The following is a 233738-nucleotide window of genomic DNA, read 5'->3' as shown; positions in this document are numbered from 1 at the left end:
TAAATAATGTCCTCTGCATTTGCAATTTCTGCCCTCGGATAAAGTTTCTTGCTGCCCACTCTATCAATGCGTTTTATGTACACACCTCTTATCAAGTCACCTCTCATCATACTTCACTCCAAAGAGAAAAGCCCTAGCTCATTCAACCTATACTCACAAAATAATGCTCCTTAATCCACACAGCATCTTGATAAATCCCCTCTGCACTCTCAAGCTTCCACATCCTTCCTATAATGAGGTGACCGAAAATGGACAAATACTCCCAAGTGTAGCCTAACCAGAGTTTTTATACAGCTGCAACATTACCTTACAACTCTTGAACACAGTCCTGTGTCTAATGAAGAACAATACACCATACACCTTAGCCACCTGTGCAACAACTCTGAGGGATCTATAGACTTGGACCCCAAGATACTACTGTTCCTCCACAATGCTAGGAATCCTGCCATTAACCCTGTACTCAGCCTTCAGTTAATTACTTCAAACCTTTCTGGGATGAACTCCTGCCACTTCTCAGCCCAGCTCTGCATCCTATCAATGTCTCGTAACCTATGAGAACCTGCACTATCCACAACACCAACCTTCATTTCTACAGACTTACTAACCCACCCTTCCACTTCCTCGTCCAGGTCATTTATAAAAATGGCAAAGAGTAGGTGCAGAACCCATGCTTGCTGAACACCACTGACAACTGATCTTCAGGCAGAATACACTCCCATCTACTGCCACCCTCTGCCTTCTGTGGCAAGCCCATTTTGAATCCACACAGACAAGTTTCCCTGGATTCCATGCCTCCTGAATTTCTGAATGAGCCTAACATGGGGAATTTTGTGGAACACCTTTCTAAAATCCATATACACCACATCCACTGCTTGCCTTCATTAATTTGTTTTGTCGCTTCCTCAAAGAACTCAATCAGCCTCATGAGGCTTGACCTGATCCTCACAAAACCATGCTGACTATCCCTAATCAAACTATTCATTTGTTGGAGACAGTTTATCTCAGCCAAAAGTTGTTAAGCTCCTGAGAAAATGAAACAAGGTTCCATAATCTTCAGCTTTGTTGATTGGCTGATGATTGTAGAATAATAAATGATGCTTCAAATTCAGCTAGTCCTGGACATTATCTTGGATATTACTAGTAATACCGGGTAGTAACTGCAGTTCAGTGCAGGTTGGCACTTCCATTGTATTCTGGATAATGGACTACCTGACTGGCAGACCACAGTTTGTGTGGCTTCCGAGCTGTGTGTCGGATATGGCTATGAGCAGCTCTGGGGTCCCACGGGACTGTATTGGCTCATTTCCTGATTACCCTGTGTACCTCGGACTTTAGATACAACACTGAGTCATGTCATCTGCAGAAATTCTCTGATGACAGCAGTAGTTGAGTGTGTAAAGGAAGGGCGGGAGGATGAATACAGGGCCCTGGTGGAGGACTTTGTCAAATGGTGCAAGCTGAATTGTCTGCAACATATCAGTAAGACAAAAAAGATGATGAACTTTAGGAAGACTAAGCCTGCATTGCTTCCTGTTACTATTGATGGTGAGTATGTGGATTTGGTGTGGACCTCAAGTACCTGGGGGTGCACCTGAATGAGACTTGACTGAAGCACCAACACAAAGGCTGGGTACAAGGAGGGCCAGAATCGCCTCTAGTTCCTAAGGAGACAGGAGTGCTTTGGAAGTTGCATGGCTCTTCACATGTTCTACCAGTCTGTTGTCACCAGTACAATCTTCTGTGTGGTGGTGTACTGAGGCAATGGCATCAACACGGGTGATGCCAACAGGCTCAATAAACTGATTAGAACAAAGAACCCTACAGAAAATCCTGGCAATTCTGGACAACATTCCTCACCCTCTGTGTGCCGTCTTCACTGAACGGAGGCGCACTTTTAGTAATAGACTAAGACAACTGTGATGCTCTAAAGAGCACTATATGAGGTCATTTGTACCCAGGCCATTAGGCTCCATAATGAGTCAATCTATAGCCGGGGAAGTGATGACCCCTCCCCCCCTCTTCTGTTAGACTGTTTGAGGTAACTTATTTTTTATTCTTTCTTACTTCTAATATTTGTATATCTGTGCACCTGTAATGCTACTGTGGCACTGTAATTTCCTTTAGAAACAATGAAGTATCTAAAGTATCTATCTAATACTATGCAAGTACTAGAAAAATGAGGAACAATTTAACCAGCTGCCCCTGATGTACCATAGTATAACCATAGCATCTTGAGTCACTTTTATAATGACCAAAATGTAATGGAATCATATAGACAAGTGTCAACCTCCATCCACCCCCACCAAGGTTGAGGGTTTCTGCAAATACTGTATATTTTCCCAAGTTGACCCTGTGCTCCTTTAGTTTCGCTCTAAGGTTCTATCTCCAAGCAGGCTCTCACTGTGGCACCTGTTCTTTACGCTTGTTTTTCTTCCCAGGAGACCTCTCGCTGTACGTCTTCAGATGTATCATTCCCGTCAAACTGTCTGGTAACTATCTTTCCTCTCTGATATCCCTCCCGTCTGACTGCCTCGCTGACAGAACTCTTCCCGGAGGTCACTCACTCTTTGAGGCTCTGAAGTTCCACTATCCCACCTGCTTTTTTTCCCCCAAGGATATCATCCTGCAGCTGACTCAATGCAGGGATTGTTTTCTCAGTTGAGTAGTTGGAGGCTGCGGGTGCATTCGACCTTGACTTAGTATATGTGGTTTTGGAAAAGATTGAGGAAGTGAAAATAACCTGCGATGAAGACATTTGACTCCACGCGGAGCTCCCGTCGCGTAGGGGAAATTCAATAGAAACGCGAGACTTGTTCAATTTTTGGAGCTCAACGAGAAGTTCCGGTTGAACCTCCTTCTGGACCTCTCCTCTAACCTTGCTAAATGGGCGCTCTGGGCTTCTGCCAGGCGGGTGTCTATCCGGTCTACGTGCTTTGCTGCCTCCTCGTTACCTACCTCCTCAACCAACTTGATCGCTATGTCCTCGCCATTGTGGTCCTGCCCCTGGCCCAGGAGCTTGAGTTTGGTGATAGGAGTTGTCTCCCGGTCGACGACGCGGAGAGGGGCGTCTTGCGGCAATGCCGTAACGCCAGTTCTCAGGAGAGGTGAGAACTTTGGGCTACGAGATGAACTAGGGCTGGTAACCGGGGAATCAGAACTGACAAAGGAGCTTCGAACTGAGGCGTTAATTCTGTTACTCTCCATGGATGCTGTCCGACTTGCTGAGTTTTCTGGCGTTTCTTGAGACAGCGAGAGGGAGTTGGGAATGGGATCAGGAAATTGGCGATGGTGGCCAATGAAGAGGATATTCGGGAATGTGGTAGGGGAGAGTTGAATGGAGTCGGGAGCGCATGATTGAGAAACGAGCTCAGGAAGAGAGAGAGGAGGAATGAGCTCGAGGGAGAGAAGAGTGGGGAAAAGTGCTCAACTGGGAGATTGGGGAATAGAATTTATAATGGGGATCATGATCCGCACTAAACTGGGTCGTCGGAGAGATGCGGTGGGGGTTCACCTGGCGATTACACCTCCACCCCTCAGGGAAGGAACACCAGTTAAGAGATTCTGGTATTGGGCTTGGCGTTTTGGATATTTTGAAAGGACCTGGGAGGGAAATGTCAAGTGTGGAGGCGTCAGAAGATGTTGGAGCAGTAATTAAGTCAGTTCGAGGAAACGAGAATTCGGACAGAGGCGTGGGATTGGTGAGCGGACTGTGGGGCTGTAATGTAGTGGAAACGAGGAAGCCAGATTGAAAACGTTCGTTTCAGGAAGTGCCGAGGTTCGTAAAAAGCAGGAAGGTTATTTTGTGGGGATTTTCATTCCATTTAAATAGAACTCGGAAGTCGGTCTGCGGTTTCGAGCATGAACCCATGAAAATGGTACGTGGTGGGTGATTGAACGTTAGGAAGTTCAGATGACAATGGTCACGGGCGGGCTGCAGAAAACTTAAAAATATAGAGAATTTAGAACTCAGAAAACGCTGAAATAATCTATAGGTCAGAGAGCAGCAAGAAATGGAGTTAAGCTTCTGATCCATTGTCTTTCATCATAACTTGCATTTAATATTGCAGTAATATTTGAGTATGTAAATATATTGTTTGATTAAGCATTCTTTTTTATTCACATAATGAATTACGGGTTCGATGTAAATGTACGAAATTTGCGTACGTAATCACTCCACGTGATACGTGCGCGCCTGGTGAGATATGTTATTCCCGATTACCTTGTTTTTATTTCGATTACGTTTTTTCAATGATTTGGAGTTACAAAACATAATAAGAGCCTTGTATTTCTGCATCACTTTTCATAATTTCCAGGCAGCCCAGTGATTTACATTCCATTAACCATTTGCAATGGGTTGTGACAAACTTGACCGCGTTGTTATGCAGAGATTGATGATGGGGCGACCGTTAGTTACAGTAGCCTCAATATTTTTTTCGGAGTGTTAGAGTGGGGCTGTTTGAGAGGCGAAAGCGGTCCTTGGCCTGGCTTTTCAGCAGAAGTTTTGACAGTGGGGCTCTCCACTGAGCTGTTTCGATCTGATGTTCACGGAATTGAGTGTGTGTGCGCGCGCGCTCTCCGAGGCGTTTGTGAATTTCTGTTCTGCATGTTAGTATGTGTGAATGTGTGCAAATATATATTTTAATCTTGTGTTATTTGCCATCCAAAATTATGTCATTTGCTAGATTACGCACCAATATTTGTCATTACCATTTTTATTTCAACACCCCAGAGTAGAAATTTAGTGCCCTGTAACTTTAACCAATCCAAGACCCGCTGTCTTCCTCATTTCCAGCCTAGAACTAATATTGAATTTCTGCTTTTGGCTTAGTTTTCAGCCTCCGTGCTATCTTTGAGCAAATAAATGGATACAAAGTGCACATTGAGTAAATGTGCTATTAAATGTGCTAATGAAATGTACTGGCATGGATTTGAGTGTGTTTCGTGGACAGAAGACAGGGAGCAGGAATCATTTCCGAGTTACCAGCGGACGTAAATAAGTTATGAGCACTGGGTAACCAGGAAAAGAGTAAGCCCCCCCCCCCAAAGGGATCAAAGTGGCATTCTGTGTAAGGGACAGGAGCGCGTAGGCGAGGTGTTACTCATTATGGAGGAAACTGTAGTTGAGAAATTCAGGGAGAGGGATGGTGGAATTCTAGACCAATTACAACACGCTGGACCTCTCAATGGGTTTAAAGATGGATGAATCCCCAGGGTTGTTCAGATGTATCTCTGGCTGCTATGAGAGGCAAGGGAGATCCGACAACATATTTAAAATCTCTGTCTACCGGGGAAGTACAAGATGACTGGAGGGCAGCAGGTGTCGCTCCTTTATTCTTAGCAGGGATAAGCTGGTAATTACAGGCTGTCTATGTATAAAAACCCTCTACCATTGGCCATTAGAATATTCACAAGTTTATTTGTCAGGTGCCGTTTGAAGGGCAGCTCAATGTTCCCACAACCAATGGACTCACTTTCAAGGACTCTTCATCTCATGTTCTTGATATTTCAAGGGCAATAGAATACAGAAACATGATCATGCTGAAGCTTTATAAGACACTAGTCAGGCTGCACTTGGAGTATTGTCAGCAGTTTTGGGCCCCTTATCTCAGAAAGGATGTTATTGAAAAGAGTCCAGAGGAGGTTCACAAGGACTATTCTGGGAATGAAGGGGTTAACATATGAGGGGTGTTTAGCAGCTTTGGGCCTGTACCCACTAGAATTTAAAAGAATGTGTGGTGATCTCATTGAAATGTACTGAATGTTGAAAGGATTAGATAGGGTGGATGTGGAGAGAATGTTCGCTCTGGTAGGGGTATCCAGAACTAGAGGGCACAGCCTCAAAATTGAGGGGTGACCTTTTAGAACAGAAGTAAGGAGATTTTTCTTTTAGCCAAAGATTAGTGAATCTGTGGAATGCTCTGCCACAGATTGCAGTGTGGAGGCCAAGTCTGTTGGTATATTCAAAGCGGAAGTTGACAGATTCCTGATTGGTTGAGGCATCAAGGGATGTGGTTAGAGGGCAGGTGTATGGGGTTGAATGGGATCCAGGATGAAATGGCGGAGTTGACTGATGGCTGTATATGGTGGCATATATGTTTGTTGTTGTTGTTCAGTCATTCAGTCGAGTCTGACTCTTTGTGAACCGCATGGACCATAGGGTCCAGAGGGTTTTCATGATGAGATACAGAAGTAGATTGCCAGGCCCTTCTTCCACACAGACACTGCTGCTTGAGATCCGGCTGGGTTTGAACCCAGGACCATCTGCCCTGAAGTCCAGTGCTGATGCCACTACACCACCAGCCAGCCTGGCATATATGTACTTTGATAATAAGTTTACTTTGAACTAAGTGAAACGCACAGGATGGTAGCAGATTAAATTGACCACGGGTGAAGCCTGGCCAGTACGTGAATGTTGTGTAACTGGTTAAGGCTGAGGATAGATATCAGAATAGTCAATTGCCATTAATGAGAGAGTGACATGGATGGAAACATAAATGTACAAGGAACAAATAATGAATGGATGTGGGCTCTGTGTGTTTTATATTTTTGTAACAAAATCTAACATCGATTCCCAGCTGCCTAGCCCTCCAGAATGAGAACAAGACAAAATATTGCCAATGGAACTATGATGGGACTGGATGGGAATATCAGATCATCGCTGGACCTGTCTTCGTCCTTATTTACACCTTCACAGGTCAGTGTCTCAATAAATGAAATAATGCTGTCTAAGCCAAGAAGCATATTCATATCCAAAAAGTATATCCTGTACTTCTGGGTCTCTGAATCTGAGAAGCATCGACTCATCTGCTGAGTGTGGGATATATAGTATCAGCGATCCCCAGTTCAAGTGTGCTTTAGGTTCGGGAGGTGATGGGGCCAAGGTTTCTCTTCTCATGGAAAAGTTCTTGTTAGTGTCAAGATAGGACTTGGCTGTATCATTCATGACTTTTCTGATTCTTGGAATGTGACTGTGTTGCATCATATACTGAAAAGAAATACCACTGTAAGGAGATCTTAAATAAATCAGATAGTACAATTTCAAAATACAGAACCCAAATATTCATTTTTATAAATCTTTGAATATAGCAGAACTAATAAAGATGACTGTTCAAAAATTCTTGGCTTTATTAACAGAAATATAAGGTAAACAAGCATGAAGGATGCACACCTTCCTTCTGTTGCAGGTACATTTTGACATACCTATGTTAATGGGATTGATCACTGCATAGTTCTTGTGGAAACTAATCCTACCTTCATATCTTATCACATTACATGGATTAGCGTCAATGTAAATATGTTCAAAAACCTGGTATTCACGAAGCACTGTAATACGCCTACACAATTTTAGGTTCACATCTTTGATGTAATGTGCAAAGTTCTTCAGTGAACACAGAAAACAGGGCCCTGGACAGTTTGAAAGGGCGGAGGGTACCCAGATGAGTTGAAAAGGAGTGCAGGATCTTGGGTCCCAGCAGGTGGAAGAGCAAGCAGGAACTGGGGCTTTGGTGAGCCGGAATGGAGCATGGCGTGCAATACCTGGTGAGCGTTATGCTAAATTGTTTAGATTTCTGAATGTCTGGATTGTGGATTACTGGAGTTCTACCATAAATGCTAAATCAGTAAAATCCACTGTGATGTCATGCCTAGGTGCTCAGCAAGCAATGGATCAGAACAATATACAGTCCTGCTATATCCCAGACAATAGAAAACCCCATAAATATCCCCAATATCAACTGTGCCTCAGCGGAACCATAATGTAGTGCGTTCTAGGGTTTTTGACCAACTGGCAATAGATTGGTGTTGTCTATATATTCCTCTTCAACATGACTTGGAGAGGAACGTAGGTGGGGATCCCATGTAGCAGCTGTCATTTTCCTTCTAGGTCCTAGAAGTTATGGCCTTGAATGTTTGGTTGGGCACTTTGCAGTACATCTGGTCAATGCTGCAAATGCAGCCTCAATATGCTGTTAGTGGAGGAAGTAAATATTTAAGGTGGTGAGCCAGTGTTTGGGAGCCAGTCAACTGGTCTCTTCTGCCCGAAACTTTAGAACTGCCCAAACAAAAAATAGCAGGGAAGATTCCATTACATGCCCAGTTCGTGCCTTGTGGACGGCAGGACGACTTAAGAGGGTCAGAACATAAGTGATTTGCTGCAAAATATTTAGCATGTGTTCCTGTAGCCACACTGTTTACATTGCTGGCACAGTTAAGTTTTCAGTCGGGGATTTCACTAAGACCAAAAGACATGCTGCAGGAGTAGAATTAAGCTGTTTGGCCCATCGAGTCTTCTCTGCCATTCAATCATGGCTGATTTATTTTCCCTCTTTTCCCTCCTCCCTTCTCTCCGTAACCTTTGATGCCCTTACTAATCAAGAACCTATCAATCTCTGTGTTAAATATACCCAATAACTTGGCCTCCACAGACATCAGTGGCAATGAATTCCACAGATCAACCACTCTTTCGTTCAAGAAATTCCACCTTCTTAAAGAAATCGATGGTGGAGATAGTATAACGATACCAACAAACGATAACGGGAGGTAGCTAGACTCTCTGCTTGGAGGTATCTGTGCTAGCAGTTATATGCGTGCCTGTTACTGACTACTTATGAACACAAATTTAAAAGTTGAGGTCTTTTTCAGGTTTTATTGCACCACAGATGGCTTCATTGGTAGATACAGGTGTGGTGAGTTGTATACGAACAGTAGGTTGGTATAGTTCAAGTTGAAGTTTATTGCCATTCAACCACATTCATGTGTACTGCCAACTGAAACAACGTTCCTCCAGACCAAGGTGCACAACACTCTACATATAATTCACACACAACACATGAAGTTATATTACCACAAGTATATTAACAAACAAAAATATATTCCAAAAACTGACATTTAGCATAAGGTGCGTTTACAACACATCAAAAAGTGAACAGTATCACTTCATAAGCAATGAGACCTAAGTGGTGGCAGGGAGTTCGGTAGCCTCATAGTATAGATAGATGCAAGTGCAAGTACAGTGGCCATGCGTGATTTTATAACACAGGACTGCAGCCAGCCATCAAATGCCCCAACAGATGTGTCCTCCAGATTCTATAGACACTGAAGTCAAATTTTGGTCAACATAAAGCAGAGATTTTGGTCTGAATTCAATGTGTGATTTTGCATTGCAGCTTTTTTGTGGGTTTAACCTCGCTGAGTGTGTGAGCTGTGGTGATTGAGTCAGAGGCTGTACATACAACGTTCTAACCTATCCCCCACATCTTATTGCTTCACCTTAATGCTAGAATTCTCCTTTTCTTACCTCAGGGATTTTCACTGGCTTCATGGCTGACTCTGTGAATCGGAAGCATTTCCTGTCAGCCAGTCTCTTTCTCTGGAGTCTTATGACGTTGCTGATGGGATTCGCCAAGCATTACTGGCAGCTGGTACTGCTGCGCTTTGGGCAAGGGATCAGGTGAATGGCCACTCTCCGTGTTGTCTGACCCTCTCTGTCATTTGTCAGTCTGTGTCCTGGTTGCTGCAGTTCCTGGGTCCCAGACGATGAACAGCCTGGGACACCTCTCCTCAGCATTACCTTCTGCACTCCGTCTTGGAGAGGTGATTGGAATGCCAGGCAAATAGTGTGGCTCCAGGATAATGTTTCACCACGTGGGGAACCCCATTGAAGGTATTGGATACTAGTGGTGGATAACAGGGTGTTGTTGGAGGTTCCCTTGTTTGAGCCTTGATAGCAGCAAATGGAGAAATAGGAGAATTCAACTGTGCTGAATGTTTGTACCTTATATAAGGACAGAGCAGGGAACTGGTTGAGGGAGAAATGAGTATTGGGTGCATTGAGTTGATGCCAAGGGAGTTAGGGATGGATAGGCAGGAAGGGGGTGGTCATCCTGGAGGAAGTTGGAGGCAGCAAGCTTTGCATTGAGCAGGGTGAGCAGGTGACTGGGTTCGATACCTGATCTGACCGGGTGCAGTGTAAGGAGTGGGGCATTGTGCAGGGTAATTATGGCAGGTGTAACGGGTAGAGTGATGAATCACCAGGAAGCAAGCTAAGCCTGGAATGGACTCATTCTCTTGACGGGCAGCGCATGTTAGGGTTTCTTTCACACACCCTACGGTCTTGGAGTGTTGGAAGAGATCTATTGAAATGGTGCCAGGATACACGGCCAATTCTGTGGAAAGACTGGAAAGCTGGAGATAGTTGTTTCATAATGGAGATGTTTGACAGGTAATGTTCAGGATGATGAAGGATTTCCTGTGGAATGCGTGGGTCTTCCCCAGGTGCTTTGGTTTCATCCCACAGTCCAAGGATATACCGGGTAAGTGAATTGGTCATTGTGAGTTTTCCCATAATTAGATTAAGGTTAAGTCAGGGTTTATTTGGGATTGCTGGGGTGGTGTGGCTCAAGGGCCTATACCACACTGTATTGCTAAATAAATAATGGGATGAATAAGAAACTACTCCACTTGGCAGAGATCAGAGGACTGCCATTTCAGATCAAAAGAATTTGAGGGCGATGGGATATTTTTGAACTGCTTGTATTTGTGCATCCATTGACAAGATGGAGAAGCAAATTCAATCACAGCTTTCAGGAGGAGAGTGGATGAATGTCTGTCGATGTGGGTCAAGAGTGCAGGAGTGAGTCTGACTGGCAGCTCTGTCAAGAGAAGCAATAGTCCCAATGGATTGAAAGCCTTTCTCTGTGCAAGTTCTCCAGAGTCCTAAATGTTGTAACTTTTGTACTTGATTCTCACATCTTGTGTCCCCTTTCGCAGTGAGGCTGGATGCACACCGTTTGCAATCAGTCTGATTGTGGACTACTTCCCAAAGGTGATTCGAGGCTCAGCCATTGGCTTCTACAACTGGGGGATCTACGCTGGCTATAGTCTCTCGTATGCTGTCGGCAACTATGTCACCAGGGCCAACATCCTGGGGCAGGTAAGGTTCATTTCCAGAGATGTGGATCCTGTAGCCACTCTGTGGCAAAACCCCCCACCTTTCCTCTCACTGCTTCCTCCAGTGGAGACTCTGTAAGTCGAGCCCAAAGAATAATAGCTGAATGTGCAACAGACAACCCAGTCAGACAGGTCATTGAAACAACTTGCGAAGTACACAGCGATTGTTTCTCAAACATTAAGCCTATATCCCTTCAGCCTCTGAAGTGGATATAATTCATCATGAATAATAACTTACTATTCATAGAAGAGCAGCAGTACAAGGGTACAGGTATATATTTCCTTGACGCAGGTAGCTAGGATGATGTAGATGTCATTTGGCACACTTAGCTTCATTGGTTATGCAGGGGCTTGGAGGTCGTGTTCTAACTGTACAACTCGGTGAAATCACACCTGGAGTCCTGTGCACAGTTCTGGTCACCCAGCTATAGGCAGAATGTCATTAAGCTGAAAACGGTGAGGTGAAAATTCACAAGGATGTTGCCAGGACTGATGGGCTTGAGTTACAAGGAGGGGTTAAATAGACTGGGACTTCTTTCCCTGGAACACAAGGGGCTGAGGGATGACTTTATAGAGGTTTATAAAATCATGGGTGTGGATAAGGTGGGTGCTCGAAGTCTATTTTTTCCCCAGGGTAAGGGAATCCAAAACTAGCAGACATAGGTTGAAAGTGAGAGAGAAAAGATTTCAAATAGACCTGAGAAGCAAGTTTTTCACACTGAGAGTGGTGGATATATGGAACAAGTTGCCAGATGAACCTGTAGTCGCAGATACAATTACAATATTTAAAAGTCGTTTAGACAGATAGATAGAAAGGGTTTGGAATATGAGCCAAATGCACAGACAAGCTCAGATAGACAACTTGGTTGGTGTGGATAAGTTGGGTCACTGAGCCTGTTTCCATGCCATTTAACACTATACGTTCAGGTCAGTCTTTATCCTGCAATCAATGCCACCTTTCACCCATTACCTCATGACTGTTTGTGGTGACTTGCTGTATGTAGTTTGGCTCCTGCTTTCCCTATTATTCATTTTTGTGCTGTTTGACTGGGGCAATCATGGTCTTTCTTTGACCATGACTGTTCTTGGCAAATTTTTCTATAGAGGTGTTTGCCAATGCTTTCTTCTGGGCAGTGCCTTCACAAGATGGGTGACAGATTGTCTGCCTGGCATCAGTGGTCGCGTAACCAGGAATTGTGATATGCTCATCTGACCATCCACCACCTGTTCCCAGGGCTTCATGTGACCCAGACTGGGAGGCTTGTCGGGTGCCATATCATGCCCAAGGGTGACTTGCAGGCTAGCAGAGGGAAGGAGCACCTTGCACCTCCTTTGGCAGAGATCTATCTCTAATAAAGGCATCCGTTAGTCTTGCGAGACCATGGATCTGCGCCTGGAAGGTCTTCACTCTCCAGGGCACAGGTCTGGGCAAGGTGGTATGGAAGACTGGCAGTTGCCCATGCTGCAAGTCTCCCCTCTCCATGACACCGATGTTGTCCAAGGGAAGGGCAAGAGCCGATACAGCTTGGCACCGGTGTCGTCACAGAGCAATGTGTGGTTAAGTTCCTTGCTCAAGGACACAACACGCTGCCTCGGCTGGGGCTCGAACTCACGACCTTCAGGTCACTAGTCAAATGCCTTAACCAGCTGGCCACGTGGCCAAGATCTATCTCTATCCCCCACCCCCCCGAACTCAATCACTGTTATTACACGTTACTAAATCAAAGGGTTCAGTGTTCAACGTTGGACCAAAGGAGTCATAGAGAGAGATACAGCACAGAAGGACCACCAAGTCCATGCCAATCACAACCCACCCTATTGCACTAATCATACATTAATCCAGGTAAATAGTCCATTGGTCCAAGCCAAGGATGATGCAAGGTGCTTAGGACAGAATTGACAGGAAAGGTAGAATATAATGGCATGTGAAACCCCAGGAGGAGAGAGGATGTGTTCTCTAGAGTGGGTGGCATTCCCTTGCTGAACCTGAACGGGTTGGGGAAAGGTTGTTCATTTCTGACGCTGTGTCTGTCTCAGGGCTGGAGGTGGTCCTTCTTCCTCAGTGCTATGCCGGGGTTCATTGTTTCCGTCGTCCTGCTGCTGACAGTCCGGGAAGTTCCATCCAGGAAGGGAAGCGACGACAACCCACTCCTTACCACAACGGGAAAGCTCAGCCTCAGACAGAAACTGCTGGAGGGTGTGCGGCCATTCCTGAAACCTTCGCTCCTGCTCTTCTCTCTTGCTGGCTCCGTCAGGAATGCAGGTAAATGAATGGAAGAGAGAGGCACGGATGGATCTGGATTCAACCTGCGTCTTATCGGAGCTGAGAAACGTTACAAGACCATCAGCTAAATGGAAATGCTTCATATGGAATATTCTAACACATTATTTAACCCCCTTCACTTGCTCTTGAGTATTATCCCATCTCCACCCCTCATCAGATCCTCTCAGTCACCATTCCCATTAATGTCCCTTCCTGCTCACTCTTCATTCCCTTTAACACCCAACCCAACTTAATCTATATGGTGGAGATAAAAGATGGAAACTGGAGCATCTGTGGTATAAAATGCTGGAAGAACACAGTGGGTCAGGCAGCATCTGTGGAAGGAAGTGGACAATCAATACTCCAGGTCCATGTGAAAACATCAACTGTGCACAGATGGTGGCTGACCTGCTGAGTTCCCCCAGTGTTTTATGTGTTTATCTACACAATTTCCATTTCCTTTTTTGTCCATCCATTTAGATCCCAGTGTCTACTCAATTCTTTTTCATTAATATTGCAACTGGTTTAATCTTTGCTCCCATTAATATCCCACAATCCTCTTCCCATATCCTTTAGTTCAACACCCTTTTCTAATCCCGAATTCCTGCTCACTCCACTCGCCCTTTAATATCCTGACCGGACCTATTTCCCAGATGGAGACATTCTATTTATCACCGGCTCCAGTTCTCAATCATTCTGGTCTATTTGCCTCACTTACTCCCTGTGTTCTGAAATGAACTTCTCAGAAGCATCTCTGATCTAAGGATCAGCAACTGCCATCTGTTACCATGACAGCTCAATGTTAGTCACAAAACTCCCTCTACAATCAGGCAGTTCCAGAACAGGAACAGTGCGGGTTAGAGACAGGGTAAAGTTCCCTCTACAGTGTTCCATCAAGCATTCCTAAGGCAGTCACTGCACAGGTTAGATACAGCATAACATTCCCTTTACAATGTGCCATTAAACATTCACATGAAACATTTGGAGCAGGATTTATTTACTTGCTGTATTTTTAAACCTTTCACAATTGAGTTTTTTTTTATCATGATGTAATATCCAAGACATCTCCAAGGAATGGTACCTCAAAAAATTGGCATCCATCATCAAGGACCCCCACCATCCAGGACATGTCCTCTTATTGTTACCATCAGGACAGAGGTACAAAAGCCTGAAGGCAGACACTCAGTGATTTACGAACAGCTTCTTCCCCTCTGCCATCCGATTCCTAAATGGACATTGAACCCAAGAATATTACCCCACTACTTTTTAATTTCTGTTTTTGCACTATTTATTTAATTTACCTATTTTATATATATTTACTGTAATTTATATTTTTTCTATATTATTATGTGTTGCATTATACTTCTGTCACAAAGTTAACAAATTTCATGGCATACGCTGGTGATGTTCAGCCTGATTCTGATATTATTTGTGTTGTGTGGTTTATCTGGGATGTGGGCTGCAGTTTTTGTAAGCTCGGTACCCAGAGGGTCACCTCAATCTGCTTTTGACTCTATATTCTCGCACAAAGTCACCTGAAAGAAAAATCCCATAGGTGCCTCAGTCCAGATTGGTGTCAAGGAATGTCATGGAATTCCCTGACCAAACACACATGGCAGGAACTGTACACTGCCAACGCACCCATATGGGTTAGAGTTGATTCCCGTTGTGTTTCCATTCCTGGATTGAATTCCAGAAGTCAGGAATTCAAAAACCAAATGGACAGGTGTGGGTTTTCGTTTAAAGTGAAAGATAAGTTTGTTGTCATATGCACGAGTGTATGCATACATAGGTGCAAAGAAAATCTTACTCGCAGCAGCATCAGAACTATAATCAGAATCGGTTTATTATCAGTGACATATGTCATGACATTTTGTTGTTTTGTGATAACAGTATAGAGCAAGACATAAAAATGACTATAAGTTACAAAAATAAGTAGCACAAAAAAGGAATAAACGAGGTAGTGTTCACGGAGTTGTGGAGAGTTTAGAAATCTAATGGCTGAGGAGAGGAAGTTGTTCCTAAAATGATGAATGTGAGTCTTCAGGCTCATAACATCATATAAGCAGCATTCATAAGAGAAAAATAAATTAAACATAAAGAATCTTTGTTTTTTTTAAAATCCTAATTTTATTTTATAGTAAAACAAAGTCCAGTAGTGATTAGGGTTTTGCTAGGTGGGTCAAAAACCAAATGTGACTCCTCTTGAACCTGGTGGTGTGTGGCTTCAGGCTTCTGTACCTCCTGCTGAATGGTAGCTGTAAAGTGCTGGCTTGGCTCAGTTGAGGCAATGCCTCTAGTAGCTATCAGCAATGTGGCCATGAAGTAGCACGGGCAGAGCAGAGCATTCTCTCTGCAGCTTCTTACATTCCTCTGCATTTGAATTTGCTGTCTGGACCATAATGCAGCCATTCAGGATACTTTCAACAGTACATCTGTAGAAGTTTCTGAGAGAGCTTAGTGAAAGTTGAATCTCCTTAAAATCCTTAAGAAAGTAAAGATGCAGGCACAATTTCCTAATGATTGCATCTATGTGCTAGGCCCAGGAAAGGTCATCCAATATGACAGATAAACTCTTCTCGAGCTTCCAGCCGGGTACAGGTATCAACTATAACTGACGTTTCAATGACAAACTCTGCCATCTTCTTCAGAGATCCCTGAAGAAGATGGCAGAGTTTGCATTTGAAACGTCAGTTATAATCGATTCCTGTACCCGGCTGGAAGCCTGAGAAGAGTTTATTCATCGTATACACCGGGAAAGCACCAGATCCTTTGTCAGCCAGTGTATTCATGCGCAGAAATTTAAAGCTGCTGATCCTCTCCACTGTAGTCCCCAGTATAGACTGACAAACATTCACCCTCCTTTCCCTTCCTGAAGTCAACAATCATCTCTGTAGTTTCTCAATGTTGAGCAAGAGATTGTTGTAGCAGCACCATTTAAGCAGGTGTCCTGTCTCACTCCGGTAGGCTGACTCATCACCAGCTGTGATTTGTCCAACGGTAGTGTCGTTGGCATTAGAGCAGTGCTTAGCTACATAGTCATGTGAATGCAGAGAGTAAAGCAGGGGGTTAAGCATGTAGGCTTGAGGTGCATCTGTGTTGATGGTCAGCAGGAAGGAGGTGTTATCACCACCCCTCACTGATAGAGGTCTGCTCATGATGATGTTGAGAATCTAGTGCAGAGGGAGGTACTAGAATTTAAAATTTGACATTAAAAAGCTGAGATCAATATATCAATAAAAGAGAACAATATTTTGTGGTATTGTCATCAAGTGGTTCATTAGATCTTGTGGAGAAGGAAACCAAGTAAGTTAAAATGGCTGACTCATCTACATGTGGTTGAACTTTAACTGCCTTAGGAAATGTTTAAATAAGCCAGCAAATTGGAAGCATCTCCCAGGAATAATAGAAAAAGACGTGTGATCAGTGCACAGTTTAGCCAAGCCACATTTCACCACTTCACTGGATGGGGCTGCTACACAACATCGGTTGACAGACTGCTTCTTCTCTCTTTTTTCCAGGAGGGTATGTTTGGGCCTACAATACCCAAACGTATTTCAATCTGTACTACAATGGTGTGGACGTGGGCCGCTGGTTGTCATGGATACCGTTGGTTGGGGGCTGCATTGGAGCTGTGGTTGGAGGGTTTATTTCCGATCAACTAGTCAAAAATAGAGGCTTATATGCACGTGTCTGGGTCTTGGTCTTCAGTCAGGTGAGTTCTATCTCACACTGCAGGGGAAAGTGGAGCCATCTGTCCTTCGGACCAAAAGTGTTCCTTAAGGGAGACGTCACACCCATCATCAGCACTAGTAAGGGGGCAGTACTGAGGGAGTGTCACATTGTCCGAGGAACAGTACCGAGGGAGTGTCACACTGTCAGAGGGACGGTACTGAGGGAGTGTCACACTGTCAGAGGGATAGTACTGAGGGAGTGTCACGCTGTTGGAGGGACAGTACTGAGGGAGTGTCACGCTGTTGGAGGGACAGTACTGAGGGAGTGTTGCACTGTCAGAGGGACAGTACTGAGGGAGTGTTGCACTGTCAGAGGGACAGTACTGAGGGAGTGTCGCACTGTCAGAGGGACAACACCCTTTCCAGTGCAATCACATCCTTCCTCTAGTGTGGAAAATAGAACTGCACATATTATTCCATTATTGCCTAACCAATGTTGTACCATAACCTCCCAGGTTTTATAGTCTAAACCCCAGTGAATCTGAGTATGTCATATAAAAAAAAACCTGATGGCCTCCAAGTAGTAGCCAGGATGTGGAATGCAAATTACAATGGGAGTTAGAAAAGGCATTTAAAAAGGGCAATGTTACCCTAGTCATAAGGGATTTCAGTATGCTGGTAGATTGGGAGAATCATGGTGGTGCTTGATCCCAAGAAAGGGAATTTGTAGAATGTGTATGAGATGACTTTTTAGAGCAGTTTGTGGTAGAGTCCACTGGGGAAAGGCAATTCTGGTATGGGTATTGTGTAATGAACCAAATTTGATCAGAGAGCGTAAGGTAAAGAAACCCTTAGGAAGCAGTAATCATTATATAATAGAATTCACCCTGCAGTTTGATAGGAAGAAAATATATCAGTATTACAGTGGAATAAAAGGAATTACAGAAGCATGAGGGAGGAACTGGTCAAAGTTGATTGGAAGGAGACACTAGCAGGGATGATGGCAGAACAAAAATAATTGGAATCTCTGGGGACAATTCAGAAGGCATCCCAAATAAAAAGAGGATGAGGCTACCGTGGTTGACGAGGGAAGGCAAAGACAGCATAAAATTGAAAGAGAGGGCATAAAATATAGCAAAAATTAGTGGGAAGTTAGAGGATTGGGAAGCTTTTAAAAACTAATGAAGGCAACTAAAAACCCATAAGTGGAGAAAAGGTGAAATGTGAGGGGAAGCTAGCCAGTAATATAAAAGAGGATCCAAACTTTTTTTTCAAATAGATAAAGAGTAAAAGAGAGGTGAAAGTGGGTATTGAACCATTGGAAAATGACACTGGAGAAGTAGTTGTGGAGAAAAAGGAAATGGCGGAGGAACTTAATAAGTAGTTTGCATCAGTCTTCACTGTGGAAGATGCTAGCCGTGTTTGAGAGTGTCAGAGGGCAGAGGTGAGTTTAGTTGGTATTACTAAGGAGAAGGTGCTTAGGAACTGGAAAGGTCTGAAGGTAGATAAATTGCCTTTACCAGATGGACTACAGCCCAGGATTCTGAAAGCGGTAGATGAAGAGATTATAGAGGCGTTAGTAAAGATTTTTCAAGAATCGCAAATTTCTGGAATGGTACCGGAGGACTGGAAGACAGCAAATGTCACTCCATTCTTTAAGAAGCCAAGGAGGCAGAAGAAAGAAAATGATAGGCCATTTAGCCTGAGTTCAGTGGTCTGGAAGATGTTAGGGTCTATTACTGAGGATGAAGTTTCAGGACACTTGGAGGCACATGCTAAAATAGGCCAAAGTAGGCATGGTTTCCATGAGGGGAAATCTTGACTGACAAATCTGTTGGAATTCTTTAAGGAAATAATAGACAGGATAGACAAAGGAGAGTCAATGGATGTGGTTGACTTGGATTTTCAGAAAGTCTTTGACAAGGCGCCGCACATTAGACTGCTTAACAAGATAAAAGCCCATGGTATTACGAAAGATGCCAGCATGGAAGGCAAATTGGCTGACTAGCAGGAATAAAGAGGGTGGGGTGTTTGTGGTTGGCTGCCAGTGACTAGTGGTGTTTCTCAGAGACCAGGTCTTTTCATGTTATATGTCAATGATTTCGATGACAGAATTGATGGCTTTGAGGCAAAATTTGCAGATGATATGAAGATGGATGGAGGAGCAGGTAGTGTTGAGGAACTAGGGAATCTGTAGAAAGACTTAGACAAATTGGAAGAATAGACAAAGAAGTAGCATGTGGAAGTGTATGGTCATGCGCTTTTGTAGAATGAATGAAGGCATAGACCATCTTTTAAACAGGGAGAAAATTCAAGATTCAGAGGTGCAAAGGGACTTGGGAGTCCTTGTGCAGGATTCTCTAAAGGTTAACTTGTAGGCTGAGTCAGTGGTAAGGAAGACAAATATAATCTGAGCATTCATTTCAACAAGACTAGAATATAAGAGCAAGGATATAATGCTGTGGCGTTACAAGGCATTAGTCAGACTGCACGGAGTATTGTGAGGAGTTTTGGGCCCCTAATCTAAGAAACGATGTGGTGGCATTGGAGAGGGTCTAGAGGAAGATCATGAGAAAGACCTGGAAATGAAAGGGTTAATGTATGAGGAGTATTTGATGGTTCTGGGTATGTACTCGCTAGATTTTAGAAGAATGAAGGGAGACCTCATTGACATCTATCGAAAGGTCCGGAAAGCGTGGATGTAGGGAGGATGTTTCCTATAGTGGGTGAGTCTAGGACCAGAGGGCATAGCTTCAGACTGGAGGGATATCATTTAGAACAGAGACGAGGAGGAATTTCTTCAGCCAGAGGGTAGGGATTCTGTGGAATTCATTGGAGACCAAGCTATTGAGTATATCTAAAGCGGAGGTTGATATACTCAAGACATCAAAGGTTTTGGGGAGAAGATAGGAATATGGGATTGAGAGGGATAATAAATCAGCCATAGTGGAATGGCAGAGCAGACACAATGGGCTGAATGGCCTAATTCTGCTCCTGTGCCTCATGGTTTATACATGTTCATCACCAATACATTTACGCAAGCTGCCTCCTTCAGGGATAACTGGGTGTACGTCAGGGTCTCTCTGTGCTTCGGTATTCCTAAGGGGCTTGGCATTCATTGGTTATATCCTAATTCATCCTTCCAAAGTGCATCACCTCATGCTTATCTGGATTAAATTTCATCCTCCTTTGCTTTGCTCATCTTACCAACTCACTAATACCATGCTGTAGACACTGTTCTCGTTATCAATACCACCAATTTTCATGTTAACTATGAATTTACTAATCATACCTCCTACATTTATAAGCAAAATGGGCAGATGTATGTAAAAATGTATACTACAAGCATTAAAGGTCAGGACCAATTCATTTTTTTAGTCACAGGCTTCCAATCACAAAAGCAACCTTCCACTATTTGCTGCATCCTATTACCAAACGTATTTCAGATCCAATTTTTCAAATTGGATCTTTTGGGCCATTTTCACATCTAGGGCCTTGTCAAAGGTCTTAGTAAAGTCCATATGCACTGACCTCATCATTGCACTTTGCTACCTTTTCAAATGTTGACTATTTTTGTCTATCCATCCTTTTGATTAATCCTGTCCCTCAGATTTTTTTCTGACCATTTAAGTTAGTCTTACAGGACCACAGTTATTTGGCATATCCCAGACGCCCCTCTTGAATAAAACACTACATGAATTCTCCAACTTCTGCGCCCTTCTGTATTGTAACAGATGACAAGTATCATTGAAAATCAAACTGGCTGCACACACATATTGCCCTTTTCCTTCCCAATGGGCTCCACCCTTTCACTGGTTGTCCTCTTGTTCTTAATATTCTTATAAAATGCTTTGGGATTTTCCCTAATCTGTGCATGATACCTTGTGTACACTTGGTGCCCACCTAGTTTGGTTTATAAGAACCGTACTCCTGATGTGTACACTCTATGTTCTAGGCCCTTGTTCTTGCCAGATGCCTCCTTTACTTTTTCCATCCCTTGATCGTCCCATCAGCCACTGGTTCTTGGACTTGTTGACCTTGTATTGGCTCTCCAGCTCTCCCTATTTCATTTTTGGTGTGAGTTATCTGATCAGACTGCCACTTGCAGGAACTTTCTGTTTGTAGTTGGTTACTGCAGTCGCTATGTGCAATAATGATTATGATTCAGAAGTATGCTTAATTGGCTGAATAGTGCTTTGGGAGGACATCTCAGTGATCAGTCTTTGAAGGTCAGGAGAACCCAGGCCCCATTCCCAGCTTCTGCTGATCTGATGTGTACATTGGTCTAGTGAGCATCTGTGTACATGTATTTTTCTGGGAGGTGAGAATTTCTGTTCTCTTAAGATTAAATCAGTGCTTGTGTGATTCTCCTGTGTAGTCATGGCCTTTCTGTTTTGCAGGTAGCAGCAGCTCCCTTTATCGCTGGGGCCCTTTGGCTGAAACCTCCCTATGCCTTCCTCTCTTTGATCCCATCCAATGTAATTGGTAAGTGTTGTGTGGTTGGAACGGGGATTAACCTTCAGTGATTGTATGTGTACGTACAAGACTTGGATAGGAAGTTAGAGAGAAAGAGGTAGAAATGTGCAATGGGGCAGGATTCCCTACCAGGACCACAGCCTGTGATACTCTGCTCCCAAGTCCATCCCCAAAGATCACACGGCATGTTGTAAATATGTGCATTTCTGCGGTGTTTGTTAACGTCCAACAGCTCCTTCCTGCCTGCCTGTGTTACATCACTGTGTGTGTCCCCGCAGATGTTGGGAGCAATGAACAGATGGTGAAAATCTGTGTGTTTCAGCGAGTTTTAGTGGCTGTGGAGAGGGTCTGTGTATAGTGAGTTGGCACACAGTTCATGGATGCTGTGTAGGACTGCTTTGAGTCAGTGGACTGGACAATATTCGGGAATTCATCTTCGAGTCTGAATGAATACACTGCAATTGTCAATAACTTCATCAAGAATGTGTGCTTCTGAGTATATACTTGATGTACCAAATCAAAAGCCATGGATGAAAAGGAGATTTATGTTCTGCTGAGGGCTAGATCTGTGGCATTCAAGACTAGTGAGCTAGAACTACACAGGAGGTCCAGGTACAACCTACGGAAGAAAATTTTAAGGGCAATAAAACAATTCTGATTGAGGTTAGAGATGAAACTAGATGCGTATCAGCTCTGGCAGGGTTTCTAGGCCATTACTTCCGACAAAGCGAAACCTAACATCATGAATAGCTGCGATACTTCACTGCTCAACACTTTTTATGCACACTTTGAAAGGGAGAATAAAACTACACCTGTGCAAATCCCTGCAGTATCTGGTGACCCTGTGATCTCTGTCTCCGACATCAGAACATCTTTCAAGAGGCGTGAACCCTTGCAAGGCGTCAGGCCCCGACAGTGTACCTGGTAGGGCTCTGATGAAAACCTGTGCCAATCAACTGGTGGGAGAGTTTCAAGACATCTCCAATCTCTTACTGCTGCATTTGGAGATTCCCATCTGCTTCAAAAGGGTGACAATCATGGCAGTGCCCAAGAAGAGCAGATTGAACTTCCTCAATGACTATCACCTGGTGACACTCACACCTACTGTGATGAAATGCTTTGAGATGTTGGTTATGGCTAGAATCAACTCCTGCCTAAGCAAGGACTTGAATCTGCAGCAATAGGTCTGTGGCAGAGACAATCTCATTGGCTCTACCTATGTCAGGCTGCTGTTTATTGACTATAGCTCTGAGTTTAACACAATCATACCCTCAGTTTTAATCATAGTCATAGTCATAGTCATACTTTATTGATCCCGGGGAAAATTGGTTTTCGTTACAGTTGCACCATAAATAATAAATAGTAATAGTAATATTACTATTAGTAAATAGTAATAGTCATGGAAGTAATAACTAGTAATAGAATAGTAATAGCAAAATAGTAATAAATAGTTAAATAGTAATACGTAAATTATGCCAGTAAATTATGAAATAAGTCCAGGACCAGCCTATCGGCTCAGGGTGTCTGACCCTCCAAGGGAGGAGTTGTAAAGTTTGATGGCCACAGGCAGGAATGACTTCCTATGATGCTCTGTGCTGCATCTCGGAGGAATGAGTCTCTGGCTGAATGTACTCCTGTGCCCACCCAGTACATTATGTAGTGGATGGGAGACATTGACCAAGATGGCATGCAACTTAGACAGCATCCTCTTTTCAGACACCACCGTCAGAGAGTCCAGTTCTATCTCCACAACATCACTGGTCTTACGAATGAGCTTGTTGATTCTGTTGGTGTCTGCTACCCTCAGCCTGCTGCCCCAGCACACAACAGCAAACATGATAGCACTGGCCACCACAGACTCGTAGAACATCCTCGGCATCGTCCGGCAGATGTTAAAGGACCTCAGTCTCCTCAGGAAGTAGAGACAGCTCTGTCCCTTCTTGTAGACAGCCTCAGTGTTCTTAGACCAGTCCAGTTTATTGTCAATTCGTATCCCCAGGTATTTGTAATCCTCCACCATGTCCACACTGACCCCCTGGATGGAAACAGGGGTCACCGGTACCTTAGCTCTCCTCAGGTCTACCACCAGCTCCTTAGTCTTTTTCACACTAAGCTGCAGATAATTCTGCTCACACCATGTGACAAAGTTTCCTACCATAGCCCTGTACTCAACCTCATCTCCCTTGCTGATGCATCCAACTATGGCAGAGTCATCCGAAAACTTCTGAAGATGACAAGACTCTGTGCAGTAGTTGAAGTCCGAGGTGTAAATGGTGAAGAGAAAGGGAGACAAGACAGTTCCCTATGGAGCCCCAGTGCTGCTGATCGCTCTGTTGGACACATAGTGTTGCAAGCACACGTACTGTGGTCTGCCAGTCAGGTAATCAAGAATCCATGATACCAGGGAAGCATTCACCTGCATCGCTGTCAGCTTCTCCCCCAGCAGAGCAGGGCGGATGGTGTTGAACGCACTGGAGAAGTCAAAAAACATGACCCTCACAGTGCTCGCTGGCTTGTCCAGGTGGGCGTAGACACACTCCAAGATCTGGGCCTGTGTAGTTCCCTCTGCAACTGGATCTTTGACTTCCTCACTGGGAGACCACATTCTGTGCTAATTGGATAACATCTCCTCCTCGCTGACAATCAGCACTGGTGCACCTCAAGGATGTATGCTTAGCTGACTACTCTACTCCCTCTACACCCACGATTGTGTGGCTGGGCACAGCTCAAACACCATATATAAATTTGCAGATGATACAACTACTGTTGACAGAATTTTAGATGGTGATGAGGAGGGGTACAGGAGCAAGATAGATCAGTTGGTTGAGTGGTGTCACTGCCACAACCTTGCACTCAACGTCAGTAAGACCAAGGAAATGATTGTGAACTTCAGGAAGGAGAAGTCAAGTGAACACACACCAGTCTTCAGTGACGGATCAGCAGAGGACAGAGTGAGCAGTTTCAAGTTCCTGGGTCTCAACGTCTCTGAGCATCTACAATATCCTGAGCCCAAGATACTGATGCAATTACAAAAAAATTCATGGCTGTGGTTGTATTTCATTGGGAGATTAAGGAGAATTGCTATGTCACCAAAGACACTTGCAAATTTAAATTTCTACAGATGTACTATGGAGAGCATTCTGACTGGTTGCATCACTGTCTGGTATGGAGGGACCACTGCACAGGATTGGAAAAAGCTGCAGAAAGTTGCATACTCAGCCAGTTCCATCATGGGCACTAGCCTCTCCAGCATCCAGGACACCTTGAAAAGGCGATGCTTCATCATCATGAACTCCCATTGCTCGGGTCATGCCCTCTTCTCATTACTACCATTAGGGGGGGAAGTACAGGAGCCTAAAGACACACACAAAACATGTCAGGAGCAGCTTCTTCCCCACTGCCATCAGATTTCTGAATGGACAATGAACCCACAAACACTACCTCTCTTATAGACAATGAACCCACAAACACTACCGCTCTTGTAGACAATGAACCCACAAACACTACCTCTCTTGTAGACAATGAACCCACAAATACTACCTGTCTCATAGACAATGAACCCACAAACATTACCTCTCTTATAGACAATGAACCCACAAACACTACCTCTCTTGTAGACAATGAACCCACAAACACTACCTCTCTTATAGACAATGAACCCACAAACACTACCTCTCTTCTAGACAATGAACCCACAAACACTACCTCTCTTATAGACAATGAACCCACAAACACTACCTCTCTTGTAGACAATGAACCCACAAACACTACCTCTCTTGTAGACAATGAACCCACAAACACTACCTCTCTTATAGACAATGAACCCACAAACACTACCTCTCTTGTAGACAATGAACCCACAAACACTACCTCTCTTGTAGACAATGAACCCACAAACACTACCTCTCTTGTAGACAATGAACCCACAAATACTACCTGTCTTATAGACAATGAACCCACAAACATTACCTCTCTTATAGACAATGAACCCACAAACACTACCTCTCTTATTGCACTACTTATTTAATTTAATTATATATGTTATAGTTTATAATTTTCATTACAATATATATCATAATTTATAGTTTTTCTTATTATATATTGCAATGTATTGCTGCCACAAAACAACAAATTTCATGACATGTGCCTGTGATATTAAATCTGACTCTGATTGTGTGTGAATAGAGGTATTCTGCGCATATGTACAAGTTTTGCGCCCACTTTAAGAGTCCAGTGAGCATCTGTGCACATAGATGTCCAGTGAGCTGAGAATCTCTGTTCCCCCTTAATGTTTCCCTGATTAAGTTTCACTTTGTTTGCCCTGTCTTCTCTTTGCACTCCAGGTGAGATGGGGATTGGGGTCGCACTGACTATCGTTGTGGAGCTGGTCTCACCCGCAGTTCGCACTCCTGTGGTGGCCATCTACATCTTCATCATTTCCAATATTGGTGGGAATGCCCCGTTGCTGGTCACTCCTCTAACCAGGCATTGGAATCTGCGGCTTGCCTTGCTGATCCTGTGTCCTGGTTTGTACATCGCTGGTAGGTCCAAGCTTCGTTTATTGGCAGACAGATTCTGCTGAGGTAAACAGCATACAGGCCAAATGATTGTAACAAAAGGATTTCAGCCAGAGCATTATGTTCCTTTCCTGCTCCACCTTCCTTTCACTCTTCATCACCTCAGCCTCCTTTTCTCTCTCCCATCTTCTCCAACCCCACTTCACCCACCTCACTTCTTCCCTCCTAACCTTTCCATTCAGCCCATCAAGTCTGCTCCAGCATTTCATCACGGCTGATATAGTTTCACTTTCAACTCCATTCAGCTGCCTTCTCCCTGAAACCTTTGATGCCCTTACTAATCAAGAATCTATCAACCTCTGCTTTAAATACACCCAACACTACACCCTACAATGACTTGGCCTCCACAGCCATCTATGGCAATGAATTCCACAGCTTCACCACCCTCTGGCTAATTAAATTATTCTAAAGGGACATCCTTCTATTCTGAGGCTGTGCCCTCAGGTCCTAGACTCCCCCACTATAGGAAACATCCTCTCCACACCCACTAGGCCTTTCAATATTCGATAGGTTTCAGTGAGATCCCCCCTCATTCTTGTAAACTCCAGTGAGTACAGGCCCAGAGCTATCAAGTGCTCCACATATCTTAACCTTTTCTTTCCCAGGATCATTCTCATGAGCCTCCTCTTGACGCTCTCCAATGCCAGCATATCATTTCTTAGATAAGGTAAAATTCCCTCTCTCTTCTATCACTGACTCCTTTTGCCTCCACCTCTACCAGTTGGATTTTGTGGCATCAGGACATGAGCCTTGAAAAGCCAATAGGTGAGGAGGAAAAGGCCAGTCAGAGGAATTCTAGAGAATTCAGAGAACCCTCGGTTCAAATTACAATGTGGGCAGTAAAAGAGCTTAAATTTAGTTTTAAAACAATCTGGAAAAACTTTTTGGATCACCAAAGGTAATCATAAAAATTGAATCTTCATTGAAAAGAAACAAGTATTTCACCAATACGACTTGGAGAAGTTATCACTACCTATTAGTAACTCCAGTCCCACATCAGCTGATTGGCTTTGATCTAATTGACAAGATGGTCAAGAATTGATGATCTTGTCCTGTTTGTGACGTGTCAAGAATAGATAAATCTGGGCTGGCCAGTTAAATCTTCACATTGATTGGATTAGGCAGAGTGTGTCCCCTCTGCCTGGACTGATAATACGTTTCATTCCACAAATGGAGTAGGGCACCTGCAATTTTAGTCACTATGTATCTTTATTAGAACACAGAACATAGAAATCTACAGCACATTACAGGCCCTTCGGCCCACAATGTTGTGCCGACCATGTAACCTACTCTAGAAACTGCCTAGAATTTCCTCACTGCATAGCCCTCTGTTTTTCTAAGCTCCATGTACTTATCTAAGAGCCTCTTAAAATACCCTATTGTATCTGCTTCCACCATCGCTGCCGGTAGTGCATTCCACGCACCCACCACACTCTGTGTGAAAAATTACCCCAGACATCCCCTCGGTATCTGTTTCCAAACACCTTAAAACTACGCCCCCTCGTGTTAGCCATTTCAGCCCCGGAAAAAGCCTCTGGCTATCCACACAATCAATGCCCCTCATCATCTTGTACACCTCTATCGGGTCACCTCTCATCCTCCATCGCTCCAAGTTCATTCAACCTATTCTCATAAGGTACGCCCTCCAATCTAGGCAATGTCCTGGTAAATCTTCTCTGTGCTCTCTCTATAGTATCCACATCCTTCCTGTAGTGAAGTGACCAGAACTGATCACATCCCTCTTTTCCCTTCTCTGTCTTACTCCTCTCTCTGTATGAAGCTTCCAGCAGAGCTACACTACTCCTAGCTCTGTAACTTCCTTAACTACATCCCTCATTTTCTTAACCCAACATCCACCTTATCTGTGTAAATCCTTCAATCATTGCTCCTTTCATGTACAGGGAACTGACCAGGCATAAACAGATCTTTTATAGGCTAGTCAGATGTAATGATGAGGACTGGTATTGGGGTCTCAGCCATTTACAAATTGTATTAATGACTTGGCTGAAGCCATCAACAGAATGGTTGCTGATAACACAATGATAAGAAAGTAGGTTGAGAAGAGGATGAGAGAAAGAGTCTACAGAGGGATATAGATAGGTTAGGTGAATGGGCAAAGATCCAGCAAATGGAGCTTAAGGTTGAAAGATGTGGAATTGTCATTTTAGTTGGGAAAATTAAAAAGAAACATGATATAAAAGCTGAAAGGCCTGTGATCTGTGGATGCATGGATCTGTTTTAGTGTTTGATTTGCAGGAAGCTGGACTGCAGGAAAGGGGTTAACAGATTCCTGTGGGGTCTTGACCAGGTTGATATACAGAGAATGTTTCCTGGTGTGGGAGAATCTAGGACGAGAGGTCACTGTTCAAAACCATGGGTTGCCCATTTAAGGCAGAGATGAGTTGATAGATTTCCTCCGAGGGTTGTGAGTCTCTGGAACTCTCTTTCTCAACAGGTAGTAGATGTGGGTCTTTGAGTATTTTATGGCAGAATTGGATCATTATTTGATAAGCAAAGTGGTGATAGGATACCAGGGAAGGTGGGATACAGAGTTGAGGTTGCAGTCATGCCATCAGTCTTAAGGTCAGACCTTATTCAGTCTTATTCCAGAAGACTTGAGGATCAATCTGATCTATTCATACACTCGTATAATTCCCCACCTCACCAGCCATTCTACTCTAATTCTGCAGCTCATCCAGTCTTGCAAGCATTGGATATAACTGGGCATTCCCCATGGGCGACCTCTTTTCAGTTGCTCCACCAGTGATGGTGGTTACCGTTCACTGGAGACCCTTCCTGTACTCCCCTACCTTTGCACCTTTCTCTCACCTTTTAGTATGCTACTTAAACTCTACCTCTTTGGCCATGGTCCAGATTCCTTGGTGGTGCTAAATTTTATTTGATACTTGATCTTGTAAACAGCCTTAGGATATACCACACTGTGAAAAGCTGCTATGTAAGTGTGAATTAGAAATGGGGGCTTGGATTATGAGGTATCATTATTGTGGGCATCCTACTGCGCATTACAGCTTATGAAGTACTTTTGACAAAAAGCACTGGAAACACGGAACAAGTCAGGTGGCATCTGTGGAAAGAGGAACAGTTAATACTTCAAGTCTAGAACTTTTCATCAGAACTGGGAAGACAGCTCAGTACAGTGTTGACTTTCTTCCACTGTCTTCAGCACTGTGCCTTTTCCTTTGGCCCGGGACCTCACCGCAAGTCTGCGGACACTCCCTCACATCTCCAGCATTCTCAATCCACCCGTCCCCTTCCCTTTGGTCTGTTTCTTACTCTTGAGTTATTCATTGCTAACTACCAACAGGACATCGAATACTTTGATTATCTGTTGTATCTTTCTCTAACTTTAACAAACGGTGACTGATCTGAAACCTTAACTTGGCTTCTTTTTCAACAAATGCTGCCTGCTCTCTGACTGCTTGTAGAACTTATCGATTTTCTTTCCGATTTCCAGCAGATTTTCGATTTTCATATATTTTCGCAGTGTGGTCTCTGTTGTAGTCCAGGGAACCACCTCCTTTGACCAATCTTACCCAAAGCTATTGTGCAGCTGTTTTGCTGTACACTTTCTCCAAACGCTGTTGCTGCAGATGTATGCTGATACTGAGTGGCTGTGTTTTTCTTTCAGGGTCCTTGCTATTCCTCCTTTCCCTCATTGTAATCCGCTGGGAACAGAAGAAGGTCTTTGAGGAGGAATCACGCCCACTGCTGGGATTTGATCGTGTGGTCTTTGACCACGGATCTCTGAGGCAGCTGGAGCTGGAGCTGGAGCTGGACAGCTGATCATTTTCCTGGAGGAATAGTCTATCAGACCCTGCCTCAAGGAATGGATTTCTTGGGGGTTGTGTGCAGGGGTCAGTGCAGTTGTTTTGGGGGAGGGGAGAATTAGCCTAACGCACAGTAAGCTCTGTCTGAGATGCTGCAGCGCGAATCATACAGCACAAAAACAGGCCCTTCGGCCCTTCGTGAGGATCCCCTGCTATGCAGGAAGACGCAAATTAATGTAATGTTATGTTTAGAAATGATTGCATTATCAGTGCAGTAATTATTTAGAAATCTGGAGCAAGCTTCAAATTTCCAGAGAGCATTTTCTGTAACAGACACAGTAGATTACCAGCCCAAGGTCAAAATAACAACTGGCTTTTTCAACCTGTTCTTTGTATTTGCTGCTACCGCTGGTGACTTCTGTTCTTGCATCTCCCTGTCTCTCTGCTCGCCCATGGCTCTCAGTTCCCGATGACGGGTTGGTGCAGCGGTTAGTGCTGCTTCCTTCCAGCTTCCGGTGACCTGGCTTTGATCTTGGATCGACGGCTGGGGTGCAGTGTGCCTGGAGTTTTCCCACTCTCCATGTGTGTTTCTGCCTCTCACCCCCCCCCCCCCGCCCCTACAATGAGCTGGTAGGCCATTTTGTAAAGCTCTGGTGATCAAAGCACAGTCCTGACTGTGAGAAGTTTGCATGGTCTCCCTATGACTGTGTGGAGTTCCTCTGGTTTCCTCCTATATCCTGCAGTCTGGTGAATGGCTCCTTGCATGTGGGTCAGTGGTAGAATCTGTAGAGGAGCGGGTGGGAGTATGGGGAAAGTAAAATGTGAATGGATGCCCTGTCCGTCAGTGTCGCCATGATGGGTTGAAGGGCCTGTTTCTGTGCTGGGCGATCTATGATTTAATTTGTTACTACAGATTATCCCTTGGGTTAGCAGAAAGAATCAAGAGAGAGCGAGTTTTAGGCTCCAGGGGAATCAGGAGAGGAAGAGAGGACTGAGAGCACCCTGCCGAATGTAATAAGTGAACTTTTATCTGATAAAGGTCATCGCTGAACAGCAACATTGCTTCTCTGCACCGAATGTTCCCGTCCCAGTGAGGGAAAGTGCTGGAGTTATCTGCTGTTGTGTCTGCTGCCTGCTGCCTGCTGCCAGTGTTAAAAAAATCAGTTTTCCTGAATTTTATTGTTTGACTTGGATCTCAAATATTAAACTTGTTTTGCTGGCTCTGTCACAAGTGGCCACTCAAACCTCTCCCCCGCGTGTTGTAGTCATTAGCTGAATGAGTTGAAATCGCTTGTTGAATGATCCTGTATGGCTCTCGCAAGTAAAACAAACTGGGACGGTCTGACAGTCAGACTCTGTGGATCAGATTTATCATCACTGACTTTATGACGCAAATTTTGTTCTGCAGCGATGGTACAGTGCAAAGATATAATATTACTATAAACTACACAATAAATAAATTGTGCAAACGAAAGGAATGAGGACTTGGTATTTGCGGGTTCACGGACTGCTCAGGAATCCGACGGCAGAGGGGATGGAGCTAGCTTCTGCACTCCTCCGCCATGAGAGTAATGAGAGGAGGGCATGTCCTGGATGGTGAGGGTCCTCAGTGTGGATTCCGCCTTCCTGAGGCATCGCATCTTGAAGATGTCCTCGATGGAGGGGAGACGTGTGCCTACGATGCAGCTGGCCGGATCCCTTATACTCGTGTTCGCTGGAGTCTCCATTCCAGGCCGTGCTGCAAGCAGTCAGAACGCTCTCCACTGTGTAACCTGGGACAGAGTCAGCATCGGGCTCAACTGGGCCAGCACTCCTTGTGTTCGCTTATGTTCTCGTGTGTGTGTGGAGTTTTAAGGGAGCTTCTTGGCTGTTCTTCCGACCCTGCCATTGCCACATGGAAGACCCAATCTAGTGCTCGGTGATCCCTCAGCATCTGGGAGGCCAGAACAGGGAAAAAGCTGGTTGAATGGGCAGGTCATGGTGTACATTATCACTGGCCAGCAGTCCAGCATTGACTCATATTGCCTGGCACAGTTTGGCACTAATCAGGGCAGAGAAACTCATAGCACCAGGGAGAAAGATTGAACACCGTTTACAGGCACTGGTCCATACTGACCAGCGCAATTGCTGACCAGTTCCAGCACCAACCATCACCGTTGATGGTGACAGATTGGCACTGACCAACAAAGAGAGCCACCCTGATCACAACTCACAGGCTGTGGCTACCATCGACCATAGGCACCAGGGACCTTTGATTGGCACAAAACAACCCTGGCCAGTATGGTTACTAACTGACAACAAATTGTCAATGAGGGGCTCTGACTGATTTTTGGCACAGATGGCTGAGCTGCTACCTCATAGGACATAGAAATCTACAGCACATTACAGGCCCTTCGGCCCACAATGTTGTGCCGACCACGTAACCTACTCTAGAAACTGCCTAGAGTTTCTCTAGTCCGTGGCCCTCTATTTTTCTAAGCTCCATGTACCTATTTAAGAGGCTCTTAAAAGACCCTATTGTATCCGCTTCCACCGCCGCCGCCGGCAGTGCGTTCCACAATCCCGCCACTCACCGCGCCAGTGACCTGACCTTGGGTGCACTGTCTGTGTGGAGTTTGCACGTTCTCCCTGTGAGCGCACGGGTTTACTCTGGCCGCTCCGGTTTCCCCCAGCACCCCATGTAGCGCAGGTCGGTCGGTTAACTGGCCATTGGAAGTTAGATGAGTATGCAGGTGGGAGTCTGGGGGAAGCTCACGAGAAAGCTTCAAAAAGGCGGCACTCGTTAGTGAGGACCCCATCACCCAGGGCATGCCCTCGTCTCACTGCTACCCTCAAGGAGGATGTGCAGGAACCTGAAAACACACACTCAACATTTCAGGAACAGTTTCTTCCCCTCCACTATCGGAATTCTGAACGGACAGGTATTTTTCCCACTCTCTTTTTGCGCTACATTTTAAAAAATGTATACTTATTGTAATTTATAGTTATTATGTATTACAATGTACTGCTGCTGCAAAACAACACATTTCATGACACGTGCTGGTGATACTAAACCCGATTCTGATTCTGAACTGCGGGTTATTAAAGTTGAGATTAACGGAGGATGAGTGCAAGTGGACGGTTGATGGTCAGCATGAATTCTGTGAGCTGAGGCCTTGTGTCCACGCAGTATGCCTCTGCTTTCTATGACTCTAATACAACCTGGGGTCCACAGACTCCTTGCTTAATGGTATTGGTCCATGGCATAAAAAAAAGTTGGTCTAATCTAATTATCCTCATTATTGACCAATGATTGGGTGAAGAAAACATTTACTTTTAATTTATTTACAATGTTTGGTCATTGTCAGAAGTCCAGCATTTATTACTCAGTGTTTATCCTTGAGAGAGAACATTGATCAGTACAGCACAGTACAGCACAGTACAGGACCTTCACCCCATGATGCACTGCTGACCTTTTAGCCAGCTCCAAGATCAATCTAACAAGAACAGTACAGGACCTTCACCCCACAATGCACTGCTGACACTCCATGTTCAATCTAACTCTGCCATGGACAGTCCCAAGCCCTGCTGTGAAAGGAGGAGGGTTGGGCATGGGGCTAGCAACCCCCATCCCATAAAATTCCAGTTGTACAGAAATGCCAAAAGAAGCTCCAAAGGCCTCATCGCTGGGAGAGGGAGGATCTTCACCTGGAAGACTGAAAATGGGTTACTCATCAGGTGTAACTTGAAAGACTAGCCCGGTACAGGAAACTGGCGAGTTGCTGTTGGCGGCCTATGCTTCATTAGGGGGATGGCCTTAAGAAGAAGATCAATCTAATGTTTCTCTCCCACATAGCCCTCCATTTTTCCTTCATCCATATCCCTATCTATGAGCCTCCTGTGTCCCTAATCTATCTGCCTCTACCACCATATCTGGCAGTGCATTCCTGACACCACCACTCTCTGAGTTTAACAAAAAACTACCTCTGATATCTCCTATATTTTCCTCCAATCATCTTACAATTATTCCCTCTCATATTAGCCATTTCCACCCTGGGAAAAAGGTGCTGGCTGTCCATTCTATCAATGCCTCTTATCATCTTATACACCTCTATCAAGTCACCTCTCATCCTCCTTCGCTCCAAAGAGAAAAACCTGAGCTTGCTCAAACTTTCCTCTTAAGACAAGCCCTCTAATACAGGAAACATCCTGACCATCTCCTCTACACCCTTTCTAAAGCTTCCATATCCTACCTAAAACAAGGAAATCAGAACTTAATATACACCTTACCAATGATGAGGAAATCAGAACTTAATATGATCCCGCAAATATGATCTAACCAGATATAGAGCTGCAACATTATCTCAGGTCCCAAATACCCAGGTGAAGTTCACACCCATAGTTTAGGAGATATTCCTGTACAAATTTGTTTTTGACAATTTTCAGTTTGTCCCACTTATTATGAATATATTTGTTACACGTTGATGGTGAGCTATTTTCTTGAACTGTTACTGATTATGCCGTAAAACTGTCCCACAGTTGTGTGTTCCAGCAATCTTACCCACTGACGAAAGAACACCAAAATATTTCCAAGTTAGGAATTTGAGGGAAGATTGGTTGGCAGGTTGTGAGAGCAAGCCAAGACTGAGGACGTTCTCCCCTGGAGTTGGAGGCGTCCGGTGGAGTGGTAGCTGACCTTGGATCAATCAATACCAGGGCAAGGCGGCTGGTAACAGGCTGTCAGCTCTGCTTCTCTCCACCATTATCAGATTATTAGTCTGATAATGGTGGGATTACCTCACTTCACCTTCCTTATCTCCCATTAGCAATCAGTTAATACACCAGCTCTTGCTGTTCCATCCCTTGGCGTAAATCCAGCCCAAGTTCTCTGCTATCTCTCCACTGAGGCGGAAACTTCAGTGCTTCGTTGGTAAGAGGAGCATGTGACTGTGACTGAGTGGGACAGAGCTGGAACAGCCATCTCTATGTAATACTGGATGACATTAACTTAACTTTATACTTTAATGTCGCCAAACAATTGGTACTAGAATGCACAATCATCACAGCAATATTTGATTCTGTGCTTCACACTCCCTGGATTACAAATAATAAATATTAAAAATTGTTAAAATTAGTAAATATTAAAAATTTAAATTATAAATCATATATAGTAAATAGAAAAATGGGAAGTAAGGTAGTGCAAAAAAAACCAAGAGGCAGGTCTGGATATTTGGAGGGTACAGCCCAGATCTGGGTCAGGATCCGTTCAGCAGTCTTATCACAGTTGGAAAGAAGTTGTTCCCAAATCTGGCCGTATGTGTCTTCAAGCTCCTGAACCTTCTCCTGGGAACTCCGATTCTATCCCGGCTGTGCCAAGCCGAAAGTCTCCAGCTCCTCACTGGTCTTTGTCGTACATGGAGCAGGAAAATCAGGACCTCACCCTTGCTTGCAATGCAAGGACCAGCCACGTGATTTTGTCTTGTGATTGACTTTGTTTGAAAACCTTCTTGGTGTGTAGCTGGAATGCTCTGACCTCCTCCATGATTAAGCCTGCTCTGTGGACTAAATTGACAGAATCTGCATAATCCAGAGAATTACAAATTCAGGGATTTAGTCTTTGGATTAAAGATCAGATGATCTTATCCGACAATAGAGTCAGACAGTGGATGGACACTCGGTCATTGGTCAGAGGACGAAGCTCCCGGACACCCCACAAACACTTGGACAGTGGCTTGAGGACTGCCCACATCCCTGTTACTCTTTGGACGCTTGGGCATTGGCCAGAGGACAGAAGCGTCCCTGAGATCTTAGGGCTGATGTCACGTTGTGCAACAGAACACTGGCATTATCCAACTTTCTGAAATTCATGGCCGATTGATCAAAGAAAGTCTTGGATAGCAGATACGTTCCCAATAAGTGGGACAAACTGGAGGTTATCAGAAACAGATTTGTGCAGGAAGATCCCCTAAACTCTGGATGTAATCCTCAGCCAGGTATTCAGGATTGGAATTGACTCAAGTGGTGTCAATGGTTAGTCAACGGACTCTACTATGTGGTTCTTTGCTCTTGCTGACTATGGTGGACTGGTGTCCCAAAGGTAAGGACTCTTCTGTTTTCCCACTCTCATACTTTCTCTTTCTTCTCTCTCTCTCTCTCCCACTCTTTTCTATCTTACTCTTTTTCTATTTCTCTCTATATCATTGCCTCACCCCTCTTTCTAATTCTCTCTTCTGTCTTGCTCTCTCTATATCTCTATCATTTACACTTTCTCTCTATCTCATTTTCTCTCTCCTCTCTCCTCTCTCTCCTCTCCCCCCTCCCTCCCCCTCCTTCCCCTCCTTCTCCCCTCCCCTCCCCTCCCTCCCCCTCCCCTCACCCTCCTCCCTCCCCCCTCCTTCTCCCCTCTCCCCTCTCCCCCCTCATCTCCCTTCTTGTTGCTAAGCGATTGGATTTTTGGGTGCTATCTTTGTGTTCACACTATTATCATCAGATCTATACATCAGACGGTCTGTCTTGTGTCTCTAAAAGATACCAGCCATGACTCAGCCTGTAGTGTCTCATGATAAGCAAACAGGTTGCTGGTTCAAGTCTCCTGTTGCCAGTGGAACATTGTACTCTGGGAGAGATGTTCATGAGCAAGTGCAGGACTGAAGGAGGAGGAATTCTGAGGGAGGGCTGCAATGGTGTCTTTCAGATGAAAAGGTAACGAGTCTGCCCTTTTAGCTAAGCGTAAAGGCACCGCTCGAAGAAAAGCAGAATTCTTTTGTTCTAACTCTGCCTTTTACTGAAATATTGAGTAGGAAGGGGATTATTTTTAAGTAGGTTTACTGAGATGAGATTTGCTTTCGGGGTTTTGTGAAGGATACTTAGAACACTCAAAAAGGGCATTATCTGAGGGATTAAATAAAGAGATTGTTGAGCATTTAATTGGGGATTATTGATCAGGGTAGCCATATTTATAAGATCCAATCTGAGAATCGTTTTAGCTTTTATTCAGTGTGTATTCATAAAAGAACTATGACAAACACAAGAGATTCTACAGATGCTGGAAATCCAGAGTAACACACACAAAATGCTGGAGGAACTCAGCATGTCAGGCAGTTTCTATAGAGAGGAATAAAGGGTTGATGTTTTGTGCTGAGAGCTTTCATCAAGACTCAGCAACTATTACTTGGGTTCTGGGGATGATGGGGATATTATCAAAAGGCTTGTCTGGAAGAGCTAACTGAGGGATTTAGATGGGAGGTTATGTAAAGTGTTTATACAAGGAAACTATTTGTAGGATTTAATTTGGGTTTGTCAAGGAGATTTATCTGACATTTTATTCAGGGGGTTTGCGAAGGTAACTGACATAGAGTTGCTTATGTGCTGTTTCAGTGGGCAGTCTCCAGTGCTACGGCTGCAACCTAAAGACAGGTTCCCAGGAGATGGATGTTGGCTGTTCTAGTCCTGAACAAATGACCTGTTCACCCTCTCACCAAGGCTTCAAGCACAGGTTCTGCATCAGGATTGTAAGTGGTGAGTAACCTCTCAGGTTACAAGCATCAACTATTAAACATTTAAACCCAGTGCATTCCCAGCCTTGATTTGTATTGGAAGAGTAGAGATCATTCTCAGTAGCAAAAAACATTTCTGGTGAATGTCCCTGGATTCCGGTATCTGCCTCGGTGAGCATCGTACCCAAAAAAACCTGCTTCCCAGTGAGAACGCTTACCCATGGAACCCACACTCCAGTGAGGGCCAGTGCCCACGGTATCTGTTTTCCAATGAGAATGAGTACCCATGGAACCCACACTCCAGTGAGGGCCAGTACCCATGGTATCTGTTTTCCAGTGAGAACGAGTACCCATGGAACCCACACTCCAGTGAGGGCCAGTGCCCAAGGTATCTGTTTTCCAGTGAGAATGAGTACCCATGGAACCCACACCCCAGTGGGGGCCAGTGCCCAAGGTATCTGTTTTCCAGTGAGAATGAGTATTCACGGAACCCACACTCCAGTGAGGGCCAGTGCCCAAGGTATCTGTTTTCCAGTGAGAATGAGTACTCATGGAACCCACACTCCAGTGAGGGCCAGTGCCCGAGGTATCTGTTTTCCAGTGAGAATGAGTACTCATGGAACCCACACTCCAGTGAGGGCCAGTGCCCAAGGTATCTGTTTTCCAGTGAGAATGAGTACCCATGGAACCCACACCCCAGTGGGGGCCAGTGCCCAAGGTATCTGTTTTCCAGTGAGAACACGCACCCACGGAACCCACATTCCAGAGGGAGCCAGTGCCCTTGGAGCCCATTTCCCAGTGGGAAAGAGTGGCCACAGAATTCCTACTGAACCCTGAATCAGTGGCAATAGAATGCAACCCCCAGTGGAAGCAGTGTCCGTGAATCCATATGATGGTGGAAGCCCCTGGAATCTGAGGCCCCACTGAAGCCACTTGGGGCACAGCGGCAGCGCTGTTACCTGTTTCTCAAAGTTCGTAACTAATTCTTCCTATTTCTGAGAAGTTTGTGACGTGTAAACTCACCGGCCACAATGCCCCTGCGTTTGCTGAGTGGTGTATCTCTTTTTCTCAGTGGTGCTGGGGGAGGTCTTGGCAAGTGGCTGTGCCACAGCACGTCAGTGCCAACAGGAGGAGTTGCCAGGTGTCCGCATCCAGTGCTGTACCTCTGACCTGTGTAACCACTCTGCGAAGGCTCGGCTCACTCTCCCGCTCACCTTCTGCCTCCTCTTCAGCATCGGCACAGCTTGCGCTGTGGCGTGACCCCCGAGGATCCCGTCGGCACGGGGTGAGTGTAACGCGTCCAATGGAAGTGCCAGATACTCAACCAGTTCGGTCACGAATAGAAAGAAGGATCTGTATTTACGTACAAAGCACCCTTCATGGCCTCATGATATTCTAAAGGGCTTTATAGCCAATGATGTAGTTGAAGGGCAGTCACTGATGCCATGTAGAACAAGTGATGGTTAACTTTATTTCATTTGGTTATTCTATGTCGAGCTACGGAATGGCAACAGGCCCTCCCAGCCTCATGAGCCTGCAATGCTCATTGTGACCAATGACCCTACTGACCCGTTTGTCTGTGGGATGTGGAAGGAAACGGAAGCCTGCAGGTGGAATCCACGCGGTCACGGAGAGAGCGTAGAAACTCCTTACGGGCAGCACTGGATCCGAACCTAGGCTGCTGACGCTGTAATAGCGTTGTACTAACCACTATTCTACCATGCACTGGAACTCCAAACAACCACATTGAGATAATAATCAGAAAACTTCTACAATGTGGTTTGAGAATAGGCAGGGCTTAGGGTATTTGTTCAGCTTAAAAAACCTTGCAGAGGATTGTCTGAGGAATGTCAAGAAGAGGAGTCAGTAGAACATGTAGTTCTGAGTTGCAGGAAGTATGGGATACAGAGAGAGATGATGAGAATTAATCTAAGGGAATTGGGGATGCAGGAATTCGCATTCAAGGGGTTGCTGGGCATGAGTGAGAGAGCTCAGGTCAGGGTATTTTTTGCTTTCTTAAGGGGTACAGATTTTTTTATATAGGATATGATGGATAAGCAGGAATAGGGTACTAGGATGGCCAAAGATAGGAGAATGAAGTGTAGGTTAGGGTATATGTGTGTGTGTGTGTGTGTGCGTGCGTGTGTGAGATGGGTGAAGGGATTTAGAATGTAAGTCTATTACACACTCCAGAGCAGAAGGTGGCGGTAATGCACCATTAAGATGGGTGCCAACCACCGTAAAACAAGAAGAAGAAGGAGACCTTACAGCAGCACACCTGTGTAATGTAACACCTCCTCAGTTCTGTACTGGGGCCATTGCCCGGGACTGTGGTTTCCAGTACTCAAAGAGGGCCTTGAATCCACAACCCTGGAAAAAGACCATTGCTTCACTGAACTAGAGCTTGATGTATTTAATAGGGGATGATACCGAGACACTTACTCCTGTAATATAACCCACGTTGAGAAGAAGATATTCTCATAAAGTCACATAAAAATTGCTAGTGAATGCAGCAGGCCAGGCAGCATCTATAGGAAGGGGTACAGTCAACGTTTCGGGCCGAGACCCTTCTTATGGTTTAAGTACACACAGGAAAACCTTTGGTCACGGATGAAGCCTGCCTGCCATCAAAGACATACAGTATATACAGAAAGGTGCTGGAAAAGGGCCAGTAACATCATGAAGGATCCCACCCACCCTGCTCATGGACTGTCTGTCCCACTCTCATCAGGGAGGAGGCTACGTAGCACCCACACCAGGACCACTAGACTGAAAAACAGTTACTTTCCCCAAGCAGTAAAGCTGATCACCACCTCCACCCACTAACCCAGCCCTCCTCACCCCCAACCCCCACTACTTTATCATTTCCTGTCAGTCACCTTTATGACAGACACTCCTGTGCCTAGCATCACTTTATGGACATATAATCAATCTGTGCACAGTGCCTTGTAAAAGTATTCAGCTCCCAACCCTTTGTTCACGATATTGATCAATTTAACTGAGAATTTTTATTTGTGAATCAGATGCTCTCTTTTTTTAACAGCAGTGCCCCAAAAAACAGGGAAAATTGTAAAGCATGAAAAACTAAAAATTCAAAACCTGAGATGCCAGCATTTCAAAAATACTCATCCTTCTTTGCTTGGTACTTAGTTGAACCACCTCTCGCAGCTACTACAGCCAGTAGTCTTTTTGGATAAGTCTCTATTAACTTGCACAATGTGATGGAGCAAGATTTGCCCATTCCTGCTTGGAGAATCACTCAACCTGTGCGAGGTTAGTCGGAGAGTGGTGGTGGACAGTAATCTTGAGGTCTTGCCAGAGATGTTCGATCAGGACTCTGACTGGGCCACTCAAGGACATCGATTTTTTTTCCACTTGAAGCCACTCACTCCATGGTTGCTCTGACAGTGTGCTTGGGTTGTTGTCCTGCTGAAAGATGAACTTCCTCCCTGGTTTAAGCCTTCTGGCAGGGGCCAGCAGGTTTTTATCCAGGGTCTTTCTGTATCTGTATTTAGCAGCATTCATCTTCTCCTCAGTCCTTACCAGATTTCCAGTCGCTGCTGCAGTGAGGAATCCCCACAGCATGATGCTCCCTCACCATACTTTACAGTAGTGATGGCATTACCTGGCTGATACACAGTATTAGATTTCCACCACACATACTGCTCAACATTGAAGCCAAAAGCTACCACTTTAGTCTCATCCGACCACAAGACCTTCTTCCACATCTTTACAGAATCTTCTAAGAGATGCTTTTTTTTTTAAAGTCGGGGCTTCTTCCACAAATGCCCTTTTTGTTCAAAGCCTTAAAGATTGTGGAGCCATGAACTTCATCTCCAGTTGCAGACACTGACTTCTGCAGCTCAATCAGAGTGACTGTTGGTGTCACGGGAGCCTCTCTTACAAGTATCATTCTTCTCCAGCCATAAGTTAAGAGGAGCAGCCTGATCAAGACAGTGTGGCTGTGATTTCATATTCTTTCCAATTTTTCACAATGGACTGCACTCAGTTCCAGGGTATGTTCAGTGCCTTTGAGATGGTCTTGTACCTGTCCCCAGATTTGTGCTTCTCTATTATCATTTCCCTGACTTGTCTTGAATGCCCCTTTGTCTTCATTTTTGTTTGGTCTGTTGAAAATCTACCATATTGTTGGACGTTACAGAGAGAGAGGGTATTTATTCTTATGAATTCATTGAAAAGAGTCAATCCTCCAATTTTCTACATCAATAAATTGGGTGACTTGATAGAGTATTACTTATCCAGTATTGCTTCTGAGGAAAATTAGTGTAGGAATTACTTCTTCAGCCTCATAATTTTGGTTTTCAATTTTTAGTAAATTGTTGACAAGTTTTGGATTTCTTTTTCTTTTGATTTGACATGATGCACAATGTTTTGTAGATTAGCTCAAGAAACCCCACTTCAGTATATTTTAAATCTAGAAAAAGAGGCAATAAATTGTGAAAGAGGTTCTGGGGGCTGAATACTTTCTCACTCTATATAAGCTATCTTATGTATTTATGTTCATTGTGTTTTTTATTTTTATTGCGTTCTTTATCTTATTGTGTTTTTTTTGTGCTACGTCAGATCCGGAGTAACAATTATTTCATTCTCCTTTACACTCTTGTACTGGAAATGACATTAAACAATCTTAAAATGGATCAATCAGCTTATTTGCCTTATTTGTTCCACCTGTTAGTGAAATGACTGTGATTTACTAGATGGTGATAGGTATACAGAGTGTCTGTGCTCTGTTTTACAGATCTGACACTAAACTCTCGAGCTCTGGGAACACTTGGACCTCATGAAGTCAATGTCGACTGCGTACTCACTCTGAGGGAGCCAAGGCCTCAGTGATTTGTTAGTGACTCACAGTTCCTTCTGATGGTGTTTCCGAAAGTGTCCTGAATGCTTCAATGCTTGAATGTAAGATGCAGCCAATAAAGTGAAGATAGTGTCTCGTTCTCCTCTCTCCTTCCTGTTTGTGAAAGGTGCGGGAGAGGAGGTATTGTTCAGTGTGTCGGAGATGGGCTGAGGGACCAGGTGTGAAATGAGGAGGAGCAGACTTGTACCCTCAGCTGTGCACAAACACACACACAAACAGAGATATGCATGTGCATGCACACACACACACACACACACACACACACAGAGTTATGCATTGGCATACACACACAGATGGGCACAAATAGGCAGGCATATAAATGCAGACACATATAGACAGGCATACACAGACAGATAGATACACACCTAGACAGGTATACACAGACAGATAGAGACACACGTAGACAGGTATGTGTACACAAATCCACACACACACACACACACACACAGTATGAATATTTATTTTGTTTTTGGGCAGACATACACACACACACACACACACCTATCATATTGCACACATGCACACACAGGAAAAGGCAGACAGGTAGACATTTGCAGATGCAAGCAAGTACTTATCTACTTGTGGATACATCTAAGACAAATATTCTCATGTACCTAGATAGATATTCCACCTGTACATACCACATACAAGCACCCATACACAGACATACTTTCCAGCTCCGAAACCCCCGCCCTACCCTATCACGACCCTCTTGCTCTGTATGTCTCAGCCCATCACAAGCTGGGCCCTGAGAATCCAGGGACGGTTTCTGTAATGAGCTGTCATTCCTGCCTCTCCAGGCTTTCCAGAAAATGAGAGAGCGGGACATGAGGTAACGGCTGCTTCTTCTCTTTCCACTCTATGTTCTTGAATTGATGACAAACTTCCTTCCCATGTCTCACTTTTTCCATTCCATTACGTCAAGTGCCTCGACTGTTTCTTGGTGCGTACTCTGTCTCAGACCAGAGCAGCACTCTTTGAACACCTTAAACTGTTGAAGCGAAGTCCACGTTAGTTGAAGTAAACACCAAAAGAAATGTCCATTTAATCCATCATTCCAGTTCTTTACAGCATTCCCGTTACTGCCATCAGGGAGGAGGTACAGGATAACACATGCAGAATGCTGAAGGAGCTCAGCAGGTCAGGCAGCATCTATGGAAAGGACGAAACAGTTGACAATTCAGGTGCAGACCCTTCACTGGGGCTAAAATGACGAAGGGTCTCAGCCCAAAGCATCCATTGTTTATCCCTTTTCGTAGTTGCTGCCTGTTCTGCTGAGTTCCTCTGGATTTCCAGCATCTGCAGATTTTCTTGAGTTTCGGAGGTACGGGAGCCTGAAGACCCATGCTCAAGATTTTAGGAACAGCTTCTTCTCCTCCACCATCAAATATCTGAACCGTCCACGAGCTCACAAATACTACCTCACTATTTTGCTTTCTTTTTGCAGTATTTATTTATTTTCATATCCTTATTGTAATTTATAGTGTTTTTTATGTATTGCACTGTATTTTTTAGGCATCCGTTAGTCTTATGAGACCATGGATTTGCGCCTTGGAAGGTTTCCAGGGTGCAGGCCTGGGCAAGGTTGTATGGAAGACTGGCAGTTGCCCATGCTGCAAGTCCCCCCTCTCCACCACTGATGTTGTCCAAGGGAAGGGCACTAGGGCCGATACAGATTGGCACCGGAGTCGTCGCAGAGCAATGTGTGGTTAAGTGCCTTGCTCAAGGACACAACACGTTGCCTCAGCCAAGGCTTGAACTAGCGACCTTCAAATCACTAGACGAACACCTTAACCACCTGGCCACGCGTCAACACACTGCACTGTACTGCTGCCACAAAAGAACAAATTTCAAGTCATATGTCAGTGATGATAAACCTGATTCTGAAGGGGCGGGGTGTGTGGAATCAGATACACAAAACCTGGTTCATTTATGTCTCATCGTGGTCCCATCTTTCTGAGAGATGATCATTTCAAGCCCTAGAAACATGAAGTCATCAGGTCACCAGCACAGAAACAGCCCTTTGGCCCATCATGTTCATGCTGATCCATAATCTACCTATACTAATCCCACCTGGCAGTACTTGGTGCCAAGACTTCTGCGTCTTGGTGGGTCACGTATTCAACCAGATACTTCTTAAAAATAAGAGTACCTGTCTCTGCCAGCCACTCAGGCAGTGTGTTCCGCATTCCGAGCATCCTCCGGGTGAAAAAACATTCTTTCTCAGGTCCCCTTTAAAACTCTTACCTTTTGTCCTAAGCCTGCCCACTCTAGTTTTCAACAGCTCTCCTATCTACACTGCTGATGCCCCTCGTGTCAACCTCTAGCCCGTCTCCCCTCAGCCTTCCTTGGCTCCAAGCAAGTCTACCCTCCTCAGTCTCTCCTCATGGCCCAAGTGCAGCATCTCGGGCAACATCTGGGTGAATCTCCTCTTCTCGTTCCCTCTGTCTCTCTCCCTCCCTCCCCCTCTCTCCCCTCTCTCCCCCCCTCCCCCTCTCTCCCCCTCCCTCCCCCTCTCCCCCTCTCCCCCTCTCCCCCTCTCCCCTCTCCCCCTCTCCCCTCTCCCCCTCTCCCCTCCCCTCTCTCTCCCCCCTCTCTCTCTCCCCCTCTCTCTCTCCCCCTCTCTCTCCCCCCTCCCCCTCTCCCCCTCTCCCCCCTCTCCCCCTCTCCCCCTCTCCCCTCCCCTCTCTCTCTCCCCTCTCTCTCCCTCTCCCCCTCCCCTCTCTCTCTCCCCCTCTCCACCCTCTCTCCACCCTCTCTCCCCCTCTCTCCCTCCTCTCTCCCCCCTCTCTCCCCCTCTCTCCCCCTCTCTCCCCCCTCTCTCTCCCCCCCTCTCTCCCCTTCTCTCCCTCCCATTATGCTGCTAGCACTTAGGGCAGCAATGAAGGTCCTCTTTCTCTGGCAGTGCTCAGGGCTTCCTTCATCGTGTCAGCGGCTCGGTTTTCATTACTCTGAGTCGTGCAAGTTCCAGGTGGATACTCGGGAATACCGTTGCACTCAGATGTAGAAGGATTCTTCAGTGCTGTTTCCGCAACAATTCTATTTTACCAGTCGGGTTGTTAGTCCTGAACTGAACCCCCAACCTGGAGGACCAGTGTCTGGCCTCTACCCTTTGACCTCTTTGGCATGGGTGACCCTACCAAGAGCCATAGCATAAAGCCCAGACTACAGCCAACATTGCTCTCTGGGTCAGTGGGGCATGCAAGCCTCCAAACTATACCAAGGCTGTGGTGCTCTGCACCCTCCTAATGTAATCACAATGCTCTTGCTGCATGGTGTGACACAGTACTCCAGCTGTGGTCCAGCCAGTGCTGTGTAAAGATGTACCATTGCCTCTTGCTCTTATATTCTATGATCTGGTGAGTATATTCCATTTGCTTTTTTCATCATCTTGCCTATTGTGCTGCCATCTTCTGGGATCCCTGTCCTTGTACACCAAGGTCAATCTATTCCCCAAAACTCTCTAGGGCCCTAAAATTCATTGTATCCTGTTCTTAGTCATCTGAAAGGACATCACTTCACACTTAAATTCCATCTCATATTGTTCTGTCCACATTACCAATAAATCAATATCATCCTGTAACCCAACATTGTCCCCTTCACATTCAATAACACTGCTGATATTTATGTCATTTGCAAGCATACTCGTCTTGCCTCCTTCTGGACTATTTTGCAAGTTAACAAACATTAAGGGTCTCAGCCCTTGCCCCTCTGATGCACCAATGATCATAGGCTTCCAGGCACAAAACCAGTCCACCACCATCCCCTCCTCCTCCGATTACAAAACCAGCCCACTGTCATCACCCTCCTCCTCCCATTACAAAACCAGCCCACCTCTATCACCCTCCTCCTCCCATTACAAAACCAGCCCACAGTCATCACCCTCCTCCTCCCATTACAAAACCAGCCCACCGCCATCACCCTCCTCCTCCCATTACAAAACCAGCCCATCGTCATCACCCTCCTCCTCCCAACCAGCCCATCGTCATCACCATCCTCCTCCCATTACATAACCAGCCCATCGTCATCACCCTCCTCCTCCCATTACCAAACCAGCCCACCACTATCACCCTCCTCCTCCCATTATATAACCAGCCCATCGTCATCACCTTCCTCCTCCCATTACAAAACCAGCCCACTGTCATCACCCTCCTCCTCCCATTACAAAACAGCCCACCGCCATTACCCTCCTCCTCCCATTACAAAACCAGCCCACTGTCATCACCCTCCTCTTCCCATTACAAAACCAGCCCACTGTCATCACCCTCCTCCTCCCATTACAAAACAGCCCACCACCATTACCCTCCTCCTCCCATTACAAAGCCAATTTTGGATGCAGTTGGTCAACTTGCCTTGAATCTCAATCTTTGAGCCAAGGTACAATTTTGTCAAAAACCCATGTGGACTACATCAACTGCATTGCCCTTAGCAATACATCTTTTTGTCTCATAGAAGATGGACTCACAGGACTTGATCATAACAAAACTGAGCTAACATGGTTAATGATTAATCCCTAATTCTCCATGTGTTCGTTACTCCTCTCCCTGAGGCTTTTATTCTTGACACTAGTTTGTCCCTTTGGTCTCTATTGGGTCCCATTCTGTCCCTCGTTCTCCTCTTGCCCCGAACATATGCATGAAATGTATTGGAATTTTCTTTAATGTAGTCTACCAGTGATATTTCATGCTCCTTTATGGAGTCCTAATTCCCTTTTAAGTTATCCCCAACATCTTGTGTATTTTTGAAGGACCTTCCATGTTTTCAGTTCGCTATACCTGCCATTTTGTTATTTTACTGCAGCAGTACAGGGCATGGACATAACGATCTATGATCCATGCATAAGGACCTTTGGGACTTCAGCTGATGAGTGCACAGTTGTTCATGGTCTACCATCAGATAACCACTCTGTCCATCAGTGAATGATTGTTTTCTATCTATCTCAGAATGGTTTCTCTATGTCTGTCTCTAAATGGTCACGGTTGGTCCATTGGTGAGCTATCACTCTATCTGACATTGTTTAGTCTCTCTGCCCATTACGGAGAGGTTTGTTCTAATGCTCAAATCCATCAGCAAGATTGAAATCTTGTATTTGAATCACAATGTCCAGCCTAGTCTTGTGTCTTCTTGTGTAAATACTCCTGTTCTTGCCTCAAAAACCTGAGTAGATTCTCACTACATCTATAGGCAAACACGGGCTGCGATGAATCACTTACCAGAGTGAGATATCCTACAAGGTGGAGTGACCTTGCACAACAACCTCTTGCTCAATGTCACTACAACTGAAGAGATAATTGTTGACTTCAGGAAGGGGAACGAGAGGAAGCAGGCACCAGTCCACACTAGGGGTTCCAGCGATGGAGAACATCAGACAGTTTAAATTACTGAGTGTTAACATACCGGATGACCTGCTCTGGGATCAGTGCATAGATGCAATCATAAGGAAAGCACACCAGTGTCTTCACTTTCTTCAGAGCTTAAGGAGGTTTGGCCTGTCATTAACCACACTAACAAACTATAGATGTACTATTGAAAGTATCCTGGCAATTCAAATGTGTAGGAATATAAGACACTGCAGGGAGTAGAGAACTTCACCCAATATATCACGGACACAACCCTCCCCACCACTTGAAGTACTGTACCTACAAGAGGCATTTCCTGAAGAATGCAACATTTATCATCAAAGATCCCCACCATCTTCTCACGGCTACCATTGGGCTGGAGGTACAGAAGCCTGACGTCCCACACCACCAGATTCAAGAACATCTAGTTCTTAGGCAGAGCTCTAATGACATCTATAAATCTGCCAATGACACAATTATTGTTGGTAGAATGTCAAATGGTGATGAGGAGGCATATAGAAGTGAGGTAGATCGGCTGTCTGAGCAGTGTCTGAGCAACAACATTGCACTCAGTGTCAGTAAGACCAAGGAATTGATTGTGGAAGGGGAAGTCGAGGGAACACACACCAGTCCTCATCGAGGGATCAGGAGTGGAAAGGGTGAGCAGTTCCTGGGAGTCAGCATGTCTGAAGATCGATCCTGGGTCCAACATAGAAGGCACGACTGTGGCTGTGTTTCATTCGGAGGTTGAGGAGAATTGGTATGTCACTAAAGATACTCGTAAATTTCTACAGATGTACCGCGAAGAGCACTCTAGCTGAGTTGTATCACCATCTGGCATGGAGGGGCCACTGCACGGGATCAGAAAAAGCTGCAGCAAGCTCTAAATTTAACCAGCTCCATCACGGGCACTAGCCTTCCCAGCATCCAGGATGCCTTCAAAAGTGATGCCTCAAAAAGGAATCATCTATCATTAAGAACCCCCATCACCCAGGACATGTCCTCATCTCATTGTTACCATCAAGGAGGAGGTACAGGAGCCTGAAGATACACAATCAATGTTTCAGGAACAGCTTCTTTCCCTTAGCCATCAGATTTCTGAATGGACAATGAACCCATGAACACTACCTCAGTATTTTCCCTTTCTTTTTGACCTACTTATTTAAACTAATTTTTTAATGCATACTTCCCTTTGTAATTTATAACTTTATTATGATGTATTGCAATGTACTGCTGCCATAAAACAAAGTTCACGATGACCTGATTCTGATTCCTTCAGCCATTCAGTCTTGAACCAACTAGAAACCCCTAACCACAACAGTTCAAATAGTGTAATGTGTAATAATTTGTAATAAAATGTGTAATAACTTATGTTTACATAGAACACTACAGCCCAGTACAGCATTTCGACCCACGATGTCGTGCTGACCCTTTAATCTACTCAAGATCAATCTAACCCTTCCCTCCGAGACAACCCTCCATTTCTCTATCTTCCATGTGCCCATCTAAGAGTTTCTTAAATGCCCCTAATGTATCTGCCTCCACTACCACCACCCCGGCAGGACATTTCACGCACACACCATTCTCTGTGTAAAAAAAAAACTTACCTCAGACATTCCCCCATACTTTCTTCCAATCACGTTAAAATGATGCCCTTAAGTGTATGCAACACACATAAAAGTTGCTTCCCTTAAGTTATGTTTTTCCTTCTGAATACTGCTTCTATGGGGCTATGTGCTTGTGATGCTGCTACAATTAAATATTTCATTGTACTTGTGCAATAAACTCAGATTCCCAGGGAAGTTTGAACTAAGGTGTGTGACGGGCAATTTGAGGGTGCAGTTCAAGGCTGAGGCACCAGGTGGCAGTCAGTTCACTGATCAGTGACTCAACTGAGTGAAGAACTCCTGACCTCCCTGAACTTTGACCTCAGTCTGATCCCTGCCTTCCAGTCAGTGAGACCTGTAGAGCTGGTAAGGAACTGATAGAACTCAAAGGCAGTGGTGGTGTGGGAAGAGGTGTGAAGATGGAATATATAAAGCGCAAAGAAACACCTTCAGATCTCAGGACTGAGCGGTATTTAGCCATACAACGCACACAAAATGCAGGAGGAACTCAGCAGATCAGGCAGCACCTGCAGAAATTAATAAACAGTCAACATTTCAGGCCGAGACCTTTCTTCAGGACTGGAAAATAGGAGGGAAGATGCCAGAATAAAAAGATGAGGGGAGGGGAAGAAAGGTAGGTGGAAAGTGATAGGTGCAGCTCGGTAGGTTGGAAAGAGATAAGGCTGGGGATGAAGGAATCTGATAGGAGAGAAGAGAGGATCACAGGAGAAAGGGGAGGAGGAAGGGGTCCAGGAGGAAGTGATAGCAGCTGAGAAGAGATAGAAAACAGAGAAAGGGAGGTTGAATTTGTTTATCGGAAAGAAAAGTCAAAATTCATGCCATCAGTTTGGAGGCTACCCAGACAGAATATAAGGTGGACTTTCTCAACACTGAGCTCGGCTCATCGTGGCACGTGAGGAGGCCATGGACCGACATGTCCGAATGGGAATGGGAATACAAATGTTTGACTACCGGGAAGTCACTCATTGATTAATGGAGCGGACATGCTGGACAAAGCAGTCCCCATTTGATGATGGGTCCCATACACATGGACCCTCACTGAGGAAGGGGTTCCACACACCATAAACCACACTGGAGAGAGATCCCATAGATCCCACACACGCTCACTCAGGATGGCTCCACACACGGACTCTCTCAGGAGTACCAGTCCCAAATGTATTGACACTCACTGTCGGACAGGCCCCACATACACTGACCCTCACTGGGGGACAGTCCCACACACACTGACCGTCACTGGGGGACAGATTCCACACACACTGACCGTCACTGGGGGACGGGTCCCACACACACTGACCCTCACTGGGAGACGGGTCCCACACACACTGACCCTCACTGGGAGACAGATCCCACACACACTGACCCTCACTGGGGACGGGTCCCACACACACACACACACTGACCCTCACTGGGGACGGGTCCCACACACACTGACCCTCACTGGGGGACGGGTCCCACACACACACACACTGACCCTCACTGGGGACGGGTCCCACACACACTGACCCTCACTGGGGGATGGGTCCCACACACACACACACTGACCCTCACTGAGGGATGGGTACCACACACACACTGACCCTCACTGGGAGACGGGTCCCACACACACACTGACCCTCACTGGGGACGGGTCCCACATACACTGACCCTCACTGGGGTCAGGTCCCACACACACTGACCCTCACTGGGGGATGGGTCCCACACACACTGACCCTCACTGAGGGATGGGTACCACACACAGACTGACCCTCACTGGGGACGGGTCCCACATACACTGACCCTCACTGGGGTCAGGTCCCACACACACTGACCCTCACTGGGAATGGGTCACACACACACTGACCCTCACCGGGAGACGGGTCCCACACACACACTGACCCTCACTGGGAGACGGGTCCCACACACACTGACCCTCACTGGGGAGACGGGTCCCCCACACACTGGCCCTCACTGTGGGACAGGACCCACACACACACTGACCCTCACTGGGGGACAGGTCCCACACACACTGACCCTCACTGAGAGATGGGTAGCAGAAATATTTGATGGACAATCAGGTTCTTGTTTGCTGCTTTCTACTTTGTTGACATTATTAGTAAACAGAGTGTGGAGATAAGTAGAATCGATAATCGGTTGGGGGAGTATTTACACTTTTGATCTTTGTAAACTATGAGTAATCATTTCAGAAATGCTGGAGTCCATACTGATATGGAGCCTTGATGCTTTGACCCTGAACCATGCAATTGCCATTCTAACTTTTCCCTGTGTTCCTATTGCTTTTAATTCCCTCGTTTTCTCCGCATCTGCTTGTTCCCTACTCCTCCTACCCTGCAAACCTCGCCCCTCACTCAGTATTTTCATGTGAAGGGCTGTCCCATTCTGTTGTGATGTGATGTGCTGTGCGTTTCATCCTTGTTGTTATCATTTGCGATCTTCTCTCACCAACTTCTCCATTCTCCCGTGATCTTCCCTCTCCTTGGCCCATCTCCCTTTTCACTTCCTGAACCCAATCTGTTCTTGGCAGCCACTCTTCCACCTTCAGCTACTTTTGGCGGACTTGATGTGTTGAGAAGTTTTGTAGCGGTGGTCTTTGCTCCTGTAACTCTACCCCTATAAGGGACACCTGAATCTTTACCCCGGTGAGGAAATTGGAATTAGAATGGTTGATTCTCTTTAACAGTGGATCATCCAGTATTGTGAAACTATCTTCGAACCTTCATGGCCCACCTTTGGAGCAAAGTTGGGTCGTGGCTGCTGTTTACCTATCACTTGTGAAATCGCTGCTCGAGTTTCCACCGCAGAGTCCAGGACAAGCACAACCCTCCACTGTCCTCCTCGAACTTAGGCAGTTCTGCTTAAAACAGACAATTCATTTATTTATACCACACCCGTCACACACCTTCAAAGATGTTTCTCAGCCAATGTTAGTTACTGCCCGTTATGCTGCTGGCGTTTGGGGCAGCAATGAAGGTCCTCCATCTCTGGCGGTGTTCAGGGCTTCCTTCATCGTGTCAGCAGTTCGATTTTCACAACTGTCAGTCATGCAAGTCCTGGGTGGAGACTCAGGAATACCGTTGCACTGAGATGGTGAAGCTTTCTTCACTGCTGTTTCCATAACTTTTACTTTGGACCAATCAGAGTTGTTACCCCTGAGCTGAACCTCAGGGTGGACCACTCTTAGTCTGACCTCTACCCTTTGACCTGTTTGGCATGGGTGACCCTACCAAGAACCAAAGCGTAAAGCCCTGACTCCAGCCAATATAGGCCTCTGGGTCATTGAGGCACACAAGCCTCCAAACCCAGCAACAAGGTGGTGGTCCTCCTGGACGTCAGCCGGTGTAATGTTCCTATTTACTGCAATTTGTAGAAAATAAGTTTGCAGGTAGTAAGTTCATGAATGTGAGAGCATGTTTTATGCTGTTTCGGTGGCATGGATAGAACTCACCCAGAAAACTAGGAAATACTCTCTTGTTTAATGAAAAGTTGTCAACCTGAAACATTGGCCCCGATTTCTTCTTCACACACGCTGCCTGGCCCACTGAGTATCACCAGCACTTTCTCTCATTACGTCGGAGACCACCCTCACCCCACAGTCCATCTGCAGGCACTACAGTAGTCCCTTTCATAACTGAGCGAGATACCTTGTTCAAAGGTAACAACACTCAGCACTTCTGACAGAGCAACCTTGACTCTCCTGCAGCGCAATGCTCCCTCTGTACTGTCCCTCTGCCTCTGGCCATGTCGGACTCTCTCAGTAAAGCATTAGGGACTGTCAGGTCAAGCCATTGCAATAAGACACAGTATTCAAGGCAGATCTACTTAGTTATTTAGTAAGTTCAGCAAAATATAGAAGCTAGAACAGGAAAGCACAGAAACAGGCTGTTTAGCAAACAATGTTGTGCAAACCCAACTAAAAAGTAAATTTTAAAAACCCGCAAACTAATCTCTCCCACCTACACAATGTCCAAATCCCTCCATCTTCCTCATATTCATGTGCCTATCTAAATGTCTCTTAAAGGCCTTTAATGTATTTTCCTCTGCCACCATACCAGTCATCCACCACTCTCTGAGTAAAAAACTTACCCCTCACATCCCCCTCTCACCCTCAATGCATATCTCCTGGTATTAGATATCTCAAACCTGGGAAACAGATATTTCCTGTCTACTCTATCTACGTCTCCCATAATCGTAAAAACCTCTCTCAGATCTCCCCTCAGCCTCCAGCGCTCCAGAAAAAACAACCGAAGTTTACCCAGCCTCTCGTGATAGCACATGCCCTCTAAACCAGGCAGCATCCTGGTAAACCTCTTCTGCATCCTCTCCAAAGTCTCAACATCCTTCCTGTAGTGGTATTCCTTGTCTCCATATAGAAAACCCAAATCAACCAACGCCGATGTTAAAGATTTAACATGTTAAAAAAACTGTGTGGTCTCCCTACTCAAGTTTTGATTGTTTTTCTATTTTAGTTCTCTTCATTTTACACTTCAGAGCACTGATTGCCATATTGCTGGTCCTCTTTCAACTTGTGAATGTCTCAGAGTCATAGAGTTATACAATATGGGAACAAACCCTTTGGTTTACTCATTTATGTTGACCCAGACACCCATTGAAGCTAGTCTCATTTGCCCACATTTGAGCTATATCTGTCTAAACCAGGGGTTCCCAACCTTTTTTATGCTATGGATCCTTACCATTAACCAAGGGGTCCATAGACCCCAGGCTGGGAACCTCTGGTCTAAACCTTTCTTATCCATCTACCTGTTTAACTCTTTAATAAGTTATTTTCTAGCCATTCCAGATTTTCACTGTCTGCTGCGCTTCGAAGTTATCTTATGGGAAGTGACACTTTGAAAGTGAGCATCCTCTCACCGTGAGGCCCAGCAAGTGCTGGATCTGACCAGTCCTCATCCCACCAGTCTGCAGTGTTGATGAGCACATGTGAGGAGCTGTAAGAAACAGCAACTGCGGGAAACCCTCAGCATCCGCAGAAAGGGAGGCCTCAGGAGCGGTGTGTGCACTGATAGCACGGTGCGTGTGTTAGAGGAGGAACTGCGTTGAACGTACGGGTTTGTGTCAGGTGAAATCTAACACAGAGGGGTGTGAATTAAAATATTTTGATGGGAGGGTGAGGCAGGGCAACAAGAGCTTTAAAGAGGGGGCAGGATCTGTGAAGCCTGCAGATGTACTGCACGTATTGTACTTAAACAGGTCTTCAAAGGCATCAGAACGAGTAGATGAATATGTTGAAAAGTTGCATTTAAAAAAGGACGGACAATGCCTCAGCTAGAGCATTGTGTTTATTGCTGAGCACCTGATTTTAGAAAGCATGCCAAGACCTTGGAGTGAGTGCAGAGGACCTTCGTCAGGATGAGGTCGAGGGATTTGAGTCATCTGGGAAGACTAGGAAATTGGGAATATTCTCCTTTGAGCAGAGATTATGAAGATATTTGTTTAAGGTTTTCAAAATCATGAACAGTTTGGGGGCAATAGAGAGAGACTTTCCATTAGTGGGAGGTTTGATAAATCAGAGGGTGAGGACGTCTTTGAGGTAGTTAAAAGGTTAGAGGAGAGATGGAGAAACACTTATTTTACGTGGATTTCCTATGGCCTGGGGTATGCTAAATGAAGAAATGGGGGAAACAGATTAGATTTCTCTCAAAAGAGAATTAAATAAGTGCTTGAAGGGAACAGAACGCTTGGACTTGCAGAGGAGTGGAACAAATTGAATACAAATTTCAAAGATTTAGCACAGGCTTCACAAGATGAAAACCTTGTCTCTGTACTGTATCATTCTGCAGTCCATGCTTCCCTATGTGTTTGTGTGTGTATATGTATGTATATATATGTATGTACATCTGATTGTGTATACATGAGTTTGTATGACAGTGTGCACAAACACAATATAAACACCCGCACAAACGCAGATACAAATGCATATCACATCCTCACACAGTCACACATTTCCAAAAGACAGACAGATACACACACAAACACATAGAGACAGACAGGTACAACCACAGACACACTGAATCTCATACACAGAGAAAAGACAGACAAACACACACACACACACACACACACACACACACAGCACAGATACAACCACAGATGGACAGAATCTCACACACAGAGAAAAGACAGACAGACAAACACACACACACACACACAAGATGGACAGGTACAACCGCAGATGTACAGAATCTCACACACAGAGGACACACACACACACACAGAAGACAGACAGGTACAACCGCAGACGTACAGAATCTCACACACACACACAAGACAGACAGTTACAACCGCAGACTTACAGAATCTCACACACAGAGGACACACACACACACACACACACACACACAGAACACAGACAGGTACAGCCACAGACGTACAGAATCTCACACACAGAGAACACACACACACACACACACACACACACACACACACACACACACACACAGAACACAGACAGGTACAGCCACAGACATACAGAATCTCACACACAGAGAACACACACACACAGAAGACAGACAGGTACAATGACAGACGTACAGAATCTCACACACAGAGAACACACACACACACAAGACAGACAGGTACAACCGCAGACGTACAGAATCTCACACACAGAGAAATAGAGAACAGACACACACACACACACACACACACACACACACAGAAGACAGACAGGTACAACCGCAGATGCACAGAATCTCACACACAGAGAAATAGAGAACAGACACACACACACACACACACACACACACACACACACACACACACAGAAGACAGACAGGTACAACCGCAGATGCACAGAATCTCACACACAGAGAAATAGAGAACAGACAGACAGACACACACACACACACACACACACACACACAGAAGACAGACAGGTACAACCGCAGACGTACAGAATCTCACACACACACACACACACACACACACACACAAGACAGACAGGTACAACCGCAGACGTACAGAATCTCACACACAGAGAAATAGAGAACAGACACACACACACACACACACACACAGAAGACAGACAGGTACAGCCACAGACGTACAGAATCTCAGGCACAGCAAAAAGACAGACAGATAACCATACACACACACATGCAAGTTTGTGAGAAGGTGTGTTCCTTCTGCTGTTAACACTGTTAACTGTGTGCTCCCAATCTACGGTACAAAGCCTCTCAGAACCCTTCTGAGTGTTCCTCTACTGCGAGCAGTTACCAACCAAGAACTCCCACAAGTTGGTGAGAATGTACTTTTTCAAGGAAGGTTCTGAGATCCCATACCACGAAAGAGAGTCTGTTTCACAAGACTGGTGTCAGACGTATGAATGACGTGCTCTGCTCAGTGTGAGCAGTGTCTGTGTGGCAGGGGAACACAGTCTCTCAGGGGAGGGCAGAGTTCAGGACACCTCGTGAGCACATGGTTTAATGCGGGTGGGGTAAGTGGGGAGTGGGCCAGTGTGTATTTTGCTGACTTTATGGTACTTTGAATGTCTCTTGGACCGCCTGTGAGTCACAGCCTAGTCACCTTGTCTCCGTTTGAGGTTCCTCTTCCTAAATCAGACAGCGAGGGAGTAATATACCACAGATTAGGACCTCTCACTTCCTCATTCATGGTTGCCAACTTTACCCCAGTCAATTCCCTTTGAGTTGTCAAACCAAACAATTCTGCAATTCATCGCGTCTCTGATTTTGATTTCCTCAGGAGTGTTACAGGCCATCAGTGGGGAGGGCAGAACAAACAGCACCCCCGTTCTGCTGACACGCCACTGTTCTTCCTTTCTGAGCTCAGAGAGGACATTTAGCTCCTCACACCCGGAACCCCCTGATCCCTGTCCGTGCATGTGGCCTGCACTGCAAGAGGGTGCAACGGCTAACGATCTTGCATAGAATCAGCTCCTTCCCGACGAGGATTCGTGTCAACGTATGTGATGCATTCCGGTGGTTTTGATGTGGTGCCAGACCAGAGGGAAAAGAGGAAGAAGATAGACTCAGTGCAGAAACCAGTCAGTGCCACATCTCATGTCACCCCAGAGTGTGGTCAAGACTTCAAGCACTGATGCCTGAGGGCAGGGTTTCCCAGCCTGCGGCCCACGGGCGGCTCGGTGAATGGCAAGGCTCCATGGCATGAAAAAGAAGGTTGGGAGCCCCCGCTGTAAGGGATCTGTGGAAATAATGAATACTCTGTTAAACCTTTAAGATCTGGCACAGGCAGAGATTAATAAAAGATGTGGAGCCAATATTGCAGGGCAAACAGAATTCACATGTAAACTGAACAACAATAAAGAGCCTGATGTATCAGAGCACAGGAGCTGTGAATTGTGACCCAGTGGGTGGTGAAACGCTGTAGGAGGGTCAATAGAGGAGTGTCACACTGTCAGAGGGACAGTACTGAGGGAGTGTCACACTGTCGGAGGGACGGTACTGAGGCAGTGTCACACTGTCGGAGGGACAATACTGTGGGAATGTCGCACTGTCAGAGGGACAGTACTGAGGGAGTGTCACACTGTCCAAAGGACAGTATTGAGGGAGTGTCACACTGTCAGAGGGACAATACTGAGGGAGTGTCGCACTGTCAGAGGGACAGTACTGAGGGAGTGTCGCACTGTCAGAGGGACAGTACTGAGGGAGTGTCGCACTGTCAGAGGGACAGTACTGAGGGAGTGTCACACTGTCCGAAGGACAGTATTGAGGGAGTGTCGCACTGTCAGAGGGACAGTACTGAGGGAGTGTCGCACTGTCAGAGGGGCGGTACTGAGGGACTGTCGCTCTGTCAGAAGGACAGTACTGAGGGAGTGACAGACTGTCAGAGGGACAGTACTGAGGGAGTGTCACACTGTCAGAGGGACAGTACTGAGGGAGTGACAGACTGTCAGAGGGACAGTACTGAGGGAGTGTCACACTGTCAGAGGGACAGTACTGAGGGAGTGACACACTGTCAGAGGGACAGTACTGAGGGAGTGTCACACTGTCAGAGGGACAGTACTGAGGGAGTGACAGACTGTCAGAGGGACAGTACTGAGGGAGTGTCACACTGTCAGAGGGACAGTACTGAGGGAGTGACAGACTGTCAGAGGGACAGTACTGAGGGAGTGACAGACTGTCAGAGTAATGCTGTTGAGTTAGAGCTGTACTGGCAATGGGAAAGAGCTGAGAGAGTGCTGATGTTTTGGATGGCTAATACACATCATTGTTGGACACCTCAGAGGGAGCGCAGTGCATACAAAGGGCTGATACTGAGGACGCACTGCATCATCCGTGGGACTGAACTGAGGGAGTGGAGTGCTATCAGCAAGACTGTTGCATGGAGGTATTACCAGTCGAACTGAACTGATAGAGTACTGCTTCGTGGTGCCGCTCTGACAGTGCGCCACTCCTACAGTACACTGGGGAGAGGTCTGTCCTTGGGACGGCTCTGCCACTGGAGGGAATACTGAGGACTGCTCTACCACTGGAGGGAATACTGAGATGTCAGCAGATCAGTGTGGAGAAATACTGCACTATTGGAAGCGAGGGAAGATGGAGGAACAATGTCCTGTTCACCATTGAATTGACTGGATCTCTGCTTTCCCTTCTCATCCAAGTAGTCAAGGATCGGACAGATTAATGGCGTAAATTAATTTATCTATCTATTTATTTATTTAGATACAGTGTGGAGCAGGCCCTTCTGCCCCCACGAGCCACACTGCCCTGCATTCCCCCCATTTCTACCCTCGCCCAGTCATCGGACGATTTACAATGACCAACTAACTTGCGAACAGGTACATCTGGTGTGTGGGAGGAAACCCCAGCAGTCACAGGGAGAAGGTACAAACTCTTTTCAGGCTGTGGCAGGAATTGACCCCCCAGTCACCTCTGCTGTAAAGCATTGTGCTAACCACGACGCCACCGTGCCGCTGGTCACACGTACCTCAAAAGCCAGCATGTCCTCGGGTCGCGTTGGTTGCTGATGCAAACGACACATGTATGTCCTGACGTACGTGTGGTGAGTTAGACTCCAAAGAACCGTCACGGCTGCCGAAAGGATTATTGGTGTGAAGCTGCCCTTGATCCAGGATTTATATGCCTCTAGAGTCAGGAAGCGAGCAAGCAGCATCATTGTAGACCCATCACACCCTGGACATCACCCGTTCCAACTCCTTCCTTCTGGTAGGCGCTTTAGATCACTGTATGCCAGGACAAATAGGTACAAGAACAGTTTCTTTCCATATGCCATCAGTCTTATGAACACTTGAATTTTAGTCTGTTATAAACCAAGTCCACCTGTACATACACAGGTACACCTCATTGTATATAGTTCACGGTTATTTGCACTATTGTTTTGTTTGCTTTTTGATTCTGTACAGTGAGAGCTCAGGGAAACCGGCATCAAATTCCCTGTATGTGTCCACATACTTGGCGATAATAAAGGATTCTGATTCTGATTAATGAATCTGAACGGAGACGGGCAGTGTCAATGGCGACAAAGTGATGGTTGAGACAGTGCATTCGGGGGCAGGATGTTCAGCCCGAAATTTTGACCACCTCTCCGTGTCCACAGATGCTGGCTGACCCACTGAGTTCCTCCAGCAGTTTAGCCTTTTGCTCCAAGTTCCAGCATTTCCAGTCCCCTGTGCCTTTTTAATCCAGCAGCAATCCATGTGCTTTGGACAGATCTTACTGTGTGAGAAATAGCCACGAAGTAATAATTTATAAAGATGTTTATTTCCATTTTTCCTCAATGTGATAAAACAAAACTCTTATTGGTCCCATGGGAACTCACTGCTCTAAAGATCCTTGTGGGGTTGCTTGTGTCGTTAGCTATGAGTGTCTGCCTCCCCAGGGTCCCTCTCTTCTGTTTTGTGCATCGAGTGCAGCTAATGTTTTGATAGAGCTCTCATCGAGCTGTGGAGTTTGATGAATGTGATGTTGAATTGTTCTGGAACAGGGTGACGACAACATTCTGCATTGCCCCGCCTGATTTGCTGCTCTGAGCTTCCTGCAGGCAACAAGGTTATAGGTTGAAATGGGGCCTCTGTTTGCCCTTTGAACTCTTCTTTCAATTTCCCCCAAGACTACTGCTCGCAGCCAAAATGAACTGGATGAAAATGAATTTGAAATGGTTCCTGAGCTGAGTGGGGCCCAGGTTGTGGAGTAATGAAAGGTAGAAATTTACAAAAGCTTGCGGAGAAACCGCTGTGTTGTAATTCAAGACTGCCAGATGTGGTTACGTACTGAGGGAGAGGGTTCTGGCTCCCTAGTAATATTTAATTTTATGGCTCAGAAACAAATCACTCGGCTTATCCCACCTTGTGCTGTATCTGCAAAAGGGTGTTCTAAAAGTCACATGAAGACACACGTGCATATGCACTTACAACACATACATGCATGCGTGCTTACACGTGTATGTGTATACACTCATGGACACACACGCACAAGCAGGAATTAACCAAGACCAAGCACCTCGTCCAATGTTCCCATTCCCTCAGCCTGGGGTATAACCTTGATTTCCTGCAGCAAGCCATGTCACTCGAGGCCTTCCTTGTCCACATAGCACAGTATGTCACATACCAGCACCTCGGGCTCAGGAGTGAGAGGGGCTGGATGGAGCCAATATTCACCAGTAAGTCCTGACCACCTAGGCAGGGGCCCCACTTGCTGAAGCCAATTTGGTGAACACTTGTATCAGGACTTGCACTGGGTAAGGACAACTATGAAAGAACAGTATATACTAGAGATACTGGAGCTGATAGAATCATAGAATGATACAGCACAGACAGGGCCACCTGAGATATTGAGAGGATGTTTCCAATGGTGGGGAAGTCCAGTGAGCCAAAGAATAGAGGGACATCCATTTAGAACAGAGATTAGGAGGAATTTCTTTATCCGGAGAATTCATTGCCACAGAAGGCAATGGAGGCCAAATCATTGGGTATATTTAAAGAGGAGATTGACAGGTTCTTGATTTGTAGGAGCTTCAAATAAGGCAGGGAAATGGGGTTGAGAAGGATAATAAATCAGCCATCTTCAAATGGTGGAGCAGATCTGATGGGGCCAAATGACAGAATTCTGTTCCTATCTCTTAAGGTCCTCTCCTCCAAACTACACAGTGTCTTCATTTGGAAATATATCTTTCCTTCTTCATTACTGCTGGGTCTAAATCCTCCAAGTTCCAACATGGGAGCACCTCCATCAGAAGGGCAGTGGGGAAATATGTTGGCAGCATGCCACCATTCAGTTGTGGTTGGAGTTGGGCCTTTCCAGTGACGTTGAGATCCTGAAAAATGAATAAATACAAAAACGTTCAAAAATATAATGTGGCCTCGAAATGTTTCCAAACATCTCGATGAGAAGAGGTTTTGTTGGGAAGTCATTCTTTCCAACTGTGATAAGACTGCTGAGCGGATCCTGACCCGGATCTGGGCCGTACCCTCCAAGTATCCGGACCTGCCTCTCGGTTTTTTTGCACTACCTTACTTTCCATATTTCTATTTTCTATTTATGATTTATAATTAAAATTTTTAATATTTACTATTGATTTGTAATCCAGGGAGCAGGAAGCGCAGAATCAAATATTGCTGTGATGATTGTACGTCCTAGTATCAATTGTTTGGTGACAATAAAGTATAAAGTATTCTCTGTCTGGAGTTGGTCCTTTCAAGGTGCTGGTGAAGCTGTGTGCTTCATACTTTAAAGAATGAACAGTAACTGGATGTGAGCTGGGTTTCCCAAGGCTCTGTAGCTGGACTGGTGGGGCACTGGAGAAGGGTGGAGTTAACAGGTGACTGACTTGCTGAGTTCCTCCAGTATTTAGTGTGTGATTCAACAGATTAGTTCCTTTCTGGCACTAGATGGACCTGGAGGATCAGAATTCCCCACCCTGCACCACACCACTTCTTATCGGACCATTTCTCATCCCCACCATTATCAACGTCCTCCTCACAAAGGGACTCCAGGGATCTCTGTTCAACATCTGGAGACTCTAGTCAGTCCTGGAGGTTTGGTAACACTTCCCCCAGAAGTCCCTCCCATGGCTGCCCTTTGGGAAGACAAACATTAATGAAGTGGCATCTCTGGAAGAAAAATGTTGTTCCTGGGTACGTATGTTTTCCCCATTTTGATGCACCCGGGGAGAATCTGTCAGCGTTGAGTTAATGCGGCTGAGGGTATAGAGCGTGACAGCTCTCTCGCTGCTCCTGGACACCTCAAGATCTCTACAGGAGCTGTGAGTGGTGGTGATAAGGAATTCTTGAATGTAGCTGACGCACACTGAAGACTGTCAGCACTCAGCTCGTCAAAGGCAGCCACTGGCTGACATCACTGCTCTGGGAGGGAAGGCTGCCATTGTCACAACCCGCTGCTGTTACAGAGCAATCTGTCAACTTCACACCCCATTCTCGCCCTCCTACTGTTCCACTCCCCCCTCTGCTCTGGACACTGAGCAGGTGACACTGCACTCTGCCGGGGGCCCTTCGAAGCTACTAAGATGACAATGGTGATGTACTGATAGACACTTCCAGTGGCGAGGACTGCAGGCACCATATTTGTAAAGGGATTTGTGCAAGGGGATATAACAACTGCGCTGACAGGCAGATTAAATAGGGCCATGACTTCACGACATGATATTTGATGTCGGTGCTGCCATTTTGGAGGTCCACACCTCTGCCCGAGCCTGTTTTTTAATCTCTCACGGCTCCAAATAAAGAAAGGCCTGGATAGAGTGGAGGTGGGGAGGGTTTTCCAATAGTGGAGGAGTCTAGGACCCAAGGGCACTGCCTCAGAGTGAAAGGACCTCCCTTTAGAACAGAGGTGAGGAGCAATTTCTTTAGCTGGAGGGTGGTGAATCTGTGTAATTCAAATCAAGAACCTGCCAATCTCCTCTTTAAATATACCTAATGACTTGGCCTCCATTGCCTTCTGTGGCAATGAATTACACAGATTCTCCACTCTCTGGATAAAGAAATTCTTCCTAATCTCTGTTCTAAATGGATGTCCCTCTATTCTGAGGCTCACTGGACTTTCCCACCATTGGAAACATCCTCTCAATATCTCAAGTGGCCCTTTCTGTGCTGTATCATTCTATGATTCTACCAGCTCCAGTATCTCTAGTATATATTGTTCTTTCATATTTGCCTTTAACCAGTGGAAGTCCTGATGCAAGTGTTCCAAGTCCTTGGGTATACTTAAAGCAAACGTTCTAACGTTCTTGATTAGTACGGGCATCAAAGGTTACAGAGAGAGGTCCGGAGAATGGCGTTGAGAGGGACAATAAATCGGCTATGATGGGATGGTAGAGAAAACTAGATGGGCTGAATGGCCTATTCTGCTCCTCTGTCGAATGGTGTCATGGTCAAGTGCACAATAAGGCTCCATTAGTGATACCCTAAAGAGATGAACAGCTACACTGTCAGTCATGGCTCAGCTGTCTCTGAGGTAGAAGGCTGTCGGTTTCGACCTCGCTCCGTTAATGAGCTCAGATGTCTGGGCTGACACTTCAGTGCAGTGGTGCCAGAGGGGGGCATCGAACTGGGTGCTCACTCAGGTGAAAAAGAGCAGAGGAGTTATTCTTCGAGTCCTGGTCAATATTTATCCTTCAATTGACAGGTTTTGAAACAGATTAACGAGTAACTACCATGCACTGACCGACTGCTCGCTCTCCTACACTATGACAGTGCTCACACTTCAGAAGTAAAGCACTTTGGAATGTGGTGAAAGGTGCTCTGGAAATGCAAATCTTTCTCACGTCAAGGTTCTTTGCCAATTTATGTCTTCTGGCTGTTGCTGCCTTTCCGTGTGGTTCAGATTCACTTCCGTGCTTGGAACAAGTTTCAGACATCTGCAGGGTGACCTGGATAGTGTCGGAGTAGCGTTGGTGACTTGAAAGCTCGTGCACAACCACTTGTTTTCAAGCATGGGTGGCCTGGTGAGGCCTTCCTCTTGGCAGCCCGCTTCGCTGGCAAAATGAGCAGAGCCCACAAGGCAAGGCAAGTTTCAAGAGGAGAGAGGAGGTGTGCTGGATACCCTGAGGTGAGCTGTGCAGCCTGCAGCAAAGGTTCATTCCCCCACCCTCCCCTCTTCCCAAACCACATCCGACCCAGAACGATGGAAGTGAGTGCCAATACCCCGCAGTCTTCACTTCTTCTACTTCCAGTCCTTGGCTGCCTGAAGTCAAAGGGAACGCAGAACCCTTTCACCATTTTTTTAGATTGAGATTATGAGGACACACAGTCCACTTTTATTGTCATTTAGTAATGCATGCATTAAGAAATGATACAATGTTCCTCCAGTGTGATATCACAGAAACACAAGACAGATCAAGATTGAAAAACTGACAAAAACCACCTAATTATAACATATAGTTACAACAGTGCAAGCAATACCGTAATTTGATAGAAGAACAGACCATGGGCACGGTAAAAAAAAAAGTCTCAAAGTCTCTTGAAAGTCCCAACATCTCACGCAGACGGTAGAAGGAAGAAAACTCTCCCTGCCATGAGCTTCCAGCGCCGCAAACTTGCCGATGCAGCATCCTGGAAGCACCCGACCACGGTCCGACTCTCAGTCTGTCCAAAAACTTCGAGCCTCCAACCAGCCCTCCAACACCGAGCACTGAGCACCATCTCTGCCAAGCGCTTCGACCCCAGCCCCGGCCACCAGCAACAGGCAAAACCGAGGATTTGGGGCCTTCCCCTCCGGAGATTTTTGATCGCACAGTAGCAGCAGCAGCGAACCAGGCATTTAAGAAGTTTCTCCAGATGTTCCTCCGTGCTTCTCACGTCCGTCTCCATCAAATCAGGATTGTGCACGGCCCCCTATTTAACAAATATGATATCATTTCACCGGAGAGGCCGCACATGCTGCGTCACGCCGCCATCTTCTCCTCCCATTCTTCACCTAATTTGTAAGTCAGAACGACGTTATGGTGAAATGGGATGGAGACTGAAAAATATATCCACATCCATAACGTTCTCATTCCTACCAGTGGCCATGGCAGTGGGCCATCCATCAACATTATCTCAGTGAATGAAAAAAAAACAGTAGAAAGCCGAAAAAAAACACACACACAAAATTCTGGAAATGCTCAGCAGAACAGTCAGCATCCGTGGAAAGACAGGCAAAGTCACAGAACCTATCTAGTGATGTTGGCATTATGTGTAGGCTTTAAGGCATGGATCTGAGGCCTATAACAATGCTTAGTGTGTGAAGATGAATTATACAGGAGGGTATTGATGGAGGTTGTTGGTAGGTAGGTGTTGAAGTGAGCAGCTATGAAGGATGGCAGGTTGTGTCATTTGAGGATGTGTTCACAAATCATAGCAATTGTCCTCCATCGACATCTGGTCTACAAGTCCACTCTGTGTGAGAAGGTGGTGAATCAGAGAAAGGAATTCATATCTGGACTGCGAAGGAGAAGAAACGAAGTGATTTCAAACAAACGCAGCTGGATAGAGAGAGACATTCAGAAACAGTGAGAACATTCATAACTGGAGAGAATTAACTCTGAGGTGGACAGAGCCCAAAAGGGACAAAGTCAGAATGTGAAAAGAATAAAAAAGAGAGAAGTGGTCAGATAGAGGGACTGAAAAACAGAGTGAGAGAGTGACAAACAGATAAAATGAAAAAAAACAGGAGCTTGAGAAGCAGTGAGAGTGTGGGTCTGAATGTGTGAGAGAGAGAGAGAGAGAGAGAAAGAATACAGAGCAGAGAGAATGGATACAAGGAGTTTCAAATAAGGGAAAACAAAGAAACTGAGACGGGGGTGGGGGGGGGAGCGGAATGAGAAAGGCTATACTTTGTGAGACCGGGAGCCAGAGGCAGAAAGTGAGAATTTTAAAAATCAGGTTGGCAGATGATGGGAGGCTTGTTTCCTTGAAGATTAAATCCACCCTCCGGGCGGTTTCCCTTACAGGACGAAAGATGTAGGCTGATCATATCCAGACCTTTTAACTGACTGCCCCTTTCCCAGACCGATGTGGAGGGCAAGCCAATCAGCTTGTAAAGACCTGGGCAGTGGAGGTTGGTCAAGAGGCGGCAAATGTTGAAGCACAGAAACCGTGCAGCGGCTTGTGAAGGCGGCGGGGCAGAGATTTTGCACGAGTCCAAACACACACAATCTTATCTCACAGACTCTGACCAACCTGAGGCTTCTTTCTGGCACATGGTTTGTTTTTATATTAGATTCTTGTGTTCCCGGTTTTTGTTTTGATATTGTTGAAAAAAATTCCTTGGGTCAGCCAACTTGCACTGCCTTTTCCCTGGAGTACTGCGGAGTTTCACTTGGAGTAGCAACAATCAGAGACAGGAGACAGTCACCCTCCCTCGGGAGTTAACAACAGGATCGAGTTCCCTTAAAACAGTCATCTACAAAAGAATGCATGAGCCCGATAATCAGGGAAGTTATGCTAAACTCACATTGATTTGCACTCGAAGATGTTGAACAGTTCAATGCTTCAATTTATAAAATCCTCTCAAGTTCCACAGACAATGCGAGAACAATTCACAAGACTGCTAATAGAACTAATAAAGTTATAATAATCAAGAAAAATTGTTTCAGAGAAGAAGCCTGGCCAGTCATTAAAATATGGAAGGATTTAATAGGGTAGATATAGTTTACCCTTATGGGGATTCTAGAATTATGATGCATATATATAAAATTATCACTAATAAATCTTATAGAAAACTTTGGATAGCTTCCTTACGCAGGATGAAAATCACATGGAACTCCATCCAATATGTGTTTAAATCTGTTCATGGGGTGAGATTATTTCGGGTCAAGGATGTTTGTGTGGGGCGTAACCAGTACAGATGATCTGGGCTGAATTATGCCGTACTGTGGGTCCCATGATCATTTCTGGTGCATAGTAGAGAACCCCATCCTTTCAATTCTGCCCTGCTTGTTGATGTTTCTGCTTTTACACTCACAAGCGACTGTGTAGATTGGGGAGGGACTGAGCTGACAGATATTCTCGTCACGGCCCCAGGTGCAGCTCTTGGTGTTAATGTTTAGTTCCCATCTTCTGCCGCTACCCTGCCTCGCCCTTTGTTTCTGCCTGTCACACGGGGCAGACAGCACAAAGCCCACCTCGTGCTGAGGGGGGTCCCCTCCTGTGTGAGGGGAGTTTAAGATGGATGGGGCCTTTGCTGCCTGGGTCTGCCAGACCCTGGAAACACTTTATGGGAAGAGGGAGGCCTGTGATTATTAACCCTGGGGAAGGGGAGAGGGGGAGATGTCGGCCATCCATCCTTGTCAGGGACAGTCCATTAGTCAACACGTGATGACATGGTAAGTATGGGAAATGGAGGCCAGTTAAAAGAGCTGCCCTCGGTGCCCACAACACAAGAGTCTTCCACACAAAGGGAGAGGGCCTTTTGGAGCTTTGACCGGCTGTGACCCTCCCGCTCTGTGACTTTATACAGGGACAGAAGTGGCAGATCATTCGTTGTGGAGGGAAATGGTTTTAACTGAATAGCTGACACTGTCAAAGGCAGAGCGCCAAGTCTCAGGTGTGGGGAGGATGTTTGTGATTCCGGAATCAACCTGGCAGCGCCCGGGTTTTTAAAAATTTTGTCCTGCTATTCAATTCTTTTGTGACATAACCCCTCCATATCTCTGTGACCTTCAGCCTCCCGAGATTGCCGAGCTCCTCCAGTACTGGCCCCTAATTTTCATTACCGCATCATGAGCAGTTGTGGTAAGCTTACTCCCCTTAACCTTTTGGCCTTTTGTTTCTCTCTGCTCCTTTAAAACCTCTCTTTTTGACCAGGCTTTTGATAAGATGGATTAATAACTCCTCACTCAGCTCATTGGCAAATTTCCTAGGCCCTTGAAAGCATAACCTTAGGAAATTTTGTTTGTTTTGAAAGGAGCATATAACTGCAGTTTGTCCCATGAAAGAAGCAGCCTCCAAGAAAACTGTTAAAAATAGTCTCTTCTTTGGGTTTGTTCTCTTTGAACCACTTTATCCTGCACATGTGTCAGAACCGTTACTGCGACAGACAAGGGATAGAAGGGACTATTTGGGAGTGAACCAGTCCTTTCAACTGGTTCTGCCTGATTGTGATGGCTTGCCTGTGCTGACATAAGAGCAGTGCTGTTGACTACTAGCTGGGTACGTGTGGACGCACTGAGAAATTCTCCGAACAGAAAGAGTCATTGCTGCCAGTTTCCTATGAAGTATTTCCTGTCTACAGTTCTATGAACAACCTTCTAACACCACAAGAAAGGGAAGTTTACTGAAACAGAAAAGATCATGTGTGAATCAGATCACTGTTGGATGTGAGGTCTGAATGGAATCGCCACGTTTGTGGTACGAGAAACAACAACTGAAAGGGTGAGTAGAAATAATGATGTTAACCCCAACTAGGGAGGCAGGACCTCAAAGGGGACCACAACCTTGTCATGGGGTTTGGAGGCTTGCGCACCTGAATGACCCAGAGATCTATGTTAACTGGAGTCAGGGCTTCATGCTTTGGCTCTTGGTAGGGTCACCCATGCCAAACAGGTCAAAGGTTAGAGGCCAGACTAAGAGTGGTCCACCAGTCCTCCAGGTTTCGGGATTCAGCTCAGGGCGAACGACCCTGACGGGTAAAACTAAATTGTTACAGAAACAGCAGTGAAGAATCCTTCTGTGTCTGAGTGCAACGGTAGACCGGAGTCTCCTCTCAGGATCTGTGCGACTGACAGTAGTGAAAACTGAGAGGAAGTCACCGACATGGTGAGGGAATCCCTGGACACCGCCAGAGATGGAGGACCTTCAATTGCTGCCCTAAACGCCAGCGGCAGAACAGGCAGTAAGCAAATAGGGAGGCAGAAGTCTCGCCTCGGAGTCGGAGGTTGTGCTTTTGAATCAGAGTCTGGAGCTCAGTGTCGTTCACCTGGCTGATCATCCCAAATGCAGTTCTGAAGGTCTGCTGCATCGTTGTAGGTGCCGTCATTCAAGTTGGGGTAATATACTTATGTATAAAATGCCCCATGTTTTTACTTGGTGATTAAAAGGATTCACCCTGTGGCCAAAGCAATATTTATCCATCAACAGTACTATGTGAAAGAGATTATTTGGTCAATTTAAAAACGCAAACGCGAGGAAATCAGCAGATGCTGGAATTTCAAGCAACACACATAAAAGTTGCTGGTGAACTCAGCAGGCCAGGCAGCATCTCTAGGAAGAGGTGCAGTCGACGTTTCAGGCTGAGACCCTTCGTCTGGACTAACCATTTATTTACATACACACATTCTTTTTCTCTCTCTCCTTTTTCTCCCTCTGTCCCCCTCACTATACCCCTTGCCCATCCTCTGTTCCCCCCCCCGCCTTTTCTTTCTCCCTGGGCCTCCTGTCCCATGATCCTCTCATATCCCCTTTGCCAATCACCTGTCCAGCTCTTGGCTCCATCCCTCCCCCTCCTGTCTTCGCCCATCATTTTGGATCTCCCCCTCCCCCTCCCACTTTCAAATCTCTTACTAGCTCTTCTTTCAGTTAGTCCTGATGAAGGGTCTCGGCCCGAAACGTTGACTGTACCTCTTCCTAAAGATGCTGCCTGGCCTGCTGCGTTCACCAGCAACTTTTATGTGTGTTATTTGGTCAATGTTATTTTGGATCTTGGTGAGCAGAAGTTGGTTCCTGGGTTATCTGCATTAAAACTTCCAAAGAACACCATTGCCCTGACAGGAATGTTGAATATGCCCATGGGTTCATTGTCTATTCAGAATTTGGGAGAGACTTGATTTAGGTCCCCCAGTTACCTGCCTGAATGTCTTCTCAGAAAGGAGGGTCTTTGAATTGAAACACGGGCTTTGTTTCCTTTCCCACAGATACTGCCTGACCTGCTGAGTATTTCCAGTGTTTTCATGTTTGTGCCAATTAACCAGCATCATCCAGTAAACTATATACTCCTATTATCTACAGCATTACCAACTTTTCTGTCATCTACTAACTGACTAATCACACCTCCTACAATCAATTTGAGGCTGTTCAAGGGGAAAAATAACGTCTGATAAGTGAAGGCGATAAAGGACAAGATAGTAAGAGCTCATAGTCAGCAATGTCCCTGCAAGGATAAGAAACAAAGATAGTAAGATTAGAGGAATCTTGGTTAACAAAGGATATTGACTATCAAAAATAAGAAGGAAGCTATGTTAGTTATAGACAGCTGGTATCAACCGAGTCCTTCAAAAGGATGTGAAACGGCCCTGGAAAGCTGGATTAAAGACAATCTTAAAACCTTTTCTAAGTATATTTGCAGCAAGAGAATAGCTAGAAAAAGGGTAGGACCAAAAGGGAAATCTGTATATGAGCTGGATCCTAAATAAGACCATGTGACTATTCAGCCCATCTTGTTCCACCATTCTATCATGGCTGATTTATTATCTCTCTCAACCTCATTCTCCTGCCTTCTTCCCATAGGTTTTGCCACCTGACTAATCAAGAACCTATCAACCTCTGCTTTAAATATACTCAATGACTTGGTTTTCCTCAACCATCTGTGGCAATGAACTTTACATATTCACCACCCTCTGGCTAATGGCTATTTCTCAGTGGTGTTCACCAGGCAGAAAGGTGTGATGAATGGAGGTTTAGGGGAAGGGTATGCTGATTTTGTGTCTGGAAGGAAGAGGTCTGAGAGCAAATGGTACACATCGCCAAGGCCTAGCAGAACCTATCCAGGATCCTATGGGAAGCAAGGGGGGAGAGTGATGAGGGTCTATCAAAGACTTTTGCATTCACCAAAGGGTAGTAGAGATAAACCAGGAAACTGTAGAAGGCAAGTGCTTAAAACCCATAGGGAAATCATTGGAACAAAGGATTAGAGATCACTTGGAAAAACAGGAATTGGGGAGGAGGAGCTGATATGGTTTGGATGGGGGTATTCCTGCTGGACAAATCTGATTAAGTTTTTTCAGGAGGTAACTAAGACAACTGATGAACTTCGGGCAGTAGATTTGGTTTACATGGACTTAAAAAGGCTTTTGACAAAAGACCCACATGGTGAGCTGGTCCAGAATGTTAGGACACATGCAATGCCATGCAGGCACACAAAGTGAATGTGATTCTCACTTGACCAACAGGCCAGGACTCTTCCTCCGATGTTTGACTGATTACATCATCCAATGTGCAGGCAAACTGGATCCAATATAGACCCTCAGTACTATCCCTCCGACAGTGTGACACTCCCTCAGTACTGTCCCTCCGACAGTGTGACACTCCCTCAGTACTGTCCCTCTGACGGTGTGACACTCCCTCAGTACTGTCCCTCAGACAGTGTGACACTCCCTCAGTACCGTCCCTCTGACAGTGTGACACTCCCTCAGTACTGTCCCTCTGACAGTGTGACACTCACTCAGTACTGTCCCTCTGACAGCGTGACATTCCCTCAGTACTGCCGCTCAGAATGATTGCACTGGCAGGGCAACATTTCATTATCTGCCCTCCACAATACAATCCCCCCTCCGTACTGACCTTCTGCGCTCAATGATCCCTCAGTATCGTCAGTCCAAAATCGCTGCTTCACTGACGTTGCTTCGCTCCAACAGTAATGACCGACTGACTGCCCAGTGCTGTACTGGGGGGGCTCTGTCTGGATTACATGACCAAATCTCTGGCGTACAACATGAACCTATGACCTTCTGACCTTGAGGTGACAATGTTGCTCTTTGAGCCCTGACCTCCACCCCCTCCCAGAAACAGTCTCCCTGTTACACAGCACTGAGGGACGTTACAAAGCCCCCAAACCCAGGCAGACTGCCGTAACACTCTGGGCGACACAGTCAATCAAACATCAGGGGAAGAGCCCTGGCCTTGTTGGGCCAGTGAGAATCACATTCACTTTCTGTGCCTGGATAGGCTAGGCAGTAAATCAGGGAGATGAAGTGTTGTCTGTGTAGGTCAGCAACCTGTCAGTGAGCAGAAAGAGAGAAGGCTCATAGGGAGCTGAAGCCATGAATATCAATGATATAGTGAAAATGGTGCACCAAGTGGGAATTGGTTTGAAATCCTTACATACTTCTTGTCAGAGGATGGAAAGAAAAACAAGTCAATGATAAACTTTGCAGCACAAAACCTACCATTGTTTCTCAATATATGTGAAATTAAAAACAAAACTGGGAGGTTTTTTTTCTCCGAGTTGAGGGATTGTTTGTTCATCAGTGTGTGCCGGTCCCTTGGGTCAGTGAGAGATTAATAGGTCACTTAGCCCTTGTTAAAAGGAGATGGGGAACAGCAGGGAGCCACTGAATGGAACTCAACCCACGGCTCAAACAAACAGCACAGATTTTGTTCCGAACAAACGCCCGAACGCTGACCAAAACCACCTCAAGGCTTTTGTTTCACATTCAGCTGATCAGTCCACTCGTGGTTTCTGCAGCGCCAACTTGTATTCATGCAGATCTTTAGTATGTGAAATGTCCCAAGTGGTTTCACGGAACCATCTAGATAAGGCATTGAACATTGACCCACTTAAAAAGGTGTTAAGACAGCTTACCCCAATCTTAGACTACACGACTGTGTCGCTATATAGCTTTTCATGACCTCAGGATGTCCCAAAACAGTTTACTGCCAATACAATACTTTAGAAGTATGTGTATTGTTGATATGGTATAGGAAACAGGAGTCAATTTGCATGCAAGCATTCTCACAGATAATATTGTGAGAATAACAAGATGATCTACTTCTGTGATTATTTTAGAGGGCTAATGTAAATTTCCTCTTACAACAGAGAGAGGCCATTCAGCCTATCAACTCTGTGCTGACTAACTAAGCAATCCTAACCTCTATATATTTTCCTGCCACCTATTCTCCCTCACACGCCCATTAACAGCAACTGCACTAGAGTGGTTTATTAACCAATCAACAGGCACATCATTGGGATGTGGGAAGAAACCGAAGCAGCCTGGCGAAATATGGGGAGTCACATGGGCAACGTGTAGACTCCACAAAGATAGCACCAGAGGTCAGAATCAAAGCTGGGTTACTAGAGATTTGAGACAGCTTTACCACTGTATTGATCAGACATTGGGGACGCTGCCAGGTTTAATTTTGAAATATTGTGATGGATTCAATTATAGAATTATATTCATAGAGAGATAATTTATCAAAACAAACTCTTCAGACTACTGAGACCACACCAATTGTACACTTATCCTACATTTATCCCACTTCTAAAAATTCTGCCTAGACCATAAACAATGCCCCCCCCCACCCCAGATCCTTCCATTCACCTTACACACTGATGGCGATTTAAAGTGGTTGATTAACTTCCCAACCCGCACGTCGTTGGGGTGATGCTGGAGGTCCGACCATCCAAGGGAAATTCGCCCATTCACAGGGAGGACGTGGAAACTCCCGAAAGACAGCAGCTGAGGTTAGGATTGAACCCAGGTCTCTGGCATAGTGAGGCAATAGTTCCTGCTCGCCACGCAGTTCTCCTCTGAGCATGAAGAAGGCTCTTCATCTAACACCGCCTCCAAAAGTACAGCAGTCCCTCAGTTCTGCACTCGCAGCAAACACCTAGACTCTGCTGTTGGGCTCGAACCGGCTTTCTGAATACCAGTCACAGCAGCCATTTTGTCAAAGGAGCCAGGCGGCTGGTAGCGTGGCAAGCAAAGCAGGAGTAATGAGAGCCTGGGGTGGCCAAGGGGCCGGGTGCAGAGACCTTGCAAGGCTGCTGGGTTGGATGAATCAGAATGAGGTTTAATATCACCAGCATATGTCATGAAATCTGTTAACTTAGCAGTAGGAGTACAATGCAACACATGATAAATCCAGAAAAAGATCAATAACAGTAAGTATATTTATGAATTGCCGGCCGGTGGCGTAGTGGCATCAGCTCCGGACTTCAGAGCGAAGGTTCCCGAGTTCGAATCCAGCTGGCTCCCTTGTACACTTTCCATCCGTGCTGGGTTGAGCGTCGAGCTAGCAACTCGGCCTCGTAAAAATAAGAAAGCTTGCTAAAAAAACGCCGTCATGACAGCGTCCTGATGACTCCACTCGGAGTTAAGGGCTTTCTTCTTCTTCTATATTTATGTATATTAAACAGTTAAAATAAAAAATGCTGCAAAAACAGAAATAATTTTAAAAAGTAGTGAGGGTGTGTTCATGAGCTCAATGTCCATTTAGAAATCAGATGGCAGAGGGGAAGAAGCTGTTCCTGAATCACTGAGTGTGTGCCTTACAGTTTCTATACCTCCTTCCTGATGGTAACAGTGAGAAAAAGGCATGCCCTGGGTGATGGGAGTCCTTAATAATGGACGTCGCCTTTCTGATGCTTGAAGATGTCTTGGATACTACGGAGGCCAGTACCCATGATGGAGCTGACTAACTTTACAACCTTCTGTCACTTCTCTTGATCCTCTCCTTTCGATCAGGTTGTAAATGTAAGGCTGACCAAGGTCACTGAAGGAAGGAGAATTTTAAAATGAAGGTATTGCAGGACCATAGCAGGCAATGACTGATGGGTGACCAGGACTTGATACGAGGCAAAATCAGCTGAGATTTTGAAATGCTGAGGTTTTTGCAGAGTGGGCACAGAGAGTTTGCAGTCACTGACAGGTTAACCAACTCTCCAATACTGCGGTGCAGAATTTTTCACAATGCCAATTAAGTGGTAAAGAAACTCAGCGACTCTCTCTCTCTCTTTCACACCCTGCTTCCGGGATCAGGGATCAGAGAATGACAGGGAAATGGCCCTTCAGCCCACTACGTCCATGCTGTCAATAATACTCAGCCACCTTAATCCCATTTGCCAGCATTAGATGCTGATCCCGCTTTGCCTTTCCGATCCAAGTACCCGTCCGAGTGCCTTCTAAAAGATGAGAAGCTTCCAGCCTGCTGCAGGACTGGAGTAACTGGACACACAAAGTCACACTAGCTTCGCTACGTTGGGTCTGAAGTGTGGTTACATTTCTGCACTGCTCTGGTTAGGAACCCTGCATCCAGTTCTGCTGAGCACACATCAGGAAGATTCTATTAGAAGGGGAGAATAGTGCAGATTCACTGGAACAATACCAGTGCCAAGTACAGAAGGTTAAACTTTGAGGATACTGAGAGAACTTGTATTCACTTGAAATTGAATTGATTTTAATTAAAGGGGTTAACAAGGTAGAAGTTGGTCGGGGTGGAATCCATAGCCCTAAATCATTTGCTCAGATTAGACTTTAGTGTTTCAGAGCTGAGTATCTATTGGATTTGAGTGGGGAGAGCAGTGGTGTGGTAGTTGGATTAAAGATACCGGACAATTTAATAGTCTCACAGAACTAGTCTTGCGAGACTGAGCAAGGCCAGGGTCAGGAGCCCAGAATAGGCAGCAGGCCCAGTCCAGGGTCTGAGGCAGTGGCTGAAATGTAGGGCTGGGCTTGGGCCTGTGTTTGTCTGCACTGTGAGACAGGCCTCTTCTATGGGCAGTGTAGGAATTCTGAGAGGTCTGTTCCTCGGATTGACCCTGGGAATGACCTCTAGCTCTGGGACTGATTACCCAACCTTGGAACTACCCTCAGACATGGATAATGACCCAGAAACCGTGAATCTAACCCCTCACCTAGAAACAAATCTCGGTCATTGCTAATGACCTAAGTTCAAAGTAAATTTATAATCAAAGTACATACAGTATATATCAGTATATACTACCTGAGATTCACTTTCTTGTCAGCATTCACAGTAAATGCAAAAGAACACAACAGAATCAATGAAAAACTGCACACAACAGAGACAGACAAAAACACGATGTGCAAAAGACAACAGACCGTGCAAATACAACAAAAGGAAAAAAAGGTATTAATAATAATAAATTAAAAAAAATAAATATTGGTAACGCATGTTGTATTGTCCTTAAAAGTGAGCCCAATGGTTATGGAACCAGTTCATTGCTGGGCTGAGTGAAGTTGTCCCCTCAGGTTCAAGTGTCTGATGGTTGAAGGGTAAGAACTGTTTTTGAACCTGGTGGTGTGGGACCTGAGGCTTCTGTGCCTCCTTCCTGATGGTTGCAGCCAGAAGAGAGCATGGTCTGGATTGTGGAGGGCCTTGAAGATGAATGCTACTTTACTGCAACTGCGCTTCCTGTAAATGTGCTCAATAGTGGTGAGGGCTTTACCTGTGAAGGTCTGGTCTGTGCCCACTAATTTTTGTCGGTTTTTCTGGAGAAGGGCATTGGTGTTCCCACACCAGGCCATGATGCCTAGTCAGTATACTCTCCAATTTCAAAGTAAAATTTATTATCAGAGTACATACATGTCACCACATACAAACCTGAGTTTATTTTTCTGCCGGCATACTTAGCAAATGTGCAGAGAATTAACTGTAAACAGGATCTGTAAACTGTAAATACCAGGAGCTGTAAACTGTAAACAAACCATGCAAATGCAGATAATAAATAAATACCAATAAATAACAAGCATGAGAAAAACAAGATAAATGAGTCCTTAAATGAGTGTGGTTTTCCCCTTTTCTCTGATGGCTGAGTGGTAGTAACTGTTCTTGAATCTGGTGGTGAAAATTCTCGGGCTTCTGTACATTCTACCTGATGGCAGCAGCGAGAAAGGAGCACGGCCTGGGTGGTGAGGATCTTTGATGATGGATGCTGCTTTTCTACGGCAACGTTTCATGTAGATGTGCGCAGTGGTTGGGAGGATTTTACCTGTGATGTACCGGCCTGACTCCATTACCTTTTGTTGGATCTTCCACTCGAAAGCATTGGTGTTCCCATACCAGGCCATAATACAGCCAGTCAGCACACTTACCACCAGACATCTATAGAAGTTTGCCAAGGCTTTCGATGACATGCCAAATCTCCACAGACTCCTGAGGCAGTCAAGACGCTGTCGTGCTTTCTTCACAGTTATATTTATATGATGGGGCCAGGACAGGTTCTGTGAGATAGTGACACTCAGGAATTTAAAGTTGCCGACCTTCTCCATCTCTGATCCTCCAATGAGGACTGGCTCATGGACCTCTGGTTTCTCTCTCCTGCTGAAGTCCACAATCAGTTCCTTGGTCTTATTGACATTGGGTGAGAGGTTGTTGTTATTACACCACTCAGCCTAATTTTCAATCCACTTCAAATTTAAAATTTTTACTCTCCAGTGCGTGTTGAAAAATTTTTGTCAGCTTTAGATGACGTGCTGAATCTGTGCAAACTTCTAAGAAAGTAGAGGCACTGCTGTGCCTTCTTTGTAATGCAATTCTGTGCTGGACCCAGGACACATCCTCTAAAATAATAATGCTGAGGAAGTTAAAGTTGCGGACTCTCTCCACCTCTGATCCCCTGATGAGGACTGGCTCATGGACCTCTGGTTTCCTCCTCTTGAAGATAATAATCAGCTGTTTGCTTTTTCTGACATTGAGTGAGAAGTTGTTGTTGTGGCAACATCCAGCCAGATTTTCAATCTCCCTCCTAACTGCTGATTCGCCACCATCTTTGACTCAGCCTACAACGGTAGTGCCGTTAGCGAACTTAAATATGGCATTGGAGCTGTACCTGGCCTCACTGTCATAAGTATAAAGTGAGTAGAGCAGGAAAGCTAAGCACGCAGCCTTGTGGTGCATTTGTGGAGGAGATAATGCCAATTCCAATTGACTGGGGTCTGCAAGTGAAGAAATTGAGGACCCAGTTGCACAGGGAAGTATTGGGGCCAAGGTCTTGGAGCTTTATTGATTAGTTTTGGGAGGATGACAGTGTTGAATGCGGAACTGCAGTCACCGAAGAGCACCTTGACGTACGCATCTTCACTGTCCAGATGTTCCAGGGATGACACTTGGTACTCCCCACAAAAAGGCTGACTGACTTTTCTGAATCTGCATCATGAAGGAAAAAGTGATAAAGTCAATAAATTGGTCCTTTTTCACGGCTGTAGAGCCTCTCCTGTCTGCTCCTTCATTTAATGTTATGAATGATCTCTCCCTTGTGTCCACTCTCATATCTGATACCCTAACCTTCGATATATCCAAAAATATATCAAGCTCACTCTTAACTCTATAATTACTAAGTATTCACAGTGTCCTAGAACAGAAAATTCCAAAGATACGCAACCCCGCAGGGAAAGATATTTCTTCTCCTTTCAGTGTTATGTGGCTGACCCATTCTCCTGAGACTTTGCCCGAATTATAGACTCTCCATATTGAGAAAATACGCTAAAGTGAGGAGACACAGATCGAAAGTGATTAGAGGAATGTTTCGGGGGATATCAGAGGTTAATTTTTACACAGAAAGTTGAGGCTGTAGAGAACGCACTGTCAAGGGTGGTGTTAGAGGCAGGTATATTAGAGACATTTAAGAGACCCTTAGATAGGCATGTAGGTGAAAGAAAAATGGAGGTCTATGTTGGAGGGGAAGGGTTATATTGATCTTGGAATAGATTAAAAGATTAGTGCAGCACATCACACAAACCAATCTTCCGTCCTTGGACTCACTTTACACCGCACGCTGTCGGAGCAGTGTTGCCAGGATAATCAAGGACACGACCCACCCAGCCAACACACTTTTTGTCCCTCTTCCCTCCGGGAGAAGGCCCAGGAGCTTGAAGACTCATACGGCCAGATTTGGGAACAGCTTCTTTCCAACTGTGATAAGACTGCTGAACGGATCCTGACCCGGATCTTGGCCGTACCCTCCAAATATCCGGACCTGCCTCTCGGTTTTTTTGCACTACCTTAATTTCCATTTTTCTATTTTTTATTTATGATTTATAATTTAAATTTTTATTATTTACTAATTTTTACTATTTTTAATATTTAATATTTGTAATCCAGGGAGCAGGAAGTGCAGAATCAAATATCGCTGTGATGATTGTACGTTCTAGTATCAATTGTTTGGCGACAATAAAGTATAAAGTATAAGTATAAGTATAATACAATAAGCTGAAGAGTTTGTACTGTGCTGCAATATTCTATGTTCTATTTTCTAAAACAGCCATCCGCTGACTACCATAGTACCATAAGACCATAAGATTTAGGAGCAGAATTAGGGCATTCAGCTCATCGAGTCTGCTCTGCCAGTCTATCATGGCTGATCCTGGATCCCACTCAACCCCATACACCTGTCTTCTCGCCATATCCTTTGATGTCCTGACTGATCAGAAACTATCAACTTCTGCATTAAGTATACCCACGGACTTGACCTCCACCACAATCTGTGGCAGAGCATTCCACAGATTCACTACTTACCTCTGTCTGAAGGGTTGCCCCTCAGTTTTGAGGCTGTGCCCTCTAGATCTGGATACCCTTACCACAGGAAACATTTTCCCCACATCCACCCTTTCCATGAGATCCCACTCATATTCTTCTAAGTTCCTGTGAGTACAGGCCCAAAGCTGCTAAACACCCCTTCATTCCCGGAATCACCCTTCTGAACCTCCTCTGGACTCTCTCCAATGACAACACATCTTTTCTGAACTACGGAGCCCAAAACTGTTGACAATACTCCAAGTGCTGCCTGACTAGTGTCTCATAAAGGCTCAGCATTACCTCCTTGTTTTTATATTCTATTTCACTTGAAATAAATGCCAACATTGCATTTGCCTTCTTTACCACAGACTCAACCTGTAAATTAACCTTCTGGGAGTCTTGCGCAAGGACTCCCAAGTCCATCTGCACCTCTGATGTTTGAACCTCCTTCTCATTTAGATAACAGTCTGCACTATTGTTCCTTTCACCAAAACGCATTATCATACATTTCCCAACACTGTATTCCATCTGCCACTTTTTTGCCCAGTCTTCCAATTTGTCTAAATCCTGTTGCAATCGCATTGCTTCCTCAGCTCTACCTACCCCTCCACCTATCTTTGTATCACCCGCAAATTTTGCCACAGAGCCATCAATTCCATTATCCAAATCATTGACAAACAATGTGAAAGGTAGCGGCTCCAATTCTGAGCCCTGAGGAACATCACTAGTCACTGGCAGCCAACCAGAAAAGGCCCCCTTTATTCCCACTCACTGCCTCCTGCCTGTCAGCCATTCCTCTGTCCATGCCGGTATCTTTCCTGTAATGTCATAGGATTTTATCTTGCTAAGCAGTCTCATGAATGGCAGCTTATCAAATGACTTCTGAAAATCCACTGCCTCTCCTTTGTCCACCCTGCTTGTTACTTTCTCAAAGAACTCTAACAGATTCGTCAGGCAAGATTTCCCTTCACAGAAACCATGCTGATTTGGACTTATTTTATCATTAGTCTCCAAGTACCCCGAAACTTCATCCTTAATAATAGACTCCACCACTTTCCCAACCACAGTTAGGCTAACTGGCCTATAATTTCCTTTCTTTTGCCTTCCTCCCTTCTTAAAGAGTGGAGTGATTTTTGCAATCTTCCAGTCCTCTGGGACCGTGCCAGAATCAAGTGATTCTTGAAAGTCCATGACCAATGCATCTGTTATCTCTTCAGCAACCTCTTTCAAGACTCTGGGATGTAGTCCATCTGGTCTATGTGACTTATCCACCTAAACAACTTTGAGTATTCCTCGCATTTTTTCCTTTGTAATAACAACAGCACTCACTCCTGCTCCCTGACACTCATGGACCTCTGGCACTTTACTAGTGTCTTCCACAATGAAGAATGATGCAAAGTTAGCATTAAGTTCACCTGCTGTTTCTTTGACCCCCATTACTACCGCACCTACATTATTTTCCAGTGATCCAGTATCAACTCTCACCTCCCTTTTACTCTTTATATAACTGAATAACTTTTGGTATTCTGCTTTATATTATTGGCTACTTTGCCCTCGTATTTCATGTTTTCCCTTCTTATAGCTTTTTTGGTTGCTTTTTGTTGCATTTTAAAAGCTCCCTTATCATCCAACTTCCCATTCACTTCTGCTACCTTTTATGGCCTTTCCTTGGCTTTCATGCAGTCCTTAACTTCCCTTGTTAGTGACAGTTGCCTACCCCTGCCATTTGTGAATGTCTTCTTCTGTGGGATATATCTATTTTTTGAAACTTCAGCCATCTCTGTTCTGCCATCATCCCTGCCAGTATCCTTCTCTAATCCACCTGGGCAAGCTCCCCTCTCAGGCCTCTGTAATTCCCTTTATTCCATTGCGATACTGATACATGCGACTTATGCTTCTCCCTCTCAAACTGCAGTATGAATTCATTCACAGACATCCCACCCTGCAAAAACTCATTTCAGGGAGGTAGCACCATCAATTTGTGGGAGACTCCTGGAACTTCCAGGAGAGGTGGGATGTCTGCAATAGAGTAGCTCCTGAGCAGCTAGCCAGCTAGTTTAAATAACGTTAGCTATGCTAATGAACGAATGACACCTGTTAAACTCACCTCAACATGTCTTTTACAGTCTTAACCCACCATGGGCAATAGAAAAATCACTGTTGCAAACAGTGCAGCGAGCAACACTGTCATTATTTTTGACCCCTATTAGGCAGGCGTACACTTTAGTGTAGTCTGGGGTGATGTACATTTTATATATTCTTTTTTTGGAGCACTCTACCATGGCGCGCACTCTCTCTCTTGCGCTCTCTCTCTCTCTTGCGCTCTCTCTCTCTCTCTTGCGCACTCTCTCTCTCTCTCGTGGTCACTCTCGCGCTCTCTTTCTCTCTCGCTCTCTCTCAAAAAATTGATTTCCGGGAGATTGTATATAATTTGCGGGCATCAGGGAGCCACTTTTAATATGCTGGAGACTCCCGGAACTTTCGGGAGAGGTGGGATGTCTGCATTCATATTATAATCGGTTTTTCCTAAGGGTTCCTTTACATTAAGCTCCCTAATATAATCTGGATTATTACACAACACCCAATCTAAAATAACCTTTTCCCAAGTAGGCTCAAACACAAGCTGCGCTAAAAATCCATCTCATTGGCATTCAACAAATGCCCTCTCTTGCGATCCGACACCAACCTGATTTTCCGAATTCCCTTGCATATTGAAGTGCCCCATTCCAATTGTGTCATTACCCCTATTACATGCCTTTTGCAGCTTGCTTTGCAATCTCAACCCCACATCTTGGCTACTATTTTAAGGCCTATCTATGATTCCTATCATGGTTTTTTTACCCTTGCAGTTTCTTAACTCCATCTACAAATATTCAACATTCTCTGACCCTATGTCACGTCTTCCTAAAGATGTAATTCCATCTCTTACCAACAGAGCCACACCACTGCCTATGCCTTCCTTCCTGTTCTTTGATGTTAAACTCCCAACTATGGCCTTCTTTCAGCCATGACTCAGTGATGCCCACAACATCATACCGACCAATCTCTAATTGTGCCATGAGTTTGTTCACCTTATTCTGAATGCTACGCGCATTGAAGTACAGCACCTTCTGTCCTGCATTCTTCACTCTTTTGAATTTTGCCTCAGTGGTACAATTTAACTCTTTTCTCTGTCTGCATTTGTCGTGAGCTTGTCCTTCCTTACATTCATGTTACACCCGTCATCTACTTGTAAACCTGCTAGCTTATCCTCAGCTCTATCGTACTGGTTCCCATCCTCCTGCCATATTAGTTTAAACCACACCCAACAGCTCTAGCAAACCTGCTGGCAGGAATATTGGTCCCCCTTGGATTCAAGTGTAACCTATCCCTTTTGTACAGGTCACACCTGTCCCAAAAGAGGTTCCTATTATCCAGAAATCTCACCCCCCTGCTCCAGTTCTTCAGCCACGCATTTCTCTGCCATCTCATTCTATTCCTATCCTCGCTGTCACATGGTACAGACAGCAATCCTGAGATTACTACCTTTGCGGTCCTGCTTCTCAGCTTCCTTCCTAACTCCCTGTATTCTGTTTTCAGGACCTCCTCCCTTTTCCTGCCTTTGTCATTGGTACCAATACGTACCACGACTTCAGGCTGCTCACCCTCCCTTTTCAGGGTATTGTGGACATGTTCAGAAACATTGGCGACTGCCATCCATGTCTCTTTTTCACACCCACAAGAATCGCCAATCTGTCCCCTTAACTATAGAGTCCCTTATTACTGCTACCCTTCTGAGCCACAGGGCCAGACTCAGTGCCAGAGGCACAGCTGCTGTTGGCTCCCCCAGGCAGGTCTTCTCCCTCCAATAGTACTCACAATGTTCAGTAGGATGGCCACTATCTGATGTTCTCCCTTCCCTCTCCTGACACTCACCCATTTATCTGTTTCCTGTAGCCTTGGGGTGACTACTTCCCTGTAGGTCCTGTCTATTACCACCTCACTTTCTCTAACATGCTGAAGGTCCTCGAGCTGCAGCTCCAGTTCCCTAACACGGTCTCCAAGGAGCTGTATCACGAAGCACCTGGTGCAGATGTAGCCATTGGGGAGGCTGGTAGTTCCCTGGAAGTCCCACATCTGACACTCAGAACACAACACTGGCTCTGTAGGCATTCCCCCTATTCTCTCAAGATTTAAATAAGTAAGAAGAAATAAGAAATAAGTCATTAACTTACCTACTTATCTTGCCTCTGCCTGTTCTCACCTCAGCCCTGTTGAGCCAAAGCCTTACCACTTTGACTAAGACAACTCTGATAAAGGCTTCCACGATGACCACTCCACTAGATGGTATTTCTCTTTTATGTAGACTGGGTTTTATAAATCTCTTTGCTGGACTTGTGCAGGAGTGCTTCTCCTGCATCTGCACAGTGCTCCAACCAACGACTCCCTCCTGCTGAAAAAAGCACCGTGTCTGACCTCTCAGAATCACAAATTTTAATGAGTATGCCAAGATTCTACCACAGTATTTACTTAAGCTGAACGTGAACCAGTCCTCACCTCACGGAAACATACACTTGATGGCCATTTTATTGGGTACACCTGTCATTAGCGCAAATATCTAATCAGCCGATCATGTGGCAGCAATTCAATTCATAAAAATATGCAGACATGGTCAAGAGGATCAGTTGTTGTTCAGACCAAACATCAGAATTTGGAAGAAATGTGATTTAAGTGACTTTGAGTGTTGACCGATTGTTGGTGCCAGATGGGGTAGTTTGAGTATCGCAGAAACTGCTGATCTCCTGGGATTTTCTCGCACAACAGTCCCCAGAGTTTACATTCAATGATGCAAAAAACAAAAACCACCCATTGAGCAATGGTTCTGTGTTCTTGTTAATGAGATAGGTCAGAAAAGAATGGCCAGGCTTGTTCAAGAATGCGACAGTAACTCAAATACCATGCGTCACAACAGTGTGTGCAGAAGAACATTTCTGAACGCACGGCACATCAAACCTTGAAGTGGATGGTCACGGAGTGGAGTAAAGGGTAAATGCCTCAGCACCGATCCCTTTGGTACACTGCTAGTTGCAAGCTTCCATTCATAAAAGCAAACCACTACCATTATCTGTGTCTATTACTAACCCAATTATCAGATCAAAGTTGCCAACATGCCTTGATTCCCATGTGCTCTAACAGTTTTGACCCAGCCTTCCATGTGGGACCTTGTCAAAGGTCGTATCAGTCCATGTCAATCACATCAAAAGCACTGCACTCATCAATATCCAGTATTTAGCTAACTCTTTAGGAGATTCTGACCTAGGTAGGCAAAGTTTTAAATATCTCCATTGGATCCCCAGCAATGTCTTCCTTTGACTTGTATAGCAGAAAGTACCTGGACTGGGCCTGCACACACAAAATGCTGGAGGAACTCAGCAGGTCAGACAGCATCTATGGAAAGGAATAAAGAGATGATGTTTCTGGCCAAGGCCCCTCACCAGGACAAAATGAAATCAGGCCCCTTCATCAAGACAAAAATGAAATTAAACAAAGTGAAGATGTAATCATTTAAGGGAAGTCATATTTGACTAAACTATTGGGGTTCTTTGAGTATATGTCTGGCAAACTAAAATAAGGAGGATCACTAGATGAGGACTACTTCAATTTTCAGAAGGCTTTGATAAAGTCCCCACCCAGGATATTGATCAACAAGCACATGAAACTAGGAGTAATATTCTGACAAGCACTTGGTTAACAGATGGGAAGCATACCAAAGGAATAAACAGGTCTTTCCAGGCTGGCAGGCTGAACCATAGATACTGATGTTTAGGTTCCAGCTATGGCTGAGGGAATCCAGCTTCATAATTCCAAGTCTTTGATGATATATAACTATGTGGGATTGTGAATGGTTAGGAGAATGTAAAGAGTTCTTAAGATGATTTAAGTATCTTAATAAATAAGTGAGTAGGAACATAATGAGAAAAAACATGAAGTTATCCACGTTATTCAAAGGTTCAAAGGTTCGTTTTATTATGAAAGCAGACAACTCTGAAATTCTTCAATTCTCTGGATAGCCATGAAACCATGAAAAAAAGAAAAGAAAGGCAGCATGGTCATCAACCCCCAAATCCACCCCCCCCCAAAAACGAACAAAAATGGAACAGACACATCAACACCCAAATCCCACCCCCCCAAAAAAAACAAACAAAAATGGAACAGACACATCAACCCCCAAATCCCTCCTCCTCCCCAAAAAAACAAACAAAAATAGAACAGGCACATCAACCCTCAAATCCCTCCTCCCACACAAAAAACGAGCAAAATGGATCACGCACATTTGTGTCTTTTTTTGCACAAAACAGTAAAGCAGATAATTTTCAAAAAAAACAACAGACTGGGAAAAGTTGACATTGAATGGAACTTTGACAGACAATGCCTAAGAAGAGGAATGAACAGCCAACATTTCAGACTGAGGCAGGCCCTTTTCATGGCCCAAAATATCGACTGTTTATTCCTCACCTATTTCATAGACGCTACCCGATTTGCTGAGTTCCTCCACTTTCTGTATGTGTTACTCTGGATTTCCAGCATCTGTGGAATCTTGTGTTCAAAGTAACCTTGTTGTCCCTGTTCTACTGGTGCCTGTATTGGGAGGATTTGAGGTGTGTTCTACTGGTGCTTGTATTGGAAAGGTTTGAGGTGTGTTCTGCTGGTGACTGTAGTGGGAGGGTTTGAAGTGTATTTTGTTGGTGTCTGGATTGGAAAGGTTTGAGGTGTGTTTTGCTGGTGTGGTATTGGGAGACTCTGAGGCATGTTCTGCTGGTGTCTGTAGTGGGAGGGTTTGAGGTGTGGTCTGCTGATGACTGTAGCGGGAGTGTTTGAGGTGTGTTCTACTGGTGCCTGTATTAAGAAAGTTTGAGGTGTGTCTGCTGGTGTTGGTAGTGGGAGGGTTTGAGGTGTGTTCTACTGGTGTCTGTATTAGGAAGGTTTGAGGCATGTTCTGTTGGTGTCTGGATTGGAAAGGTTTGAGGTGTGTTCTGCTGGTGTTTGTATTGGGAAGGTTTGAGGTGTGTTCTACTGGTGTTTGCATTGAGAGGGTTTGAGGTGTGTTCAATTGGTGTCTGTATTGAGATGGTTTGAGTTGTGTTCTGCTGTTGTCTGTATTGGGAAGGTTTGAGGTGTGTTTTGCTGGTGTCTGTATTGGGAAGGTTTGAGGTGTGTTCTGTTGGTGTCTGTATTGAGAAGGTTTGATGTGTGTTCTGCTGGTGTCTGTATTGGGAAGGTTTGAGTTGTGTTCTGCTGGTGACTGTACTGAGGGGGTTTGAGGTGTGTTCTGCTAGTGACTGTATTGAGAGCATTTGAGGTGTGTTCTGCTAGTGATGTATTGGGAAAGTTTGAGCTGTGTTGTCCTGGTCTTGGTACTGGGGTGATTTGAGGTGTGTTCTGCTGGTGACTGTATTAGGAAGGTTTGAGGTGTGTTCTATTGGTGTCTGTATTGGGAAGGTTTGAGGTATGTTCTGCTGGTGTCTGTATTGGGAAGGTTTGATGTGTGTTCTGTTGGTGTCTGTATTGGGAAGGTTTGAGTTGTGTTCTGTTGGTGTCTGTATTGGGAAGGGTTGAGGTGTGTTCAATTGGTGACTGTATTAGGAAGGTTTGAGGTATGTTCTGCTGGTGTCTGTATTGGGAAGGTTAGATGTGTGTTCTGTTGGTGTCTGTATTGGGAAGGTTTGAGTTGTGTTCTGCTGGTGACTGTATTGGGAAGGTTTGAGGTGTGTTCTGCTGGTGTCTGTATTAGGAAGGTTTGAGGTGTGTTCTGCTGGTGTCTGTATTGGGAAGGTTAGATGTGTGTTCTGTTGGTGTCTGTATTGGGAAGGTTTGAGTTGTGTTCTGCTGGTGACTGTATTAGGAAGGTTTGAGGTGTGTTCTGTTGGTGTCTGTATTAGGAAGGTTTGAGGTGTGTTCTGCTGGTGTTTGTATTGGGAAGGTTTGATGTGTGTGCTGTTGGTGTCTGTATTGGGAAGGTTTGAGGTGTGTTCTGCTGGTGACGTATTGGGAAGGTTTGAGGTGTGTTCTGTTGGTGTCTGTATTGGGAAGGGTTGAGGTGTGTTCTATTGGTGTCTGTATTGGGAAGGTTTGAGGTATGTTCTGCTGGTGTCTGTATTGGGAAGGTTTGATGTGAGTGCTGTTGGTGTCTGTATTGGGAAGGTTTGAGGTGTGTTCTGCTGGTGACGTATTGGGAAGGTTGGAGGCGTGTTGTCCTGGTCTCGGTACTGGGGTGATTGGAGCAGTGATCTCCAGGCCTCCGTTCCAGAACCAGCCTCTCTTAAGGTGGGAGAAGTTGTAAATAATCGACTGAACGCACACGCTTTCTCCTCGCGCTTTGCGAGTTAAGCAACTCCTCTCATTCCAGTCAATCACAGTGACTGCTGAAGCCTGTTGGGATTTTTTTTTAGTCGCTGTGACTATTCGCTGCAGCCTCGGGGAGTGTGGAGCCCAGCTCCGGGAGAGAGATCGCTCGCTAGGACATGCCTGGGAGTTTCACTGGAGAGACAAAGATGACAGAATGAATTCTCAGGTAAGACTGCTGACAGCGAAGCGGGGAGAGGAGTACGGTTCTCTGGAGTTGCGTGTAATGCTTTTTTTTTCCAGGGGAGTCTCGGCTGTTATGGTGGGGCGAATTTGCCTCTGCTGCCCCTGTTTGTTAGACTGGGCTGTGCGTTTGTTTGTCCTCTCTTGCAACACTGAATGTTGTACAAGTTTTATTTGGTCACACTGTTTGTACCGATTGCTCAATCGAGACCTTTACGTGAAAGGCTGAGCAAGCAAAAGCTCCAGCTGCTGTTTGCTGTACTGGAGAGGGTGGGGGATGGGTTCCTCCCAGTTTCGGCGCTCCGCACCACACACACCGCCTGAACTTTTAGTCTTCCAACACGCATTCAAAGAAAGCCCTTTTGTGCTGCGGCACTCCTGAGTTTAATAGGTATAAATATAGCTCCTGACTTCTCCAAGTCCATTTTTCCCAAAAGGGAGGGTTTCACTGTTTGTCTGAACAACTTTACAGTTGTGTACGAGTTGTGAGGAGAGAGAGACGTTTTAAACGGGAGAGCGCCATCCCGTAGATTTTTAACTCCTTATTTACAACTTGAGGATTTGTCCTCTATTTGGTCGCCGACGTCCGGCTGATTTGAGAATTAGGTTGAATAGCCTGGAGAGAAAGGAAAATGAGTTATGAAGATTTCATCTTGTCACGCTGCTGTCAGCAATGTTGAGACTTGAGATTGTAGCTCGTTTTATTCCAACCATAAAGTAGATTTGTACAAATATCTGGTGTGCAATGATAACGGAAATAACCGCACAGCGCTTCACTCCAAATTAACCGTGCAGTGACTGAGAGTGGGCGTTAAATACCAGCTGAGAATCCACGCCAATGTACAATCCATCTGCTATTTCTGGTGTTTTTGGCTGACGGTGGAGCATGCAGGGATCTTTATCTTCCGATGGGACTTTAATATCCCCCTCAACGCCGAAAGGCCTGATTTTTTTTCCAGGAGAGAAAACAAATCAGTGGGGTGATTTCGAAAGACACAGAGACACGCACGCCGGAGGACTGATGAAGGGTCTCGGCCCGTAAAGTCGACTGTTCATATCCCGCCGTAGTTGCTGCCTGGCCCTACTGAGTGCCCCCAGCATTGTGTGTGTGTGTGTGTTAGCCCAGATTTCCACCATCTACAATCTCTCTTGTGTCTAGGATGATTTTGAAATGTTCTATTGGGACGCCTGTTTTATATCCTCGCGAAAATTTACTTAGTCACAGGAGGCCATTCAGCCTTTTGAGCTTGGTATTGTTGTTGTTATTGTCACGCCTACTGTTTGCCATCCATCTAGAGGTGAACAGAGTGTAGTCCTGCTCTGTCAGTTATCAAGATTTGGTCTGATTGTAACCTCACCTTTGTATTCCTGTGTAGTCCTGATAACATTTTGCCTTCTTGCTTGTCAAGAATTTATCACCTTCTCACTTTATTCAAATACCTTACTTCCACTACTTTCTGTTTGAGGAAGAGAATTCAAAGTACTGGCTATCCTCAGTGAGGGGGTAAAAATCATGTCATCTGTGGAAAATGGGTGACCCCCTATTTTTTAAAGGGACTTCTGGTTCCAAATTCTCCCACATGAAGTAATGTCCTCTCCACATCCATCTTATAAAGCATGAGTTGCCAATCTTGTTTATGTCCTGGACCACTACCATTAAGCAAGAGGTCCGTGCACCCCAGGTTGGAAACCCTTGCTGGAAAGGGAAAAATTATTGTGGTTTAAGTTGCAATAGGGATTTTCATTTGATAGCATGTATGTGCACCTTGTACAGATCTGCATCTGGTCTGCTGATAGTGTGGGTGCCAGACACATTCTGTTCTCGTGACTTCACAATGAACGACCAACTGTGGTGTACTGTGTCCTTGAATACGGACGGCTGAACCATGGTGAAGGGGCTGCTGGCTTCTAGTGCCAATTCACATCAAGTAATTCTTTTAAGATTGCTCAAACCTTAAAACCCACTTCTTTGCATAATCTCAAAGCAGAAAAGAAAACACTGCTGATATTGCAAAACTGGTACAAAAATAAAGTCCTAAAGTACTTGGGCAGACCATGCAGAGGGAAAGGAACAGAACTGGTGTTTCAGACTGAAGACTTTTCATCAGGATGAGATGAAAAGTCATAGTTCTGAAGCATCAATTATTATTCTTTCTCCTCAGACACTTGCTGAGCTGCTGAGTGTTTCCAGTGCTTTCTCTTTTGATTCTTTTTGCCTGTCTCTAACTGAGGAGCAATGTCAGTTGTCTGCTAATGCCCCCATGAAGCACCTTGGGAGCCATTTGCTTATATTTGATTGTGCTACTCGGTCACTTGTGAATCTGCAGACGTGGGTATTGTTCCGTGGGCAAATGTGATCCCAAATAAACATCCTTCACCTGTGATCCCAGTTAGCGACAGTCCAAGTTCCAAGTAAATTCATTATCAAAGTACCCACATGACACCATATACTACCCTGAGATTCATTTTCTTGCAGGCATTCACAGTAGAACAAAGAAATACAATAGAATCAATGAAAAACTACACACAAAGACTAACAAGCAATCAATGTGCAATAGAAGACAAACAGTACAAATACAATAAAAACCCAATAATAATAAATAAATAATACTAAGAACATGGGTTGTAGAGTCCTTGAAAGTGAGTTGTATTCAGTGGTCAGTTCAGTGTCGTGGTGAGTGAAGTTATCCAAAACAACGCACCCAACAAAAAGTCAGTTGACTTTTCCATAGACCTGCTGAGTTCCTCCAGCGTTTTGTGTGCATTGCTTTGGATTTCCAGCATCTGCAGACTTCTTGGTATTAGTGAAGTGGTCCACGCTGGTTCGGGAGTCTGGTGGTTAGTTCTGTGGTTTCGCAGTCAAGCTTTGGTCTATCCTCACAGGGTATCATTTTGTGAAAGGTAGGCGTCATCTAACCAGTTGTCCCTTTTGCATCTCTTCCCCCAGTTTCTTCCATTATGTGTCACGTTGGATGATTATATACACTGCAACAATACAGCAGCAACAGCGAGTGTCCTTGAAGCCTGAAACTTAGTGAGAATCTGTACCCTTCTGGGAATTAGTTGCAGATTATTATTTATTAATATGTGGGGTTTTCCCATTACCAGATTTTCTTTACCACCTAATGATAGGATCTGCTTTCTTCAGAGAATCTGCAGAAGCTTCTGCAGAATTCGTTGATGAAATCTAGTTGCATTTTAACCTTTCCCCACTGAATCTGAGTGTTTCAATTCAATGATGTTTGTGAACAATTTGCAATAAAAACGTCTACTGCCGCTTCAGGTGGTGAGCTGCCTTCTTGAAGTTCTGCAGATCTTCCGGCGAGGGAGCCCTACAAGTGTGCCCCTGTCACCCGCGCTTTGTGGGTGCTGGTGCCTGTGGTGCCCCCACCCCGGTGGGAGTCAGCTAGTGAAACCTGCAGCCCAGATGGAGTCAGCACCTTGAGCGAGGGAGAGCAATAATGATGGGGGGAGGGAGGGAAGTGGGGGGAATGTGATGCTGAATTAAAAATTGGTGGCAGGCATGAAAACATGGCACAGCCGCCTGGTCTTGTTTTCAGTAAATATAGAGTGCGATCTGTAGCCATGCCTGCACTGTCACATGGTGCTGACTGGCTGACCCAGATTTTCACTTACTGCATAATCATGGGACGTGCTTCCTCCAGAGAGCCTGCAAAAGCTTTTGCAGGATTCATGGGTGAAGTTAAACTGTGTTTTACCCCTTTTGGATTTGCCCAAGTTTAAGACTTTATACTCGGTGAAGTTTAGAAAGCTATTCACACTAAGCACGCCCACTGCTACTTTATCAGAAAAAAAGTTTCCAACTGAATCAAATGGCAGGGATCTGTATTTACTGTAGATTTTGGACCTGTTGGGCTGTGTTATTCTGCCCTGTAAGGACAAAGCAAGCTGATTACACTAACCACTGATTCCCTTCACGGCTATTTTAGACTAATCATTACAGCCTCGGCATTCTGTTTGGCCCTGAGGTGAGCTTCCAACCACAGCGCATCCAAGTGTTTCCCAAAGCTTTCAAATTCTACTTGGAACATCATCTATGTCTACACGTTGGAAGAGTCTCCTTGACCGTCATGGTGTCCTGGCCATTTTTCCACACTTTATTAACCAGCTCATCCAAAGCTATGCTGCCTGTATCCTAATTCCCAACATAACCCATATCCCTATTACCTCTGTGCTCACTGACCTAGGTTGGCTCCTAGTCAGGAATCGTGTTCTATTTAAAACTCGCATCTTTGTTTTCCAAAGGCTTCATGGCATCGCCCCTCACTATTTCTGTAACTTTTTTCAGCCCTACAAGCCTCTGAAAGTTGTACTCCAACTATCTACTCAGTCTTAATTTCTTCAATTACGCTCAGTAATTCTGTCCGTGAACCTACCTCCATTCATCTCCTATTTTCTCACAGAGGCAGACTTTCTGTGACTTCATGCACTTTTGTCTGAAGCACTGTGGTGTGTTTTGTTTTGTTACAGTTATTATTATCGTGCATTATATATTTTGTGTAAATGAAGTATTTCAGGATGTATATTCCCAACCCCCTTTATATTGCAAAGAATAATTACTGGGACTGATTACTTTGTCTGTGTTAACACAAATATAAATTTTCAGGTGACACGATCAATGCAGTAATTTGTACTTTCCCCCCCCCTTGCCTCTCATTGTATGACAAGTGGAAATATCACCACCAGTTGGCAGGAATGGTATTTCATGTCTCGTTATTCTGCTGCTGAGATTAGTTGTCCCTTAAAGGCTGCACATGTGGGAATAGCACAGACACCTGGCTCAATCACTTATATAAATCTTTCTTTGCTGCTGGAGTTGAAATTTGCAAAACACGTTACAATCAGAATCAGGTTTATTATCACCGGCATGCGTCGTGAAATTTGTTGACTTAGCAGAAGCAATACAATGATAATATAGAAAGAAAAATAAATATATAAGTGAATCAATTACAGTAGTGGTGTGTGTGTATGTGTATATGTATGAATATATATGAATCGATTAAAAATAGTGCAAAAACAGAAATAATATACCTGTATATTAAAAGAAAATGAAGTAGTGTTCATAGATTCAACGTCCATTTAGGAATCGTATGGCAGAGGGGAGGAAGCTGTCCTGAATCGCTGAGTATGGGCCTTCAGGCTTCTGTACCTCCTTCCTGACGGTAACGATGAGAAAAGAGCATGCCCTGGGTGATAGGGAGTCCTTAATAATGGTTGTCGCCTTCCTGAGGCACATCACTCTTCGAAGGTGTCTTGGATACTATACCCAAGGTGGAGCTGACTAATTTTACAACTCTCTGTAGCTCCTTCAGTCCTGTGCAGTAGCACCAACACCCCCCCCCCACCCCCCCAATACCAGACGGTGTTGCAGCCAGTTAGAATGCTCTCCACGTTACATCTATAGAAGTGGATTCAGGTTCCAGGTCAAAAGTACTCAGCTTTAAGTAATTAGCTTTTCCCTTTTTGGTTAAAAAAATATTTTGGACTAGGACCATAATACATCTAATGAATTATATACAATATTCATAAATCTCAGTAAGGTAAGAAAATTAACATCTGCATGCAATTTTTATTAATTTTTCCCATACTTTTAATTTCTCTATTTATTCTGATACTCCCTGTGAACATTGGTCATACTGTAATTCAGTATTTTGGCTGAGTTGCACACTTGTGAAGATTCAACTCTTGTTACAAATCCTGACTCCAAGATCTAATCTAGCTTCACACCAAGTAAAACACCAGTGGAATTCCAGGCGGGCAGTGCTAATACAGCCCTGGGTGCTGGGGGAAGTGCTGTACCCACGAAAACATGCGCGAGTGAGCGCTGTCAGAAAGAGTACTGAAAGAGCTCTGAACCATTGGAATGACTTTAAAGTTATGGGCCAGTCTCAAAGGGGCGGGGGGGGGGCTACATTGTTATTGAAGGTGCCATCTGTTGGATAAAATTTTCAACTGGGGTGTGATTTATATTCTCAGGTGAAGAAGAAAAGGAAAGTATTTCCCCCTCGATGAATTTCACTTGGTTGGTTTAACTGTTCATTTGCCTTATTTATGTTTCTAAATTCCATACATCTGTCCTATTGATTTATGTAACAATAGACAATAGTCTTCTGAGAAATTTCATGTGTGTAGAATTTTGTTTTCATCATTCGGAAAGAGACAATAAAGTGCTATGTTGGGCAAGCCAATTTCCTGCTGAAGCTTTTAAAATTCTTGAACTGAGGAGAAGATGGCGGCGCGACACAGCGCGCAGCAGCCACTCCAGTGATGATGTCTGTTATCTGTCAAGTAGGGTGCCCTGCACAATTCTGATTTGATGGAGGCAGACGTGAGAGCACGGAGGAACATCTGGTGAAACTTCTGAAATGCCTGTTTCGCTGCCGCTGCTACTGTGTGATCCAGAATCTCCGGAGAGGAAGGCCCCGAGTCCTCGGCTTTGCTTGTTGCTCGGCGGCCGGGGCGGGGTCGAAGCGCTCGGCAGAGATGGTGCTCAGTGTCGGAGGGCTGGTCGGAGACTCGAAGTTTTCGGACGGACTCAGAGTCGGACTGTGGCCGGGTGCTTCCAGGGTGCTGCATCGGCAAGTTTGCGGCGCTGGAGGCTCATGGCAGAGAGAGTTTCTCCCTTCTACCGTCTGCATGAGATGTTGGGGCTATCGGGACTTGAGACTTTTTTTGAGGGGTGTGCCCATGGTCTGCTCTTATCAAATTACAGTATTGCTTTGCACTGTTGTAACTATATGTTATAATTATGTGGTTTTTGTCAGTTTTAGTCTTGGTCTGTTCTATGTTTCTGTGATACCATACTGGAGGAACATTGTATCATTTCGTAATGCATGCATTACTAAATGACAATAAACGAGGACGGAGTGTCCTCATAATCTAATCTAATTTGAGATTTCTGGAATTTTACCAGACAGAGGTCAGTAGGATTTCTCATTGAATCTGAAGCCGGAGCGTAGAATCAGGTCTGGAGCCTTGTTGGATCTGGTAGGGTTTGTGCTCAGAGTTCGAAGTAAATTTATTATCAAAGTTCATGTATGTCACTATATTCTACCCTGAGCTCATTTTTGTGCAGGCATTCACAGTAGAACAGAGAAATGCAACAGTGAAAAACTACACACAAAGACTGACAAACTGAGGTGGAAAAGAAAAACTGTGCAAATACGAGAAAAACACATCAAAATGATAATAAATAAATAATACTGAGAACACGCGTCCTTGAAAATGAGTCCATAGGTTGTGGCATCAGTTCATGCTGCTGGTACAACCAATTAGACATTAAACACAGCAGATCAGGGAGCAGCGGTGGAGAGAGAGACAAGGTTAACGTTTCGTATTGATAATCTTTTATTAGCTCATTGAGCTGAGACATTAGCTCTGTTACTCTCTCCACAAGTCATGCCTTACCTGATTATTGGCAGCCCCTGTTTTTACGCTGTCCTAATGGGTATCCCGAGCTCTGATTGGTTTAGCGAACCCTCAGGGGATCAGCTTCCTGGCTCCAAATCCTTGGCCTTGTCAATGCCAGGGTGGCAAATGGCATTCCCTAGGGTTTCAGGCTGGATTGGCAGTTATTCATTTGATTCATAGTTCTATCCATTCACTGCTCTACAGTGGGATGCGAATAGCTATCAATTCATTATGACAAACTTCAGACAGGATTAGAAGATAAGAAGTGAGTGCAGGAGTAGACCATCTGGTCTGTTGGGTATGCTCTGCCATGGCTGATCTGGCCATGGGCTCAGGTTTACCTACCTGCCCTTTCTCCATAACCCTTATTGCAAGGATCTCTCCAGCCGAGTCATAAATAGGTTTAATGAGGTAGCCTCTACTGCCTTCCTGGGCAGAGAATTCTACAGTTCTGTTACTCCCTTAGGTCGGCTGGTGGCGCAGTGCGATCAGCACCGGGCTCAAGAACGGAGGTTCCTGAGTTCAATCCAGTGACAGACTGCTCCCGAGCGCGCTCTCCATCCGTGCTGGGTTGATATCGAGCTCGCAACTCGACCTCGTAAAAGAAAACACTGCCACCTCCAGTTTAAACTCCCGCTCGGAATATTGTGGAGGATCAAATACAAAATACAAATATTCTCTGGGAAAAGGTTTTTCCTCTTCACTGTCCTAAATTTATTCTCTCTAACCGAGAGGCTATGTCCCCCAATTCTAGTCTCATTTACCAGTGGAAACAACTTTCCTATCTCTATCTTATCTATTCCTTTCGTAGTTTCGTATGTCTATATAAAGTGTCCTCACATTTTCCTGAACTCCTGTGAGTATGTTCCCAGATAACTCAATTCCTCCTCATTTCTGGAATTAACCTGGTAAACTTCAGCACCATCCCAAAGCCAATATGTCTTTCCTCAAGTAAGGAGACAGGAGCTGTGTGCAGTACTCCACCTGTTCCCTCATGCCTGTGTGGTCTGTGACCCATATGTGGTATCAGACCTGTATCAATCAGCCTAATATTTTACAGTGAAAAGCGGCTGAACACTGGCATAGTACTTCTGTGTTTTCAGTGCTTGTTGGGTACATTCCACTACATTTTAATATCGGAGTGATGTCAGTTTAGACTGTGGAATTGGATTTGCTCTCAGGGCAGAGTCTCAGCATTAACTCTTTTCGGACAGTGCAGAGGATGGGCTGATTTGCTTGTTGTGGGTGCAGTGTTTAATGGGGATTTGTGGTGTGTGGGTTGGTAGATGGGCAAATCCGTCCTGAGCTGCTTTCTACCAGGTTGTGAGCCCTTTAAGTTCAGCATGTGGAAACTTCAAAGGATCGTGAGTTGCAGAGTCAGATGCACATGGGAGCAAGGATTGCTATTTATGACGAGGCGCTCCGCTGGGAATGTTCCTGATTAAGTGGAAGCAAAAGGCTGTGCTGAGGATACTTTTGCTGTGTGATTTCTGACCTCCCTGTGAACTCCTTGCCATTCCTTGATCTGGTGCCTGCATTGACTTCTCCTTTTCAAAGGTTTGGCTTGCCAAAGCAGCATACGGGCAGTCACAAGGCTGAGCTGGAACTTCTTGCTGAAATATCTCAGACAGCTCGTCTCCCTGAGAGGGAAGTAGTAGGGTATCACTCAGATCTCTGGGGTGGAGTGGGAGGGTGGACTTAGTGGGCATGGTAGAATTTGGCATTCATACAAAGAAGAGCAGCGTGTCTCTCACTCGTCTCTCCGCCCCGCCCCCATGTCCCTGGGGCGTACGGTTAGTCCATTTCTCAGGTTCATCTCTATGGGTTAGTTCAGACTGAGGGTCTCGGAGAGCCCACACCCTGACTCGACACCGAACGTGGAATAGGCATGAGGGTGCTGAGTGAATGATTACTCACCATCTTTAAAAAAAAATGCCCGCCTATTTCAGTCTTCCCTGTTTGCAGCAAGTACAGACTTCATTTCAACAATGAAAAAGCCTCAAATAAAAAGCAAAGGGTTACACCCTAGAGGATCTAATGGAGGGTTCCTGGGAATAGATAGAATAATGAGACCCAGGAATATGTTGAACACTGGGCTCTGTATGGTGCTGTGCAAATCCACTCCACCCTGACCTGTTTGGGCTGAAGTCATCACCAGGTACTTCTGCACTGGAAGTATGATGCTGGGAACTATTTATTTGATAAAGGCAAGAATTTCCCCATGCCAGGCCCTGCAGACAGCCTAGACTGTTTCACCTTGAATAGATCTGGATCTGTCAGATGCAACTGGGGAAGTGATTAATGTTACAGTAGACCTTTCTAGTCTTTTTGGGTTTGGCTACGTTTTGGTCATCATTTGATTATAAAACCCACAATAGAAAACTACACAATGCCAGAAGGCATATGTAGAGAGTGGACTGAATCAGCTTTTTAAGGTTGGTGACCTTTCCACGATCCTAAGCAGAGGTCTTGGGTTCATCTTCAAGTGTTCCCATCTCAGGAAATTTTGAACCAAGACCAGGCCCACACTCCACCAAGCAGCACCACAACACCCGTAATCTTCCCATGTCTTTACTTGCATGATTAAGATGCAAAGAACCAGCATCCAGACCTTCGATGAAGCACCGAGGAAGGCCTGACCATAAGACACTACCAGCAGCTCAGGCGCTTGGCTAACTTTGTTCCAGTCTGTTGATTATAAAAGTCGCAACAGATTGTCGGAGTGAGACAGAAAAAAAGTTAACAAAAAAGAACTAAAACATTTTAATAATTTGAAAAAATATAAGCAAAGAAATATTTAAAAATGTATATAATTAGCATTTTCCTCTGCTTCCTGACTAGTAGCATACAATCTGATTGAAATCATTGGTTTCACCAATCCTGTCAAAGAACTGGCCTGGCATAGAATCCAAGAGTGTAGTAATAGGGAATCTCACTGAGATTGGCCTCCACCTTCCAAATCTGTAAGTAGAGCCAGGATTTTTTTTTTGTTTGATAGTGTATTCATAGATGTCTTGTACTTGCTGCTGTTTGAACTGCCAAATGTTGGTTCTGTTCAGCAGAAGCCAGTGAGGTCTGGCCTTATGTGGAGTTACTCCTCTGCTGCCTTCATCTCCATGGCAACTTGCATGGCTAGCAATTTTTACCCACACAGTGCATCCTTTCTCTTGTTTTCGGAACTGGTGATCTGCATGAACACCTTGTTCTAGCCTTGTATCATCTTTCAATGGTGATGTAAGATTGTCCACTTGAAAGCTTTGCTGGATGTCCTGCTCAATATTTCCACCAATTTCTGTTTTCATTTTTGTTTTGCTTTCCTATCATTATTTACATGTAAGGTGGGGTGGGAGGAAGATCTTATTGAAACCTATAAAATATTGAAAGGCTGAGATAGTGTGGATGTGGAGAGGATTTTCCTACAGTGGAAGTCTCGGACCAGAGGACACAACCTCAGATTATACTGATGTCCCTTTGGAACACAGAGATGAGAGTTAATTTATTTAGCCATTGGGAGTGAATCTGTGGAATTCATTACCACAGATGGCTGTGGAAGCCAAACCATTCGGTATATTTGAAGTGCAAGTTGATAGTTTCTTGATTAGTAGGGGTGTCAAAAGTTACAGGGAGAAGATGGGGCGAGAAGGATAATAAATCAGCCATGATGGAATGGCGGAGCAGACTCAATGGGCTAAAAAGCCTAATTCTGCTCCCATGTCTTATGGTCTTTAATAGAAGCCGATTATTTCAGTGATTTTTTTGATTTGTACAAATAGAGTGGTATGATTAATTCACAATATCTGATCCTTCCCAGTTAAATTCTTCACTTAGTACTTATAGAATGAGAGAGGAGAAGTGAGTTTTCCCATTGTCGGTCAGTGTTTACATCAGTCCCTGTTGCGGAACCTTGTATCACTCAGCTTGTTAATTGAGTGAGTTAACAGCTTCACCCGCAATTTAATTGCATTCTTTTAATCTTTAATGACCTGGAAGTGAAGCAGAACAGAAGAATTGCAGCCCCCAGGTGTAATGCACACAGCACCTTGCTTATCGCATTAGTTCTGCTCTGGTGCTTGTCTAGAGCTCAGTGCAAGCTGTTATGGGTGACATTTGCGATTAGCTCGATTGCCTTCCTTATTTGTATACCTTGAAGCTTAGGGTATTGTTAATGTGGATGGGATGTTGAGGGAAGTAGCTGTGACTTCTAAAGTCATATTATTTTAATAGATCAGGGTTCAGAGAAGGCGGCTGGGGAAGGGATGTAGGACAGTTATGAACTGGGAGGGGGCGAATGCAACACTTTAATGCCTCTATCATCAGTGACACTGTCCTCAAGTGGCCCTCTTGCAATATTCTTGCAGCTGCATTGGTGCAGTCAGCCTAGGCTCCACGGCTGACAACTGAGCCACAACCCAGTGACTGCGCTGGAGAATGGAGGAAACTGAAGGGTAGAAAGCTCGAGATTCCTAGCCTTGGTGGCTGTTCCGTAACCAAAGAGCAAAAAAAAAGATGGAGTTTGCAAATCTGAGATAAAATAGAAAATTCTGGAAATACTGAACTGTTTAATCAACATCTGTTGAAAGAGTGAGAAAGTTGATATTTTAGGTGGTTGACCTTTCGTCAAAGCCATGAGAACAAGGCATGTTGTAAGTTGCAGAGAAGGACGATGGATGTGGAGAACCAGTGATAGAGTAGAGACTGAATAACACAAAGGCTGGTGGCATCGGCTGAGCAAAAGTTATTTTTTGATCAAAGCTGATCCTTCCTCAAGGAGGTATAAATAAGAGACTGACAAGGAGAGACGGGAAAGGGAGGAATGCGAGAATTATGGGATTTATCATTTCTAAAATCAAAGACAGTGCTGAGGTACTCAGAGGTCAGCAACAATCAGAGAGAAAGTATCCTGATTTATTATTAAAGTCCTGTAATGTTTATGCATGTTAACTGATCCTGCATTAGAACACAGAAAGAACCAGATGGGGAGTTGTGCAGCTCCCCACTCCTGTGTTAGACCCAGGGAAATGAAGCAGCACTTCCACACTCAATCATTGTCCAGTGATCTCAGTTTCACCTCCTGCCAGCATTCTCCCTCCTTGCTTGATATTTCCAATACTTTTATCATCTCTGGTCCTCCTGTCAACACGATGTGCAGCGTGTCCATAACTTGTCCATAGCACCTGAGCCATTCTGCAAAGTTCCCCAACCAAAACTGGTTGCAAGGTTAAAATCATCCTCTCTCTCCCCAGCCACCTCATCAATATTTTGTCTATGCTTGACCGTTGAGCCTTCATTACTGCCTGTGCCTTTTCCTGTTCAGCTCTAGAGACTGGCCTTCAGTCATTTATGTCCTTACAATTATTTTATCTGCAGATGTCCCTCTCTTTTTCTGTCGTTGCACTTCTTCCTCCCTTAACACTTCTACTTTCTTTATCTCACTTCAGCCAACACTTGTGTTTTTCTCTCCTCTCTCCCGTCATGGAATGGAGGTGTTGGTGGTGAGCACACTGCTTACTACCCATCCATGATTCTCTGAACTGGTGTGATCAAGCCTACTGGCAGTCCACCTGCGATTGGAATACAAGGGTTCTGCTCCTGCCACTGTCTGTAGGGAGTTTCTACTTTCTCCCTGTGACCTCGCGGGTTTCCTCCAGGTGCTCTGGTTTCCTCCCGCATTCTATAAGTTGTGGGCACTCTACCTTTGCACCACATGTGCTGCCCACCCCCCCCCAGCACATCCTCTGACTCTGTTGACGCAAGTGATGCATTTCGCTGTACTGTATGTTTTGATGTAGATGTGGAAAATAAAGCTAATCTTTAATGTTTAATTTCATGGTGTTGGTAGTGAGGAGATTGCATTATTTGACCCAGCATTAATAAAGGAATGTGTTAGCGCATGGCCAAGTGGTTAAGGTGTCGGTCTAGTAATCTGAAGGTTGCTAGTTCGAGCCTCAGCTGAGGCAACGTGTTGTGTCCTTGAGCAAGGCACTTAACCACACATTGCTCTGCAACGACACCAGTGCCAAGCTGCATCAGCTCTAGTGCCCTTCCCTTGGACAACATCGGAGAAGGGAGACTTACAGCATGGGCAACTGCCGGTCTTCCATACAACCTTGCCCAGGCCTGCGCCCTGGAAACCTTCCAAGGCCCAAATCCATGGTCTCACGAGACTAACGGATGCCTATATATATAGTCAGCATCAAGTGTGACTTGGATGATTCCTGACATTGCTGATCCACTGAGTAGAAAGGGTATTGATCACTTAAAAGTGAATCTGCACTGACCTGTCCTCATGGAATGGTCATCACTTGCCACATGCTTGGCAAATATTATCCATGACGTATTGGTTTGCATGGATTGCTTAATCATTGGAAGAGCTATGAGTTAACGAATAGATTTGCATTTATGTAGCACCTTCCATGATATTCTGACAGGCTGCATCACTGTCTAGTATGGGGGGTGTGGAGGGTTGGGGGGGGGTGCTACTGCACAGGACCAAAAGAAGCTGCAGAGGGTTGTAAATTTAGTCAGCACCATTTTGGGTACTAGCCTACAAAGTACCCAGGGCATTCCCCTATCTCTCTTTTACCATCAGGTAGGAGGTACAGAAACCTGAAGTCCCACACTCAGTGATTCAGGAACAGCTTCTTCCCCTCTGCCATCCGATTCCTAAATGGATGTTGAATCCATGAAAACTACCTCACTTTTTAATAATATATATTATTTCTGTTTTTTGCACGATTTTTAATCTATTCAATATATGTATATTGTAATTGATATACTTATTGTTACTATTTTTCTCTTCTGTATTATGTATTGCATTGAACTGCGGCTAAGTTAACAAATTTGACACACGTGCCGGTGATAATAAACCTGATTCTGATGAAACCTGATTTACTCTGGGTGCTTCGTTTTTCTCCCATACTCCCAAGGGCTGTTAGTAGGTTCACTGGTCACTGTGAATTGTCTTGCGATTAGGCTTGGGTTAAAAATAGGTGGGTTGCTGGGCAGCACAGCTTGTTGGGCTACAAGGGTCTGTCCACGGTGTATCTCTAAATAAATAAATACAACCAACAACTATTCATGACTAGATCATCTATTTTTGTGATGCTGCATGGGTTCTAGATGTAGCAGAGTTAAGTCTGAGGTATTATTAGTGAATATTTTCTTTCCCAACTTTGGTAGAGAGGAAGTTGAACATGAAGCTGCTGAAAAAAATTGGATCGAAAATATTGTCTGTAGGAACTTTGTGATGCTGCACTGGGTCATTGTTGATTGGCCTCTGACAATCATAGCCATGTATCGGATATGACTCTTATGATTCCCAGTGATCTCTGTTACTCTGGGGATGCTTGGTTTCATATTGCACTGGCTTTTCAAGCATTCAATATTCCAGCACAGGTCGGTGAAGTCTGGAATACTTCAAAGTTCAAAGTAATTTTATTATCAAAGTACATGTATGGTGCCATATACTACCCCGAGATTGATTTTCTTTCAGACTTTCACAGTAGAACAAAGAAATACAATAGAATTAAAGAAAAACTACACTTAAGTGAAGACTGACAAACAACAGATGTGCAAAGAAGACAATCTGTGCAAATCTGTAACTAATACTGAGAACAAGAGTTGTAGAGTCCTTGAATGTGAGTCCGTAGGTTGTGGAGTCTGTTCAGTGTTGGGGTGAGTGGTTATCCATGCCAGTTCAGGGGCCTGGTGGTTGAACTGTGCCTGAACCTGATGGTGTGGGGCTTAAGGCTCTTGTACCTCCTTCCTTATGGCAGCAGTGAGAAGAGAACATGGCCCGGTTGGTGGGTTCCTTGATGATGGATGCCAATTCCTTGTAGTAGTATTCCTTGTAGATATGCTCATATACTGGGGAGGGCTTTTCCTGTGATGGTCTGGGCTGTTTCCACTACTTTCTGTAGTCTTCTCCATTCTTGGACATTGGTATTTCTGTACCAGGCCAAGATGCAACCAGTCAGGATCATCTCCACTGTGCATTCATGGAAGTTTGTCAAAGTTTTAGATGACATGCCAAATCTGCGTAATGTTATAAAAAGGTAGAGCTGCTAGTGTGCCTTCTTTGTAATGGCACTTACTGGTGGTCCCAGAACCAATCCTCTGATGCGATAATGCCAAGGAACTTACAATGACCATCTTCACCACTGATTCCCTAATGCGGACTGCCTCACACGCATCCATTCTTTCCCCTCCTGTTGTTGATAATCAGGTCCTTGGTTTTGCTGATGTTGAGTGAGAGAATGTTGCTGTGGCACTACAACTGGGAAAATGCTCTGTTAAAGTGCGAACTGAACATTGATGGCTGGGTATGAAACATTGGTTTTGTTCATATCAATGTGGGAAGAACTTTAAGCTGTATAGCCATGTTAAAGGGATAGTAGATAATTGCTATAATTATGGTCTACTAATCTAGTTGGTAGTGAGCGTCAGGAAAAGCAAAATATCATGGATACTGGATATCACCTTGGGTAGATGAAGTTTCAACAGACCAGGAGAAAGTTGGAGTTTAAGTTGGCATGTTCGTGGTGAAGTTGAGGTAAGTCGAGCGGAGGAGAGGCAGATTCAAGGCCTGTCCACCTAGACTGAGAGTGAGGTAGATTGATCAAAGTGCCAGGCCAATTTGGAAAGGTCAGGCATGTGCCGAAACTATTGTAATGTGAGCATTATTAAAAGTAAGTTAACACTAATTAGGATAATGGGGGGGGGTTTTAACTTCTGTACTTTTTACTTCCGGTGGGCTTTGTATATAGTGTGCCTGCCATGCCGTACGGGTTGTGAAAGCCTCTCTAGATATATATATCAGACACACACACACACACACACACACACACACACACACACACACACACACACACACAATGGTTTTGTTGTTTCTTGGGCATGAAGTTGTCGAGTGTGCCTTTTTCAAAGTAGAAGTTACTACAGAAACATCATGGTGGGGCCCAGGCCCAGAGCGTATCGATGTGACAGAGCCTAGGTTTTAGGGCGATGTTTGGACTATTTAAATGCCAGGCCAGATGGATGGAAAGGGCAGGGTGTCAGGACCAGAGGCAAAGGTCAGGCCAGTTCTGCTCACTGCGCTGCAACGTTTACTCCACTCTGCACTGAGCTGAGGCTGAGGCCTGCTGCAGGCTTCATGTCTGAGGAATATTTGCTTACTTTTATTGTTTGCACATTTTGTTGTTTTTCTTTCTCGCTGCACATTGGGTATTTGACTGTCTTTTTTAATGGGTTCTTGTAGATTTCTTTGTTTTGTAGCTACCTGTAAAAAGACAAATCTCAAGGTTGTATAATGTATATGTACTTTGACAATAAATGTACTGTGAACTTTCATAAGTTTTAGTTTGGAGGTGCTGATGAGGAGGGTGGGAAGAAAGAAATTCTGTGATATGGTGGAAGGCAAGTCTGTGAATGTGAAAGGGATGCTGGTAATTAAGGACAAGTAGCATTAGATTGACAAAGAAAATTAAAGCTGCTGGAGTTATTCATTCACACTGACATATGAACAGAACAAATATTTCACTCATCAATGTCCAGCTTGCATTTTACCAGAGCCAAGTTGTGCTGCCACAACAACATCTTGCTCAATGTCAGCAAAACCAGAGCTGATTTTTTTACTATCGGAGGAAAGAAAGAGAATTAATGTTCGCGGGGTTTATTTTCAGAACAGCGAATAGACATAACATAGTTTTAAAAAATGCAGAGAACGGGTGAAGAAGAAAGATAGCAGTGGGAAATGTATGTGATAGAATAGAAAACAGAACAAAACAAATGATGCAGAGCTCCGATGTTGCAATACAAAATGACTACTTGAAATTTCCAAGGGTGTTCTGGGAGAATGGAGTTGCAGGTTGCGGGGGGGTTGTCAAGGGCTTTTCATGGACATCTGTTGCTAAGCTATCTTTTGGGATGAATGTGGAGAGATCAAGGATTAGGGTAGAACATGGCAGGAGGAAATGGCATTGATGAAGTCATCATTGTGCGGGAGAAACGGAGAGGGGGGGTCCTGTGACCCACTGAGTGGTGTTTGGACTCAACTGCCGAGGGAGAAAATTGATTTAATAGTTGACCTTTCATCAGAACTGGGAAACGCTGGAAATGAAACAAATTTTTAGTTGAATAAATCAAGCCCTGATAAAGGGCCCGGCCTGAAACACGGTCTGTTTATTCCCCTCCATAGCTGCTGTCCAATCTGCTGAGTTCCTCCAGCACTTCTTATATGTGGACTCAACAATGGAACTGTTTCTGGCAACCAAAAGTTTCAGCATTTCTTATTTCAAATGTGTAGAATTTCTGCCACCGACTTTTAGGTAATTTCTGATTTTTGTTCAACATTTCATCGCCAGAGTTTTACTAACTTGACAGTTACCCTTTTTATAAAATCTGCATTGTCTTCTGCTGTATCACTGAACATATATTTATGTTCTGTCTTCCACTCACACTTTTGTAAACGGCATAACACTTTGCGGTGCGAGCTGTAAGATAGGGGTTTGATTCCCACCGCTGTCTGTAAGGAGTTTGTACATCCTCCCTGTGACCATGGGGTCTCTTCCAGGTACCTTGGCTTGCTCCTACATTCCAAAGATGTACGGTTAAGATTACTGAGTTGTGGTCATGCTATGTTGGTGCTGGAAGTGTGGTAGCACTTGCAGGCTAATAAAGCTAATACTTTTATCTTTATCTTCTTATACTTTATACTTTATTGTCACCAAACAATTGATACTAGAATGTACAATCATCACAGCGATATTTGATTCTGCGCTTCCCGCTCCCTGGATTACAAATATTAAATATTAAAACTATTAAAAATAGTAAAAATTAGTAAATATTAAAAATTTAAATTAAATCATAAATAGAAAATACAAAAATGGAAAGTAATGTAGTGCAAAAAAACCCAGAGGCAGGTCCAGATATTTGGAGGGTATGGCCCAGATCCGGGTCAGGATCGGTTCAGCAGGCTTACCACAGTTGGAAAGAAGCTGTTCCCAGATCTGGCTGTACGAGTCTTCAAGCTCCTGAGCCTTCTCCCAGAGGGAAGACGGATGAAAAGTGTGTTGGCTGGGTGGGTCATGTCCTTGATTATCCTGGCAACACTGCTCCGACAGCGTGCGGTGTAAATTGAGTCCAAGGACTGAAGATTGGTTTGTGTGCTGTGCTGAGCCGTGTTCATGATCTTCTACAGCTTCTTTCGGTCTTGGACAGGACAACTTCCATACCAGGTTGTGATGTACCCTAGAAGAATGCTTTCTATGGTGAATCTATAAAAATTAGTGAGGGTTTTAGGAGACAGGCCAAATTTCTTTAGTTTTCTCAGGAAGTAAAGGCGCTTTTATCTTTTATATTGTCTTTTTCTATATCTGCTCACAGTTCTGATGAAGGGCCGTTGACTTGAATTGTTAGCTCCAATTAGCACCCTCCCCAGATACTCTCGACTTGGGCAACGTTGCCAGCATTTTCTGTAGTTCAGCATTTCCAGAGCTTTGATTTTGTCTGGCCATAGGGGAGGTGTAAATAGGCCTAGGAACATTCCCCATCTGAAATTGCTGAAGGCAATGATGAATCCAGAATCTATCAAATTCCTGAATGAGGTGTTTTTTTTCCCCGAACTTCATGCAAGTAGTGCAGGAAGCTGGGATAATGAATGCCAGTGGTGTGTGCACAGATCAAACTTTGAGGTGTTGCTGAGAAACTCTCTTCATCAGCTGAGTGTTTTCAGTACTTTACATGATTGCAATTTGAAGCTGTCATCAGATGAGACCTGGGCCCCGGTTTATGTGAGTTACAGAAAAGCTGTGGCTGGGATTCAGATGCTGTCAGCTGATCTCTGAGCGAATAGAAATCGGGGACTTCAATATGGATAGAACAGGAAGAGACCAAACAGTGTGGTGAACTTATACCAAAGCGTAGCTTCAAACATGCTTGGGGAGAGCCAATAAAATACATGTCATTTTAGAAATAAGCATCAATTTATATGGACTTACATGGATGTTGTTAGGACTTGAGGACCTGAGTTATAGGGAAAGCTTGAATAGTTAGGACTTTATAACCTGCAGTGTAGGAGCACGAGGCGAGACTTGATAGAGGTATACAAAAATATGAGGGGTATAGATAGGATAAATGCCATCAGGCTTGTTACTCTTGAGGCTTGGTGAGACTAGAACTTGAGGTCAGAGGTTAAGGGTGAAAGGTAAAATACTTAAAGGGGAACTTCTTCACTCAGAGGACGGGGCGAGTATGGAATGAGCTGCCAGTGGAAGTGGTGATGTGGGGTTCAAGTACACCATTTAACAGTAGTTTGGAAAAGAATGTGGATGGGAGGGGTACGGAGGGCTATGGTCCAGGTGCGTATCAATGGACTAGACAGAATAACAGTTGGAATGGACTAGATGGGCTGAAGGGCCTGTTTCTGAGTTGTGCTGCTCTGTGAATCTAAATTTTCTTTAATTGTATCCGATCAAGTATAATTTAGTGACAACCTCTTTCCCATCTTCTCTCTGGAGATGTCATTTTGGATTTCAAGTACAGTCTTTGGTTGGTGCTAAATTCATTCAAATGTATAGAATTAGTGTTTGGTTGGAGTTTCTCAACTCTGGGTCCTCTTAGGATGTCGTGCAAAATAGGGTTTCAGACTTGATCTCTTATATAATGTGGTGACAAGACAGAGACTTGGGATTCATTACTTTCCAAATATTGTACATGCAGTACCCAAACTGCCAGATGTCCGTAAAAATGTCTTAAATGTGTCATGTTTTCAGGCTGTTACAATCTGTGTGTGAGTTGGGTCATGACTCAAAATGAATTAGTACATTGAAAATTAGCAAGATTTAGGTGCTCCAAGGGAATTTAGATCATGTAATCCTGACTAGTCACATTCCAGCAGTTGAACCATTCCACAGAGGAGTAATGTGGTGCAACCATTGTAAAACAAAATGTAATCACCACAACACTGTGTGGTTGAAGCAGAAGTCAACCAGCTGCTCCCTTTCAAGAGAGATGATTGCTGTTGGGTCTAAGCAGGGTGCTCACTGAGGGAGCTGTAGGATTGCATTTTGTATCTGGGATATGGTTACGTGAAAAGAGCAGCTAGTCTGTGACTGACCAAATCCCTCTGGGAGATCAGATTTCTGCCTCTGAATATTTCTAACCAATGTCGCAGTAGTTAGTGACCTTGGGGTGGGGAAAAATCTGAGGTGCGGGGTCAATGCTTCAGTGGTTATGAATCTTTGTCCAGAATGATTTTTTTTGGCTGGGTTTTAAGCAGATTTTAGATCCATACCCCTACATGTGAGCCTGCTGATGAACTGGGGACAAAGAATAACCACTGGCACAGGGTCCGAGTATTGGTGGCATAAGCACCGTGTGCCTCAGGGTATGTTTGGGTGATATGTGGGCGTTTTATTGAGGGTGAGAGTTGTGTGCAGCTACGTCAGGGGTTTTAACCCTGCCAGAACAGTAACTGAGGGGGGAAAGCTGTGGTTAAATGATCTGCCGGCGCACAATCTAAATACCCCGAGTGTGGTAGAGTCCCACACGCCTGACCCTGGGTGTGGGTGGTACAGAGACTTTGGTGGCTTGTGGGGTGAGGGCAGCGGCATGGTGGGCGGGACCTCTGAGGACAGGGCGATGTGAGGCGGCCGTGATTGGTGGAGGGGCAGGGCCAGGGGGCGGGGGTTTGTCCGGGGGCGGGGCTGAGGTGGGGGCGGTTGGTCGAGGGGCGGAGCCAATGCCGAGGGCACGGGGTGGGCGGGGGGGGGGGTGGTGGCGAGGCCTGGCCTAGTCTGCGGTGCGGCCTCGGCCTGTGCCTGCTGCGCTTCCCGGATTTTGGGCGAGAGACAACTGCACGACATGGAGCGCGCTAGCCGCCCCGGTGGCAGATGGTGAGTGTGGGCGCTGTCGCTGCCAGCCGCGGCTGTGACTGCCGGCCGCACCGATCGGGCAACGCCTGGGCACCGGCCCGGCATCGGCCGGTAGCCGCGGCCGCAGGCCTGGGCTCTTCCAGTCCGCCATTCCCTTCTCTCGCACCTGGTCTCGAGTAATTCCACCGGGAGAAGGAGTGACTCCGATCGCCCTGTCAGTGTCAGACTAGACCCGCTCGGGACTGGGCTGCACCTATGGATTCAATTCCCTCCGTCGCCCTCCTCCCAACCTCTCTGATCGTCAACCCTGCCCGTCCCGACCGCTCCCCCTTAAAATCCTCCTGTCCCCATTCCTCCGTCCCCTACTCTGTCCGCCATCCCATCTCTCTCTGTGCCCTGTCGCCTCCTGTCCGACCTCCATCCCCACTCTCCTGTTCCTCTGCCCTCCACGACCTCACCTCTCTTGGTGCCCCCCTACCCAAATGTCTAACCTCCTGTCTCCTGAACCCCCTCCCCCGTTTCGATTGCCTCCCCTCCCCACCCACCGCCACTCTGCTTCTCCCCCCTCCGCTGCCTGTCTATTGAAGCTTGCTTTGTGTAATTAGTTGCCTTATTTTTTTACATTGCAATCGTAGCTGTGCTTAATGTATTTTTTTACTGGAAAACATTCTGTCATGTGTACGGGACCTGGAAACATTTTTTTCCCCCCCACTATCTTTGCCTCTATCTGAGTTACGCACTAAGAATCTGTTTCTTGTGAATTGATAAATGGTAGCTTAAGCCCACTGCTGATTTGTTTTTAGGGATAAGGTTTGTCAGTGAGACACGCTGAATCTAAAGAGAACGTCAGATTGCATTGTGGTAGGAACATTTTCAGCGCATTTGAAGTGTGATGAATTTCAGATAGATCTAGGTGCTCTCGTGCATGACTTGTAAAAAGGCTTGTAACTGATAAATTGGTTTGTTATTGTCACATTCTAGAGTACAGGGAAGAATTTGTTGAGCATACTATTCATGCAGATCAGTTCATGACAACAGTCCAACGTGGTAAAACAAAATGTTTTACCGATAGAGAAAGTACAGTGTAGGTAGCAAGTTCATTAACAAGGTAGACTGTGAGTCCTATCTTACTGTACTATGGGAGCCTTCAATTGTCTCACTGTGTGGTAGAAGCTTTCTATGAGCTTGGGGTAAATGCTTTTGTACCTTCTGCCTCGTGTGTGTGCCCGTGTTTGTGTGTGGGAGATGAGACAATGCTTGTGGTGGGTGTGGTTGTCTGCTTTACCAAGGCAGTGAGAAGTGTAGACAAAGTCCATGGAGGTTTCCATCTTGTGCTGAGCTGTGAGCACCATTCCCCACAGTTTCTTATGGTCACAGGCAGAGCAGTTGCCATACCTAACTGCGGTGCATCAATAAAAATTGACAAGGGTTAAAGGAGACAAGGGTCAAATTCCTTTAGCTTTCTGAGCAAGTGGAGACACTGGTGATCTTTCTTAGTCATGGTATCTATGTAGTTGGACCAAGCAAGGCAATTAATGATGTTCACTCCTTGGAACTTGAAGCTCCATGTCATTTGGAAAGTTAATGGAGTGCTATTCTGTATTGTAAGAAGAACCAAATGCAAAAATAAGGTTTTGCTGCAATCATTTGGAGGAATTGATGAAGGTAGAATATTGGACTCTTTACTAGAGAAGGATGTTAATTTGTTGGAAACCGTTTGGAGAAGGTTGACCAGGCTGGTACTTGGATGGGTTGGTTGTCTCATGAAGGAAGGTTGAATAGTCTTGGCTTTTATCTATCGAAATTTAGAAATGAGAGGGGGGACTTAATTAAGATCTAAAAAGTTGAGTCTTGACAGAGTGGATTTGGAGAGGATTTTTCATCAGGGTCACCCATTTAAGACAAAATGTTTTCTCTGATGGTTGGGAACTCTTTCTCAAAGGAACTTTGAATATTTGAAATACAGGTAGATTCTTAATAAGCAAGGGATGAAAGATGAGAATGCAGCATTGAGGCTACAATCGGATCAGTCAAGATTATATTGAATGGCGGAGCAGGCCTGAACAGTCAGCTCCTAATTCATATTTTTGTCTGTTTGTGAAACTGTAATCTGGAAGCCAAAGTACTTTTATTTCCCCCGAGTTAATATATTGTGTGAATCTATAAAGGTTTTGGCCCTTAGATTAAACGAAAAATGAATCTGGGAATCAGTGATATAAGATTAAGATCCAAGATTATGTTATTCCTCTCCACAGCTTGTGACACATCAGGTTGCAACCTTGTTGTTTCTTTAGCGTTTGTCGTTTTTTACGAGGCTGAATTGCTAACTGGATGCTGAACCTAGCACGGATGAAAAGTGTGCAAGGAGCCAGCCGGGCCATTCGAGCTCCTGGGTGTCAGCATCTCAGAGGAACAGTCCTCGGCTCAACATATTGATGCAGACGTAAAGGAGGCGTGCCAGGATCACCAAAGACTAGCAAATTTGTACAGTGTACTGTGGGGTACAATGCGGCTGGTTGCATTGCTGCTTAGTATGGAGGCTGCACTGCACGGATCACAAGAGGCTGTAGAGCGATGCAGAGTTGGCTTCCTCCATCATGGGCACCATCCTCTCCAACATCGAGGACATCTTGCAGAGGCAGCTCCTCAGTAAGGAGACACCCTCACCATCTAGGGCATGCATTCTTCTCATCAGGGAGAAGGTACGGATGTTTGAAGACTCTTGTACATTCTCACTGGAGCGCTGTCTTGCACGATCTCTCCCTCCCCATTTGGCGCGGCACTCTATCTCTCTTACTTGGCGTACTCTTGCACAAGAGGACGAAAATGAGGTCAGGGAGCGTGCGTGTGAGAGAGAGTGAGGAGGAGAGTGCGCACGTGCGAAGGCAGGCAGGGTTTGTGTATGCCCGAGAGAGAGTGGTGCGGGTGGTGTGCGCGTGCACTAGCAGGAGAGCGGCAGGGGTGGAGCACGTGCGCTTGAGAGATGGCGGCGGGGGTGGAGTGAGTGAGCCCGAGAGAGAGAGAGGGGGCAGGGGTGCAGTGCGCGAGCCTGAGGGAGAGGGATGGGTGCAGGGGTGGAATGTACACGCGAGAGAGAGAGGGGCGGGCTGGAGCATGCTTTCACATGAGAGAGAGAGGAGGTGCGGGGGTGGAGTGTGAGAGAGAGAGAGAGAGAGGGGTGGGGGTGGAGTGCGAGTGAGGGGAGGGTGAGGGTGGAGCGTGAGAGAGAGCACGGGGGGGTGAGGGTGGAGCATGAGAGAGAGAGTGCGGTGGGGGTAGAGTGCGAGTGAGGGGAGGGTGAGTGTGGAGCGTGAGAGAGAGAGCGCGGTAGGTGTGGAGTGCGCGGGAGGGGAGGGTGAGGATGGAGTGTGAGAGAGAGAGCGCGGTGGGGGTGGAGTGCGAGTGAGGGGAGGGTGAGGGTGGAGCGTGAGAGAGAGCGCGGTGGGTGTGGAGTGCGAGTGAGGGGAGGGTGAGGGTGGAGCGTGAGAGAGAGCACGGTGGGGGTGGAGTGCGAGTGAGGGGAGGGTGAGGGTGGAGTGTGAGAGAGAGAGAGCGCGGTGGGGGTGGAGTGCGAGTGAGGGGAGGGTGAGGGTGGAGCGCGAGAGAGAGCCCGCAGTGGGTGTGGAGTGTGCGGGAGGGGAGGGTGAGGGTGGAGCGTGAGAGAGAGAGAGCGCGGTGGATGTGGAGTGCGCGGGAGGGAGGGAGGCTGTCAGGGGTAATGCGCACATGCAATAGAAGGAGAGCCAGGGTGGAGCACGCATGAGGGAGGGAGAGACAGTGCGCGAGAGGGACAGAGACGGGGGGGAAGGGGAGGAAGGGGGAACACTCACTCGAGAAAGAACATGAGAGAGATGGTGCTTGAGCGAGGTGGAAGTGCGCACGCAGGAGAGAAGGCTTGAGCCAGGAGGTAGCATGTGTGAGAGGAAGGGAGAGAGAGAGAGTGATCGCTCCACCTCACACTCCCACTTGTGCCTGCACCTCATCCTTGCTCACGCACACTGCCCCTCATGCTCTCTCCCACAGCCTCTCCTCTCCATTTTTCTCACTCCCCTGTGCCCACTCTCACATGAACCTGTGCCCTTGCTGCACACCCCACTCGCGTGTTCTCTCCCTTGCTCACCTTTACCCTCTTGTGCATGCTCCCCCCCGCTCTCTCCCCCCCACTCTCTCTCTTCCTCTCACCCCCACACCTGCACTTTCTCTCTCTCTCTCAGGCGTGTGTGTGCACTCGCTCTCTCTCTCTCTCATGCGTGCTGTTGCCATCTCCCTCACTCTCCTTCTGTTTGCCCAGCTCCCTGGGAGTCACGCGATGGCTGTTTCTGGTAACGTATTTTAAGTGGGTCTTTGTGGCCTGGACTCCGTTAGCAAATCTGTTTCTCTGATTTTGGTGAAAGTCTGCATCATTGAGGTTGCATTTATAGAGAACATACATCCTGTGGGAGAGATTCAATGTCTTACTACACACATACACAGGAAATCCCTTTTGAGAATCTGAGCTACCCTACATAAGCAGCTATAAGTGATTGTGCTATTTTTATCCACTTTTTCAGACACTGATTATGATTCGTCCAGGCTGTTCACATTCACTGGAGTTTTCCATCTCGGAAATTTACACCAAGGCAATCTCTGAATGATTTCATTTTGAAATTGTGACCGCAGGTGGTCAGCTGTATAAGCGCTACAGTGAGGTTCCATCCATAACTGTAATCTGTGTGTCTGTTTGTCCATCTTTTTAAAATTTCTTTTTCGTTTACATACTATTCTTTTTGTCTCCCGCCCCCCCCAATGCTATTGTTGTAACACACTCCTGGCCAGTCTTCCACCAAGTACTCTCCGTGTTATCTCAAACTTCTGCTGCCCATGCCCTAATTTGCATTTTCCCACTCTGTGCTCACTAACTCACTTAATACCATAATTTAAAAATTCTCATTATTATTTTCAAATACCTACCTGATTCTGCCCTACCCGAGTTCAGTATTAACCTTGGATCAATGTGCCTTCCTGTCTGACTCAAATCTTTTGGGCATCCTACCGTTCTGGGCAATGATTTATGCTGATCAATCTGGGAATTGAATCCTGAATGTCTGTCCCTCACTCCTACTTGGAGGCTGAATTTTACTCTTTAAAAATCTCCATTCTTGATTGGATTTTGGGTAACATACTAGTTATTTCATATATCAGTTTACTGACATCTGATTACTCTCCTCTGCTTATTGACTCCTCAGATTTTGTAAACCCCTGTTACAATGAGTCATACTTATATGCAATTTTTGATTTGATTCCAATTCTGATGCAAAGTTCTTAATATCAACAAATGAAGAAGCAATGCCCTCGTACTTGTCCTACTTCATGATTGACTCACCAATTTCTTCCCAACTCCCACTGCCATTGTTAACTATATTTGCCCCACCCTCGTTCTTGCACATTCTTCCCTACTATCACATGCCTACTTATCCACATATGCCACTGCTCTCTTCCGCTGTGGCCACCTCTTTCATTCTCGATGTTAGTCACATGTACCCTTTTTCCTGCTCATTCTTTGCTTTCAGTATGTTTCTCTGTCTCACGCTGCATCTTGCTCTAGTTGCTTATGATTGATCTTGCTGTGTGCTGCCACATGGAAGATCACGTCAGGGCTTTTGGTTGTTGAGCCAGAAGCTACAGAAAGAACTTTTTGTCAGAGCAGCAGCTTTCATTGGGACCACAGAGCAGGTCTGTGCTCCTGCCAAGTGTCTGCTTTCATTCATGTGGGCTTGAGGTAATCGGTTCCTTGTGCTTGCTGCCTCTGAGAATCAGAATCACCCTCGCCCTCGCTTTCAGCTTGCATGTCTTTTACTTATTGAACTCCATGAGATGGTAAGGTCGCGCCTTCTCGCCCGTCGCTGTGCCACGCTGCAACTACCTGTGATGCTGTGTGTTCTGTGGCTACCCCTCAGTGGCAGGTTGAGAAGAGCCCTCAGATCTATAAGGTTTTGATAGAACAAGTAGGAGAGATTTATTTCCTGTAGCAAATTTGTCTGTAATCAGCAGTTGCAGATTTAAACTAATTTGTAAAAGAACTATAGAGCTATTATTTGAGATAGGGAGTTGTTCAGATCTCTGCCACACTACTGGAAAGCCGCTGCAATCAATCTTCCTGGGAATTTTCAAAAGGTAATTGAACATTTATGTGTGGTGGTTTCCAGGATTAAAGGGGAAAAGCTGTGTAATAGGGTAGAAATTGGACAGTTACTTCACAGAGTGGCATTGACCCAGTAAGTAGAGTTCTGTTGCTGGTAAGGTATTGACTGTCAAGCTATTCAGCCTGTTGTGTCTACTAGTACCCTGAAATGCCAGAGTGGTGATGAGTTAGCTTCATGAATAGTTATTCTTCAGATTAACATACAATGATGGTGAAGGAACTGCGCTCATATTTGCAAAAGAATCTCAGTATGTAGTGACATGTGTGTACTCTGATAATAAATTGACTTTGAACTTTGAAATCAAAATGGTGTTTGACTTGCAGTGGCATTCTCATGTGATTGTTACTCAGGCTGCAGACCTGTGGGACACTTTGACCATTCTTTGTGGTGGAAGGAGTGGCTGTTTTGGTTGGAGGATTAGGCTGATGTTGTCGAGCTTGAGTTGTCAATGGAATATCACGTCCTAGGGAGTGAATGGTGTTCCATCACACTCCTTGTTAAAGATAGAAATGCTTTGGAGAATCTTGTAAGTTACAAGTTTCTTGCTACACAATATCCAGGGTGTGATCCACGGTTGTAGTTACGGTATTTGCGTAGCTTGTTCAGTTAAATTTCTGGTCAGTGGTGATTCTCATTATACAGATATTAGAGGGCATAGTGATTGTAATGTCACTGAACATTGAGAATTTGATGTGTTTTGCTGCCAGTGTTTAACGTTTGGTGTATATATGCCTGAAATAATACTTGTCATTTGTTATCATGTTGCTGAGTTGCTTCATATTTGAACCTGAACAGAGAAATCATCAGTAAAATGTCACTTCTGACTTTCATGACAAGGCATCTTATTGATAAGGACAGCTGAAGATGTTTACACTTGTGGATGGAACTCCTGCAGCTAAGATAACTGCAACATCCATAACCACCTTCCTCTACTTTCCAATGTGGACTCCAACCGGTGGATAGTTTTCTCTCTGAAATCACAATTTCAGTGATCGCAAATGGTGTTCAGTTGTGGCTGAGGTTTCTGAGTTGTCCTGTCCTGCACTTTCAGTTTGGCCTTCTGGGGATCTAATTTCCAGCTGAAGCTGGACTGCTTTGCCAGATGTTGGCATTGGACGTCACTTGGCTTGAGGGAACTAGATTATGGTTTGGCAATTGTAGACCTCGTGGCCATTGCTTCCTACTTCTAGGGCAGTGGCTTCTGCAACTAAATTGGTGGAGAAATCCATGCTGTGACCTGAATGAGTTTTGTAGGAGTTTAGGAACAGATTATTCAGACTTTCACATGTTGCAGAGGAAAAAAAGAGGCCTTTTTTTTTCGAGCACACGATGCCCAATCTGGCTTTTGAACCTTCTGTCCGAGAACAAATGAATGTACCATACTTAGATTTCCAGAGGGCATCAGCTAAGTAATGTATCAGATCCTGAGGGATGTAGATGGATGAATGTGGAAAGGATGTTTCATCATGTAGCATTGGCACTGTTCAGGAGTCATCCACTTAAGCCAGAAGGTACATTCTTTTATGACTTGAGTCTTTGGAACTCTTTCTCAAAGTGTCATGAATAAATAGTCTTTGGGTATTTTTGAGGCAGAGTTTGATATTCGTCACAAACAAGGAGGTGAAAGATTACAAATATAGGTAGGAATGCGGCGTTGAATTCCATGCAGATCAGCCATGGTAATATTAAATAGTAGAACAAGCATAAAGGACCGAGTGGGCTATACTTCCTGATTGATTTGTTTGAGGTGACCAATTAAGCGTGTTGCACATGAAACAGTAGGAAGCAAGTTAATTTCTTTATCCTTTACTGACATGCGTGGGTTATGTGTAACTTGACTCCATCTATCTGCCTTCGCCACATAATAGCCGTGTGTAATAAGAACTGGTTTTGAATTTTTCAGTCAGCTGTTTACATGTTGCCTCTGTGCAAGTAGCTGTGTTTTGCTCATTTGTGTCTCAAATTACACATGCTGACAGTGGCAGACTCAGCACAGGATGTGTGACCTCTGTTTCCTGTTGGCATGGAGGGAAAGCTGGTGCAGCAACGCCTCAGTTTAGAGACACACACAGCCTGAACTGGGTGAATGAAAGTGCACTCTGAGACTTTCATGGTGACTGACTGCATCCAGTTGGACAATGAATCTCCTATTGCTTGAATCCATATCATATGTTTAATCTATGTTTGTTTCCCAAAGAGGACATTTTAAGAAGTGCTTACACTTTCTATAATGTCTTTTAAGGCCTTGGATGTTCCAAAGAAATACCTTTTGAAGGAGTAAACCATTGGAATGTGGGAGGCACGGTAAATAATTTATAACAAGATTGTTTTGCTTCTTTTGTGTTGCTTGGGGAATAGCTATCAATCTTGGGATATCCTGGTGAATTTGAGAGACAAAGTGCGGATTGTAAGTTTTGTTGCAGTGTACTGTATTGTTCTGAGAGTGAATCACATGTTATACAGCAGAAACCAGCTTCATCCAGAGTGGGAATAGTAGATTCTGCTTCTGAACTGAACCTTGTTCAGTTACTGGATCTGTGGTTTCAGTGCTTTGGTTTTTTTTTCCCCATGTGGGAGGCTGTTTTACTTGTACACTGTGTTCATTGCTGAGGAAATTGGGACAGGAAAGAGGCACAGGGCACAGCGGCGCCACCTGAACGGACCGTCTTCTCTGCATTAGGAAACAGCTATTAACTGCATCTGAGGATATCCCAAACTGCCTTTTGTCCTCTCCCTGTCAAGGCCACCTCTCTTCACCCACTTAGCTTGACACTTCTAACCTTTGCCATACGCCTTATATCTACTACTTCCTTTGCCATTCATCATTCTGGTCATCTGGGCTGTGCTCTGGGGAAGTCCCGTGGTCCTCGGGGAGCTTGTGTCTGTAGTATTCCAGCAGGATTATCAACACAATTATATTTACCAAGCTGAGAACAAACCTTTTAATTTTAAAAAAAAAAGGAGCCATCCTGGTAGCTTTTCCTCCTATGCTGAGAATGGATTCGAGAGTACGGTGTCTCTTAATTTTTGTCCTGTGGCAGAGCTGAGTCAAATATGATATTGCTGGTAAGCAGCATGGCAGGATGGGAGAGGGTGGAAATTTTGCTGAAGACCGCGATTTTGATGTGCTCTATGTGGCTTTTTTATTTTAACTGGCATCTTGTGGTTTTTGTAACTGTGCTAGACTTCTCATTTAGTACTTCACAGGTTTTGGCAGTTATTCTGAGAGCTGACCAAGCTGAACCTGAAGTGTTCGGCTGGTTCACCATGGTGTACAATGAAGCCTGGAGGTCACGGATGGCTTCCCCTATCTCTGAATCTACTCATCGGTAAAGGTAGACATTAATGATGTCACAGTAGACATTGGTACAGCATAGCCTTATTTCAAGGTTTCAAATTTCTTCATTTGCTGTATATATGCTTTATATTTGGATTACCCATGGCAAGGATCTTAAGACATTGAAAAGAAACCCACTCTGTTTCCACAAAATGTTCAAAATCCTTTGACAGGATAGGCAAGCCAACACCTCCAGCTTTTTCACTAACTATGAATAATGGGTTCTGTTGCATGGTTTGTATCAGTCACATGCCTAACATAAGATTCTCTGAACAAAGCTTTAATCTGAGCGCTGTCATGGTCGGGTGTTACCAGATGGACAGAGTATATTTCTAACACCACCTTGAAAAGAATGCAACATCCCAACTAATTCCTCTGAATCCCTAGCTTATAATTGGTCAAACTAACGAGAGAGCAGTTACATTGGCACCATGCCCATGAGTGGGAAGCACATAGAAGCCCAGCATAAATGTTAGAAGGTGCATACCACCACAGAAACTACCCATGGAGTACCACATGTCTCAGCTGCGGAAGAGTCTGTAGGTCACATAATGGATTTATCAGCTACTTCAGGAGCTGTAGAATAGTATGGATACAAGTCATCCTCTACACCAGGGTATTGCCTGAGGGAAAACATTATAGCCACATACATTGAGTCACAAAACATAGAAGGAAGATAGAAAATAGAAGCAGGAGTAGATCATATGGACTGCGGCACCATTCAGTAAATAATAGCTTATCTTTTACCTCATTCCCACTTCCTCTCTCTAACCACATATGACTTGAATACCTTAATATTCATAATTTTTTTGCATTGAACCGACTGAGTACCCGCAGTCCTTTTGAATAGAAAATTCCTAAGATTAACTGCTCTCTGAGTGAAGAAGTTTCTTATATCTGTCTGGAATGGACAGCTCCTTATTTTGAGACTCTGTGCCCTAGTTTCATGTACTCTAGCTAGTCGCTCCACATCTATTCTTTTAAACCCTATATTAGATTAAATTATGAGCACACTCAGTCCTCGTTCATTGTAATTTAGAAAATGATACTGTGTTCCTCCAGAATGATATCACAAGAAACACAAGACAAACCAAGACTAAAACTAACAAAACCACATAATTATAACATATAGTTACAACAGTGCAAAGCAATACTGTAATTTGAAAGAGCACACCATGGGCGCGGTAAAAAAAAGTCTCGAAATTCCAGTAGCTTCATCATCTCACGCAGACGGTAGAAGGGAGAAACTCTTCATGCCATGAAGCTCCAAGCGCCGCAAACTTGCTGATGCCGCACCATTGGAAGCACCCGACCGCAGTGGACTCTGAGTCTGTCCGAAAACTTCGAGCCTCCAACACCGAGCACCGAGCACCATCCTCTGCCGAGCGCTTCGACCCCGCCCCGGCTGCCGAGCAACAAGCAAAGCCGAGGACTTGGGGCCTTCCTCTCCGGAGATTCTGGATCACACAATAGCAGCGAAGCAGGCATTTCAGAAGTTTCACCAGATGTTCCTCTGTGCTCTCACGTCTGTCTCCGTCAAATCAGGATTGTGCATGGCACCCTACTTGACAGATAACAGACATCACTACCGGAGTGGCTGCTGCGAGCTGCGTCGCACCGCCATCTTCTCCTCGCGGAAAATATTAATTTTCCATATCTCAATAAAATCATCCATTTGTCTAATCTTGAGAGTGTTCAATGTTCTCTGTTCATATGATAAGCCCTTCATATCATATGGCGAAACTTCACTGCATTCCCTCCATCACAGTTGTGTTCTTCCTTGAGTAGTAAGACTGGATCTGTAGTCAATATTTTCTTTCATCAGGGTTCCTTGTGATTGCAGTAAGATGTCTTTACCCTTTTCAATGTCCTTTGTATCGAAAGAACAGGCAGGAAGGCACAAGCAATGGTGTGGCTCTGTTGTTAGGAGATGGAATTACATTTTCAGAAAGAGGTGACATAGGGTCAGAGAATGTCGAATCTTTGTGGGTGGAGTTAAGAAACTGCAAGGGTAAAAGAAACTATTATGGGAATTATATATAGGCCTCCAAATAGTAGCCAAGAAGTGGGATTGAGATTGCAAAGGGAGCTGGAAATGGCATGTAATAGGGATAATGTCACAATTGTAATGGGAGACTTCAATATGCAAGGAAGGGGATTGGTAAAATCAGTTTGGTGTCAGATTGCAAGAGCGGGAACTTGTTGAATCCCTATGAGATGGCTTTTTATAGCAGCTTGTGTTTCAGCTTACTTGGGGAAAGGCGATCTTAGATTGGATGTTGTGTAATAATCCAGATGTTATTACTGAGCTTAAGGTAGAGGAAACCCTAGGAGATAGTGATCATAATAAGATTGAATTCATACTGCATTTCGAGAGGGAGAAGCATAAGCCACATGTATCAGCATCACAGTGGTATAAAAGGAATTAGAGGCATGACAGAGGAACTTGCCCAGGTGAATTAGAGGAGGATGCTGGCAGGAATGATGGCAGAGCAGAGTTGGCTGAAGTTTCTGGGAATAGCTCACAAGACGCAGGATAGATATGTTCTTAAATGGCAGGGGTAGGCAACCATGGCTGACGAGGGAAGTTAAGGACGGTATTAAAACCAAGGAAAGGGCATATAACATAGCAAAAGTGATTGGGAAGTTCTTAAAGTCCAACAAGAGGTAACTAAAAAAGCCGCAAGAAGGGAAAAGATGAAATAGGATGGTAAACTAGCCAATAATACAAAGCAGGATACTGGCCAGTTATAGAAAGTGTAAAAGGGAAGTGAGAGTTAATATTGGACCACTGGAAAATGATGCTGGTGTGGTAGTAATGGGGTTCAAAGAAATGGCAGATGAACTTAATGGGTACTTTGCATCAGTCTTCACTGTGGAAGACACTAGCAGTGTGCCAGAGGTCAGTGAGTGTCAGAGCAAGAGTGAGTGCCATTGCTATTACAAAGGAACAAGTGTCAGGCAGGCTTTAAGGTCTTGAGGTGGATCAGATGGACTACATCCCAGAGTTCTGAAGAGGTGACAGGTACATTGTTTATGATCTTTCATGAGTTCCTTGATTCTGACATGGTTCCGAAGGACTAGGAAATTGCAAATGTCACTTTAAGAAGGGAGGAAGGCAAAAAAAAAGGAAATTATAGACCAGTTAGCCTAACCTCAGTGACTGGGAAAAAGTTGAAGTCCATTATTAATGATGAGGTTTTGAGGTACTTGGAGACTAATGATGAAATAAGTCAAAGTCACCTTGGTTTCTGTAAAGGGAAAACTTGTCTGATAAATCTGTTAGAGATCTTTGAGGAAGTAACAAGCAGGGTGGACAAAGGAGAGGCAGCGGATGTCATTTACTTGGATTTTCAGAAGGCATGTGATAAGCTGCCACACATGAGGCTGTTTAACAAGATACAATCCCATGGCATTACGGGAAAGTTACTGGCATGGATAGAGGGATGGCTGACAGGCAGGAGGCTGTGAGTGGGAATAAAGGGACCATTTCCTGGTTGGCTGCCAGTGACTGGTGGTGTTCCTCAGGGGTCAGTATTGGGACCGCAACTTCTCCCATTGTTTGTCAGTGATTTTGATAATGGAATTAATGACTTTGTGGCAAAGTTTGCGGATGATACAAAGATAGGTGGAGGGGTAGGTTGTGGTGAGGAAGCAATGCGATTGCAGCAGGACTTTGACAAATTTGAAGACTGGGCAAAAAAGATGGAATACAATGTTGGCAAATGCATGATACATTTTGGTAAAAGGAACAAAAGTGCAGACTGTTATCTAAATGAGGAGAAAATTCAAATATTGGAGGTGCAGAGGAATTTGGGAGTCCTCATACAAGACTCCCAGAAGGTTAATTTACAGGTTGAGTGTGTGGTAAAGTAAGGCAAATGCAATGTTGGCATTTATTTCAAGGGGAATAGAATATAAAAACAATTAAGATAATTCTGACTCTGTATAAGACAATAGTCAGGCTGCACTTGGAGTATTGGCAACAGTTTTGCCAATATCTCTGGATGTGTTGTCATTGGAGAGAGTCCAGAGGAGGCCTACGAGAATGATTCTGAGAATGAAGAGGTTAACATGTGAGGAGAGTTTGGCAGATTTGGGGACCTGTGCTCACTGGAATTTAGAAGAATGTGGGGTATCTCATTGAAACATACTGAATGTTGAAAGGACTCGATAAGGTGCATGTGGAGAGGATTTTTCCTATGGTGGGAGTATCCGGAACTAGGGGGCACAGCCTCAAAATTGAGGGGTGACCCTTTAGAACAGAGGTAAGGAGGAGTTTTTTTTAAGCCAGAGAGTAGTGAATCTGTGGAAGGATGGCATGGCGGAGCAGACTCAATGAGCTGAATGGCCTAATTCTGTTCCTGTGTCTTATAGTCTAAACACAAATCCTCTTGCAATAAAGACTTCTCTAATTGCTGGCCGTAATTTGTATGCAGGATACCTGGTTCTGTGAATGCCAAACCTCTCAGACTGTTGCTCCTTAAAAAAATGATTTTGTGTTACTGATTTTTCTACAAAAGTCTAAGTCCTCACATCTTCCGCATAATATTCAATCTGCTATATCTTCATCCACTCACCTGGCCTGTCTGTATCCCTTGCAAACCACTCTGTGGGCTCCTCACAGTCTATTGCTGGCCGGCTTCTGGAGATTCAAGTGCGCAGATTTACCATCATTAATGAATTTTTATAGATTGCACTCGATTGTACTTAATCCCTGTCTTCTAAATCATTTGATTTTGCCTCTGAGCTGCTGGGCCTCCACTTATCACAGTAATCCAACCCATAAATTACCTAAATATTTCCACTTTTCTACTATTCATGTAGTATATTTTGATTAATTATCTTGTGTAGGACATCACTGAAAATGTTTCAACTGAATGTTGAAAGGACTGGTTAAGGTGCATGTGGAGAGGATTTTTCCTATAGTGGGGGTATCCAGAACTAGAGGGCACAGCCTCAAAATTGAGGGGTGACCCTTTAGAACAGAGGTAAGGAGGAGTTTTTTTTAAGCCAGAGAGTAGTGAATCTGTGGAAGGATGGCATGGCGGAGCAAACTCAATGAGCTGAATGGCCTAATTCTGTTCCATTGGCATTTATTTCAAGGGGAATAGAATATAAAAACAATAAGATAATGCTGACTCTGTATAAGACAGTAGTCAGGCTGCACTTGGAGTATTGTCAACAGTTTTGGGCCCCGTATCTCAGGATGTGTTGTCATTGGAGAGAGTTGCACCCTGTTTACAATTTCTGGGCAGTCCATTTACCCTATTGTACTGTGCATTGGTGCTCTTATTTATAAACTACCCGGCCCCAGTTAATTCAATTTGAATTTGAGGAGATTGAATTTAATTAGCCTGAACCCAATGCATATTGTTGGACCCTTGGACTATAATCCAGGGAATGAGAGATCTGAATGGACAGTTTGAGATTTTGAGTATGGACTTTTATTTTTGTTAAGCTCTGTAGAAGTGAACATGAAGCTGTGAGATTTGAGCTAACTTTAAGGAATGAATTCTGCTCTCCTTAACCATTCTTGGACGAAGTGGTAAACCCACATTAATATAAGACCATTGACATAGGAGCAGAATTATGCCATTTGGACCACTAAGTCTGCTCCACCATTCCATTGTGGATGATTTATTATTCCACTCAACTCCATTCTCCAGCCTGCACCCCATAACCTTGGATACCCTTACTAATCAATCTATCAACCTCCATTTTAAATATACCCCATGACTTGGCCTCCACAGCCATCTGTAGTAAGGAATTCCACAGATTCACCACCCTCTGTCAGAAGAAATTCTTCCTCGTCCTTACTCTAAATGGACGCCCCTCTATTCTGAGGCAAAGCAAGATGCTCAGTTCAAGGAAACTAGAGAAGAACAGTAAAGGCTTTTGTTTCCAATTGATTATGTAGCTCAATGCAATACTGGGCTGAGTTTGCTGCCCCCCTCCCCGCTTATGGAATTAGAATATGAACAATAGAAGTAAAACATGTAGTGTGTTTGGTTGCTTGTGCCTCCTGTTCCATTCGGTATTCTTTTACCACTTTCCCATTTTTTAATCCAACCTCCTAAGTTTCTTTTTAATATCTGAAAATCTGTAGACCTTTGTCTTGAATGGAATAAGCACCTTTTTGGATAGAAGGTTCCTAAGATTCACTGCTGTCTGGCTGAAGGAATTTCGTCTCATTTCTGTTCTGAATGGCTGACTCTAATTTTAAGATGTGAGTAGCTTCATACATTTGCCAGGAGAAATATTATCCTTCAATAAAATTTGATTATGTATACAGCAGCTGAATTTCCACATCGATCTTGGGAAGAGAATACCAGTGATTCACCTCCTGGGTGGAACAATTTCATCTTAGCTGTTCCCTGAAAGGGCTTCCCCATGTTTTGACAGGAAATTCTTAAAATGTTTGAAATATCCAGCAGACCGGGCACCATTTGTGGAGAGAGAGACAGTTCAACGTTTCAAATGGATAACCTTTCACCTGAACCTGGGGAGTTGGTGCACAGTCTGAAACAGAAATGAAGATGAGAGGAGGTCAACATCATGCTAATCTTGGAATTGATTAAGGTGGGGATATAGGGGGATGATACAAAGCTACTGCTGAGGGCTAAATTTTCAGGATCAAGGGATAGTGAAAGCACAACATGTATTTTCAAGATGTAGCAGAGAATGGAGTCTTAGGAAGGTGAAGTGGGAGAAAGGTCTAGTGCAGGGGTCCCCAACCTTTTTTGCACCACGGATTGGTTTAATATTGACAATATTCTTGCGGACTGGCCAACCAGGGGTGGGGGGGTGTTAATCACGACCGGAATATAGGTGATAAGTCAACTATAAGTCACATATAAGTGGCTAATACACTCAATTTCGTTTCTAAAGGGGTTTATCTAACGAATTTAACATTAAACATACAGCGCATATTTTCCTCGCATGAATATAGTGATAAGTCAATTATAATAGTGGTCCCAAACCTCCGGGCCGCGGACCGATACCGGCCTGCGAAGAATGCAGCGGTACAGCGGTGGCTGGAACGCACCCAGCACACCTTTAAGAAAAAAGCCGAAATAAACAAGCTAATTGATTAGGTACTGCCCGGCACGTAATTAATTAGCTTGTTTATTTCGGCTTTTTTCTTAAAGTTGTGCTGGGTGCGTTCTAGCTACCGCTGTACCGCTGCATTCTTCGCGGCCCAGAGGTTGGGGACCACTGAATTATTGGTCACTTATAAGTCAATAGCATCGTAACATTTTAAGTAACGTTTGGATATTAAACACACAGTGCATATTTTCCTTGTATGAACATATAAAATCATTGCAACACACCAATATTGCTGAATCAGTGGGAGCCCTGGGCTTGTTTTCGTGCAACAAGACAGTCCCATCAAGGGGTGATGGGAGACAGCGATACTCAAAGGGGGTTCCTTATGTCCAGTCTATTTCGCAATTTAGTTTTCGTTGCATTCATTGCAGAGAACTCCGCTTCGCAGCGATATGATGTTGGAAGAGGAAGCAACTTTTTCAGTGCTTTCGTGGCTTTCTCAGGATATTCAGCCTTGACTTTGATCCAGAATGCCAGCAGAGATGTTATGTCAGACATACTTTTCAGCCCACCATCATTTGCAAGCTTGGGGAGTTAATCTTTTTCCCGCGCTGACATGGACAATTCTCCGGGGACATTCACAAATGGGTCATGGACCCATTCCTTTGCACGTCTTGAGTCATTTGCGTCTTGGGTCACTGATGACCTTGCGTGCGTTAAAGTTCAACAGTGGGCATGACGGAATGAGGAAAGGTGCAGCTGACTCGTATCGTTTCATATCACCAAATCATATCGTTTCCTCGCGGCCCGGTAGCACATGCTTTGTGGCCCGGTGGTTGGGGACCACTGATCTAGAGAATTCTTAGGAATTCAAGGATTTTGTAGTTTGGATCTTTGATGCCTGAAATGAAAGGAGAACCCAGGTGTGATGCAGGATGAAATGGAATGTGGACCAAAACACCTTTAATGTCCAGTGAGTTGCTGATGTTGGAGAGGAAGGTGAAAATTATAAACATGCCTGTGGCATTACATGTAGATCTTGGTGCTTGTTTTTCTTTTGCATTCTCTATTTTTGTAACTTTAGTAGTTTTTATATCATGCAGTGTACTGCTGCAAAACTAAATTTCACAACATATGTCAGTAATAATAAACCTGATCTTCATTCTGAACAGAGATTTAAGAAACACTGAATAGGTTAAATGAACCTGCAATCTGATGAAAGATCGTTGATCTGAAACATTAGTGCTGGTCTGCTTTGTACAGATGCTGCCTAACAGGCTTTTCTGCATTTTCTGGTTTTATTTCACATTTTCACCCCCTTTTCATTTATTTAAACCAGTGAGTTTAGGCCCAGTCTGTTTAACTCTTCTCAGTTGATAGACTCCCACTGGTGTGTGGTAATTGATTCCTTCTGTTGGAAGTATATCTTTCCTCGGGTAGATCAGACTTGTTCATATTCTAGGTGTGGTCTCATCAAGGTCCGGCATAATTTCAGTGAGAAGTTTTTATTACTATACTCAAATTCTTTTGAAATGCTAGCATATTGTTTGCTTTCCTAATTTGTTTATGTTGGTGCACATGAACATTCGGTGTAGAACACCTAGGTCCCTACAAACACAACCTATCTGCCTTGCCCTCACCATCCACTTAACCTGTCATTGTTCTCTTGAAGTCCTGTGCCTTTTCTCTGCCATTCTGTTCTGTATCATCTGCCAAGCCTGGATATACATTGCACGACTCTTCTCAGCAGTCATTGATGTTGACTGAGAGTGGCTCCCAGCAGCACCTCATTCGTTATCTCTTCCCAACCTGAAGATGTTATTCCAATAGTTCGTGCGAAACTGGGAGGCCTATCATGCAATGTATTTTCCCAATATTCCAAACCAAATACACCTTATTTGTGGTTTAGATTTAAGACTATTGTTTTGGATTGAACTAAATTACTTCTTATTTTGCTATACAAAATTTTATCATATGCATATTTGAATTAAGAGCAAGTGTAGACCATTGTACTTAAGCCTGTTCAGTTTTTGATTATCATAGTTCACCTGACTGTAATCTCAGATTTGCATTCCCAGTTGCTTGTGATAACCTTTCATTCCTTTGCTTATCAAATGTCTGTCTACTTGTGCCTTAGAATATTCACAGATTCACAAGTTGTCTTATTCTTAAATGGCAAAACCTGTTTCTTCTAGAAGATGAAGCATCCTCTCCACATCCACTGAATCATGACCATGCAGGTTATTGTATGTTTCAATTAAGTCCCTTGTCCTGCTTCTGGGGTGTAGGCGAGCATTTTTCCTCATAAGGCAACACATCCAGTCCCATCATTCCATAAATAAGGCCATCACTATATACTGTTCTTGCCGATGCCCTATATAACTGAAGTATTATAATATCTTTGTACTTCCCTGACAAAAATGGTAACATTCTGAAGCTTTCCTATTTACTTGCTATACCTACATGGTAGGCCTTTGGGAACTGGAATCATGCAGTCAGAGGTATAGATTCCTCTGTATTTTAGAGCTCTGTAGACTTTTACCATTCAGATAAGACACATTTTTTCTGTCAAAAGGGATAATTTTGCTTTCCTTCTCAGCTGCTAGATTATTCATTAGTTCTTTCTCTTTGTAGGATACTAGGTCTAAAATAGCTAATTTATTTGATGTAAACACAAGAAATTTTGCAGATGCTGGAAATCCAAAGCAACACACACAAAATGCCGGAGGAACTCAGCAGGTCAGGCAGCATCTATGGAAATGGGAAAACAGTTGATGTTTTAGGCCAAGACCCATCTTCAGGACTGGAAAGGAAGGGGAAAGTTGGTTGAATGAAAAGGTGGGGAGAAGGGAAGGAGGATAGCTAGAAGGTGATAGGTGAAGCCAGATGGGTGGGAAATGTAAAGAGCTGGAGAGGAAGAAATCTGATAGGAGAGGCGAATGGACCATGGGAGAAAAGAAGGGAGGAGGGGCATAGGGGGTGGTGATAGGCAGGTGAAAGAGGTAAGAGGCTTGAGTGGGGAATAGAAGAAGAGGGAGGGGGAGGGAGAACATTTTTTTTACTGGAAGGAGAAATTGATATTCATGCCTCCAGGTTGGAGAATTCATAGATGGAATATCTGGTAGCTCCTCCATCCTGAGAATGGCTTCATCATGGCACAAGAGGAGGCCATGGACCGACATGTTGCAATGGGAATGGGAATTAACATGGTTGGCCATTGAGAAATTCTGCTTTTGGTGGCTGGAGTGGAGGTGCTTGACAAAGGGTCCCCCAGTTTGTAATGGGTCTCAGCAATGTAGAGGAGGCCGAATCGGGAGCATCGGATGCAATAGATGACTTCAAAAGGCTTGCAGTGAAGTGCTGCGTCAGCTGGAAGGACTGTTGAAGATGAGGGAGGAGGGCAGGTGTAACATTTTGGCCACTTGCAGGGATGTGTCAGGAGGGAGATTAGTGGGGAGGGATGAATGAACAAGGGAATCATGAAGGGAGTGATCCCTGCGGAAAGCAGAGAGTAGAGGGAAGAGGTGGTGGGAGATTTAAAGATGAGTTTGGTGGTAGGATCCCTTTGGAAATGCCACAAATACTTTTTGCCCTTGTCTCTATCCGAAAGAGACTCTGTTTTTCTGAGTCTTTCCATTGCTTTTATCCCATTATTCAATGTCATGACTACCTCTCATCTTTTCATTTTGCTTATCTCTTTTCAAAAGTTAAGTATTCTGATGTGCTTAATTGACTTTGCAACTGTATCACTGTAATGTCTGCTAGAACATAAATATCTTTTTGTGCCATCAACTTATGCATCTTTTAATGAATAAGGGAATAATTACGGCAATGTGGAGCAGGTCAGAAATAACACGGGCAGACAAGATTAAGGAAAATTTCAGGAACATTTTAGAAGTTTATTAAGGATAAGGGGAATGAATCATGCCCACTTAGGACCAAAACGGCAATCGTTGGAGCCAGAGGATGTGCATGAGGTCTTAAGTGAATACCTCTCATTTGTGTTCACTAAGGAGACGGATGTTGTAATTGGAGAATTTAGAGGTGGGGAGGGGGAGGTGGTGAAATTCTAGAACATATTATTAAAAAGGAGGTGGTCTTGGATGTCTCAATAGGCTTAAAAGTGGTTAAATCCCTAGAGTCTAATGAAATGTGACCCAGACTGAGGAGGTTGCTGGGATCTTGACAAATTTTAAAATCTTAATTTCTTCCTTTTTCAAGAAGGGCATGAAGGATAAGCCATGGGCTGTCTGACTTCCAGGTGCAGTATTTTCCCACCTAAAGCATCGATAATTCCTCCCACAGATGCTGCTTGATCCACTGAGTTCCTCCAGCATGTTGTTTGTTGCTCCAGATTCTAACATCTGCAATCATTTATGTCTTCTTGCAAGTTTAATGTCGTTGGTGGGGAATTTATTAGAAATATTCTGAGGGACAGGATTAATCTGCACTTGGAAAGGCAGGGATTAATCAAAAAAGTTCGTATGGTTTTGTTAGGGAGATATCCTATATGAGCAATTTCATTGAATTTTTAAGAGAGGATCAAAATAGTTTTGATAAGAGCAACATAGTTGTTGTAGTCCACATGAACTTCAGTAAGACCTTTGATAAACCTTAAGGGATGGTGTTCCACCAGGTTATTGTTTGTGGGATCCATGAAAGTTGGCAGATTGGATCCAAAATTAGCTTGGTAATAGTGGTGATGTAGGTGATGATGGAAGGCTAATTTTGTGTTTGTGATTCCTCACAGGAATCTGTGCGTTTATCCTTAATATTATAAAGGCATCCATTAGTCTTGCGAGATCATGGATCTGCGCCTGGAAAGTCCTCACTCTCCAGGGTGCAGGCCTGGGCAAGGTTGTATGGAAGACTGGCAGTTGCCCATGCTGCAAGTCTCCCCTCTCCACAACACCAATGTTGTCCAAGGGAAGGGCATTAGGACCCATACAGCTTGGCACCAGTGTCATCGCAGAGCACTGTGTGATTAAGTGCCATGTTCAAGGACACAACACGCTGCCTCGGCTTGGGCTGGAACTCAAGACCTTCAGATCGCTAGTCGAACGCCTTAACCACTTGGCCACGTATTAACAATTCAGATATGAATGTAGAGGTATGATTAGTAAGTTTGTAGATCATATGAAAGTGATTGCTGTTGATAGTGAGGTGGATGGTCATAAAGTGATAATTGTTGCACTTTGCGAAGTCTATAAGGGGAGGACATTGATAGTGAATATAGCAATCAAGTGAGGAATGGAACAGCCTCCAGTGTACAAGTTCAAGTATCTTTGAAGGTGGCAGCACAAGTAGATAAGATGGTGAAGCATGCATAAGGGATATCGTCCTTCGTTAACTGATAGACCAGGAAGATTATAGTACACATGGTTAGGGCTTAGTTGGGAGTATTGCGTATAATTCTAGCTCTATACTAAAGAATATGGTTTTACTGGGGAGATTCATCAGGGCATTGCCTGGGTCAGATAATTTCACTCATGATGAAAGACTAGGTAGGCTGAATTTGCTTTCTTTGGGACGCAGGAGTCTAAGAATGGAACCTAATAAGAGGTTTAAAAAAATGCAGACAAAGGGTAGATAATAGGAAATTCTTCCCCATAGCAACACCCTAAAGCGTGAGGCTATGAGCTTAAGGTAAGTAGTAAAAGGTTTGTAGGAGATCTAAGGAAGAACTTTTTCACCATCAGATGGTTAGAATCTGGAAAGCACTGCCTAAGTGGGTGGTGTGCACATGGACTCTCTCAACATTTAAATAGTGACTTGTTTGGCCCTTGAATCATGAAGGCATAGAAGGCAGAACTCCCAAGTGCTGGTAAATAGGATGGGTGTATATAGGTACTTGATGGTTGGCATGGACATGATGTGGCAAGGCGCTTCTAGTAGACTCCATCAATACCACGTTCTGTAGTCTTCTATGTCTTTGTATTTTAAGTGCATTCGGATATAAAGTCATGCCATTTAATGCTGCTTTGACTCTTAATTTAAAGTATACGCTTATATCTGTATGGCTTGCCCTTTCCTGACACACTTTTATCAATTGTTTCCGTTTTACTATCCTGCCCCATGCTTTCTATTCACTTTGCTTAATTTCCTCTTCCCTGAGGTCTCCTTTCTCTCTGCACAGTTTCATTGTTTGAAGCTTTTGTTTACAATTGTATATACATGAATTGCTAGAACACTGGTCCTAGCTTGTTTCAAGTGAAACCCCATCAGAGTTAAATAGCTGCATTTTTCTCCAATTCATGGCTATACCAATAATTGAACTCATTTTTCTTGAGCCACGCATTTAGCTGTCTGATCCGTTTGATAATTGTATTGGACAGGTAACATCGCCATCAAGACTCGTTCTGGGGTCTGCAAGAGTCCCCATAACTAATTATTCCCTATCTGTACTGCTTTCCTTTTAAGTTGCTAGACTTTAATGGTTTCTTGCACCATAGTGCTGTGGTCAGTTTGCCCATCCACCTTTTGTTTTGTGCTCTCATCTATTTAGGCTACAAGAATTTCAATCTGTTGAGTAAGTGGAAGAGCTGGGTGCTTCCACTACCATCTCTGTATCCCTCATCCCTGCCTCACTTTCAGTTGTACCTTTCCTATCCTTCCTGATCAACCAGTTCTGCAGTACTCATCTAGGCAGTGCCTTTGTCTTTCACAACAAGTGTGGTTGCGTAAATTTTCCCTCCCAAGTTCATTGCAGTATCTGAATTTTGGGCTTCAAGTTATCAATTCTGAGATGAGCTTTATCAAGCTTCAGTTGTGATTGCCATACATATTGATGGTTTCTATCAGCTATATTTTACAGCTGCAATATATCAACTGCACTGTCATGTCTACCTTAATGTATTTAGTTAATTATTCATCAACAAGCTATTCATACTGGTTAATTATAATGTTTTAGTTGCTGATCTACTTTCAAGACAACATTTTAGTTAAATGTGTGCAATGGATTATAATTAGAGCAATCCTGTTTGCTTGAGAAAAGAAAATCATGATCTCATAGCCTGGGTATTTTAAGTTTTGCTTCAGAATTTACTGAATCAAAACAGAGAAGGTGTCTTGATGCTATTGTGTTTTCTTTAGTTATAAAGTTACACCTTTGATGTCTCTAATGCTGAAAGTCCATTCGTTATATGCTGCTTTCAGAGGGCTCTGCATGCTGGGCTACAGCAGAAACCAGAGATGTGCATTCAGTGGTCCCTTTATTCAAAGATGTTCTTCTGTACACCACTGCGGTAAAGTGTGGTTATTTGAATTACTGTCATCTGTCTGTTGATTGAACCAGTCCGGCCATTCTCCTCTGTCCTCTCTCATTAACAAGGCGTTTTCGCCCACAGAATTGAATGTTTTATTTTGTTTTTCGCACCATTCTCTGTTAACTCTAGAGACTGTGGTGTGTGAAAATATCAGGAGATCAGCAATTTCTGAGCTATTTAAACCTTTTTGTCTGGCACCCAGAATCAGAGCATTCCCTGTTCTGATGTTTGGATTTAACAACAGCTGAACCTCTTGACAATGTCTACATGCTTTTATGCATTGTGTTGCTACCACATGATTAGATTTTGCATTAACAAGCAGGTGTACCTAATAAAGTGGCCACTGAGTGTATATTCCCACCTACCTCACGTTCTGAGTCAGCTGACAGTAACTTCAGCTAAATAGTTAGAGCTAGCTACTGAATTCATGAGAAAACTTACAGGAAACCTGTTTTTCCGGATGTTTACAACCTGCTTACCTACACAAATTAAAAACTGCAAGGCAAAAAGAATATTAAAATAGAACTTGCCTGCCACAAAATAAAAATCATTCTTTGGAGTGAGAGTTGCAGGTACCACAACAGTGGAATCCCCAGATTTACAGTCCTTCTGACAGTGTAAGACAGTGCCAGCAGCAGGTTATTGCAACACACAAAATGCTGGAGGAACTCCGTAGGCTAGGCAGCATCTATGCAGAAGAGTAAACATTTGACGTTTCGGGCATTATTTTAGTTTACCACCAGTGTGTATGTAATAGGGAAAGGTGTAGCTAGTTGGAGTTTTTTGCCCCTGGTTTGTGTCCTGAATTTGCTGCGGAAATATTTGTGTGTGGACTTTGGGTGAGTGTGGCTTCAAGGTAATCTGAGATGCCACCTGTAATGTAATGGGGGCAGACAATCAGGGTGCCAATTCTTTTTGACATAATGAATTTGTGTATGGTATCCTGATCATTTACTCCACTTCCAACAGAGTGGATTTTGGGTCAGAATCAGGTTTGATATCATTGGCATATGTCATGAAATTTATTGTTATGTGGCAACAGTACAATGCAATACATAATAAAACTATAAATTACAGTAAGAAATATACTGTATGTTCAATTAAATATATAAGTAGTGCAAAAAGAGGAAAATGTAGTGAGGTAGTGTTCGTGGGTTCAATGTCCATTCAGAAATCAGATGGCAGAGAAAAAGAAGCTGTTCCTGAATCATTAAGTGTGTACCTCGTCCCTGAAGGTAGCATTGAGAAGAGGGCATGTCCTGGGTGTTGGGGGCTCCTTAATGATGCATGCTACCTTTTTGAGGCATCGCTCCTTGAAAATGTCCTGGATGCTGGGGAAGCTGGTGTCCATGTTGGAGCTGTTAGCAATTTGTATGCAGAGGATTGGGTGTTCAGGTTGCTTTTGTCTGGAGGTATTTCTGTGCTTGCTGTGTGGTTTGGCAGGTGAATTTGGTCAAGAATATTTGCACCACATCAGCCAGAATGATCAATAAAATCAGCACTGGTTAAGAGGATTCATCATTAGCTCTTGCACCCTGAGTTGGAAGGTTGTTGATTCAAGCCAAAGCCTCTCACCTTTCCAAGCCAATACAGCTGTATGGTTTGTGCTTTTGGAGGAGCAGTACTGACAGAGTGAAGTGTCATTGGATGTATTCTGTGTGATGATACCAAACTGAGAGCATGTTTGTAGCATAAGTTTTACGTGATATCAACCTTATCAGTAATTGTTCCTTTAATATCACTCTTCAGAGAGTCTGGAGAGAGTGTGTTTCTCTCTCCAGACTGGTGTTGCAACAATGTCTGGGGAAAAATTGCAGAAAGGATCCATTTGAAAGAAAGCAACTGTGAAATATCTTCTCAAATGATGGATAATGTAACAAATTTTGATAGCTTAAGTTACCAACTGTTTTCAATACCTTAGGGAATGAATAATGAAGAAAAGTCCTTAGTGCTAGATAATAGAATTATGTAATTTTGATATGGTGCTTGACTGGAATGCTAGGCATGATTTCTCACAACTGAGATAACGTGGATGTGTGTAGAGCTGTGCAGAGCTACTTGTTTCAGTTGACTTTTACCTGATGCAATAAAGTTCCCAAGCTTCTGGATTTCCAGATTAATAATCATGTCAGAGTTGGGTTTGTCGTCACTCACTTATGTCATGAAATTTGTTTGTTTTTGTGGCGGCAGTGGAGTGCAATGTATGGAATTACCACTGTGCTGTGTAAAAGTCTTAGACACTCTAGCTGCATATATATGTGCCTAAGACTTTTGCACTGTCCTGTATCTGAGATAAACTCTTTAGATTTGTACTCTGTAAATGCCAAACAATAGGGGTAACATGAGGGGGAACTTCTTTACTCAGAGAGTGGTAGCTGTGTGGAACGAGCTTCCAGCAGAAGTGGCTGAGGCAGGTTCAATGTTGTCATTTAAAGTTAAGTTGGATAGCTATATGGACAGGAAAGGAATGGAGGGTTATGGGCTGAGTGCAGGTCGATGGGACTAGGTGAGAGTAAGAGTTCGGCACGGACTAGAAGGGCCGAGATGGCCTGTTTTCGTGCTGTAATTGTTATATGGTTATCTGCATGAAGAATGCAGAGTGGAATGGTTTATGTTTTACTTTGAGCTGATTATGATTGATAAACCAGAAAGGAGAAAGATATTCCATGTAGATCTTCAAAAGTTACTCTATTGTACCATACTTCCACTGAATTGTAATGAATGATGTCAAACACACAGGACTGATAAAAAAGAACGATTACTAAAAGTGGAGGGGTGAGAGAGAGAGTAGAAACTAGTTCTGATGTTTGTAGGAATGAATGTGCTTATGTACTTTGGACTTTTAAATTTACCAATATTATGGGAGCTTGTTTTCTGTATTTATGTTATGGAAGGTGGTCATTTGGCTCATTTTCCATGTCAATTCCCAGAGAAATTCCAATCCCGTACTATTGTTCTGTGATGGATAATATGTATAATTCCTCACAATCCCATCATTGTTTCTCCTCTTCCCTATCTCCCCCGCCCCCCCCTCCAGTATTTTATCACCCAGCAATTTTGGGGACAATTTATGATTGCCAATTAACCTGGCAAGCCACACATTTTTGGCATCTGGGAGAGAAGCATAACATCTGGAGGAAACCCATGCGGTCATTATGGAGAATGTATAAACTCTACAAAGACAGCACACGATAGGTGAAGATTAAACCTTGTTCTGTCTGCTGTGCTACTAAGCTGACCTTATTAGTCACAAGGGCAGAGAAGTATATTATGGCAAAAAAAAAAGCTGCTCAGTGAGACACTAGAGGATGCATCACTTGCAGAGAAACATATGCATATATTTTATCCAAGGAGAGACTTCTTTGATACCTTCTTAACCCAAGACTGCAGATAATTGTAGTTTTGCAGATTTGAGGGTTTTGCCTATCGGAGATTATGTTACCTGTGGAATCCAGACGGCCAGCGAGAGAGGACGGCTGCTAAGTGTGACGCAGTTGCTGTCAAGTAAATATAGGTAAAGTGAAGTTGTGGATATTTAATATTGGGTGGCCAATGGAAGAAAGGATAGGCAGTGAAGGTAGATCAGGGAAAGAACAGCTAAGTTGGCTTATGTTGAAATAATGTATTTGTGTATCATTTCCACTGTGCACAGTGAAAATGACACAAAGTCCCGTCTAAGCCTTTCTAAGCTATGCAGGTCAGATTCAGAAACTGGTTAAAACCAATGTGCTTGATGCCAAATGTCATTGATTAATTCCGTTGGAAGGAACACCTTGCAGAAATATCAATGCTGGGATGTGATGGGAAGCCAGTGACTCTTATTGACTCTGGACCAACAGTGATATACTTCTGAAACAAATTATCACTTGAAACTAGCAAGACATGTTGTTCATGTACAACAAAACTACACTTCATCTGCTTGGGAAATGCTTCCTGAAGGTGGTAAATGAAGGAGTTGAGAGGTGATAGATCAGAAAGCTCTTCCACCTATGCTTAGATGACAAACAGTACAGAAGATGGGCCTGATGAAGATTATCATGACAGGTTCATGAAGATTAATTTGGTGCAAACTATCACTTATGCTGTATTGGTTAGGCAAGGACACAAGTGTACCCACATGCTAAGGCAACGCTATACTAGGAAACAAAATGCCCAGGATATTGAGTTTGAGATAGCGTGGTAGGGCATACACCAATCTCACACACGTTTTTGGAGACTGAGGATGTTACTAGCCAAGATGTTATGACGCATCAACTGAAGCAAGAGGATTTAACAGTATAAAAAGAGATGGTCTGAGGGAGAACTTTAAGTCATAACTCGACGAAAACTTAAGGATACTTGTGATCAAACCACAGAAAACTGACATAAACAGTGGCTGCTTTATTGGGTACATCTGTATACCTGGTTAATGCAAATATCTGATCACCCAATTGTACGGCAGAAACTCAATGCATAAAAGCATGCAAACATGGTTAAGTGGTTCATTTGTTGTTCAGACCAAACATCAGATTGAGGAAGAAATGTGATCTAAGTGACTTTGAAGGTGGAATGATTGTTGGTGCCAGATGAGGTGTTTTGAGTATCTCAGAAACTGTTCATCTCCTGGGTTTTTCACACACAACAGTGTCTAGAGTTTACAGAGAATGGTACAAAAATCATCAGTGAGTGGCAGTTCTGTGGGTGAATATGCCTAGTTAATGAGGGAGGTCAGAGGAGAATGACCAGACTGATTCAAGATGACAGGAAGCTGTTAAAAGTGGTGTGCAGAAGAGCATCTCTGAATGTACAACACCTTGAACCTTCAACTGGATAGGCTACAGCAGCAGAAGACCAAACTGGGTTCCAGTCCTGTCAGCTAAGAAAACATCGGCTGGGCTGATGAATCTTGATTCGTGCTGCAACATTTAGTCAGAGTTTAGTCTAAACAACATTAAACTATGGATTCATCCTGTCTTGTGTCAACGGTTCAGGTGGTGATGGTGTCATTGTGTGGGGAACATTTTCTTGGTACGCGTTAAGCCCCTTACTCTCAGGGCTCAAATGGTTGCCACAAGAGGACACAGGTTTAAGGCGCTGGGGAGTAGGTACAGAGGAGATGTCAAGGGAAAAGGCTGATTTATACTTTTGTGTCAAATCGACGGTGTAGCCGCGAACCCTATGCCGTGCCTATGCGGAGCCCTACGCCGTAGCCTGACGCGCACCTCTCCCAAAATGTAACTACGCGTCGCGCCAACACAGACCACAACAGCTGTGGCGACTGAAGGGTAGGGAAGGAGCTCTGGCTGCAATGCTTTCCATAAAGCTTTACAGACCTCCCAACTTATGGAGGACACATTTCGCTTTTACGAAAAAAAGACGCTTGCTTTTAAACTTGTTTACCCCGAGAAAGACTACCATGACCATGAAGCCTTGCATGGGCAGGTGTGTGCGCATGTGTGATGTGCGTGAATTGCAGAACGACGCAGACACACCAATGCACAAGTATAAATGCTCTCAACGCACGTAGGCCACTTGCATAGGTTACGGCGTCGATTTGACGCAGAAGTATAAATCAGCCTTAAGTTTTTTACTCGGAGTGGTGAGTGTGTGGAACGGGCTGCCGGCAACGGTGGTGGAGGCAGATACGATAGGGTCTTTTAAGAGACTTTTAAATGGGTACATGGAGCTTAGTAAAATAGAGGGCTATAGGTAAGCCTAGTAATTTCTAAGGTAGGGACATGTTCAGCACAACTCTGTGGGCCGAAGGGTCTATATTGTGCTGTAGTTTCTTTATGTTTCTAAATGAGTATTGTTTAAATGCCATAGCCTACCTGAGTTATTGTTGCTGACCATGTGCATTCCTTTCTGGCTGCAGTTTACCCATCTCCGAATGGTTATTTCTAGCAAGATTACACACCATGTCACCAGGCACACATTATCTCAAGATGATCCATGAGCATGCCATTGAATTCAGTGTATAACACGGCCTCCACAGTCACCAAGAACTCAGTCCAATAGAGTACCTTTTAGATGTGGTGGAATGGGCGATTTGCTTCATAAATGTGCAGCTGACAAATCTGCAACAACTGTGTGATGCTATCATGTCAACATGGACCAGAATCTCTAAAGAATCTTTCCAACACCTTGATGAAACCATGCCACAAAAAATTCATGCTGTTATGGGAGCAAAGAGAGGTCCTACCCAGTACTAGAACTATGCACCCAATGAAGTGCCACTGAATGTACTGTGAGTCTACTTCTTACATCTGGAATTAAATGGTGACCTGTGAAGTACAGGAGAAGATATCTGAAACTTGGGATTTACCAGCTGCTGGAATTGTGAAATAAAAAACAGAAAAAGCTGGAAAGGCTCAGCAGGTCAAACAGCATCTGTGGAGAAATAGCTAAAGTTTCAGGCCCAGGACTCCTTCAGAACCAAAGTATTTACCAGCCAAAAATGAACAAGGAGACCAGAATCCATTGAATACCCTTAGAACTTTCTGAACCACAGATTAAATATTAAAAGAGAGGTGCACTCTGTCTTGAACTACTTGTATATACTGTAGTGGTTAATAATGGGTCAAATAATATCCATTAATTAAACTTTGAAAGAAAGTAACTAAGTTATTTGAATAAAGTTCAAAGTAAATTTATTATCAAAGTACGTATATGTCACTATATACAACCCCGAGTTCTGTTTTCTTGCGGACATATATTGTAAATCCAAGAAACATAATAGAATCAATGAAAGACCACACCCAACAGGATGGACAAACAACCAATCTGCCAAAGACAACAAGCTGTAAATACAAAAGAAAAAAAGAGAAATAATAATTAAATAAATAAATAAGCAATAAATATTAAGGACAGATGACGAGTCCTTGAAAGTGAGTTCATAGGTGGGAACAGTTCAATGATGGGGTGAGTGAAGTTATCCCCACTGGCTCAAGAGCCTCATGGTTGAGGGATAAAAACTGCTTCTGAACTTGATGGTGTGAGTCCTAAGGATTCTGTACAACCTTCCTGATGGCAGCAGTAAGAAGAGGGCATCGCCTGGATTGTAGGGGTCCGTGATAATGGATGCTGCTTTCCTGCTACAGTGCTCTATGTAAATATGTTTCCAGTAAAAACGAATAGACTGCTACTGAGGCAAAGAAGACAGAGACTGCAGATGCTGGATTCTGTCTGTTGCCATGGTAGACAGCAAAATCCATTCATGTTGTGACATCAGAAAGTGTTTCATTGCCTGTAAAGTGTTTTGAGGTGCCTTGAGGTGGTAAAAGGTGCTTGAAAGTAGAAGTTGTTTCTGATTGCAGTCTGCTTGGATGAAAGTGGCTGACTTGCACTGTAGTGTTCTGGGACTTTGGGAACCAGGAAACCTCAGCTTACTGAACTTGAGAGGTTTGACCTCCTGCCCTGGGTTCCTTGAAAATAGCAATGGAGTTATATAATATCTTGTGGTTTAGACTGACATTCCTGGAGTCAGCAGCTACACGATGTTATGGTTGTTATGGAGCTACACTTGAGTCGTTCACAGACCAGCTTGTTGTCTTCCAGGGCAATAATGGCATCTTTAGGGATCTGAAACAGTGCTCACAATGCAAACTCATCTTATGATGGATCTGAAATTGTGGGCCAAAGATTAGGTTTCAAGTGTTGTTGAGAATATTTACCTTAGAGTCACAAGGTGTTAGGTTATAGCACTACTCCACATCCTGAGCTCGTGGTCAACTCTGATATTTGTAGTGTGGCACCGCCAGGAGCAGTGCTGAGGGAATATTGCACAGTGGAGGGGACAAGAGGGAATGGTGTAGGATGTTCCACTGAAGAAACTATGTGATTTTGAGAATAAAAAGTGTTGAAAGTATCTGCATTGAGTACCGAGATACCAATTAATACCTGTATTATTTAACTAAAACAATACAGGAAACTTTAAAGTGATAATTTTCTTCTCTCCCCTGCCCATTTCCATCTGCATCTCAAGGCCCCTTCTCTTGCTCTTTATTACTCACTTACCTCAGCCTACTTTTTTGAACTTCCCAAAATATTTCTTCCCGTTCGATATGGACAACTTCCTAGTAATCATGTACACTGTTCCTGAGCTCAGAGCAGGGTCATAAGGGAGGAGGAAGAAGGGAAGAGGAGCCCTCTGGCTGTTGTACTTTACCAGAGGGGACACATTCCACAGACGTCTTTCATTACTTTGGATCTTAGCTTCACTGAGCCTGAGCTTTCACAAGCCCTTTGTTTATGGAAAGTTCAGAGTGGTTGGCAGCTACTGAACCTTCTCAAGGATCAGCTTGTTTCTTTGGAAAAATATTTTTTTTCTTCTCTGGTGGTTGGAGAAGGTTTTGAAATTGTAATTGAAGTAGGGACAAAAATTAAAAATAAAGTGCTACTCCAACTCTTTTTTTTCCATTGAGCTTTTTAATGGTGATGTGATAATATTTACCAAATGTATTTCTCTATTAATTCTTTGTTGCAAGTCTAAAGAGATTTTTAGACACTTCTGATTGATAGCTTCAGAATGAGTTGACCTAGTGAAGCCCCAGACAAGGAGTATAGACATAATTCATTTTGCTGAGATCACCCCATTTGCAGTTTGGCAACTGACTGGAGGGCAAGCAACTCTTTAGGGAGGCTTCTGAATAGGCAAATTTACTATTCACTATCAGGAAAGCTTTGCCTGCACAGTCTGGGCAGCATCTTCTGTCTACCTTTAGCTCTTAACTATCAGAGCAGTGATTCAACTATCATTAGGAAAAATGGGTATTCAATATGGCCAGTGAACATTTTACTGGGATAACTGACCAGAGCTGAATTTTAAATTCTGAAACCTTGCACATATTGTAATAACTTGATTTGACATTGTATATAAACTGTCCCAAGATATTTCACAAGTCTGGTTTCTACACACGTTGCTTATTTCTGTTGCTGCATTGCTAGTTGTACCTTTAACTACAAAGCTGAGAGTTCTAGAAATACCTCCCTAAAGCTTCCTCTTTGACAGAGTTTTTATTTGCCTTGTATTTTGTTACACTGTGCTGCTATGAAGGATCTTTTAACTTTACACTGTGTTAAACATGATGTAAATGCAGAGTGTTAATGAACTTTTGCATTTGGTTCTTATGTAAGCCATAGTACAGCAATTTATGTACTGGGACTACATTGGTGGATGATCATGAAGCACTTAAAGTTTGTTGGTGGCCATGAATCCTGTCTTTTTGGGAAATTTCCGAATAGAGTTGGAAATAAGGACGTAAAAGTTGGATTACGTTCAATATTCAGTACTGCAGGTTCTTTGAGCAGGGTTATATTTGCAATCTGCATATTACTTTTTTTTTGTAATTGATGTGGTCTCAGTGACATTTAAGGTGAGCATATTTGTTTTCATTTTTAATGTTACCTCACATTGCCTGCAATTCTGGTGCCTCTCAGTATCCTTCCCGCCCTTAAAATCTGATGCTTATTAACACTCAGTCTGCTCGTGAAGCCTGTGTCACCCTTCTTGTCTTTTTTCACTGTTTTTAAAGGAGGTCGGGATTGAGGACGTGATTTTAAGTTTAACTCTGTTTGGTTTCAAGTTAGCCCATTGCTTTGCTTTGCTTTTAGTTAGTTGCACGGTGGGTTTTTTTTGGGGGTTTTTTTTTTCTTTTTTTTTCCATTGATATATATATAAAATTTAGTATACTATTATGTTATCTTGGTTTTTTATGTTTAAATTAAATTGTTTGTAGTTTTTTTTTGGTATTGATACCTTCTGGAATTCTATTATATTTTAACATTGTATTAATGTTTATATGGTTTACCTTTTTGTATACTTATTCAATAAAAAGATTTAAAAAGAAAAAAAAAGAAAGAAGCCTGTGTCAAATATTAAATATTAGTTCTACAGTTTCCATGACCGCTCCCTTGCAAAACAGTCCCAGCTGGGCTCCAAGATTATTTGGATAAAACAGAATTTGAGGACATCCCTGTGGGCTTGTTGGGAATATATCAAACTCATCAGAACCTGAATTTTTTACTGCTTCATCACATTAATCTTCTTGTCACCTGTCAGCTGCAGCCGTGCATCATTGCAGAAGACTGGCTTTACAAAGCTTCTCTTGTCTCTGCTTCGAGAAGGATTAGGATTGGGGGATTTTCTGTTTAAATCCTGAGGCTGCTTTCTGCGTGTTGGTGCAGTGCAGTACTTGTTCACAGTTGAATGCCTTGCAAGTCTTCTGCACCCCCTCCAAACAACTCTCTTCAGTTCTCAGTGGTCCTGGAGTTGCTGGTCCTGCCAAATTTATGTCAACAATTCCTCTCTTGTTTCTCTGCTGATGCCTGGTAGCGTGGGCGGTTTTGGAGCCTGTCTGGAACTACGTAACCTGATATTCTTGGCCTCTTTGCTGGAGGTGACTATAATCTCTTCAGATGAATTGTTCTGTGGGGTATCTCAAAAATAGCTAGAAAAATTCCATTGGGTAATCTGGCCCAGGTTACGTTAAATGGAATTCCTTGCCTGTTTGACACAGGCCTGTCAGGTTACAGGCAACAGTATAATGTTAAAAATTCTCTCCTAATTTATTTTATGTGCAGCCAGGCTTTTGGATGGGATGTCCAGTTCTTTCTGTGGAAACTCTTATTCTTGTCTCAAAGTAAAATAAAAGACTATCTTGGTGTTCCTCTTCTCAAATTATTTTCAATAAATTTTGATTTTTCTCAGTAAATGCTGTTTTCTACCATGTAGAAACCACAAATAATTTAATTGGCAATTAATGACAGAGTTTGAAAATGAATCTGGGGATATTTCAAGCAACACACATCAAAGTTGCTGGTGAACGCAGCAGGCCAGGCAGCATCTCTAGGAAGAGGTACAGTCGACGTTTTGGGCCGAGACCCTTCGTCAGGACTAACTGAAGGAAGAGCTAGTAAGAGATTTGAAAGTGGGAGGGGGAGGGGGAGATCCAAAATCATCTCTCCCTCCCCCTGGGGATATTTCTTTCTCTTTTCCTCATGGTACCGGGGTAAAGTTCCCTGTCTGATATTAAATATTTGAAGATAGTTCCTCTAAATGCATTGCTCCCCGAATTGTGTATTGAACTGGTGATTTCTTACTGCCAAGTTGAGAATGTCACCACAGATCCACATAATCAAAGTCAGCCAGAATACATAGGAGCAGAATTAAACCACTTGGCCCATCAAGTCTGCTCTGTCATTTGACCATGGCTGATTTATTTTCTTTCTCAACCTCATTCTCCTGCCTTCTCCTGGTAACCTTGACACCCTTACTAATCAAGAAACTCAACCTCTGCTTTAAATGACCTTGCATCCATAGACATCTGTGACAATGTATTCCACAGATTCATCACCCTCTGGATGAACAAATTACTCCTCATTTCAGTTACAGTAGGATATCATTGTATTCTGAGGCTGTACCCTCTGGTCCTAGACTCTGCCAGTACTTCACCTAGGCCTTACAATATACAATCGGTTTAAATGAGATCCCCCTCTCATCCTTCTAAACTCTTGGGAGTACCAGAACCATCAGAAACGCCTCAGATATTAATCCATTCATCCCTGAGATTATTCTCTTCCCTGGACCCTCTCCAATTCCAGCACACCCACCTTTGGATATGGGGCCGAACATTGCTCACAATACTCTAAATATGGTCTGACCAACTTCTTATGAAGTCTCAGCATTACATCCTTGCTCTTATCTTCTATTGCATTTGTCTTCCTACCTCCTTACTGATTCACCCTGAAAGTTAACCTTGAAGGAATCCTGCAATGGGAGCCCAAAGTCTCTGTGCAACTCCAGTTTCTAAATTCTCTTCCCATTTAGAATATAGTCAATGCCTTTATTCCTTCTACCAAAGTGCATCACCATACACTTTGTTACGCTGTTTTCCATTTACTATTTCTTTGTCCATTCTCCCAAGTTGTCCAAGTCCATCTGCAGACTTCCTGCTTCCTCAACACTACCTGCCCCTCCACCTTTCAATGCATCATCCACAAACCTGGCCACAAAACCATCAATTCTGTCATTGAGATAAGATCGTGAGCTCAAATTTTTATGCTTGGTATGGAAAGAAGGGGCAAATACTTATGTGAGCTTCATTTTTATACTGACAAAACAATACAACATGTTGTTTGTTAGAGTGAGTTTTATGATCGTTAGTCATTGAACAGGTTAAATAGAAGGCAACATTGCAGTCAGATTGAATCAGACTGAAAGCCTGAAGAGCAACACATTATGAGAAAATGTTAAAAGAAAAATAAGATGCAGGAAATATTTGGTCAGTCAGGGGCCATTTGTGGAGAGAGAAACCAATGTAATGTTCTTTGAGGTTTAAAGAGATTAAAGGTTTGTTCTATTTGTCATATACACATCAAAACATACATTGAAATGCATCATTTGCATCAAATCAAATCAATGAGATTGTGCTGGGAGGCCCATGCTTTGGGCACCATCAGAGCATACCCACAACTCACTGTTTGTCTTTGGAAAATGGGAGGAAACTGGAGCACTCAGAGGAAACCCTCATGGTCGTGGGAGAATGTCCAAACTCCTTCTGGGCAGTGGTGGTAATTGGACCCTATCTTACAGCATATGCTTTAAAGCATTGCGCTTTTGGCTGCAGTAATGCACCATCTGAAACATTTTCTGTTTCTGTCTCAATAGTTGCTGTTTAACCTCCCAACATCTATTTGAATCAACATCTGTGGTGTTTTTTTTCTATAAGTAAATGAGATTGGTCATAGAAGGGAATGCAGGATATTGCAGTGATAGACTGAGAGAATTTCTTGAAGAGAGAACAAAAATGGTGTGCATGAGAAAAACACGGATGCACAGAGGGATAGGGTTTACATGACTCGTAAGCTGCTGGCAGGAATTTGACATATGGTCTTATGGTCTTATGAAGGTCTGGTTGTTCTAGTGCTAAGCAGATGAGATCATGGCAAGGTGAAGTAATTAAAGCCTTTTGCTGTGGTTACAGAATCTTGGGTAAGACAGCATCTGTGGAGAAATTCAGCTGTGGACCCTTCATTGAAACTGATCTAACCAAAGGTCCATACCAGGTAAGTTCACTGGTATTCTTGTTCCATTCATAGTCTGACCTGCTTATACTCTCCATCTCTTTTTTTGGTCAGGATTTCAACTTCAACATGGAGGGAATTTTGCTCCTTAACCCATGCTGTACCTGCTGTAGAAGGGTTTGGTGATGGTATTGACCAACACTATTCTCTTACATTAAATTAGTACATAGGACAGGCATTCATTAGTAACTGTTACACACTCTTTGGTGTGATTGACTGCTTATTACAATGTATACTTTCTTCTCCTACTTACTGATGTAAACGTGTAGTATTTCTGCACCTGAAATCTGTCCTGACTACATTGCATTTGCTATGGGATCCGTGTCTCCCTTTCGCCTTTTGGGTGAAATCACACCTTCCTCACTGATGGAAACAACATAGTTTTTGTGGGTGGTGAGAGCATTCAGCGTAGCAATAAGCCGAATGTTGGTGGCATTTTGTGCCTTGTGTTGCTGCAGTGTGATTTGCTGAAGTCAATTGGATAATTGCATGCATAAATAACTGGACAGAACTCATGATGTATCAGAGCCTTTAGAGCCAATTAAATAATTTTGAAGTGTAGTCCCTGCCGTGATGTCTAAAATATCGCAGTGAGTTAACATATGGAGAAGTCCCACAAATACCGATGAGATAATTACCAGTTCTATTTAGTGATGATCAGAGGGATAAATATTGTGAAGCAGTACAGTGGGACTGTATTGCCAGAAGGCTAGTGCTCAGGGATTGGTGAATTTTTGGAGGGAACATCTGAGTGAGTGCCATCTTTGTGACAAGGCATTACACCCAGAAACTATCTCCTTGTAAAGGTCCAGCAGGAACGATTCAGCGAAAATAAGGGAAGTTTTTCCAGCATCTTGGTCAATATTCCTTCATAAACTTGTGTGCTAGAAATATGCACCTCATTGCTCTTGTCTGCTAATAGTCACATAACAATAATTGCAGAAGTTAATTGCCTGTGAAGCACTTTGGGATGATCAGGGAATTTGAATAGCACTATAAACAAACTAGTTATCTGTCGTTGATTCCGTGATCCCTGCCATTTAGTGTTTTGATTACTTTCTCTCGCTCTGCTATACACTCATGCTAACTGGCATCAGTTTAATGTCTGGAACTGTGGCTTGATGTCTGCTTTATCAAAATCTTCCTCTTGACGTTTGTTGTGAATAATTTTATGAGTACTAACATATTTCAGGAGCAACTGTAGTTTCCTCACTTTATAACTTGAGCTAACTTTAGTATGCGGTGCACAGAATATCCCATTTATGTTCGTACAAAGAGTTTAAGGTACCCCACACCACTTCCTTTACTTGCACACGATTCACTTTTCGTAGGCTGGATGTGATGGTCAACTCCTTTTGGGTAATACAGCATATTGAACAGCAATCATCCTGTTCCTGCCAATCATGCTTCAAATCTGACCAATCACTTCGGTAGCAGAAGGACTTCATCGTATTAAGGAATGCTGAGACTCGTAAAATTGTAACTAATTCCTGCTTTATGCATTTCTGTCGTGTTATGGGATGTTGAAGAATGTGTAGCTGAATTACATAATAACGGTAGTGTTCTGTTTTATTTCAGTATTTTAAATTATCTGATTTTCTTACAGACTCTTCAGCACAAGTGAATGAACCCATGAATTGCGATTCCTCTGGAGCAGCCATGAATGCACCTTCTCTTCACCCTCAGATGATGGGGTCGGGAGCCAGCCCCTCAATCAGCTCCCCGGGTCAGCTTCATTCACCCATTAGCACTTTGAACTCTCCAATGAATGGACTGGGCTCTCCCTTCTCAGTTATCAGCTCGCCATTGGGTCCACACACACTATCCATCCAGTCATCTCACAGCATGGGTTATGGAGGCCACAGTCCACAGGTATGTCTATGAATAGGCAGCAGCCAATGAAGATGCTTATGATCTGAGCGCAATGAATCCACAGACACTTACTCTGAGAAACTGAAAAATACTAACAACAAACCAAGAAGGAGAGCTGCAGCAATTTGCAGGAGTCCAGAATGCCTTGCTTGTAATGATGACGGCAGCAGCTTCATTAATAACTTTCAGCAAGAAGTTGGATAAGTTATTGAAAAGTGGTACATCACTGCTTTATAGGAACAGGGCAAGATGGCCAGAGTCATTGAGTGTGGGTATTGGGGTTAGGGACATCCAACCACTAGGGTAGGGTACACACCTACGCTCTGTCTGCCAGAGAAAGCAGGATCTCCCAGTGGCCACACATTTTAATTCCACGTCCCATTCCCATTCTGATATGTCATTCCACGGCCTCCTTTACTGTAAAGATGAAGCCACACTCAGGTTGGAGGAACAACACCTTGTATTCCGTCTGGGTAGCCTCCAGCCTGATGGCATGAACATTGACTTCTCAAACTTCCGCTAATGCCCCACCTCCCCCTCGTACCCCATCCGTTATTTATTTATATACACACATTCTTTTTCTCTCTCTCCTTTTTCTCCCTCTGTCCCTCTCACTATACCCGCTGCCTATCCTCTGGTTCTCCCCCCTCCCCCCCCTTTTCTTTCTCCCTGGACCTCCTGTCCCAAGATCCTCTCGTATCCCTTTTGCCAATCAACTGTCCAGCTCTTGGCTCCATCCCTCCCCCTCCTGTCTTCACCTATCATTTCTGATCTTCCCCTCCCCCTCCCACTTCCAAATCTCTTACTAGCTCTTCTTTCAGTTAGTCCTGACGAAGGGTCTCGGCCTGAAACGTCGACTGTACCTCTTTCTAGAGATGCCGCCTGGCCTGCTGCGTTCACCAGCAACTGTTATGTGTGTCACTAGGGTAGAGTGTTCTTCAGCCCAAATGTAGTTCAAGTGTACAATGCAACTACCAGGAGATAGGTTATGGAACTGCAATGGATCAATAATTTCAGTCTACATGAACTATTTTTAGTTAATAACCAGATAATATGAATCGGGAAGGATTTTAACTTTTGTTTTTAATTCCTAATCTGTAGAACATGGGAGAGCAATTCTTTCTCCTCCTTGCCACAGGTCTGATTAGGTCACAGTGTATATTTGTTATGTTTTAGGTGAAATTATAAATCCAATTATTCCAGAGCCTGAAGGTGCACACTCAGTGTTTTAGGAACGGCTTCTTCCCCTCTGCCATCAGACTTCTTAGTTATCCATGAGCTCAAGAACACTACTACACTATTTTATTCTCTTGCACTATTTTTTTCCCTTTCCTACTATAATTTATCGTAATCCTTGGGTATTGTACTGCTGCTGCAAAACAACAAATCTCACGACATATGTCAGTGACAGTAAGCCTGATTCTGATTCTTAATTCCCATGCATGTCAGTTTCTCTGAGTCAGCCTTTCAGTAACTGAATGGGAACTGGGTGCTCTTTTTGTGAAGAAACTGATTTCAAAGAGAAAATGAACTTATTAGGTTTTATAGCTGCCTTGCAAACGAATGATACAACAGTGAACAGGGTGTTCTGGTTGAAGATGCTTCCTGTCTGAATTATGTTTGACAGTCCCATTAATTTTGACCTATTCCCCCTCTGTTTAGCTATGTGTGTGATTTCCTGGCCTAGAAGCTTAGGGGGCGTTAGAGCAGCAGCACTTCCTGAACATGAAGGAAATACTTGGCAGGAGCCACTTCCTGTATGGAGGAGCATCTACCTCCCTAGTTGTAGGCCTGACTTCCTCTTCCTGATGGCCCTGTGACTGGCATTTCAGTGCTGTGTGATGCAAGAATTCAGTTAGTCTTTTGGAACTGAGTATAAAGCACAGGTTTTGATTAGTTCTTGCTAAAACAAGCCCGAACTGTGTAATGCTGAGGGCTGATGCTGGTGGGTGGCTGCTTGTGTCTGTAACATCCGGCAACAGCACTGGCAAGGCTCTTGGGTGTTAATATGTACTTGCTTTCTTACGGTGTTAGTATGGCATCTATTGTAGGCCATGGTATTGCAGTGGTGAATGAGCAGCCTCCACAACAGGAGCCCAGCTTTCATTGCATCATTGTTTCATTGGAATTCTGGCAGGATGGGCAGTAGGCAGAGTCCCCATAAATAAACCATGGAAACCTAAATAATGCAACAGTTGGGAAGCTATCTAGTTCCCCTATGGAGGGAAAATATAGTCGAGTTGGTATAGCTGCAATTATGACCTCTGCATATCTCAAAAGGGCTTTAGAGCCAAATAGCTATATTATTGTAATATTGAAAATGTGGCAAACAGCAATACGATAATGACCATATAGCCTCTCAAAGTGATGTTAGTTCAGGAATAGCTAGTGACTGGGAAACCAGATTTCCCTTTTCTACATCCTTAACACTGTGGGATCTTGTGCATCAACTTTGAGTCGATAGCTGCAGCCTAGGTTTAATGTTTCATACTGGGCTGTAGATCTAAGAACATCTGTGATGACACATTGCACTTCAATATTTTCCTCTCTGACGGTGCTGTGGGGGTCTTTCTGTGCATCTATCTGACAGGGCAGTACTAGTAAAATGTCATTAGATAATACTCTTCCATTGCCAGAAGGGCTGGTGGCCCAGTGATTTAGGTTAATTGACACAGTGGCATTGTGAAGAAAATCTTTTTCCACAAGGTGATCTAATAGCTCACTGGAATTATTCTGGAATATGCTGCCTAAAAGAGTTGTGGAGAATGATTTTAACATTCAAAGAAGATTTAAGTAAATAAAAAAGAAAGAATCTGGAGAAGTAAACAGGATGGTGTATTTTCATAATGGGCTGAATGGCCTCTGTGAGGCCGTGGATCATTTTATGATTCCTCAATACTTGTTTACTGGTGTTTGGTGAATGAGGTCCAGTGTTCAGTTTGTTTAGCTTCACACACCCCAAATTTTTTGACAAACTTTTTGATTTCCTGTTCTGTGAATATCTTGCTGCCCTCTATTTGACTTGCCCTCTGCTGCTAGATTCTTTTGTTTTACATATTCTTGTAAACTAATTAATCTCTTTCATTTAGTTGTGTTTTTAAATGAGCTTTTACTTGTGAGGTGTAAGGGCATTAAACTCAACATAAAACATATTGCAAAGTTCAGCAGGATGGTTTCAGACAGCAAACATTTCAGTGAGATAATTAATTTGTGTCTTAACTTGTTTAAACAAGACTGATATATGTGTTGTGTATTGCTCAGGGTATTTTTCTAATCCTTTTCTAAATACGACTTATGACACTGAGTAAGGGACGCCCAGCTTCCAGCAGTGAGTTGGGGTGAGAAGTACTTGTTTTCCTGCTTTGAATTTGTAATGTTAATAACGGGAGGAGGCTATGTGACCTCTCAATTCTGCTGTGCCATTCAGTAAAATCATGGTGAGTCTGATTGTTGCTGTTGACACTCTCTTGCCCAATTCCCGTGATCATTCTTTCTTCTAAACTGCTAACTCCTTTCTGGCTGCAACATGGTCTGGTGTGGAAACACCAGTGCCCAGGAATAGAAAAGGCTACAGAAAGTGGAAGACACAGTCCAGTCCATCATAAGCTAAGTCCTGTCCACCACTGAATGCATTTACATGGAGCACTGCCACAGGAAAGGAGCATCCATCATCAAAGACCCTTACTATCCAGGTCACGCCCTTTTCTCATTACTATCATTGGGCAAAAGTTACAAAAGCTTTGGGTCCCACACTACCAGGTTCAGGAATTTATTACCCTACAACCGTGAGGCTCTTGAACCAGCATGGATACCGTCAATCTTCACTACACTGAACTGATTATATGACCTACAGACTCACTTTTAAGGACTCCTTACAACTCATGTCCTTCGTATCATTTATTTGCACAGTTTGTCTTCTTTTGCACATTGGCTGCTTAACAGTCTTTGTTTATGTATAGTTTTTCATAGATTAATTTTTTCACTGTAAATGCCTGCAAGAAAATTAATTTCAAGATAGTACATGGTAACATACAGTATATGTATTTTTATAATAAATTTACTTTGAATGTAAAGTCTGAATGTACGTCTCTGCCTTGAATATACATAATGAACCTCTCTGGGGTAGAGAATTTCAAAGATTTACAGCTGTTGAGAGAAGCATGGAGACAGAAGAGACTGCAGATGCTGGAATCTGGAGCAGGATAACCGAAATGCTAAAGGAACTCAACAGGTCAGGAAGTATCTTTGAAGGGAAATGGACAGTTAAATCGGATGAAACATCTCATTCTGAAATGTCCACTGTCCATTTCAATGCAAGTCTGTGAGATCCTCCAGCACCTTGCATTTTTTTGTTCTTGGGAAATGTGTGTTTAACTTTCACATCTTCAAAACTGGAAAGTGTATAGGATCCTATTTTTTTTTCTTCTTAAGACAGCTCTTTCATCTTGGGAATCAATCTGGTGAGCCTTTTATGTTTGCCCCGAAGATGATTATTACCTTCCTTGAATACAGAGACCAAAACTATAAGAGGAGGCAAGAGGAAATGTCCCATTCACATTCCCACCTACTAGAAGATGCCTTCATCCCTGCATCAGCCGGCAGATCGAACCCCACCCATCCTGATGGTCTTCCAAATGCTCATTGCTATGATTTGACTTTCCATAACCTGAGGTTGCCAGGCTGAAAGTGATCCATTTGTTCCTACTTTGACAGTTAAGCCATCCAGTGCTTTCAGTACCGTGAGGTCTCCTGTTGTTAAGTACACTATATATGCCGGCTTTTCAGTTCAGATGCATTACTGATCTAGAGGTTTCCCTTCATCAATCCTGCTGTTACATCCTCAAACAAATTCTAATGAAGTTAGTCAAATGCATATTCCCTTTCATGAAACTGTTTTCTGCAATTCTATTTTTCTCTGAGTCTTGTTACTTTCTCAATAATGAGTGCCATTGTTATCTTCCTCGTGCTAGATGCTTGCCTAAGTGGCCTATAGTTCTTTGCTTTCTCTTTCCTTCCATTGTTATATGATGGTATCAAATTCATAATGTTCTCATTCACTGAAATCTTTCCAGTTTATAGGGAATACTGAAATATCACAGCCTTTGCTTTATGAATGAATGCACCATTTCATTTAGAAGCCAGGGATGCAGGACATCAGATGCAGGGGATTGGCCTGACTTTAGTGCCATTAGTGTGCCTAAGGCTCCATGGTTGTACAACAAAAGTTCTGCTTCCTCACTACTCCAGGAATCTGGGTGTAATCCTGACATCCACCGTTGTCTGTGTGGACTTGCATATTCTCTCTGTGTGGGTTTCCACCCGCATTCCGTGGACATAGATACCAGGATATATTTAAAATTATGAAACATTTCTTTAAATGCCCGCCACAATGCACCTATCATTTTTTCCTTTTAATTTAACATTTCAAACCACTTCTAGCTGTAACTTCAAACCCAAGTGATTTTAATTAAGTTTAAAACCTTATTTTTAATTCTATGCAATATATTTCCCAAATGAATGTGAAATTCTGTCATGCTGTAATGAGTCTTCCCAGGGCATCCTTCACTCTCAGATTTCTGTTAAATCATACACTTTTTCATGTGACCAAATCTAAAGTCTGTTCTCTGACTAGATCCACTTTCTGTTCTAGGAAACAATTTTGAATGCCTTGTCAATTTACTTTACTTAATACATATAAAGATTAAATTCACGATTCTTAATCACAATAGCTTTCTTACAAATCTCCTTGCACTGACCCTGAGAAACGCTGTCTCATTCTGCCCTGCAGAGCTGATGTATGGTTAGAATGACAATAAAGTTTTTTGAATCTTTTGAATCTTAAATCTGGAATCTTATTTTATGTTTGAATCTCTGGTAGAGTAGTGTACAGACAGCTGTCATCAGTGCTTTCCTTCCTTCCTTATTTCTTGTCTCCATTCAAACAAATTCTACTTCCTTTATTTCTGACTGCTATCCTAACATTATCCTTTATTATTGGTGACCTTGCAACTTTCCCCTTTCTGCTTAAATTCCATAACACTAAATACCCTGCAATATTTGGTTTAAAGCTTCATTACATTGCAGCTGCATCTGTAATGGCTGTTAGATCAACCAATTATCAATCTCATTACAAATCTTTGGATAATTTAGCTTTCTTATCAATTTCCTATTTTTTTTTTTCCTTTTTGTTCTTGCATTCCTCCTTGATGCTCTGTTCCTTGGTGCTTGTATATCAATAGCATTGATGCCCTGTACTATAACTTTGTCCTTTTTAAATTGCCTCTTCTGATTTCATTGAACCATAGAGAGCTACAGTACAGAAACAGACCCTTGTGGTTTACTCATCCATGCCAAACCTGACGTCAGTGTATACTGATTCCATTTTCCTGCAGTAGACATATTTCCCTTTACTTTTCTAATCAAATGCACTTTAAACATTGTAATAGTATCTACTTCCACATTCCAAATGTTCACCATCTTATGTGCTGAAAAACATACCCATGGTTTTCCTTTTCCCTTGTTTCTATTCCACTATGTAGTTTAAAGCCTTTCCTATTTTCCCATTTACTACTAGTCCCCAATTCAGTCCAATATAAATGAATTACTTTTCAACAAAATAACTTAATCTCCCCAGTGTCAAAGCCCCATGAATTTTCGTCCCTTTTCTCAACCCAACTTTTTCAGTCTGCTTTCTGGACCCTATGCTGATGCATGTTCTTAGGCAGTAATTTGATGTTAGTTTTGTGATTCTATTTGTTAATTTGGGTGCTAGCTCTTTTTTAAACCAATTGAATTGGAAGAGGATTCTAGTGAGGAAGATTATAATAAATCAAAAAGAAATAAAGGAGAGACAGGATAATGAGGGGAAGAATGAAAATCAAAGGTAGACAAGAAGGGGCAGAAAATATTAGCAAAAAAGCATGGCAGAAGGTGAAACCAGAGTAATTAAAAATTGTAAAAAGACATTGCTTAAGGCTGTTTATCTGACTGTAACCTATATTTGTAACAAGGTAAGCTACCAGCTCAAGTTGTGGGGAAAAATGTTTAATCTGATAGCTATTACAGATGTGTGGGTGTAAAGTTACTAAGATTAGAAATCAATATTCCAGGTTGTTCAGTGTTCCAAAATAATAAGCAAAAAGAACAAGAAGGTGAGGTGGCAAGTTAATAAGAAGGTAGCAGTAGTGTGTTGTAGTGACATAAGTGCACTGAGTAGTGATTGGACTTAGTTTGCATGGATATAATAGCAAAGGAAAGAAGATATGGGAAGGAATAATCTGTCGAGTCCAATATGTTGCCTCTGGATAGGTCAAGCATAAATATGAAAAGGTATTACCATGGGTATATTGATCAGACTGATTAAACTGGCAGAGGGACTGAGGAGGAGGATTTCGTGGAGTGGTGAGGGATTGTTTTTGGAGCAACATGTACAGGACCTAGAGCCATTCTTAAGCATGGCCATGTATCGTGAGGCAGGATTAGTATAAGATTTTGTGGCTAAGGATCCCCAAAGAAGTGATTATTATAACATTAGAGATGCAGATTGAGGGCAAATATCCTAGGTCCTAAACCAGTTTGCTTAACTTAAAGGTGGTTATGAAGGTGGAGATCAAAGTAAATTTATCATCAAATTTTGAATACAATATGTCACCATATTGTGCTCTTGAGATTCATTTTCTTGCATGCATTCACAGTAGAACAAAATGGAAAAGAATCAATGAAATGTATGCAGAAAGACAGACAAACACCCAATTTGCAAAAGAAGACAAGCTGTGCAAGTAGAAAAAAAGTTATTAATTTTGACAACATGAGTTGTAGGGTCCTTGATTGTGAGTCCCAAGATTGTGAAATCAGTTCAGTGTTGAGGTGAGTAAAGTTATCCACTCTGGTTCAGGAGCCTGATGATTGAAGGCTAACAACTGTTTCTGAAACAGGTGGTGTGGGACCTAAGGCTCCTGTACCACCTCCCTGATGGCAGCAGAGAGAAGAGAAAGTATCCCTAGGAAGAGGTACAGTCGACGTTTCGGGCCGAGACCCTTCGTCAGGACTAACTGAAGGAAGAGCTAGTAAGAGATTTGAAAGTGGGAGGGGGAGGGGGAGATCCAAAATGATAGGAGAAGACAGGAGGGGGAGGGATGGAGCCAAGAGCTGGACAGTTGATTGGCAAAAGGGATATTTGAGGATCATGGGACAGGAGGCCCAGGGAGAAGGAAAAGTGGGAGGGGGGAAACCCAGAGGATGGGCAAGGGGTATAATCAGAGGGACAGAGGGAGAAAAAGGAGAGTGAGAGAAAGAATGTGTGTGTATATAAATAAATAAATAACGGATGGGGTACGAGAAGGAGGTTTTCGAGAACTTACTCCAGTTGGCTTTAGGATTCGTTTTTGGGATCCGTTAGTTAGCTAGTTATTTATTTATTTATTTATTTACACTTACACACACACACATTCTTTCTCTCTCTCTCTCTCCTTTTTCTCCCTCTGTCCTTCTGACTATACCCCTTGCCCATCTTCTAGGTTTCCCCCCCCTTCCCCTTTTCTTTCTCCCTAGGCCTCCTGCCTCATGATCCTCTCATATCCCTTTTGCCAGTCACCTGCCCAGCTCTTGGCTCCATCCCTCCCCCTCCTGTCTTTTCCTATCATTTTGGATCTCGCCCTCCCCCTCCCATTTTCAAATCTCTTAGTAGCTCTTCTTTCAGTTAGTCCTGACGAAGGGTCTCGGCCTGAAACGTAGACTGTACCTCTTCCTAGAGATGCTGCCTAGCCTGCTGTGTTCACCAGCAACTTTGATGTGTGTTGCTTGAATTTACAGCATCTGCAAATTCCTCGTGTTTAAGAGAGAAGAGAACATGACTTGGATGGTGGGAGGCCCTTGATGTTGGGTGCTGATTTTTTTGAGGCAGCACTTGTGGATGTGCTCAATGGTGGGGAGGGCTTTTCCTGTGATGTACTGGGCTGTACCGCCACTTTTTGTAGGTTTTTCTGTTCTTGGGCATTAGTGTTCCCATACCAGGCCAATTAGGATATTCTCCACTGTGCATCTTTAGAAGTTTGTTAGAGCTTTAGATGGTGTGCTGAATCTGTGCAAACGTCTAATAAAATAGAGGTGCTATTGTGCCTCCTTTGTAATGCACTTGCATGCTGGTCCCAGCGCGGATCCTGACAGGAGTTCTCTAGAGTGATTTGAATAAATGGGCTGAGGGGTGGATGAGTGGATGAGCAGCTTGTTTATAATGGTCAGCTCAAAGGATCAGTCCTTTTGTACTCAATTATTTACTTTCGATATTAAGTGGGACAGCATGCAAAGTATCCAAGTTTGCTGAGGACACAAAAATAGGTGAAGGGGCATGTTGTGATGTGGATATTTGGAATTTGCAGCACCACGTAGATACATTGAATGAATTGATAAAAAACTTAGCAAATCACGTTTTACATGGGAAAGTGTGAGGTCGTCCACTTCAGTAGGAAAAGCGATTCACATGGCTAATACCAATACCTGGAATGAGAGGGTTAATCTATCGCTAGCAGTAAATGTTGGATCTGTATTCTTTTGTAGAGAAGAATTTTATTAAAATGTGTAAAATCCAAAGTGGGCATGACAGGCTAATGTATCCCAATTTATGAATGAGACAATCCAAGTGCAAGATGAGGGAGCAATCATTTAAAAACTGAAGTATGTAGGAATTTCTTACAGATGGTTGTGAATCACTGCAGTTCTCTTCTGTGGAGATTTTTAGAAGCTGGGTCTTGTCGATAGTTCAAACTGTAAGGAGGTTAATTTTTTAAAATTGAGGTCTATGAGGAACTGAAAGCGCAGGGAAGTTGAGGCTTGCTCTTATTTTTTTCGTTTCTCATTCTCTGCAGAAATCTTAGGGACCAATGACATTGATAGAACAATATGAAACGTGAGAATGGACCCTCACTTTACGACTCCAAGTTCCCTTCTAATCTCCAATGAGGGGTCCTTAATGCCTGCATCAGGTGGACAACATAACCTTCAGTACTGTGATCATGACTGCAGGGAGTAGATTCTCTCTCCCCACCTACACTACACGCTATTACTGGCACATTCTGTTTCGTGCACTACTTTCCAATGGTTTTCTGCGCTCTGATGCCAGTTGCCCATACATTCCTTCTCCCCTCATGTCTGAACAGAGATTAAGTACTCTGCACTTGGTGGGCAAAGTCAAAGGCTGAGGCTTCTGTAGCACAGCATTTTAAGTCCCTTGACTTGAAGATGCCGACTTCTGGACCCAATCACTGCTCATAATCAGTATTCTGCATAAACAAAGAAGGTGATTGACTCCTTTATGAAACCATCCTGCAAATCTTCCTTAATGTAGCAGAATGTCCGCAACTGAAAAACCTCAGCAAAGTTCCTCAAAATGCAGACATTTGCTTCAAGTGCAGTTGCTAGGACAACTAACTCTCACCTGGTGCAGCTACAATACATTGCCTGTTTCACTGGCCCTATCAGGTCTTGATTTATATAGTTAAAGTTTCTATTTACTTGATCTTTATTTTGATGTTTTATCTATCTTGTACATAGAAAGTCTAATCTACTTTTCAGTGTTTATTATTTACCCTAAACATAATTTATAATAAGCATCAAATAAAATTTAAATTCATTGTGCAGACCCCCATATACTGGAAACATTAGCATTGTTATTCCTTAGTCACTGATTTCCGGAACTGTGCGTCCTATTGAAGTTCTCGTCTGAGCATGAGAGATTGTGTAGCTATAATGATCTGGAGAGAGGGGTCATTTAAATGCTGGGGAGGGGGTTTACCCAGGGTGTTGCAATGAGTTGAGTTGGGAGATAGCTGGGTTGTTGCAGTGACTTAAGGAGAAGGTTACCTGAGTAACTACTTTGATTTGGGCAGGAGGGGGTGGGGCGTTAGTTGATGCAGTGAGCTGTGGACGGGTGCTTGGTCCCGCAGTGAGCTGCGGACGGGTGCTTGGGTTTCCACAGTGAGCTGCGGACGGGTGCTTGGGTTTCCGCAGTGAGCTGCGGATGGGTGCTTGGGTTCCCACAGCGAGCTGCGGACGGGTGCTTGGGTTTCCGCAGTGAGCTGCGGACGGGTGCTTGGGTTCCGGCAGTGAGCTGCGGACGGGGGTGCTTGGGATCCCGCAGTGAGCTGCGGACGGGTGCTTGGGTTCCGGCAGTGAGCTGCGGACGGGTGCTTGGGTTCCGGCAGTGAGCTGCGGACGGGTGCTTGGGATCCCGCAGTGAGCTGCGGACGGGTGCTTGGGTTCCGGCAGTGAGCTGCGGACGGGTGCTTGGGTTCCGGCAGTGAGCTGCGGACGGGGGTGCTTGGGATCCCGCAGTGAGCTGCGGACGGGTGCTTGGGTTCCGGCAGTGAGCTGCGGACGGGGGTGCTTGGGATCCCGCAGTGAGCTGCGGACGGGTGCTTGGGTTCCGGCAGTGAGCTGCGGACGGGTGCTTGGGTTCCGGCAGTGAGCTGCGGACGGGTGCTTGGGATCCCGCAGTGAGCTGCGGACGGGTGCTTGGGTTCCGGCAGTGAGCTGCGGACGGAGGTGCTTGGGTTCCGGCAGTGAGCTGCGGACGGGGGTGCCTGGGTTCCCGCAGTGGCTGCGGACGGGTGCTTGGGTTCCGGCAGTGAGCTGCGGACGGGTGCTTGGGATCCCGCAGTGAGCTGCGGACGGGTGCTTGGGTTCCGGCAGTGAGCTGCGGACGGGTGCTTGGGTTCCGGCAGTGAGCTGTGGACGGAGGTGCTTGGGATCCCGCAGTGAGCTGCGGACGGGTGCTTGGGATCCCGCAGCGAGCTGCGGACGGAGGTGCTTGGGATCCCGCAGTGAGCTGCGGACGGGTGCTTGGGTTCCGGCAGTGAGCTGCGGACGGGTGCTTGGGTTCCGGCAGTGAGCTGCGGACGGAGGTGCTTGGGATCCCGCAGTGAGCTGCGGACGGGTGCTTGGGTTCCGGCAGTGAGCTGCGGACGGGTGCTTGGGTCCCGCAGTGAGCTGCGGACGGGTGCTTGGGTTCCGGCAGTGAGCTGCGGACGGGGGTGCTTGGGTTCCGGCAGTGAGCTGCGGACGGGGGTGCTTGGGTTCCCGCAGCGAGCTGCGGACGGGTGCTTGGGATCCCGCAGTGAGCTGCGGACAGGTGCTTGGGTTCCGGCAGTGAGCTGCGGACGGGGGTGCTTGGGTCCCGCAGTGAGCTGCGGACGGGTGCTTGGGTTCCCACAGCGAGCTGCGGACGGGTGCTTGGGATCCCGCAGTGGCTGCGGACGGGGGTGCCTGGGTTCCCGCAGCGAGCTGCGGACGGGTGCTTGGGTTCCCGCAGCGAGCTGCGGACGGGGGTGCTTGGGATCCCGCAGCGAGCTGCGGACGGGTGCTTGGGTCCCGCAGTGAGCTGCGGACGGGTGCTTGGGTTCCCGCAGCGAGCTGCGGACGGGTGCTTGGGATCCCGCAGTGAGCTGCGGACGGAGGTGCTTGGGATCCCGCAGTGAGCTGCGGACGGGTGCTTGGGTTCCCGCCGTGAGCTGCGGACGGGTGCTTGGGTTCCGGCAGTGAGCTGCGGACGGGGGTGCTTGGGTTCCGGCAGTGAGCTGCGGACGGGTGCTTGGGTTCCCGCAGCGAGCTGCGGACGGGTGCTTGGGATCCCGCAGTGGCTGCGGACGGGGGTGCCTGGGTTCCCGCAGCGAGCTGCGGACGGGTGCTTGGGTTCCCGCAGCGAGCTGCGGACGGGGGTGCTTGGGATCCCGCAGCGAGCTGCGGACGGGTGCTTGGGTTCCCGCAGCGAGCTGCGGACGGGGGTGCTTGGGATCCCGCAGCGAGCTGCGGACGGGTGCTTGGGTCCCGCAGTGAGCTGCGGACGGGTGCTTGGGTTCCCGCAGCGAGCTGCGGACGGGTGCTTGGGTTCCCGCAGTGAGCTGCGGACGGGGGTGCTTGGGATCCGGCAGTGAGCTGCGGACGGGTGCTTGGGTTCCGGCAGTGAGCTGCGGGCGGGGGTGCTTGGGATCCCGCAGCGAGCTGCGGACGGGTGCTTGGGTCCCGCAGTGAGCTGCGGACGGGTGCTTGGGTTCCCGCAGCGAGCTGCGGACGGGGGTGCTTGGGTTTCCGCAGCGAGCTGCGGACGGGTGCTTGGGATCCCGCAGTGAGCTGCGGACGGGGGTGCTTGGGATCCGGCAGTGAGCTGCGGACGGGTGCTTGGGTTCCGGCAGTGAGCTGCGGGCGGGTGCTTGGGTTCCGGCAGTGAGCTGCGGACGGGGGTGCTTGGGTTCCGGCAGTGAGCTGCGGACGGGTGCTTGGGTTCCCGCCGTGAGCTGCGGACGGGTGCTTGGGATCCCGCAGTGGCTGCGGACGGGGGTGCTTGGGATCCGGCAGTGAGCTGCGGACGGGTGCTTGGGATCCGGCAGTGAGCTGCGGACGGGTGCTTGGGTTCCGGCAGTGAGCTGCGGACGGGTGCTTGGGTTCCGGCAGTGAGCTGCGGACGGGTGCTTGGGTTCCGGCAGTGAGCTGCGGACGGGTGCTTGGGTTCCCGCAGTGAGCTGCGGACGGGTGCTTGGGATCCCGCAGTGAGCTGCGGACGGGTGCTTGGGTTCCCGCAGTGAGCTGGTGAGAAAGCTGTATGAATTTCTGCATTGAGCTAGAGATAGAGGTATCCATGTTCCTGCTGTTGGCCACCTAGGCTCTATCACTGGGGAGAAAGGTACCCAGATATAGCAGTGAGCTGGTGCATGGAGCTGTAGAGAAGGATGACCGGGTTCAAAGTAAGTTTACTATCAAAGTACATGTATGTCACCATTTTCTACCCTGAGATACATTTCCTTGCAGGCATTCACAGTAGAACACAAAATACAAAGGAATCGAAAAACTACAAAGACTGACTAACAACCAATGTGCAAAAGAAGATATTTACAGAAAAACTTAAATAAATAATTTTGATAATATAAGTTATGCAGTCCTTGAAAGTGAAGCTATCCATGCTGATTCTGGAGCTGCTGGTTGGTGTGTGGAGCTGGACAGAGGGGTGACTGGATAGGTGCAATGAACTGAGTGAGTGCTTGGGATCTTGTAATGATTCAACGTGATAGGGCGGCCAGGTCTTTTCAGAGAGTTTGGGCAACTTCCTACATGCCTGTAGACTGTAGATTTCTGTAGTGACCCGGGGATAAGGGCCCTCATGTTCCTCAGGAGATGGAAAGTTCTTGGAATAATTTATCTGTTTGCGTTTTTTAAAATTAATTTGCATTCCAGCCTCCCCTGGTTTCTACCATGAACTGAGGCAAGTTGGTTCCCTGAACCTTTCCTGACCCAGGTTGAAGATCTGCCTGGTTGCTACCCTGACCCCAAGCTGGGCTGTGATACGCCAAGTTTATAAGCTGCTTCACGTTTAGGAATTTATTCTTTGGCTCTCTGCCATGTTCCTGAGTTTAAGTGAATGGAGTCCTGGGTTGCTGAGTTGTGCTCAGGTGTTGTGCAGAACTGAGATTGTTTATAGGTGGGTGCTTGAGGTGATCTTCTTTCTATGACTGCATGCACTGCCACAATATCAATGAATAGTGTTTGTACACAAGTAAGGCAGAGAGCAGGGCTGGGTAAAAAATTGACAAGAATCTTGCCCTTCCTCTACCCCTGTTATGGCCTCGATTCCCTGGCACTCTTGAACTGTTACATTCAAAATGACAGAGTCATGAGACTGTGTATGGAAGCTTGCATGAGGTCAGCGGGATAAACACAGAGCAGTGCCTGTGCCAAGAATACCATACTCCATGGCTGATTCAGACAGCTCCCTTATGGATTTCATTAGCTGTCTTCCTGTATGCCTGCGAGGTAGGAGCCTATCCCAACGAAGGCCTCCTACTAATCACCAGAAAGATGAATTGGCTGGCGTCACCAGTACCTCCTCCCAGGCAGGCCTGGCCTGAGCTTCCTGTTTCTCTCAGAGGTTTATTGCCTGCAGGTGTTGCTCATGCTCCTTAGCTCATAATCACAGCCCCCTACACTCGGCTGTCTCCCTCTTTTATTAGTGTCTGAATTTCCACAGTGCTTACAGTCCTCATTAAAGTAGACGATTTGCAGGTTTTTCAGGAAATTGTCCAGTAGTTTTCTGCATTAACTATCCTTTTTTTTAACCCCCCCCAGTCTCTTCTCTCATTTGGGTGATCTGAGAATTTGAATGGCATCAATAATTTGATCTGGTTTTATTTAATTCATTGTGAGCTGTGAGATTTTTGCTCTAGTCTTAGAGCACCACAACACAGAAGCATGCCCTTCAGCCCATCTAGTCTGTGCTGATGTGATATTCTGTTAGCCTCATCTACCTGCACCCAGACCATATCCCTCCAAAGCCCTCTCAACCATATACCTATCCAAACTTATATGTTCCAGTTGGACCCAAATCTGCTGGCATATCATTCCCCCTGAGTGGAACAAGTCTGTGAAGTTACAAATATGCAAAATTCTCCAACCCAACTTTCCCCTTCCCTGAACTGTCAGCAGTTCTGAATTCTGAACATCCATATGGAATACATTTAGAGATCTTTTTGACTTGCGTTTAATAGGACTACAGTAAGATTGGGCAGTATATAATAAGAATGATGAGTAGTAATAGGCCATCTATTCTATCGCGCCTGCTCAGCAGTTCAAGATCATGACTGATCTTTTACCTTGCATTTTCCCCTTGTTCTTTAATTCCTTTAACATTCAAAAGTCCATTAATATCTATTTTGATCTCAATGATTGAGCAGTCACAGCTTTCTGGGAAAGAGATTTCCAAAGGTTGACCATCTTCTGAGAGAAGAAATTCCTCCTTATCTCAGTCCTAAATGTCATACTCCTTATTCTGAGAATGTGACCTCTGGTTCTAGAATGATTAGCTGTGGGGAAATCATCTTCTTGTTGACAACCAGTTAAATTTTAAATTTCAATGAACAACTCTCATTCTTCCAGACCTCTGTTTTTAAGCGTTTAGCCTTCTAATTTCCACTCATAAAGCTGTTCCAGAAACTATTTGGCCACATATAGCAATTCATGTTCCAAATCTGTACTAGCAATGCTCTCCAATTCTTTCTGTCCTACATCGACAACTGCATTGGTGCTGCTTCCTGTACCCCCACAGAGCTTGTCAGTTTCATCAGCTTTGCTTCCAACTTCCACTCAACCCTCAGATTCACTTAGTCCATCTCTGACACCTCTCTCCTCTTTCTTAATCTGTCTCTCTCCATCTCAGGAGACAAATAATGTACCAACTTCTTCTGCAAACCCCCTGACTCTCGCAGGTACCTGGACTGCACTCTTTCCCCATCTGTCACTGGTAACGATGCTGTTTTCTTTTCTCATTTCCTTCATCTGTGCTGCATCTGTTCTCATGATGAGGCTTTAGCACTCCAGAACATCCAAAACATCTTTTGAAGGGGATTCCTTCACTGCTGTTGGTGCAGCCCTCTCCTCTATCTGTTTTATTTCCTTCACCCCATCACCACCCCACCTCCTCTCCCAGGATACAACAGTGTTCCCTTTGAGCTTGTATATCCATCATATCATTCTCTGCATCTTCCACCTCTTCCAACAGGACCTTGCCACCAGGTACATCTTCCCCTCCCCTCTCTGCTTTCTACAACAATTGCTCTTTACGTGACCTCCCCTCAAGGCTCTTATCCCTGCAACCATGCCAGCTGTTACACCTGTCCTTTCACCCTACAGGTGAGGAATCCTCTATGTGTGAATCCATTGGTGTCATTTCTTGCATCTGGTGTTCCTGTTGTGGCCAACACGTCAGTGAGATTCAATGCCAATTGGGGATCACTTCATCGAGCCCCTTTGCTCTGTCTGCTGTTACAGCTGGGATATCCTGGTGGCCTGTCGTTTTAATTCCACTTTGCATTCCCACTCCGACATATCTGTGCATGATCTAATCTACTCCCAAACTGAGGCTAGTTGCAGATTAGAGGAACAGCACCTCGTATTCTGCCTCGCTAGTCTCCAATCTGACAGTCTAAGCATCGATTTCTCAAAGCTCTGATAACCTCTCCTCTCTGTTCCCCACCCACATCACAAGGAACCTTTTGACCCATCTCTTTCCTCCCCCCCCCACCTCATCTGTTCATCACACACCATTCCTTCCTCTGGTTGCCCCCCTCAATTCATTCCCTTTATTCCATGTTCCACTCACCTCTCCTATCAGATTCCATCTTCTTCAGCCCTTTATCACTTCACCTGAAAAGCTGACTGTCCATTTCCTTCCATTGATGCTGCCTGACCCACTGAGTTCCTCCAGCATTTTGTGTGGCTGCAGTCAGTTGAATCTTGCTTGCACTCCAATTGCAAAGATCCCAATTTGTGTAAGTACATCAAAACCGTATGCAATACTCCAGGTCTCACCTTTGACCTTTGTAATCAACACTTCTTGTAATGAAGTCAAACATACCATTTGCCTTCCTAATTTCCTGCCACACCTACGTGTTGGTTTTAAATATCTGGGACTCCTAGGCTCCTATGAATGTCAATATTTTCCAGTCTGTCACTGTTATATTAAAAAAAACCTTGGCTCTTCTGTCTTATGTATTGAAGTGGAATACTTCCCACTTTCTACACTGTATTCTGTCTGCTGTTTCTTTGTCCACTTGTTTAGCTTGATAATAGCAACTTCCATTTGAAGGGCACCTTTAAAATAACAAAACATTCTCAGGATTTTGCAGGAATATTATCACACAAAACGTAACAATGAATCAGATAAGGAGATTTACCTGGTCTAAGTGGCAGGTTTTTATGCATATCTTAAAGCCAGATAGACTGCTAGGTTTATGAAGGAAATTCTAGAGTTTTATGATCTAAGCAGCTGAATTAAGACTAACAATGTAAATCGGGAGTGGAGAAGTGAAGCGATCTCATTTGAGAGGCTGGAGATTAGAGGTAGTGAGGACTGGGGTCATGCAGGAGCTAGAAAATTAAAGTGATGATTTCTTTCATTGGCAACCATTGGGGATCAGTGAGCACAAGGGTGGTGACTTGGTGGAGGGCTCTGAAGCACCGGGTGACCTTTGACACCTCAGCCTTCATTTATAACATGTGAATTTTAAGTATTGATTAGGCCATTAGATAAGTATATCACACTCAATCAGGATACATGGATGAAATCAGGGACATAGGAAGTGTTCATTGACTGCCATTAGTAGTGTAAATTTTTAATTTTACATCTATTTTCCTTTCTGAAAAAGGATGCACAAGGAAATGCTGGAACTGTCATTGACATCAACGCTGTGTTTGAACTGCCGCAGGTCTGAGGCATAGTTTAGATGCTGTAGTATTCTGCGTCTAATTCCTGCTATTTCTCTGTGGATCAGTGCACTTTGTCCCTCACTGCATTGGGGTTCCAGTGTATGGAGAGTTTTTCTCTGTAATTCTGATCAAGGGTGTTGGAATCGACTGTGAAGTGTTCCATTGACATCCTTCAACAAAAACAAGTGCTGTTTCATTGATGATTACATGCCTGTTGGAGAAATTCTTGATGGTCATCCTGCTTCTGGAGCAGTCCTTGCCTTCTATTCGCCGATTCATTTTTTCTTTCACTTAGCCGACTTCTATTAGTATAACATCTGACACAAAACAAGTCATTCCTAAGCATTTTGCTGCTCTGGAAATGCCAATGAGGAACAAGCAGAGTTTGAAGACAGATTGTGAACTGAAGTATTTTTGCTGTATTCAGGTGGTCATTGTTACTGTCCACATAAACTGAATCACATATACCCCAGCTGGAGAGTTTGAATCTCCCAAATGAACTCAAGTAGTTATGAGGCACAGTTGCTAGCTCAATGCTCATCCCGTGATGGAAAGCATGCAAGGAGCTGGCTGGATTTGAACCCAGGACCACCCACCTCAAAGTCCAATATGGATGCCCCTACACCACTGGCTGACGCTGAGATCTTCCTACACTAATGATAAAGCCTCGAGAATTTCATTTTGTGTTTATTTACACAGCATTTATAATACAGAATCGGGTCATCTTGCTTAATGCATCCATATTAGAGCTTGTGGTCATGAGCTTTTTTCCAGCTTATCTCAACAGCATGTTCTTTCTCCTGTACATGGTTTCCCTTTAAAATTACTATGCAGTTTACTTCAGCCACTTCATGTTCACAATGCACTCTGGCTAAATAAATTTCTTTTGAATTTGATTCAGTTTATTGGTGATGATCTTGTATCTTACATTCGACATTGTGATCTATACCAATAATTGGCTTAAGTGAGCTTGTGAGGACAGTCAGTCGACGTTTCAGGCCGAGACCCTGACGTCCTGATGAAGGGTCTCGGCCTGAAACGTCGACTGCGCCTCTTCCTATAGATGCTGCCTGGCCTGCTGCGTTCACCAGCAACTTTGATGTATGTTGCTTGAATTTCCAGCATCTGCAGAATTCCTGTTGTTTGTGAGGACAGTGATGGTTTTTTAAACCTTGGTTTCTGTATTATAACAACTTCCACTTTTTTTTCTTTATCCCTGTGTCCTGTTAAAGAGCCTGACCACATTTGTCAGTGAAGCTTTTATAAGTATCATCTGGTGAAGGTTCGTGAAAATTATCACTGTAATTGTAAAGTCATTTATCTCACTGACAAACAAAAACTTGTAACTTGTTTTTATTGCGCACTGCAGAATCCCTCATTTCTTCTCCCCACCTTCAGCTCATTGCAACCTGGGCTCCTTTTAACTCTACCCCCTCTGCTGTCACCAACAGCATCCAGTATTTATGTCTGGGCATAATTTGTTAGCTTCTAGCAGAGGTTACTTATGATATGTATTTGAAACAGGTCAGTGTGTATCAAAGAGCACAGCAATCTTCTTTATTGCCCATCTGACATTAACAGGCAGGCTTGGCCTTTGTTCTTCATCTCGCCTTGTGTTTATTTCAGTGTTACAGAGGATTAAGCAGGATATGGTCAAGTCTAGGCAAGAGTAATCAGACAGTAACATAGCTGTAATTAAATCATCCCTTATTGTGCCTGTTTATTTTAACTTTCCAATTGGTTATAAGTTTGTATTACCTGAAGTGGTACATCCTGTCTTTGTGCATCTCTCAGCAGTTTTCAGTTTTGGATGTGGTGATTGAAATTTCAAGCTGCTTATTCAATCACAAACAAGAGAAAACCTGCAGATGCTGGAAGTCCAAGCAACACACGCAAAGTGCTGAAGGAACTCAGGCCAGGCAGCATCTCTGGAAAAGAGTACAGTCGATGTTTCAGGCCGAGACTCTTCAGCAGGACCGGAGCAAAAAGATGAGGAGTCAGATTTAGAAGGTGGGAGGAAGGAAGGAAGAAACACAAGGTGATAGGTGAAACTGGGAGGGGGAGGGGTGAAGTAAGGAGCTGGGAAGTTGATTGATTAAAGAGATACAGGGCTGGAGAAGGGGGAATCTAATAGGAGAGGGCAGAAGGCCATGGAAGAGAAAGAAAAAGGGGAAAGAGGACCGAAGGGAGGCAATGGGCAGGCAAGGAAATAAGGTGAAAGAGGGAAAAGGGGATGAGGATTAGAGAAGAGCAGAGGGGTGGGGTAGCCATTACCTGAAGTTTGAGAAATTGATGTTCATGCCATTAGGTTGGAGGCTACTCAGATGGAATAGAAGATGTTGAATCATTCAATCCTTTACTGGGTGACCAAGCTCTCTGTCTTTTAATTAAATCACCCCGTGTGTTCCAGTGTCCTTCTGGTTGATTTCAGTTTGACTCCTTCCTTGTATCCCAACAATAGCATATTTTATGACTCCCATTAGTTTACCAGTTACCAAAAAAAGAATCTAACTGGAAAAACACATCTACACACAGATATATACATACAGCCAGAGGCATTCCCACTCCTTAAATAGCATTTCATTCTGTGCAGAATAATTTTTCCTCCCATCATGGATGTTCGTTAAAATTGTACTGCATAACACATAGTCAGAAAAATGTACATGGCTGTCTCCAAATCTGTGCTGATACCCTGTCCGGGCTCTCTTCCCTGGGCACTTTCCCTTTCTTTCTGGTTTGTAATTACCTTTCTCTTACATTCCTTTGCATGGCTTACCTTCTACACTCCCCTCAAACCCCTTCCTGCTCAGGGCTGTTTTCTCTTCCTGTCTCTTCCTCTCCCCACCCAAAGCCCCAGCACACTTCTCCGCACCTATCAGATCTAGATTGTCTAACTCCTGCATTAGTTTTAGATTATTCCCTTACTGTACTCAGCTAAGCATTGATTTCTTCATACAGAATCATTGGAGCCCTTTGTTGAATTGACAGTTTCAATTGCTGCAATTTAGTTATTGTGAAGAATTTATTTCTGAGCCATTAAATTCCATCAGGAATTTGATCGTTTTTGGCTTGAGTTGTAAGTCTTCTGTTTCTGGGCATGGAACCAAGTTACATTGGTTTTCACCTTCTTTTTTCTCCCTGAGATTCTTTTGCATTTTTGTCTTGCCATAAAATGGCACTATTTTGAACCGTTCAGTTGAGCACACAGACTTTGTAGAAAGTGAATCTTACCTTGTTGCAGGCAGGACATTGATAATGTGGTTTAAAAAGCACATGGCTTACTTGTGTAAATAAAAGCATGAAATTTAAATTGAAAGAGATCTTGTTCAAACTTCAAAAATAATTATGTACACGAGACATGGTGGCTCAAAACTTAGTGCTGCTACATGACAGCTGCAGTGACCCATCCAATCTTAACTGATAGTGCCGCATTCTTCCTGGATTGTGTGGTTCTCCTGGTGCTCTGGTTTCCCATCAAAGATGTGTTTATATTAGTGAGTTAATCATCTGCAGTAAATTACTGTAGATGTAGGTGGGTGGAAGGAGAATCAAGATGGAATTGATGAGCATATGAAATGTAGGTTGCAGGAAATAAAGAGGAAATGGACCTGAGGAGATTTCTCTGAGAGTCAGTGTAAGCTTGATGGGCAAAATGGCCTTCTATATTTGTGAATATGAAAGGTAGTGAAGTTTATACACCACCTTCAGGAAAAATGTAGTACAGCTGTGCTGGCTTCCCTTTTCAGTTTATCAAAAGAATGGGTGGTCAATGTGTCGTTGCTAATGAAGACTATTTGGTTACTCCTGTATCTGAATGGGGAGCAGCCACTGTTCTTACTTTTGACCCTATCAGTGAGCCTCTTGGTTAGACAAAAATGAATTCTCCTATTACCGTGCAGTGATTGCTGAGATCAGAAAGAAAGCCTGTGGTACCCACTCCTGATGACTGACTACTGACATCCCCTTAGATGGAGAAGTAGGATTAGGTTTCTGCTTCTAATCAGTGTTGACTTTCAGTTTTCTCCTCCCAAGTTCAAGATAGATGCTCTTGATCACTGCCCAGGGACTCCTTCCTTTAGAAAACAAGCAGTAGTATTTTCAGCCTAAAATGCCAAGTGATGGTCAATCTTCGCACCCCTTTGCACCTGACCAGATCAGAATACAGAAATTAAGATGTTGTCTGATATCACCATGTCAGGCAGCACTTTTAGGGAGAAAAAAAGAGTTAATATTTTAGGCCCTAAAACAAAATACTGCAATTCTGAAACAAAGCAGAAAGTGCTTAGAATTACAAAGTAAATTATGGAGTATCACTGGGGAGGAAGGAGTTAACTTTCCAGGTCATCAGAAAAGTCATCCGTCTGAAGTGCTAACTTTAAAAAAAAATTCTGCTCATATTCTGCCTGATGTGCTGAGTAGTTTCAACACATTCTGCTCCTCTTTCAGCTTTCTAAACATCTTCATTGATTTCCTTGTGTATATTCACTATGGTCTGACCAAATTAGCTAGAACGTTCAACGTTTAGAATCACCCAGATGGGCATGATTCATAGTGTTTAATATAAAAGTAATCTAATTACAAACAGAAGAATCTGCCCTCCTGAATCTGAGGTTATGTTTGTCTAACAGGGTCATTTGTGGTGGGGGTGTTAATTGGAGGTGCAGGGGAATAATTTGATTTGATTAATTTCAATTTAATGAACAGCCCCAAGGTAGAACTACACCAGTCATTACTCTAAAGAACAGCTTGGGCATTTATATTGTTTAGTTAGATTTCAGCCCATCCACAACATTTGGCACTTGTAGGCATAGACTCTTGCTGAGTTGTCTTTATTTGACAAAAACGTTTAGTTAAGCTCTGACTGTGTCCTCTTTCAAGAGAAGAAATTTAAGATCTGGATCAGAACTGTATGATATTATGTTGTGGACCTGGATCAGAAATATATTTAGACCAGAAGTGCCTTAAGAAGTGAGTCATTGAGAGATCCAGTAAGAGAAGAAATCCTTCAGCTCATCACTCCACCATCAAGCACCTTTTGTTTTACACTTGTCCAACCCTAACTCATTTGATTCTCCCTGTAATTCCATGAATTACTTCCATATCCCCACAGATTCTATTTAACTGCATAGATTTACAGTGGCCAATTAACTGTCGACCTGCATGTTTTAGGACATGGGAGGAAACCAGAGTATCTGGAGGAAATCCATGCAGTTGCAGGAAAAACATGCAAACTCCACACAATCAGTGCCTAAGATCTGTATTGAACCTGTGTCACTGAAACTGTGATCTGAATTGTTGTGCATACACTCTAGGTCATTGTTGTTACATTATCCCGAGGTATTCAGACTTGGTCTTTTTGATGTACATAATTCAGGGAATGGAGATCAAGATCAGTAGCTTTAATAATGTAGGGTGTACACACCAGGGGTCATTGCTGTAATAACTAATGTAAAGCAACACATTGATGTAGGTAGGGCAGTGGATGTAGTGTATATGGATTTCAGCAAGGCATTTGATAAGGTTCCCTATGCGATGCTCATTCAGAAAGTAAGGAGGCATGGGATCCAAGGAGACCTTGCTTTGTGGATCCAGAATTGGCTTGCTAACAGAAGGCAAAGGGTGGTTGTAGATGGTTCGTATTCTGCATGGAGGTCGGTGACCACTGGTGTACCGCAGGGATCTGTTCTGGAACCCCTCCTCCTTGTGATTTTTTTTTTATGAATGACCTGGATGAAGAAGTAGAAGGGTGGGTTCATTAGTTTGTTGATAACACAAAGGTTGGGGGTGTTGTGGATAGTTTGGAGGGTTGTCAGAAGTTACAGGGAAATCGATAGGATGCAGAACTGGGCTGAGAAGTGGCAGATGGAGTTCAACCCAGGTAAGTGTGAAATGGTTCATTTTGGTAGGTCAGATTTGAAGGCAGGACATAATATTAAAGGTAAGACTCTTGACAGTGTGGGGGATCAGAGAGATCTTGGGGTCTGGGTCCATAAGACACTCAAAGCTGCTGTGTAGATTGACAGTGTTGTTAAGAATGCATATGGTGTGTTGTCATACATCAACCGTGGCATTGAGTTCAAGAGGCATGAGGTAATGTTACAGCTAAGTAAGAACATGGTCAGACCCCACTTGGAGTACTGTGTTCAGTTCTGGTCACCTCACTACAGGAAGGATGTGGATACTATAGAGAGAGTGCAGAGGAGATTTACAAGGATGTTGCATGGATTGGAGAGCGTGTCTTATGAGAATAGGTTGAGTGAACTTGGCCTTTTCTCCATGGAGCGACGGAGGATGAGCAGTGATTTGATAGTGGCGTGTAAGATGGAGAGGCATTGACTGTGTAGCTAGCCAGAGGCTTTTTCCCAGGGCTGAAATGGCTAACATGAGGGGCATAGTTTTAAGGTGCCTGGAAGTAGGTACAGAGGGGATGTCAGGGGTAAGTTTTTCACACAGAGAATGTTGGGTGCATAGAATGTACTGCCGGCGATGGTGGTGGAGACTGATACAATAGGGTCTTTCAAGAGATTCTTAGAAAGGTACATGGAGCTTAGAGAAATAGAGGGCTATGTGGTAGGGAAGGGTAATTTAGGCAGTTTCTAAACTAGGTTACATGGTTTGCACAACATTGTGGGCCAAAGGGCCTGTAATGTGCTGTAGATTTCTATGTGCTCTGTAATACGATCAAGAATATATAGACATCCAAAATGTTGTGGGTTCAAATTGGAGAGCACAAATGGATCCACAGGAATAATGAACAAAAGCAGAAACTACGGGAAACACTCAACAGGTAAAGCAGCAAATGTGGAAAGAAACAGAATTGATGTTACAGGTTGAAGATTCTTCATTAGATGCCCAGCAGCTGAAGTTTTTTTGATTGGTCACAGAAATAAAGATTTTGTTATCTCTTGATGTGTGTTTAATAGATAAGAATGGAACAAGGTAAAATATCTTATTTAAGATTATTTAATATTGACTGGCGATGTCAACAATCAAAATCTGCTGAGAAGATGAAAGGGATGAAAGCCCAGTGGCTATTGTTCCTTTCCGTGCCTTGCAGCACATTGGGCAACAACCTTGACATTTCTTTCGCATTTGTCTGTTTATTATGAGGCTGAGTTGCCAGCTTGACACTTAACCCAGCTCAGACAGAAAGAGTGCATGGAGCTGGCTGGATTTGAACCCAGGACCACTTGCCTCGAAGTCCAGTGTTGATGCCACTACACCACCAGCCAGCAAGTGGCTCTTGTCACAGAGGATTTAATACACCGTTTTGATAAGGGACATTTCATTATCACTGCAAGAACATTAACCTGATGTGAGAAAGAAATCATGAGAATCCTTGACATGAACAAAGAGATTTAAGAGATGTTGAGGGTTTTAGCATTGAAGGAAGAGCTCCCTCTGTTGTGCCATCAACTGCATACAGTACAGATGCATGCTGGATGTTTGTCAGAGTGGGATGTTCTGATTCTCACTTTGATTATCGTGGAATCTGTGTGAAATTACCTTTTATGTAGAGTTGAGATTCATAACATTGGTGATGCATCGTCGTGTACAGTCTGAGCTTGCATTGGCTTTTTCATTTAAGATAGGTTGGGTAATTCAACATTCCAGTATTGTATAAAAAGTACTGTTTGTTCAAGGCAGTGTAAAGCAATTACCACATTCTCTAAAGCCTTAGTATTTGCAAGGACTTGTGATAAGTACACAACATACTTCCTTAGAAAGGTGCTGATGAAAGCTTTTGCTGAGTTTCATTTGTGGTTTTCTTGTTTTTAATATCGCGATCCTCAGAGTTTCAACTTGTTTTACTTGATATTGGTTAAGCTTGCTGTGAGCCTTGCCCATAACAAAAAAAATCTCCACACTGCTTGGTTTTGCTGAGTATACTACATTCCAGAGCTGTGTGCAATGGCCTTTTGCCCAAGGGCATTGAGCGGATTGGCAATTGAGTCCCCTTAAGAGGTAGTCATATTTAATCTGATTCTGATTTATCTGTGTATCTGGGATTCGGCAGAATTGTATTCCAGCTTGCACAAAAGGAGAAATTTTTGCTGAGCTAATAGATGGTACCTTTAACACACATGCCCATATGAGGATAGTTTGATTAGATCTTCAAAGTTCAAATTATCAAAGCACATGTATGTCACCATACACAACCCTAAGATTCATTTTCTTGCTGTCATACTCAAATCAAAGAATCAATTAATAGAATCAGTGAAAGACCACACCAACTTGGGAGATCAACCAGTATGCAGTAGACAACAAACTATGTAAGTACAAAAAATAAATAATAATAATAATAATAATAAATAAATATTGAGAACATGAGATGAAGAGACCCTGAAAGGGTGTTCATAAGTTTTGGGAACAGTTCAGTGACGGGGTGAGTGAAGTTATCTGCTTTTTATTCAGTAGCCTGATGGTTGAGGGGTAATAACTGTTCCTGAACTTGGTGGTGTGAGTTTTGAGGCTCCTGTACCATTTTCTTGATGTCAGCAGTGAGAATAGAGCATGTCCTGGGTGGTGGGAGTCCGTGATGGTGGATGCTGCTTTCCTGCGACAACATATCATATAGATGTGCTCAGTGGTGGGGAGGACTTTACTGGGCCGTACCCACTGCTTTTTGTGGGATTTTCTGTTTAAGGGCATTAGTGTTTCCATACCAGCAGTGATGCAGCCAGTCAATGTACTCTCCGCTATACATCTGTAGAAGGTTTGGATGTCATGCTGAATCTTTGCAAACTCCTAAGGAAGTACAGATGCCACCACCCTTTCTTCATCATTGCACTTGAATGCTGGGCCCAGGGCAGGCTCTGCAAAATAATAACACTGATGAATTTAATGTTGCTGACCCATTCCACATCTGATCCGCTGTTAAGGGATTGGCTCATGGACTTCTGGTCTCCCTCTCCTGAAGTCGATAATCAGCTCCTTGGTCTTGGTGTCATTGAGTAAGAAGTTGTTATTACGGCACCACTCAGCCAGATTTTCAATCTCCTTCCTTTTGACACCACCTTTGATTCATCCTATGATGACAGTGGTGTTCTCAGCAATATTGAATATGGCATTGGAGCAGTTCTTAGCCACGCAATCATAAGTGTAAAGTGAGTAGAGCAGGAGCTAAGCACAGGCCCTTCTGGTACACCTGTGCTGATGGAGATGTTTTTGCCAATCCGAACTGACTGGGGTCTGCAAGTGAGGAAATCAAGGATCTAATTGCACAAGGAGGTATTGAGGCTTAGGCCTTGAAGCTTATTGATTAGTTTTGAGGGGATGATGTGTTGAATGCCGAGCTGTAGTTGATGAAAATCATCTTGATGTAAACATCTTTGCTGTCCAGATGCTTTAGGGTTGAGTGAAGAGCCAATGAGATGTCATCTGCTATGGACCTGTTGCTCCGATACCCTCACCATCAGCCAAATTTCCTAGGGTCCCACCTCTTCACTAAAATAGATACCTTGGTCCCAGTTTGCATGAGAAGCATTCCATGAGTCTGGAGTCCTCTTGGTCCTTCAGCCCCGGCTGATTCTTCAGGTCCCGTCCCTTGTGCGAGGCCCTTTGCGCCTTCGCGTGGGACAGCCTCCCAAGTTTACGATGGCCCATTTGAGTTGGCTCCCTGAGGTGCTGTACTTTATGAGTGAACGGGAGCAAGTAATCTGATTTAATGTGAAATGAATTCTGAAAGATAGAGGATTTCATTGGAATGAAGGTGGTACATTAGTGCATTCCTAAAGTACTGATCTTCATCTTGTCTGCTGAGTAAAATATATTACTGTTACCTCTTTGTTTTGATGCTTGGTATTTCTTTTATCACCTGGCTTCCATGTATCTGTGTTTCACTTGGGGAAGAGTGGAATAACACAGTCTGTATAATTAAATTCAAAAGGGTTTTTGTTGGTCGAGATAAGCAGTTGTCCAATTTCTTATTTTATGCTTGCAGGTAAACTCACCTCTGAATTCAGTAAGCAGCACAGAGGATGTGAAGCCACCTTTAGGAATCAATGGCGTGCTTAAGGTGCCATCTCACTCCTCAAATTGTCCGGTTTCACTCACTAAACACATCTGTGCCATTTGTGGGGACAGGTCTTCAGGTGAGTGGATGTTTCTAGTCATTTTGACATTCTATTTCTCTGTTAGTTCAGTCGTCACCAATTGAACAGATCTGCTTGAATTTTCCTTTTAAAGGGGCTCAGCTTAGAGTTAGTTCTTTGATAATACAAATGCCTCTGTCCAGTCACCTTTTTGTCTAACATCATGCAAGGCTTAGTGATGAAAAAGTTCTGCTGACACCTGAGTTACAATACTGTGCAATAAATTGTCTCTGGAGTGGTTTGGCCCACTTTGCCTCAGTGACTGGTGAGCTATGTTCGCCACCTTCTTTACTGCACTTATGCATTGTGGCAAATTGGTATCCAAAGTTGGCTCTTATCCACAAGCCTGTTGGACGTGCAAGCTTGTTCCACGGTAATGCCTCGACAGTTGATTAAACCTTGCCTGAATACTGATGATCAAATTGTCAAAAGATTTAAGAATATCTGGGCATTCACACTTTGAAAAGAAGACATGGACACAGAAGCAGAATAAAGGCATTTGGCCTATAGAGTTTACAGGGCTGTGTTATTATCCCGCTCAGCCATGGTTTCCTACCTTCTCATCAAGAACCTATCAACCTTTGCTTTAAATCTACCCAGGGATATAGCCTCCATTACTGACTGTGGTAATGAATTCCACAGATTCACTATCCTTTGGGTGAAGAAATTCCTCCTCATCTTTGTTCTAAAGGGATGCCCTTGTGTCCTTTGAATGTGTCCTGTGATCCGAGACGCCACCATTATAGGAAGCATCCTCTCTTCATTTACTTTAACTAAGCCTTTCAATCTACAAACCTTTGTATATACTACTAAAACTTTCATACTCTTTCTGCCTGTTTGCCTGTTTTTGACCTTCAATTAGCGCAAACGGTGCATTACAGCGGCACTTTTTTTGGCTATATTGAATTAAAATGTGCTAACTTACAGAATGTAGGCAAAGTTCGGGGTCATATATTTGTATAAAATTGCTCATTCGCCAAAAATCAGCTGGCTGGCTTTCACACGAGACCCGATTGGCCATCATGGAAATTGGGGCGCGACAGTCCGATGCATGTGCACGGCCAGTCTCAGCAGCGACACCTACGGGAGCAAAAGGGCAGGGCAGCTCTATTCTGAGGGGTCACATTCTGCTAATCACCATCAGCATGTGCAGGATTGGGACAGATCTAACTGCCACCCATCAATAAGAGATAATTAAATCTTATTGTAATAACGTACTTTGAGATGCCCATAAAACCCTTTGCTGCAATCAAACGACAGCAGTGACTATATCACGTCCATTTAGGAGAGTACCAACCACATCATCAAGAATAATCAGCATCCTTTGGTGTTAGTGCTTCGTATCTTCTATCCAGCATTAGGGTAAAAATGGTCAGCCTAATTATGCTGCGTGGAAAGGGAAGGGGGACATTATGGTCAAGAGATGACGCCAAACTTCGGGAAGCGGCAAGGAGAGAGAGAGAACAAGAATTGGATGAGGCCAGGGCCGCACGACTCCAGGATCAAAGAGTCATGACAAAAAAAGATGAGAAAAGAAGAGACAGAGGAGGAGAGGCATGCACGTCTCCAGGATCAGAGACAAAGAACAAACAGCAGAAGAGCTGAAGAGACGGAGGATGAAAGGGCTGCACGTCTTCAGAATGACAAAAACAGGCACAGAAGGAGGAGAGAGGAAGAGACAAAGGAGCTGAGAAATGCACATCTCCAGGATCAGAGACAAAGAACAAACAGCAGAAGAGATGAAGAGATGGGGTATGAAAGGGCTGCACGTCTCCAGAATGACAACGAAAGGCACAAGGGTGGCAGATAAACCAGAAATGATGCCATCAAAAGTGTCCTTCGTTAAATGAGGAGCAGTTATATTTGCTTTGCTATGCGTTGTTCTTCTTTAATAAACTGAGGTTTTCTACTTCAGTTTCGAAAGCAAAGCGATACCAATAGCATTCAGGAAAATTTAATGTTCATTCTGGTCACGTCAGACTGCACTACCCTTCTCTCAAAGGGTGCCCCAAGGGGTCACCCAGTTGTCTAGTATTTGATAAGTTTCAACGATATCCCTCCTCATTCTTCTAAACTCCAGTGACTAAAGGCCCAGTGTAATCAAACACTAACACTTCCATTCCTGGATTATTCTTGTGAACCTCCTCTAGCCCCTCTCCAATGCCAGCACATCCTTTCTAAGATAAGGTGCCCAAAAATACTCATATACAATTAAAAATCAATCAGGCTATTTAATAAAATATGGTATGTATAAAAGATGTAATATAATAGCACGCAAACTTAAAAAGTTTTGCATTTTATTATATTAGATGATTAGATTAATTGTTCAATCCATAAATTGAATTAATCGACAAAGTGAAACCTTCTCCCTCGCGGAGCTATTCCACTCTGTCAAAATGAATTGAGTAACTACAAAGGAATTGCCAAATGATGGCACTCTGCCATTGGATTCCATTGCTGGAATGGGGCCAGTGTGATAGTGGAGAGACTGTCTGAAAGTTCACCATTTCTTTCTTTACATAAGTAGTCCTCAAGGGATTTAGATTATTAGTCTATCTTGTGTGCCAGTGCTGGATTACAACTCCCAGTGTAAAGTGTGAGGCTGGAGACACATGTTCATAATAGAAGAAAAGCACTCATCGTGGAATCAGGATCAGACTCTGATTGGAAACCTTAATTTGTTTTAGCATATGCAAAGAATAGGTAGTAGAGCTCCCCATTGAATAACAGAACAATAAAATGCAGTGACGGCCAGTTGAGTTGTGGAGCCTGTATTATCTTTGAAAGAGCTAACTACAGATCCCAGGGTGAGTACTCAAGTGTACGTGGCACAGCTGGCTGGCATGTTCATAGTCATTTTTAATCTCTCCCCCTCCTAGGCCCTGTTGCTTCAAAACATCCATCATTGTCCTTGCATCAAAAAGCCAAGGTAGCACGTTTGAACGATTACCATCCTGTCGCACTCACCTCAATCATAAGCAAATGCTTTGAAAGGCTGGTCACGGGCTACATTTGCAGCATGCGACCACCCCTATTGGACCCCCTACAATTCACCTACCGACACAACCGATCGACAGATGGTGCCTTAGCACTACACCATCCTCACTTGCCTGGAGAAGAGGGTTGCTAATGTTAGAATGCTGTTCTGGGACTGCAGTTCAGCATTCATCACCATAATTCTCCCCAGGCTCAACAAGAAGCTCAGAGACCTTGGCCTGCACCCTGCCTCGTGCAGCTGAATCCTGAAAATCCTGTCGGATTGCTGGCAGGTGGTAAGGATGGGCACCTCACCTCTGCCCCTTTGACCCCCAACACCGAAGCCCTCTCAGGGCAGTGTCCTGAGACCCCTCCTCTGCTACCTATACACCCACGACTGTGTTGTCATACATAGCTCCAATCCGGTGATCAAATTTGCAGATGACACAACATTGATAGGCCTTATTTCCAACAATGATGAGACAGATAGGGAGGAGAAATCAATGACCTGATACAGTGGTGCCAAGAAAAGAACCCCTCCATCAATTTTGTGAAAATGAAGGAGTTGATTGTGGATTACAGGAGAAACAGGGACAGGCTAGCCTCTATTGACATCAGTGGGACTGTAGTTGAGAGGGTGAGTAGTTTCTAGTTCCTAGGTATACACATCACGGAGGATTTCACCTGGACTGTCCATACTGGCTGTGTGGTGAGAAAAGCTCAACAGCGCCTCTTTCACCTCAGACGGCTGAAGTTTGGCAAGAGTCCATAAATCCTCAGGACTTTTTACAGGGGCACCATCGAGAGCATTGTGACTTGCTGTGTCAATGCCTGGTATGGAAACCGTACTACCGTCAATCGCAGGGCACTGTAGAGAGTGGTGTGGACAGCTCAGCAAATCTGTGGATGTGGATTTTCCTCTTCAGAACATTTACAGCAGCAGATGCATAAAAAGGGCCTGGAGGTGCATCAGGAACTCCAGCCACCCCAATCACAAACTGTTTCAGCTGTTCACATCAAAGTTGCTGGTGAACGCAGCAGGCCAGGCAGCATTTGTAGGAAGAGGTGCAGTCGACGTTTCAGGCCGAGACCCTTCGTCAAAGTCCTGACGAAGGGTCTCAGCCTGAAGCGTCGACTGCACCTCTTCCTAAAGATGCTGCCTGGCCTGCTGCGTTCACCAGCAACTTTGATGTGTGTTGCTTGAATTTCCAGCATCTGCAGAATTCCTGTTGTTTGCTGTTTCAGCTGTTTCCGTCTGGCAAACGGTACCACAGCATTAAGGCCAGGATCAACAGTCTACGGGACAGCTTCTTTCACTAGGCCAACAGATTTATTAATACTCATTGATCTGATTGCCTATCTGACTGTACAAATGTGAAAACGGAAGAATTATGTATACAATCTTGGTGCTTGTGCAATATCCTCCCACATTTCCCTTCCTCATTGCTTGTACATAGCGACGGAGACGCAACATAAAGATTTTTACTCCCTCATGTTGTGAGATGAATGTAATAAGCTCTAATTCTAATTCTAAAACTAAACAGCCCTACTTGTCTGTTGTTTTTTCTTAAACTATAAATATTTCCATTCAAGTTATTAACCATTTTCTCGTGTGTAAAAATGTGATCAGTGTGCTGTGGGACTTCTTGATCTTGGTTAAAAAGTGAAGAGAGTACAAATGCTCCCAAAGTTGCTGATTGTCTTTTTGTATTAAGTCTTTCTCTGTAGGTTGAGTTGATCATGTTGTGTTTATATTCCATAATTTCACACACAATTTTAACATTATTCCCTCTCAATCCTTCAGGCAAACATTATGGCGTTTACAGTTGTGAAGGTTGCAAAGGATTCTTCAAACGCACGGTGCGCAAAGACCTTACCTACAATTGCCGTGATAACAAGGACTGTATAATTGACAAGCGTCAGCGTAACCGGTGCCAGTACTGCCGCTACCAGAAGTGTCTTGCCATGGGGATGAAGCGGGAAGGTATGGGCGCAGACTTCAGAGGTGTGTCTAGTTAGGCTAAGGGATGTGTGCAGGGCTCGCTCTGCGGAGGCTCTTGGTGACGTGCAGCTTTATTGCAGAATAATCAACACTGAAACCACCTATGCAACTCCAAGGTGCCACCAGTTGTGTAGTTTTGTTCTTTCATTCCCCTCAGTGCCCACTAAGAGACCCTTGCTCTGGCTGGTCCTGGGGTTGGACGTAATTTAAAGAATGGAAACGACACCAATGATGCCTTGATGTCAGTAAGGGTCTGCAATAAAATTGGAACGTGGGTGGGAGCTTGATATCAAAACTTAGCTGGATCTTGACTTCACCAAATTTCTGAAGCAACCACAGGGTTGTGATAAGCGGCTGGAACCCTGGTTGATCTGCCACTGTCTAGGCTGGGGATTGAAAGCCAGTAATCAAGAGCAGAAACTCTGGTTGACATTTTCACTCATTCTCAGGCAAAGAACTTTGCTAATTTTGCATTGACTAAGACCAGCTCAATACTCAATGGTTAAAAATACCTTCCTGTGTGATGTATGGCTCATTCTCCATATTTAGCCAGTAACCTATTTGCTTTTCGTTTTTCTTAAATTGTTTTATTCCCCCATCCTTTTGGGGAAAGGACCCTGACACTGATTCTGACTAATGAAAGGATTTGTTCTAATTTTTTAATTTCACCTGATCACTTCTTGGCCTCCAACTCTTTGCCATCTGAGGGTTGTCCTTGACTTTCTGCTCTGGAATGAGGGTCTCCGATTTGGGCAATAGATATGCACAAATAACGGGCAATGACTCCCAAGTACCATCATTAGAATTCTGTTTTTAAAATGTCCTCAAATATTGAGTGGAATATTGTTAAGTAGTAAGACCTGTCACTGTTTGGAAACTGGGCTGAGAAGGGAGGTATCACTGGCACTCTGTTGGTGCCTCTTGTGTGGTTTACTGACAGTGAACACATTCGGTAATCCAGCTGCTGTTCCCATTGCTGATGCACAGACAGGCTCCGGTACCAAGTTATGGAGATGTCATTGTCAAAGGTGAATATTGAAACTCTAATTATCTGTTGTAGCTCTTTTTCAGTAGCTGAAGTTATTGACTTCCACCTCATATGCCTGGCAGGCCTCATATAATCAATTGTTAACGCTTTCATGTCTAGTAACAAGCTTACAACAAAGATTTGCAGGTTTCAGACTGGCTGCTGGTCCATTCCAGAGGTGCAGGAATTTCATTTTCTGTGCTTGTCTCCATTATCGGTTATGTGAAGTACAACAACTGGCTGTAAGGGGAACGCTTTCTGTGACAACATGATTTTACTGCTTCATAGCCTGCTAGTGGAGAGCAGATGTTGTTCTAGCAATGAACCCTGTAATGTCAGGTCACTGAAAGGTCACTTAAGCAATCAAATATGTGTGATTAATTGAATTTTAAAACATGAGAACAGGTTATTTGGCCCAGTATACCTATGGTGGCACTTTCAAGAGCTTTCTGTGTAGATCTGTTCCCTGGGTTTTTGCCCAAGGTCCTGCAATTCTCAAACATTTTTGAAAATTGGCATTAAATCTCCCATTACCTTTTCAGGCAGTGGATTCCAGTTCATTAAGTGTATTATGAAAAATGTAATTTTCTTCATCTTGATGGTCTTTGCCAATTGTTTAAATTTGTCTCCTCAGGTTAGTAATCTTCCTCCTGGTGAAACAGTTCTGCTGTGATATATCACAATGGAGAATTGTTGGGCCTATTGTGGCTAAGTTAGCATTTTAAAAGAAGTGTTATCTTTTTTATTTTTTCTTCATGTTCCTGAAGATTAATTCTCTTTGAATACATATGCACATGCAGATATTCTTTGAAGGTCTTTCTGTGGATCTGATTCTATCATCCTTCCAGATGATTCATTGTGGGATCTTTACAGTAAGGTTCCTCATCTTGTCCCTACTTGTTTAACCTTTTGTTTTAAATCCATGACTTTTGGTAACCATTTCATTCTCCAAGCACTGCAGGTTTTACCCAAAAAGCTGTTGCAACTTTGAATACTTTAAGCTTGTCTCCCAACCTTCTGTGCTCAAAGAAAAAAATTCCATCACCTTCAATCTCATTAAGCAGCAAGTGACTCTCACCTACATTTCTTCTCTTCTTTGTCCTCCTCTGCACTCTCTCCAGTGGTTTGACATCCTAACATTTGTGTTCAGAATTAAGGCCTAACTGTTGGTTTGTAAAGGTTTACCAAGAATTCTGTAGCTTGCAGTGGTTGATAGCTTGGTGTCATAGATCCATCAGATCCTTATTTTGACGATGTGATGACTTCCATAGTTAACCAATCTGACAATGCTCATTGGGTCATGCTTAAGTGTCCAGCTTGCAGTGAAAATTGTGCTGAAAGTGGTGTGATGACAGGGAGAATTGCATAAATTTTGCTTCAGATTGGGATTAAAAGATACACATTGAATAGTGCAGAGGGAAAAAATGGGGGAAAGAATGAGATTTGGACAGACTGATCTTAAGGTTTTATGTAACTGATGAAAATACTTTGTGAATTTTATAATTGAGATGAATTGGCAGAATGGATTAATTAAGGAACCAAACAGAGGAAAACAGCTATTCCTAATCAAATTGTGACCTGCCTCAGGAAGTTGGTCAGAGTTTCATTAGAACAATTTGTATATGTTATTTAATGAAAGTCAGTACTTGCTGGCTCAGAGCCAAGGATCTACAGTCTGAAGCAAGTTACACATTTGATGAGGGTTCGACTGGGGGCCAAATCGAGGACCAGACAGTGAAACCACGGGGTGGACCAGGAATGCAAGGCTGGCCAACAGTGTGGACGTGCAAGTGGGGCAGTGTGGCTGGAATGGAGGATGGGTCGCCTTATTAAAGGGCTACAGCTAGTCTCACAGTTTGGGGGAACGGCGTTGTCAGATATCGATGAAGGAGTAGCAAGCTGCAATGAAGATGTTTGTTCCTGCCAGTTGCTGATAGGCTGGTGAGAAAGAGCAGTCGGCTGACGTCTGAGCCAGAAGCAACTTCCTGAATCAGACTGCCTTGTGCCAACTAGCACGTACCAGCAATCAACACAGGAAACTAGAAGACAGCCAGCACAGGGCAACAGTGGGAGCCATCGAGGAATTCCCGATAGAGGGTCCAGAAATGCTGCTGCAGAGGGATGCTTTGGCAGAACTCCATAAGATAGAAACAGGGATAACAAGTGGCCTGTAACATGGCAGTGCTTCATATGGAGCGCCAGATATGTCACTACTGAACATCTGACAGGCAGTGTTTGCAAATATATCTTGCCTCATGCTGTTTCAAAATGCTTCCTGCAGAATTAATTAATGCAGCAATAGTGAGGAAAGGAAATCCAGCTATTTTAAGTACAGATAACTGAATCAGTTTCTGTGTTGTTCTTTTTGGGCGGTGTATTGGTTAGAACACACACTGGCTGCCCCAACAGCATAACGTTGCTCTTAGTTACAGGAACAGAGAGGAGAGTCTCGGGATTATGACTTTGGCCTCTGGCGTCTCAGCATTATTTGTGAAAAGGATGAGGAAAGCGAGGAGAAGAGAAGTATGCTAACGGGGAGTAGTGGTGTGGATGGGAAGGAGAATACTGGGCAGTTTGATGTTTTGGGAGTGTTGTAGGAACTGGATACTAGTGGAGAGGGAGAAAGCTGACAGTTGTAGGAAGATATCAGTGGGGAAGGAGAAAGGTGGCAGTGATGAAGAGATATTGGTAAACATGGATGGGGAAATGCTGACAGTGATAAGGTCTTTCTGGTGGGTGGAGAGAATACTGACAATGATAGGAGATGGGTGTGTTACTCATGAGCTAGCAAAAGTGATTATTTTTATTTGGTAAGGTTTTGCATATTTGTTAAATTCAATTATTTCAAGGCTCTCTTCAGCTCTTTCAAAGCACATCTCTCCTAATTTATGCAGGATTCCGTTCACTCATCATACCATCCCATAGAATAAAGCACAGGCCTGTTGCCTGCAAGTTTTCTGTGTTTTGCCTCATTTGAATTTTAATTTATCTTTCTTGTTTCCAAATCCATATTTGACCTTGTCTCTTATGTAATCTCCTCCAGCCCAATAATCCTCTATGAACTTTGCACTCCTTTAATTGTGGGACCTTGCCATAACCCAGTCTTAATTGCTTCCTTAATGATGGTTGTGCCTTCAGCAATGTTCTAATTTTTTTTACAGGTGTGCAGACCAACCATTATTCTGAGCAAGAAATTTTTACGTGGCCTGAAAACTGCACAACACTTTAAATTTTTTTTCCTATATATGTACTGTGAATATTTAGAATGAAAGTTGAAAAATCACACATAATACTGTTCAAAAGTCTTAGGCACATATATATAGCTAAGGTACCGAAAACTTTTGCACAGTACTGTAGTAATGTGTATCGTACTGTACTGCTGTCACAAAAAGAAATCACGACATATGTAAGCGATGATAAATTGGATTCTGATATGGGAGTCTACTGTGGACTGAGAGTGGGAAAGGAGCAGGGAGGAGGGAATCATGGTTAGGAATAAAAAGGAAGAGAGGAGAGGGAGTGGGAAGCACAAGAGAGACTTTCTATAATGATCAATAAATTGATCGTTTGGAATCAAATGGCCTTGCCTGGTGTCTCAGGGCTGGGTATGTCTGCACTCGTGCTACACCTGCCTCTGGCACTCCTTCTCTGCCATCTGTACCACATCCCTCCTGTGGCCTTCTGCCCTTTCCGTTCCTAGAATCCTTTGCTCCCATGATTTACAGACTCGCTCCCTGCTCCACGTTGGCAAATACAGTACTGTGCAAAAGTCTTGGGCTCCCTAGCTGTATTCAATCATTATGTGCCATGTCACGTGATGTATGGGATCATGGTCTTGACCATGATAGTTCTTGGCAAATTTCTCTACAGAAGTGGTTTGCCATTGCCACCTTCTGGGCAGTGTCTTTACAAGACGGGTGAACCCAGACTTCATCAATAATCTTCCGAGATTGTCTGCCATCAGTGGTCGCATAACCAGGACTTGTGATATGCACCAGTTGCACATACGATCATTCACCACCTGCTCCATGGCTTCATGTGACCCTGATCGGGAGGGGGGTGAGGGGGTGGGGGCCAAGCAGGTGCTGCACCTTGCCCAAGGGTGACCTGCAGGCTAGCGGAAGGAAGGAGTGCCTTACACCCCTGGTAGAGATGTATCTTTACCCCACCATCCAACCTAGCTATTTATATGTGCCTAATACTGTTGCACAGTACTGTACTTATGAAGTTATTTATTACTTGAGGGGTATAATGAAATACAGAACAACAAAGAAAATCTTTCAAGTTTCGTAAACTTTTTTTGCCTGTCTTTTTTTTACAAATCTATTGTCTATAAACGTGTTCAGATTTATTCACATCCAATGAAAGATACATCTTAATCCTCATTGGATCATCCAAGTGTTCCCCTTCTAGTCTGTTTCTGAAATTAGATTTGATTGAATTCATAAGACTGAATCCATGTTTGCAGTCAGTGCTAGAAACTTGAAATGTTACAATGATGTCAATAAGAATTGACAGTTTTTCAAATTCTTCGTTTCAAAGCACGACGTTCAACATATCAGTAAGCATCTTAATTGAACTATCCTTAACTTTCTCAGAAACCACAAATTTGAAATCACAGTATTGCTGCAATATTTTTGAGGCAATGCTTTTGTCATAGTCTGTAATAGTAGATGAATTTTTTTCTTGTCAGTTGTAAACCATTCTCTTTTTCAAATTCAGAATTGGTTGTGTTTTCAGCAGCAACAGGATCAAAAGTTTGCCATTCTGTTAACTCCTTCTCTAACGCACACATTGAATGACTCAAATAATAGGCACAATATTGATGTCAGAACTTAGAGATGCAAGCAGATCTTTCAGTTCGTCATTCCAGTAAATGGTATCGCCAAGATACTGTGACCATAATTTGCTATTTTTTGCTTTTGCATACTGCAGTGCTTCATTTGTAATTAAACAGCTTTTCTGCAGGGATTTACAAAGAGAGGCCAGATCTTCTAAAACGTCATTAAGGATAGTTAATGCTACCCGATATTGTGGATTGGGTAAAATATTAAAGCAGTAGTTGCTGATTGGATTGTTCAATTCATTAATTTGTTCTTTGCAATACTGGATCAAAACTTCTTAATTCTTCACTAAAGCAATAATTTCAAAATGTCGTGACACATAATAGGGTATTTCACAATTATATTAAGATGTATTTCAATATATTAGCATAATTTTAAAATTATATTAACGTTATGTAAGAGAAAATTCCAGCTGCGTAACAACAAAGTCTATATGTGTGGGAGCACTTCAGTTACTGCACGCCGTGCATGCGAGAAGCTTAGAGGGAACAGTGGCCTTCGGATGTCTAGAAGCAAAACTAAAATTCCTTCATTGTGTTCCTTCTTCTTTAAGGCCATACTAGAACTCACCTTTGAAACTTTTAGTTATCTATGTACCTCAAATCTTTTTATCTGGTTTGGTGAGAGATTTTGTCTGGTAATCTTCCTTTGAAATGTCTTGAGATATTTTTTGCTATACATATCTGAAATTTTAACTTAAAATATGCTAAAGATCATTATTTGGAGTGACCTTGTCGTTAGTCTGGTTGCTCCCTGTTGAGAGAATGCAATCAAAGCAGCATCACTCTGTGATGGCAGATAACGAATTGCCAGGAGATACCGGAGACTGATGCAGAGTGATATATTAGATCAGGATGATGGGTGTGGCTAGGTTATTGTGGATAGGTTTGGACACCCCTATTTAGCTTCGTATTATTTATGGCCAGAGATCAATTTATATAGAGGAACTTGTCTACTTCCTTGTTAAAACCCTGAAGGAACTTCCTATTGCCCCACCTGTGCTAACAGTTTTTGGTGCATGCCTATTGTCTTACACGCCACTTTTTAAATTTCAGATCTATGTTGAATTCCCCTTGGACTCCATACATCCTTTACCAAATACCATAAACTCATTCTAAGTGAAGTTTAATGCAGTCAGCCTGGGAAACCAGAGTATGCTGTCCTGAATCCATTGAATCTTAAACCACAGGTGAATGACATTCACCTTATTATTCCTGTACTGACCTTCAGTAAGGTCTATCCAATTAAAACTGATTCCTTGCTCTTTTCCCTACAAATAACTGCTTTTCAAATTCATATTCAGTTCCTTCTTTGGAATTTTCATTTTAATTTTAACATTTTCATCCTGTGTTCAAATGATATGTGCCTTCATCTCTTCCTTTTCGGTAATCATCTTGACTCCTCTGCAATACTCTGAGGGTTCTGCATTCTTTACTTCTGGACTCTTGCCTGAACCTGGCATTTGTTGCTCTACCATTGGTGCCATCAGCTGTTTAGGTTCCAGGCTCTGAACTTTACTCACTTACTCACTTTACTCACTGTCCTTTTTAAAGAGTTGCTGTTTGAGCAAGTTCTCCTCGGATCATATTGCAGTTTCACAGTTTTTGCCTTCTACCTGGAGCTTCACTAAATGCTTGTTAACAGTTGTTCAGCAAGAAGTGGATTTGAGCCAGTGTTATTCCAATCAATGCTTTTTATTGCTTTTCACACAAATCTATAGACAACATTAAGGAAAAGGCTGGCACTTTTTCATTATTGGTGTGTACAAGGCTGACCCTATAAAGTTCAGCAGATTTCTGGTATGACCTCATCATGTATAACAGTGAAGAATTGTAATGCTGGGTGTGAATCTGGTACTAAGTAACGTTGGGATGTATTAGTAGTTACAGATAGAAAACTATATAAGATTGAGGATAAAGGTGTTGGCATTTGTTCTCAGTGGTGTTTTGCCAATGAATTGGGTATTTGTGCTCATTTTCATGCATGGCATATTACCTACACAGTCTGGGATAAAAAAGAGCCGAGGTTGTTTGGGAATTCAGTGATAAATCGTCATCTCTGAGGTAATCTGAATATCACATCTACTGCAATTGTGATTGTGTGACCCTTGCACTGATGTTTTGTCCTTGCACACTGAAAAGATATGGGATCCTACCAGTGCAACCTTTATATCACTCAACTGCTGCTTATAAATCTACTTGGAATTTGTGTTTGGAATCTGTCTGCTTTGCATAAATTTCCAGACTTCCCTTTTAATTCTGCTTTTGGATCTTTCTGCACAGGAAGAGTCCATGTGATCTGTTACACAAGATCATGAAAGAGTGATTAGTGCCACTTCTCTGCTGTTCTGCTCTACCCATTTACACCTTTCCTTAGAATACTTTTTCCAATTCCATTTTGAAAATTGCCTCTGAATCTGCTTTCACTGTCTTTTTGACTAATGCATTCCAGATGTTCTAAAAACAACTCTTCATCTCCCCTTTTATCAATCCTGACAATTTTTTTTTGCCCTTTGGCTGCTGTTGCTCTTGCCAGTGGCAGCAGTAACTTGTTTACTGTTTCTAAACTGTGGTCACTTAGACCACCATGTTAAATTTCTCCATAAACTTTCCCACTGCAAGGAAAGCAGCTCTGACGTCTCCAGTTTGTGCAGATATTTGAAATCCCTGATTCCTGGTTTTGTTGTAGCAAACCTCCTGTGCAGTTTCCTAAGCCTTGATATCCTTTCCAAATTGTGGATAATTCATACATTACTTAAGTGGAGGCTTTACCAGAAGTATGAGGGTTTAACAAAGCATTTTTGCTTTTGTATCTAGTCTCTGTCTAGGGCAGGGTTTCTCAACTGGGATGCTGTGAAAAGTTGCTCACGGTTCTGCAAGAGATGGTGATTTTTTAAAAAAAAACATCATTTTTCGAACTTAGTGCGATGTGTGATGCTAGCGCTCGCAATGGTGGGCAGTAACTGAGCAGCCCCGAGAGCAATCTTGTTAGTCTCTCGGCCCACTATGGCAGTGCGCAGTAAAGCTGTGTCTCTTTGGTTGAGTCCATTCTCAGTTTTTGATGGGAGATAGGGGAGGCCGTTGATAATTGGTGAGCACTGTATTGCATGGAATGAAGGCCAGTAGGCTGATGAGCGTGAAGTGCGGTTTCCGAGCATTGAATGGACACACCCATTTTTATATTTTATTGACCCCTTTGTTTTTCAGACATGTCTGATGGTCCAATGTGATGATTTTTGAATTACAGTCTTCTGAGTCATTTCACTGCACTAGTGCAACAAAAGACACAAAAGAAGTCTGTCTTTACGATGAAAGCTACTTGGCAATGGATTTTATATGGACTGGTAATCCAAGTTGTCCTATTCCATTGTGCCTTGTCTGTAACAAATAACTTACAAATGTAGCAATGGCTCCAGCAAAATTGAAAAAACCCTTAACTACAAATCACAGCCATATGAGACATAAAGGTGCTGATCATTTTAAACAGCTACTGGAATCTCAAAACGAACAGGGTAAAGCTTTTGTTAATAAAATCACAGTCAGTAAAAAGTACAGGAAGCGAGATATTTAGTAGCAGAACTTATTAACCAGAAAAGAAAATGTCATACAGTCAATGAGAACCTAATAATGCCAGCTTGTAAAATTATAGTGGGTAAAATGCTAGGACAAGATGCACTACAAGTTATTGAAAAGGTTTCACGCTCAGTGATGATGATGGCTGGTTCTTTGCTTGTGAAGATCAGGAAGGAAGAAGGGTCCTCAGGAGCGAGAGTATGATCATTGCTGACTATAGAGGCCAATTCTGGATCTGCAGATTTCGGAGCAGTAAGGACATGGGAAGAGCTAGGATGTGGGTGCTTAGGTCGTAGGATCCTCCATGCATCTCCTCTTCTTTTCAGCAGTCACTTTTCTGGATTCCTCAAAATTCTTGGCTGCGACGTGGATCAGTGTTCTCTAGCGGTTTCTGTCACAAGCCAGCTGCTGTCACTTGTTGACCTCGATACTTGTCTGACTGAGCTGCTGCTTAAATTGGTCTTTGTACCTCTTATGCAGGGCACCATGATCTCTCTTGTTCTGAGAGAGTTCTCTGTAGAGTACTGCTTTTGGTAACCCGGAGTTGTCCATGCAAGACCCATGGCCTGGCCACCAGAGTTGACTGAGCAACAGAGTGGTTTCAATGCTTGGAAGGTGAGCCTTCTCCAGGATCTCGTTGTTGGAGATGTGATCCTGCCAGCTGATACCCATGATGGAGCAGAGACAACACTGTTAAAATTGCTGGAGCAACCAAATTTGCTTGCAGTACAAGATCCAGGCTTTGGAGCAGTATAGCAGTGTTGTGATGACGGCAGCCCTGTACACCTAGATTTTTGTGGACAGACGCAGTTGGTCGTTCTTGCACACACGTTTCTGGAGGTGCCCGAAGGCACTGCTAGCTCTGGCGAGGTGCTTGTCTATGTCCCTTACTACCGTAGCCTTGTTGGAGATGATACTGCCCACGGTAGGTGAACTGCATAGCTGTGCTGCGATGGTGGTTGTCAGTGGTGGGTTGTAAACGCCACGAGGTGGCTTCCGACGGAGGATCATTGTTTTCTTTAGACTGACTGTTAACCCGAAAGCCCTTGCAGCCATGGTGAACAGAGTGACTGCAGCCTGTCGTGCTTCCCGTGTGTGTGTGTGTGTGTAGGGTGCAGTCGTCTGCATATAGTAGCTCGAGAATGGGCTCTTGCCTGGGTTATGTTTGGGCGAGAAGATGGTCACTCTCAAACGGTACAATCAGTCAACGTATTTATGACATCACATGATGCTGAAGAGGTTTTGTGTGATAAACTGAAAAGCAACAGCTTCTCTAAACAGGTTGATGGGTCAACAGATTTCACCAATAAAGGTCATGTAGCATTTGTAAGATTTGTAAATGATTGTGAAAGTTAAAAAAAATCTTTTACTCTTGAAAACAGCTGCCGGAAACAAGCAAAGGGTAAGATATTTTTAATGTTTTGTCTTAATTTCTGGAAACAAAAGGTGTGGCTTGGAGGAGCTGTATTGGCATCTGCACTGATAGTGCCCCATCAGTGGTTGGCTCCATGAGACGTTTCATTTCTCTCGTTTAAAAAGAAAGAATATCCTGACGTTGTCACAACACATTGCTTTTCTTCACAGAGAGGTGCTGATGTCAAAAACTCTTGGAGATGAAATTAAAAAAAGTTCCGGATGATGCCACAAAAATAGTTAACTTTATTAAACAAAGACCACCAGTTCAATCGGGATGTTTTTTAAAAAAAAAGACTGTGAAAACCTGGACAAAGAGCACACCAATCTCCTGTGACATGCAGAAATTCAGTGGCTTAGCAGAGGAAGGGTTCTCAACAGGGTGTTTAGGCTGAAAGGTGAATCAAGAAAATAGTAGGCCAGATTTTGCTGAGTGTTTTGAAGATGAAGAATGGTTGCAGTAACTAGCTTATTTAGCAGACATTTTTCATCTTATGAACCAGTTGAACAAGTCTCTGCAAGGCCCTGGAGAAAATCGTTTGACTTCAAGTGACAAAATTCTTGGATTTAAAAGGAAATTGAACCTTTGGAAAATCGTGCTGCAAAAGGAACTCTTGAAATATTTCCACTGCTGCTTGGGCTTAAGAGTGAGGAAGGATCAGAAAGTCTGGAGTCTTACTGAAAACTTTGAGGGAAGAGGAAGAACTTTGTGAGATTCAGTCTGATCGTGCACTCAAGATGAGATTTACTGACCTGCCCCTGGACAAGGTCTGGATTTCTGTGAAAGAAGAGCATCCTGCCATTCATAGGAAATCAGTGATCATTTTGCTGCAATTTTCAACCTCTTACATGTGTGAGCAAGCTTTTTCTTGTTTGACAAGCATCAACAATAAGGACAGAGATAGTCTCATATCAGTTGAAGCTGAAAACCTTGTGTGCTTATCTCAGGTTTGACCCAGAATTGAGTATTTGTGCAGCAAAAAACAAGCATAGGTTTCACATGCTAGGCCTATATTTGAGCCTGATCATGACGCTTAGTAAGAAAATGGTTTTGCAAAGTCTTGTATAAAATTGTGTCTTAGGCTATATTTTCATTCAAATTGCTTTGGCTTATGGTTTTTGGTAACTTGACTATCCAACATTGTCAATAAATTTTCATGTTGTAAATAGCGTTAATTAAAATCAATTTACAAACCTTATTTAAATGAAATCTACTGAAGCTCCCATTAGAAAAATTAAATCTTGTTTTGGCTTAAGCCAGTTATTTAACAGTAATGTATTATGTTTGCCTTATGAGCTGTAAACAATTTATGAAAGGGAAAGAAAGAGATTAATTTCAAAAAGGTAAGCTAAGCTAATTATCTTTTTCAAGAAAGGTTGGCTAAAAATTCACTCTCTACTTAAAAGAACATTGACAATTATTTTTGGATTATTGGAGCTACAACTTACTGATCACACTAACGTACTGTGAGGTGAAGATAAAATAATTTTTACTCGGGTTCCCTGAGACCTGAAAACTATTTCAACGGTTCCTCCAGAACAAAAAGGTTGAGAAAGGCTGGTCTCGAGTTTAAAGATCCTCCATGTCCTTTACAGGTTTTGAATTTTGAGTGTGTGATTCCAGGGTTCTGTGTTTTTCCACTCCTTTTCAGAACCAAATTATTTAACTGGAGTGTCTGTTCATTGCAGAAATGTGCATTAAATTTCCTGTCAACAGAGAATGCATAGGTTCTTCTTTGCAGTGCATCCTGAGTGTTAGATGAGGCTGAAATTCATCTGATAGTGGGAGGAACACCACAATTTTTATTATTTTCATTTTTGAGTTCTGGGACTTCTGCCGGCAAGGCCAACAAATATTGTCCGTCCTTAAGTGCCTTTGAGACAGTAGTGGAGAACTGCCACCTTGAATGGCTGCAGTTCTTCTAGTGAAAGTATAACCCACTGTGCTGTTGGATGAAGAGTGCAGAGATGATGAAGGACTCGTGTGACTTGGAATAGAACTCGTAGGGAATGGTGTATGCTTTTCCTTGGCAGTAGTGGTTGAGGGTCTGGGAGATGCTATTACTCAACTGGTACTCGTGAAAGCCACTGTGCACTGTTGGTGGAGAGCATGAATTTCAGGGTGAAAGTTGGGTACTGATTAAGTGAGTTGCATTGTTTTGGGTGGTGCCAGGCTTCGAGGGTTGTTGGCATTGCACAACTTCAGACAAGGAGAGAGTGTTCCATTACATTTCTAACTTGTACCTTGAATATTGATGGTGGAAAGGCCTTGGCATGCCATGGAGTGAGCCACTTACCACACAGCCCCTAACCTGTCTCATACTTGTATAGCCACAGTATTTACGTGGCATGGGAAGTTAAGTTTCTAGTCATGGGTGACCATCAGGATATGGATGGTACAGAATTTAGCTATGGTAATGCTTCTGAATGCTAGGATAGATGGTTACATTCTCTGGTGTGGGAGACAGTGATTGGTCAGTGTAACAATGTCACAGATGTGTCTTACCAATGCTTGAATGTTGTCCAAGCTTCCTTTATATAGCCGCAAGTCACCTCATTTGCAGAGAATTGTGATTTGAATGCTCAGGCCACATTTGGAGTACTGTGAGCAGTTTTGGGCTTCTTGTCTAAGAAAGGTTGTACTGGCATTGGGATCCAGAAGAAGTTTACGAGAATGATCCTGGAAATGAAATTCACAAGGACTGTTTGATGCCTATGAGCTTGTACTCACTAGAGTTTAGAAAAATGAGGGTGGATCTCAATGTACCTACTGAATATTAAAAGGCCAAGGTACCGTGGATGAGGAGAGGATGTTTCAAATCGTGGAAGGATCTAGATCTAGAACTAGAGGGCACAGCCTCAGCATAGAAGGCTGTTCCTTTAGAACGAAGATGAAGAGAAATTTCTTAAGCCAGAGGGTGGTGAATCTGTGGAATTCATTGCCACAGACAGTTGTGGAGGCCATGAGTATATGTAAGGCAGAGGTTATAGTTTCTTGATTAGTAAGGGTGTCAAAGATTACAGGGAGAAAGCAGAAGAAAGGGGTTGAGAGGGAAAATAAATCAGACATGATTGAATGGCGGAGCAGATTCAATGGGATGGATGTTCTAATGGTCTTAAGGAATTGAGAATTGTTCAATCATGTGGAAACATCCTGAGCTTCAACCATCTGTCTTGAATTTCATTTTGAGTCTGCGTTGGCCTTTAGAACATTGCCATTCAACACTCACTTGTTTTTTTACCAAGGTGCCTTGATGCCAAAAATGCTGTCTTGATATCAATGGCAGTCACTCTTCTTATCTCTCCCTAAGTCCTCGTTTGTTGCAACTTTCCCTGAGTGAGCAAGGTGAGAGGCAGTCTGGGATCTTTACACTGCTCACTGTTCAGTAACTCCTGCTGAAAGACCTGGGTTGAGGGAAAACGGGCTGGGTGGTTTGCTTGTGAGGTGGAATATGCTCACTGAAGGCTGCCTCGCAAGTATGGGACCCACAGTTCAGCACAAGGCACTTCCTGCAAAGGGGAGAATAGAACAAAATGGAAGGAAACTTGCTTTGAAAGAAACGAACCAGGCTGGGGTGTGGGACAGGTGGCTTTGGGTGGGTTTCTGAAATGTCATTACTACATGTGAGTTGTTTGCACAGTTGAGAGGAGATCTGTTGAGTGATGTTGAGTTGGGACCCTCAACAGTTATCCCCTTTCTTGCCTGCAGCTGTACAAGAGGAGAGACAGCGGGGTAAGGACAGGAATGAGAATGAGGTGGAATCAACGAGCAGTGCCAACGAGGACATGCCAGTGGAGAAGATAGTGGAGGCAGAGCTGGCTGTAGAGCCTAAGACTGAGACTTACATCGATTCCAACCTCGGAATGGGCAGCAGCTCAGTGAGTACACACTGCACACAGCACAAATCATTGTGCTTGCATCACACTGCACTCCAATAAATCCTGGCCCTGTAAGCACAGCCACAAAAAGAAATTCCAGTACCGAATGAGAATTTAATACATTTCGGAACTAGAGCCTGTGTGACGTGGACGTGCTGCGTGATGGTCTAAACACAGCAGCAGTAATTCTACTACAGTGGAGGTATGCTAATGAATTCCAATGCCTGCGTCTAAAGGAAATAATTTCCACTGTCACAGCAATACAGCAGAAGTTTTAGTTTCTAGAGACAGAAAAGACTGCAGATGCTGCAACCTGGAGTAACAAACAAACGGTTGGAGGAACTGAAGGAGGTCTTGATCCAAAACAACAGCAGTTCCTTTTCTCTATGTAGGTTGTTTGACCTGCTCAGTTCCTCCAGCAGTTTGTTTTTTGCTTCAAGTTCTTGTCCCTTGTGGGTAAAACGCTATGGCATTAAGTTTCAGTGCCCATTTTACATGATAAAGCAATTAATTCTTATGTCTACATTGCACGGCAAATTCCAGTGCTCAAAAACAAATTCCAGTGCCTCACCACTGACATGGGATGGTAGCAAATCCCTGCACTTACCTTGCAATAAATTCCAGTTTCTATACCACATTTACCACATCATTGAGTACTCCATCAGTGCTGCCAATGATGTGGCATTGTATTGTACCAGATCAAGCACTGAGCCAGAGCTCCAACCGTCGTCTCAGGAGGAAGTTAGGTATTCTTCATATGTATGGGCAAATTCATTATCAGCATTGCTAAAATGGATTGTTTGCTGTTCATTGCTAATTATGGAACCTGAATGCACACAATTTTGGCTGTATGGTTCCTTCATCAATAGTGAGCACGAAAGTTGAGAGGTGCTTTAGTCCAGGTGTTCAAAACTACAAAATAGTTTCGATACTTACCTCCTGTATACCTTTTATTGCCTTGCATGGTGCACTTATTATGGTGACAACAAATGCCTAGGTTGGTTATTAAACTGCCAATCAAATGGGCCAGCTGGAAAATAAATGAATTTCCTAAGTCAGCAATTGGTGAAAATATGAAATAACAACGGAACATGTCTGTTACATGCTCAGTGGGTCATGTAGTATCAGTGGAAAGATAAGCAGTTAATGAGAAGTGCTTCATTGAGTGCTACATGAATGCTGACATGGACCAGTTTATGTGCTCTATACTGCATGCAATCAGTGATCAATATGAAAGGTCCTTGGCCTAAAGATTAACCTGTTGCCCTTTCCACTGAGACTGCTTGATTTACTGACTGTTTCCAGAAAGTTCTGTTTTTATTGCCCTAGACTGCACTTATCCCAGGAAGTGGACAATATACCATTGTGCCAAGCTCAGTTCATCAGCTATAGTTAGTAATTATCAATTGCATTTAGGTGTATGTCTCAAAAATTGGCTATTATGCCCAATCCAACCATGGTGATGTTCATGTTGCATTCCAGACTCCACTGGCTTTCCTCATCTAAATCTTAGTGTAACCTTCTAGACCTTTTCATTCATAAGGCAGCTACAAAGATAAATCTTTTATCTTTGACTTTTATTTTGAATGCTTGTGCTTCTGCACTTTCAGGCATTGCAATCAAAGCTTGTGTGTTAACATAGTCTTCTGTTTCTTGGCCAGCCAAATGACCCAGTTACCAACATCTGTCAAGCAGCAGACAAGCAGCTCTTCACGCTGGTCGAGTGGGCCAAGCGGATTCCACACTTCTCAGAGCTCCCACTGGACGACCAGGTTATTCTTCTGAGGGCAGGTAATGAGCATTTCTTATTTTGACCAATGCTGTTATCCCAGTAATTGTACCGATCTACCCTAGCTCATCAATCCTGTAACCCAATTAGCGTGATAACCACCTTCCCCATTGTCTGGAATCTTCTTCTTCTGTATGACCCTAAGTCACATTTCCATATTATCCCTTCAAGTGTCACGCGCTTGCTCTCGCACTGTCTCTCACACACACACACACACACACACACACACACACAATGTATCATTGTTGTGCAGATTCAATCTATGTTATGCTATTGAGTTTACCAGGGCATGTTGTGCTGTGCCTCTCAGTGAAAGGCCAAGTGTCTCTCCTGGTTTGTTTTTCATGCCTGGACAATCAGTATCATTTTCTGGGTCTTGTGATCAAATGCAAGGCTATTGGGTTGCTCAGAGATCAAGATCAAGCTGAACTTGCATTGTTCTGCATTGATTGGTGGAATGGTCTTTTGGAGGTTGTTGGCTAATTAAATGGCATTTATTGCATTGTGCCACTTCTCGCTCCTAAAAGTATGTAACTTGGGGTAATAACTGGGAAGGTCATAGGATGGTGTCTTTGTAGAATGCCTGTGATCAGAGAATACTGCTGGAGGATAATTTGTTTCACAGTCATAGGATCCAATCCCTAAGAAAGTCATTCTGAAGATTCCTAACCATTACCTTTTGTTCTTTTATTAGATTTGCAACTCTAATTCCCATGTATTGTGCTGAGCAACTCCTCTCCTTTTCCAGATATTGTTCAGTGTTTACACTGAGCTGTTTCTGTATCATATACACTTTCAATCCAGCCAGACAATGCTCCACATGAGCCACCTCCGGGATTTCCTAGTCTGTCTTGGTTTTTATCTCCCTTCTGTGCTTGTCCATTTCTTTAAATGTATCTATATTTTCCACCTCAATTATTCCCATCAAATAGTGGTTCAGTGTTCAATTTATATCAGAGAATGTATACAGCATACAACCTGAAATTCTTAATTCTCACAGACATCCCCAAACTATTGGAACCCCAGAGCCCCACCTCTTATGCACAAACAGCAACAGGCATCAACCCTCCCCGCCCTCTCCCCTACCTGTCTCAGCAAAAGCATCAGTGTCCCCCACCACCTGCCATGTAAGCAACAGCAAAGCCCCCAATGAGACCATGATCTGTAGTGCATCAAAAACCACTGTCCATCCCAACACTTTGCCGTCCCACAGGCTGTCTCTCTCTCTCACTCACTAACAAGGGGGAGAGAGGCATCGCTCCTGCCACAGTGAAAGGGGAGGCCAACAACTCGCTGTTTCAGTGTCAGGCATTTCGACAGCTGCATGCACTGTTGTCTCGATGTTTCAATCTCCTGCGACATTTCAGTCAGTGACACCAGCAAGGAATCGGATCATCCACAGAGCCGCTGGGCTGCAACTCGAAGGTGTGGATCTTTCAGATTGCTCCTGGAGATATAGAAAATGCTAGGCCACTTGGCGAGGTCCGAGAGTGGGAACCCACTGCTTTGAAGGCCCACAGTGTGAGTGCCAGTTGTAGATCACTGACTCGGACAGGATCCTAACCACCTTGAAAAGGAATGAAAAGATATTTAAAAAGAAGAAATTAAGCTGTTAGTGAATTGTAGTCTTGGGATAAAGATGCTTCATCTGAATTCCCTATTGGATTTCTTATCATAGTGACCTCTAGTTAGGCTGTAGTCACCAAGTTGAAGCATTCTCTCTACAGCCTCAATGTGATAACTTTTTATAGTTTTAGAAGATCTCTTAAGGGTAGAACACAAACAGCAGAGTTTTGGATGAGCTCATGTTTGTGCTGGGTGCACGTTGGCAAGATGTTTGGCCTCTGTTCTCAGCATGGATCTTGACTAACTAGAGTTAACTAACAAACTAGAGTGGAAAGCTAGAGTGATTCTTGTTGAATTCAGATAATTTTCCCCAGAGCTTGTGTTGATTACTGGAGATCAATCCATATTGCTAAATGAAATATTAAAGTCTGAATTGATTTATGCAAATGAAGATATCGACTTGTGTTAGTGTAGCATCCTGTATAAAAATAATTAAGACATCTTGGGCCACTTTTCAGAAGTGTTATCTGGCTTCCCAACCAGCACCCTGTATAAACTGGAGCTTGTTCAAAATTGTGTTGCTTTACCAGTAGCTCAAGTCAGCCTTGTGCCAACAGGTCATCATTGGTTCCCTGCCAGCAATCTCTAAATTTTATAGTTCTCATCCTTGCCTCCAAATCTCTTGTTGTTTGTTAATTCTTCTGTAAGTTGTCCTGAACTATGTTACCACATAATGCTATATAAGTGACAGATAATATTTGATATTGAGTGACATTAGGAAATATTAAGACAGATGTCCAGTAGATTTATCAATTTTGAGTTTTCAGCTCTGTAAAACTCTGGTTAGACCACACTTGGGGTATTGCGTTCAGTTCTCATTACCTTATTATAGGAAAGAGGTGGAAACATTAGAGAGGTGATTTATTAGGATGCTGCCTGAATTACAGAACTTGAGGGAAAGGAAGAGTGCATTAGAATTTTTCCCTGGAGTGATGGGGTATGAGAGGTGACTTGATAATGGTGCATTAGGATTATAGAGGTATGGATAGAATGGACAGCCAGCAACTTTTTCACAGTGGCTAAATCCAGAGGATATCCTTTTAAGGTGAGTTGAGGAAAGTTGGAGGCAGGTTTCTTACAGTTTCTGGAATGTACTGCTGGGGCTGTGGCAGATACATTCAGGACACTTAAGTGACTCTAAGATAGGCACATGGATGAAAGAAAAACAGAGGGTTATGAAATCACAAAAAAGAGAAAATCTGCAGATGCTGGAAACCCAAGCAACACATGCAGAATGCTGGAGGAACTCAGCAGGCCAGCAGCATCTGTGGAAAAGAGTGCAGTCAACGTTTCGGGTCAACACCCTTACGGCAGTCCTTTTTTCTCCAGTCCTGCTGAAGGGTCTTGGCCTGAAACATCGACTGTTCTCTTTTCCATAGATGCTGCTTGGCCTGCTGAGTTCGTCCAGCACTTTGTGTGTTGCAGAGGGCTGTGGATTGTGTAGGAAGAAAGGGTTAGATTTATTGAAGAGTAGGCTTAAAAGTCCGCACAGCATCGTGAGCCAAAGGACCCATTCTGTGGTATGTACTGTTCTATTTTCTATGTTCTATATGTTTAAGCTGCTTTATGGAGGAGGTAGGATTCAATGGGGAATTTCAATCCTTTCATCAAGATTTAAAGAATACAGACATAAATTGGGGGTATGAGTAAGTTAGTTCTACTGCTTAATAACATCATGACTAACCTGGTCGTAACCTCAAATTTGATTTTCATTCCCATAGTAAACTTTCACTCCCATATTAAATATCTCCCTCGCTCTGCCTTCAAAATATTTAAAGAATCTGCTTCTACTTCTGTCTTGGGAAGAGCATTTCAGAGACTTGCTGCCCTTGGGGAGAGAAAAAAATATTTTTCTGTCATAAATAGGTAATCTCTAACAGTAACCTCCAAGCTTTAAATTCTCCCATAAGAGGCAACATATTCATATCCACCTTGCCAAGGGCCTCAGTCAAGTTCCTCTCAGATTTCCAATCTCTAACAGTTACAAGCCAGGCTTATCCATCCTTTCCTCATAAAAAGCCTGCCCACAGGAAATGTTCAAAGACCAGAATTTCCCTCCATTCGCTCGTTCACCAAGATCAGTGAATGGTGACTCTATTTCCATCTTACCAGTAACCCTAAGTTCAATGCTGCTTGTTGAGGGAAGAGACTTAAACCCAAAGTGGGGCAGCATCAGAGATTGCTGCAATCTGACCCATAATGTTGAGTAGGTAGATACCTAGAATACTAATAATAATGTGTTAAGGCACTGAAGCTTTGCATTGTGCAGAAAAGCCAAGAAGAGTAACAGAGGTGGGATCATTTTCATTATTTATTGTTTTTCAGGATATGGATGCCTCGTAATGCCTTTCTGTATTTCTCTGACATTAATTCTCCTGAAAAAGGGAGATAGTGAATTTAAACCTTGAACTGCGCAGAGCTTCTGGGGAAGGTACTCCAAGATGCTCTTGGGTAGGGAGTTCTGGGATATAGATTAAGTGATAATAAAGAAGCAGTGATGTATATCCAAGTCAGGATGGTGTGCGACTCAGAGGAGAACCTGCAGGCAGTGTTGTTCCTGTGTGCCTGCTGCTTTGGCCTTTATACTGATACAGTTTGCAATTTTAAGTAGTGCACTTAAAGTGGGCTATGCATGTAATGTCAGTATGCAACACAGCCATGATAATGGTGGTGGAGGATGCTGAATGGGGTGTCAAATAGCCAGCTTTGTTCTAAATAGTGTTGAAAGCCCAGACTTCTTGTTGGATCAACACTCATCCAGAAAGATGGTGACTTTGTGTTCTTGACTTGTGCTTTGGAAATGATGGGAAAGCTTTGGGAGTCACTTCAGGATACCCAGCCTCTAGCTTCAGTTGGATTTGTGTAAAAGCTTTTGCAGTAAGATCCTGCATTCTGTTTTCGATTTAATAGATTCCTGCTTTTATATCCACAGGCTGGAATGAGTTGCTCATCGCTTCATTCTCGCATCGTTCTATAGCTGTGAAAGATGGGATCCTGCTGGCGACCGGCCTGCATGTTCATCGGAATAGTGCACACAGTGCAGGAGTGGGAGCCATCTTTGACAGGTGAGTGCCTGTGTCACCTGACCCAGGAGGGTGGTGGCTGTTTCTAAAAAGTTTCAAAATCATCCCTGGTGGCCAGGGCAGGATACTTAAGAGTGGAAACTGGACAGGAGGAGGGATTTGAGGAGAGATCCGGGAGGTGAAATGGCAGAGTGTGTCTATAATACTGAGATGTGCTATTTGAAAGTCATCTATTCTGTTTTGGAGAATTTAAAATGAATTGGATTTGTTGGCTTCTGTTGAAATGCCTGTAGATGGGACAAGCTGTATTTTATAACCAATCTTTAATACCTTGCAGAGTTCTAACAGAGCTCGTCTCTAAAATGCGTGATATGCAAATGGACAAGACAGAGCTGGGCTGTCTGCGAGCTATTGTGCTCTTCAATCCAGGTAAGGGTTAACAATATACATCTCCTGTTGCTGCTCTTCTCCTGAGGTATCTGTGTAGCCTTCATCTCAGTTCCATAAGGAGCTGCCCAACAACCTTGAATTGTAGCCTAGTCATTATTTTGCTGATGTATTACAACTTCACTATATTCTTAAAAAAAAATGCTTTCACATACTTTTAGAGAAATGGGACGTTGAACCCCCTTTCCCTATGTTAATTGCGTTATATCTTTCCATTAATGCTCAGCCATGCCTCGTCGCTCTGACTCTGAAGGCTGCAGATTTAAGCCTAACTCCAGGGTCAGCCGAATCCACTTTGAAATTCTTCAGTGAAATTATGAAAGAACATTGAAATAAAAATAGATCTGCTAGAATTATTCAAGCTGACTATGTATACATGCTGCATAGAGCTTACACATTCTCCCTTTGCCTGTGTGGGTTTCTTCTGCTACAAACCTTTGTAATTCTGATTCTTTCTATCTATCTATTCCATCGGTCTGTCCGTCCGTCCGTATAGCTAAGTCCTAAGGAGGGGTGTTTAATGAACATTGAGGGAGAGTAAGTTGCAGGGCTACAGAAGGAACAGGAATGGACTGATGGATGAAATGGGCTGAAGTAGCATGTGTTGCAGCATCTATATAAAAAGAAATGGAATAAACATTTCAGTGACCTTACATTAAGACAAGGGAAGGTTTAAAAATAAATGTTTTAAGGAGTAGACAAGGGGAAGGATGGCGGAGAGAACACATTGACACCTCTGTCTCAGAGTGGAAACTAATATTGAATGATATATTGAAGGCGGTGGTAAAAATTAGTGAAGGTGTGTTGGTGGAGATGTAAATAGAGTGAGATAAAACCAAATCAGAAATAAGGAATTAACTCTTCTTAGACTTCCAGCCGGCTACATATCAATTATAACGGGCATTCCAATGACAAGCTCTGCTATCTTCTTCAGGGATGATGCCTGAGTATGTTCAGTCCCGTGGGATTTATACCCCCATAGTCCATCCCTCCTGATTCGTTAGTCCTCAGCCAATCAGGTTTTCACTCTCCCACCTTGTTTATAATTGAATTCCAGTTCTTACTTAGAGCAAGACCTTGGACTTTGTTAAAATTCTTTTCCTCTAGTTTTATTTCTGCCCAATGAAGCAGTGGAAACTACCTCAGTAAATATATTTAAGATGAGGTTGGATAGATTTTTGCGTAGTAAGGGAATAAAGAGTTATGGGGTAAAGGCAGGTAGGTGGAGATAAATCTATGGCCAGATCAGCCACGATCTTATTGAATGGTGGAGAAGGCTCAACAGGCCAGGTGGTCTACTCCTGCTCCTATTTCTTATGCCAAAGCACTTGGCTAATTATGTGATGCTCTGTTTCTTGCAGATGCCAAAGGCCTGTCCAATCCTGGGGAGGTGGAGGCCCTCCGTGAGAAGGTGTACGCATCCCTGGAAGGATACTGCAAACAGAAATACCCAGAGCAGCCTGGCAGGTAATCTTCAGAGTGCTGCTAAAACGCTTTCTGTCAAATCCTGATATTACATGCTATCTTACTTTTTTAAAATACATTGGCTCTGAACATATTACGGCACTTACTGAAAATTCATGCCTTTGATCGGGAATGGATTTCCCCCACACTGACGCCCACTGTGGGATGGGTCCCACACACACTGACCCTCACTGGGGAGACGGGTCCCACACACACTGACCCTCACTGGGGGACGGGTCCCACACACACACTGACCCTCACTGGGGACGGGTCCCATACACACTGACCCTCACTGGGGGACGGGTCCCACACACAAACTGACCTTCACTGGGGGACGGGTCCCACACACAAACTGACCCTCATTGGGGGACGGGTCCCACACACACTGACCCTCACTGGGGGGACGGGTCCCACACACCCTGCTCAATTTCCCTGGTGTATGGACTTCTCTGTCCTTTGCTAGATTCTTTTGCCCTACTATTGTTAGTGAAGGAAAGTACCACTGTGGTTAATCATTGGTCATCCTAATTTGATATAGTGGCTTCGGATTGACAACTGGGATCATGGCTACAATTGTATCTCCATGATCCCCACCCCCATCCCTGCCCACTGATACTGAAACTGACATAAACCACTCTTTGCCATTCTGGGGTGTTGGGGTTGATGTGATGCTGTAGGTGAGACTACGAGGTCCTAAACAGGAGTTGGAACTGAAGCCACTGTGTTCTATGCAGTTCTGTTGCCTGGGTGCTTCAGTGCTGAGGAACTAAGGAATGCCTGGCCAGGAATCAGCAGCTCTGTACTGGGATTTGTGTGGTAGTGCTTGCCACGCCTCTGCAACAACTCTTAAACCATTCTTTGTTGCCGGACAGGTTTGCCAAGCTTCTGCTGCGGTTACCAGCTCTGCGTTCTATCGGACTGAAATGCCTGGAGCACCTTTTCTTCTTCAAGCTGATTGGCGACACACCCATTGACACTTTTCTCATGGAGATGCTGGAAGCTCCTCATCAGATGACCTAGGCAGGCTGCGGGTAAAGAGAAAACTGCAGCCCAGAAGCAGATTTGCCATTCTTTTGTACAGGCTCAGTGCAAAAATCCTTGGCCTCCCCTCTGCATTTACAGACCCTACTCCCACTCCCTGCATCCCACCCTCAACTGTAATTCCTCATTAATGAGATGACAAAGGAATAATTTTCTTTTTATATGCACTCTGCATCGATTTCTGGGTCTGTGACAAATTGCTTATCGAGATGATCTACGGTATCTGTGTGTGCATGTGTCCGCACGCACCCTGACTCTTCTCCGAGTACAGCAGAGGCTTCATTTAACTTGTTCCTGGTTTGCATCGGCATGTGGGGTAGCCTCAAGGGATTGGTCTTGTTGACCTCTACAGAGATTTGACAACACTGGAAGTTGGACTTCAAGGAACCCTGGGTGGCCTCCATTCCCAACATGAAGTTCTCTGGTGGAGATGTGAAGCAAGATGGAACTGGCCTCCCTCTGAACCTGCCCCCTCACTAGTTTAGTTGCAAGTTCTCCCATCTGGGCTCTCGCAAGCTGCATACTGATTGTTTCCCTGTTCTCTGCTTTCTCACTGAGCTGGCTGGAGAGATGTGGCTAATGAACAGATTATGTTTACACGTTCCAGACCCATGCAGAACCCAGAGCAGTTCTCAATTACGCAATTGGTCTGCCGACTGAATGTTTCATGGACTACCTTATAGGCTTTTGGATTAATTGGAACAAAACAACCTTGCTCCATTGTGAACTTGGCTGTGTGGCAGGCTGATGTTCAGCACAAAATACCATGCTTTGAGCCGGTTGTAACATCAGTGAAATAGTTGCCTGCATGCATGATTGAGTTACACGGCCTCATCAGTATCCTCCTCCTGAGCTGCCAAGAATGGTTTGGTGCATTTGGGATGTCTTGTTGACTCCTTCTACCCAGTTCCACTTGTGAATATTGGGTAGGTTTGGGGCCTGCATCCTGAAGATTCTTTGCTGCTAAGGAAAACATTCAAATAATGAGTAAAGATCAAGCCCTAAGTACAAAGTGACTGGGTAAAAGGAGTTTGGTTTTAAAAATTAAGGAGCTCAAATGTTCAATCTGCACTTAAACTGATCAGTACAATTCTTCTTGTCCTCTACACTAGTACTAACCCTCCCTCTGCTCCATTTCCACCCACCCTCCGACCCCTTTTACCTCCCTCCCTCTCCCTGCTCTGCATTCTCCAGCCCTCCCCTTCCTTGCTCCTTGGAGTGTAGGGGTCAGAGAAGAGTTTTACCCATCAGAGATTCATACAGATTGATCTTGATCAGCTCCTGTTTATTTTTCCTAAACATGGATAACTGGAGTTTAAACCTCATTTAACCGTGTCCCTGTCTTCAGCTTCTTATTCTCCTCAGTTCTGCCCACATTCCTCGTGGGCTGTGGTATTCATTCTTGTACACGGATTCTCTCCAGTCCTCTCCTGATTTGGTCTTTATTTTCTTTATTTTACTTCAAATCTGAATTTTAACCTGAAATATAAATATTTTAAGTACAGCAATTTTGTAAAAAAAAGTTAAAAATTGCATTTTAAACTGTTGCAAGCACAGAAAGTTATGCAATAAATGGAGGCGCTCACACCAGATCACTCTCGAAACACAGCCACTGGGCAGGAGCACAGTGGAAGGGGAGCTCGCCAGGAGTCTCTGTCCTGCAGAATTTACTCAAGATGCAATGTCCTCTTCAGCCCATCTCTTCCTTTCCATGTTTAATTATGTTTGCTGTGTATCACTTTGTTTGATCTTTTTGTCAATCATATCAAAATCTATTACAGTTCTCCCCATTTCCTATTGTCTTCCTTAATCTGTCTTTCCTCTTTTGTCTTTCTGTCCTTATATGTATGTGTGTTGTTCACTGTCGGTCTCTCTTTTTCATTTCTCCGTCTCTATCCATGTGCATGTGTGTTTATCTCTCTTCACCCTCCACAATACGAACCTCTGTTTCTCTTATCCTCTCGGCCCTCTCCCCTCCCTGATGATCAGAGCTGTACTGATGGGTGTGCCCATTCTTGTGGTCGGTCAATTTTGAGACGTGATGGTGATCAGTCTGTGTTGACACTACGAACACTTGCTGAAAAACAAAAAAAAAAGAAGAAAAATGTCTACAGAAATCTATTTTTGTATAAATGAAACTTTATCCCTTTTGTTAGATTGAATTTCGCTGAATTATTGTAAATGTTAATACTTTAATAGTCTGCAGGGTGAAAGCAAGTGTTCCTGGGACCATTCGGGATTTTAAGCTGAATTGTTCCCTGTTTAATTTGACAGATTTGCTTTAAATTTCCAATTAGTGGCATCCGAATATCCATCGTGTTCCAGTATTGAGTGAATGCCACTCTGAGCATTCTAACACAATCTAATTCACTCTGGTTACTGACTGTCTGATTTCCCAGAAGTTTCTGCTTTGAGCTGCTGGGCTTTTGTTGCTGAGAGGAGAAACCCTGGGGATTTTTCAGATTGGTCCCTGGAGGTGTCAGTGTAAACAGTGCAGGTAGTATCCTGCTCTGATCCAGAGAGACAGCAGTTTATGGGGCAGGGTCTCTCAGGCCCTCACACAGATCAGGGCGCCCTGTGATTGCAACCATTTCAATTTAAATTTGTTTCTGTGTTAAATGTAATAAACTGTTCCCTGTACCCTACCTTGTGTCATCTCTTGTCATGTTTTTAACCATTGGTTTGGTTCTGGCTGAGGATACTGGAGTTCTGAAGGGCAAGAGGTACTCTGCTTACAGATACAAGATTCTGGGAGAAAGTGACAGGATAGATCATTTGTAAAGCCAGTGATGTTGTGGGGATGGAACTGGACTCTCTGATGGTGGTGTCTGAAAAGAGAATGCTGTCCAAGTTGCATGCCATCTTGGACAATATCTCCCATCCACTACATAATGGACTGGCTGGGCACAGGAGTACATTCAGCCAGAGACTCATTCCACCGAGATGCAACACCGAGCGTCATAGGAAGTCATTCCTGCTTGTGGCCATCAAACTTTACAACTCCTCCCTTGGAAGGTCAGACACCCTGAGCCAATAGGCTGGTCCTGGACTTATTTCCTGGCATAATTTACATATTACTATTTAATTATTTATGGTGCAACTGTAGCGAAAACCAGTTTCCCTCGGGATCAATAAAATATGACTATGATACCAAGAGTCTGCCCCCTCCAGCTGTAGAGTCCAGAATGAGGGGTTCATCTCAGAGTGAAGGTTTGATCATTTGGGGGTGAGAATGAAGATCTCTGAACTCTACTTTGGTTGCTGAGGTGTTGAGTATGTTCAAGGGTGAGATGGACTTTTGGGTACTTCCAGAATTGGGGATATGGAAATAAGGAGAGGAAGTCATCTCAAGCCATGGAACTAGGTGATCTTATAACATGTTGGAATGGGATGGAGGGGCTTTTCACTGCTGCTCGCTCTGTTGTGTGAGAGTGATTAGATTCAGTGGCAACTTTCAATCAAAGTAGTGAATCATTAAAGGAATAAGATCTGGAGGATTACCAGTAAAGACTTAAGGGCACAAAATTAATTCAGCAGCTCTATTAAAGAGCTGGCACAGGCAAAGTCAGCTAGTGGCCTCCTATGTTGTGTGATTCTGTAGCCTAAAATGTTAGTGACTTACACTTGGGTGCCCAGGGCAAAGTTTCCACACCCAAAGATGTCAAAACCGAGAGTCACAGTGAAATGTACAGGCTGTAGTTATAGATTTCAAAGAGGTGTGGACAGATTTATGGTATGGATGGTTAGGTGGCAGATGGAATTTAATGCAGAGACCTAAATGTAACATTTTGGTTAGCAAAATGAGAAGGTTAAATATAGACTAGATGACACAATTCTGAAAGAGGTCTCGGAGTATATACACTTAGTGGCCACTGTATTAGGTACATCTATACACCTCGTTAATGTAAATATCTGATCAGACAATCATATGGCAGCAACTCAATGCATGAAAGCATGCAGAGATGGCTAAGAGGTTCAGTTGCTCAAATCAAACATCAGGATGAGGAAGAAATGTGACCTAAGTGACTGACTATGGAATGATTGTTGGTGCCAGACTGGGTGGTTTGAGTCTCTCAGAAACTGCTGATCTGGGATTTGCACGCACAACAGACTCCAGAGTTTTCAGAGAATGGTGCGAGAACAAAAAACATCCAGTGAGTGGCAGTTCTGTGGGTGAAAATGCAATTGGGCCAGTGTGCTTGGTTTTGGGTAAAACACATAAAGAACAATGTAAAGTTCTGGAGTGGGTGCAGCCAAGATGTACAAGAACAGATGAGAAGATGGAATTGTTCTTTGTTTCAGATGTGACAAAATCTGATAGAGGTATTTAAATGGACAATAAATTCTGTTAGCCTGAATGAATATGCCACAGTTGTCACCGACTTCATCAAAACGTGTGTGGATGAGTGTGTACCTTCGAGAACATACTGGATGTATACAAACCAAAAGCTGTGGATAAACCCAGATTCATAATCTGTTGAGCCCTAGAGCTGAGGCTTTCAAGACCAGTGATCCAGAACTACACACAAGGTCCAGCTACGATCTATGGAAGGCTATTTTAAGGGTGAAAGAGCAACTCCAATTGAGGTTAGAGAAATGGGATGCATGTCAGCTCTGGCAGGATTTGCAGGCCATTACTTCCTACAAAGAAACCTAACATGAATGGCTGTGATGTTTCACTCTCAGATGTCTCAACACCTTTTATATACACTTTTAAAGGAAGAATAAAATGACACCTCTGTGAATCTCTGCAGTATCTGGTGTCCCTGTGAGCTCTGCCTCAAAGAGGCTAACGTTAGAACATCTTCCAAGAGGATGAACCCCTGCAAATAGTAATGTTCATGGGTTGTTCAGAAATTTGATAGTAGAGGGGAAGAAGCTGTTTCTGAATTGAGTGTTGGTCTTCATGCTCTTGTATCTCCTCCCTGATGGTAGTAATGAGAAGAGGATATATTCCATTTGTTGAGGGTCTTTATGATGGATACTGCCTTGTTGAAGATCTCAGTGGTGCAGAGGATTATGCCCATAATGGAGCTGGCCGAGTCTACAGCCTTTTGCATGCTATAGAAATTTATAAGTCTTTGGTGATGTCCCGAATCTTTTCAAGCACTTAACCAAATGAAGCCGCTGGCATGCCTTCTTCGTGATTGTATCAGTGTGTTGGGCAAAAAATAGATCCTGTGAGATGTTGACATCCAGGAACTTGAAGCTGCCTCACGTTTTCTGCCATTGGCCTGTCAATAAAGGCTGGTGTGTGTTCTCCTGACTTCCCTTTCCTAAAGTCCACATTCAATTCCTTAGCCTTGTTGATAATGAGCATGAGGTTGTGAAACAACCCAACCAGGCAATCTATCTTACTCCTGTGGACCACTTCATCACCGTCTGAATTTCAATCAACAAAACTGAATTAAGTGTGGGCAAATAATGATCAACTTTCACAAATCCTTTTATTTAAAAAAAACTAAGCTCCTACACTGACCTAAAATTTCAGCTCATGTAATGTAATGATACTGTACTGCCATCCAGTGGACAGATAGTATAGATATTTTACTTTCTGCCGTGTTTGGCCTTTTAAAAGATGACCACTTCTCCAAGAACTTGTAGATTGGAAACAGTATTTTGGCAATGGGAGGTTTGACATTGAAGAGAGAGTAGTTAAGGAATTTTAAGCTTCGTGCTCTGCCTTGAATGATAATATTTTGTATTAAGCTTTAATGTTTCAAAACATCCCAAGGCACTTCACAGATGCAGTTGTTTAACAATTCTTGATGGGGATCCAGCAAAGATGTTAAGGCAGATATCCAAAACTTTGGGGGGGGGGGTGGGTAGGGAGCAAGAATTCCAAAGAGAATTTTACACTTTAGGTCTTGGCCAGTTGGACCAGCCACCAACAATATTGGGAGAAATACCAAAGATGGTGATTTGTGGCGCTAGAGGGGACTAAATAGAACTGAGGAGTTATGGGTTTTGAAGAGGTTACAGAAATTGGGGGTGGAAACTGTGGAGCTTGTGGGGGCCTGGGGTGAAGAAGGTTACAGAGAATGAGAGAGTTCCTATCCGTGACAATTATGTTTTGGAGGGACTGGAGACATAGTGAGGCCCAAGGCAAGTACATGAAGTAACCCTTCTTTCCCACCAAGTTGGTACAACTGTGTTTCTCCAGGTGAATAATGCAAGAATTTGAGGTCCTATCCTGGTATGCTTATCCAGCGCTGGATGGGTTACAGTTCTGGTTGTGATGGATCAGTGCTGGGTTTGTGATGGGCCAGTGCCCAGCGTAAAGTGTCTCCAGTTGAAGAAACTAACTGAGTGAGTCCTGACGAAGGGTCTCGGCCCAAAACGTCAACTGTACGTCTTCCTATAGATGCTGCCTGGCCTGCTGCATTCACCAGCAAATTTATGTGTGTTGCTTGAAATTCCATCATCTGCAGATTTCCTCGTGTTTACCTAATTAATTAGCTTGTTTATTTCGGCTTTTTTCTTAAAGAGGTGCTGGATGCGCTCTGGTGCGCTCCGGCTAGCACTGCACCCCTGACTGGCACTGGTTACAGTTCAGCCTGTACTCAGAAATAATTCCTGGCTGGTGAAAGTGCTTCCAGAAATTGCAGTATTGGTCTGATTGTAGTGAGTAAGGGTGGCAGTTCGGATGATTTGCTGCAGAACAGCATCTCCATTTAGCAGCAGGCACCAGATGCCCATCTCCTTTGACCTTGCTGTGAAAATGCTGTCCTCTGATTATGATTAAATTGAAATCCCTTTTGTCGAGTCAGTGGAGCTCAGCCCAGTAATTGTCCTCTCTCCCCTTGAACCCTCATCCCTTCCCTATATGATTCAAGATTGTTGTCTGGGGTAGGTACAACAGGTTCAGAATATTTAGAACCAATGCTTTGAGTAGATCTTGGTCCAGGGCTAATTTGGGGTTAGAACTGGGTCAGGTTCATGTTCACCCTAATTACTTCGGATTACATAGGATTCATGGGGTCGAAGCTTTGATGTTCTTGTATACACAAGTTACCCTCTGGAAATGAATCACAGCAGTGATATGTTTCAGGAGCTGCAGGTTTGTAGGTGCCAGTGGAAGTGGTGGATGAGGTTTTGTTGGCAACATTTAAGATAATTTTGGATAAATACATGGATGGAGGGTGCATGGAGCGCTATGATCCCGGCGCAAGTTAATAGGACTAGACAGGATAGCAATTTGGTTTGGCCGATTAAAGTGCTGGGCCAGATTGAAAAGGTCAGTGTTTCAGCACCAGAAGTGAGCGATGGGCTCCGGTTCAACTCGTCGTTCAGCAAGGATTACTGTCTTTGCGCTGAACTGAGGCTGTGGCCTGCAACTAAGGGCTCCTGGATTGGCTGTCACTGGCTGTGACTGGCTTCGTGCTGTGGACTCACTTCTGTGAACTTCAGTTCTGAATGTTATTTGCTCACTTTTTATCTGTTAGCACCATTTATTCTGTTTTTGGACATCAGGTGTTTGACAGTCTTTTTTAATGAGCTCTGTTGGGTTTCTTTGCTTTGTGGCTGCCTGAAAGGAGACGAATCAAAGGTTGTATAAAGTATTCATACTTTGATAATAAATGTACATTGAAGTTTGGATTTGGAATGGGATAAGGCTCTTCAGCTCATCATTCAGTGCAAGTGTGTAAGGCGCAAATGGCTGTTCTTGTCTTTCAGAATCCTACCACCAGATGGCCGTCAAGGAGCACAAACTCTTTGGGACTCAGGTTCTGGTTGTGGTTAAAGGGAAACAGAATGGATGCTTATTGCTGATGAGGTTTAATGGCTTCATGGATTTTACTGACACCAGGATCTGCTTGGCATATTCCGATCTCATTCCTCAACTCTCTGTCTTGAATCAATTGCTGTCTCCCTATTTCCATTTTGTGCACAGTCCCATTGTGTACATCCGCAGAGGTGCAACACAGGTTAAGTATAGAATCTGTCCACTGGTTCAGGCAGGTACCCCCCCCCCCCCGCCCCGACCCCCATAAGGGGGATTAGTATGTCAGTGTTCCTGCTGCTGATCACTATGCAGTTGCCGATTGATGCTGGGAAGGGAGGATAATGCACAATCGGAGAAAGGTTAAAAGTGGGCCGGTATAAGGAGAGTGCTGGAGCGAGGTCAGGATAGGAGCAATAAACAGCAAAGGCATTTCAGCTCTGCAGAGTAGAACCGAGAGTGTTCCGATTCAGAGCAAGCTGTACCGTGACACAGTGGGTAGTGTTCCTACCTCTCAGCTCCAGTGACCCAGGCACAAACCCATATGTCAAAGCAGCAGAGTTAAGCTATTTGGCCAATCAAAGTATGCTCCACCATTCAATCACGGCTAATTTATTTTCCCTCTCATCCTCATTCTCCTGTCTTCTCCCCCCAATTCAGTCCTAGCCTAATTACAGGACAATTTACAATGACTTACCTACCAAGTGGTACGTCTTTGGACTGTGGGAGGAAACCGGAGCACCAAGAGGAAACCTGCACATTCAACGGGGAGGGCATACAAACTCCTTACAGAGGGCACCAGAATTGAACTCCAAACTCCGGTGCTCCGAGCTGTAATAGTGGCACGTTAACTGCTACATCACATTGGCCTTATAGGTTAGAGAATACCACAGGTTTATCACACATTTCCTTATCTCAGTCCTAAATCACTTACCCTGTAGCCTAGGATTTAAAAAAAACAGAAGATCCTAACCAAGGTGATCTTGAGTTACCAAGTAATAAAAACTCAGAAAACTTGTCTCTTCACCAGGAGATGCACAGATTATGAAGAAGGACAATCAGGGCACCGAGTGCAGGAGTCAGAATGTCATGTTACAACTGTACAAGTTATTGGTGAGACCACAATTGGAGCATTGTGTGCAATTCTGGTTGCTCAGCTATTGGGAAGATGTCCTGAAGCTGGAAGGAGTGCAGAAAAGGTTCAGGAGGATGTTACCGGGACACATGAGCTTGAGTTATAAAGAGAGGCTGGAACATTTCTTACCTGAAGCACAGGAGGCTGAGGGTGAACTTATTAAGGTTAATAAAATCATGATGGTCATTGGTAAGTGGGATGGTTACAGTCTTTTTCTGAGGGTAAGAGAGCGTAAAACTAGAAGACGACAATTTAAGATAAGAGTGAAAAATTTTAGAAGGGAACTTATAAAAGTTGAGGGGCAATTTTTCACACAGAGCGAGTATATGGAGAGAGCTGCCAGAAGAAGCTATAGAGGAGGGTATAATTATAATGTTTAAAAGTCATTTAACCAGGGATGTGGACTAAAAAGGATTAGATGCAGGGGTTCCCAACCTGGGGTCCACAAACGCCTTGCTTAATGGTATTGGTCCATGGCATAAAAATGGTTGGAAACCCCTGCTTTAGAGGTTTACAGGCCAAACACAGGAAAATAGATCTCGCTCAAATATGTATCTTGGTTGACATGGACGAGTTGGGCTGAATAACCTTGTACCTTGTAAAGCATTAGCCATGTCTTCGCTGGAACATTGTGACGGCTCCCAGGGTTATCTTTTGGGAGGGTTTTTTTGTGCTCTGATTGTGGACTGAATAAGCTGGGCTTGTTCTGAGGGAAGGGACGGTCCAAAGGGTTTAATAGTGCTTGGGAAATGCAGAAGTGCTTTGACAAATAACACCAGCTGTGCCAGGTGTTTAAAATGGAAATAAAGGAAGAACAGAAAAGTGATGGAAAGAAGATAGAGGGAAAGAAAAAAAGAGCAAGAGGTCAAGGTAGCCAGAAACACGAGAAAGTGGAAATCCAAAGTAATACACACACAAAATGCTGGAAAAACTCTGCAGGTTAGGCAGCATGTATGGAAATGAATAAAAAGTCAAAACATTTCGAGTTGAGATCCTTCTTCAGGTCTGAAATAGAAGGAGGAAGATGCCAGAATAAAATGGTGTGGGGAGGGGAAAAAGGCTAGCTAGAAGGTGATATATATGAAGCCAAGTGGGTAGGAAAGGCAAAGGGAAGGAATCTGATAGGAGTGGAACATAGGAGAAAGGGAAGGAGGAGGGACCAAGGGGGAAATGATAGATAGGTGAGAAGAGGTAAAAGACCAGAGTGGGGAATAGAAGAAGGGGGGAGGAAAGAAAAGCCAGAGATCTTGGTCGACGTGGATGAGTTGTGCTGGGGGGCCTGTCTCTGTGCTGTGTATGCTATGTCTCCAAATGTTGTTGAGCAATGTTGTAAAACAGGTTTAATGTATTTAGTTAAAGAGTTAACACTCTCAGACTGCATGGCAATGAATTTTAAGCTGCAGGGTGTGAAGATCTGGAAGGTGATTCAGAAATGACTTTTGAAAGCGCATTGGTTAAGTACTTGAGAATGGAAACTATGCAGGGCCACGGGGAAAGAGCAGGAGAATGGGACTCCATGAATAGTTTTTTCAACAGGCCGGTACAATAGCTAAATGGGAAGTGTGGTGTAATTCAGTGAGAAGGAACAAGGAAGATTAAATAGGCAGAGGTTGAAAGGTGCTGCTGTTCAGAGTGACCTGGGTGCATGAATCAATGAAAATTTACGTACAGGTACAACAATTCATTAGGACCACTAATGAACCATTGACCATCATTGCATGAGGGTTTGTTTTCGTGGGCAGAGTCTTGCTATATTTAAATAGCACCCTGGTGAAACCTCATTGTGATCTCCTTACCTGAGGGGAAATACATCCTGAGACTATTTTATTAAGTACACTTGCACACCTGCTCATTAATGCAAATATCTAATCAGCCTATTGTGGCAACATCTCAATGTATAAAGGCACACAGACATGGCCAAGAGGTCTAGTTGTTGTTCAGACCAAAGATCAGAATGTGGAAGAAATGTGATCTAAGTGACTTTGACCGTGGAATGAATGTTGGTGCCAGACAGGGTGGTTTGAGTAACTCAGGAACTATTAATCTCCTGGGATTTTCACACACAACTGTCTTTAGAGCAGGGGTTCCCAGCCTTCTTTATGCCATGGACCTCTACCATTAAACAAAGGGTTCATGGACCAACGGTTGGGAACCCCTGCTCTAGAGCTTACAGAGAAAGGTGTGAGAAACAAAATTCACCCAATAAGCAGCAGTTCTGTGGGTGAAAATGCCCGGTTAATGAGAGAAGTCAAGAGGACAATGGCCAGACTAGTTCAAGATGACAGGAAAGTGACAGCAACTCAAATAGCCACGCCTTACAACAGTGATATGCAGAAGAGCATCTCTGAACACACAACATGTTGAAAGCTGGAGTGGGTGAGCTACAGAAACAGAAGACACTAACATGTTAAGTACAGGAGAATGTGACAAAAATTCACCTGAAGGATTCCTGAGAAAGCCAGGTCCTTATAATTACATGGACACAGCCTGTTAGCTTCCCTCTGGAGTTTGGAAGAATGAGAGTGATCTCACTGAAATTTGAGATGTTTTCAAGCGGTTTTATAGGGTCACTGCAGGAGTGATGTTTTCCTGTTTGTATAACTAGAGATCAGAGATTTAATATAAAAGAATGGCCAATTTAGGACCGAGATGGGAAGAAATTTCTTCTCCAAGAGGATGGAACCTCCTACCCAGGAGGATATTTAAGATGAGGACCGATAGGTTTTTATATATTTAAGGAAATCAAAGAATATGGGGTCAATGATGGGGTAAATGCAACCAGGCTTTCTCCACTGACGTTGTCTGAAACTAGAGCTAGAGATCATACCGTAGGTTAAAAATGAACGGTCAAATATTTAAGGGGAACCTGAGGGGAAACTTCTTCACTCAGAGGGTGGTGTGTTTGTGGAATGAGCTGCCAGCAGAAGTGGATTTGATTGCAATATTTAAGAGAAATTTGCATAATTACATTGATGGGAGGGGTAGGTCCAGGTGCAGGTTTATAGCACTAGGCAGGTTAACATTTTGCATGGTCTAGATGAGCCAAAGGGCATATTTCTGTGAAGTAGCGCTCTTTGAATCCGACTATCTTTATCCATATCTCCGCCTTCTGGTATTTCTTTCTCCGCACCCCCCCCCAATCAGTTTTTCTAAACTGATTTTGTTCTTGCTTTGTCTGTCTCCCTTTTACTTTCTCTGAATGCCTCCGTCTCTGTCCCTCCAGCTCTAACTCTGTGTGGGAGCTTCTACTTGCCTCTTCCTGCCTTTGTTCCTGTATCAGTCTTGGGCGCTGTTCCTCCGGTGTTTGTCTCTGCCTTCCTCCTTCCCTCCTTCCCCTTAGATACACCATTTCTTTCTCCCTTTTATTTTTGGGAACTTTAGTTAAAAACAACACAAATATAGCTTTGTTTTCTCCCTTTGAGTTTCACTCACCAATGGTCACTTTCTGAAACCAGTTTGAGAGTAATTGTGTTGCACTGGCTGCCTCACATTCTCACTCCACAGCATCCCAGTGATTCTCATTTGGTGCTTGTTAGAAGCGAAGAGAAAGTCAATGAATTGTGGAAAAATCACATCACCATCAGACACAAGCAAACGTTACACTGATTTGTTGCATTTAGTTGTGTAAGTTTTATTGAAAGATTTAGAAGGTATGCACTGGCGGGTAAGGTTGCTAGGTGCTGCTTGAGTTTTAAAGTTTAATGATGAGCTTTATTTGTCACATATATGTCTGTGAAATATGTCAATTAGTTTCAATGACCAACACAGTCTGAGGATTGTGCTGGGGCAGATTGCAAGTGTTATCCATGACCCACTAACCCAAACTCTAACTGTATGTCTTTTGAATATGGGAGGAAACTGGAGCACCCAGAGGAAACCCACGTGGTCACAGGGAGAAGGTACAAACTTGTTACAGGCAGCATTGGCAATTGAATTCCGATTGATGATTGCTGGTGCTGTAAAGCGATTGTACTAATCACTATGCTACTGTGCTGCTCACATTTTATTGATCTATTTTATTAATACAAGACTGGAAAGTGTTAGGAACCCTTTATTTTGCGCTGGCAGGCAGGTTCCTGCCTTCCACCCTCCATTGTCTTAAAGGTATTCAAAAATACTCTCCCCATCTTCGCAGACTCCCATTCCCCCATCACCTCTGTGCTCCTCAACCATCATTGACTCCCGATTAAAAGTTCAAAGTAAATTTATTATCAATATACAAAAATATTACCATATACTACCCTGAGATTCATTTCCTTGTGGGTATTCTCAGTAAATAAGAAGAAACACACTAGAATTAAAAAACGCACTCAGCTAAGATGGACAACCAACCAACTTGTAAAAGACAAAATGCCACAAAAATAACAATAATTAGTGAATAAGGAATAAATATCAAGAACATGAGTTGTAGAGTCCTTAACAGTGAGTCCAGAGGGCTGTAGAATCAGTTCAGTGTTGGGGTGATTGAAGTTACCCCCTCTGCTTTAAGAGACTGGTAGTTGAGTAATAACCGTTCCTGAAGCTAGCGGTGTGGGATTTTGAGGCTCCTGTACTTCAAAAAAACAAGTGGATTTTAAAAATCTTATCCCAGTTTTCCTAAGTGGCCTCAGCTCCCCCAGCTCCACAGTTCCTCCTTCTCTGACCATGCCATTTTTTCCTTGCTCTACCTTTGGTAACTGTGACTTTAGATGCCAAAGACCTGAGCTGTGGAATTCTCTCTTTAAATATCTGACCACCCTGCTCCACTGTGCTCCTTCAAAACATTCCTTAAATTCCTCCTCTGACCGTGTTGTGGGTAGCTAGCCTCACTTCACCGCATGTAACTCTCTGAATTTTGCTTGGTATTGCACTGACAAAGAGCCTTGAGACAACTTGTGTCAAAGACAGAATGTAAATGCTAAGAGCTGTTGGCAGAAGGATGTAATGAAGTCCCATTACATTGACATGTTGAAGATGAATGTGTGCAGAGTCTAGACAGCAAGGTTCCAGAGACAATGATCTAGCTACCTATAGACTGTGCAGCGTTAACCCTGACAGTGGCAGTCACATCCTCTGCTCTTCATAATTCCAGCAACAAGTGAATCAATTCCACTCACCCTGTCGAAGATGCACCAGGAAACCAGTCAGTAGAAGAAAGAAGCTACTCCAACAACACTAAATGCTGAACTTTGACTGTTTTGTTTCAATCAAGTTATTTCCTTTCTAAGGCAGTATCTCTCACTGGGGGACAGGTCCCACACACACACACACTGACCCTCACTGCGGAGGGTCCCACACACACTGACCCTTGCTGGGGGACGGGTCCCACACACACTGACCCTCACTGGGGGACGGGTCCCCCACACACACTGACCCTTGCTGGGGGACGGGTCCCCCACACACTGACCCTCACTGGGGGACAGATCCCACACACACTGACCCTCAATGGGGGTCGGGTCGCACACACACTGACCCTCACTGGGGGACGGGTCCCACACACACTGACTCTCATTAGGAGACTAATCCCACATGGGACCCTCTCTTAGGTCCTTGTCCAGGTACCAACTGTAAGTTGTGGTGTCCTTACCGGGAACAGTTGCTGACTAAGGTGAGAATTGTGTGAGATTTATTGAGGGATGCTTATTAAAAAGTGAGATACAATTTTATTGTGAACGGTGTTGAGATGGAGCACCATGTCCACACATGGCTTTTTAACACCCCCCTGGTTCTACAAAGCGCTTGGCTCAATATCCTCTGATGGTTTGGGAAGCCTCTTTGAATGCTGCAAGGCCACTCTCATTGTAAGACAGTTGGGCGCCTCAGCAGCATATCCTCTGGGGCAGAGTCAGCGACTTTTGGGACTTAGACACACCAGTGACAGGTTTCGGGTGCTTGGGTGGGAGCAGTGAAGACAAAGCACAAAGCACACAGCACGAGTCATTGCCCTGACCAGCAGCAGTTTAATTGGGGAAAGCTTTGTGTGATTTATCTGCTGTTTAAGTTGAAATTGGGACACAGAAGCTTTTAAAATTCTCGGCACTCCCGTCTTGAGCAATGGCCAAGCAGCAGGAGTCAGGTACCAAAAATTAGTTTTAGCATAAAATTCTAACTGTTCTCTCAGTCTCTGATATGACTCATGATGTCTTGGAGGTTGCCTGGTTACAACCACCTAGGATTAACTGGTATGGAGCTCGTCCTGCGCCCAGCTCAGGGTTCATTCCAAAGCATTCCTGGCCCACTGCCCTCAGTAAGCTTCAGCTTTTCCAAAGCTCTACTGCCCACATCAGCTTAGTCCTCATCCCCATTTGCCCATCGGTCCATGCTCTCCGAATGGCTCTTGGTCTGCTAAACTAGCACAGTAATATCCTCATTTTTTCAGATCACTCTCATCCTGCCCCATCTCTGCCACTCCCCCCCACCCCCCAGCAGTACAGCCCTCTGAGATTTTGCATTTCCACACCAGCCTCAGTTACCCACCTCCTCCACTGGCAGCCATGTCTTCAGCTGTGGAGATCCAAGGCTCTGGAATCTCCTCCACAAACCTCACCCATCTCTCGAGCAGGAAGCTTCACAAAGCCCAACGATTTAATCAAGCCTTCATGGTCATTTTTTTCCCCTGATTTCCATTCAGACTTTTCAACTGTTTAATGGTTATTGATGATAATTGCTGTTGCTTGGTGCTTACAGATTTCTGTCTGTGGGTTGTGTGTGTCTGCCGGTTGTTTCTCCAGGGCAGAAGGAAGTCAAGCGGGAAGTTACTGAGTAAATGGTTGCAATTTTGAAGCAGGAATATTGCCTGGAGGGTCCTCATCCCTTCCGATGGAGACCAACTAGGAGGGCAGTGTGATTGGAGATCCCTAGGGGGCATCTTGGGTGGATGTCGACAAAAACAGCTCCTCCCATATTAATCCTGAGTGTTGAAATGGTTTCCTGAATGATACTTGTATGTGGGCTTTGCTGGATGGATTTGTGTTCGCTCCCTGTCCTGGCTACCCTTGGATGAAGTCACTGGACCTTCCTGGTGTTTGATACAATGAACGTTTTGCCAGGTAACTTAAGAGGGGAGAGACGACTCAACCACGTTGGCGTGGGACTGGAGTCACATATAAGCCCAGCCTGGGGAAGAGGGCAGAATTCAGATTTTCTTTCCCAAAAGGCAGGAGCCAGAGCGCGGTATAGGATATACTAATGTCACAGGAAGGTGACGGGGGTGTTGGGGGTGTCACATTGAGGGCAGTGAACATAGAACAATACAGCACAGTACAGGGCCTTTGGCCCATGATGTTGTGCCGACCTCTTAACCTACTTTATGATCAATCTAGTGCTTCCCTCTCAACATATTCCTCCATTTTTCTTTCAATCATATGCCTATCTAAGAGTCACTTAAATGTCTTTAAAGCATCAACCTCTGCTGCACCCTTTGCAGCACGTTCCACTTGCCCATCACACTCTGTGAGAAAACAAACAACCTCTGACATCCACCCCTATATTTTCCTCCAGTCACTTAAAATTTTGCCCTCTTTTATTAGCCATTTCCACCCTGGGAAAAAGGCAGTGGCTGTCCATGCTATCAATGCATCTTATCATCATTTACGGCTTAATCAAGTCACCTCTTATCCTCCTTCACGTCAAAGAGAAAAGCCCTAGATTTCTCAACCTTTCCTCATAAGACATGCTCTCTAATCCAGGCAGCATCCTGGTAAATCTCCTCTGCACCCTTTCTAAAGCTTCCACATCCTTCTTATAATGAGAAACCAGAACTGGAACACAATATTCCAAGTGTGGTCTAACCAGAGTTTTACAGTGCTGCGACATTACTTTGTGGCTCTTGAACTCAATCTCCAGACTGATGAAGGCCGACACACAGAACGCCTTCTTAACCACCCTATCAAGTATGCGACAACTTCAAGGGATTTATGGACATGGACCCCAAGAACTCTCTGTTCCTCCACACCGCTAAGAATTCTGCCTTTAACCCTGTATTCTGCAATCAAGTTCGACCTTCCAAATTGTATCACTTCACTCTTTTCCGGGTTGAACGTTACCTGTCACTTCTCAACCCAGCCCTGCATCCTATCAAAGTCCCATTGCAACCTATGACAATCTTCTACACTATCCTTCATGTCATCTGCAAACTTACTAACACACCCTTCCACTCCTCATCCAGATCATTTATATAAAAAAAAAGACAAAGAGCAGAGGAATCGGAACTGATCCCTGTGGAACACCACTGATCACTGACCTTCAGGCAGAATGCTCTCCATCTGCTACCACCCTCTTCTGCCTTTTGTGGGCAAATTAATTCTGATTGTAGGCAAAATACTTATTTAGCTTGAATGCCATTTCCTTGTCCCCAATTGCTATCTCTCCAGCATCATTTTACAGCAGTCCGATATCTACTCTTGCCTCCCTTTTACTCTTTATACATCTGAAAAAACTTCTGTATCCTCTTTGATATTATTGGCTAGCTTACCTTCATATTTCATCTTTTCCCTCCTTATGCCATTTTCAGTTGCCTTCTGTTGGTTTTTAAAAGCTTCTCAATCCTCTAACCTCCCACTAATTTTAACTATTATATGCCCTCTCTTTTGTTTTTATGCTGTTTTTCACTTCCCCTGTCACCCATGGTTACATCTTCCTTTGTCAGTCATGATTGCGTCATATGACCTGGGGTATATCCCATCTAGCCCCGGCTACCTTTCTAATCTAATGTCTTTCAACAGTCCCAGCTCACACTCTTTCATAGACATATCAATATCTTAGCATATTGGCCTGTTCTGCATTCATTGAAGTCCCTTTCATTAGGAAAACTGAAGCAAGTTATTTATTAAGGACCTCCCCTACCTTTTACAACTACAGGCACGTTTCTTCTTCTATCCCTGATTGGTTCTACCCTCACTCTAAGCATCCTGCTGTTCTTCTTGTGTATGTAGAACACCCGTAACCCTACTTGCCATGTCCTTCCCATTCTAGCTCTTTTAGGTCTCTTCTTAAACTCCTTCCTGACTACCTTATAACTCTCAAGAGCCCTATCTGATTCTTGCTTCCTGAACCTTAAGTATGCTTCCTTCTTTCTCTTGATAAGATGTTCCACATCACTTGGCAACCCTTGCTCCTTCACCCTACTATCCTTTCCCTGCCACAATTGGACAACCTATCCTGAATCCCAAACAGGTGCTCCCTAAATGACCTCCAGATTGACATAGTGCACTTCCCTGCGTACATCTGTTTCCAATTTATGCTCCTGAGGTCCTGTCTAATAGCATCATAAGTCAGCCTTCTCCATTTGCAGTGGATATTTTCCCCTACCTTATTCTCCTAATCCTGTCCAAGACTATGGTAAAGGTTATGGAGTTGTGGTCACTGTCTCTAATATTCTCACCCATTGAGAGATCTGTCACCTGACCAGGTTTTTTGCACCCTGGTACAGGCTCCCTTCTGGTTGACCTGTCCACATATTGTGTCCGGATTCCCTCCTGGACACACTGAACAAATTCTGTTGCATCTAAGTGTTTTGCACTAAGGAGGTGCCGATCAGTATTAGGGAAGATGAAGTCGCGCATGGCCATTTTTCCTGCTATTTTTGCACCTTTCCAAGAGCTGCCTCCCGTTCTGCTCCTCACTATTTCTACTGCTGTGTTGGGGGTTCTTTAGAATAGAACCTATAGAGAGATGGCTCCCTTCCTGTTTGACTTCCACCTGCACTGACCCAGTGACAATCCTCCACTATGTCCTCCTCTGCAGCTGTGAAACTATCCACTTCCCCAAATACTTTATCTTGCTACCTGTCCCTTTTGAAACATCTAAAGCCCGGAACATCCAATGTCATTTCTGACCTTATGACAGCCAAGTCTCAGTAATGCCCACAATGTCATAGTTCCATGTATGATTCCTGCTGTAAGTCCTGAATACTCACATTAAAGTAGACACATTTCAACCCATCCCACTGACTTTGTTTATGCCCTATCCACTGCTTTCCCTTCCTCAGTCTCTCTACACATTGCATCTATCGTTACACCAACTGCTCCATCCCCTGACCTATCACTCTGGTTCTCATCTCCCTGCCGGCCCAAGTTAAACCTTCCACAACAGCTCTAGTAAGCCTCCCCATAAGCATACTTGTCCCCTCGAATTCAGGTGTAACCCATCCCTTTTGTATAGATTGTACCTTCCCCAGAAAAGATCCCAATGATCTACAACTTTGAAACACTGCTGTCTGCACCAATTCTTCAGGCAAATGTTCATCTGCCAAATCATCCTATTCTTACCCTCACTGGTACGTGGCTCAGGCAGCAACTCAGAGATTTTGGCCCTTGAGGTCCTGCTGTGCAGCTTCCTATCTAGCTTCTAATGTTTGCTCTTCGTGACCTAATGCCTTTTCAAACCTATAGTATAGGGTCCAACGTGTACCATGACTTACGGCTGCTCCCCCTCCCCCTTAAGAATGCTGTGGACTTGATCTGCAGCACCCCGATCCTGGCGCCTGGGAGGCAACATTCAATCCAGGGGTCTTTTTCATGACCACAGAATCTCTTGGAGAGACGAGACAGCAGAGGCTGGAATCTGGAGCAACAGACAAGCTGCTGGTAGGATTCAGTGGGTCGAGTAGCATCAGAGAGGAAGGAACAGTCAATGTTTTAGAAGTTAATGCTGCATCAGGACTGATATTTTCGAAACAGGGAGAAAATCAAAAAATCTGAGGTGCAAAGGGACTTGGGGAGTCCTTGTGCAGAACGCCCTAAAGGTTAATTTGTAGATTGAGTAGGTGGTGAGGAAGGCAATTGCCATATTAGCATTCATTTCAAGAGGTCCAGAATACAAGAGCAGGGATGTGATGTTGAGGCTTTATAAGGCACTGGTGAGGCCTCACCTTGTGAACAGTTTTGGGCTCCTCATATAAGAAAAGATGTGCTAACATTGGAGATGCTTCAGAGGAGGTTCACAAGGATGATTCCAGGAATGAAAAGGTTATTACATGAGGAACGTTTGATAGCTCTGGGTCTGTACTTGCTGGAACTTAGAAGGATGAGTGGGGGAGGGATGAGGGTGGGGAGGATCCTCTCAAATGCTGAAAGGCCTAGACAGAGTAGATGTGGAAAGAATGTTTCCCATGGTGAGGGAGTCTAGGACAAGAGGGTGCACCCCAGAATAGAGGGGTGTCCATTTAAAACAGGGATACAGAGAAATTTATGGAATTTATTACTACAGGCATCTGTGGAGGCTAAGTTGGTGGGTGTATTTAAGGCAGAGTGTGATAGGTTCTTGATTGGACACGGCATCAAAGGTTACAGGTAGAAGGCTGGGAAGTGGGCTGAGGAAAGGATCAGATTGAATGGGCGAACAGACTCGATGGGCCAAGTGGCCTAATCCTGCTCCTGTGTCTTATGGTCTTATGATATTGCGCAGTGTGGCTACATCATTGAAACTTTGGTGAGTATGGGGTACGTCAGTGTTTGACAATAATCACCAGTTTTGCGGTAACTTTCATACTCACCAGGTGTTCATTTCCAGAGTCCAAGCCTTGGCCCAGCTCAGGCTTGGTCTGCGTACTTCCATAAGCCAACATCCTGACCTGTGATCCAAAGAAATAGTGAGTTTGCCTCTGCCTTCCCCGCTTCTTCTCCCTCCTCTCGTAGTGTCCCAACCCCATTGCTGATGGTCCCTCCACCCTCCCCATCTCTCAACCCCCTCCACCCTGTCCAATGTGCAAAAAATGGAAAATTCAGCAATGTTTTGGAGACTCTGTTCTCTGCTCTGTAATTATGATTTACACAGAGTTAATTCCCAATTCCACTGACTTCATCCCCCCATTTCTTGGCTAGATGCCTGGCTCTTGCCTGTGGGACATGAATTTTGGCTGCGTCTCCGTTAGGGTTGTCTGGTGAACATCAGTGATTCTTTAAAATTCTGTCATTCTGGGAAAGAAGCTATCAGTCCAAACGGCCATTCTCTCTGCACTGTATACGTCCGCTTGCATCTCCTTGCGGGTCCCAGTGGGCCTTGTTGTTTGATGGAACTGTCTCTCTCCAGTATGCTAAGCACAGATGGTTTCCATTAGAAAGCATTTTTTTTCCAAGAGAAATCCAGCAAATGGCAATTGTTGAATACATAATTTGTAATATAAGTTGGAAACAGCCAACCACAAAAATTCCATGTTCAACTGGATTCTGTTAGAGGACTTAAAACAACACAAGGAGGGGATACTGGAGTGTTACAATGGAAGGCTGTGGGGTTTATCACTGTTTAATAGAGTGGGGCATATCAAAATTACAATAAGACCATAAGACATGGGAGCAGAATTAGGCCATTTGGCCCTTTGGGTCTGCTCCACCATTCAATCATGGCTGATCCTTTTTTTATCGCCTCCTCAACCCCAGTTCCCAGCCTTCCCCCGGTAACTTTGATGCCATTTCCACTCAAGAACCTATCAATCTCTGCCTTAAATACACCCAATGACCTGGCCTCCACAGCTGCCTGTGGTAATAAGTTCCACAAATTCACCACCCTCTGGCTAAAGAAATTTCTCCGCATCTCTGTTTTAAATGGACGCCCCTCTATCCTAGACTTGCCCTCTTATCCTAGACTATCCCCCCCACCCCCACCATGGGAAACAGCCTTTACACATCTATTCTGTCCAGGCCTTTCAGTATTTGAAAGGTTTCAATGAGATCCCCTTTCATCCTTCTGAATTCCAGATGCAGAGCTATCAAACGTTTCTCGTATGACAACCCTTTCATTCCCGGAATCATCCTTGTTACCTCCCCTGAACCCTCTCCAATGCCAGCACATCTTTTCAAAGATGAGGGGCCCAAAACTGTTCACAATACTCAAGGTGAGGCTTCACCAGTGCCTTATAAAGCCTCAGCATCACATCCCTGCTCTTGTATTCTAGACCTCTTGAAATGAATGCTAACATTGCTTTTGCCTTTCTCTCTACCAACTCTACCTGCAAGTTAACCTTTAGGGTGATCTGCACAAAGACTCCCAAGACCCTTTTCATCTCAGATTTTTGGATTTTCTCCCCGTTTGGAAAGTAGTCTGCACATTTATTTCTACTGCTAAAGTGCGCGACCATGCATTTTCTAACATTGTATTTCAGTTACCTGTCTCCTCAGCACTACCTGCCCCTCCACCAATCTTTGTATCAACTGCAAAATTGTCAACAAAGTCATCTATTCCATTATCTAAATGTAAAATTATAAAGAAATGGTTTGATACTAACAAATTATCACTGAATCTAAATAAAACTAAATTCATGAATCTAAATAAAACTAAATTCATAATATTTGGAAACCATGTACCAAACTCATATAGTAAACTTAGAATAAGTGATGTTGAAATTGATAAGGTATCTGAAACAAAATTTTTAGGAGTGGTAGTAGATAATAAATTAAGCTAGAACCACATATAAATTATGTCAAAGCAAAAATGTCAAAATCTATTGCAATACTGTACAAAGCGCAAGATTTCTTAAATCAGCAATCTTTATATACATTATACTGTTCACTTATAGTCCCATACTTGACTTACTGTGTAGAGGTATGGGGAAAGACATATAAAACAAATACAAACTCAATTTTTCTACTCCAAAAGAAAGTCATATGAATTGTAAATAAGACAAGTTATTATGAGCCAACCAATCCACTATTTATTCAACTAAACACTTTAAAATTCAGAGATTTCATATTTTAAAATAATTAGGTATAATTATTAGGTATTAAATTAGGTATAAAGTAAAAATGAACAGCTGCCACACAATATCCAAAGGTTGTTTAAAATGAGAGAAAGTCAACATGATTTGAGAGGAACATGTATATTTTAAAAACAAAGGATAAGAACAAATGTAAAAAATCATTGTATTTCAGTCAGAGGGGTGAATCTATGGAACAGTTGTAGTGAGAATTTAAAAACATGCACCACACTTAAGTTTAAAAAATTATTTAAAAATAATTTAATAAACAAATATAAAATACATGATTTAAAATAAATGGGAGTAATGTAAATAAATGGTACTCGGAATTGGATTTTGTGTTAAAAGATTTATAAATTTTTTTGTTTTGATGTGATGATTGATGCTAAATATGTTGTGTAAGTAAGGGGGGCTAGGGCGTAATAAGCTGTACCTTCAGTCTACACCCTTTCAGTCTGTTTTAAAGAATATCTTTTTTTTGTTGTAATTTTGTCCTATGAAATCATCGTTATGAAATCATCATTGAAAATGATGCTTTTTTATGTTTGTATTGACCGAAATAAATTTCATTCATTTATTCATTCATTAAATCATTGATATACAGTATAAAAAGAAGTGGTCCCAGTACTGACCTCTGCGGAGCACCACTAGTCACTGGCAGCCAAACAGAAAAGGATCCTTTTATTCCCGCTCGCTGCCTCCTACCAATCAGCCAAAACTCTAACCATGTCAGTACCTTTCCTGTAACACCATGGGCTCCTAACTCGGTATGCAGCCTCATGTGTGGCACCTTGTCAAAGGTCTTCTGAAAGTCCAAATATACAACATCCATTGCATTCCCTTTATCTAGCATACGTGTAATCTCAAAAAATTCTGACAGGTTCGTCAGGCAAGATTTTCCCTTAAGGAAACTATGCTGACTTTGTCCTATTTTGTCTTGTTTCACCAAATACTCCATAAACTCATCCTTAACAATTGACTCCAACATCTTCCCAACCACTGTGGTCAGGGTAACTGGTCTATAATTTCCTTTCTACTGCTTTCCTCCTTTCTTAAAGAGTGGAGTGACATTGCAATTTTCCAGTCCTCTGGCACCATGCCAGAGTCCAGTGATTTTTGAAAGGTCATTCTCATCCACAATCTCTAATGCTACCTCTTTCAGAACCCTCTGGAGCAGTTCATTTACTCTGGGTGACTTATGTCCCTTTAGGTCTTTAAGCTTTTAGAGCACCTTCTGCCTTGTAATAGTAACTGCATTCACTTCTCTTTTCTTGCACCCTTCAACATCTGGTACACTGCTAGTGTCTTCCACAGTGAAGACTGATATGAAATACTCATTTAGTTCATCTGCTGTTTCCTTGCCCCCACCCATTATTATTTCTCTGGCCTTAATTTCTAGAGGTCCTATATCCACTCCCACCTCTCTTTTATTTTTTACATACTTGAGAAAGCTTTTACTATCCACTTTCACATTTGCTAGCTTGCTTTCTTATTTAATCTTTTCTCTCCTAATGATTCTTTTAGTTGCTCTCTATAGGCTTTTAAAAGCTTCCCAATTCTCTATCTTCCCACTAAATTTTGCTTTGTTGTATGCCCTCTCTTTTGCTTTTACATTAGCTTTGACTTCCTTTGTCAACCACGGTTGTACTATTTTGCTATTTGAGTATTTCTTCATTTTTGGAATACATCTATCCTGCACATTCCTGATTTTTCCTAAAAAAAAACTCACGCCATTGCTGCTCTGCTGTCATCCCTGCCAGCATCTCCTTTCAATTTACTTTGACCAACTCCTCTCTCACACCACTGTAATTTCCTTTACTCCACTGAATTGCTGCTACATCAGATTTAACTTTCTCCATATCAAATTTCAAGTTGAACTCAATCATATTGTGATCACTGTTTCCTAAGGGTTCCTTGCTCCTTATTCCAAAGTGAAAGGTTGCACCTGAATCCAAGGGGAACCAATATTCTCGCAGGCAGATTTGTTAGAGCTGTTGGGCAGGGATTAAACTAATTTGGCAGGGGAGTGGGAACCAGAGTGAAGGGATTCTGGACAGGACAGATGGTTAAAAAAGCAAAGATAGTGTGTAGGGTCTTTTAAGAGACTCCTGGACAGGTACATGGAGCTCAGAAAAATGGAGGACTATGGGAACCCGAGGTAATTTCTCAGGTAAGGACATGTTCAGCACAGCTTTGTGGGCAGAAGGGTCTGTATTGTGCTGTAGGTTTTTCTATGTTTCTATGCTACCTGACTTGCTGAGCTCCTCCAGCGTTTTGTGTCCTCTAGATTTCAGCATCTGCAGAATCTCTTGTGGTCACAGTGAGGGATGTTAGTGTGTTTATAGTGAGAGTGTTAGATTAGTGAGGGTTGTGAAGCATATTGGAATGATGGGGGGTGGGGACTGGGGCATCTTTGGATGACAAAGTCTGAGAAGTGGGACTGACATTGTGCAAGGTGTGGGTGCATTGTCGGTATACGCTGTGTGGAGTACGTCAGTGTTATAGTGAGGGGAGTGCGGTGTATCTGTGTGTTACAGTAAGAAAGGTTGAGTGAGTCAAACTGATACTCTGAGAAGTGTAGTGTGTATGGGTGTGTGAGAGTGCGGAGTGCAGGTGTACAAGTGCGTGACAGATGGGTGTGGGCTTATCGGTGCGTGAGAGACGGGTGTGGGTGTATCAGTGTATGAAAGTGAATGGTGTGGGTGTATCGGTGTGTGGGAGTGAGTGATGTGGGTGTATAATCTGTGTGAGTGTGACGGGAGTTCCGTCTATGATGATTGTATCCTGTTGAATATAACATGTTCTGGTGTGACTGAACGTGGTAGTTGCAATGATTCCGGATTGTCCCGCCTTGGTATCCTTTTTTCCTGCTTACCTCTGCCAGACACTATCCAATTTACCCACTCACCCATCCCCCAACTTTGCTCCATCAGTTTTTTCCCCCTTTTCCCTCTTCCCTCTCTCTCTTTTTCTGCTTCCACCTATTATTCACCAACCACAGTGTCCCACTCACTCCTGCTTCCCTGCCGGTCATCTCGTGCCCCTCTTTTGTCCACCTATCACCTCAGACTTCTGGGTTTTCTCAATCCTGATGCAGGGCTTCAGCCGGAAACACTGATGATTTCTTTCCTCCTACAGAAGCTGCTTGACCTGCCTAGTTCCTCCAGCTGATTTGCTCATTGCTCCCTCAGGAACTTACTGTTTCAATAAGATTGCATCACATTCTTCTGAACTCCAAAGAATAAAGATTTAATCTGTTTCATTTCTCTTGACAGGACAGTCCTCTCACCTCAAGAATAAGCCTAGTGAATCTCATCTGGACTGCCTTCTATTCTAGTACAGAAAATCCTTTCTTAGGTAAAGGGGATCAAAATCATGTGTGATACTCTAAGTGTAGCCTCACTAACACCCTCTATGATTGCAAAATTATCCTATTTTTTTCTCCAACAAGTAATAAAGGCCGATATGCTTTTTCCCTTTGTATCTACCTGCTGCACCTGCTAACCTTTTGTGATTCATGCACAGGAGCACCTAGCTTCACCTGTACTTCCCCCATTTCTGATCTCTTTCCATGTAAATAATGTCTTTTGATCCCTCTTACTGAAGTGTATGACCTCACACCTTACCGCATTAAACTTCATTTGCCAAGTTTTCAGCTACTCTCACCGCAAATCCTATCCTTGTCACAGGTTGCCCTTCTACTATTTTCTTGTCATTGGCAAGCTTAAATACCTCACACTCTTGGTTATTAATATCAATAGCAAATAAATGAGGGCCAAGGTCTCAGGACTACTCCATGGGTCACATCCAACCTGATAAAGACCTATTTATTCCAACTGTGTTTTCTCAATGATAAGAAAGGAGGGAGGAGAAGATGCCGCGACGCAGCGCGCGCTGCCGATCCGAATAATATCGATTATATTTAACTAGGAGCCGTGCACAATCCGGATTTGATGGAGGCAGCCATGAGAAGCATGGAGGAACACCTGGAGTAACTTCTGAAATGCCTGCTTCGCTGCCACTGCTACTGTGCGATCGAGAATCTCCGGAGACGAAGGCCCCAAATCCTCGGCTTTGCCTATTGCCTGTTGCCAGGGCCGGGGTCGGAATGCTCGGCAGAGATGGTGCTCGGTGCTCGGTATCGGAGAGGTGGTCGGAGGCTCGGAGTTTTTGGACGGACTCGGAGTCAGAATATGGTCGGATGCTTCCAGGATGCTGCACTAGCAAGTTGGCGGTGCTGGAGGTTTACCGTCTGCGTGAGATGATGGGACGTTCGAGGGACTTTGAGACTTTTACTGTGCCATGGTCTGTTCTTAACAAATTACGGTATTGCTTTGCACTGTTGTAACTATATGTTATAATTATGTGGTTTTTGTTAGTTTTAAGTTAGTTTGTCATGTGCTTCCATGATATCATTTTGGAAAAGCATTGTATCATTTCTTAATGCATGCATTACTAAATGACAATAAAAGGGGACTGCGTGTCCTCATAATCTAATCTAATAACTCAATTTTCAATCCATGCTCACACCACCCCCCACCCCCCCAAACACCATGGGATGTTAAAGTGTGCACAAACTTTTACGTGGCACCTTGTCAAATACTTTAGGAAGTCCAAATACACCATATCTCCAGGTTCCCTTCAATAGACACTGCTTATTACGTCCTCGTAGAGCTGGAAGGAGTGGAAGGAAATTGCCTTCAGTGCCACAAGAATGTCCAAAATGGCAGTACGATTCAAATTGCTGGGAGAATCAGAAGACCAAAGAACTGATTGTGGACTTCAGAAAGGGTAAGGTGGCAGAACATGCACTGGTCCTCCCAGAGGGATCAGGAGTGTAAAGAGTGAGCAGTTTCAAGTTCCTGGGTGTCAACATCTCTGAGGATCTATCCTGGGCCCATCTTACTGATACAGTTACGAAGAAGGCATGAGGAGATTTGTTATGTCATCAAAGACACCCACAAATCTCTGCAGACGTACCGTGGAGAGCATTCTAACTGGTGGCATCACCATCCGGTATTGGGGGGCGCTGCGCAGGATGAAAACAAGCTGCAGAGAGTGGCACCTCAGTCAGTTCATGGGCGAGCACCCAGGACATCTTCAAGGAGTGATGCCTCAAAAAGGCGGCATCCATCATTAACAAACATATATACGTACACATAGTAACTTGCAGTTTTTATTATTATGTTTTGCAATGTACCTCTGCCGCATAACAAATTTCACAACGTATGCTGGTGATATTAATTCTGATTCTAAGTAATCAGGATCAACTCTGCATCAGGCAAGCTCCTGAACCCTGCTCTGATTGAAGGCAAATAGACCTCAAAGTTCAAGTTCAAAGTACATTCATTATCAAAATATGTATACAGGACTATGCAAAAGTCTTGGTGCCGAATCTTATGTATTGCAAAGAAAACCTGATTCTGATATGGGTCTCTATTGTGGTCTGAGAGTGGGAAGGGAGGCAGGGAGAGGGGAATCATGGCTGGGGAAAAGGGGACAGGAGAGGGGAGGGAGCGGGAAGCACCAGAGGGACATTCTGTAATGATCAATAAACCAATTGTTTGGAATCAAATGACCTTGCCTGGTGTCTCAGGGCTAGGTGAGTCTGTGCTGCACCACCACCTGCCCTTGGCACTCTTCTCTGCCATCTGTCACACACCCCTCCAATGGGGCTCCACCCTTGCCATTCCTAATGGCCTTTGCTCCCACCAGATTTACAAACTTTTCCCCCACTCCACATTGACAAATACAGTACTGTGCAAAAGCCTTGGGCACCCGATGTGTGCGTGCAACTTCTGCACAGTACTGTACATTACTAAATTAAGATTCCTTTTCATGCATTTACAGGAATAAATATAATAGAGTATTATGAAAAATCATAATTATGAAACTTCTAAATAAGAATAAAAATTATACATAAACTGACTAAGACCGACAAAGTGCAAACG

At 43.9% G+C, this 233738-nt stretch overlaps 3 protein-coding genes across 13 annotated transcripts; all 3 read left to right on the top strand.

Annotated features, from left to right (window-relative positions):
* Positions 1–2451: 2451 nt before the first annotated feature.
* On the top strand, positions 2452–31169 carry LOC134359651 (uncharacterized MFS-type transporter YitG-like). The gene is made up of 9 exons (XM_063073147.1): positions 2452–3104; positions 6576–6694; positions 9301–9448; positions 10768–10930; positions 12985–13210; positions 16732–16925; positions 21285–21369; positions 25704–25901; positions 29587–31169. The coding sequence occupies exons 1-9, from the start codon at positions 2884–2886 to the stop codon at positions 29739–29741; spliced, it is 1509 nt and encodes a 502-aa protein (XP_062929217.1). The 5' UTR covers positions 2452–2883; the 3' UTR covers positions 29742–31169.
* Positions 31170–35498: 4329 nt separating this feature from the next.
* LOC134359650 (prostate stem cell antigen-like) lies at positions 35499–42149 on the top strand. 3 transcript variants are annotated; one of them, XM_063073145.1, is made up of 4 exons: positions 35499–35801; positions 37082–37215; positions 38273–38485; positions 41960–42149. In XM_063073145.1, the coding sequence occupies exons 1-4, from the start codon at positions 35732–35734 to the stop codon at positions 41963–41965; spliced, it is 423 nt and encodes a 140-aa protein (XP_062929215.1). In that variant the 5' UTR covers positions 35499–35731; the 3' UTR covers positions 41966–42149. The 3 variants fall into 3 exon arrangements, 2 of the variants coding, with proteins under 2 accessions (XP_062929215.1, XP_062929216.1); XM_063073146.1 differs by having other exon boundaries at positions 37082–37222; XR_010021163.1 differs by lacking the exon at positions 35499–35801 and adding an exon at positions 36299–36406 and having other exon boundaries at positions 37082–37222.
* A 45275-nt stretch (positions 42150–87424) lies between these two features.
* LOC134359917 (retinoic acid receptor RXR-alpha-A-like) lies at positions 87425–232214 on the top strand. Of its 9 annotated transcripts, XR_010021222.1 has the most exons (12): positions 87430–87736; positions 145849–145930; positions 147555–147820; positions 176007–176157; positions 180938–181138; positions 195701–195870; positions 197532–197661; positions 202218–202350; positions 202646–202737; positions 204117–204222; positions 231063–231144; positions 231718–231836. XR_010021222.1 is itself a non-coding variant. In XM_063073759.1 (11 exons), exons 3-11 carry the CDS (start codon positions 147581–147583, stop codon positions 232133–232135), a joined length of 1641 nt encoding a protein of 546 aa, XP_062929829.1. In that variant the 5' UTR covers positions 87425–87736; positions 145849–145930; positions 147555–147580; the 3' UTR covers positions 232136–232214. The 9 variants fall into 9 exon arrangements, 8 of the variants coding, with proteins under 8 accessions (XP_062929829.1, XP_062929832.1, XP_062929834.1 ...); XM_063073759.1 differs by lacking the exon at positions 231063–231144 and having other exon boundaries at positions 87425–87736; positions 231718–232214; XM_063073764.1 differs by lacking the exon at positions 231063–231144 and having other exon boundaries at positions 87426–87736; positions 180938–181117; positions 231718–232213.
* Positions 232215–233738: the final 1524 nt, after the last annotated feature.

The sequence above is a fragment of the Mobula hypostoma genome, chromosome 21 (assembly GCF_963921235.1).
Source record: "Mobula hypostoma chromosome 21, sMobHyp1.1, whole genome shotgun sequence".
Classification (NCBI taxonomy): domain Eukaryota; kingdom Metazoa; phylum Chordata; class Chondrichthyes; order Myliobatiformes; family Myliobatidae; genus Mobula; species Mobula hypostoma.
This window is presented reverse-complemented; position numbering and strand designations above follow the sequence as displayed.

Coding starts and splice junctions, on each gene's coding strand:
- LOC134359651 (XM_063073147.1), top strand. CDS start 2,884: ATGGGCGCTCTGGGCTTCTGCCAGGCGGGTGTCTATCCGGTCTACGTG. Junction 3,105..6,575: donor AACGCCAGTTCTCAGGAGAG/GTGAGAACTTTG, acceptor ATCGATTCCCAG/CTGCCTAGCCCTCCAGAATG. Junction 16,926..21,284: donor GGGTCTTGGTCTTCAGTCAG/GTGAGTTCTATC, acceptor TCTGTTTTGCAG/GTAGCAGCAGCTCCCTTTAT.
- LOC134359650 (XM_063073145.1), top strand. CDS start 35,732: ATGGTTAGTCAACGGACTCTACTATGTGGTTCTTTGCTCTTGCTGACT. Junction 35,802..37,081: donor GGTGGACTGGTGTCCCAAAG/GTAAGGACTCTT, acceptor GTGCTGTTTCAG/TGGGCAGTCTCCAGTGCTAC. Junction 37,216..38,272: donor ACAGGTTCTGCATCAGGATT/GTAAGTGGTGAG, acceptor TCTTTTTCTCAG/TGGTGCTGGGGGAGGTCTTG.
- LOC134359917 (XM_063073762.1), top strand. CDS start 147,581: ATGAATTGCGATTCCTCTGGAGCAGCCATGAATGCACCTTCTCTTCAC. Junction 195,871..197,531: donor TCGGAATGGGCAGCAGCTCA/GTGAGTACACAC, acceptor TTTCTTGGCCAG/CCAAATGACCCAGTTACCAA. Junction 197,662..202,217: donor GGTTATTCTTCTGAGGGCAG/GTAATGAGCATT, acceptor TTATATCCACAG/GCTGGAATGAGTTGCTCATC.